Raw genomic sequence first — 288,358 nt, 5'->3', positions numbered from 1 at the left:
TCTTTATTCGGCTCCCCTGTAAAACAGGCATGCACTATCCACCTTTACAATTCCAGCCCTTCCTCCAAAAAAATCCTGCGTACGCCAGTGTATGGAGTCATGCCCAAATAACAATAATAATAAACGAGATTAAAGTGGAAAGTATACGCATCGTAGCATGAGGTATAGGCTAATGAATAAGGTTAACGAGACGGTATACGGCGTATACATAGCAGGCTGTAGCCTCTTCAGCTCCCCCCTGTGGTGGGTTATAAAATGAGAGTTTGCGATTTAATAAGTACAAATCTTTATAAATGCTCTCTTTTTAGTATTACTATTTTATCTATACTGGGGAGGGGGTGTTGGAACCCAGAAAAACTCCTTTCGCAGCACGCCCTTGATCGCCAATGCGTGTCCATCGATATCTATCATTATCACTGAGGTTGAAAGAATGCACATCAGCATGGATTACATGGTTTACGTTGTTCATTTTTAACGGAAGCAACAATGATAGGTCTTAATCCAGGAGAAGCTTTATTTTTCTGATAACAACAATTCAAGGTCGCTCTTTTTCAAAACACATTGCAAACACTGCCAGTGGTTTGTAATTTAACCGTGAATTTTACGATCGTATCTCACAGGATTTCATATTTTTTAAAGCAGGACTTTATCTAACATCTCAAGTTTATTTTGATGTAATATAGCGCGCGTGCTATTACTCAAGTACTTACTGGACATGCTTAGAATAAAGTTTGGACACCCCTGAGAGCCTCGCAGATTCTGGGGCGTGGGGGAGGGAGCAAGTTAAACCATTTAATCGGTTGGTTTCATACTCCAGTTCTTTCTTTCGATTATTTTGCGTTGTTCTACCTCTTGGGTTAAGTTGTAGCGATGATTAAATAGATGATCGACAAACGCAATAATACATCCAGGCAGTGGCGGTGATTGGGTTCCAAAACTAGGGGGCAAGGTGCAAAAACTGGGGTGGGCAAGGACAGTTTACTTTCCATTGGTAGATAAGGTAGCATAGTGCGGGGGCAAAAGTGGCAAAAAGTGAAGGGGGGGGCAACTGCCCGCCTTCACCCCTCTAATTGCCGCCACTGAGACCTTTGGCGTACTCCAATTCTAACCGTTTATAATTTAGTGCCCCTCCCGAAAGTTTTACAAATTATTCACGAATGTTGAATGCACTGAAGGTGTAGATTTCCTGACACATATAGTGCTGATTAGAATCATTCAGGTTGAAATCTTAGTTTGGAATAAGAATCGCATCGGGAACTAACTAATGTAATGGAAGCACTTGCTCAGTGCAAGAACAGTTTTCCACGAAAATGTCTTCAGAATGCTTGTAATTTCCTTGAACTCTTCCCTTTCGTAGATTAAACACGTATTTAAGAATAACCTGTGCTCAGCGTTAAATCCAGCCACTTTCCTCCGGGGGTTCATAAAACTTCACGGGAGGGGAGAATATCATAGACATCAAATTACAATAGCTATCAATGAAACAATACTAATACTTTTTAAGTGTCCCTTACCTCTGATATTTGATTAAATTAAGTGTAATTAGGAATAATTAACTATCATTTTAAGTATGAGATTATGGGAATCAATAAAATAATAATATCATAGCATGCAATAATGAACATTTACAACATCTAAGGCTAAGCATATTTGAGGCTGACATCATGATGAAACTTTCTGTGGGTTCCATGTCACCCTCAGTTCACATCTTCATCGTATTTCGGATGATAATTTAAGTTCGTTTTGACTTTTAATTTTAAAGTGGACCGAATCAATGTTTATTACTACCAAAAGAAAAGGTTAATACAATTAAAAGGAAGTAAAGAAAGCTAAATTGAGCACGGTTTCGAAATTTTTTAGCTACTGTGAGAATGCTTTGCGATGTTACTGAAATTTTCGGCGGGGACTTCCTAATTTCCGGGGGGATTTTCCCTCTAGGCCATCATCCCCTGAATTCATCACTGCCTGTGGTGATTATTATGCACAGGGACTTACATATCACGTCAGAGGAAGTGTTGAATGTGCTTTAAATGAACGAATGAGTTAAAATTTCTGGGATACGTCAGGACATATGGCCATTTTGCACTCTTCAAAGTATACGAGGAAAAAGTCCCGTTATCTCTAATCCTTACCTGAAAGTTAAAACAGAGATGTAAGAAACCTTGATAAATTGCAAGGTTGAAAAGGGACCTGCACAGAGCATACACAACACGTTAACAAGTTAAAGAGACACTAAAAGACTCCCTCAGATAGTGTAAAATGCCCATGCTTCTCAAAGTGCTATAACTAGTGCTCGTAAGTTGAAGACCTATAAATTGCCAAAAAAGGCCTATAAAAAGACATAAAATATAAAAAAAGGATCTAAAACGGAAAAAAAGGACGTATAAATGTGACCCAAATTAATTAATAACTTTAGTTTTAATTACATATTTAATTAACAAAAAAAAATTAAAAATATGGTGGTATGGAACACACAGTACGAAAAAACTATATGAATGAAATGCATCTTCTTTCAGTCCAAAAATGTTTTTCTCTCGTTTCAGGGATGGTTCAAATACTCGTATATTTATTTATTCCTTTACTACAGAAAGGATGTTTAAGAGGTGATGATGATTCGAATCGAGAATGGGCAGTAAAAACGTAGTCGAAAGAAGGTGAAGTTGCAAAAAAAAAAGCCGTTAAGACCTAAAACGAGGCGAAAAAAGGACCAATAAGCCAAAACACGTCAAAAAAGGCAAAAAAGGACAAATAAAACCCACCTTTTTCTGGCCTACAATGACCCACAATGAACATATATTATGTTGGGCCTCGTCTTCGGACACTAGGAAAGAAAAAAAAGGATTTTTCCTTAATTTCCAACCCCTAGCTATAACCATCTCCCAACAAGACGTTCGTCTGAGTACATTATTGGGGATCCAGAGTGTGCGGCAAATGGCCATGGATGACAGACAAGGCTATATCCAATCCGAAGCGGAGTTAAAATGACATGACCTCTTCGTAACGGAAATGTGCTTTAAAGAAGTCGAGACATGTTAATTGTTAGGAACATAACGATTAAAAATATTTTCATGTTAAGTTCAAAAGTAGTATATTATGAATAGAGTAGCCACGCTATTGCAAATTCTAAGAATTTTTCAACAAACATTGGAAACAAATTAATTCTAAAAAAATAATAAAGTCTAATTACAGCAGGCGATGCAATAGCTCGTATAATAACAAAACAAAAAGTTCATAAACGGTTACTCACTCTTTTCTGCAATTTTCAGTGCAAGACAACGTAAATTAGTCATTGTGGCAGCCGTTGTACTACATTATGTACAAGGGCTTTCTTTCAACGCTGGAGTTGAAGAACGCGAAGAAACAGGAATGTTGTAAACTTGCGTTGGTTGCAGCACTCAAACAATAGAGCACGAAATACTTAGTTCTTTTCAATGGAAACTTCAGGTAGAAAAACAAAACCTTGTGACGTAATGAAGAAGCAACGAGACGAAACCGTTACAAAGGTTTTCGGTGTTTTCTTACATGCACATTTAGTAATTGTTAACAAAACGGTCCGCAACACGCCATGTTGTTCATGCAACTACTATCCGAGACAAAAATATTGAGCCCTCTGTTTACGTGCTTGTAAAATTGTACTCCGTGGGAGGAAAAAAGTCAAATATACCTCATTCGAAAGCTACAAGTGTCTATTTTTAGAAAAAAGCAAGACACATTGATTTTAGCTCTGTCTGTTCTCTAGTCAAACAAAAATGTTCGTAAAAGTGTAGTTTTTTCGTGTGTGTTTTATGTAAGTCGAATTCAATCGTGTGTAGCTTCTTGAAAACCAGTCGTAAAAATATGAAATATCTTGTGATTGAAGCTTATTTATGTGTAAATATCTCTGCCATATATAATATTGCTGTCATTTGGGGAACAGCCAATATTAATGTTTAATAACAGTGTTGCAATCTCGGCAATGGTCAGCCCACTGGCGATGCAAAGCATATCTAAATAATGAGCATGGAATAAAAATCAAATTTTTATGGCTTATCTTTTCATATTCTGCGAATTGAAAACAACAGACAAAATTGTTTCTCTTGGCAACCGGCTTGCGCGTTTTTCGTCTCGTTGCTACGACGAAGTGCGCTTTATTGCCACACGCCGCCGGCAGCCGTTTAAACTTTGCGTTCAGCCAGCAGCTTTGACACGGAAAGTAAACCGAAAGTTTTGGTTACAAAGCGAATTGTTGTGCACAGAGAAGCATTGTTCAGATGCTGTAATTGACGAATGCAGAATTTCTTTTATCACTCTTGTGTTCCTACCATGCAGCCTTAACTCGCACACACACATAAAATCCCTTACATGCACTTTTTCTTGCTGTTTTCTTTTGTTATGAAGTTGCTGTTGCTGTTCATCGCAGCCACGTTATTTTTTTATACAGAGGAGACTGCAAAGCCAGCAGTCACGGGTTCGAATATTTGGCAAGATATTTCATTGCCTTCATCAAATCAAGCTCATTGTTGCACTTACTCTTTTTAAATGAGCGACATAAAATGATACGGAGAAAATGACGTACGTATAAAGATTGGGTAAAAGCTAGAAAATATAACAATAACTAAAGTATACAAAGAAAATGTATTTCATTCATAATATGATAAATTGTTTATTCATTATTTTACACTGCCACAATGTTTTGGATCGGACCAACGGAACGCACTTCCAGTATTCCCGCAGCTTAGACCGTGTAGCTGCAGCGAAACGGCAACACTGTGCAAGTCACCTGCAGCCCGCGGAGTCTGAGATTGGCCGCATCTCGCCATACGTCATCCGCGCGTTTACCATATTAGGAGTGGTCAATAATAATTTATATGTATGGTCATACTTGAGATACACATGTTCAACTTCTGGATTTGGATCAAATGTGTCATATAAACGGCTTTTTACAATTTAATTGAATTTGCAATTACGCATTTCAAGATTGCACGTTTGCCTAAAATTTCAATTTTTGAAGCATCTAGTGAAGATCTGCATTTGACTTCTTCCACAGAGATGCAAACACAATCCGTCTTCACGTACAAAAAATCTCAATATTATATCAATTGTGGATTATGAACTGTATGATGTTAAGTTCCCCGTTCTTGCAAACTGGAAGAAAAGACCACTTTTTACTGAATTTTTCATTATAATACGAAAATGCAACGAAGAATAATTTTTAGATGACGCTTATTAAAAAATATATACTTGAAGCTTTCCAATGAGGTATATTTGACTTTTTTCCACCCACGGAGTACAATTTTACAAGTACGCAAACAGAGGGCTCAATATTTTTGTCACGGATAGTAGTTCACAAGACTCTTGCGATGATGACGTTATCATTGTGATGTTTGCCAAATGCGACCACAGGATCAACTGCTTAGGCGTGCGCACGGAGGGCAAAGGGTGCAGTTGCCTTCTCTAATATTTTCACCTGAGAAATTCAATGTAGAATAATTTTATTGCCGTTAATAAACAATGTTACACTCTTAAAAACAGTATCGGCGATTAGGTACCAAAACTGGGGGGCAAGGACAATTTACTTTCTCTTGATAGACAAGGCTTAGCATTAAGAGGCCACAGTGCTTACCCCCCCCCCACACGCCCCTCTAATCGCCGCCACTACTTAAAAATGAAGTAATTTCAAGGCGTTGTTTGTTTGGTAATTGGAGGTGTCAGTGAATATGTATATGTGTTTAAAACTCTTCTAATGTGCGTCCTTGGAGACAAAGTCTAATTCACTGAACTTTTTGACTCTCTCTGCACTCACGCGTCTAGGTGATTACACGGTGCAACACCGACTCGTCTATTTCGTTGATGTGGTGTCAAGTGGTGTCAAGTAGTGTGTTTGGTGTTTGCACTACGTTCCGGAGCGGTGTAATGTGTGGTGTAGGGTCACGTGGTCCGTGCTAACTAATCAAATGAACATTTTAAAGCAGCAGACAGGCATTTGTTGAATCTTCTGGACTTGACACTCTTAAAGCCGTAACTGTTAATACCCTGTATCAATCTTCTTTGTGATTCAGAGCTACTGGTTATTTGCTGAATGAAAGTAAAACCCAATACATGTTTTTTCAGTCTTGGAGACATCCCGATGTATAATAGCTCAGACAATGTGCAATTTCTAGTTATTGTCATTGATAATAAGTTATCATGGGAGTCACATATTAAATACATAACTGCCAAGCTCTCCAGGGTTGTTATGGAACCTAAACAGTCGTATACCTGAAGATTACGTAAGATCAACTTACTTTGCTTTCTTTCAAAGCATTATTTCATATGGAATTTTACTTTGGGAAAACTGCAGTTATGTACAGGAAAATTTAATACTGCAGAAAAAAGCCGTGAGAATAATTACAAACTCACACAAATTAGCTCATTGTAAGCCACTGTTCATTAAGTTACAAATTATGACTGTGATGAATCTATATATTTATACTGTGCTGTTGTATGTAAAGAAAAATTTGCCACAACAACAAAGTAGACAAGATGAACATTCCGATACTACAAGAAATACCTTGTCATAGACTCTCGAAATCCTGGAACAGTTATGAAGCTCTAGGATTAAGACTATTTAATTAGCTACCTCTTGATGTGACAAATACGCCTATGAATGTATTTAAACATAAACTGTATGCCTGGCTAGTTGCTACCCCATTGTACTCAACCCAAGAATTTCTTGAAGTTAAAAATATTATATTGTAGTTCAACTTAAAGATAAAAGAAGTTATACTTTTATATTATTTTACAATATATTTCACATGTATTTTTGTTTCTTGACGTTGTCTATTGCTGTAGTACAAGCTTAATGACAATACATTATTATTATTATTATTATTATTATTATTATTATTATTATTGACCACCGCTATTTGTCTACTTGGTTGAACATCATTCCCATGCACCAGCCTGACACCGGGATATACCTGCACTACACCTAGTGTCAAAAAGTGCAGTGGACTAGATGGGCCTATTAACTTGAGCATAGTTCATTATCGTGCTGCAATAAATTTCGTGGTATACTGTGGAGAGGTATACGACGGTAAATAACCAAATAGCAATAATCAATGTCTAATACTATCCATCGTGACACAAGAACCTGTGCAATCGCCAGACAGTGGGTTATATAGCTAGCTACGAACTTTTCAAAATATTGCTAGAATGAACAGGAGCGCATTCACAACTGTCACGACTAAAATTGCTCACAAGAATTTCCTTGCGTAGATCAAAGAATCCGAAATCCATATTCTCTGGTTTTACTATCCTTATTCCGGTAGCCTTCCATACTTTGCACTCAATAATACGTATCAATCAGCAATGATAACGGACTTCTGTCTCGGAAGGCAGGCAATAGTGGCGATGCACTGACCACGCGTCACCCAAAGCCGATTTCAGGACATGGCCATTAACCGGCTATTGTGTCACAAGTTTAGTTTTTATTTATAGGACACTGGTTCGCAATGGGTACACTTCCCTAGTCACATTATATCATAGATTATCCACATAAGATAACGTTTACCTCAACAACAAATTATATTTTCTTATCTATAATCGTTTTTTAATGGCTAATTAATTGTACCAGTTTGAAGTGTGTGTATCTGTGAACGTGCAAAAAATTAAACGTAGAAATGATGAACGGAAAGATAAGATACAAAGAAAAATGAATTTGTTTGATTTTCCAAAACATGTTTACATTAATTTTCAAATATACGTTTTTTGTCAATAGTCAATACCTCTATATTTTCACATTTGAAAATATACGAGGAGTTAATTATAATTTAATTAAAAATGAAAGTTATGTTTTGTTTGTCATGACTGGAAAAATGCGAACAGGTCGCTTTAAATCATAGCATGCGTATTATCTTCTCTAGAGTAAAGTAACTGTGAAGGTAACTTAGTTACTTTTTGGGCGAAGTTACTGTAACTCCATTACTATTCAAAAGTAACTTGTTGGTATGCCCTCCTTTTATAATCGACCCAGCGTTCAGCTCATGAGGTACCCCGTCTACTACCATTGCGCATTGCATTGCTACAACTATTAAGACACTTTCATATTATCTGATTAACAAATACATTTGTATTCGGAATCGTTATCTACCGAGCACTTTTATGATGGACGAGTATCCAAAAGTTCCCGGAATTTTGAAACGTTTACACACCATGGCAAGGCAACGCTGTTGTAGCCTCTCTGCACGTGATATTGTCGCAATCCGAGGCAACATGTAATCCCCTGTGACGCACGCGATTGAATTTTCTTACCTGGCGCAAACAATAAATTGACGTGTAGCATGCGTCATAGATGACGTTGATCCTTATTTCTGTAGAGTCAAGAGAATCGTTAAAACACTCCCAAATATTCTTGTAATTTATGTTTCCTTTTTGGCAGTGTTGGGAAAGTTACTTTCTAAAAGTAACCGAGTTACGGTTAGTTGGTTTGAAAAGTAACTGTAAGTTACTTTTGCAATAACTTTCTGATGGAAAAAGTGTTCACAATAAACTTGTTGGTACGATGGCGATAGAGATTTGGTGTTACTAGTTCGATAGCTATTTTTGTGTGTGAGTTTGGGTTTTCTTAGTATGTAAATAGTGGCGGCGATTAGGTTAGCAGTTGCCCCACTTTTCGCCACTTTTGCCCCACCCCCCTCACTTTTGGCACCTTGCCACCCCTGTTTTGGAACCCAATCGCCGCCACTGTATGTAAATAGCCTATACTGTTTCTAAATTATGTGTATATGTTATCACAAGATTTACTGCCTTGATTAGAACCAATGTTCCAAGATACTTAGAGCCGAAAGGCAATAGTTTAATAGGTAACATACACAAATTTGCATATCCAAAAATGCCCACCTCCGGAAATGAAATCACAAATACGCGACCGAGTGGGCATCCCCCCCCCCCCCAAGGCTTAATTCCCACAGTGCCTACACGTGTTTTGTTTATGTTTTTGGTACATAATATAAGTCTTCGTATATTTATATTATTACAAAAAATAAATGATTGAACAAGGTGACAGCTTTGCTTGATGATTTTAATTTGAACAATCGTTCATACGGTCCTTTGCATGTGGTGGCATCATTTCCACTCCACCTGTTCCTTTCTCTTTCATTCCAAGCCCAGCAAGATCCACTCTCTCAACAATGGCTTCTTTCTATCTCGACTACCATCCAAATCATCGAAGTCCCTGCAAGCAATTTAAAATGACGAATAGCAATAAAGCATGAATGTCCTAAATTTAGCCTTCAACGAAGCCTTTGGCGATTGCACAAAAATCTTTCACCTTGGCACCCAGAGAAGACACATAGTTGGAAACGGGGTTGACAAATTTTGCTCTTCCCGTATGTTACGAATTTTCAAATTAACATTTTAAGTGTCATAAAGGAACTGTAAAACTAATTGTTAATAATATTACTTAAAACTATTGCAAAAAAAATGTTGCTGTTACATCTATCTTCTTAAGATACTTACGGTTAGAATTAATCATCGAAAAAGTATCTTATTTGTAACCATGCGCGGGCATTCCAGTACAGCAAGGCCACCAGTGCTGACCCATGGGATTACAATTGCAAAATACTTTATTTTTGCTTATTTTTTTTCTGTAACTAATTTCTATCATCTCAAAGGAATGAACCTGGAGTCTTTCCAGTCAGTTCATTTTTAGATTACAGCGCATAGCACCATCTTGTGGCGATTTGACAAAACATCTATGAATTTAGCCCAACGTTCCGGACCCAGGGGAAGCAGGATATGAGAAAGGGACTCTGTGACCTTGAACCATCCAACAACAGAGCAGCTTCTATATACGATACATTTGCCCCCAATCGGCAGTGGCTGAAATGCAGTTGCATTACCATCAGTAAGGCCTCCTGCTGTAGCTACCGCAGTGTTGAAAACTGTACGGTTAAATATCTACGTACAGGGATTTTTTTTTGTACCATCCATTGCCAGCATTGAGGCAGATCAGCGAAGCATTTTTTAAAAATATATAATTAAAAGCTTTGGACCACAGTGGAGACGCAAAACTATGTTTTTTAACAGAAGAAAAACATATTATCCATAAGGTAATCGATTGAAAAATAACTTTTGCTTACATTACATTTTTTGTCAAGAAATGACACGTGTTTGCAAAGATAGAGAAAGACTACTTTTCACCTTGTAATAGCCACTTATTGAAGACCGTATTGAATGTAGAAACACCTTAAATATTCTTGACTCCCTTAATTTTTCTGGGGCTGCTTCCCCAAGGATAAACGTCACCGCACGCCACTACATTTAATCTACAGGGTATCCCAAAAGTCTCCATACATAGGAGTATTGTTCTTTCTTTGCAGGCGAGAAGCCAAGATATTGACCTGTGACAAGCGCATCAACCTATACAAACTTAATGGCGGGAACGTACTGACCTGTGCCCAGCTCTGGAAGGCTGCCACGTTGAGTACATTACGTGACATTTTATTTTTGAAGTGGCATTCCCTATGTATGGTGACTTTTGGGACACATTGTAGATAGACGGTGCATAATAAACATATAGGCCTACAATAAATAAGAATTGTTGCGGTAAACCAGGTCAAATTTTCAGGCTACGCCACTGGTTTGGACATAAAGAAGTAAAAACTTGACACTTACCTGATAGGACTTGATGCTACCCTCCCTGGATCTCTGCGGTTGGTATTGAGGAACCTCATCCTGATTGTGATACCCGACTTGCCCGGGCATACTAAAGGTGCTGACTCTCTTGATACCAGGATGGAGCTTCCCGTTGACGATGGACATCCGCTGCCTTTCCTCCTGCTCACTGAGGGACGTGGGCCTCAGCCTCTTATTGGGTATAGAGTCCTCGGACAGAAACCGTGGCCTGCTCCTCTCGCTGTTGGTCATGCTGTTGACCCTGGAGCGGCGCCCTGGGCGCAGTTCCACGTCCCTAAAGTCCTCTGGCACCCTCACCGACCCTCCGCCGATGACGCTAAACGCCCTCGAAGGGGTCGGCGACAACTGCATCGGCGTCCCCACCACGAACACTTCATCGTCCGTTCCTGTCATTATCCGTCCTCTTGTGCCAAGGGGTCAGAAGTGCAGAATTGGACACAATTCTTTGAATGAGCCCTCTCTCTCAGACTACCGCTTGGTTTCAATGTCTTCCTGTCACCTAGCAACGTGAAGAACCTTGTATTTGTCTTTTCTCTTCAGGGAAGCCGTGTTTGCTGTGTGGAAAGACGTGCCCAGAAGCCTAGAAGTAAACAACAGAGGAAAAAGAATTGATATAAGTTAAGGCAATTTCAATCTTCGAACAGTTACTTACAGTTTTAGTAAGTTACTTCAATAAAAAATAACTCGGTTACAGTTTTGGCATAGGTGTAACTTGAAACCTAGACTTTAGAGGGGCAGAATGGAACTTAGGTCTTAACTTTTGGGGGAGCAGAACAAAAAGTTTTATATCCCATAAAAATATCGTCCAGGACAATTTTGTTAAATAACAGTTAAATGTGAGAAATCATGAAAATTACTCATTACTTTACTATTAAGATCCAAGGAGGTTAACAAAAGTACCATTAGTTTCTAAATTTTATTAAACCTTCAAATTTATTTGCGGGGGGGGACAAGTGCCACTCTGCTTCCTCCAAGCTACGCCTATGAGTTTTGGTTTTCACAAGTATCAGAGTTAAACTTACTCTAAAAATAATTGTAAGTTACTTTTAGAGTTCTTGGACAAGGCTATGCAACTAGTGTAACGAGTTTCGTGCATGAACCGCTAACAGGCTGTTCTTTTTTCAGTTTTGATTATCTAAACTTTATTTTCTTACTTACAAGTTTCAATTACAGTATTCAATGATAATGCTATAATAAAACACAAGCAGCAGGAAAGCACCAACGAAACAAAGCAACACAAGATGGCACAGAATAAATTAAAAAGTTTCGCATACATTCCTAACGATTGGCGGAAACTGTGTTCCGGCAAGATTATGCCAACATTTGGACGCAGGTTTTAACCTGTGTCCAAATTATATTATAATAATTTTGATTATACAAAGCGGGGAAGCCTATAGAAAAGAGACTGCTGTAGAAGTGAGAGCTTTGTAGTGTGATTGTGTGGAAAAGTTTTACATAAATTTTCACTAAATTACACATTAACCTCATTTGTTTAAATATGGAAATATAGCCGTAAGAAAATTTGAAATAATATTATGTTTTCTTGAAAAACAAAACGTAAAATAAATGTGATATAAGCTGTTAATTTCAATACTTGTTGACATTGACAAGAGCAACTGAGTTATAGTTACAGTTATTCATTTTATAAACTGAGTTAGTTACCGTTGCTCGAGAAAAGTAGTTATTGCTTGTAAGTAATTCCGTTGTGGCGCTCTCGGAGTAATTAATTCTTAATAGAGAAGCGGATCTGTGGAAACTAGTAAAAGTTAGGTCTTGTTCTCTCGAATTAATCAATTATAGATATACAGGGTCCGGCGGAATGAATAGCCTGATTTGAGTCACGTAGTACGGCGTCGCTGTTGCGCCTGCGCAACGACGTGTGTGCGCGCTGCATTGAGGAAGGACTGCCATTTGTAAGTATGGCCTTGTGGAGTTCGGGGAACATCGAGCATTCGCCGTTGAGGCGTATTTAAAAAAAAAACGAGTCTCCAATCACCGTGCAGCGACTCTTTCGTCGCCATTTCCAGGTTGGTCGACATCAGATCGTCCCGGATCATAGGACGATTGTACGGTGGGCGCAACAATTCAGGACTACTGCATGGTGTGCATAAAAGAAAAGCCCGGGGCGACCAAAGACACAATGGACCCAGGAGCGAGTGGAGGAGGCCCGTCAAGCACTGATCCGAAGTCCTCGGCGTTCTGCTGCCAGACATGCCTTGGCGCTAGGAATGTCAGATGCGGCGCATCATCCACGAAGACCTCCACTTCCACCCCTACAAAATGCAGGTCGCACAGAAACTAATAGAACAAAATAAACATGCCCGACGAACCTTTGCGTTGCGTTGCTTGGAACTTTTAGCAGCCGAGCCGCAGATTCGAAACAGCATACTGATGTCGGATGAGGCTCATTTTGATCTGCACGGTGGTGTCAATAAACAGACTTACAGATACTGGTCGCCATTTAATCCTTGTTGGCTGCACGAGCAACCCCTGCACAGTGCACGTGTGACGGTGTGGTGCGGTGTGGCATAGTTTGGCATCATCGGTCCATATTATTTTGAGGATCTTCATGGACGTGCGGTAACGGTTAATAGCGATTGCTATGTCCAAATGTTACATGACTTCCTCCTTCCAAGGGTGAACAACGACATATGGTTCCAACAGGACGGGGCAACAGCCCACACGGCCCGCAGGTCCATGACTGTCTTGCGGCGTCATTTTCCTCGTCGATTGATTTCCCGATTTGGGGACATTCATTGGCCATAACGGTCGACCGATTTCACTGCCTCTGACTTCTTCTTGTGGGGCTACCTGAAAAGTCAAGTGTACGCTACACGTCCTCATGCCGTGGCTGAACTGAAGGCAAGGATACGTACAGCTGTGGAGGCGATCCCATTGGACATGCTGGAGCGGGTGATGCGAGCTTTCGTTCGCCGCCTGGAAGAATGCGCTGAACGTGATGGCAACCATTGTCGGGCGTTATCTTCAAAACCAAGTAAAATGGCATATATGGTATGTAATGGCATCTATTATTCTTTGTTTTCAATGTGTGTTTCAATAAATTATTCGATTTGTTTCGACGTTCTGTCCATTTTATATCCTACTATTCATTCTGCCGGACCCGTATTTTATTGTTTCGGAAATGAGTTTTATATTTGAAAATTAACTTTAGAAAAAGTTTTCTAAATACGTAAACAATTTGTCATCGTCAAGTAAAGAAAAGAACAGGATTATAGTTAGAAAAAGAAGCATTTCCCGACTGCCTGAAGACTGATTTCTCCAAGGGACCAATCGGGAAGTTTAATACCGAATCTACGTCATATTTCCTTAAGCAACGCTAATAAGAACGTTTTCATATTGCTATACAAATAACCCGTGGTTCTCCCGACTGTCAGTCTCCCTCCCACAATCTTACCTAGAGGTGTGGAGATCTTCAACCAGTAATGAGGTGACGTGGGGTTTATGACCGGGTTACGCTACTCACTCGAAACGTTCCAATTTCCTCACGATGGTGGGTTGTCACCGGTCCTATACACAGGCCGAGAACCCAGAGACTGAACCAGGCGGACTCGAGCCCATGCCGTTCCGCAGTCGGAGACCAAAGCAGCGCCTTAGAGACCGCACAGCCACGAAAAAGGACCATATTTGTATATAAAAGTAATATATGCAGGGTAATTCAAAATAAATGGTGCAACTTTACACAGCTACTATGACGTTACTATTTATGATAGAAAATCAGACAAGACCTCAATATAAAGAAGAACTCTGGAAGTTTTACTCACATGACTCATATTATAAAGATTCAACATGGGGAACACGTGCAACGTGGAAAAGATCCAAACGATAATACTTGTACTTGTTATGCACGAGACAGCAAGTCGTTGTCAAGGGTTTCGAAGGCACTAACAATTGTAACTTTGGCAAATCTTTCGGAAGGGTGAAACATATGCATTACTACCGAAAAGCATGCCGAAATGTCTTTCCACCATTGTGATTCAATGAGTTCTCGATAGCTCCAACTTACAATACGCCTTCTACTGGTCATTAGCCATTTTGCGACTCTAGCGATCCTGGTGGAGCATCGGCTAAGCAAAATAAGCCCGCTAGGTGGAAATAAAACTTTCAGAGTTTTTCTTTACATTGATGCCTTGTCTGATTTTCTATCATAAATAGTAACGTCATAATAACTGTGTAAATTTGCACCATTCATTTTGAATTACCCTGTACATTCATAGAAAGCAAAGTATTATAGTCAAAATATTTACATTGCTCTTTAGTACACGTCTTTGAGTTTGCATGACTAACTTGCAAGTGTTCCATGTGTGAGTCTTTTGTTACACGATATATGTATACCCGTACGAAAACCCAAGATTGTCCTCGCCTACAACCACATTTTTGTGATGAGTTATTTAAGATCGTCTACATGTAGAAGAAGTGATGGAACAAAACCTCTCCTGTTTCTGATATTACCCCATCCCTTGGTGTTAGGTCCGGACTTCATAGTGGCCAACGTGTCATTTGCATAGTCTGGTCTGTTGCCTCCCTGTCCAGTGACATGGAGTTCCATCTTGGATGAAAATCAAGTTTGCAGACTTTTTGGAGTTGAGGCAGGAGCCACTCACTAAGCATGAAAGAAGAATGACCCGTACACCTTTGTACGGAATACTGTACACAAACGCTTTGCCTATCGGTGGACCCCTCACATGCGCGAACACTTCTCTCGGGTTTTCTGTTCCCCATATACGCACATTGTTTGTTGACTTTTTAAGAAATGTGTGATGTCGACTCTCGCCACAGAAAATTAGCTAGTCCAAGGAACCATCATCTTCACTTATGTCTACGCAGAAAGAATGGCGCACGAGTTGTTCGTCGTTACTTAAACTTTGGACTAACTGTAGCTTATGAGGAACCATTTTCAAACTTTTCCTCAAAACATTCCACATAATCTGTTATGGAATCTGTAATTCTAAACCTACAGGCGTTGTCAATTCCGAGAGCTGAAGGTCATGGTCTCAAGAACACGATCCTCTTGTTCCTCGAATACGAGTGGTCTCCCAGAATTTCCCCTTTGTATAAACAACCAGTGTTCTGAAATTTCTTGCTCCAGCCGTAGAGGATTTGCAATATCGTGTTTTAAAATGCCGATGTACGACGATAATTGCTTATTTTCACTAATTCCAGCACACAAAAACCGTTCTCTACCGTTGTACATACGTACCAGCCATTTTGCTTACTGACGTTCACGTGATGCTGTCTTCACTTACAACTGCAGTCGATTCCACCTCAATGCAACTTCACATATTGGGTGCCTATTTTTTTACTGTTTCTATGTGAAGTTGAAATGTCTATTTGCTTTATAGTAACCCTTATCAACTCAGTGAGCAGTCATGGCCACCGAAATAGAATCTACTCTATATATCGCTTACCCAAACAAAATGCCACAGAAGAACATATATTAACAAAGAACACCAAATATTTACCCCACAATTAATAACTTTTCAGCAGAACTAAATGTTTCGTAACTCTGATTAAATCGGCTCCATTTGTTTGGAATTGACAAATATTTTAGTGAAAATTGCCAAATTTTGTAATCAGTGATTTATCCACGCACTCGGAACATCTGATAACACTCTCTCAAAATTTACTCAAGATTCCCTTAATTTTTCCAAAAAGGCCCAATTTATGTTTATTTTTGGCTCCAAATGTACCCTTACATCCCCCAACTAACTAACTACTAACTCTAGCCTTCATAAACCCGAAGGTTCATGGCTGCAACAACACAGGCCTTCCATCTGTCCCTATCCTGAGCAAGATCTATATACTCTCTTCCATCCCTACCAATTTCCTTTAGGTTCATCTCAACATTATCCCTCCATCTTCGTATTGGCCTTCCTACTGGCCTCTTACCATCAGGTTTCCCAACAAGAATCCTGTAAACTCTTCTTTCCTCTCCCATTCGTGCAACATGGCCTGCCCACCTAAGTCTTCTTGATTTAATCATTCTAATAATATCTGGACATGAATATAAATTATGCAGTTCTAAATTATGTAACCTTCTCCACTCACCTGTCTCCTCATCCCTTTTAGGTCCAAATATTTTCCTAAGGATCTTATTTTCAAATACTCTTCATTTATGTTCCTCTTTCAATGTACGAGACCAAGTTTCACATCCATATAATATTACAGGCAAAATCACTGTTTTGTATATTTTAACTTTTAGTTTCTTAGATATTTTATGAAGAGAGAAGTAACATGCATTTCTTGAATTAAGCCTGCTTTTTATTTCCTCTTTAATATCATTTTCATTTGTTAGTATTACTCCTAAGCAGGGGCGCCAACTTGTCAAAATTATTTGAGGGGGGGGGGCTCTGATCACTGAAATAAATTAATGAATGACTCACTCTCTCCCTTTTTTAAGTTTTAGCCTCAGTGTTCGGAATTTCATAAAAGGCCATGAATTCCTCAAAAATATCAAAATTTTTATTCACAGTTCTAATGCAGAATATTAATTGTCCACGGACAGATATGTCACAAGTTTCGTCAACCACAAAATATTCCCGACTTTTCATATCTGCTATCACGGAGCGCAAAACAGATCTCCCTAATATATCAATGATCTCGTTCTGAATGTCATGTGAGAGCCATTTGTAGCCCGAACGTCCCATCCACTACCCTAGTTCATGCACAGCTTCTTTTGAAACTCTTTTTAGTAAAAATTTTAACAATACTCATAATTACATACTTAATATATAGTAAAATGTCACGTGTTTTGCTCTGTCTGGTCATAGCCCCTCCCAAAGTTGATGGTTTAGCGGTCTCAGCCGCCCAAATTGATGGTCTAGAACATTTCAAATTTGTATTTCAAGTTAAGTTCATCTGGCACAATTCAGAGTAAACTTTACAAGAGAAGCAAAATAATACATTAGATCCTCTTAAGCAAAATTATTAGGAGGGCTCTGCCCCACATCGTTAACATGGGGGGGGGACTCGAGACCCCCACCCAAGCCCCATGGAGTCGGCGCCTATGCTCCTAAGTACTTGCATTTTGAAAGTAGTTCAAACGAGTTGTTATTAATAATTTGATTTTTATTATTACCTAACACTTGGTTTCGGCCTGTAAGCATATATTTAGTTTTCTCTTTGCTAACTTCCAAACCTATCTCCTTAGCAGTTTTGAAAAATATTTTAGCATTCTTCTTAATTGTATTTATATCATCCCCAGTCTACATCATCTGCATATGCTAACAGCTGAGTCACACCGTTTAATTTTAGTCCTTCGTTAGTTTCTTTTATTTTTTACCCTTACAGCCCCCAGGATGGAAAATTCGTGATAAAACCCATGCTTGTAATGCATTTTCGTTTCTGTCAAAAGCGTTCAACATAATGTTTTTGGTTGATTCTCGTTAACTAGTTCTCTTCTGTGAATGTAACATCAACATCAGTGTGGTATTTGTAGGGGAAATGAGGGGGAATTCCCCCCTCTGGATACTTGTGTCCCTCTCCCTGCTTGGTAAATTTTATCCCTGGCGTTTGGGGGGAAAAGAAGACATTATTGGCAATTTAGTTACTTTTTCCTACTTTGTCATTCATTTGAAACCTCAGAACGTCTCTATTTGTATGAGTAGAACAATAGTAACGAAGCTAGCCTACATGGAATTTTTGACGCAAGGGCGATAGCCCTTTACGAAGTCATTTTTTAAAGAACAGTGTGCTTTTTTTAATAATATTTCTTTGTGAAGTTAGAATGTTAGTGGAAAAAGTGAGCATTACGAGTTCCAGACTCTGCTATATCAGGAATCTGCTTTCAAAATTAACGAAAACTTATAAAGCTGGTGGCACTGAAGGCTGTGTTGATCACAACATCGGTTTTGAAAATTTTCAAGTGCATCTACACAAGAAGGAGGTAGTAGTGAAGTGTTGAGTTTCTTTGTTTGTTGCCCATGAAAGATTTAACAAATGGAAAATTACGTGGCCATGGATTGCTTGATGTATTTAATGATGAAGTTACATATACGTTACCTTTCATTGCCCACCTAACAAATTTTCAGAATTAACAAGCTAATAGAACTTGTGTTAAGCTCCTGGGTCCTGAGAATCAAGTTAATTAGTAATTTTTATGATTTCGCAAATGTAACCGTTAATTTAGCAAAGTAGTCTTGGGCGGTATTTTTTATGTGGTAGAAAACTTCTTTATTCTGACTGCCCCCAAAAGCTATGCCTAAGTTTGATTCAGATCCCCAAAAGTTAGATCCCAGACTAGATTTCTGGCGGTGGGTGTCAAAATCTCACTTTAAAAACTATAGGGAAAGTCCCGATTAGCTGTCCTGTTCATAAAGTGGATTTGGCCATTTCTTTCTGTCAAGATACAAATTTACATCGTCAACTTTTCATCAGTTATTAAAAATATGTGTTGTTCAAAGCTTTTTTAAAAAAGTTCAGTGACATAAAACGAAGTGCGGAATGACCCCATTTATCAATTAAAATTGCCACCTTGTAATAAAGGGGTCCCGGGTTCGATACCCGGTGGAGGCACAGAGTGGTTCGGTTCTCACTTCAAAACTGTAGGTCCAGTCCCGGTTAGCCTTACTGTGCATACCGGTGGACTTAAAACCCCAAATCAACCAATCATATAATATATATATAGGCTATATATATATTACATAGATATTATGTCGGGTCACGCAACAATATATAAGCATTATCTCATGCTGTCTCTAGAGAGTCGGTAGAATTCCCCCCTCCCCCTCTGGAAATTTCTTAAATCCCACACTGATCAACATATAAAAAACCAAAGAAAGCAAGGTTATTCCCGTGACTATTCTGGGAAACGTCAAAAGCATGAAGAGGTTGTTTCAACTCCCAGCGTGCACCACGAGAAGCGCCATTTCCTTCCTTACAACCCTCCTCGTGGCTTACACCAATAGAAACACACATCTTCAACGCCAACAAACAGACATCTGTCTCACAAATCCCCAAAGGAACCTCGCTTGTCCACTGTACCTCGACTCCTAAGACCGTTGCATCTTTCGGTATCAACACAAGGAAACGCCAGACGCACAGGCTACCTTCACATTGCAAGGGTGACAAAACCACTGTGGCAGCAGATCCAGCTTTATCTTCATTGTGGAGCTGTGACTAATCCATCAAGTGACAAAGCTTGCCAATCTGTAGCGCTTCTCGCCTGTCTGTTTTAAGCAATGGTGCAGAGTACACGGACTCTTTTATCTTTTACTTAATTCTAAGAGATTATGCATTAGGGATTCATCAATTGTTAATGGTGAAAGTGCAATTTTCAGATAGCCCTTGTTTTTATATTACGCGAAGGCTGGATTTCATTTTGGGCAACCTTATCGCCACCAAAATGAAGGAACAGATCATTCTATTTATAAACTTGTTCCAGATATAAAGTCCGGGTAAAACTTAAGTAATTTTTTTTCGGGACTAGATGTGAAACTGTCAACATGGTTCGGGTTGCTACAGTGACGTGCGGTGCGATGAACTTTGAACTTGAGGTAGCAACTGATTATGTGTAAATCTTTGAAGCATCGAGGACCCCCACGCCATATACAAACACAAATGCATAGATGATATAATTATGAAATAATTCACATATTGGTCTGTGAAAGTGATAATTTGGCATGAATTGTAAATTTCATATATTTGTGTCTGCAGATACCTGAATTCTGTTTGAAGCTTCGCTGCAAAAATTTAACGTGATTTACATCTAACGTTATAGTATATAGGATGTCCAAAAAATAGGCGACATAACTTCAGGAATACTGCAACACTGTGAACTATACTGTGCATGCGTATTTTGTGTATAGTGTTGCCCACGGGACGAGACGGGACAGGCTTTTAAAATTCGAGACGAGACGAGATTGATCATGTGTGCCGAGACAAACGAATATTTTCGAGACGAGACAGCATTTCCACGAGACGAGACAGGCCAAAATCTCGTCTCGTGGGCAACACTATTTGTGTAGGTCAATCGGTGTTTTGAGCTCAGCTGCTTAGAAGTGTAGCAGAAGAACGCAGCTGAACTTAGAACAAAGACACAGAAAGAACATTACGATTACGGTTGAAAATTCAACGACAGAGCCAGAAAATCTTACTCATCGTGGTCAATTCATTTCCTAATCACAGCTTATCTCTTCAGGATTTGTGGTTACTGGTTAGAGATACTGATAGACAACACTGACTAAAGAACGGAAATAGTTTTACATTAAAGGTACTTTCCCGGCTTTGAGTAAATGTTACAAAAACCTCGGTGAAGGTTGACTCTAATCAAACACGAACTTCATGTTTACCAAGATAACTTCAGGAGGTGAATTTATTATCATTATCAATGATAGTTTTATGGCTGCATTTATTCAGTAACAAAAAGCATCTTGCAACCTATTACGTTCACATGCGTAAGACAAGCAGCTATCTTCCAGACGATGTACGTGGGTTTCGTAAAGACTATGGCAATGATCTATGAAAATCACTTCTGGCATTTTACAATCTTTAGGGATTTCCCGAGAATACATATGTTTTTCTCCAAACGCATCTTTCAGGATTATCTCTTGTACGCATATTAATAGATTAGAATGATAACGTGATTCTATATCTGTCTCTGTGGGGCACAAGATAAAGAAAACGCCAATTTTTATGTGTGAAAAGGACGACTTTACCATCATCTAGAAGGTGTTGTGGTAGCGTCGAGCGTCACGCAAGCGACAAGCTATACGTGCGGCTTGTCGTATGTCTCCGGTACGAGAGTTTGAATTTATTTCTGAAGGTTGATTTCCAAGTGCCACGCGACAAGCGACACGGGCTCCTTCAATGTATCGGAGCTTTCAGACGGAAGCCACAATCGCAGGCAACAAGCGACACGCGACATGTCCCCTTTAATCGTATGCAGAACATCCATTGCGCATGCGCCAACAACAGTCCGAAGCGTCATGATGCACACCATTCAGTAAACGTTCCAGTCTGAGCGACACGCAAGCGACATGTGCAGCTTGTCCTGTCGCTTCTATTCGAAAAGTTGCCTTTATTTCTGATGGTTAGTTTCCAGGAGACACATGTTATTTGTCGCTTCGGTCTGAAAGCTCCCTGTAAGTCAGCATTCACTGGCATGCGCGAACAACAGACCGAGGCAACAAGACCCACGGCATTGAGAAAACGGCCAAGTCTGAGCGACACGCAAGCGACATGTGCGGCTTGTTGTGTCGCTTCTGTTCGGAAGGTTGCATTGATTACTGAGGTTTCGCTTCCAACCAACACATATCGCTTGTCACCTGTCGCTTCTATCTAAAAGATCCCTTAGGGAGATATCACACCGAAGCGACAAGTAACATGCCACACGTATTGTTTCAGTATTTCACCAATCGAACGCAGGTTTGTGCCGCCTGTCATGTCCCTATGGTGTGAAACGTTGCTATCATTGGCTCACTTCTGTCGCTTCTGTCTGAAAACTCCCTTAGATTTAGATAAACTTTTCCTTAGGTATGAACAATCTATTGGTGAGCCCAACTTAAGAGTTCAGTATGGGGCTTATGGCAACAGCGTTGCCGCATGGTGCACAGTACAAGAAAGCTCCAGCGCGCATCGAGCGTCTGCTGTAGTACACGCCGCAACAAAAGTTAGTGGTCAACGGGGCTGTTCACTGTCAAACTTTTCCACTAGAGGCGCCACCCCTGTTGTGTCCCTAAATAATTTCGTGCGTCATCTGGTTGCCCTAAGCTTTGTATTGGAGCGCGATAGGATGGCTATTCAAACGTTATTTTCAACGAAGATAAGAATTTCTCGTGTAAATCGATAACAAAAATTGTTTAGCAAACCTTTAGGATTATGTAGCAAGTCATAAGTTTCCAAAAATTACATTCTCCTGAACCTAAGAATTAATATATTAAAGCGCAACGACAGGGTAGCTCAGACGGGCTAAATATAGTATATTTATGCACAAAGAGCACTAAACTTGACGTTATTTTGGTCGTCCCTAGCTGCCATGGGTCTATAATAAAAAAAAATAGATTTTTGCACTACGCTTTATGTTTCCTCTTGTTGCGACTTGCGTAGCCATGAGGAAAAGTATGATATCACGTAAAAAAATGAGTCGGGTATTAATAACAACTAGCTATAAAAAAGTGCAGTCGCATGGAATTATTATGTATTATTCTTTACCAGATTCACAAGAATAAAGCACTAAAATTGTGAAAATTCAAAGTGACGTAAACAAGTGCTGTGCAAATTTTAAGTTTTTTTTTAGTTCCGATATCTTTTCTGTTATTGGCGATCGTCTTATTAAAATTCTTAGTTTCAGAACACTGATGTTCCAACATAATTTCCGATGTTAAGATGAAATTAAACTTGCAATTTAATGTAATAGCAGCACGTTCAGCATCAAATTCCCCATATGGGAGAACAATTGCCCATCAAAAGCGTGGGGTCACAACAGGGGTGCTGGCACCTACAATAGTTTGCTTGGACCAGGAACGTAGAAGAATGCATGACTTGGTGGGAAGCTGTTCATTCTTGCAGCTGTTGGTCCAGAATAATGACGGTCCGTGGAGGAAGATTTGAAAATAACTGTTTCCGAATATACTTTTCATACGTCTTGCTCTCTACTTTATCACAGTGTTTTTCTCTCCTTTATGCACAGAAAGGCAAATCGGGACTGGACGTACAGTTTAAAGTGTGATCCGAACCATTATGTGTCTCCAACGGGTATGAAACCCGGGAACCCTTGATTACGAGGCGACGACGTTACCACTGCGCCATCGGGGAGGCCTCTTTCACATTTTTCGGTGCACTCTCTCATTTGAAACGGAACAGTGTTCATTATAATACCGGCATACACCAAAGCACCCCGGTCGTCGCATTTTAATTAAGGGTCCCATACCCGGTGGAGGCATATAAAGGTTCGTATCTCACATAAAACCGTAAGTCCGTCCAGTCCCAATTAACATATCTGTGCAGAAAAGTGAATTTAAAACTGAATTAATCAATTACTAGAGGTGTGAAATAGATAAAGTTCTGTTGTATTTGTGTGAACAATGATAACAGACAGAAAGAGATAGACATTGGAAATATTCAATCTAAAATGCTCTCGCTTTGTGTTCATCAGTTAACGTTATTGCCTTGCAAGCAACAAGTCCCGGATTAAATTTACTTAGGTATCTCATAAATCTATTCCCTATTTATGCATTTGCGTCAAACTTTAGTATCTGAAAAAGAACTGCTCGATCATTTTATGTTCTTTTAATATAATGCTATCTAACTTTTTATAATAGTTAGTCATCCTTTGGGAAGAGCAAGTGAACCGGGGGTATTCCCGCTAGATCCGCCAATGCATACAATATGCCTGTTTTCAGAGAAAAATTCCCCAAAACGAGAAAGCGCACACACAAACAATAAATTTCTTGACCTGCCCCCAAGACGGAAGCCTATTCACGAACTTTTGCCTGGCCATTCCCCACCCCCTTCCCTCTTCCGAACACGTGTTTGCAGCGAGTGGCAACAGGCGGACGGCTGTTATTTTTGACTCCCCAAATCGCGCTTAACATAAGAAAGGAAAGCGCATTTTTTGAATGTTCTGAATTGTAATAGAAGGTATAGACCATCAAAATCTTACATTTCCTCTCCTTTTTGCATATTTATTATTTTCTCTTCATATGTTAACGACTTTTGTTTCTGACAGAATGGGGGTGGTGATCTCAAAAGTAAAAGCCCATAACAGCCCATACTGAACTCTTAACTTGGGCTCCTCTATAGTTGGAGCAGACTCAAGTTTGTGTGAGTTTGTGAATCCATTCAGGACTAAAATATTCTCTTACTTTGAATTTGAATTTTATTACTCCGTATAAACCAGCGGTGGTCAACCTTTTATGGTTTGAGGGCTAATTTACATCTCAAGAATCACTGGCGGTCTGCTTGTCTTATTAGACCTAACAACAAAAGCCTAAAAAAGGAAGCAAAGGGTCAATACCATAAAATTGACATTAATTATTATTTTTATTTTATGTATGTATGTATTTATTTATTTACTTATTTATGTATTATTAAATAAGTTTTGGCTTCAGTACTGTGGGCCTGGCACCTGTTATAGGCCGTATCTCCCCAGTTCATCATTAGCATCTTTTCATCCTTTTAATGAGAAGGTAATTTTCTTTCTTACATAAACATAATTACTACAATTTTATTCCCCGGTGGAGGCACAAGTGGTTCGGATCCCACTTTAAACTGTAGGTCCAGTCCCGATTAGCCATACTGTGCATAAAGTGGGCTTAAAACACCAACTCAAACCAAAACAATTTTATTCTTTCATAAACACTTAATTTAGCAAAAGTGTTTCACTTGTTGCTGGGCATCAGTAGAACCATTACACAACTATTTTGTACTTTTCACCAGTCAGTTCACTTGTTTCCAGACACTTGACACTGCATTCCGCAAATGAGTTTATCATGTTGCAAGTCATATGACGTTACTGCTACTCTCAAGCAGGAAATCAAGTGATCATAAGTTAATCGATTCCTCTCTTTTGATTTTATCGCATCCATTGTAGAGAACGTTGACTCACAAAACGCCACTTTGCAAATATTTGCATAGAAGTTTTCACACAATCTGATCAAATGTTTTGTGACTATGCATAATAACATCCCTATAATATGACAGAGCACAGCGGGCTATACCTCTAGCGGATTGCCGGTCGACACGTTGGTCACCCCTGGTATAAACCATATGCATTGATATTTGAAGGGTTCAGTACAGACGAAAATATAATTACAAAATGTCTATAATTTACAATTTTAAGTATTCGCGAATGGTACCGGGTGTCCGAGAAGTGTTTGTATGAAAACAAAAATTAACTGTATGCGCTATATGCAACATAGACATGAAAAAATAGTACCAAAATGTTCTGAAACTATTCAAGTTTTTTTTGTTTCAGATTTCTGTACCGTTGCACTAGTGTAGCAGTGCCAGTGTCCAGCAAACCGGAAATGTACACAAATCAGAAAAAGGCTGAGTGTGTCCTGTGGTTTCACGAGAGCGGGTCACAAAAAACAGTGCAGAGACAGTTTCAAACAGCGTGCGTATCTGGGATAAAGAGCCCCCTCATGAGGTGAGGAAGTCGACCATGGGCAACCCGAAGGTGAACGTTTGGTGCGCGCTGCTGCATGACAGAATAATCGAACCATTCTTTTTCTGTGAGGACACCGTAACATCTGGAGTGTATCTCGACATGTTGCAATTGTTTGCTGTTCCTCAATTGCTAGAATACCACCCAGATGTTATCTTTCAACAAGACGGTGCACCGCCACATTGGAGTCTGGAGGTTCGTTCCTACCTTGAACAGACATTTCCTGGAAAATGGATTGGTCGAGATGGACCGACGGCGTGGCCTGAACGATCTCCAGACATAACCCCTTTAAATTTTTTCTATGGAGTTATGTGAAAGACAATGTCTACAGAACTCCTGCATCCGATCTTGCAACTCTGCAACAACGGATAACCCAAGTCATCACATCAATCCCTCCTTTGATGTTGGCTAATGCATGGCGAAAAGTTGAATTTCGACTAGATGTACTCCGTGCTACCAAGGGTGCTCACGTGGAGGTATATTGATTTCTTTCCTATTGCCAATAAAACTTGAATAGTTTCCGAACATTTTGGTACCATTTTTTCATGTCTATGTTGCATATAGCGGATACAGTTAATTTTTGTTTTCATACAAAGACTTCTCGGACACCCTGTATAATATTCGTGATTTAATAATAGTATGTTTTTTTAAATTTGTTTTTAACCTTGTCATATTCTCTGCATTGAATATTTTAATTGCCATCTGTTCGGGTCCTTTTTGAACTAGTGTTAGTATGGCGAAGTATGGCTTTAGAAGCTGTTTATTTCGGGTGTTGTATGTATGTTCTATTGAGCTTCGTGGCGTAATATTTTTTCTCGAATTCAATGCCATTTCATATATGTACAGTGAAGGGGGGTTAATATTTTATATTTCTTAAATAACGTTATGCACAATTTCCTAGTTTATATTCCTGCTAAAATCCTAATGGCTTCTAAACTTGTCTGCGAATTTCCCCAAAACTCTACTGCATAATTTATTAGTGAATGAAACGTTGCATAATACCTGAATTAGTGAATTTCGTGTTTTTTGTTTGTTTTAATATCCTCAGTGAATCGACAGACAGTACCACAGTTTAACTTCCATAATTGCAACTGCGAATTTAGGATTTTCTCACCGCGGTACGTGACGGAATTAGTAAGCTCTCATGACTGATCGGAAATTGAAAAACAAGGAAAGTTGTCCAAGTCGCTAATACCAATTGATGTATCGCTATTTGGTAACGTTCATGAATCGCCATTTTCTTAACACAAGAAGTATTGCTGACGTCAAAGCTTTCTTCGACCAATCATTTGGCCGTTCAACGTTCTGAGAAAGGAGTTCTACAGTATGCCATAGTCCTCATTGCTAATTGATAAGGTGAATTACCTGTGTTTGATTCGATGACCGGGGGGGGGGTAGCTGGGAACGTGCCCCCCTCGTTTTTCTTTGTCTACCTCCGTCTCTGTGGCGGAGTCTCCGCTATTCAAGGGACCCCGCGCAAGATAAAAATAATTGTTTGTGTACAGTTCAGGGTGCGAAATCCTGGGGGAACAGGGGGGAATTACCCCACCAACGACCTTGTCCTGAAATTTCCCCCAACCAAACTTTTCCGGGGGGGGAGAGAGTTTTGGTTGAAACAACAAACATAAACAATTAGTTTGGGAGTCGAATATACTGTACTGGAATAATATCTAAAACATATAAAGAACGGACAACAAAGAGCCTCATCTCTAAGGGCACTTCTGAACCCAGCAATTCCTGGAACACAGAAATTAGTCCGACTTGTTATTCCTTCTCCATTTCTCATCCCCTTTCGTCAGCTACCACAAAGCATTGTATATAAATATATTAATAAAACACGTAATAGCATTTAGATGTCAATTTTATGCAGGAAACAATTATTTTCTTAATATCTCTTAATTTTTGCCCCTTACCCACGCAAAGCATTGTTCATTGCATTGGTAGTATATTATAATCTAAAATTTGCACATATTTAATGACTATATATATAGTGTGTGTGTGTGTCTTTGCTCCTTCCCCCCACCAATCTGCAGCGATTTCGCACCCTCGTACATTTGATTACGAGTTTACGCTGTTGCTTCCAATTAAGCAAATAATTTGATTTTTCTTGACTTCATGGATTGTTTTACACACTTTAAAATATCCAAGGTCAGTATTATTACTGAAATCATATTCTGTACAAAGTTCTACATAAAAATCGTGTTCAATTATTTCAATCAATAGTTAGTGTACACTATTCGTTTAATTCGTTAATTAAGGGTGCGCAACCAAATCAATTTTATTTATTTATTTATTGAGAATATTTCAGATACAGTACAGATAGCCGGCCATTTTACACTGAAATGTTGAACAATGAAAAATTTGCAGTGTAATGACTGTTTGATTTTTTGACTTGATTTAGTTCATTGTACTTCGCGTTTTGTGCCTCTTGGCTAATTTGCGAACATGGGGATGAGTGATGAAATTGATGAATGGACATTCACAAATAACCAAGCCCGAGCGGGATTGGGACCCACGACCCTTGGCGTCGCAGCGCGATGTGCTAACCACTTTTTTTTTAAAAAAAAATATTTTAAAGGAAAGCCCCTATGCGGAAGCTTCCCCCATCACACTTCATTCGCTCATATCATTTCATTCATATTTCAATTTCAGGACTTTTCAGGACAGACAATCACAAACATCAATGTCCGAGCCAGGATTCAAACCCGGGACCGCCTGGCGTCGTAGTGCGATGTTCTAACCACTCCGCCACGGGGGCCAACAACCACTCGGCCACAGGGTTCGGCTGTAATGAGTGTATAATAGCTATTTGTTGAATTATTGTATGTACACTACAGGCAAGCTGTTGATACTAAACTGAAAGGGAAGCCACATTTATTTATTTCTACATGTTGTGGGCAAAGGCATATTTTCATTGAAATCTACTAAAATTTGATTGGTATTTGATGTAGCGGCTAAGGCCTACATGCATGTTTCATTTTTCCTCTATTTTCATCATCGCACCCCCCTCAGCACCTCTAGATTGTTAATCCTGGCCCTGCCACTGATAAGTTGCACATACCATGTTCTTCCCTGTTCTACTTTTACAGATATATATCTAACCCTGCTTTGGCCAATCAACATACAAACGAGGATAACTGTAGCCCACGCACTGGGAGAACTGTATATCCACAACAATTCAGGTTCTGACAGTTGCACGTAAGCGGCACTGAAGGAGCATTACATTTTTGGGGTTGATTCCCAACAGTATCAATCCTTTGACAAGGTGGAGCCTGGGCCACCGCATATAAATCCTCCCTGGCAGCCTACATAGAAAAGCAGTCTTGACGTGACCATCAGATGAAGTGGAGCCTGGGTCACTCATAACTCTCCCTGGCAACTTCATGCACAAGAGGTCCTTGTAACCAACAGACGTGGTGGAGCCTTGGCCACCGAAAATAATCCTACAAGGCAACAATTTATTCTCTATATACACACCATCCCCAAACACATCATGTGTCCAGGGATTGCAATGTGATTTAGTAACTTACACACTACCCTGAAGACGGAGGCAGAATCAGCCTCCGAAACGTTGGTAATTTTTAAAATAACACAGTGTTTAAAAGTCCAAAACTAAGAATCAATTCTTAGGAGTTGGCAACCTGAATTCTTAGGAGTTGGCACCCTGAATTCTTAGGAGTTGGCAACCTGAATTCTTAGGAGTTGGCAACCTGAATTTTTATAAGTTTGCAACCTGACTACCGTTGGGATGGCAACGTGGCTTCCTTGTCTTCTCCCTTCCTCCATAGCCTAGGACCAGGTGTCACAGTGAGCTAGTACAGGTCTTAGACTCAGCATACGCCACTGCGATAAGTGCACGCTTGAACTCTCTGTAGCGCCACGCTTGGCAGTCATATTGCAACTTTCACTTTGTAGAGGCAACGTTCACTGCATAGACAATCTAAGACACTGTCCGAAAAGTCCAAAATGCAGGCTTGAAGAACGAACTTGTCGGAAGTGACGTCATCTAGTGCAGTTCGAAAGCGCCAAGTACACGAGCTATCGAACCCGTAGCTTGCCGCACGCAAGTTTGCATTCTTCTTTACTAGGCTTCTGGCACTCGTTGTTCACTTGTTTGAAATCGTGGAAGTGAAAAGATAAGAACTTATCAAAATGCTATGTGATTTCTATGGTAAAAAACAAGTGTTTAAAATGCGTTCTGTTTCTGTTTTGTCTACTGATCGTATTAGGCGCTGCAGTCGAAGTGCAATACCGCTTCCAGTCCAAGACTTCGAGACTGAAGTACAAGACCATTCTCAAAGATGTTCGCTTCAACTTCAAGTAGGTCTTGCACCTTTCGGGCACGACCTAAAAGTATTTGGATATTTTGTCGATAACACTATATTTTTTTAAAAAAAAAATGTAAAAGAAGGGATCACATGTCCCATTTTAAATAGTAAATAGGTGGAAATCATCGTGATGCTTGGTCGGGTTCTGTCTGTTGCTTCAGTACTGCTTAACCTGACGTTCGAGCTGATACCTGGCGGGAAAAGTTACAACTATACTGACATATACACTCTGTTCCAGGAGTCTCTGGAGCAAGCGAAAGAAAATTGCGCAAGTAGGACTTGAGAGCGCTCGACCAATGAACGTGAAGTGAGTGCATGGAGGGGAAAACGCGGCTGCATCTACCAGTCGTTTCCAGCAGCTCGCACTGCTTTGCTGCGCCCACTCGCTTTCTCCCCTTCTTCACCGTTATGTGCGGCCCTTCTCCACTATACTCCCGAGACAGAGTGTAAATTCGGACAGGAAAGCGACGGGAAATAATGTAACAGCGCGCTTGCTGATTCGGACACGGCCATGGTGGACGAAAAACTTTACAAAGTGGGCCTCCCCGATGGCGTCCCGATTTCGATACCCGGTGGAGGCACATAGTGGTTCGGATTCTTCTTCAAACTGTAGATCCAGTCCCGATTAGGCTTACCGTGCATAAAGTGGACTTAAAACATCAAATCAACTTTACAAGGCCACCTTCTCCTCCACAGAAACAGTGACTAAAAAACAAACTCTTACCTTTGTTCCGCTGTGTCTGGGTGCTACTGCCTTCAGCGACAGAGTAAGTAGTGTTTCCCTGGGCTCCGATGTGAAACCCGAAGATATAGCATCGGAAGACGAATGGCATATAAATCTTCCAGAGCTGGCTCCGGCTCCCGTGATCCGAGTGGAAGATAAGAAAAATACTGTTTGCTCCTCATGGTTCAGATTGAGGCAGAAACTGCAATAAAACTCAAGATTCCTGTGCGTATTGTGTAAGTACATGTTCCGAGATATATACCCTTTGCTCTCCTCGCTATCTTCGATTCTAATTATATTCCTGCGGCAGAGCATATGTCTCGAACTTTATTTCTTATACTTCCCTTCCCTAATTCTTTTAGCACGCAGCTATTGAATTTGTAACAACACGTGCTTCTAGTGATTTTTACGTTAGTGACCTTCATATATAAAAACAAAATAATTCTCAGCGAGGATTTTGCAACGCTGAGCGAACTTAGTTCAGACTTTCACCACCCGCTTATGCTGCCACCGCTTATAAAAGCCGTGAAGGGTGGCCGAGGGTTCAGTTGAGTGAGAGATCGGTTAGTACTTTTACGGGGCACACTTAACGGTGAGATCCGTTAGTCCACATGAACTCTCGAGCCAGACAATTACCAGTGCGTAGTTGGAGATAGGTTATTTTATTCAACTCTCCAACCTAACTATTGCCTATTTTGGGGGAACAGCAAAAGGTATTTAAAGTCCTTGCCTTGACTCATTCTCACCCAACAACTCACTCCAATAGTAATACAACAAATAGGAAGACAATCCAATAGTAAGGAACTATCGATCAATACGCATATCAATATTTATAGTGTGTTTTAACCATTGTGCTTGACTGTTTACGTACACGGCCCTGGGTTTGCTTTCTAAACCTACCGTCCCTGCATATAGAACACAGATTGGCTTCGCGAATTTGTGGTAACGGGGATGCTGCAGTATCCGGTGTGGGAACACCTTTATGACAGTCACCCGCTGTTTACAGCCAACTATAAGCCTACCGATTCTTACGGCTTCCAATCTCTCCTCCCCGAACTAGCCAGCAGGGAAATAGGATTTTGTCAAAATAGCCGTTATGAGCTGAGATTGCACACCGGTTAGTAAGGCGGCGGAAGTATAGTGTCCTATTAGTTCCTCCCCCCTTGCTCCCCAGGTACCTTCCTCACTGAGAGGAATATATTGGAAGTTCCATGCCCTCCCTTTTCTTCCAGACCAGGAGTACAGGTCAAAGCACGTGTGCAAGTAAACAGTGCAAGTGTAGTTGATTTGTTATTGCCGAGGTTTACCGCCTCTCTAATGGGGTTTTCGCTCTTTTGCCTACTTATTTTTGCTGGACGAAGGTACAGTTAATTCCACGCGGTCATTCTAGTGCCATCTGTACTCTGGGCTTTTGCACAGTATTTAAGATTGTCTCCAGACTGAATCTCGACCTAATAATACTCTAGTTTCAACAATACATAGCATGCAGCTCTTTATCAGTTGTTTATTAGAACCTTGCCTTCTCTCCAGTTCAAGGCCAATGTTGCTACAATTCAATTCCGTTTCTCTAAGCAGACTGAAGTTGAATAAGTCTTATCTTCACCAGCAATTATCTGACACCTAATGTGGTTTATGGTGGCTGTTTATTTGGCAATGCTTGGTGCGAGTTGTTCAAAAACAAGTCGGTTGGCGTAATTGGGTTTTCGTTTACGTGCTTCTATTTCACGTGAGAAAGCCGTGAACGTCTGACTGCTTACTTTAGTTCTTACGACTGTTGCTCAATGTAGGCATAGCAGACGAGAAAACTAAGAGCATGGCATATCCTCAGTCGCAACGAGTTAGAATATAAATAGAGTGGTGGAAAGGTTTTGCTGAAGCAAATTTGAAGCTTCGTCCGCCATGATATGAGCACCCGAATCACCAGAATCCAATAAGAGCCAATTTGTTTCAAATGTGTAATGGTACTTATATGGGAGTTGAAGAAATTATTGGCTTCAATAGGTGAATTTCTTGCCTTCCTGTTTCATAGAGGATCGGAAATTATTGATCTAATAGCAGGTGTATTCCTAAATTTAGCTTTTATATAAAATGTACACATGACGGTTCCAGGGGAGTTCAATGGGGCTGAGGGACATGTGTTGGCGGACACAGGGGTTTAATGGGGCTGTATTCCTCCAGTGGCCTAAAGTTAGTCAATGAAAGGGTCGTATGCACCATTACAGTCATATCCTTTCCATTTCAAGATTCCTTTGCACTCCATACTGCATATACGGAAGGGTTCTGCAGTTCGATTTCTGGTGTACGTAGCACATTTTCAACTAAAGGTCCGACTGATCTCCGTGGCCGAGTGGTTGGCACAGCACGGTACGACGCCAGGGGTCCCGGGTTCGTGTTCTCTGTCATCCTCCCACCATCAATTTCATCATGCATATCATCACTCATCTTCATCTTCGCGATTAGCCAAGAAATGGCAGAAAAGTGAAGTAAAATCAATTAATCAATCAACTGCAGGTCCAGCTCATTGACAACATGAATGGGGCATTGGTTCTGTCAACCAATACGCTTTCTTACCAACAGACATATAAATTCTTGGTAATTAAATTAATCGCCATTGTTTCACGAATTTGGCAGAGCACCTGTTGCTTTCTATTTTCTATTTCGGTAATACTGTGTCAATTTTCCACCTCTTGGGTTAGTCATGACGGTGAGTATGAGTGAATTGATGAAGTGATAAATGCATGCCTTAACCAAGGTTTGAACCTGTAACCTCTGACTTTGTAGCGCGAGGGCACCTTAAAAATAACAAATGGCTCAAGATAACAAAATTTGTATTTACATAATTTTTAAATATACAGTATCCATGTCTTCTGGTAATTTGTGAAATTATCTTTTGTTCTAACTGCAATGAAACTGCAGAATGAAACATTATACTTGATAAAATGTGTCTAAAAGATGATAACTAGGATTTGTGAACTATTTTAATGGTATTTACGCTGCAATTTCATGTAAAACTCTTCTAAAAAGTTGTCTCCAGCGATGAACTCACTTGGGGAGCGTACTTTTTCTTTTTGGGAGCTCACCTTCGACTCTCTCCTGCTCTCCACTGACGGTTGGGGACTCTTCTCCTGAAGGATGACTGGGCTCGCCGTGGTAATCCTTCTGGTCTCTTCCGCCTCTGGAACGTCCGGAAAATCCGCCGGGTTCTCCAGCTCCAGCATCTCGTCCTGGAACATGCCTTGGTCGACGAGGAACCTGGGTTTCGGATATTGGGGATTCTCCTTGAGGAACTTGCAGTAAGATCTCGTTCCGTACAGCTCTATAATGTCGCGCCAGACCTCGGCCATAGACGTTTGCTCGTAGTGCGGGTCGTCTATTTCCCATCGCCTCAGCTCTTTGGCGCTCGGCCTCGCCAGCTTCAAGTCTTTAGCCAGCGTTCGCCCGAACGCGGAGATTCGAGTTTCCCGCTTCAGAGCTTTGAAGTCCTTCTGCAACTCGCGCTGGACGGCCGTTTCGACAGCCATGTGCGGCACGCCTGTGATCTTTGCGAACTCCGTGGGCAGTACTTTCAGTTCTCGCACCCTCACCGCTAGGGAACGGATGATGGGGCTGTCGAATCCTATCTGGAATAGATCCCCGACGGTCTCCTCGTCCAGTTCCACCTCCTTTCCTCCCAAACCTCTCAGCCAGTCGCAGAACTCTTTCGTAATCTGTAAAGGAAGCACAGAAACCAGTGGCGGATTAACTACTCTCTCGTGGGGAAAACGATTTTAATACCTGTCATACACTGGATTCCTTGAAGGTGATCCTATAATTTTAGATGTCAAAGGGGATCGTTATTGGCTGATTTTGAGAGGCACGGGAACACAGTACATTATATTGACATCTTGTAATCAAGGGGTCCCGAGTTCGAGTTTTTCGGTGTAGTATCATTTCGCAATGGTTCGGATTCCACGTTAGAAGATACAATTCCATTCTGTTCGGTCTCCCCAATGGCGTAGTAGAAACGTCTTTGCCTTGTAATCAACGGATCCCGGGTTTGATACCCGGTGGAGCCAGTGGTTCGAAACCCACTCTAAAATGTAGGTCCGGCCCCATTTAGCCTATATGTGCATAAAGTCGACTTGCAACAAAACCTTAAACCCATTTAGCTCATTCGAGCTTTTTCAAAAAATAAAAGAAGAAGAATCTGGCGAAACATAATTGTTTATTGCAGTGAATTGAACTTTTAAGTCCACTTTATGTGCAGAAAGGCTAATTGGGACTAGACCTACAGTTTAAAGTGGGAACCGAGCCACTGTACCATTTCCCTCCACCGGATATCGGACCCGGGCCCCCTTGATTACAAAGCGATGACGTTATCACTACGCTGTCGGGGAGACCCCATGATTATTTATGTAAGGAAATATCTATACTCCCATCTTTTTAATTGTTTTGTTCCTGAGCACACTCCTGCACAACATAATTATCATCAATGGTGGTATGGTAACCAGGGCTCGAAAAATCCCGGTCGCCAGGTCGCCATGGCGACTAAAAATTTCAGCCTGGCGACTGTGATCTTTTGCTATAATATGTACGAAATTTTGATGATTCTAAGTTCAAATGGCAGTACAGCGTAATTTAGTAAATTATTTTTTTTTATCAACGTTGTGAACATTCCATAGAGTCCGTAACAATTTCTTACCCTTTGTCCCCAAAGACCCCAATTCCTGCTTTCTAAAATGATTTATCGATGTTTTGAATACCGTGATGCTCAGCATGTTATACGTACAGTGTTTCAAAAGTCGCACAACCCAAACTTTGGAAATGTATATCATGAAAACCGTAAGAGATATTTACACCGGGTTTTTTGCATTATAGAGCCTCGTCCATTGAGATATTTTTCAATGCTTAAAATTATCAGTTCACACCGTACAGAAAATTATATAAATTAATAACTGACGGAAAGCAGCATTCAAATTTTTCCAGAAATGAACTTCTTAGAAAAATATGTAAGAAATTATCAAAGGGTCATAATTAGACATTTGATGACTGATGCCATGTCAGTCTGTCATTTCCGACCAATATTGATCATGTGCAACATTTGATGACTTTTTGATTGGCGATTTTATGAGTTGAGTGAAAAGTGCCATTTTTCGGACATACCTCCGTATATGGCAACACTAGCAGGTCGAAATATTTCCAGCAGTCACATGCAACACGTGTCCAAGTATTGGCTATACATTTACGTGAAAAATCGTAAATGAAGATTTTGTGCCGAAATTGGACTCTTTTGAGAGAATCCTAGGCTGCCCCTGGTTACATTGAATTCTCTTCGCTCACTTTCGCCTCTACTGTGCCTCTTTTTTTTTTAATTGATTCAGCATGGCGTATTCATTGGAGCAGTGCGTGTGCATCGCTGAAGAGTATTTTACTACTCATTCTTACACTCATGTGCAAGAGGTTTTCCAATAAAAATGCCCTGCTTCTGCTGTACCTCACGAAGCAACTGTTTTACAACCAGTCAAACACCAACAGATGATCCCACAATTTTTTTTAGAGTTGGTATTTATTGTTGAAAATCAGTTCTCAGATGTTTTCAGAAAATTAACAATCTTTTTAAAATAATGTAATTCCTTTTATTTAGATAAATGCTGACATAAATTTATGAACCCAGTGATAGCCTACAGGATTAGCTTAGTGCAGAAACCCGGTGTGAATATCTCTTACGATTTTCATGATATACATTTTTAAAGTTTGGATTGCGCGTCTTTTGAAACATACTGTAGTATGCACAATTGTTAGTAGGTGGTATCCTGGCGCCTGATATTCAGAGCTGGCGCCTATTATTGAAGAAAATTTTTCGAGGACTGATGGTAACAATATTCGTATCTTATAAAAGAAAAATAATTTTAGCATTACTGATGTCATAAGATTGAAGAGTTGAGAGTGGCTGAGGAGTACACTGTACACAAAATGTTTTGTAAGAAAGTTTTCAGTGATGTTTTTATTGACCTTTACCAATAGTACACACACATACGCGATAGACTCAGATTCGATTTTCGGGGTAGCTGATTCCACGTGGGAATTGGCCCTGCATAGAGCGGCTCTGGGATTTACCCAGTTTTTAATAAATGGACACCCGTGGGTAAAACGGGAAGGAAGGGCTAAAGGCAGCCGGGGCGTGGTGCTGATCATAGCTATCACCAATGGCCGAGATTGTAAATGTGTGTGACGTACTTTGACATTCCCCTATATGTCTTCACAGCATTTTGCAATGAGAAGGGTAGCTTTGCCTTCATACATTAAAACCTCGATTTTACGTTTCGGATTTTACATTTTCCTGCAATATTTCATGATCAAAACAAAGTAGCATATTGAATTATTTCCCAGAAACTTAAACTTTCCTGCATTTTAGCTGTTTTTCATCTTGATTCCCTGAAAAAACATAAAATGGAGGTTTCACTGTGTGTGTGTTTGAGGGGGTATATGAGATCCCTTCATTTTTAGTGATATTTACTTGAAAGAATGAAATCTTCCTCCATTTGAAAACATTCTACAGTCTAGAAAGTCCCTCTTGTATGTGGAGTAGATACTTTTCTGAGGGGGCCTACCCTACTACCCCACTTCTAGCGGCACCACTGCATTAGTAGCACAAAAGAAAGCCCAGAGCCAACTTACAGACTTGGTGATCTCATCGGCCTTCCTCGAGAGAAGGACACCAGCTTCATCCGTCTGAGGGTCGATGGGTTCGTCCGGGAGATCAGGCCTCCAGTCCTGGCGTTTTCCCTTCTCCAGGAATCTCCGATAGGGACTCTTCTTGATGTCTGGAAGTCTGCATGGACGAAAGGAAAGGAAATGTAGCATCATCACACCAGTAAGAAAAGATAGCGTCACTGTTGCAATTCATGCATACAACACGCTCTACGATTATAGATATTCTAGAATATATAATGTAACTGTAAAAGCAATTCTTACAGATAATCTAGAATAAAGTAACTCTCATAGTTAATCCAGAATAAAGTAACTATAAAATTAACGGTTGTAGATATTCCAGAATGAAGCAGCTACAATAGTAAACTCTTGTAGATAATCTAAAATAAAGTGTAAATGTAACAATTATAGAGAATCTAGAATAAAATATCTGTAAAAGTAATTCTTGTAGATAATATAGACTAACTTTAAAAGTAACTCTTATGCAATTACTTTTGCAGTTAGTTATACAGTATACCAACTTAATCAAGGATGAGTAAAGAAGATAGAAGTATGATTAGAGCAAAACTTTTACGTTTCGTTAATCGTTTCAAACTTATTTCCCCCTAACTTGAATAGTTATTATTAGCAGCTAAAGTTGTTACGTGATATTTCTCTGGCAGTCACCAACTACATTGTTTATACAGCGTGATTGAAGTGTATTCTGATCGGTTGCATGTACCATCGCAAATAGCGAAATAGAACACATTCTATATTTGGCAAGCCTAGTGAGTCGAAAGGCAAAAATTTGTAGCTCGTTCCTACGTAGTAAGAGAGGCATTCTAGTAGGAAATGTAGCTAGTATCTGGTTACTACTAACCCATGGTCGTGTATATAGAGAAATATTGAGATGGGTTCAACTTTCAGAAGCCCAAGGATAGTAAAATTTTAATAGTTATAGAGTGTTAATAATAATAGTTATAACTATTGCTTGATGTTAATGATTATATTTGTAAAAGGGATTATTAATTATCATTATTATTAGCATTAAACAGTTTACAATTAATCAATAGTATATTTCCTTTTAAACAATCTCATTGTATACTGTATATCACCCGGTGGAAGCACATAGTGATTCGGACAAAGATTCACAATGAATTCTCAACTTAGCAAATGAAGAAGACCCTGATAGAAGGTGGAAACGTTGCGTTTACGGTATAATCTGTTATTTTACAATAAATTTTGCCATGGCTTAATAGTGTTGCCATTGTTCTAACTTTAACTTTTGAAAAATATGACTGAATTGTCACTTTTTTGACAACCCTGAAAGATTCTTAGGTTATGAGCAAAATAACATTATTGTAATTGAACAACATGCGACCATCTGTTATCAATATTGTTTTCAAAATTCTTCCAAGTAATATAATGAAATGATTAACCATTGATTTGATGATGTACTTAATGCAAAATTTTTACTAAACAAATAGAAGGGTTTGGGGCCCTCCCCTTATGTAAAGCCATGTACTCACCTGACATGTTCCGTGCCTCTCGACAGATGGCTCTTCAATCTCTCCCGCACAGACATGTCATCTTCTACGCTCGACAGCCGCTTTGTCGCTTCCTCTAAGCTCTTCTTGCGGGTCGTGCGTCTCCTACTCAGCTGGATGGGCTCCTCCTCCAGGATGGGCTGGGTTTGAATCCTCGTCAGCCTCTGCGTCACCCTGGTAAGCCTCGTGGACGTCACCGCGGCCCTCTCGATGGACCCTCTGGATGTTCTCGTTGAGCTGTCCTCAGAGGAGCGTTTTGACCCGCTGTCGGAGGCTACGGATCCAACCTCTACGCGCTGGAAAAAAACAGAGCTAAGAATCGAGGAAAATAATTCAATATGCTACTTTTTGATCATGAAAATTGAATGTATATTGCAGGAAAATGTAAATGCAGTAACGTAAAATCAAGGTTTCACTGTATGTATAGATATTAAAAGGCAAAGTACCCTTCTGATTGCAAAATGCTATGTGGGGAATGTGAGGGTACGTCCCACACATTTACAATCTCGGCCATTGGTGATATGATCAGCACCACGCCCTGGCTGTCTTTAGCCCCTCCTTCCTGTGTTACCCACGGGTACGTGCCCATTTATTAAAATCTGGGTAAATCCCAGTCTGCGATTTGTATTGTGCTGCACTTTTGTGCCACTTTTGGCGACAATGTATTATGATTAGGTGAAGCTGATGAAGGGACACTCATAAGTAGGCTCGGAAGTTGATGACCTAAAAAATCTTTAACATATAACCTCTAAAATTATTAAAAAATGACCTAAAAATAATTTTCGCTCTTCAAATGAATGCTTGATTTTTCATAAATGACAACAGAGTAGTTGAATAATTAGACAAAACAAAGTGTTTAGTGTTTTAAACTTTTAAAGCAAAGGGGGGAAAGCAATTAAGTGCTAATGTTGTTTTCCTTATTTTTACTTGAAGGCTTTTCTATATAAGTCATTCACCTCCTTTGAGAGTAGGTTTTGCACAATACAGTAGTGGGTCAGCATCTGAAAATACAGTTGTGTTTCGCATAGAACAGATTATATATATTTTTTAATGTTTTGAATAATTTTATTTTAAAACTACAGTTTAAAGCGCTTATAGTGGCCAGCAAGGGAACCTCAAAGTAGGCTTCACACAAAGTATTTTAAGTGCTAGAGGAAAAATAAATGTACCACAAATTTAATCATTTAATGCATTGCCAAACTTTCAGTTAGAAATAATGTTGTGCATTTCCACTGACCGTATTTTCCACTAATGGCGAACTTGCTAAAAAGGATCATGTCTGGAAATTTAAATACATAAATAATACTCCCAAATGCATTTAAATTTCACGAAACAACAGAGGAGAAGAAAAATAAACCTAAAAAATGAAGAAAATACAATAAGGACGGCAGAAAATACTGAAAAATTAGCTAAAAGAGAAAAGATGCCGAAAAATGCAAAATAAAGATAAGGTTTCCAGGTTCTAACTGAAGGGAAATGGACTGATAGGGCTATCAGATTTAGCATTGTTTTCAAGCCTCAGAAAAAAATATGATTTTTTTAACTTCCGAGTCCTACTCATAAGATACAACATTGCCCAAGCACTGACTTCCGTGGCGGAGTGATAACCACACTACGATGACAGGGGTCCCGGGTTCGAATCCCGGATTTGGCTTGGGTGTTTTTTTGCGAGTGTCCCTCAGCAATTCATCATATCATCACTCATCCTCATCTTCGCGATTAGCAAAAAGTTGCAACTGGCAGAAAAGCGAGGCGACGCTATATATATTTACCACTGTTTCCTTACACCTGGAAAATGAGACATTTGTTACAATCATGCAGTCATAACTTTTCCCTGATTAAATATAGGTTGAAAATAACCTTCACCGTTGCATTTCTCGTGAAATTCTAGCCTGATTTGATATGTCACATCACCCCCTTCCCATTTAAAAATTTTGAGTTGAATTCCATATGGCGGACGTCCGCTTGGAACACACCAATATGGTTCACCGTAGGCCTAACCTGTCTCTATCACGACCAATTGCACCCAGCCTAATTCCTTTACATTTTGTAGGGGTGTTAAGAGACTTTTGAATCACCCTGTACAACCAGTTTGGCAAGTTGGTTGCTTATGAGGCCCTTATCCTTTTTTTGATGAGCTGAGTGACAGAAATTGTAACCGAAAATACGTTAATGTTATGGCAAATACAGATACAATATTTATTAAATTATTTATTTTTAATAAAGAGATTAAAATACATATTTAATATTAATCAAATGATGATTGTATTATAATGTTATGTTATTGTATTTATCAGAGCACAATGGCGGCCTATGGGACCCGGTATGCTATGAACACTGTAATATTTCATATCTTGTATTATTTGCGGCAAGAAGACTACAAGGAGTGCAATAAAGAAAAATAATGGTTTTCTTTTTTTTTGGTAGAACCATCGTGTTCAATCAACGGACTTACAGTCGGTCCGCGATAAGAAGCGGTGTGCAATCAGAACGCAGAACGGCAGAACGTGACCAAATTCTGTCTCCTCGTTGGCTGCCATGTGGCTGGGGGTTTTCTGCGTTTACACGTTCGCTCAAACAGGAGGACAGACTAATCAGCTGTTGGCAAGCTCGGGAAAAATAAAACGTCACGCGAAATTAAGCACGTACGTATCAGTATGCTAATATAAGTTATTTCCGTCGTAAAGTGATAAATTAACGAATCTAGAAGTTTGAATCTGAAGTTTCTTGTAGGTTAACTTCAACTTCCCGTGTGAATTTTACTTTCTGGCAAGCATGAAACATTTTCTCTTCCAGCTCTACACAGCAACCGAAAACCTTCACTGAAAGAACTTTTGTTGTGTTTTTATTACGGTACATTGCAAGCATCAGCTACCGGCATCTTTTCACTTGTGTTGTATCGTATCACAATGCGTCTTGTGTTATGAACAACACTGGCAAATCGTTCTCCTTTGATTTCATGCCGCCTCTCTTTGCCTTCTTTGTCACGCCTTGATTGTTGAAGCTTCAGAACGTACAAATTAAATGTATTTCTTGAAAATTAGGGCGAATTACGTATAAACAAATTACATACAACTTCGTTTCGTTAACACGTTTTTAAAATATATTTTGCGGAACGTACAAAAATTCACCTCTAAAACAGAATTTCATAGAACTGAGTTACTGTATTACGGAGAAGAATTTATTGATTGAGTTGGTGTTTTAAAGTTCACTTTATGCACACTACGGCTAATCTGGAATGGACCTACAGTTGGAAGTGGGATCCGAGCCACTATGTGCCTCGACAGGGCATCGAATCCAGGACTCGTTGATTACAAGGCGACGACGCTTACCCTACCACTGTACCATCGGGGAGGCACATGTGGGTGTGTGAAGTGAGTTAATTTTGGAAGCTACATAACAATACAGGCTCTGGCAATACAGAGTTCAATAAATTACAACGAAACGCTTGGCAATTTCTCGATTTCCTAAACATTAATGATACATTTGGTGCATGTGTAATTAATGCTTCGATCTACCTGTATGTAAAAACATAAAAAAATAATGAAATAACAGAAGTAGTAGTTACAGAATCAGTTGTTTTTGCTGAGAATGAGCGTTGTTGACTCTTTAACCAGATGTTTAATCCTACACGTGTCTCTGTGGGCTCGCGAAAATCCTGAAGTAGGTCAATCCGGCAACGGCGCGTCACTACCAGAGCGGGTGGTTCCACGCCGCTTGCTAGCGCGTCCCGACTGTAGTAAGTTCTGTATAATTTATACAACATGATGCACTCATTTTAACAGTGTCGACGATTAGGGGGGCAGTTGCCCCCTTACGTTTTGCCACTTTTGCCTCAGAACTATGCTAAACCTTATCTACCAATGAAAAGTAAACTGTCCTTGCCCCCCGCCCCCCGTTTTGGCACCTTGCCCCCGTACTTTTGGTACCCAATCGCCGCCACTGCATTTTAATGTTTGTAAAATTAATTAGCAAAGTTTTCACTTTCACAAGAAGAAATAGAAACTAGTTACACGAAATAATAGAAAATTATACTTAAAAGCAATCGAATAATGTCGGTCCAACTGTGCCTTGGACAAAAATGCTGTGCAAAGAAGCGAATCGCATCTTGGTCAAAAATGGTGTACAAAGAAGAGAATTGTGTAATTACTAAGTGATGTGAATTTACCTGAGACAATGACCTAGTTAGGCGAACGGTAGCCCTCGTTCTCTGCGTTGCTTCCTTCTCAGGTGGTTCTTCCTTTGGCACCCCCGAATCTTTTCTTGCTTCTTCACCCTCCTCCGTCACCCCTTCTTCGTCTTCGCAAGGTGGAAGCTCTGGTTCGAATGGGAAGCCCAAAATCTCGGCCACTTTATTGTACAGTGGAGGTGGAAGGCATCTTCTGACTATATCTGCTCTGTCCTCCAGGCGCTGTATACAAACAATAATAATAATTTTTGTTCATTAATTACTGAGGCGGGCCAATGGATCCTTCAGCCCCCTCTATTAATGCGCCATTGCCAGAGACCTTGATTTTTTGGTGTTTTTTTCCCAAAATTGTTATTATTTTTATTATTAATATTATTTTATTTTATTAATATTCATTATTTTAGTACACTTTCTGCCAAATATACCTAAAATCATACCTTCATTGTGCTTTTAAACTAGTATTTTAAATTGTCGGTTATGGCCTATGCCTATTCGGGACAGTTATACACAGCGCTACAAATTCCGATGTTACGGCTCCAGAGTGACGGTAGGTTCGCACTCGATCTCCGCCAAAATCACGCCACTTCGCTCGGTAATGCAAAACATTCCGATAGTTGAAAAATCGTGGGAAACAACCATTTACGCATGGTTTCATGTAGCTGTCTGAATTATTCCACGTATAAATATATACCTCGTTTTTTTAAATAAAATTTTGAAAAAAACCTGCGTGTTTGTACATGTGTAAATGTGGTACAATTTATTTTTAAGCCTAAAACACAAGAATGCTGGATTTTTGGTGTATTTGTTTTTCATTTTTAAGCACAAAATGTGTTAAAATTCGCGAAAAGATCACAATTCGAAATTTATGTCAAATTGGAGAATATGTTCAGAACATGTCACTGCACATAGAAAACTTCTTTCTTTCTTTGCAGCAACTAACATTTTTCAATGTTATCGCTTTTGCGAAAAATCAAAGTCTCTAGCCATTGCTGCTGATCACTTTCTTAAAAAGAAAAAAATTGTCAACTACGAGTATGTCAGATCGCCAAACTTCCCGAGCCATGGCCACATGGCTATAAAGGGCGAAATAAATTTATTATCATAACTCCATGGTTCGTAGAAACTTTAATACCAGTAGCTCACGATCGACGGTTTGGCGAGCTTTACGCTATGTTCATTACACGAAGACATACCTGAGTGATAAATAAGGATCGGATTTTCCCCTGCATGCTATTTTTTTTATTTATTTGTAGTAAATCATAGGCTTTAATGTTCTATTTTGTTTCATGTGGTTTCGAGCCCGATAACACATTCTCATGGTGGCTATAAATATCTATTTTCACGGGTAGTGCCTATTTTACATGATCTTCCCTAAAGTGCCTTTTTCTTGCTTTTTCTTATTCCAGGTTTTTCGCTATAGCCCTCTCCGTAATGCCCTATAGAAGGAAATATCTTGTTTTCTGGTGTTCCTTCGTGAATTTCATCTAACCAAGGTTCATCATCGTCGCGATTAACCAAAATTAAGAAAACTACAGCATTACACACACATTCAGGTGTGTGCAACTTAGAAAATTAATAACAAGTCCATGCTCACTGCCTATTTTTGTGCCTTTTTTTATTTATAGTGCCTATTTTAATATTTTAATGACGGTTTTTGTTCCTATAATCAGTACCCTGCTAAAAAAAACAACAAAGAAAAAGCACAGCTTCACTGTCCGATCGTTTGCAGTAAATATGACTCACGAAGGAAAGTAATCTGTAGGGTGCAGATTATAGTGACATCTGCTGGTGAAGTGCTGAACTTTGTGAACGCATTTTTGCAGCTTTCTTACCTTGAAATGTTCAGCTTCCAGCACGGTTAACTGCTGCAGCCACCAATCACGTAGCCCCTCGTTCTTGAAGCGAAGCCTGATTGGACGGACACTGCGTATCTGTTTTGTACCGTACATCTTGAACAAAGCCTCTGGAAAGATGAAAATATTAACAACTTGATTTGTTTTGTACATACATACTTGGGACCTAATTTTGGGGGGGCGGAATCGACCTTGGGGTTTAAATTCGAAGGGGGGGGGTCAATAAATATAGCGTCCAATACTTTTTTTTTCTAAGAAACTGTTAAATTTGCGAAATCATAAGATATATTCTTTATTACGTCACCCCTCAAGTTCCAGGAGGTTGACAAGTACAATTAGGTTAGCCCGACCCTGTGGCCGAGCGGTTAGCACATCGCGCTGCGACGCCAAGGGTCCCGGGTTCGAATCCTGGTCGGGCTTGGTTGTTTGTGAATGTCCATTCATCAATTTCATCCTTTCATCACTCATCCTCATCTTCGCAAATTAGCCACGAGGCACAAAACGCGAAGTAAAATAAACTAAATCAATCAATCAATCAACAATTAGGTTAGGTGGCAGAACAGTCGCAGGCTAAACCTCGCTCCAGGGCCGCCGCTAGGGGTGTGCGAAGCGTGCCACCGCCCAGGGCCTCGCGCTTTGAGGGGCCTCGCGCTTTTTAATATTATTGAATTTTCTTTTCATTCATTTTTTGTGCAAACGCGATCGCTTTAGAGTAGGAGAAAAAAAAGAAAGGAAATCTATATTAGCGATAGAAATCGATTTCAATAAGCTTACGAAGTGTAGAAAAAAAAATTTCAAACGCGGACTGCAAGGTGCATGTGTCCGACGGAACGCAGTTGAATTTCTTGTTTGTGACCACAATCTTCGACCGATTTTCAGCCATAAACTTGTTGTCCGAGAGAGTACAGGAACTATAACGTGGTTATTTGTGAAGTTAAGGCGCCAATTTTTAGGATACAAATGTTTGGACTCCCGCGCTTGGGTTTTACGATCTGATAAACTGAGAAAATATGAAAAGAAGAGGACTGACCGTGACAGGGAAACTTGTCCTGGGTCGATATTCCCTTCTGTGTGAAAAACATCCTTATCTGAAATCGAAATAAAGATCTGGAGATACTTTTATTTTTATTTCTCAAAACCCCTCCTAGAGAAGGGACTTTTACAGATTTCGCCAGATGTTACCAATATGCCAGTGGGCCAACAAATTTCAAGTCAAATAAATTATTATCATTTGAAGCAGTAGTGCATTCGGCTTCCATCAAAGTATTTCATTTCCAGTTTATGTTAAACAAAAATCGTATAACATCGCCGACAAAAGTAGCAAGTTGCGAAAGTGGTTCTCCTCCGAGTGTGGAATGCTTTATGGGAATTTTCTTAACCGGGGGTGATAGCGTCACGCCCACGTTCCTCCCACTGACTCCCTCCCCCCTTTTAGAAAGGTTCCTGCGGGCGGCCTTGATTTTGAGAACAATGCATTTTTTAAAACACTCACCACAGTCGCCACTCGTCAAAATTTGACTTCGATAACGTGACTGAAATAAATAAATAAATGAAGACTTTGATACACAACAGGCGAGAGATTGTAAGTATGAAAGGTAAACTATACGATTTTTGCCTTTATTGTATTCTACAAGTTTTCTAAATGAATTTCACTCTACGATACTTTCCTAAACGATACGGAATGTTCACATTTTACAATACCAATGTGTGAAGACTGTGTAACACACACACATTTATTGCAGAAATTGTTTGGATATGCTCATATACAGAGTCACCGAACTCCGAGGCGGAGTTGTTATTACAGCATACTACAACTCCAGGGCTCTCGGGTTTGAATCTCGGCTTGGTGAGTGTCACTTCATCAATTTCATCTTGCCATTCATCCTCAACGTAGCGATCAGCCAAGAGTGGCAGAGAAGAGACACTAAATAACAAGGTGAGATTGTGGACCACAGGCAAACTTCCAGAGGACGTCAATGCGAACAATTTTCCTTGATAACTGTTTGTTCCTTGACGTTTGATTTCGACTTCAGCTTTCAAATATAGCATTTCTTTCATCCTGTATGTTTGTGTCCATGCATCACATTCATGGTTACTACGGTACTGGCATTTTTCCTGTCGAAAGACGACAAAATCTTTAGTACGCTGCGAAGGATGACCCTGAGGATATAAATATCTCTGAATAAAACTTAAGAAGTCTTTAATGTAACAATAAGCAGCAGCGTAACTTCGGGTCGAACATGAACCTCAGGTTTCTAAATATACAAATGGTTTAACATTCCAAGACGTATGTGTACATTTTAATAAACGTGGAGATTTGGCCCCTTTCCCACGCCAAGTTACGCCAATGACGATAAGCAGCAGTGCATGAATTAAGCGAAAGGGACAATCTCAGGGGATTCATCCTTCTGCTAACATGATTCCGTTTCCGTAGAATACTGACGTCTTTAGTATGTTATCTGACAAAAAAATATCACCTACATACACACAAGATCAGCGTCCAAAATGTGGAGGGTGAAACGCAGTGGGATGATAACACCTTCAATTAAACAAATTTTATAAAGCACCCGCCAGCTAGGCTAATTTGCCTGAGAATTCTTGCTAGTGCACTGTCTCAATTTGATTAAATAATCACGCCCCCTTTCCTCGAACTTCTACCTTCAAACTCGACCAAGAATTCCTGAGATAGGAATTTCCACTTCGAAAACTAAGAGAAAATGTTTTTTCAGGGCTGATGGTGAGTATTAGCGATGGGGGGGGGGGGGGGGTTTCAGTTCTTTACAAGAAAAGAAAGGTGTCTATATTTCACTTTTGAAAATATAAGGGCCTCGCGGATATGGTTCGCACAGGGCCTCGCGTTTCCTAACGGCGGCTCTGCCACGCCCTTCAATAAAGGATAATTGAATTGAACTTAAACTTGTAAAATTTAGTACACTTGAACATTTGGGAGGGGCAAGTGCCCCCCTTACTCCCGCCAAGTTACGCCTATGCACATGGACGTCGGTCGGTAGAGGCGGTCGAACTAGTCCGTCAACTGCCCCTTCCCCCAGGAATAGACATTGTTCATTTCAAGTCAGGCGTAATTTAGGAGACAAGGGGCCACTCGCCCCTCCCCCAAATTCTCAGGTATATTAAAATTAAGGTTTTTTTGTTAACTCCCTGTGACCTAAGATTCACCCTTCTCCAATCCAAAGTTAGAATAGAATAACAAAAAAAAAAAAAGCGTTTTATCGGAAAGATTGAGCGTTATATACAGAAACTTTAAGTTGTTTTCATAGTTAGCATATCATCACTCATTGTCATCTTCGCGATAAGCCAACAGTGGCAAACGCTGGCTACGCAGGATTTCTTTTTTTCGGAGAGGTTGGATTTGTAAAGGTGGTGGATAGTACAAAGCTGCTTTAATACACAATAAAATATTTCGTATATTTTGAAATTTCCACCCTCAAAGATGGCAATCGTGGGTGATTTCAAGGGAGGTTTGCATTTACCACTCTGGATTTTCCGGAGTTTTTCACTGTTTCTGTTTGAAAACGTTGATTTATTCAAAATTTCGGAGGGGATGTAGCCCCATCAGCCCTCTTCTGCATACACCAGTGGTGCCAGAAAAGCGAAGTAAAATAAACCAAATCAATCATTATAATAAATCAAAATTGAACAAGGTGTGCAAAGTTAAGGGCATGCAGGACAGTCTTCGCCCGGCTTTTCCCTCCGAGTCAGTGTTGCCAACTTAGCTCTCTTGGAGCCAGATCTGGCTCTTTCGTGCACTCGTTTGTCTGTGAACTGAGGCGCCCGCTCCCGTACCTCACTATGATACCGTCACTGATTCCGGCCCACATAGACCAACTTTTGCCATGATTATACATTTTGCACGTGACGTGATATTTTTATACTCGTATATTGACTGCGTCGCCCCATCCCCTCTTATATCTCCAGTTACTTTTATTTATAGCGCCGTGTTGACGTGAAATTGGCATAATGTTATCAGGGAATCCTTTATTTTCGATTTCGTACGACCATGAGATGGGTGATACCGCCGGATCTACATGGTGAAAACTAAGAATAAATTGTCATCAATTTAGAGTTAACGGTAGCGCCCCACCTCTTTGACAACTAACATTACTCTAGGAAGCACTTGCCGGCCCCTGTGGCGCATTGGTTAGCACATCGCGCTACGACGCCGGGGGTTCCGGGTTCGAATCCTGGCTTGGACATGGATGTTTGTGATTGTCTGTCCTGAAAAATCCTGAAATTTTGAAATATGAATGAAATCATATGCGTGAATGAAGTGTGATGGTGGAAGCTTCCGCATAGGGGCTTTCCTTTATATATATATATAAAGTGGTAAAGTGGTTAGCACATCGCGCTGCGACGCCAAGGGTCCCGGGTTCGAATCCCGCTCGGACTTGGTTGTTTTTTAATGTCCCTTTCATCAATTTCATCATTTCATCACTCATCCCCATCTTCGCAAATTAGTCAAGAGGCACAAAACGCGAAGCAAAATAAATCAAATCCAGGGACGTAGCTAGGTTGATCAGTTCGGGGGGGCCCAAAACTTAAGATTTTTTTCTATCAAACCATTAAAAACTAACAAACTATTAATATACCATATAGGCCTACATAAGTATATGTACAGTATGTGTATTTGGGTATATATATATATATATATATATATATATATATATATATATATATATATATTTACGGATATAGACTCGCGAAATCCACGGCCACTATTCGGAAATCTAAATGCAGAATGAACTTAAACTTATTAACTTAATGGCATCTAGACAGTCTTTAAAAATCCATGTATTCTCTTATGTCAGATTTTTGAGACACCAAGAACAATGTCATTAGTCCTTACTCTTTAGATTTGTAAATTTGCTCGAAGAAAATTGAGAAGTAGAGAAAACACTCTTCCGTCAGTTTAGATATAAAAAAAGTGCTGGAATCAGGTGCACAAGTATGACAACGGTGCGAAAATGAAATGTTTGTGTAATGAGTTCAAGATAGGTATCCCATGTATAGATATTGTTTATACCAGAATCGAATCCGGCGGCCTTTAGTGCAAGGCGACACCCTTAACCACAATTCTATGGGACATGCACGAGTCTTTTGTGGCGTCGCACTGTACACATTGGAGAATGATGACTTGAAATTTTATGCACACATCTAATTTTTTAAAAGTAATCCTCTTTGCGCGTGCAAAACTGAATATATGATGGCAATAGAAACAACAAAATTCCCGCGCGCTCAAATTATTGCGCTCTAGTCTTTCAAGGTTCGATCCCTGGTAGGAATTCCAAAATTTCTGTGATGGCCTAACATTGTGAGGACAATTGGGAAGCTACTTGAAATCAATATGTAAGCGAATTCCACTCTCAAAGCTAGATGGGACTCGATGTGATGACCATGCGTCACCGAATGGAAAAACACTTCGGAGGCTTTGCCCTTCAAAATTAATTTTACTGAATAACTGTAGTTTTCCTTAGAGAACGTAAACATGTTTTTTTTGCACACTACAGTTGTTTTCTTTCACCCTACTTTTATAGTTTTTCATTCAAAGGATTCCACTCCCGAAGCATAGCATGACGCACTACTGAACCAGAGGTCCAAGGTTCGGACCTTGGACAGGTGTGGTTGTATCATGTCTCGCATCGCTATTCCTTCGGATCATCATTCAATCTCACCGTCGTATTTAACCCAAGAGGTAGAAAAGCGGCGTAAAATAACGAAATAGAAATTATTGATTGACTTGTTTCATTTTACGTCACTTTTCTGACACTTTTAGCTAATCGTGAAGATGAGTATGAGTTAAGATTAACTTGATGAAAGGACCATCACAAAGAAGACACATTCTCAGGCCGGAATTCGAACACGGGACATTCTGCTTCGTAGCGTAACCTGTTAACCACTCCATCACGGAGTTGTCGGCCCAAATAGAAATGAAAATTAGAAAATGCCGTCTTGAATTTGCAGGAACCGAGTTCACCAGCAAGGGCAAAAGATTTTCGCTCCCACTAGAATAAACAAATAACAGAAAATGCTTGATAAGTAATTTGGCTCTCCATATTTCATGATATTATTATGGAAGTAACTATTATTCGCTATATAACTCTGGGTTAATTTTATTTGTATGCGTAGTGAACTTTCCCGCCTAAGCAGCAGCCACAGCGTCTGCATTTGCGGGTGGAGGCCAGAGTTGTTAAAGGTCCAGGAATATTAAATAAATTCAATTCCCATCCAGGAAAGAAAATCAGAAAGCATAAATGGGTCCTTATTTCCTGAAGAATTTAAATACGGTCAAGGAACATTTTTTCCGGATCATTTTAAATAGAGTCAAAGTTCCGCATTAGTAGGTAGAAAGGGGCGGAGCTGGATCTAGCTGTTTTTTTTTAACAACATAAAAATGGCGAGGTTGGCAACACTGCAACACTATGTTTTTTCCCACTTTCGAGAAGAGGCTAACTTAACCTATGGTATTTCCCTGTAAGGCACCAACTTTTGGGCCCTCAGCGTAATCTGCTACGACAAAAAAAATTCCCTCGCCCCAAGTATGAGTCCACCTCGCCCCAAGTATGAGGCCACCTCGCCCCAAGTATGAGCTCACCTCACTCTCGAGAAGGGCCTAACTTAACCTAATTTTTCTATGAATATGCTTAGAAAATGCTATAATATAGGTAAAAAATGCATGAAATTGGCTTATTTTGGACTCGCGCCCCAAGTATGAGTCCACCTCGCCCCAAGTATGAGTCCACCTCGCCCCAAGTATGAGGCCACCTCGCCCCAAGTATGAGCTCACCTCACTCTCGAGAAGGGCCTAACTTAACCTAATTTTTCTATGAATATGCTTAGAAAATGCTATAATATAGGTAAAAAATACATGAAATTGACTTATTTTGGACTCGCGCCCCAAATATGAGGCCACCTCGCCCCAAGTATGAGGCGAGAAAAAATTTCTTCACTCCCAAGTACGGGGTGCTTTTTTTTTTGCTCTCCTCTTAAAAATACAAGTTACTCTCTTGAAGGACCTAACTTAACTTATACCTGTGGCCCTACAAGTACGAGGGCTCTTTGCCCTCCTGCCCCTACCCCATATTTACAAATTACTCTCGGGGAGAACCTAACTTAACCTATATTTCACCCCCCTCTCCCCTGTGCAGTATAGCCTAGTATAGCAATATTTGCTCATAATCTATTGCATTGGGAGGAGGCGTATATAGGCTCTTGCACCTCTGAAAAAATTCACGAGAACCAAAAAGTAATTTTATATATGCCTGGTATATAAAATAACCATGCCTATGAACCTGTTTGGCTAAACTCGACGGTTTGCTTATTATTCATCTCTAGCAATGGCACGGTGGTGAAGTGTTGATACCCCCCTCTCTCTCTTCTTGTAATTTTGCGAGTGCCTCTGTTTGTAGTAATAAACCAATCTTATACAGTTGCCAATGTTGCTATCAACATATTTATTTCTATGTAAATGTCGATATTCGAAAAATATATGTAAGAGTTATTAACTGTATATATGTGCATTGTAGTGTAGGGATTAGTTTTGGTACCAAAAAGCAAGTGTGCGACGTTTGTTACTGGGTGAAGAAGGAAAATTCTGAAAATTATGCATTCTTCATAATGTTGCAATATTGTTGGATATGTATCGACCCTGGGAAGTTCCAAAGTTCTCTATAGAAAGTAAAAAAAAAAAAAAATAGTTGGAAACTGGCATTGTGAGTTCCCAGCTAGTGTGACAAAGCTTTGAATGCTGTGACCCTGGAAAAATCTGGAGTTCTACCTCGATAGCGGCGCTACTATTGTTACACTACCATTCGCTTGTGTTGTGAGGGGAGACACAAATAAGCAGGATGCTCTTTGAATTTTCCAGCTTTTAACTTGTTGCGGGAAATTGCAAAGTGCCGTGTAGTTCGAACAAATGCATGACACCAGAATTTTTTCAGTACCTCCGGTTTTGGGAACAATAAGCTCGGAATTTCAAAGTGTTGTGTAATTCAGTATGTTCGAAAATTGTGGTGTTCGGTTTACTGCTCTCTAAACAGTTGCGTGTCAACTTTGCCAACTGTTGGGAGATAGTGACGTCATTTGACAGCATGGTAGGAATGATGTGATGTGCGTTCAAAATAAAATGGCTAAGAAGCGAGAGGGACTATTTTCTGTGGCGAATTGTTGTGAATTTCTATTGGTTCACGTATGTTTTAGCGACGCGATACTTTTTTATCCTAGCGCTGGGAATATAACTAATTGTCCTACGTGGTAGAGTTCAGTTTTGCATCAGTTTTTAAAGTGAAATAGTACTAGCAAGATTTTTTAGTGGGTGAGTAATACTGTTTCATATAGTCTGAATGATGTGGCTTTGATTTATGAATTTAGTGGAGCTTCTGTGAGAGAGGTACAAACTTCTTGAAATAAACCTAGCAGTTCTTGTATATTGTGGATATGTTTCGCATCTCTTTTTTTTTTTTTTTGTTTTTATATTTGGAACATGCTGGAAACGTAAATGTTACTAGCTTGAACAATATGTTCCTTGCAAATTTACAAAATCTAGTTTTGTTATTGTTTTCCGTATGAGGGTTGCTGGACTATTTTTTTTTTCTTCTGAGGACCTCTTCATGGTGCAGTAGTAGTGTTATCACCTTGTAATTAAGGGGTCCCGGGGGTTCGATTCCCGGTGGAGGTATAAGTGGTTTGGATCTTATTTTAAAGTGTAGGTCCAGTCCCGATTAGTCTTACTGTGCATAAAGTGGACTTAAAACCCGAACTCAAACTTAACTTTTTTTTTTTTTCAGTGTGTTGTTGTTGCTAGGAAATATGTACGCGGTGCATATTAAAGTGCAGTTTTTTTTTTTATTATTTTATTTTAAACTGTATGTCCAAATCAATCATGGCTATGGTTATTACGATGATGTGGTTTTTTTATATATATTTATAATCCGAGTGCTACATAAACAAAATAGCCAACTTGCAACAATAAGTGTGCTAAATATAAGCGAGCTATATATAGATTTTGAAATGGTGAAAAAAGTTAAATGTAATTTATTGGTTATGTTGCCGAACTGAAATATACATATGAGTAAAGGTTACCCCTGTGCTTAACACCACGCCATGAAGGTGAAAGTGGCCCTCATCAACACACCATCTGCCAAAAATGCATTAAGCCTGTAGCAAAAACAGACCTAATTTTTCTGAGTATATGTTGGAAGAAATTTTTATTATTATTTTGGAGAACTCATACGATGTGTGAAGCTTTTTCTTTTGCAACAATCAAAATTGATGTATTTTTATCAAATTTTCCCCCTAATATTTTCTGTTTGATATTATTTTTTCCTGGTTTGAAATATAAAATACCCGATAGATGCTTCTTGCATCTTCTAGATTTACTATTTATATAAAACCCACCCTTATTATATAATTATACAGAAACATAAAATGGAAATTTTTGATTACTCCCCCCTTTTTTTTTAGGATTGCTATGTGAAAAATTGTATATAAATAAACAAGGATACAATGGCCCCCAAAATTGCGTGCTCGACATGTGGAAAAATAATTTCAAAATCAAATATATCCTACCATCGGAAAAGATGCAACCCAAGTAAGGAGAAGCGGACCACTACAGAGGCTACAATGGAGTGCAAGAACTGTAATATGGCTATTACAAAATCGCATATGGCAAGGCATCATAAAATATGTGGGGGGGGATCAAGCCAGTGGCAACTGGGGAGAAAGCGTAAACTGGAAGCCCCCCAACCACATAGTCCGAACAAAAAGCCAAGGAGTGAGACACGAATCACTCTAGAGAGGGGTTTTGATATTTCGTACGATGCTGATGAAGGTTGTGATTTAAACACCTTCTTGAGAGAAATCAAAAAGGATGTCATCAATAAGGTGCGAGAATTTTTGTTGAGCTTCTCGATCAAACTGTCTTTAATATTCAGCGGTATTTACGAAACCTATAACAAAACCCATAACGAAATACATACTTTCCATCACTATTCTGGCCATCCGATCCCATTGCATGCTGCCGATGATGTAAACTTAAATACTGTCATCGAAAATTTGTATGAGGTGTTGCTGGCAAAACACGAAGCATTCGAAGGGAGGGGCTCAGGGTGGAAACTTTGTTTATTGCCCGAGTTCTCATCTTGTCACCTAGAAGTCAAGGTGGCCAAGTACAAGCCTCTTCGTGGAAATAGTTACGTCAAGCTACCCTTATGGATACAAAACAAAAAAGCAGTGATCAATATCAAAAATAATGATAATCAATGTTTTTTATGGTGTATTATTGCTGCTCACCATCTTCCAAACAATAACCGGAATAAATTATACAACTATAACAAACCGGAATACCTCAAAAAATTTGAACCAATGATGGCTGGCATTGAATACCCTGTTACTTTGGATAGCATCGATTGTTTTGAGAGGCAATGCAACTCGAAGATTGCTGTAAATGTTTTTACATATGATTCTCCAAATAACATATATACTCTTCGAGTTAGCAAAATAGTAGACAGGCAGAAGGTTATTCGCCTTTTATTAATTAAAAATAAAAATGTGTACCACTATTGCCTTATAAATGATTTACCAAAACTTGTTGCAAGGCAAATTACAAAGCATGAGGGCAAAATCCAAATATGCGATTGTTGTCTTGCAATATTTTATGGGAGACGACAGTCGCCTGATCTTGAGCTGCAAAAGCACATGGTGCGATGTGCCAAACATGCAGTTGCAACAATAAAAATGCCAAAGCATTTAGATGTAATGAAATTTTGGAAACTGAAAGCACTGTTGAAGCATCCTGTGGTGCTCTATGCAGATTTTGAAAGCCTGCTTAAATTACCAACATCTACTAAAGCAGGTCCCAAGTCTGTTCATATCAGCCACCACACTCCGTGTAGCTTTGCCCTGCTACCAGTTTATGCATACCCCCATAGTATGACCAACATGCCAAAGTTTAAGTTGTATTTTGGTGCGAGTGCCCCTAAAGTATTCATTGAAACTCTTATAGAGTTTACAAAACAACTTACCAAGCTTCTTGACCTTAAAGTACCAATGCCACCACCCACACCACAACAAGAGGAAGAACATAATCGTGCTACCATCTGCGAAATTTGTGAGTGTGCTTTCACTGAAAATAATTGGAAAGTTTACCATCATAATCATTGGAGTGGGGAGGTCGTCAGCGTCAGTGTTTGTAACAAATGCAACTTGCAGATCAAGGTTTTAAGTTTTGTACCAGTTTTGATACATAACTTAAAAGGTTACGATGCGCATTTGTTTGTAAAGGAACTTGGTTGTGATTCCGAACGCATTAATATCATCCCTCAAACAAAGGAAAAATACATTTCATTCAGCAAGTGGGTGAGAGTAGAGGGAAGAAAAAATCTGGTCGAGATTCGATTCCTGGACAGCTACCAGTTTTTACCATCGAGCTTAGCAGGATTAGCTGAACAGTTGACCGAGAATGAGCTCGTAGAAACCAAACGCTTGTTTGAAAATAAGCATCTCAACCTCCTGAAACAAAAATCCATATACCCATACGAGTATATGGATAATTTTGGAAAGTTTAACGAGCTACAACTTCCGCCACGGGAAGTTTTTTGTAGTCGCCTAACAAATAGCACCTGCTCAGTAGACGACTACCAGCATGCAAAAAAAGTTTTCGAGGCTTTTGGATGCCGGAATATGCGAGATTACCATGATGTATATTTAAAACTCGACACAACCTTGTTGGCTGATGTCTTCGAGTCCCACAGACGCAGATGCATAAGTACACATGGGTTGGATCCTGCATATAGTTACACTACCCCCGGTTGGTCCTGGGAAGCAATGCTAAAAAGTACAAAAGTGAAGATTGGCCTCATCAGTAATATAGACCATCACCTTTTTATCGAGGATGCCATTCGAGGAGGCATTGTCCAAGCACCACTCAGATACATCAAGGCCAATAACAAGTACATGCCCAACTACAACCCCAACACCCCTTCAACATTCATATCCTACATTGATATGAACAATTTATATGGATGGGCCATGTCTCAATTCTTGCCTATTGGAGATTACATGTGGATGGAGGAAGACGAACTTGCGAATCGTGAATTTCTGAAATGGCCTGCTGATCATTCGTGTGGGTGTTTTCTTGAAGTTGATCTCGAGTATCCTCACCAACTTCACGACAAGCATCATGGTTTTGCTATGGCACCACAGATGGAAGTTCCTCCTGGTGGTAAAAATGACAAGAAGCTCATGTTAACATTTCACAACAAACAGAACTATGTGCTACATTATCGATTATTGCAATTTTATTTGCAACAAGGATTGATTTTGAAGCGAGTCCACAAGGCTTTGAAGTTTACACAGAAGAAGTGGTTGGAGCCTTACATCAGTGACAATACACAAAGCCGGGCACGAGCCACGTCAGCTGCTGATAAAGACCACTACAAGTTGCTAAATAACAGCATTTTTGGCAAAACAATGGAGCAGGTTCGAAATCGAATTAACTGCGATCTGGTATCTAATCCTCGGAAATGCGAGAAGTTAATCGCCGATCCTTTCTATAAAAATTTTACAAGATTTACTGATGACCTAATGTTAATCGAGAGGGGGAAGAAGCAAGTAACACTCGATAAGCCAATAGCTGTTGGAGCCACGGTCCTAGAACTGTCCAAACTTGCCATGTATTGCTTCCATTACGAAGTTATGCAACCTCATTTTCAAGATCGCATTCAAGTAGCATACATGGACACAGATAGCTTCGTTTATTGTATTAGGACCGAGGATCTGTTTGAAGATTACAGAATATTAGCTGAGCACTTTGACTTCTCCAACTACTCAGAAGATTCCCTCGAGAAGTACAAGCTGTCTGGCATCCAGAACGAGATGACAGTGGGGAAAATGAAAGATGAGGCCAGAGGAAGAATCATTGCAGAGTTTGTGGCCCTCAGAGCAAAAATGTACTGTATTAGATTTGTGGACGAGTCCAAGGAGATAAAAAAGGCAAAAGGAGTAGGACGAAGTGTTGTTTCACAGTTCGACATAGAGCTATACAAGAAATGTTTGTTTGAGAAGAAGCAGATCACAAGAAAAGAACATCGCATAGTTAGCCACCTCCATGAGGTGCATACGGATGCTATCGATAAGGTGGCACTTGATGCTGCGGACAACAAACTTTGTGTGCTTCCATGTAACGAGCACACTATGGAATGGGGTCATCATCAGCTTAATACATCTTCTCCAGCATGTTATGCGAACCATACCAAATCTTAAAAAAGTACATCAAATTATTAGGTTTTTATTGATGATTTTAATAAAAAAATCAACACATGTAACAAAAAATTGCAAATTTTCAACGGAACTAATTCCTCGCCGTGTCCTACGGGGCGAAAAGAGGGCATACGCAGAGCCAAAGGGGAAGTTCCTTTGTGCGCTCAAGTATGATTATTTCTAAATGCAACGATGTTTAATTTTATTAATATTTTCAGATTATTGTGAGGATTGTGGAAGCTGTATTGTTAGAAGATCAATAGCCATTTCTCACACACCCTGGAGGTTAATAGGAATCTAATATTTGGACCTACGGTCAGTATAATTTTTTTCTTGCACCTAAAACTGTTCAGTCACTCTTTCATTCTTGACATCATACACAAATGTTTTCTCTGCAATAAGAATGGTGCTGCACAAAGTATCTGCAGGCAAGGCGTCGTGGAACTCGCATACGATCTTTATGTTGGTACGATCGTTGACAACCACCTGCTTTCTCTTAGATGTGTTGATGACGAACATGGGTCTGCGAGCTATGAACTCGTTGGGATTGTAGTACACGTCCACATTGCCGGAGGTCACTCTTTTGTAAGCTGTGTACGCCTCGTAAAGTTTCAGGTAATCGTTGTTTGTAATGTTTAGGTTGTAGTTCTCGCGTGGGAAAACTTCATTCCTACCATTTTTGAGGTAAATATTCTTAATTTTGCAATTGTCAAACTGGCTAGAATCTTTCTCTTGGTTGTTGTCCTTCCCTGTCTGGAAGAGCACAACTGCAAACTCTGGCATATCGTACCGGATGCTGTTGAACTGCGTAGTAACATCAAATTCAAAATGGTTGCCAGAAGCAGGTTTCTGCACACACTGGTAGCCGTAAAACTGGATGGGCACTTGGGGGTTCTTCAAGATGTCGGCTTTGTACTTGAGACCGTAATTAGATTCGTATTCTACCACAGGCATGCGCAGCTCCATGGACTGGATGACGCACTTGGCAGCGTCGGGTAGTGTGTTGGCAAGTGCTGTACCGTCTGCACCCAAGGTGCTGTAACGCATCAGCACATCGTTGTCGTTGGCGCTTCTGCGAAAAGTGACGCGTAAACCACCCTTCCACATAATCTCCGTATAGTCGGAGAAAAAGCCTGGAAGCAAGCGCATGGGAAACAGTACTGTGTGGCTTTGAGTTTTGATTTTTGTACCTGCTTCGAATCCCCCTGCCTGGTAGTATGCTGCATCGGTCTTGGAGAGCTTCAGTGTTGCCACAGCTGTAGAAGTAATCCCGGGGTAGTCAACCCTATCGATGACGGTGCCATGCTTTCTAACTTCCACTTGCGAGAACAGATGCGGTACAAAATTGTCCACAAGTTTTAAATTTGCATTGGCGTTAAATGCTTCCCCGTTGTCTCTCTTCACCACATCAAACTTGATATACAAATCAGCTCTGTGAGGGTGAATGAACCCATCCCCGACGTCCACATCGTATTCAATCTCCCTGTTCGGTTCGTTCAAATTGGCGAACGTGCGACGATTGGGTGGGAAGGACTGCAACTCGTAACTTTCGATTTGCTCCATGATTGTTATTTATTATACGTTAATCTCCACGACGGCGGTGGTAGTAGCTCCGGCAAAATTCACCACCTCATTTTTTTCGTTTGTCACTGCCAATTCTATGTTGTCTATGCGATTACGAGATATGGGGAAGTATATCGGTGGTGAGGGTGTGTATATAATCGGTTCCATGAATTCAGAGTTTGGTTTGAACGTAGCGATGATACCTGTCTGCTTGTGGCTGCCTGGGATGCCATCCGAGGATTTGGTGATCATGCCTTCTGCCACGTTGCAATGTATGTTCAGAGTCTCGATGGCTAGAAATTTAGGAATGTTGGCACCGATGTGCTTGATGCCAGGTTCGAGCTTTGTGTTGTCCTCGAATCCCAGAAGCTCTCCAACAGTGCCTAGGTCTACTGTTTCCGTAGCAGACACAATTTCAACTCTGTGAGTTACAGAATTTTGAGATAGCAGTATATTTCTTGGCAATTGGGCTTGCAAGGTAGACAGATTGTACTGTCCTGGCGTGATAACTATTTTTTCATTTCCAACAGTAATTTTGTTATTGTGCTCCGTGACATTGGGTATCAGGTACATGCTGTAGAATGCACGAAGAGCAATAGATTTAGGATAGATGATGTCGTCATGCAACGCGAGTTTCAAGACCGAAGTCTCGCTGGTGAGATGGAACACTCCCATGGTGTTTTAGGTACCACAATGCTTTCTGAAAATGCTCCACTGAGGGGTTATTTATTTTAGACATGTATGCGAGAACGGAAAGGCATAGGTGGCCGCAATTAACATCGGTGAAACCCTGGATGCGTTCGTCATTGTAGTAGAGGTTGGCAACACTGAGATACTTCACCAACCTGGCAGGCGGTGTGCCACCGAACAAATCGAAAACAAATGCATTGTTATCGTCAATTTTGAGGTAGCATATCCAATGTGTACCAGGATTTTTGTAACTGTCCAGGTTGACCACGCCATACTCCTTTTTCTTCACAGCAGAGGGTAGAGAATCGGACATGAAAACACCCCTGAAGTTCCTTATTCCCAACGGTTCGATCAGAGATTCAATATCGAAGTTGGACAGGGCTTTTTCTTTTTTTTATATTTCTTCAAAGCATCGAGGTTGCTTTTTTGCTTTTTGGTCACACCTTTCCCCTTCTTCTCCATAGCCAGGTTGTGACGTTTCTGTTCTTCCAGCTCGGCCTTGTTCTTCTTCGAGTCGATGACGGTTTTGGCGATAGCGGCACTGCCTCCTGCCAAGCTGCCCACTGCACCCAAAGCTGCCAGGATGGCCGGAATGCTGAATATGAAACCTCCAATCTTCTGCTGCTTCCGCGAATGCTGCAACTTTTTCAATTGTGGAGTGCTGAGCAGCAATTTTATTCCGTGTCCTTTAGACAAGCATGAACGTTTCTTCTCGCGTTGTTTCTTGGTGAGTAACCCATCGAGGGCACCCAGCGTTTTCAGATTCGAATAAGGTATCTGGTATACGACGCCCTTGGGCTTCATGATGTAATTTTTTTTTTTTACGGTATGTTATTTTATATATGTTCAGAGATTTTTTGTTTTCCCTCCCGTGTAATTTTTTTTACGGTATGTTATTTATATATACTTTGCAGCTATTAAACAAATTCGATTATGTGCTTTGTTTTCTTACCAAGAAGTTCTTTTGTCCCCTTGTACACGATTCGAGTTTTACTCTCGATTAAAATAGATAGCTTCTCGTCGGATAACATGTTAGCGTATCGATCTGGTAAAAATAGGCTGTATTGTCCGTTGAGCAACAGACGTACTTTGGGACCATACTGGGTTGCAACAATTGAACCGGAAGTTATTGCGTAAGGTTTGTCCACTTCCAATTCCTGAATTTTTACATACTCGACTGACAAATTTAGCATTTGTTTTAATGCCTGGACGTCACTAATTTTTTCACTCATATCGAAGAAATATTTTTTTGGTCTCGTAGATTTTTTACAGTGTGTTATTTATAGAAAAAAGTTTCGGCATTGCCTAATGCGATGAGGTGATCGATGATCCTACTGGTTTCTGCATTTGAAGCGTACCAGTCGTCTGTATATCGTCTCCTCCCCTGTCTCCACTCGTGAAGTTCGTCCATCTTATCAGCCAATTTTTCATCAGCAGCCCGAAAAAGAGCATAGGGAGAAGAAGAAGATTTCACACCGCTTATTTTTCTCAGATGATCCAGAAGTAGCATTTCACAGGGCAAGCGAAATTGTGGTGTTATTTTAACTAAATCAATAAGCTTTTTAACATCCTCGTGACTATCGTCGAAAGTAAATATAAATATTTTGTATAACACTTCTGTTGGTAAGTCTGTTATATGCGTAGACATTTTTTTTACTGTATGTTATTTAATTACAGCCCCCACCCCAATTTTCGTTTTGTATTCATGGCAATGGTCGTGCCTAATGCTGCAACCCGTTCACCCAGCGAGGCGTCTCTGCTGACGAGTCTCCCGAACGCAGCATGCTCCAATTTTCTATCAGCATCGTGACGCGCATCTAAATTCGTATATGTGTTGTAAGCAATGTCGTGATCCTTGCATGCAGCATCCAGCAGATTTACCCCCTTGTCTCCTCTCTCCAGTCGCCGTTCCAGTTTAGTACCCGGCCCGCAGTATTGGTAACCTGGTAGGTGCATCTCGAAGGGTAGCTTGTTGATGATGTCGTTCACGAGACCTCGACCCTCGGCCACATTCCAGAATTTGGGAGGCAGGGTGTTGATGATTTTGATAAGGTAACCTATACCTTTGTTGTCGTTGACAATAAAGTTGCTAAGCTTGGTGCTAATCATGTCCATGATGCCCACCTTCTCGTTGTGGAAGTTGCGATTGCCTGCATTTTCTTCGCCTGCGATAACCAGCAATCGATCTACAAGCTTCCTTACGTCGTCTACCCAAACAAACTCTTTAGGTAGGGTATTGTAGAGTTTGACACCGCTGCCAGTCTTGAGCTGGTTCCATATTGGCTTGATGAGGTTCCTGTATTTTTCTCCACTGCTTGATTTTACGCGATTCTGTGTTGCATCGTTGTTTTGGTACAGGGCATCCGTCATGATTAAAATTTCTGTGTAACTTTGGTAATCCTCGTCTGTGTAATCTTTAGGTTGCTTTTTGGTGATAAGTTCCCACAGGCCCACAGTGCCAGGATACCTAGTCCAGCTGTTCTTCTCGCCCAAATTAATTTTCACGTCGTCACCTTCGAACGTAACTTTTGACTTTCCAATTTTCCAAACCACACCCTCGTTAAGTTCCACAGAGGGGTACAATCCAAACACCTCGTCCTTTTCAAATTTCCCGGTGCTCAGGTAATCTCTCGCCAACGGACCTAATTCAACTACCTTGTCCGAAGAGGTACTGCCTAGAACCTGACGTCTCAGAGGTGCAGCTCCAAGTTCGAACGGGGTAGTGTGAATACTGGATATCGGTGTAGGCACAGCATAATTTCGAGCAGCAAGTGGCACGAGCTCGTTGATTAAATCTTTATTTTGCTCGGTAACATCTTTGATGTCTTTACCTAGTCCACTTATAGCATCAATAATAGGTTGGTCCTGTCGCTTTTTCTCTTCGTAAATTCCGCGATTCTCTGATTTCCAACCCCTGAAGCGTTTGGCCAGGTAGTCGCGCAGCTTCAAGTTGTCGTCTGCGAGTTTGCGTTTCATCATTTGTTATTTATAATACGTCAAGACGTTTCTTGTAACGTCGCAACGTTTAGAAAGTTGTTTATTTTGTTTCTGTATTTTCCGTCATTGGGTTTCCTCGTCATGTCTATCGTGGCGAATCCGAAATCATTTTGATTCCAGCATGAAGAGCAAAATTTGGAAAACTGATTGTAGTTCATGTCCCCGCCTACATAATCATCGTAAGCATGTTTTAAATTGGTGTGGTCTTGACGAAACAAGCAAATAAAATTAGCGTTGTCTCGGAGAAGCTGCTTGGGAATTTTAGAAAAAGTCTGAGCAAGGTAGAAGCAGTCCATGCCTCTGTGCCGCCCCTGTGTAAAAAAATTGCGAATTTCGTTATGGTTCTCCAGGATGACATCGTCGAAGACCACCACCGAATTTTCATGGCAGCAGTCTAGTGGCATTACTTCGGAGGCAAAAGTAGCTATGCTCAGCCCTTCGTACAGTTTTGTCAGCTGTTGATATTTTGCTTGCTCCAAACTTTTGGAAAAAACATACAAGTGCCTGTTCTTCCAATCTAACCAGTCGGGAGCAAGAAGAAAATTATCAATAAGTAAAGTTGTTTTCCCACACCCTGAAGGTCCGACAATAAGGCAGCGAATGTTGTCCGGCAACAGTTCGCCGTTTTTCCTAGCCTGACGCTCCGGGGGAAAATCTGGCAGTCGCCTCACCACATCCCAAGCACCCGTTACACAATCACCTCGTTTGCGTCGATCCAACTTTTTTCCTCGAGTCCCAACCATTTCACCAACAGTTTGTCACCTTTTCTACGTAATACTTTTTCGATAAGATACGTATTGGGGTATTTTGTTTTAGAGAGTTCCTCCTCGTAGAATCGCCCTTTCAAAATTTCGTCGCGATTATCTTTTATTATATACGTGTGACGGTTACCGGGTAACAATCGAGCAACAGTGAAAAGTTCCGTACTCCAGTTTTTGGTAAAGCCTTTTTCAAACATGCGCTTAAATTTACTAATTCTTACTTGGTCTCCAATTTTGAATTTCGGTTTTTTGTTAGTGGGCCGGTACTTGGGGCAATAAACAGTAGAGATCAATTGTACCTCATCAGACTTGCTGACATCGGCAGGCTTCATGCGTATCGTGCTATGCAAACTGTGATTATAGTTGTTTACGAGTTCCGGAAGCACATTGACCCACTTGTGGTTACCTTGAAGCGTGAATCGTTTCCACATGCGTGTTTTGAGAGTACGGTTAAAACGTTCCACTACGCTGGCTTTGATGTGACTGAAAGTCGAGTAATGTTGAATATTTTGCTTCTGAACAAACTGTTGAAATATCGAGTTGTAAAATTCCTTTCCGTTATCCGTTTGAAGAAATCGAGGTCGCCTGCCACTTTCATTGAAAATAGTTTTGAATGCTTCCATTACGCACACACCTGTTTTAGCCTTGAGGGGCAAAGCCCACGCAAATTTTGAAAATGTATCTATAACAGTAAGAAGATACTTGTATCCTTTGTTGATTTTATGTAAATTTTTTAGGTTGCCGCTACTCATTTCCACAAGGTCAGCCTGCCAAAGGTCATCCACGCCTTTGGTCACCACCGCCAGTCGTTTGTAGTTTCGTCGTGCAGGTTTATGCAGCTCGTTCACGATACCCTGCCTAGACATGGCGCGAAAATAAGAATATAGCCTGGATGGGATTTCTGGCTGCAGACAATGCTGGGTTTTCTATATACAGCTTGTCACCTATTTCTATGTCGATAATTTGAGTGGCATCTTCGGCATAGGCAGTCTCGCGACTTTCGGGGTGTGTGAAATCGACCAGCTCAACTCCTCTTATTTTAGGCTCATCGCCAATGTTCGTCACGGTCATGATTGGGTAGTGGGTTGCGTGAGGCAAAGACCAGTAGGAAACCTTGACGAACTGAAGTGTGCCAGCGAGAAAAAATTGATGATAGGCTTTTGCAGGAGTCAACATGTAGAGTTTGTAACCTGGATTGAAAGGGGAGGAGAACTCTCTGTTTGGTATGCTGTACAGTTCGATGACAATCGTAGACTTGAGATTGTCGATGCTGGCATTTAGAGTGTTTACGTTGGTTCGAACCTCAGTCTCCACATCCTCCAATCTGCCATTCACCGATTCCAGGTGTTCCTCGATAGCATGAACAACAGTGTCATAGTTTGGTTTGATCTTTACATCGACAATAAGGCTCTTGAATTTTTCATTTAAGTCATGTAGTTGGGTGCTGAAATTAGCTATAGTCGATTCCTGACTTGCCTCGATACTCCCAATTTGCTCTTTCACGCTGGCAATAATCTGCTGCAGGTTTTCTACAAGCGTCAACTTGGAGCTCTGTATTACAAGGTCGTGGACCTGCGTTCTAATTTCCGCAAACAATTCATGCAGCTCGGTGATGTTCTGGTTGGTAGGTAAAGTCGCGACAGACCCCCGTATCGATTCAATTTCGGATTGGATGTTTTTGATGTCGTCGGATTTGAGTATTCGGTTGAGAGTTCTCTTCACGCTTTTCAGTTCCTGAGAGGTAGGCAGGGTGGCCACCGTGTTTTGGAGCGATTCCAAAGCTTTTTTCACCGCGTCCAACTCGGAGGCATCGGCAGCAGCACGTATGCCTTCTTGCAGTTGTGTTATGTCATCCTGGGTGGGAGTAGATTGTTGCAGGGTTTCCAACTTAGTCTGTATGTCGTCGATCAAGTGATGGAAATGAGACAACTCGGATTCTGCATTCAGATTTTCCAGTTTGGCGATTTGCTGTTGAACGTTGGCCAGTGTATCCCTGATGCCCGGCAGTTTGGTTTCCAGCTCATCGTGAACGTTCGCCAGATCATTTCTAATAACGGCAAGAGCATCCTCAATATGGGTTATGGTGCCTTGCAACTTCCCGAAATCCTCGTAGGTCTCAAGTTGGAGTTTGATGTTGGCCACGCTACGGGCAATGGAGTTCAGTTCGCTAGACGACGGTAAATTGTCGATAAAATCTTCCAATGTTTGGAGTTTAGTTTTTACTTCGTTGATGGCCACATGCAAAGCATCTGTTTGTAGCTCAGCCTTGATGCTTTCCAACGTAGGGATTTTGAAAGATTGAAACTGTTCGCGCAATTTAGCAATACTAGCGTTCACGCGATCGTAGTCGTCTTGAGTTTTAATGCTCTGGATGATAGTTTGCAGTTCGGTCTGGATGTTGCTTGTTTGGTCCTGCAAGCGTTGTTTCAACTGTTCAACGTCGGAGGTCTGCGTTTGCTGCAACTTTAGGAGTTCGTTCTGCAGATTACCCACACTCAGTGCCAGCTTGTCGAGATTGTCTATCGATGCGAGGTCAGTGTATTTTTGCAGCAGCGATTTTAGCTCTGCATCAATCTTGAGTACAGGGTCCAGGCACTGAGACTGCAAGCTGGCTATCTCGGTCTGAAGGCTAGAGTTGAGCGTGGACTGCAGGGCCTGCAGGTCGCTTCGCAGCTTCTTGACCCTGACGTCGAGCATGAGAAGCTCATCGCCATGGTCGTCGCGTTTCGTGTGGCCAAAAATATCGTTAGGCATTATTGTTATTTATTATAGGATAGCTAATTTTCATTTCTATGAAAAAAGGGATGAGTTTGTCGTAGTCGTCCAAGAGCTCTATGTACAGGCGATCGCCAGCAGATACATCGTACGTGGTAGTACTGTTCATCCTATCGTGCTTGATGCGATAGATGTTCTTGCCAGAGGAAATTTTGGCCTCTCCTTTATTCTCGGGATTCATGTCAAACTGCAGTTTGCCGGAGATGGGGAACTGGTAATAATTCAAGTTGTTGTTGAATATGTAGAAAGTCTTGCCCACATCCTCGTCGTACTGGGTCAGAATGCTATTCAAGTGTATAATCAACAAACCGTTGAGTTTAGATAATAGGGAGGGCAACAGGTCCAAGCTCGCAGGTGGCAACGGTGCACTTTGGGCGAATGCCTCCATAGCCTGCTTCCTAAAGCCAAACAGGTTCATAGGCATGGTTATTTTATATACCAGGCATATATAAAATTACTTTTTGGTTCTCGTGAATTTTTTCAGAGGTGCAAGAGCCTATATACGCCTCCTCCCAATGCAATAGATTATGAGCAAATATTGCTATACTAGGCTATACTGCACAGGGGAGAGGGGGGTGAAATATAGGTTAAGTTAGGTTCTCCCCGAGAGTAATTTGTAAATATGGGGTAGGGGCAGGAGGGCAAAGAGCCCTCGTACTTGTAGGGCCACAGGTATAAGTTAAGTTAGGTCCTTCAAGAGAGTAACTTGTATTTTTAAGAGGAGAGCAAAAAAAAAAGCACCCCGTACTTGGGAGTGAAGAAATTTTTTCTCGCCTCATACTTGGGGCGAGGTGGCCTCATATTTGGGGCGCGAGTCCAAAATAAGTCAATTTCATGCATTTTTTACCTATATTATAGCATTTTCTAAGCATATTCATAGAAAAATTAGGTTAAGTTAGGCCCTTCTCGAGAGTGAGGTGAGCTCATACTTGGGGCGAGGTGGCCTCATACTTGGGGCGAGGTGGACTCATACTTGGGGCGAGGTGGACTCATACTTGGGGCGCGAGTCCAAAATAAGCCAATTTCATGCATTTTTTACCTATATTATAGCATTTTCTAAGCATATTCATAGAAAAATTAGGTTAAGTTAGGCCCTTCTCGAGAGTGAGGTGAGCTCATACTTGGGGCGAGGTGGCCTCATACTTGGGGCGAGGTGGACTCATACTTGGGGCGAGGGAATTTTTTTTGTCGTAGCAGATTACGCTGAGGGCCCAAAAGTTGGTGCCTTACAGGGAAATACCATAGGTTAAGTTAGCCTCTTCTCGAAAGTGGGAAAAAACATAGTGTTGCAGTGTTGCCAACCTCGCCATTTTTATGTTGTTAAAAAAAAACAGCTAGATCCAGCTCCGCCCCTTTCTACCTACTCGCATTGAAATGAAACAATTCGCAACTTGGTACGAATTTAGATTGTGCGAGAGAAAAGGTTTCGGTCCTATAACGAAATCCTATAGAACAAATAAGAATGTATGCGTTCCCTAATCTTTAACAATCCCAGGGTTGTTAATGGTCCAGGTATTGTAAATAAATTCATTTCCCATCCGGGAGAGAAAATCAGCAAGTGTAAATGGGTTTTAGGCGTCAATTCGGTCCAGGAACCTTTTTTCCATATGAATTTAAATACGATGCAGGAACTCTTTTTCCGGTAAAATTTAAATACGGTCCAGGAACCTTGTTTTGCGGCTGAATTTAAACACTGTCCAAGAACCTTTTTCCAGGATCAATTAAAATTCGGTGCAGGAATAATTTCCGGATAAATTTAAATATGATCCAGTAACCTTTTTTAATGGAACAATACACTACTAGGACCGAATTTAAATTATGCGAGAAGAAAGGTTCCGGTCCTGCAACGGAACCCAATAAAACCCATAGAAGTTATGGGTAGATGTACCTTTGACAACCCAAGTGAAGGCTAAATTAAGAAAAATCACAAAATATGCAGAATTTTGAAACATTATTTCTAGAGCATGCACACTACTATATAAAGTTGACTACATACCTCGTTTCCTTCCTTAATTGAAATGTGACTTATTCTTCATCACATGTGAGATCAACCGCCCTCGGAGTCAAACCCGGTCTCCTGTTGGACATTTGGTCGATCAGTCGATCCTACTTCAATGTTTTCGAAAGGAAAACAAGCTGGCAGCTTCACACTTGAAATTTCACTTCGCCTATCCCCGTGGCGGAGTGGTTAGCACGTCGTGCTACGATGCCAGGTGTGCCGGGTTCGAATTCCGGACTGAGCATGGGTGTTTGTGAGTGTCCATTGATCAATTTAATCATATCATCACTCATCCACATCTTCGCAATTACCCAAACGTGGCAGAAGAGCAAAGTAAAATGAACAAAATCAATCGAAATTTCACTCGCAATGCATGAAAATGAGATCTCAAGCACTCCGTGATCCTACCGGAATCTCACGTTTACGGAAGCTAACTATAAAACCACTTCTCGGATCAAACTCTTCTTCGAACTAGCTGACAGTCATCAATTGTCGACCAATCAACACAGTAGGGCAAAAAGAAGCACAAGGATATAAAGTCGGTACATTACAAAGGCTTATTATGGCCTTTCCCTTCATTGCAGGTTATGAGCACAAGGGTTGAGTGTGGAAACCTGAAGGAACCGCGACATTTTTGTCATTCATCTCCCGCCAGATAAGGGACAAACGTAGAATTTTGTCTCTTGCAATTTGAAAAGCCTATGTCCATGCTGAACCATAAAGTAATTAACCCAGAAAGTCCTAGCTACCTGCAGTGCGTTTCGGCGCGGCCGATAACCAGAGCCAGATGAACAGAAGATTTTGTGGGAAGGGGGTGACCTGGCTTAGGCCCCCTGGTGTGCATGAAGGGAAAGTGTGTTTTCAAAAGGTCCCCGACTTCCCAGAAAGGGACGACCCATAAAATCACTGCATTTCCTACCAATGCATCCGTTTGTGTTCAACCAAAGTGTATGTCACCGCAGGATCCGAGCGCTTCGAGTTCTGTAGGTTGCGGGACTTCTCGAGTCTTTTGTCGACATGGTGCCAATCAGAATTTCTTTCTGCCAAGGTCGTTGCACCTATGAATCGGCTCTTCAGCTCGAGTGGCAAAAGACATGTTGTACGGAGGAAAGTTGCACCGGAAAAATTACCTTCTTAAATACGATGAAACTTGTAAAACATCCACAGATATTTATTCGAGGGTGGTCCCTTTGACAAAACATCAATTTTCTAAAAATTCTTCGAACGGACTGTATAAAACATTGCAATACTCCAAAAACTGAACCTGCTCTGCAACACAAGGAAAATGCCTCATTTAGCAATCAATGTGCCTTTGATTAGTTGGTAAGTTCAGTATGGCACTACATTTTAAATAATGCTGATGGAATAAATCAATAAAAGTTTGTTAAATGACAACGACTCCTTACCACAAGAATATAATTATTCTTTACGGATATCCCCTATAACGGTTGGGAGGTCGACGTGCTGACCCCACGTCACCCCATTTTAAATCCATTTTATGCACAGTAAGGCAAATCGGGACTGGACCTACAGTTTAAAGTAAGATCCGGACCACTGTGTATCTCCACTCATGTTTCAAACCCGGGACTCCTCGATTACAAGGCAACAACGCTATCAGTGCGCAATCGGGGAGGCATCGTTTGTTAAGGAGGATCTCAAAATCGGTCTTCACGATATAGGAAAAAATATGCGACTCGAGAAATCGTACAGTTTGTGAAGATAATTACTTTTAACACGTTGCGTGTTTTAGACTGTTTCAATAGTAGAATAGATATTTGGTGCGAATAATACTACTTACCCGGAGATATGAGGCATCCTGCCACCATTATACTTATTTAGCATGTATTGCGCTCTGATTCGGGACCAGTTGTAACTGTTTGCATATATGTCGTTTACCGCTGCACAAGCGGTCGTTCTTCAATCTACCAAGCTCCAAACATTGTTTGAACGCAACGGCAACACTTAACGCCCAACCCTGCCTGTTGTTGACCTGCGACTGCTAGGGGTGGAAAGACAGCTCCCTCAAAATTCCGAGAAACAACGAAGTTCTAGGTTCCTACACTGACATCCACTATGGCTAGAACCAGGAAAACGAGAAAGAAATGTGGTTTTGGGTTCGTGTCACTCAAATTAAGAACAGTGTTTCTAACTGAAATAAAAAAATCCTGAAAAATCTATTTTGCAATATTTGTCATGAAAGTAAAATTTTCAGCAAATGTAGAACAGTTTGCCGGGGCCACTTGAACGTTTCGGGGGGCCAGTACCCCCCCAGGCCCCCCCTAACGACGTCCCTGATCAAATCAATCAATCAATCTAGGAAGCACTTCGTAAATCTAGCTCCTTGAAAGTCAGTTTTAACTCCATTTAAGGTGAAATTTAGCTCTTTTATGAGCACCAGGTTTGGCAACTCTGCCAGGAGGCAAGGAGAAATGCATTGGGCATATGGGAGTATTTTTTTTAATTTGTTATCTTGGGAATATCAAACTTCCGATGGAATAGAAAATGATATCAACGGGAAGAGGGCAGTTTGAAGAAGTGAGTGTCCAGCAGAAAAGTCGAAACTCCCATTTGATTAGTCGTAACTTGATGTTGAAGTTGATTCCCTATAAGGTATACATGGGATTCCGAAAATTCTTATTCGTCATATTTTTACAGGTCGTATCTAGCTTAATAATTAACTTTGAAAAACGCTTCGACCTCCCACATGTGGAGAAATTCATACTCTCTTGTACCCCCACGTTTTTCTTCAGTAGCATTACTCATTCCGACGATATTCAAATAAATGCACACATGGTGCGTAACTGTATCTCCCCGCCTTAATAACAAATAGAATAGCTATGCGTTTCGGTGCACGAACTTAAACAAATAATAATAATAAAGATAATGCAAAACAGTTGTGCTGGTCTGCTGGATATTCACTCATCTGGTAGATCAAGTATAAAAGTCACCACAAGATAGTAATAATAATAATAATAATAATAATAAATTAATCAAATTGGTTTATTTTTATTAGTTTGCAAGAGTTATGATTTCTAGTGTTCAAGTTTTATACAAAGTAGCTTCCGAACGCAGACATTTTCGAGCTTCGTACTTGAAATCACTCACAGCTAAGGTGAGAGCTGTAGTAACCATTCGGCAATAGTGCTTGGCAACTATAAAGATCCACTCCAGAACAATTGTTTCAAACTTGTGTTTTGTCCGAAAATTTTTAAATCTGCACGGCGAACTTGTTTAATTACATGCTATGAAGACTCTTATCTCACTTACCTTCCTTCAACAACCAACTCCCCCTATCAGTTACAAGCAGCAACTAGGGAACAACAGTCGCTTTGCCACATTGTTTGATCGATCCAAAAAAAAAAAAAAGGTTGCCATGGTTTCATTTCGGCATTACCTGAGAATACCTTCCTCCTTGTATTGATCCTTGCAATACAGTAGTAATTTCAAGTAATTTCTTTGCTGTATAAGCAATACTTTTATTTAAGAGTATTATTATTATTATTATTATTTAACATCAGTTTCTGCCACTTTTGCCAACTGATGAAGGGACACTCGAACAAATAACGCTCTTGCTAAGGCCGGGATTCGAACCCGGGGTCCTCGCCGTCGTACCGCACTGTGCATACCCCTCCACCACGGAGGTCGGCGAGGTCACATTGTTATTGCGTGATTCAAACGAGGATTTATTAATTATTATCAACAGGGACATACTAATAGGTGTCGCCAGAATTTCTTGTAGGGGGCGGTCAGCCCATTGATAAATTAAAATTGATTTTTGGCTGACAAAGTGAAAGAAGAATGTTGATGCTTTTTAGTATTACTATTATGTAAGGTTACGTTGAGCATGGGATTATTATCCTACATGACCTTGAACAGGACAGCTGAATTGAAACGCTCGAATTCTGTAGTTGGTCAGCAAACGGGGAATCCCCGTTCTACAGTATATCCAACATTAGTTTTTTATATTCTCACTCCAAGGGATATTTTGATGTAGGATATTGGAAATGTTGCATTAATAGTTATTGCCAAATCGTCATTTTCCCCAATGAGTACGGAGATTTGAGATATTTCTTATATGAAAAGTCAAATCATTATAAAAATACCTTCATTTGTGTATCATTTGCATTCTCAGTGGGAAATTCCGTTGCTCAAAGGGACCTTGGGCTCTTGAATTTTGTCAATTGTAAAGTTGGTAGCACTGCTCATAATATTCTCTGTCTTGTCCATAGGTCTTGTCACCACCTTGTACAGTATCGTGAATATCCGTTCGTGCTGGAATAAGTGATAAGGAAGGTGAGTTCATTCTCCAAAATCTACATAAGGATTAATCCATATTACACGCAAACTAAATTGACACTGAAATAATGCTTGTCGCTGTCCTACTTTAGCAAATTTTATATTAAGTGTACGGTCTTGACAGCCAATGTTAATTCTATGCAGTAGCATAATCATGTGATAAAAGCTTTGTAAAAGTAGTGTTAACAAGTGGTCTGTAATTTTGGGAGCGAATGCAGAATACAGATAATGTCTCCAATTTCGTTAATATTTGGTATACTAACTAATTTTGGCCTTCTACAATAGATTACGAATCTATTGTTAAAATGCGGGGGTCAAATGTGGAAATCGGGGGAAAAGCCGATATAAGTGGATTTTTTTTAGTTTACAATACCGGACCACTCTCCAATTGCTATGAAATTTCGCCTACTGACTAATTGAGACCTCCTAATTACGAATCTGCATGTAATAATTGGCGGTGAATTATGGAAATGTAGAGAAAAACTAAAGTAACTATGTTTTCCTAACGTAACGTAACCCTACCGTAAGAACAGCAGGTACACGGAAGACGAAAAAATCAGCGTGCAATACATTGTTGCCAAACGTACCTAATCAAAGAGTCCACATTCCTAAATAATAATTTGGTAAATTTCTCGCAAGCAAAAAAAAAAAAAGAGATTAAATTTGACAGACAGCTGAAATTTGGGTACTACTTTACTATACCGGAGACACCTATCAATGATTTATTTCGCAATTTTTTACATTGATAACGTACTATTTTGCGTTGCAGAACATTTCTTTAGGTGAAATAATGGATTTCTAACGAAAATGATGTCTATTTCTTACATACGATAGCCCCACGAACCATCACGGGGACGAGGTATGCCTACTAGGTTAGGTTAGGCCTATTAGGTTAGGTTCCATTAGCACTCCTTTCATTCAATTTAGCATATACGGACAACATCGGGATTACAAATTCCACGGCATCTTCCACACCCGGCAATAACTTCACGACGCATCCTTGACACATCATGTTGTAGCAGCAGCAGTAGCGTGTATTGTGCTCTCGTGCAGAAAGCAAATGGCGGCAGCAGCAATAGCGCGTCAGAAATAGATTTTTGTAGAAACCACATGCATTTGCATTAAAATGGATCAAAACTACATTCCCGAACATCAACAACGCTACAGAAAATGCTTTGCGTAAGTACTTTCTCCTGTAAATTTGAAGAAATCCGTCTCTGGTATAGTAAAGTGTTACCGAAATTTGCAAGTTCATTTAATTTGAATATTCGTACTTACGTATTCTGCATTGAGAAACATTGCTGAAGGTGGCATTTCACTTATTTTACGGTAATAAGCTCTATTTGCGACATATCGAGTAAGTTTTCTTTGTTTCTTTTTGCCTTCGGTAACACACAAAATAACGGTCACAGTTTCACTACCATACTCGGCATGCAGTGTTTCCACCCCACTGCACCCAAAAATACCTACGTAGCCCAACAAACCACTGATGCATAGCCCCACAAACCATTCATACATCCGGTAAGATCAGGTTAGGTAGGGTCACGTATAGGTTACAATAGTTAAAAATTTGTTTAGAAAAAACATGCGTAGCCCCACACACCATTCTTGCATAGTCCCACGAACCATTGACACATAGCCCCACAAACCATTTGCGGAAATGTACCTTCTTCAGTTACAAAAAAACATGTTTGGAAACGCTGACCGGGATTATGTCATCACACATAGGCTACATCCACCTGGAAGTAAATGGATGCAAGAGCTTTCGATAATCGGTCACACATTTATATCGAAAAATTGATGATTTACCGGCAAAATTCAATGAATGATGCGAGAAAACACTTCCCCGAACTTCCAGAAGTATAAAGAAACTGCATTTGGTAAGTAATTTCTCCTGTAAATTTGATGAAATCCGTCTGTCCTTTACGAGAAATTTACGTATTGTATTTATGCTAATTAAAAATTAGAATTAGAAATTCTTTATTCATGGGCGAAGTTCAGCCTGTGGAACCTAACCTAACCTCGTAGGCATTACTCAAACAGGTACTAATCTGATATTCCCCGGACAGATTTCTTCATTTTTACAGAAGAAATTACTTACGGTAATAAGTTCCTGTAGCATTGTCTAACATCTGGAAGGTGTTTTGTGTGATGTAACGGATTTCTTCAAATTTAAAAGTTGGGGGCAGGTGACTCCGGCCAATTTCTAACATGCCTTTAACAGAGACTATAGATAAAGCCGGGGAGCCGGAGCGGAGGCGGGGCCACGTTAGCGGTTGGGGGCGGTAGGTCAATTACCCAAGGGGCAGAGCCCGGAATCAGTGGGAAATTTGGACTCAAAAATTTCAAACAAAATAATTTTTTAGTTTAAATTTCCCACCGATTCCGGGATGAAAAACGTGAATACACCTTAAAGAATGTTCCGCGAAGCAGATAGGTAGGTACAAATGTCAAAAATTGACAAAACGTAGAAGTTATAGTAATATCAGATTTTAACCCTCGAACACAAGGTAGAAAACCGTTGTGCGTGTCTCCCGCCATTCTTCTATGCTGAACACACTGTAACTGAGAACACAACAGTGTGGCAATGCTGGATACAGCATAACGAATTGGGTCTCACTTTCGCACAACACTTGACCAACCTTGTGTTCTGACGTCAAGGCAGAAAGCTTTTGAATTTTACTATGTTTAGTTCTCTTAGCGTAAATAATAATTTTTAGTTGTATTTATGCTAATGGAACCTAACCTAACCTTGTAGGCATTCCTCGTCTGACGTCGGAACACAAGGTAGGAAAACTGTTGTGCGACAAGAAATTAGAAAGAAACATGGTAGTCAGTTGCTTTGTATGGAGAATCATCGTGGTATTTAACAAGGTTATTCTACAACTTCTACACGTTATTTTACAATTTCCATGCTTGACCGCCAATTATTAGATGCAGATTCCTTATTAGGATCTCTCAATTAGTGAGTATGCGAAATTTCATAGAAATTGGAGAGTGGTCCGGTATTGTCAACTGATGCCCAAAATTTTAACTCTGCTTGCCTAACCTAACATAACCTAACCTTACCGGAAATGGTTCATGGGACTATCTGTGAATGGTTTGTGGGGCTATCCGTTAATGGTTTGTGAAGCTACCCGTGCATGGTGTGTGTGGCTACCCGTGCATAATGTACAATTTCTACACGTGACCCCCGCATTTTAACAACAGATTCATGCAAATATAAAACTGTACGTTCTACTTGTTATACATATGGTCCATTTTAATAAGATACTAAAATTCGTGTTTCTTCAAAGCGTTCTGTTCTTGACTAACATTGTGCGACAGATTTATGCATATGTGTACAAGTTATAGTTTTACAGTGTACGCTGTGTATAAATGTGTAAGAAACCTTAGAGGGAAAAGTTACCGTTACTTAGTATCGTGTAGCTGTCACATTGCCACACACAAAAAGGTTAGCTTCCTCCCCCAAGGAAACAATGCCCGTTTTATACTGTAACGGGGTCAGTTCACCCACTGTACCCCCTCGAGAATTATGTTGAATTTTTTTTAATAGACAGATTTTGATGTTTTACGTATTATAAAATTTGTTCCAGCAAGCGGAGAACACAAATAACGGAGATACTTGATCCCAAAGTATGGCCCTTCTAAGTAAAAACGTGCCATCTCTGAGTACTTTTGCCGCTTTCTATTAGTAAAGACTGTGTGTGAACTAAAATAACGAAAGAACATGCCGGAAATTGCTATCAACTCCAAACCTAACACTCCTAACCTAACGATGTAAAATTATAGCTGCTGTTGTGGAATGTCATGTTGGGTGCTATATTCACTTTAACGAAGCTTTCGGGCTGTTTTTCTTCACGATGAGGTAAGAAATGTACCTTATTTCATATTAACACATTTCAGCGAGCTAAAAACAACTGAAAACATTTAATAAACAAGACAAAAAATATTCATGAACCATGCAAAATATTTCACTTTCTTGAGGGGGTTAGACAACCTCGACTATAAGTATTTTTACCATATAATAGGTACTGTGTGAACTTTACAAGGTCGGGTGACCGAGAATGCACCTTCGAACTTGATTATTTTTTTCAAATATTGAAATAGCTTTCTGGGTGCTGACAGGGTGGATAAAAATCATGCTTTTTATTTAAAAAATAATTGTTAATTTTTTATATAAATCGATTTTTTTAAGGTTTTTGGCACCATGCACACAGAGATATGTTTTTTAGAGAGAGGCTTTTTGTAGTAAATGTCCCTGTAAAATATTTTAACAGTTTGATTGAAGCAAATTAAAAATATGCGTAAACATACATTTTTCGTCATTAAATTACACACACATAGGAGATGTACTACGTATAACTTTCAGCGAGAAATGCAGGCTCGACCAGGACTTGAACCCGGGTCTCTGACATTCCGTGCCATTCAGGGACGTAGCTAGGTTGATCAGTTCGGGGGGGCCAAATCTAAAATTTGTTCCTATGCAAATATTACCAGACAGTAAAGTTAAACAACTCTGTGTGATGCACACACACACTTACACACACTTACACACACTTACACACACACACACACACACACACACACACACACACACACACACACACACACACACACATGTTTTATATGTACATTATATTACATTATAATATTGCTACATATATAGTGCATTGGTATATAAAACTACTACGAAGTGTATATAATATATATGTGAATACTGGAGGTCAAATAAACATTAGAGTTCAAGAATTTTCAGGAAGCAAATCAATTTATGAAAGTACTACTATTAAACTATTACTTTACAGTTTTCTTAATGTATTTTACTTTCTGCCTGTCTCAATGACAACTTCTTCTTTTTTATCGAAACTACTGTGGAAGTGCTAAGCTGATTTCTTGACATCTGATAAATTATTCTGTGCAGGATTTTTCCTATTTAGCTATTCTGGAGAATCCTCCTGTGGATTGCATTATTGTCTGTCAAGATATTTGATATTAAGTTTCCGGAAAGACAAAACTACTACATTTATTTTCAACACAGCTACAAATGCAACCATCATGAGGATTCTTCCAAACCTACAGGTGAAAGGGCCTCGCCGATGGTGTAGTGGTAAGGTCGTCGCCTTGTAATCAAGGGGTCCCGGGTTCGATATCCGGTGGAGATAATGACACAGTGGTTCGGATCCCACTTTAAACTGTAGGTCCAGTCCTGATTACCCTTTCTGTGCATAAAGTGAAGACAACAAATCAAACAAACAAACCTACAGATGAAATCTTACACATATTCATTTTTCAGAATTTACGAAATCTGCTTAGCACTTTCAGAGGAGAGATGTTTTTGAAAATTCCTCTCTGCTGAGACATGCCAAAATCAGTACAACGAAGCTTGTAAACACAGTTTTAAACTATATACAGGAGTCGCAGCTGTGGACTGTTGATACATTTGTGTTCGTGCTTACTTACGTAGCAATTGCTAATCTTGGGACCGAGGCCATTACCGGAAGTTACATTCTTGGAACTATCAAAGAATGACGTCGTTTCGTTTGTAATGCAAACTAGTCTATGACACGATCAACATTTAATGACGTTGAAATTTCTTGTTCTATGTTTATGGTTGCCAAAGCAGATGTTCTCTCTTGGTTTGATTTGTTTCTGAGGTAAGATTTTAATCTCTGTTTGTTTTCGAACATAGTTTTGTAGTGCCTCAATCTCATGTTGGTTATATTTGATATCAAACTTCTGTGCGAAGGCATGCGGTTTTCAGTGGATTCACACAAAGCTGCGCTGAATAGCATACTGTTTTTACTATAAAATCACTGAAAAAACTGTTATACCTGTTCTTTAATTGTAATACAATTCCACAACGAAATATTTTCATAATTACCATTATTAATTACAACTGAGAATAATTTCTATGTATCAATAAGCACAACACATTTTCAGATTTTAACTATTTAGTATTTTCAGAGCACTCCCGCATATAGTTTTAGTCATTATTTGGTGTCCTAGAACTCAATCGTTAGGGCGTCTGACTACCATGAGAAAGACCCGGGTTCGATCCCCGGCAGAGGTGAACCGGGATTTTTTCCCATCTGTTCAAGCGGGACGGGCGCCCACCCAGCGTCATATAAAGTGGGTACATGGAGGGAACTCTGGCGGGTAAAGGCGGCCACTTTCGGCCGTGATCAAGAAAGTATGGAGCCCAAACTCCACACTCTCTATACGCCTACATGGCGTGGTGAAAAGCACAGGGGAACACTTTAGTTTTTACATTATTTGGTATCCAGGATGTCATCATTAACAAAACATATTACATACATGCACACACACATACACAGTTTTTTGGGATAACAATTATAATTTGTTACTTATTAGAAACGCTTATATTGAGAGCGAAGCAAACTAGAAAAATATTACTAATTTCATATCTTTCATTCTTTCAAGCAAGCAATAACAATTTTACTTTCACGAGTCATCATGTAAGTAAACTGCTACATTATCTTCGTCCTCTTGCATCTGCCCCGCCTTCCTCCCCCAAAGCCCTCCTGCCTCCTCACTCAAGTTATTCCTTGCTCGAGGGCACCGAGGTCATTGGACCGTTCTGGTACTTGGCACCCTGGATAGAAGCAAAATCTAGCAGAATGAACAAAATGAATCGGAAACAAAGATTTACTGGGGAAGGGAAAATTTAACCATATTTGCGTATTGCCTTTCAGAAACTGTGCTCTCAAACAGCAGGGGTACAACCCAGGGATAAGTCTTCTCTACCATTTGATTGTCATTTCCTTCCCTTTATCTTCTCCATCTTTCCCTTGTTCCCTTAAAGCAAGAAAGACCGCTCCTTGCAATTTGTCAGGTTCGACAGGTGACGACTGTCCTCTCGCAGGAATATTTTATGACAGGCAGTTCAGAAAGTATTTGGGACGCAGTGCCACCTTTGGTTGTCCGCAACCTTCGCGCCAACATTTGTTGAACAAGCTTGTTGTATTGTCTCCATTCAAGCTTTGTGCTGGTCTTAGGACCGCCTTGTGCCTTGTCAAGACGTTGCTTTCCTGAAGATAGAAGATCGCGTTTTATTCGTATTTCTGGGCCTCCTCGATGGCGCAGTGGTAGCGTCGTTGCCTTGTAATTAAGGGGTCCCGGGTTCGATACCCGGTGGAGGCACATAGTGGTTCAGACCCCACTTTAAACTGTAGGTCCAGTCCCCATTAGCCTTACTGTGCATAAAGTGGACTTAAAACAATAACTCAATCAATCAATCGTATTTCTGGCTGCGAATTTAGGCAGGGACGTAATGATAACAATAATAGGACGTTACAAAATCATATTAATAATAGTAATAATGATGACGCCTTTAACATTGAAATTATTTTCAAATTTAAATTCTAGCAGTATTCCATCGCAAGCAGCACTTTACATTACGCGAGAGATTTGTAACTCTCCTCCAGACACAAACGTACGCAGGATTTTCTTTCGGAGGGGAGGTGGAGAGAGACAATATAAAATATTTGGTAATTACCACTTTTGGGATTCCTTTTTAAAGTTGTTCAAAGAGAGAAATGGTATCTAGGGTCATTTTAGGGGGTGTGGGGGTTGCACTTACCAATTTGTTTTTTTCCCCGAGTTCTTTACAGATTTCATTTCAAAATTTTGTTTTTCTCAAAGTTTCGTGAGAGTTGTAGCCTCATCAGCTCCCCCATGTGTACACCAATGCCTCGAGATGTAATAGGAAAAATAGGACGCATGCCACTTTTCTTTCGAAAATTGTGCACCTCTAAACTTGCACCCTGCATTATCGCAAAACGACGTTGGTGGTTTGTACAAGTGTCATGAAGACACTGACTTAGGTATTTTCACACTTTGTTTATTTCTGTCTCAGTTCGTGTTATCAGTAGGGAGCGCGTTTATAATAGCCACAAACCATGCTAAATAGACAGGTAAATTGGTGCCAATGACAACTTCAAAAAGCCCAAAAGTAGGTAGTAAATATCAACTTATTACCTTTCTTTTCAGTTCATTTGTAAGTTTTCCTTCATTAATTGCCATTTACTTTTATTCTATGTATATTTTATTTTTCAAATTTTGTACCGCTTTTTTGTTACTTTTAGTTAATCGCAATGTTGACGATTATGAATGGCAATTAATGAAGGAAAACTCGCAAACGGCCATCACAATTATATGTAATATTCAGAATATTATTAGCGACTCAAATATTCTGTTTTTTCTTGTTGTTTTTTAACATTCTCAAGAATAAATTCACATTTTTGCTTTATATTGCATATTTCTTATAACGACACGTTCACCACGGCGGGCCTCCCAGGTGTGGTTTACCACGTTCCCTTATAACCAAAGAGTGCCAGGTTCAAGTCCCGGTGGAGGCACATTACACAATGGGTCGGAGTCCAATTGACATTATAAATCCAGTTCCAATTAATATATTTGAGCATAAAATGGACTTTAAACTATTTTTTATTACGATGACAAGTTATTGTAATAATGAAAGAAAATAATATCTCCTTCAGGATTCAAACCTAGGACTCAGTTTTACAGAAATTGTAATCTCTAGACCAGTGGTTCCCAAAGAGTGCGCCGCGGCGCCCTGGTAGGCTTACGGGGCCGCCGCGTGATGTTCCAATATTTTCAATGAAATTCAGTCATCGATATGATTGTTCCAAATACATGTTCTTATTTTGTACTTGTTACATAAAAAATGTTTCTGAATTTTAAATATGTTTATTTTTTAACTTAAGGCAAGCAACGTAAGCACACTAACAGAGCGTTACAAGTGTTAGATAGGGCCTCCCCGGTGGCATAGTGTTAGAGTTCGCCACCTTGTAATTAAGGGGTCCCGGGTTCGTTACCCGGTGGAGTCACATAGTGGTTCGGATCCCACTTTAAACTGTAAGTCCAGTCCCAATTAGCCTTACTATGCATGGACTTAAAACATCAATTCAGTCAGTCAAAGCAAGTACTAGATAGGCCTACATTCATGACTAGTGTTGCCCACGGGACGAGACGGGACAGGCTTTTAAAAATTCGAGACGAGACGAGATTGACCATGTGCCATAAGACAAACGAATATTTTCGAGATGAGACAGCATTTCCACGAGACGAGACAGGCCAAAGTCTCGTCTCGTGGGCAACACTATTCATGACGTAGGCGCTGTGGAAAAATCTTGAAACACAAAGGGCGCCTTGAAACAAAAATGTTTGGGAACCCCTGCTCTAGACAGTGGTAGCTTTGTTCCTTCGTTCGTCAGTGTTGTATAAATTTTTTAAAACAATGCAAATATAGGTAAAAATTATTTCTCCGTTCTGTGAGGTATCGGTAGACCGTTAACATCTGCTAGCAATGCCAACAATGCATTAGTGTACATGTTATTATCTCGGCTTCCACTCTCTCCGACATTCATTCTAAACCATGGCATTACTTATTTAATTTATTCCAGTGTTCGTGGCGGAGTGGTAAGCGTAAAGGGCTACGAAATCAGAGATCCCATGTTCAAACCTCCACCAGCCATTGGTGACTCATTCTGTTTGTCTATGCTCCCATCACTTTTCCATCCGTCAATCATTCATCAATCCACATCGACTTGTCGTAAAAATTAACCTACGAGGTAGGAAAAAAGGTAAAATAGCCAAAATGGAAACTATTGAATTTTAGCCGCCTCAGTGGCTGAGCACGTTAGCTCCCGAATTACGATTTTGTCCCCAAATGTTCTATGTCCTCTTCATGCACAAATAGGAGGCCAATCGGGACTGGACGTACAGTTTAAAGTTTGATCAGAACCACTATGTGCGTCCACTAGATATCAAACCAAGGATATATATGGAATTATATGGCGACGACATTACCACTACGCGATGTCCTCCCCTGGACAGGAAGGCGTGTCTTTTGTTACTGTCCATTCATTAATTTCTTGTATCACCGTTGCATATCTTTGAATATTAAATAAAAGTCCACTGAGACGAGATCAGTGATTACTGAAACCTTGTACACTAATTGGAAAATTTGTGTTATTTACTTTGATACGGGATTCTTGAAACCCCTCTCCTAGAAAAATTTCTGCCCAACGCAGTTGGCTTTCTGTCAGGTACAATTCTCAAAATTAGAATAGGGAAGCTGTGAAATTTTTCCCTCAGCATATACATACATACATATATAATTGTTTGACAAAAGTAATTGGTACTCACTTTGCAATTCGCCCACAGTTCCATGCATTTTAGATGGTATGACGTTCCTTTGTGTTCCTTGATTTTTTCACATGCTTTCTTCCAGTTGCGCATCCCTATTTTCCTGAAATTTGGTTCTGCATATCCTGAATCTGTGCCAAATTTACGGTATGGAAAACAAAAGCATGCGTCAAGTTCCACACTATATTCTAGCCACGGCGCAGATGCAAACCAGTGTTTTTGAAATGACCGCTTTCGCTTTCCGAACGTAGTATTTGGATAGTTATGCAAAAGTGGTTGCCTAGGATTATCTACCCCAAGATCAGTAATTGTTTTCACATTAGTACATTCACTTGTTCTGTCTAACTTTGGAACGTCAGAACTTGGACCAACACCCTCTTCATTGCCGTCATCTTCCACATGTTTTGAGATAGTTTTAAAATATCCGGTTTTGATAAATTTATCCATTCAAGATGGAAATGCACAACAACGCTAGAACTCTTCCCACACACGAACAAATACACAGTGACCGTAGGAACCCGATAGCAGACCTTCCTCGCAAGCAAGAACACAAAGCTAATCTGTGGCTCTGAAGCTGAAGCATAGAGCAATTTTAAATCTCAGAACAATGTCGGTACTGGAGAACTCTCTCCATAGCCTATGTCGCTCGACCACCTACTGTTGACCGCTCGGCCACGGCGGAGTCTTTGATTCCATCTGTATTGGAAGGGTCATTTGCAACAAAAGGGTCGGATCTCTGGTTTCCAGGAACTTAGGGCAAGGGTAATAACCTCTAAGCAGGCAGATTTTATGACCTTGGTTATAATCTGGTATGCAAGGAAAGGGTGGAATTTTGCTGTCCTACATTTGCTTCCGAAGAAACGCAGTGTTTCCAACTCTGCTACAAATTTACCAGAAAATAATATGTAGTATTAATTTAGGATAATTTTTAATCGATCAAAATTTTGTTTGCGGGGGCCAGAGTTACAACTGCCGGGGCCAAAGCCCCCCAGGCCCCCCCTAACGACGTCCCTGGTGCCATTGCTCTACCACTGAGCTACCAAGCCGGCCTGGCTTTGCCTGATTTTTCGCTTCCGTTGTTTTACCTGTGTGGAATTGTCTCTGTCAGTGCTACTGCAATGTCGATGTCTACAGATCTGTTTGCCTTTCAAACACAGTAGCTGGGTTATGTATAAATCAACTATTTTTTGAAAATTAGTATGTAAAATATAAATGCATTATGTACATATAAGGTTTCATTAACATGCTTTTAAATTATATTTCGCCAGGTCCTACAGTAATTTAGGTATAAATTACGCAGAACTGAGTTACATATAAAGTAGTCTCAACTACTCTTACTCTTGGCTTTAGAAATGCTTCTGTGGTGCAGCAATTAATTACTTTTAATCGAATCTTTTGTTAACTAATAAATTAAATGTTTTAAGATCATAGTTCAAAAATGTGAAGCTTTATCTTAGTTTGATTCATATGTTTCTTAGACCATATTTAACAAAAAATGTCATCTGAGAAAAAGGTACTTTACCCCTGAATATAATTATGCCATTCATAATTGCACAAAACTATTTTTTGATCGGTTGATCCATTTTCTGTAAAAGAGAACTTCCAGTTTCACCTTTGGTCTCAAGTGTCATGATACCCCTTGAAGTATTGGAAATGGACTTCCTGGAAGACTTCCAGGACATTTTGTTCAGAACACAAAGAGATGAAATGAATCTGTTCTTACAATGAAAGTATGAAGTTTCAATGTGTCAGACAAACATTGAGTTCATATTTTTTCCCACAGGCTGAAACTTCTTCAAGAGTGTGTATACCAGTTTGAATGGCAGTGTTTGTTTTCAGATGCAGTCCCCACTGGAAATTGCTATACAGCCTCTCATAGATGGGGAGGATTCCAAAAGAAGCAGGGAAACAGTTGAAACGATGTTGAAGATATTCAGAAACATGAAAGAAGAACCAAATAATCCCCAGTTCAGGTGTGTGGTTACACTTTTCTGCTTCATCATATCCACCAATCTTGGTGCCTAGACTGCAATTATGTGTACCATTCAAAATGTCATCAGTAATAGCCAGTGACGTGCGGTGACGTCGACACTTGGGGTAGCAAACAGTGTGGTGCCCAAGGGGGGTTTGTGTGGGTCATAACTCCTCCCCCCCTTTAGCAGACAGTATTCCTAAAAAAAGAACGTCAAAGACAGGAAAAGATTGCAAAATGAGGTATGACTACTAAGAAAAAGGGCACGTAACTCCCACCCCCTTTTGAAAATCAAAAATGCTTTGATTTTACTACTAATCCAAAAGCTTTCTAGTCAAAACTTTGCCATGGCAGGAAAGCGAAGTAAAATAAACCAAATCAAACAATCAATCTATGATTTGATTTTATTTGTGTTACTTAGCATAATTTTTTTTGTCCCATTTGGTTAATCGCGAAGATGATATAAAATTAATGAAGGGACAAACACAAAGAACACCCATGCGCAGGTCGGGGTTCGAACCCGGAACACCTGGTGTTGTAGTGTACTGTGATAACCACTCCCCCATGGTTGTTTGATTTGGTGTTTTTAAGTCCACATTATGCACAGGACTGGACCTACAGTTTAAAGTGGGATCCGAACCACTATGTGTCTCCACCGGGTACCGATCCAGGACCACAAAGACAAGAGAAAAGCACTAGCTATTCGGATACTTGGGTATCGGTAAAGCAAACTGCATTTTTCACCAGTGGTAATTTTCAATTGGATTTTTGAAACACCATCTTTGTGTATGATTATCGTTTTTTTTTCTTTTTCAAAGAATTTGCATTGCTTGATTTTCCTAATTTCTCCATCTCACAATCTATTTACTGAAGGATCGTGAGTTTGAGCGCTGGCCTGTGCTTGAGTGTTCCTTTGTATCCACCCTTCACCCGTTTAATTTAATCAACGTTCATCTTAAAGTGAGTACTAGTTTCTCCGTATTTATCTACTACTGCGTGTCTCTTCTCCCAATTATGAAAATATAACTAGTTGAAATTGTTCAAATCATTTTGAAACACTGTGTATTTTTGTAAGTTTAAGGAGTGAAAAACTCAGCAGCTTTGTTATTTCTTGCACTATAATTTGGTAATAAAAAATTCATAATACTGTAAGTGATATGGAATCAATGAGGATGCAAAAATGCTAAATTGCCGATGTTGTAAATTTAGAACTTTTGAATATACATTTGAGTATCTTTCACTATTTGATTTGAATGGTGTTTTAATGTAGATGAATTTGACCTTACTCTAACCAAACTTTACATTACACACTTGGCACAGTTGATGCTTGGGAGACTTTTTTTTCCATTGGCACCCTTTAATTATTATAAATACAGGGTAAGTCAAAATGATGGACCCGATTTCAGACATTTATTCTGTGAAATATAATAAATAAATGTAATTGTGAGACATGTGCTAAGAAAGGTAAACTGTCAAAGTTTTTTTTAAACAAATCACAAGTGTTCTATGTGAGCACCTCGCGTAACACGGCACATATCAAGCCGATAGTCTTATCTCCTGCCAAACCTTGTGTAGCATGTTACGGTCAATATCAGCAATGGGTGCTGTGCTGCAGCCATGCAGGTCATCCAATGTTGTTGGAAGTGGTGGTACGTAAACATGATCCTTGACAAAACCCCACATGAAGAAATTACATGGGGTCAAGTCGGGGGAACGAGGTGGCCAATGGAGGAGAGGTGGAAAGTGGAAACACTGCATGGAAACTAAACTTTGAAAGTTAACCTTTCGAAGCGCATGTCTCACAATAACATATGTTTATTAGATTTCACAGAATACATTTCTGTAATTAGGTCCATCATTTTACTTACCCTGTATACAGAATGACTAGCTTCAGGTTTTAAACTGCATATTTACATGATCTATGACCTGCCCTGTACACAGATGTGCACATTCTTTAATTGTTGACGACTGGTTTGTATCAAGTTACGTCGGTGTGCATTTATTTTCATGAGGGCGACAAGTACGTTTTTTCTACACACTGTAACGCTTGCGGGGTGTCTGGCGTTACGAGGGGGACTATTTTCTCAGATGGTAGACATTAATACACAACCCGTTTAATATATATATCTGTTATTTATTATTCTAATGGTTAACAGTAGTGATTATAGACTAACTCCCTATCTCTATGGCCATTTAGTGACTTGAGCTATTCCTATAAGTAATAAGTCCCAAGTGTCACCACTTGGTTAAGTTGAGGCTTACCCTCTAAGATAGGAGCAGCGAGCTATGGCACGGCCTCTTGTCGTCTCTCGGAGTATCTGGACTCAGCCCCTTTTCTATGATTATGATTCTCCTAGTATTTATTAACATGGGCGTCCTTGTCTCAATTCCCCAACCCAACTTAGTATACCACAACCTTGTGGTTATTTTAGCTGACAGTCCTTTCTGGGGGGGAGGTATGGCCTTGCTGACCATGACGAAGGCTTGTGGTCCGTAGACCTCGAGCTTATCGTCTGGGATGCCCTCCAGAATATTCACGGCCAAGGCTCTGGCCTTGTTGAGCTAAACCACCAAACTTCCTGTAGGTAGCCTTGTCAGGAACCTTGCCCTTGATAGTTTTGGGGGGGGGAAGGAAGGGCCTGGTCTGTATCACACGTGTTGAGGACGAGACAAGTGATAGTGACGCAAGTCCTATTTCCTGGTTTTGCTTTCCTACTCTGGGCAGAGACAACGCCCCATTATGTGTAACTTGCAGAAACGCTCGTTACATATCGCCCCTCCTTATCTTAGATGGCCTCCATCTAAGCTGACTATTGACATGCCCTCATATATAAGGCTGGTTAGGCTTCAATTATTTACCTATGTATTAAAACAATCTGGTTGCTCAAGTCACTGGACCCATTTGGAGTTAGATATAAATTACATGATAAGTTAGTTTACATAATAAGAGTATAGTATTCTTCAAAAGTTTATGGTTAAGATTTGCTTTTTATTCCGTTGTTGGTCACTGCACTATTCACTTTCACTTGTGTTTGCTAATGGTGTAGGTCCCAGGGTTCCTTCCTGTTTCGTCCTAAGGTGGCAATGGTCCTAGGGCGGCCCTCGAGAGTGGCTCTCCTTGGATAGGAACAGGTTCAGTCATCAAAAGGAGTAAAGTTGTCCATAGCTCTGAAACTGAGACTTGTTTTAACAACATGGTAATTACTCCAAGATACATTCATATACTGGACATTTCGGCGCTTCGTAGGAAGGAGGTCTATCGTTTTGCCCACGCATAATGACAGGAACTGAAGCATTCCGCTGGGTGGTATGGCTTCTGCGATAGATTCGGTAACCTAACCATGATAAGAATGTGACCATTACACATGTCAGTAAGCTTAACCAAATGTGAAGATGAACTAAGGATACTATTTTCTGGTTCGTAGGTGATTCCATTTGTTTGACAACCATACATTGAGGTTTATTAATTATATCAGATGTACACTCATAGTTAGTTATATTAGTTTGGCGGTGATTTACCCAATGTATTGGTAAAAATTGGGATATTTGTGCCTTTGTGGGATCTGGGAGAATGCAAGGGAACTGAGCCCTATAACATTTAGAATTTATACACATTACACATTGACAACCTAACTGAACTACTAAGGTTCCATAAGGGGAATCTCTCTTAAAACTAAAAAGTATGCTTTCGCATTTAACTGTTATTTCCACATCTGATGGTGTCAATACTAAATAGGTCGAGACGTTTAATAGTACAGGTAAGTTAAGTACAGGGTCTTCATGACAACGTAGTGGGCAGTACTGTTCTATAGTAGTAGCATCCTGTGTAAATATAGACTTTAAACATCTGTAATCTGAGGTGTATATGTTTCTGTAAGGCGTAATAAAACATAGTATATCATTAGTTAGAGAACAAGAGTGTTCGTAAAACGTCTTTTCATATTCATCGATGAGTACTTCATCTGATGTTAGTGTTATTTGGCATATGTTATTTTTGAATTGAAATGGTAGGGGTTTTATGTTGTACGCTCGAAATTTGGATCGTTTACGCATGATTGGTATTTTCAGGCCAATTAGGGTATATTGTGGTCCTATGGTACATTCTAGTATTGGAGTGTTGTAATGTTGCCCTAAATTGGTCGTGGAGATGGCCAGAGTATAATTATATTTAGCTATCTTTCCTTCAAGTGCATCGAGATGAGATACGAGGGTGTTGAGAGGTAATATAGCTGGGTGTACCTTTCTGTTTTGGCATGCTGAGGTTAGAATATGTAAAAATTGAGGTGGATTGACAATATTAAGATCTCGAATATTAACCCAATTTGTTGCTGGAAAGTTCTGGATTCTATGTTGAATTTCGTTTATATCCTGTTCCTTTAAGAAAAGAGTACGTATGTGGGTTTTAGTAATGCGGAAATAACTCCATCCTTGAAGTGACGGATCAGTAGTAATTGTAGTGTTTCCCAATGAGGAGGGCAAATCTTCCCAATCAATTATTTCAGAAATAGCAGCATTGTACTGTAGACGATATAATAGTGGTACAGAAGTTTCGTATAATATAGGTGGGTCAATTTCGTTGATATAGATTCCTGATGTTACGAAGGTTTTAATTGTTAAGCCGTCAACGAGTATGGGTGAGTGTAATGTAGAGATAAGGACGGCTAGTCATGCTGTCATTGAGAAATGTACGGGTTTATTTCCATCATTGAGTTTACGGGGCAGTGGTTTAGGAACTGTTCCTGTTCCTGGTTGTATTTGTACTTTAGAAGTATTGTCATTAGTGAAGAGAACCTGTCTAGAAGTGGCGTATGAGGGTTGGCTTACTAAAGGAGTGAGTTGACAACAACATTTTACATATTTCTTACATATCCAATACACAATGAATATCATTAGAATTAGAATTAAAATAACAATAGAATAATTAAGGAATTCATGAAATATTTCCAGTGAAGTACCCAATGCGTCAGTGGTTTGGATTTGACTGAGTGCAATCAATTGAGTGGTCATAAGATGATTCTTATATATTGTCCATGCTACCACAAGAGTAAGGACTATATTCCAAACAAGACTTAATGATATTTTGGAAAGATTCTCGTTAGAGATATCAGTTTTTATATCTTCCAAATCAAAATTAAGATCGTCATTTTCCTCATTCGGCTCTGTCTGAGTTGATATTTTCAAGAATGGAATCTTCTTGGGCCAACTAGCGTCTAAGCAATCATTAAAATGTTTGAATTCTGCGGCTTTACCTCCGGAGAATAAGACGTCTATTTTCATCGTTGGTATTTTTCCCCATGAAGCGGGCAAAATATGGTAGCTACGCAACTTGTCACTAGTCTGACTAGAGCATGGAAAGGTTCTAGGAATTACAGTTTCTTCTGTTATTGATAGAGAGCAATTACATGGAAGGGTAATTTCGAGTGCACTGGCTTGAGTTTCATAAGTATCTAACGTAAAAGATCTGCCGTTGCATTCGCCTTTTATTTTTGACGGCGGGTTGGTGATTACATAATGGTCCTGTGCGACTTCCGTTACGATAACATTACTTCCCTCGTAGCATTGATACATACAGTGTCCGGCTAATTCCTGAATAGTTGCGCCTTGGCGTATCTTTTGGGCACACGAAGAGCCCAGGGTGGCATCGTGACCAAAACGCGGTAGATAACACATTGGTGAATTGTGCGAGTCGCAGGTAGCTAGGAAAGTACCTGACAAGAGTCGAACCGAATTAGTACTAGTGGCGGAAAATAAAGGTGGATGTATTATGTTACAAGTGCTGTTTTGCTATCTAAAAGGCACAGTAAGGAATTCTTCTAAAATAGGGGTCTCGCCTTTTTTCGTGATTGGAACCTTTAATGTGACTACTACCTGTTTAGGAGAGAACAAGCAATGAGCCAAAGGTACAGTGTAGTATTTCATTAGTTGGGATGTTGGGATAGCTAACTGATATCCATTTTTTGCCAAGGTAAATTGCAATTGTTTAAGATCTCTTTTTAATGTTTGTGGCCTGATTAGATATAAAGGAATTTTGTGTGAGAAGCAAGAAGTTCTAAGTTCCCTTATTTCGACATTTATTGTCGAGCTCATTACTAATTGGTGCAACACAACAGATTTCAAAGCCAGTATATTCATGTTATGAGTCGTTCGATTTGCACTGTTTGCTAATTCAACGAGTTTATTTCCGAAATTAGATTTTAGTATGTCTACTTGAGATTCGAGTTTAATCACAGTGTTATTCGTTTGTTGAATTAGTTCGCGAAGTTGGAATCTCAATAAATGTACCTGCTGATGCTCGTTTTTAAGACTAGATGTAACTTTGTGGATTTCCGAATTAAGTGTATGCTCATTAACCAAAATGTCATGGAACTGACTTTCACTCAAAATTCCGCAACACCAGTTCGCGAAGTTGCCAATAAAATTTAATCCAAGTCCACGCGTAACTCTGTCATACTTCTCAGGAGGTGATGGAAACTCTACACAAGTATCATTTAAATGTAATAAAAATAGTTGTTGTAATTCACTTACCATATGGTCCAAGGCATTGAATATTTCGGCGTCGTGGTTCGTTTCCACATAATTTACCTTTCCTGTTTTTGCCAATGTTACCAATGATTGGTCAACCACGTTGTTCACTGGAAGATCCTCCATGTAGGTAAGGGGAACACTTCCTTCATATAGGATCACCTTCGGCAACTGTCGCCAGTAGGCTCCCGGTGTAAGCCTAATAGTGGGAATGGTCCATACACCATCCAAGCATAAAAATAGGGTTAGGATGATCATTCTGAAACTAAAGAATGCGTGAGTGACGGCAATACTCCAATTTTTCTCCCCACTAGAAAAAGCTTCGTCCCGAAGCGAACGAGGAAAACAAGTAGAGAAAGAAAAGAAACTTGGACTTATCATTTATAATAATAATAAAAAAAATAAAAAAATAATACTAATAAAAATAATAATAATATAATAATATAACAATAATAAAAGAAAAGTAAGAGAAGCCGATCATAACGTCGATTAACATACAACCACCAAAAAAAAATTACAAATATAATGACCATTAGGGAAATGTAAAATAACTAGGAAATTAAATCCATTAACACAATGAAAAAGGAACAAATCAAACTTAAACTAAACTTAAAACTAAAGAGTATAAAGTAATATATACATTATGTACATTGCGGAACGGGAGTGAAATTCCAAGAATGAAGGCACATAATGTAGTAGTCCAGCCTCAAAATCATGAAAGGTATGTAAGGTCCACAAATCACCAGCAATTCCTATTAAGGAATGAACAAAAGATCTTAGTTCACGGGCTCGCTCGTCGAGCCAAGTGAGTCTTAATTGTTGAGTAGTTAACCTATGTAATCCTACTCGCAAAAAGGTGATAATGTCATGAACAACATACAAATATGCCGCGGAATCACGCGGAAGTACCGCGGGCAAAACATTGAGACCTTCCTCAACATAGGGGTTGTCACCAGCGACAAATGCTCCCGGGAAATCCACATTAAGAAAAACGAATATCAGTAATTCAATTTCTTCATCTGGGTTTGAAGGCATGAAAGCATCCTGAATATCTACTGCTCATGGTACGTAGAAATGTAGAGGTAGCGATGGGACTTCCGGCAGAAAGTCACGTTCAAAGTCCTCTGTAGAAATGAAATTAATAATATCATCCTCATAATCCTCTTCTGATATTGACATGGCAAGAGGGGATGGAACGAAAGGAATCGTTGTGAGACTAGAAAATGAGTCTACACTTGCAACGTCCATGTCTGGGTGAACTGGAGAACCATTCATTTTAGTACGCAAATAAATCTAATGTTTGTGAGGCGACACTAAATTCACAATCAAAGGTGAAGTCTAGTTGGTAACTTTCATAGCATTTTAAAATAAAAGATTTAATGTGCCCCAAGGACTGTTCCAGGAAATTGTCCTTTTCTTCAGCTTCTCCTGAGCATTTATCCACAAATTTAATAAATAATAAAATTTCTGCAGACACTACTTGTTCACACACTGAATTTCGGATATTTCCGACACTAGGAATCTCAAAGACTTCCGTGGTCAATCTGTATAACCAATGGTCAACATGAATGGCCATATCTGGCGAAGGGTATGCAGGGTACAAACATATATATGTAACACCATTTGATGGTCCTAATTGTACTACTATAATTCTTATGCAAAGGAAACGTCACTTTTACTAAAAATATCATTAAACAATTAGAATTGCATCTCTATAACCATTAATCAATCTTTCCCGAAGTGAGGACTTCTGAAGGTGCCTTTGGTATTAAAAACTCATTTAGTTGTTGCGACAATTGTAATACTTCCAAATTATCTTTATCGCCGAAATCAAGCGAAAAATTCCTGTAAATTCCTGCTTTCATATGAATTCGAATAAAATTTCTGGCAATTTCTGTACAATCGGAAAAGAATTTGTCGGCCGACTGTGTTTTGAACAAAACAGCTAGATACTTGTTTATTTGTTCAATTTTCAAGGGTTCTAAAACTCTGGAGCACGGAACATTTAATTGAGAGGCTATTCCTTGGACGATTGATTGGAATTGAGGTCCTGCAGGCGTTATTACTAAATCCAATCCCTCGATGGTAATTTTTCCTAAATAACCGTTAGACATAGAATTTAAGAAAGAGAAAAGAAAATACGCAGTGAGTTCCACTTGACCTTAATTTAATGAACTACGGAAATGAAAATACAAATTAAACTACAAGGGTATGTAGCAATTACAACAGAGAAAAAAAAGATCGTGTATAAAGCATATAAGCCTTAAGATTATCGAAGCGAATTAAGCGGATACACAGTTTACATTTGTATTTGTGTTTTATTTGCTGATTTACGAGTATTGTATAGCTTGCGTATATTACACGCGCATAAAAACTTTAATTTCTTACGTGACCAATTTGAATGGAATATCATACGGCAACTAGAAAAGAAAATAGAAAACAAATATATAATAACTTTGTTACATATTGCGTAGTGGCAGAAATACGACTGCTCATAGTTATTTTATTATGCTACCTGATGTGCGTTATATAAAAAGAAGCAAATTTTTTGCAGCTCGTTTCAGCACAGAAAGTCGCTACGGTGAGGATTGTTTACCGGAAACGAGATAACAGCGTGACCGCGAATCGCTCGCAGTTTGATGAAACGAGGGGGGAGAAAAGATATTATTGCTGATTACGCACTACGGAAAAGGAAAGGAAGACGACTGCAGCTATTTGATGTTCTTGTTTATCCGGACTTAAGTTTCGTCTTTTCCTCCTGCCAATCGTATGCGTTGCGATAATCCAACAAGTGTAAAAAGAGAAGAAAAAAAAGAATGCATCTACATATAGTCTTAGGAAACCTATACATTTCGTCTACGAGCTAGAACTACAATTGCACATTGATTGATTGCCAGTATAAAATAACAAACTTTGACTACCACTTGGATGATACCTGCCTGGTAATCAAAACACTTGATTTGAGTCGCGATTGTTCTTCAGTATTTAAATCAATTTTTTCATACTAAAATATCCACTAGATCATTCTAACATAATATTACGTATAATCGGCGTCCCGATTAACTGTGGTGCATAAAATGAACTTTCTCTACTCTGTTTGCTGTGCTGGACGTGTCCAGTACCGTTTTAAACGAGATATGTTTACCCGCAATGTTTTCTTGCCTTTTACTCTTTCTACATCGTAAACATTTTTTCCTCTAACATTTACAATATGGTAAGGGCCATCATATTTGCGTCTCAACTTATCTGAAAGCCCTTTCTGCCTGGCAGGCATATATACCATAACTAAGTCACCTTTCGCGTATGAAGGTTTTGTTCGGTTACTGTCGTAGCGTTTTTTAGCAGTATGATGCCGTTTATCATGCAATTCCTTGACTAAAACCTGTATGGAGCGTGCGTGTGTGCGATATTTCTCAGTAAATGGGTCTGTTTGATTTGAATTTAATCCAGCCTCAAGGGGAAACGTCGGTTTTCTTCCGAACATAATTTCGTATGGACTTAGCCCAATGCCGTCAAGTGCACTACAATTTGAGGCATAGACGATGAGGTTCAGATAAGATACCCATTCTTTCTGATGACGTGCAACATACTTGCTCAAAATATTAGCAAAGCTACGGTTCACCCGTTCCGCCTTGCCATTGCATTCAGGGTGGTACCCACTTGTATTTAGATGCTTGATTTTGAGTTCGCTCAAAATATTTTCCACCAAAGTTGCTTTGTACACTGATGCATTATCGGTAAGAATAGTAGAAACCGGCCCAAAGATAGTAAAAATTTTCTGGACGAAAAATGAAGCTACATTCTTTGCCGTTAAGCTCCTAAGGGGTTGAGCCACCACCCACGAAGAGAGCATATCGACAGCGAATATAATGTACTTGTATCCATTACTAGGTGTTATTGGTCCAAAAACATCCGAACTCCAGGATTCGCATATATTCCCGACAGGTAGCGGGTGAAGAAATCCTTGTTTCTTACCTGTTGGTGTATTTTTCTCCTGGCAAATCTGGCATGAGCGTACATAATCTATTACATCCTTACGTGCTGTTTTCCAATAATACCTATCATTTACTTTTTGTAAGCATTTTGTTTGACCTACGTGACCTCCTGTGTATGGGGAGTCATGTATGTCTGATAACACGTCATTTACCATATTATCAGGGATGACTAGCAGTTTCCTATTGCCGTTGCGTCTATATAGTACGCCGTTTCCTATTTCGAAATAACGGACGGAAAGATGGGTAGGACCAGTTTCCTTTAACTCGATTAGCCTTTTTACGTTAAGGTCTTGCAATTGACGTGTTCTTATTTCAATTGCTCGATCATTCACCACTTTATCGACCTGTTGATCGATAATACCTACTATATCACCGTGGTCGATAAAATCTCGCTCTTCTTCTGTTAGTGGGTTTGTAGCACTGCAACTAAGGCAATCCGGAACACAATTAAGACGTCCTGGACGGTGTCTTATGCCGAACTTATATTCAGAAAGCCTTATGCTCCAGCGAGCCATACGATTGGTGAGATCCTTCGCTGTTCGTAACCAACAAGCTCCTGCACTATCTACTACTGCTGTGAAGAAAGTGTCTGTCAAGTATTGACGAAAGTGAAGCACTGAAAATACAAGACAGTATACTTCCTTTTGCAAATACTATAGTTAACCTGGGGTCCCGTGAATAACCGTGAACAAAAAGATACTGGTTGGGTGATGGTTTTCCTTTCATTTTGTGGGTCCGTTATCACGTGACGCAACATTGACCCGAATCCAAGGTCTGAGGAGTCACAATGAAGCTCTATAGGCAACGCCGGGTCAAAATATCGCAACAAGGGGGCGGACGAAAGTCGTTCTTTCAACTGATTAAATGCAGCCAATTGTTTTTCTCCTATTTGAAAAGGTACGCCTTTCTTCGTAAGATCAGTGAGCGGTTTAGCAATTAATGAAAAGCCTTCTATAAACCTACGAAAAAAAATTGCACAGCCAATAAATGATCTAACCTGTTTTAGATTCGTTGGGACTGGAATATTCCTGATAGCTTCCACCTTCTTTGGATCGGTGGCGACTCCATTTCGTCCTATCACATGACCAAGAATTTCAGTTTCTCCAAAGGCAAAATGGCATTTACTAGGCTTAGCCTTTAAGTTAGCACGCTCTAAAGAAAGAAGCATTTTTTCTAATCTCTCTAAATGTTCTGACCAGGTGGTACTAAATACTATTATGTCATCCAAAAAAACACACAAACTATTCCACTTCAAACCTGCAAAAACTTTATCTACACATCTCTGAAAAGCTGCTGGGGCGTTAGCCAAGCCAAAAGGTAGCCTAGTATATTCAAAGGTTCCGAAAGGGGTAACCAGTGCCGTTTTGTGCCTATCTTTTTCTGCAATCTTCAGCTGATGGTACGCTGAGAAAAGATCAAGCGTAGAAATGTATTTTACACCACTCAGGTAATGAATTATATCGGAGATTACTGGTAGACAGTAATTTGGAACCTTCATCTTTGCATTAATTCCGCGAAAGTCAACAACCATGCGGCAAGAACCGTCTTTTTTCGCTACAAGGATAATAGGTGCTCCATATTCAGATTCCGATTCCTGTATAATACCTAAAGAAAGCATTTTCTTTAATTCTGATTCTATAAATTCCCGTTGTTTTGGAGACACCCTATATGGCATGCGCCTGACTGGAATATCATCCGTAAGCGGAATAGTGACTTCATAAGCATTAGTTACACCTAATTGTTCAGGAGATGATACAAAGCAATGTTTAAATTTCTCTAATAATGTCAGTAACTCACGTTTTTGTACCTCTGTGATATCTGATGAAATATCTAAGTCCCTTTCTACATTAAAGTCTTTATCTTCAAACTTGAAAGAACTTTTCAGGTGTTCGTCTTTTATCGCGTCAACATATTGAAGCCGCGAATCGTTTTGAATGAACGAAGTAGAGGGAGGAAATATTTCCTCCGGCTTGCACAAAGTTCCAATTACACAATTTGGCGGAAAAGTAACCTGAAAATGATTCATGTTAATAATAGGTATACAAGATGTGGTGTGCGAATTTATGAGTAGCCTAGGAACTAAACAGCGATATTGGTCATAAAGTCCATTGTTTACTTCAAGAAGTAAATCTTTGTTAGAGGGGACTGACGAAGAAAAACTTATAGTTAATTCTGTGTATTCGTAAGGTTTTAGTACTGCACAATGCGAAGAGAAAACTTTAAATTTGGGTGTGGCTTCACTGTCTGTCGTGTTGTCTTCCTTTTCTAAGTGCGGAAGTTCGTCGAAGAGAGTCTTATCTGCTACGTCACTAGGATATGTCATTGAAATACTTTTCCGACCTGAAGGAAGGTTATAGCTTGCCGCACTCGATGTTTCTTCCGGTTTAACTTCCAGTCGGCATTTGCAAACTACGCGAGACAATTTCCGGTCGCGATTAGTATTGGAAGCAAATGCGACGAATTTCTTAGGAGGTATGAACATAGATGGAACTTTTATAGAGTTCTTGTGTAAGTATACTGAGTCTTGTCCGGGTGGCGATCGTGTAGTCGTGTTTTTGCATTGGTCGTCTTTCCGTATTAGGGTTCGAATCTCATTACTCACACTAGTTGTGTGTTTTTCCTGAACGTACGGTACAAAAGATGGTTGAGGTTTCCGTAACATTACTCCTGCTGGGTTTAAATATCTAACAAAAAAGTTAAAGAAATCTGCGCCTAGAATTATACGGTCTCTTAATGAAGGATTTGCACAGACTGCCATTTGCATACCAATTTTATGTGATCCAATCCAAAAATAAAAGTTACAAACTGGAGTGTTCCTTGAGGCAACACCCGATAGTGTAGACAATGTTACTGAACCTGTCCTTCTAGCAGAAATCTTAATATTGCGAGGTAACATACCAAAATGTAACAAACTACAAGTACTACCTGTGTATATAAGTGCTTGAAACTTTTTCCCCAAAATTTTTACATTTATCATCGGTCTTTTGTTATAGTTTTCGTTTCCTAATGAGAAAGAAGAACAATTTTCTGCACGATACGATCGTTCTTTCAGGGGTTTTGTCTGACTTGGGCGAAGGCGACCCCTGTGGCGTATTCTCATTATGCGTTTGGGTTTTCTGAGTTTCTTGGAAAAGGAGAAGGATTTCGTGGCCCTCTGTTAGGATTTCGCTCATAATTCCTATGATTATGACCCCTGGAATCACGGCCTTGTATTGAAAAAGATCCGCATCCTCGGGTGGTCGAATATCCATTATTTGAGGGGTATGATCCTTTGTTGGGACAGTAACGCGCAAAATGAAATTTAGATCCACACGTAAAACATAGCCTATCACCATTTCTACCATTGTTACTGTTATTAGGTCTTCCTCTAAAAGATGTAGAGTCTCTGCCTCTTCCTACACCTCGCTGCGAATGAGATTTCCATCTAATTTCTTGTCTCTGATTTTCCGGTATTTGAGACTGCTCCATCGCATGCACATAGCACTTTTGATTTTCCAATGGTCCTGAAAAAGTTATCTGTCCGGGATTTGATCCCTTTACAACTTGCACGTAAGATCGCGAAGCAATGTCAGCTTGTCGTTTAGCACGCTCTAAAAGTCGCAAGTTGGCTAATAAGTCGTCCAATGTTTGTGCTTTCATAGTTACTAATTTCTTGGCGTCTTGCGCTTGTAACCCATTACAAATGAAATTAATTTTCCCTTCGTTATTCATATTCGGATCTGCTTTGTTACACATTTTCAACACAACATAAAAGTAATTCTCTATTGACTCTTCGGGTTGTTTCTTTCGTGCAGCTAGATCAAGATAAGCCTGTCCTACCGGTAAAAGAGGTTGAAAAGCCTTTGTTAACGCTTCTTCAACTTGTGCAAAACCTTGCAAATTTTCCAGCATTTCACGGTTTAAATCCCAATACGCTAACGTGCTTTTCTTTAGATACGCCGGTAAAAATGTGACCTTTTGTGTGTCTGTCCACCCTAAAATTGAGGATACTCTCCGATATGTGTTAAAAAAAATCAGATATACTCTCTCCCAGATCCGCGTTGAAATTTTCTGGTTGAATAGACGGGGTTCTAGCGTAAGAACACATGGCGGGATTCGAATTAGTAGCTGCAGATGCAGGGTCAGGCATTTCTAGTATGTCAGTTTCGATAGGTAGAGGTGTACGTATTGCTTCCTCAGAGCAAGCAGGAAGTGGACACGTAACGGTCGCAGTAAGTAGGGGTTTGCGTTCACCAGACGTCTGTTGACGCGTAAGAACCATTAAACAACTCGATTTTTGTACAACGACAAAGCGGACATCTTAACAAAACACAACAATCAAGTTTCGACAAACTACCTCATTTCGAATAACAGACCACCAAGAAAGCACCAGAGACAACTTCACCAAACCAAACCTAAAAATTTCAAACAAGCCTTCGTCAGGGAACGCGTGATATTTGCTCCACTGTGAAACAGAGAGAACCGTAAAAACACGTAGCAAGGTACTGGGTTCTTCCCTCAGCTGTAAGCAGAGAACCGCACCTCCACCATTCTGTAACGCTTGCGGGGTGTCTGGCGTTACGAGGGGGACTATTTTCTCAGATGGTAGACATTAATACACAACCCGTTTAATATATATATCTGTTATTTATTATTCTAATGGTTAACAGTAGTGATTATAGACTAACTCCCTATCTCTATGGCCATTTAGTGACTTGAGCTATTCCTATAAGTAATAAGTCCCAAGTGTCACCACTTGGTTAAGTTGAGGCTTACCCTCTAAGATAGGAGCAGCGAGCTATGGCGCAGCCTCTTGTCGTCTCTCGGAGTATCTGGACTCAGCCCCTTTTCTATGATTCTCCTAGTATTTATTAACATGGGCGTCCTTGTCTCAATTAGGGATGGCCAGATCCTGGCGGATCCGGATCCTAAAATTTTTTGGATCCGGATCCGCGGATCTGGAATTTTCAGATCCGGATGGGATGATCCGGATGGCCAGATCCTGGCGGATCCGGATCCTAAAATTTTTTGGATCCGGATCCGCGGATCTGGAATTTTCAGATCCGGATCCGGTACTGTCGGATCCGGATCCGGTACTGTCGGATCCGGATCCAGTACTGTCAGATCCGGATCCAAAATGTTCGGATCCGGATCTGGTACTTCTGGATCCGGATCCCTTTTGCCATCCCACATGCGCTTCTTTGGAAAGTAAGAATGTGTTTATAACATATTGTTACCTGCTAATATACATACATATATATATATATACATACATACACACATATATATATACACACACACATATATATAGTGTGTGTGTGTGTGTGTGTGTGCGCGTGCACGATTTGTAATTAATTAATACACTTACAAGGGAGGTCTAAGTCTCCCCCTCCGATTTCCATGAAACTTGGCAGGTGTATAGAGGGGCCCAAAAGAAGAAATACCTGTTTTTGTGTTTCAGCTAAAAAACTGTTTTAGGGGGCAACCCCCCCCCCCTGAAATGTCAAGATGAGGAGAAATTGAAGTGGGGATCTGACCGCGAAAGTACGTAAATATGGCATAGGAAGAAACAGGGGGCATAGAGCCTCTCTATACACCTGCCAAATTTCATGGAAATCGGAGGGGGGACAAAGAGGTCAGATGATCCCCACGTCAATTTGTTCTCGTCTTGACATTTGAGGCGGGTTTTGCACCCTAAAACAGTTTTTTAGCCGAAACAAAAAACACGTATTTCTTCCTTTGGGACCCTCTATACACCTGCGAAGTTTCATGAAAATCGGAGGGGGACACAGGGGTCAAATGCCCACTTAAATTTATCCTCATTTTGACATTTGAGGGGATTTGCCCCTAAAACAATTTTTTTAGCCGAAACAAAAAAAAGACACGTATTTCTTCCTTTGGGATCCTTTATACACCTGCCAAGTTTCATGGAAATCGGAGGGGGACACAGGGGTCAGATCCCCACTTCAATTTGTCCTCATCTTGACATTTGAGGGGGTTGCCCCCTTAAACAGTTTTTTAGCCGAAACAAAAAAAACACGTATTTCTTCATTTGGGTCCGCTTATACACACACCTGCCAAGTTTCATGGAAATCGGAGGGGGACACAGGGGTCAAATGCCCACTTAAATTTGTCCTCATCTTGACATTTGAGTGGGTTTTGCCCCCTAAAACCGTTTTTAAGCTGAAACAAAAAAAAAACACGTATTTCTTCCTTTGGGCCCCACTATAGACCTGCCAAGTTTCATGGAAATCGGAGGGGGACACGGAGGACAAATGCCTACTTAAATTTGTCCTCATATTGACATTTGAAGGGGGGTTGCCCCCTAAAACAGTTTTTAGCCGAAAAAAAAACACGTATTTCTTCCTTTGGGCCCGTTTATTCACACACCTGCCAAGTATCATGGAAATCGGAGGGGGACACAGGGGTCAGATCCTCACTTCAATTTGTCCTCATCTTGACATTTGAGGGGGTTTTGCCCCTAAGACAGTATTTTAGCTGAAACAAAAAATACGTATTTCTTCCGTTGGGCTCCACTATACACCTGCCAAGTTTCATGGAAATCGGAGGGGAACACTTAGATAACCTCCCTTCTTAGTCTTACACTTTGTAATTATATAACACTGCATATATCAATTTGTAAAACTGTAACTGTAGAAAAATTGTATAATTTTTGTATAACATTTCTATCTTAATTGGCCGTTGTATCTTGTGGGATACACTGCATTCGATGCATTCTTAAACGATCTCTGCGCTTGAGTTGACCAAACGGGCAGTGTGGATCGTGAGATACGTGCGTTTTGACGATTCTACTCGTGTGCCAACTGTTGGATGTTTGTAGAACTGCATGCACAGTTGCATGGAGAGGAACATGGCATCTTGCAGTAGGAGATCTAACAATGGGGTGGTAAGTTTATTTCTTGTTGACCTATTTTTATTTTTGTTTTTCTTGTATGTACGCATTGCTTGCATGATAGAATTATTTTCCTGTAGTTTACGGTTATTACAAGCATAAGAAAACAGTTTTTTCTTTGTGACGTTTCAGGAGAACACACGCTCCTTTCATCAGACATTTATTTTCATTTTGACTAAAGATACAGTTATAACAATGGTTAGTAATTTTTAAACAAAAAGAATCCGTTATATAATGGATGTTGTCAATGTTACATTGTTTTTTTTTTGTTTTTTTTTGTTTTTTTTTTCAAATTATGAATCCCAAATATCATCAGGTAATTCAAATTCATCATTGTTTTCACAAAGTCTCTTGATGTTTTCTGTTACATTAAATTTTAAAGATGGTGGCTTACTCCATTTGTGAAAAAGAAAACTCCACACTGGATCTATGTTACCATTTTCATTATTTAATTTATTCCAGTGTTCTTCTGCAATGAACGAGGCTTCCCAGACATTCAACTCTGTGTTTCCCGTTAATCTTTTTAAAACCCTTCTCTTTTTAATCAAATGCTTCTCTTCGATGATATGAGTTGACAAACCTGTTCTTGGGTTTAGATTTATAATGTCCAAATCATGTTCGTGCCATCTTATTGCCATTTTCCTTGCTGTTTGTCCCACATAATCTTTTGAACATGAACAACTTATATTATATATTCCTGTGGTTTCCACATCTGGTAGCGAGTTTCTCATTTTGAATTCATTAAATGTACATTCCAAACTTCTTGGTGCTTTAAAAACAATTTTGAAATTAAAACCTTTAAAAATTTTTGCAATTTTATGTGAGAATCCCTTGTGGAATGGAATGCACACAAATTTCTTTTCAACAGATTTTTCATCTTTGTCTGTATTTCTCTTTTCCTTTAGTTTTCTTGCAACTTGTTTTTTGATTTGGTTTATTCTGTTAGTGTGAAAGCCATTTTCTTTTGCTATATTAAAGAGCCTTTCTTCTTCATTTTTGATATCCTCATTATTAGAACATAGTCTTTGTGCTCTCAGGAAAAAATTTAAAAATATGTTATCCATTGTTATACGCGAATGTTCTGATTTGGCATGGATGTATTTTTCCCCCGCTAATTTTTTTCTATGGACTGATGTTTGAATTGTTGAGTCAGTTGTCTTAATTTGCAGATCAAGGAAAGAAATTACATTGTTATTCATGGGTTCGCAAGTGAATTTTATGCGACGATGTGATTCATTTAACGATTTAAATACGTCCATGATGGTGTTCTCATTTTTAGCAATAATTAGCACATCATCTACATATCTGATGTAGAGTTTGATATCCGCACCTATCGCATTAACAATTGGAGATTCTATGTAATGAAGGAAAATGCTGGAGATGATTCCGGATACTGGGTTTCCCATTGATAGACCATTATTTTGCTGATAGATTTTGTCATCAAATATAAAGTAATTGTAATTTGCACATACAGTAAACCATCGAACCATTTCCCATGATTCTACTGGGTTAACCTTCATCTCAATAAGCCATCTGTGTAATGCATCTGTGGCACCTTCTATTGGGACACTAGGATATAAATTTTCTACATCAAAACTTGCAATACGATACTCACTATTCCAAACAATATTTTTTAGTTTCTGTTTGAGTTTCTGTAACAGAAAACATCAAGAGACTTTGTGAAAACAATGATGAATTTGAATTACCTGATGATATTTGGGATTCATAATTTAAAAAATTCTAAAATAAAAATAAAATAGACTGCTTTTTTCACAGTTAAGTTGCTATATTACAACAATGTAACATTGACAACATCCATTATATAACGGATTCTTTTTGTTTAAAAATTACTAACCATTGTTATAATTGTATCTTTAGTCAAAATGAAAATAAATGTCTGATGAAAGGAGCGTGTGTTCTCCTGAAACGTCACAAAGAAAAAACTGTTTTCTTATGCTTGTAATAACCGTAAACTACAGGAAAATAAAAATATTTTTATTTTGTTTTGTAAGACGTGAGCATGAAATAAATGTGTATTGAAGTTATTAGAAAACTTCTAATAGTTGAAATACTTGAAATTGTTACCAAGTACGTTGTGAGCCAGTTCTTTCTTTGTGTGTATCTACAGGGATACATTGCACATTCCATGCAAATACAGAAGGAAATACATGTAGGATGCGTGTTCTCTTGATCATTCTGTGTACTCTACCATTGCTTTTGCTCAGTATAAATGTCGTATTTTATGTTGTTGTAATTTGTAAGGTTATTTTCTAATATACAATTTTTTTTACATATGAAGATATGTAGAAATACAGTTTCATTGTAAAAGAAATTGCATCGTGTCTCGTTCTTTTTTCTCGTTTTAGTTTCTTAATATTTTCTCTTTCATTTTTACTAGAATATTATGACCACTTACGTTGACTCCACTTTGAACAACATGAATAGTCACACCATTTCTAAAATAATAATTTCGATTAGAGTATGTGCAAATGTTTTGTCTGCATTTTACATTTGTTTTCATACAACTGCCTCTTCTTTCACAGGATATCACAATACCACCATGGAAGTTTTATGGTTCCTCCTGGAAATCCTAATTTGTCAGATATTGGATTCTCATCTAGCGACGAGGGTGATATTTCTTGCGATGACAGTAACATTGATCCAGATCATGCTCCACCACCAGAACTGCCATCTCTTGGTGAGGAACAATGTTCCAGTTAGGATGAACTAACATCATCCCCACAGAGCAACAAAACTGACAAAATCGGAAGAGGGAAGAAAAAAGTAAAAGCACGTATTTGTGATAATTTCAGATAATGCCACATTTAATTTTCAAATTTGAAAATTGAAAACCAGTAAATGTATCATGTGAAGAGATACATCAATTTTGACACAGGATGACTTTAGTGCATCTTGTATTTCTTTCAACGATTAGAAATTACAATTATCCAACATAAATGCAAACAATAACATAATTTCCTATTTCAATTTCATTTCTTCGAAAAGAAGAAAATCATTATCTACGATGACTCAAGAATTTGTTTCCAGATTCAAGCCGTGTTTCAGAGGTGTTCTGTACAATGCAATGAGCATATCTGTCAGATCCACACCACCCATGTGGACAGAATAAAATGTGACTCTGGCTAGCTCTTGTATATCCAAGGATCGTCGTGATGTCGAAGCAACAGGAAGAAAAAGTTTGAAAACATTGAAAACTTTCAGGATGGACATAGCTAATGGTCTCATTCACTCACATACACCAAAACGAGGAAGACAATCTCAAACAGACTTACCACAGAAATAAGTAAAGCATCGAATAGCACCACGTCCACTTCAAGATATAAGATATGACAGTGTTGAGCATTGGCCAAAAATTACAGAGAAAGGTTGTTGCAAATTATGTGTGAATGGTTGACAGGTTCAAAAACAAGGAACTGCTTCATAGCATTTCACCAAAAGTAGGTAGAAGATAAATAACAAGCATATGTCTGTAAAACGTTATGTAATCGGTGATTGTAGCACATTATTATAACATAAAAATACTTAATTTTACGTTTTTCTTCATTTTCTTAGTAAATATATTTTTGGATATTCATTATACTAACAAAGAAATGTGGAACGATTATATTTTATGTGGTACGATTCTAATCATTGTAGGAGCACGGTTTACCTATGTATAATTATATGTATGTCTCTAATGGGCAATGTATCTCACAGGACACATTATGTATCTCATTATGTAATACATAAAAATGTTAAAATAAAATATTTTTGTCATAAATATACTGAAAACATAGCATGTATCCTATTAATTAATTTTTTTGAGCATGTCATAAATGTTTGCCCGTTTAAGGGTTAAATGCGTTAAAGGTTTCATCCTGGAATGGAATGTCTCACATTTATGTTTGTTTCCATTTCCAATACATTCGAATGAATACATATTCGTTTCAATGGCATTTACAAAATCACCTCTGACATTTTATGTTAAACAAGTAAGATTATTTTTGTGCACGTGTGTGTTAGCCGATGCGTAGCAAAGTATTTTAGGAACAACACTTGAAAAAAATTATTGTAGGACTAACTAATGAAAAATTTCTTTGTAATCGAAGATCATAATACCTTTTAAGGTGTGGTAATATTATAATGGGATTGAGATACGAAACTCTCGGATCCGGATCTGGATTTTAGGATCCGGATCAAGATCCGAAGCTTTCGGATCAAGATCCGAAGCTTTCGGATCCGGATCCAGATCCGGAACTTTCGGATCCGGATCAAGATCCAGAATTTTCGGATCCAGATCCGGTATTTTCGGATCCAGATCCAGATCCGTAACTTTTGGATCCGGATTTTTCGGATCCGGTTCCGTTTGGCCATCCCTAGTCTCAATTCCCAACCCAACTTAGTATACCACAACCTTGTGGTTATTTTAGCTGACAGTCCTTTCTGGGGGGGAGGTATGGCCTTGCTGACCATGACGAAGGCTTGTGGTCCGTAGACCTCGAGCTTATCGTCTGGGATGCCCCCCAGAATATTCACGGCCAAGGCTCTGGCCTTGTTGAGCTAAACCACCAAACTTCCTGTAGGTAGCCTTGTCAGGAACCTTGCCCTTGATAGTTTTTTTGGGGGGGGGAAGGAAGGGCCTGGTCTGTATCACACGTGTTGAGGACGAGACAAGTGATAGTGACGCAAGTCCTATTTCCTGGTTTTGCTTTCCTACTCTGGGCAGAGACAACGCCCCATTATGTAACTTGCAGAAACGCTCGTTACGACACCATCGAATTGAAAAAACACTGCAAACTCTTCAGATGTGAACTTCCCCCTCTCCCTGCTGAAACCACAGTGGAAAGTCTTGTCTCATCTTTTCCCTTCTCTCGTCTGGCAACAGCAGCCAGCCTTTCATCTGGGTATGTCACTGCAGCATCCAGCAGCATGTATATGAATATGAAGGGGGGATGAACACATGAAGGTTAAAAAAGAGAGGGACTTGACTGAATTTTTGAGTTTTTTTATATTTATATTTTGATAAAGGCTTAATACTATTTATTTAATAAATGTAGGAATTTTAGGGAACGTATCTTTCAATTCAAATTTTAACAGGTCTATTTCTAGCAATATCTATTTGGTGTCTTGCGGTTCCTTATAACCTGTTTCTTTCGACTGAAACATTGGTCTACGAATCTTGGAAGAGTCATTCTGTTAATTTTTGAAACATCCTCGTTGGAGGTAAATCTGCTCTTCTGATTTTCGTAGTTCCTATTACCACAGGTAACAGTGGTTACATATAAGTCATGCCTTTGCCCTGTATTCTGAGTGTGTGTATTTGTCATGATTCCAGGAGTCTTAATGGTTAACAAGGACCTTGATACAAACATCACTGAATATGGAGAGGTGAAATGTTGTAGAAGAGAAGGGATTGGATGGAAAAAAATTCTAGACACACGTAATTCTTTTTTTATAATAATACAAGACATATCTAGGTGTTAATGTAGCATAAAATAACTAAATTTGTTTATTTCAGGGAAATTCGTGTTCAAAACAAAAATTTTGAATCTAAAGTTTGGAGGTTCCGACCTGCACGAGAATTCCTTATCCTTGCAGGATGGGTGGTGAGTGTTAATACAAATTAATAATGCAAAATAATTTGAGTGTAGCATAAAAGATATGCAGAATTTAATGTCTAAAACCAGCCTTAAGTCCTATGTACAACTTATTTTAGAATCATACATTTTATAACAATATACACAGAATTATCAGAAAATAATTTTAACCTAGTTTTATTTGCATTATATATTTTAATGGATGTTAAAGGTATATCTGGCATAATTGTTCATCTTTACCTCAATTTGTAATGTTTTATGATGAAAACAATTTGCATTCTTAAAATATTTCTTGCATATATATTAACATTCACGCTGGCTGAAGTATTCTACAGCACAATATAGCAGTTTATTTTCTTTTTAGCCGAGTGGAGAGAAAATATTTTACCAAGGTGGCAAAAAAATTGATGAGGCTATACAGATTCTACTTGATAAGAGGTTAGTTAATTTTTGCACAGGTGTTTATGAACTGCTTGCTTACCATAATTATTACTTGCAATTTCTTCTAGAGATATGATCAATGATTAATTTTTTTATTGGAAAGACTAACAGGCTGCAGTCTGCCAATAAAAATTTCCCTGAAAAATTATTAATGTAATACTTTCTGACTGTGTGCAAGGTGGATGGATTTAAATCAGGTGACTTTTTTTAAAAAAAAATCGCTGATTTAAACAACTTTAAATAAATAATTTATAGAATAATGTGCATAAGGATTTTTGTAGATATCAGAATCACTTTTAGTGATAATTCATTAATCTTGTAATCATTCAATAGTGTTTATTAGGCTCTAAGAAAGGAAATGAAATGAAATGAAACGAAATATACGTACTGATGGGGTGAAGCTCATATGAAAGGAAATGTAATGGAACCTGATATTTTGCAACTCTCATTAAAAAACATCGCCAAAATTCAGCTACACAGACTTTAAAAAATATTTTATCCATCCAGAATGTTTTATTTTCACTGGAAGAAAAGTTACTGAAATTTTGTATGGTACTATGATCAACACACTCAAAAAACATTTCCATAGTAGGTTTATTCAGAAACAGTAATATATATATATATATATATATATATATATATATATATATATATTTACATATAATTTTTTATTTGCTTTAATGAAAAATGATCCCAAGGTACATAGTACATCTATCTCAAATTACTCAAATCGTATTGATTTAAATAAGAAATATCATCAAGAACGATTTTTTAAATAAAAATCGTGATTATCTACCCTGTATATGTGTATGGATGTTTGATTGAGTAATTGAATTATAACTAATTAGTGCATCGGCATGTAACGCTACTTGCACATACTATATCAGCTAGTGTGTCTGTGTGTGTACATGCTTATGATAGTTAGATAATTAATACATGTTTTTTGTCTACAATGCACTTATAGAAAATATCTTAGCAGGTGTAATTGATTGTAAAACAAATCTGGAAAAATTATGTGTGAAAGTTCCTCATTATAATACCAGAAGACATAATAATGTAATTGCAAGTACAGTCTTGAAATCTAACTCTTGGATGGACAAATTGGTAACACTAGTGGGGGTAAATGTACCAATGTGAAGATATGAAATTTGACAATAATGTAGGCTATATTAATCTGCGATCGGTCACAGGTGAGCGGTGCGCTCACTTTAAATTTTAATAAAGTGCCATTTTAACAGTATTTAAAATATTGGCCTGTGGTGCTCTCTAGCTGACTTTTAGAGTTTCATGAGCGACCTGATCTAATTTTTATTAGATGACATAATTAGAGAGACGATTGTTGTGGAAATAGTGTTGTCAGAGTGAGCGCAGAGCTCCCATGCAACCGATTACGTTATATATTTTTTTATTTACATTTGTGCATTATTTAGTGAATAGTTCTATCCTGTTTCTAGTGAGTTTTCATACCCATATGTTCATGTTGTGTTAATAGAAAATTCGAAAAGTGTCTCAGTGATTTTATGTCATATCAGATTTCTGGAGATCAGATGGAACTACCTCAGAGGAACATGCACTTTTTTGTTAACGCTGAGACTTGTTGGCTTTGACGATGTATACTACGCTGTTTGAAAACAAATAAACATTTTGAAACAAAAATGTAATGAATAAGAAGGATTATAATAAACAGATCATTACAAGTACAAAAAACAATGCCTTAAAAGCAAGAGCGAGTGCCGTGCTCACCCGTGACCGGCGACGTGACTACAGCGAACACGACCGATCCCAGGTTAAAAACAATTATTTTTTAACTTTTGATTATTTTTTTAAAATTTCTGACAAGTATTGAATGTATGTTGTTATAAGCCTATTTTAAGTAGTTAACCTTACTCTGTAAAATAGTTTTATGCATGTATGTTAAATACACGGTGTTGTAGAAAGGTGTAAATCTGTTCACAACACTTGAATAAGTACATTTCAATTCAATTTCAATAAGGTTACCTCTATGCATTACATCCTTCTACCTGTTGTGGAGCTAGGACCCCATGCATTTTCGATCTTGCCTGATGTAATCAGCTCCATGCTTCAACTACCTTTCTACCCAAGGTAGGCTCAGAGCCATCAATGTGAGGGCATTGTCAGAAAATTTACCACCTGAGATCACCCACCTCGATAATCAAATCCAAGCCTCCCATGTGCCTCACTGATTGGACCAACTCAGCTGTCTATTCTGTTTTTTCAAGGCTTGTAACATTGTTATCAAGATAACTAGTTTGCCATGAAAATTGTACTTTAACAAGAAATTGAACATCGATCACTAGCAGAGGTTGTCACAGTAGCTCAGTGGTAGTGCACACTTACATGGATTATCATGGACTCTGATGTAATTCCTCACCTAATAACAAGGTTTACTGACTACATTAGGTTATTACAATTTTTCTGTGTACCATAAACTATTCTAATAGCTAAATAATCCTCTATTTCATAGTCAATTCATTTTAATGTAAGCATATATGAGGATCATTTCAAAAAAAGTGATTAGCTACATGCTCATAACTGTCTACTTATATAATTGTGGAAGACAAGGTTATTGTATTCCTTTGCAATACTCTGGCAGAGTAAAGCACATGTTGCCAAATTTCTGGCAATTTTCTCACGCCGTCAACGAGATAGTTTTTCCGTATATCGCTGCCACGGTCTCGATACAGTGTCCTCGTAGAGATTCTTGTAGCTTCCAGAACAAGTCATAGTCACACGAATTCATGTCCAGACTATAGGAGGAGTGCTTTAGTACTCCCCAGTCCCACCATTAAAGCAGTTGCTCCACTGAATTTGCAACATGACACCTTGAGTTGTGGTGCAGCTATGTCTCGCCATAGCATTGGCAGTGTATTTTCAAGAGCTGGACGAAGGTGATTCTCCAGAAACTTACTGTAATACAAGTGTGCCTACTATAATAGATGTCTTTTGTTGAATATTTATGTTGCTACCTTAACGTGTGCTTTCTTATTTGACTATGAAATTACCATATTGGCCCGAATATAAGACACACATTTTATCCAAATTTCAACTGTGAAAAATTAGGATGCGTCTTATATTCGCGACCTTAAAAACATTATAACATTTTGTCAAATCATATGTGAAAGGCAGGAAGAGGAGAGAAAGAAGAGACAAAAGGAGAGTGGGAAAGAGGGGAGAAGTAGAGGAAAACAAAAAGGGAGAAAGGCAGAGAAAGTTAGAAGAAACAAATGTGGAGAGAGCATGAGAAAGAGATAAAGAAAGACATATAGAGAATGCAAATTCAAATTATGTGCTGCACGGTTCTACTGTAACTGTAGTACAGTAACTATACAAGTGTTATATTTAATTCTAATTGTATCATAGTATATTGGCATCTCTGAACTCCCTGAATCTGCCGGTAAATGGCTTATATTCAGGTATCATCTTCTTTTTGTTTTCACTCCTTCAAATTTTAGGTTGCGGCTTATATGCGGGGGTGGCTTATATTCGGGCCAATACGGTATATGTTAATTTTGAAACTTGTTGAAATGGTAATGTAATGAATTTTTTTGCATAAAGATCATTGATAAAACCAAATGTGCGTGAGTGGGATGAAGAGTCAAAGGTCATACTTCCAAACGAGGCAGCATTGAAGGAAGAAGAGCTCAGGAGAAAGGCTCTTGAAGAAAAGGAGAAAGAAATTGCAGAATTCAAGAAAGAACAGGTATGATTTGATAGTCTCCTATTTTTGTTATTGTTTATACAGTGCTTTTCACAGTCAAGTTACCCATGAAGTGGCAGCTAGCATGCCGGGCAGCGAGAGTGTGTCTGCTGACAAACTGGATGCACCATCTGCATAACTTGAACTGCTGGCTATGTAATGAAATAACCTCGTACAATTACATTGACAGTTAGAATTAAAATGAGCATGCAAAAGGCATTGGAAATGTTGTCCTGCATCCACACATTTACAGCATATTTTTAGGGAATTTTCACTAACTCTCGTCAGTTCCTCTTCTGAAGTTGCTTCAATTTCTCTCCTGGTGTTTAAAAACTTGGTAGCTCGCCGCACATGTCATGGAAATGTCTGTTTCTTGTGCAAGGCACCAGAGGAATTTTCGATGAGTATGTTCCAATCGTGCTCCGTTATCTAGTTTCTCCTCAGTAAGCACACACTGTTTCACCCTTAGCTTCTTATCAATAACAGACCCTGTTAACCCTAAATTTGTTCACAAGTTTTCCAGCACTGTCTCTGTGTGGAACAGAAACAACTGGGAATTGGCTGCAAAATGCCTTCTAACTTTCCTACAAGAATTCGTAATGACGTAAGAGTCGTACATTAAAATTTGTTGGTTTAAATTGTACGTATAGCGTGGCATTATTTGACTAGAAAAGCACCCATAATACGTTAACTAAAACAAAACAATTAGAACACTTGTTAACACCTTAACACTTCACAAACACCAGCTATGTGGATACTGAAGCACTGACGCATCCGGAGAGAACAAGGGCACGCAATGGTCAGCGTAAAGCTATGGGTCTCAATTCCCGCAGACATGCTCTTACTGCCCGGTGTGCTAGCTGCCGCTCCACAGGCGACTTGACCATGAAGAGCAAGCACTGTAGATCTCAAACATTTATTTTAGAACATTTTCTATTATTAACTTCATGCGGGAAGTCCATCATTATGAAATGCGGTAAGATTTTCAGGCCATCGAAGACTGAATTTTCTGTCAAACCATGCGTAACTTGTGACATGGCATGAAATGAAGACCTTCTTTGAGCTTACAATTGTAGGTAACATAGGAGCAAAACAACATACACTATGGTTGGTAGACACTCTGACCATGTGACACAAGTTCCTAGTGGACAGAACCTTCAAATTTCCACAAACCACCAAACATACAACACCCTATTTTAATCACTGCTTGAGCACTGTTTTCATTTTTTATTATGCTCTGCCAAAGGTTATTATGTGGATTTTGCAGCAATTCGCGACTATTGTGATACAACTGAAGTGACGAACATTTGTGGTTTGAGATGCATAACCTCCTCTGAATCGTCGGGTACCAGTTCCAGGATGCTTATCACGAGCTTCGAATAGGGCCTCAATAATGGTGGTAACTGATCATCACACCTTGGTTTGTTGACAAGGGTGGTGTTTCTAATCTTGATTGAATCTTTCCAGATTCCTAGGCAGAGTGGTTAGCATAGTATGCTATGATGATGTGAGTCCTGGGTTCAAATCCCGACCTAGGCATGGATGTTCTTTGTGAATGTCTCTTTATCAATTTCATTATATTATTGCTCATCCTCATTGTTGTATTTAGTCAAAAGTGTCATAAAAGCAATGCTAAATAACAAGGCATGTGAAATTTATTGAACACTGAGTGATACAGTGTTAGATTTAGTGGAGAACAGGTCAACCAGTGGCGTGCCCAGGGGGGGGGGGTTGGTGGGGGTTAAAACCCCCCCATTGGTTTCGTCATTTAAAAAAATTCAAAGCAGAAATACATTTTATTTCATAAATCATCAATATTGTAAAATGTTTACATTTGGCAATGAGAAATGTATTTGCTTCTTCAATTACTTTTGATAATATTGGAGTTGAGTTACAGCAATGCACAAGCATTCATTCATTCCTTAGTCACTGAAAAGGAAGGAGAATTTCCTTCTCAGTATGGTCAAGAAAAGAGCCGTAACCCTTGGAATGCGAACTGAAGGAATCCCTCCTCCCCTTTCTTTCACCCACGATGACCCTCTTAGGAGAATGGCCCTCCCTTTCCTGTTACGACAGTGCTGCTAACTTCCCTTTTCTTTCTTTCCCCTTCTTATACCATTTATGCCAGCAGAGCAAAGTTCTGTGAGATTTGAATCACTACAATTAGTTGGCAAAGTAAGTCAAAATCTCATCTCGCACATGGATGCATATTTATTTCAAAATATCAATAATTATAATAATAATAATAATAATTGTTGCAGGCAGTAGCGAAGCATGGTTTTACGAAGGAGGCAAGCGATGTTTTGTACAATAGCATGCCGGGAGGAAGGGAGGGGTGAAGGATGCGTTATATAGCCCAACTGGCCCAGTCAGTTTCATAAACAAAATAAAAGCAATTAATATGCCAAAATATTATACGTTTTACTCTTGTGCTCTTTACAAATTATATATTTTTTTCTCAACCAATTTCCAGCCTTCAGTTTATTGAATTTTCTTGTAACATGTGTGAAAGATCTCACTTGAATTTGTGCGTAAATAATTTAGCAGTTGCCAACACTACTGACACTGACACTACTGGTTGCTGTCAACACTGGTGACGTAATTTGAGCTGGACCAAGCTGGATGCATGGTTCAGACATTCGACCGCCCGGTATCTTTGTCCCAAGTCCTGGTGTTCTCTGGGGTTGTAGCGAGTTGCAGTCTGCAAGGTAGCAAGTCGAAGTGGTCGTGTTGTGTGTTACGTTTCTGCGTGTGTAATAGATTTTTGACGTGGAACTAAAGATGGATAGAGAAAAGAGGAGAAATACGTATTAGATTATTTCCAAAAGAAACAAAAAATGGAAGTTGAAGCTTCACCTTCCACAAATAGAACGTCAGAAAAGGTCGATTTAAGTTCAGAGGAATTCCATCCGAATTGCGAGAGTGAAACGTGCGAACTTTCAGACTCTTGATATTCAACAAGAAGGCATAACAGAAGATATTGCAAACCTTGTTGCAACATTATGTCAATGAACTGTCGAGGTAAGTGACGTTCATTATTTGATAGCAGATATATCCATAGACGGATTTAGAATTGTTTTTCTGGGAGGACACAGCATGTGCTGTAAGCATACAATCGTGTGTGTGCAGGGGAGGGGGGTGCCCGCGTGTGTATGTCTGGAAGACGTGTGTAGGATGTCACCCTATATCACCAATAAACTTTCGCAGGGCGAGAGAACATGAAGATGAACAAGTTCCCTCAATGATTTCAGGGGCCTCACCGATGGTGGTGTAATCAAAGAGGTCCTGGGTTTGATCCTCTGTGAAGGTGCATTGCACAGTGGTACGTATCCCGATTGAAACTTTAAGTCCAGTCCCGATTAACGTATCTGAATATAAAATGGACTTTACAATCATTTACTTTTTGTTTTGTTCACGAACCCTCGAAAAACGATAGATCCACCAAGGCATTTGAAACCCTGGCGTCGGAGCAGTGGCACTAATGTCGCTAGTTAAAGCCACGGGGAAGCCTGTGGTTCACGTATTTTCCGAGGTCCCAGAAAGCTTGGTGCTACTATACAGTGTATATGTATGCAACCACATTATAAAATCAGTTTTATTATTTTGTAGGAAAGGGATAAAATTTGTATTACGACACGGGATAGACTAGATAGGCATCCTATTAACTGTAAATATTCCTTACAAATCTTCTGAATATTTCTCTTATACAAACGCAACAAATACAATAAGTAATATACGTGTGCAGTAATAAATTCATTTTCTGAAAGCATCTTTTCTGGCATCAGTGGTCGAAGTAGGTGATGCTGCCTCCAGTTAAGAAAGTTTCACAAATCATACCCCCAATTAGAATAATTTTCATATTGAGCGTCCTCCACCTACTGTATTGTCTCCATGTTGATCCATACAAGGATGTATCCCATCGTATTTCCAAAATCGATCAAATATCCCCTCCCTTTTCGGCTACGAATTTCTATTTCGAGCACTGTCTGGCAAGATTTTGTCGGGCTCAGTGACAGATCCTGTGGTGCGGTACTGGGCTTCGGAGGGGAAGGGGGGAGTGGCCCCTTCAACAGTTGGTTTCGCAGTTCCATAACGTTAACATTATACACAATTCCTCTCCATAGACCTAATATGAAAATGAATATGACATATTAATGACACTGTAGTAGAAAATGTTAATTACTGAAGGGGTTCGTATTTGTTTATCGACTGTCAAACAAATGTTTTGACCAATAATATAATAATACAATGCCAAAAATGTACACAATATTTAGCAAATCCATCTCCACAACAAGTACAATGTTGATTGAATTGATGTTTTAAATCCACTTTATGCACAGTAAGGCTAATAGGGACTGGACCTAAAGTTTAAAGTGAGATCCGAACCACTATGAGCCTCCACCGGGTATCGAACCCGGGACACCTTTATTACAATGCAACGACGCTCCCACTGAAATGAGACTGTGGTATCGTCATCTTGCAGCAATGCAAACACGTCCAGTAAATGCTCTTGAAGCAATTGATATGTGCAGGGAAGTAATATTTCCCTGAGTAAACACACGTTTGTGCATATTATGTACAATCCCGGTAACAACAACATCAAATGAGAAATAATTCTCAACTTTGAGGCGGTTGAAGACCTATCTTCGAAATACCATTTGCGAAGAAAGATTAAGTGGGTTAGCTGCTCTGAACATTCACCGGGATATAAAAGTTACTTGTGACGACATATTGTCAGAACTCGCACAGAAACCTCGATGCCTAAATTTCAGAATTTTGTTGAACTGTGGTACCTTATTTATTACTGTCTTTAAGACATCAAGTAGTCTTAATCTCTCTAATGTTGTTACAATGTTGAGTGTACATATTTTTTGTTTAAAAATTATATTTGAGCAATTAAATATAAAATATTAATAATTTGGAAATATTCAAGCAGGTGCTTTTATATGATGCAATAAAAACATGAAGCATCCATAGCAAATACATTGATTGTGTTCATTGGGGTAAAATCCAAGTATATTAATTATCTAATTTATTACAAGAAATTTGACCTGTGAACTGGAAAATGTATTGGATTCATAACCCCCCCCCCCTTACGAAAATCCTGGGCACGCGCCTGAGGTCAACTAAATAGCAACCGAATTCTAGGAAAGATATACTGTCCCTATATACAGTGATAGAGTAAATGGGACTCTCAGCATCCCAATATCCAGGAATAATTGCATTAGTAATATACAATACCTAAACTTCCTCTCCAACCACCCCAAGTCCATAAAAACCGGCATAGTAAAAACACTTGTGCACCGAGCAAACACAATATGTAAAACCGAACAGGACCTTACCAATGAAAAGAAATCACTCTACAAAGATCTCAAAACCAATAACTACCCACACAAAATAGTAAACCCCATAATATGGACAGAAGAAACAACAAACCCACTTCCAAAAGAAAAACCACTGGCCACGATCCACACGCCATACATAAAAGGAATATCTGAAAGAATCCAAAAAATAACCAAGAAATATAACATCAGAACTACATTCCACTCCAGGAACACACTCCGATCCAACCTGGTTCACACTAGACCCCACACACCCGATATGAAAACAAAAAATGTAATCTACAGCATCCCATGTGAATGCGGGAGGGAATACTTTGGGGAAACAAGCAGAACACTTGAAGCGAGGGTGGGGGAACACAAAACAAACCTCAGGCTGGGATACTTTGAAAGATCCAAACTAGCGACCCACACCTGGGAAAACAGCCACATAATACAATGGGATAAAACACAGATAATAAACAGGGAAGAAAATGGCTACAGCAGAAAATTCAAGGAAGCATCGCATATGACAACAACTTCAGAACCAATCAGCCAACCCAGCCTAGAAATCAGACCAATATGGACTCCATTAGTCAGAAACTTTTTCAAAAAACAATAGATGGCAGCACTACACCACTGCATCCACATGTCATACATTTTCCCACAGAACACAACATAAACACTAAAAAAATAGTGAAAAAATTGTACAAAAATACAAACTACAAAAATCATAAACAACAACGGGACCAGGGTACACAATTCGGAAACTATCCCTCCACAAACATAATATCTCACGCACAGTCTCTATAGACTATTCATACACATTGCACACCAACCCCGATTTATGTCAACATGCAATCCGGGGTGGTCCAGTCCCCGGTGATCAAGGTGGAAACGTAACGGTGCACACGAAGCCTTGATCCTGACCTCGACGTGGTCATTTTAAGAAGTGGAGCCTGACCACTGATTATCCTACTGTTTGACCAGCGATCCGAGAGCTCTCAAGTTTTCTGCGCATGCCCGAAGTAGAAGAGTCCAGTCGTAAATTGGGGGAGTTTGCGGAACCGCTTCTCTGAAATGCGAGCAGCGCGAGTGTCACGTGGGGAAAGAGAGCAACGTTGCCAACCGGAGAATATTGTCACAAGATATTGGAAATGCTCTGGCCATGGAGAGGCATCTTTGCAAAAGCTGAAGTCTTGAACGTGCCATTGCGGTATCTTTGACCCAACCCCAGAGGAAGCCGACTGGACCCGTATCTGGTGTCGAGCCACCACTATGGGCGTCTGGAAGGGGATGCAAGGGGGGATGCCCCCCCCTGAAAAATGAAAGTCATCCAAAAATTATGTATTTCGCACATATAATTTCATTTTACCCACATAATATGTGTTAATTATTGCATGATCACCATAAATTCAAATTTAAGCAATGCGTTTTTAGGGAACAGCACTATTTTTGAAGAAAATGTGCCTTGTTTGCCCCCCCCCTGGAAAAAACCTTCCTTGCCCCTCCCTGGAAAAAACCTTCCTTGCCCCTCCCTGGAAAAAATCCTGCGGACGTCCATGGCCACCACCTGTTTTTCCATAAAGCGATGTTGTCACTTTTTTGCCTGCAGTGTTTAGACATCCATTCATTCACTGCGACGTTTTACTCCCAAGGTCTTTATATTGCATAAAAAAATAACAAAATACAATAACACTAATCAAGATTCAACTCTTCAATACCAACAGTAAACCTAAAATTGGCAAACGGCATGGTTTTGCATGTCCCTCGGTTTTCGTTACTTATGTTCTGGTGGATAAGCATCCTCGCAGATTGGTAACACTGTTCAACGTGCAACCGCGAGCGGCGTTCTCGCGCCTGCCTTCCTATCGCCAACTTCCCCTTTTTCTTGGCACTTTGCCAACTGGAGCTCTTGGATCGCTGGTCAAACAGTACCTGGCAACTTTTTATATACTAGAGGTCCTTGTGACCGACGGACGCGGTGGAGCCTAGGCCACCTAGAATAATCCTCCAAGGCAACCATTTAGACACGCTACCCTGAAGTCGGAGGCAGATGCAGCCTCCGAAACGTTGGTAAATCTCTTTTAAATAACAGTGGTTAAAAGTCCAAAAAAACTAGAATAATACCATTGTTACTAAAATTTATTTATGCTTATATTATCTTGCTGAGGAATAGCTTGTAACGTGAGAGAGGGGCTAAGTGAGATAGCACGCGGTAATTAACTGGAAGCGGCACGCGGAAACTCACCTTCAAGAAAAAAAAAAAAAAGTTTGAGACCCGCTCTTCACGTACAAGTTATATTCCTCCACTTTTTGCGTAGTACTTTCCGCACAATGACGCAGGAGTTTACGGGCGGCGGGTACAGGAAGCACGAGACAAAAAAGGAAGGAGACCTGAAAACAAAGAAACTCGCATGCAGCACGCAACGTGCACCAAAAGTTTCAAAAGGGTCCAACAGCGAATAGCAACATTAGCCTTCTTCACTGTAATCAATATCAAAACGGTATTCCTCCAACGTAACCACCTTTCTCGTTTCTCTAGCTACTGTAACTTATACAAAAATGAAACACGTGTACATCCGCCCTTTTTTTCTTATGTTAACTTACTGTTCAGAACGTGTTACCAGAAATTAAGATACCACACAATTCAATTAATAAATATAATTGTATTCAAGATTGTTACCAAATACATTATTTGAATACTACAACAAACCCAAAGTATTTATACTGGGAGTGATTTCAATAACAGATTAATTAATTAACAGTTCGGGCGACCAGCGCTCCATTTTACTATATTACATAAATTCCCCATTCAATTTTAACTAACAAGCGGAAATTTAAACGAAAGCTTCCGCTTAACAATCTTGTCTCTTTACCAACTGACACTATGTAATGAATTTACTTGCAGGAGAATTCATCTCTCAAAAATAGTGTACATTGCATATTCAAGTAAGAACGTCCCGTTCTTCTTTACTCAATCAAACAAAAGACCAAAACGGCCTTAAATTTTAACTTACTCCACGTATTTTATTTTTATTGCGTGTCCCCATTTCTTAATGCATCATTTAGTGCTACCTCTACGCGGACAGGATTGCTATTGGGATATAAATGCAGGGGGGTCGCGATTATTCCATGTCCTTTTGTTTTATTTGATTCAGGTGCGAATACGCCCGCATTTGCCGTCGCTTGAAAAAAGGGTAGTCCCACTTAGAACAACGAGTTCCACTGTAAGGGTTCAAGTTCCTATTTTTGCCCAATGGCACTTTACCAAAAAGGGTTCATTAACAATTGCCCCACGCTTTTCTTTGTAACTTTCACAAATGCCAAATTTAACCAAAAAGGCTGGTTCGCATAAGTTATACTAAGTCCACACTAGCACGAAAACGTACGCTGATTTACGGCGCTACAAAAAATGTTCACCGTGCAATAAAAAAAGAAAGAAAGTGGGCAAGTCACGGGCACAAATAAATTGAATGGGGAATATATTGATCTTCTCGCAATTTCACTTATTTTAAAAGGTTATGCCAAGAGAACGTAGTAACCAAAAACTTTCGCAGCGAACGGTAAGGAAATAATCTTATTCCCACTTTCACGGTCTAGAGATTGTTTGTACATACCTCCCCACGAATATTCACGTCACGTAGAGCTGCAATGCCTTCCTTTCACTAGAGTCCTTGTACTCATTACATTCACCTTTTCCCCATTCAATGGTCGGCGTGGCAGACGTCAGTTCAACTGGTCGTGGTTCGGGTACTCTCTTGCCGGCGGGGACTAGATGAGGAGCACCGTACTGGATGCGAGCCATTCGAAGTGGGCGTGCGAGATTGAGAACGAAGGACGAACTGAACTGCCTGGTGCAGCGGAATTTACGAGCGGGCGTAAGCTGCAAAAATATGCCGCCAGGGGCAGCACCAGAGAGCAATCATGAGGCATAACGCCCTCGATGGCGAAAAATTGAACTTGCAATTTTTAACTATCTAAGGTTTGTAAACACGCAAAAGGGACAAACGTTACAAATACCCCCAACAAGCAAAAATCAAAACCCCCCATTCAATTTTAAGGCAAGACACTGATCCCAAGAAAATAAGGGCACCAATATAAGCCCATTATAATCAACCACATTATAATATCCAAAACACATTAAACTATTGGTACAACCCCCAAAAATCATCAATACACCAGAAAGACATACACGTAATCCAAACCACAGATCAGAGATTGACTCTAATAAATTTCGAATAACACATTAAGTCTCTATAAAAAACCAAAGCTGTTGTCGTTGAGCATGTAGGTCACAGGACATCGTGTATGCCTCCCGGTCGATACACCTGGACTCCTGATAAATGTCGACACTGCTTGTAGAAAACGATCACACCACTGAATTATGTCACCAACATGGTCTTTGCAATAGATATGAATCTTATGCCTATGCTGAGTGTAATGGAAGTTGTAAACCATTGACTTTTCGGAAAACGCACTCGTAGCACATCCATCCTCGCAGAAGTAAAAACAGAAAAAAAGAAAAAAAACAAGAATCAAAAAAACGAGAAAAGTGAGAAGGAAGATGTAAGAAATAGGAAAGGAGAGGAGGAAAATTACTACGAAAAGGAAAAGGAAGGTAGCACTATTACAGAAGATGCAAAATCAGGGATAACCATAGGATGCATGACATAAACAGTGTCAATTCTCAATAAAGCATAATAAGTAATATTAACAAATAACTGGACAAGGGTATGAACAAAACTACCCATAACTAGAAAAAAACTGATTTTAAAAAAAATTGATACATAAATACAAATAATACACTTTCAAAAAGGTACATAATATGTATATACAATGACAAAGTAAGGAGATGAGCCAGGAATTTCGTTGGATGAAGTAGACCTTACCTCTAACAATATCAAAAAAAAAATCATGAATAAAGAAAAACTCTATGATGAGCGCGGCTCATGACCAGAACCGATAAGAGTGGAAGCAATAGGACGACGGCAACACGCAGAAATGGAGTGACCCCTTCGACGACAATATGTACAGTATGGTGGGCTATCCCGAGGGGTAATCCCATTAGGTAAGTGAGGAATGGATGCCAAGGAAGTGACCGACTGATTCCAGTGAGCAGTTTTACTGGTTTCAATAGCGAAAATCTCTTTCGCATATTGGGTAAGTTCCGCCAAGGATTGAGGATGGCCGCGAAAAAGAAGACAGCCCATGGAAATATGGTTCAGATGGAGGAAAATGGTCTGCAACAGAGTGTTTTCGTCCCAAGCAAGCGCGAGAGCGGACGCAGAAGTGACTATGTCACTTACGAAAGGATGGAGATTTTCGTTAATTCTCTGAAGACGGTAACATATTGGTTCACTAACAAAAGGTACTGGTGGTTAGGAACCAAACAGTTCCAAATAGTGGATTTAAGATCATCCCATGAAAGGGATTGAGACAGAGCCTCCAACCACGTATTTTCCAAGAAGCCCGTGGTGCGGCGGAAGGCGTTATGCAAAACCCACTCCAATGGAAATTGGCTATACCCAATTAGGCGCTGTAAGGCTACCATGAAGAGAAAAAGTTTAGGAGGGTCCATGCCATCGCAGAGCGGTAAGGCGTCAATCGCTCTATTCAGATTTTTCATTTTTATCGTATCTAAGGGTGACTGAGAAGGGACCAAAGAACATGCGTTCTGAGGGGCGGATACGGAAACGGAAGGCATCGGAGCAAAGGGAGGAGGCATTGTCAACAATGGGCGAGTAGGTAGCGCAAATGACGGACGAACAGTAGAATCTGGAAATCTATAAAAAGGTGGTAGGGAAGAATGAGGCTGCGAAGGCAGAGTAGAAGGAACCGAAGACACTGATGAATGAGAATTAACCAAAGAAGGCACCGCAGGCAAAGATAACACGGTTTGACAGCCTGCGTCCATAACTTTCTCTTCGTCCGGAGGAGCCATAATTGGCTAATGAAACAGCTCGTACAAATGAAAAGTAAGAAAAAAACTATGCACCAATTGGAAAAAAAAGGGGGGCAAGGTTTAATTGAAGGGCTACCAAAACCAAAGAAATGGCAAAAGCTGTAAATGGGGAAAAAAAAATACACGAAAAAAAAGGGGGGGATGAATGGGAGGGAAAAAAAATTTTCGTGTCAATTATTACAAAAAAAATATAAAGTTAATTGATGGATCAAAAGAAACCAAAGCTCTGCTGCCAAATTTGTAACGTGGGAGAGGGGCTAAGTGAGATAGCACGCGGTAATTAACTGGAAGCGGCACGCGGCAACTCACCTTAAAGAAAAAAAAGTTCGAGACCCGCTCTTCACGTACAAGTTATATTCCTCCCCTTTTTGCACCGTACTTTCCGCACAATGACGCAGGAGTTTACGGGCGGCGGGTACAGGAAGCACGAGACAAAAAAGGAAGGAGACCTGAAAACAAAGAAACTCGCATGCAGCACGCAACGTGCACCAAAAGTTTCAAAAGGGTCCAACAGCGAATAGCAACATTAGCCTTCTTCACTGTAATCAATATCAAAACGGTATTCCTCCAACATAACCACCTTTCTCGTTTCTCTAGCTACTGTAACTTATACAAAAATTAAACACTTGTACATCCGCCCTTTTTTTATTATGTTAAATTTAGGATTGTTTCGTAACCATTTCTTTATCGGGCAATTCTTACTGTTCAGAACGTGTTACCAGAAATTAAGATACCACACAATTCAATTAATAAATATAATTGTATTCAAGATTGTTACCAAATACATTATTTGAATACTACAACAAACCCAAAGTATTTATACTGGGAGTGATTTCAATAACAGATTAATTAATTAACAGTTCGGGCGACCGGCACTCCATTTTACTATATTACATAAATTCCCCATTCAATTTTAACTAACAAGCGGAAATTTAAACGAAAGCTTCCGCTTAACAATCTTGTCTCTTTACCAACTGACACTATGTAATGAATTTACTTGCAGGAGAATTCATCTCTCAAAAATAGTGTACATTGCATATTCAAGTAAGAACGTCCCGTTCTTCTTTACTCAATCAAACAAAAGACCAAAACGGCCTTAAATTTTAACTTACTCCACGTATTTTATTTTTATTGCATGTCCCCATTTCTTAATGCATCATTTAGTGCTACCTCTACGCGGACAGGATTGCTATTGGGATATAAATGCAGGGGGGTCGCGATTATTCCATGTCCTTTTGTTTTATTTGATTCAGGTGCGAATACGCCCGCATTTGCCGTCGCTTGAAAAAAGGGTAGTCCCACTTAGAACAACGAGTTCCACTGTAAGGGTTCAAGTTCCTATTTTTGCCCAATGGCACTTTACCAAAAAGGGTTCATTAACAATTGCCCCACGCTTTTCTTTGTAACTTTCACAAATGCCAAATTTAACCAAAAAGGCTGGTTCGCATAAGTTATACTAAGTCCACACTAGCACGAAAACGTACGCTGATTTACGGCGCTACAAAAAATGTTCACCATGCAACAAAAAAAGAAAGAAGTGGTCAAGTCACGGGCACAAATAAATTGAATGGGGAATATATTGATCTTCTCGCAATTTCACTTATTTTAAAAGGTTATGCCAAGAGAACGTAGTAACCAAAAACTTTCGCAGCGAACGGTAAGGAAATAACCTTATTCCCACTTTCACGTTCTAGAGATTGTTTGTACATACCTCCCCACGAATATTCACGTCACTTAGAGCTGCAATGCCTTCCTTTCACTAGAGTCCCTGTACTCATTCCATTCACCTTCTCCCCATTCAATGGTCGGCGTGGCAGACGTCAGTTCAACTGGTCATGGTTCGGGTACTCTCTTGCCGGCGGGGACTAGATGACTAGCACCGTACTGGATGCGAGCCGTTCGAAGCGGGCGTGCGAGATTGAGAACGAAGGACGAACTGAACTGCCTGGTGCAGCGGAATTTACGAGCGGGCGTAAGCCGCAAAAATATGCCACCAGGGGCATCACCAGAGAGCAATCGTGAGGCATAACGCCCTCGATGGCGAAAAATTGAACTTGCAATTTTTAACTATGTAAGGTTTGTAAACATGCAAAAGGGACAAACGTTACAAGCTAAAGAGCCTTGGTACAGCAGTACGTACATGTAATAATTTATGTGTTACAAAATTCTAATACAAATTGGATAAGAAGGTAATATCTACCAAATGTACAGGAACAGTACGAAATACATAAAAGTACATTAAAATATACATAATAAATACATTAAGATACAGTGTGATCCTTAGGATCAGCTAAAATCGTTAGAATTGCTGACAATGGATTTTAGAAAATCATTTTTTTTAATATTCTGTACAGGTTGTTAATGATGTTCGTTTTGTATTAACGCGATACAGCATAACTCGGATAGATATTTTGAATTTTGAAGACAAAGTAATAACTAGTGCTCGGATAATTATGCATTTTGCATATTGCATATGCAAATCCATATTTAAGGATTTTTAACTAAAAATGCATATTTCATATGCAGGTGCATATTTGTATGGAAATAAGTTGATGATGTGAATATTTTCATACCCACAACCAACACTGAGCATATACTGTATTTATTTTTCATCTCTTCGCTTCTCTTCTCTTTTCTGTCTTTCTTCTTTCCTTTTTCCTGGATTGTATGAAATGTGGCAAGTACGTCATTCTCACCTCAACAATTGACTAAGCTGGCAATGCTGCGTGTAAGTTTCTTATCGCAAATGGACAACGTGTGGATGATCTGGAACTTGATGTGTGTGACTTTGTTGCCCTAAAATACAGTCCACTTGTATCCTGCGAAGTGGAATGCGTGTGTCTGAATATAAAACTACTGCAGCTGAAAATAGGAGTAGTTTCAAGTTCGAAAATTTGAGACATGTTGTTATCAAATGCAATCATGATCTTGATCTGTAGTGTATTGTGTTTCATTTAACGTAGAACAATATTAATTGAAAAACATCTGTGTAGCGAATGAGCATTCAGAATAATACATATTCTTTGCCTGGCATGTAATCTTTCATAGTTTGTAATATACAGCATTTATAAATTAAACAGGTTTTTAAAGTGCATATTTTACACTTTTTAGTGCAGATTTGCATGCATATTTTGAGTTTTTTTTAGTGCATAACTATCTGAACCCTAGTAATAACCTTATAAGATTTTTGCAACAAATTTGTGATAATTTTCATTTCTTCTTGATGAAAGTAAATCAAGTTTTAGCTTGCTCAATAGATTGTCATAGCTATAAAAAAATCTAAACAGTTTAAAAATCTAAAATATAAGTAGGAAAGAAATTTCTTTTGTATATTCTCAATTTGGCCATTTTTTTTTTTTTTTTTTTGGAATGCCACAGGAAAAATTTCATGTCACAGTATTGAAATCTAGAACGGACCTGACGAATGCCATATACGTAAATAAAAGGAGGTGAATGTTGTTCAATCCTTGCCATTTAATTATGACCCAATGTTCCATTTTCCTACTCATTGATATCATATGATGAAGATGCTCCTTAAAGCTGAGTTTCCTGTCAAGAAATAGGCCTACTCCAAGATCCTTAAAATATTCTTTGTGATTTAAGTTTACATTATCTGTGTTATATGCAACTAAAACAGAGAAATATTGCATCATTGCAGGAGGAAAGAAAACTCATAGCTGAGGCTGTGAGACTTGAACATCGTCACGACATGGTGCGCCGGCGTTCTCAAAATGCAAACCCTAATGCCGCATTTCACAGGCCTTCCATCACAAGGAGATTGGGAGGTGATTCAAGGTCACCGCGAGCCCTCAACCGATACTAACTGATCAAGAGAGCTGCATTCCAGTATTTTGCGTTTTCCATTGATTATTTTTGTGCATAATTGTAACATACGAAGGCGGAAAGCATTTGCAGAAGAATGAAGTGGGGCTATGTTGTTAAAGTAAAATAAAAAGATTAATTAATATTTTCATCAGTTCTTAAAGTATATATTTTACAGCAGAATATTGTGAAGTTTTTGGTCATTTTACAGAAAACTTGTGTTTATATTTGTGTTTCAAAGGTTTTTAAAAGTTTAACAAATAAAGATTACATGTTTCTGCATTTAATTTCATGACTTTTTAAAGTTTGATGAAGCATATGCTGTCCAGAAAACCATGTGCTTATTTCTCTGCTGTTCTGTTTTAAGATTGGCTATCCAAATAGTTCGTAAAAGGTGCTGCAGAAATTTTGTGAAACAGAATGTCATACTGTTTGCTAGTAGTAGACTGTTGTAATTAAGGCTAGATGCATTGTTTTTAGAATATTTTATTGGTGTTTTGTTTTGGGAGTTTGTACACGTACCTTTAATTGCTGTACTATCATTTACTGTATATAATGAGAAGCACAAACTGACATTATCTATAATCTGTATATATTAATGAAGCTAATGAAGAGTGTGTGTGTTGTTTATTATGCAGCATGTAGATAGTCTTGTGATGTTAAGAGAAAATATATTTGAAATAACATGGAGAATATGTATAATTGTGTGTCTATGCTCAATGCAATGTGTTTTGTTTTATGTGGAGCACTTGCTGGTAGATCCAAAAGAGAAAACAAAACAAAAAAAAGTATTACTCAAGTATAGTAAAATTAACTATTGCAATTGAACTTTATGTACTAGTCTAATATGATTTATTTTATGTATTGGGAGTAGCCTAATGAGAAGTCAAGCAGCATTTTTTATCAGATGTAAAAGTTTATGAGGAAGTGTGTTAAAATTATAATAAAGATCTTTTATAATATATATTTTTATGTATTTTTAACAAAATTACAAAGAGTCTCACATAAGCTCATCATTATAATGAAATAAATACATTGTAAGCGTTTGTTCACTTCCAGTTCTGGTCAGTGCTCGAAGTGGAAATTCCAAGCTAAGGACTTGCTTGGAGGAGTTTGGGCATTGGAAGGGTGGATGCTTGTATGGATGAACACGGAGACAATGCTAATGCAAATTATCCTAGCTGGAGGATGATTTTTGAATATTTTCTTACTGGGAGGATCATCCCCACCCCCCATATTCCTCATCACTTAGAGCACTGGTTCTGGTTAATATGCCACCACCAGCAAGCTGTGAGATTACGTAACTATTTCCAAATTGTGCAGAATTATTTGTTAGATTGCCCTCTGTAAGAGGAGACTGGTCCGAATTCGAATAGAATAGCTGTAATATTGACATTGGTATCTAGAACTGGGGCATTCCGGGAAGGTGATAAGCTTGTGTAACTCATACACTTGCTTCATCACTTTTGTTTGAAGTGCTGTTTGGCCGACAATGGACAACAATGCTGTATAAAGAAGCAAATTGCGGCACTACAAAGTGAGACACATGTATAGGTGTTTGACTTGTTAGCCCCTCCCCTCTTGCATGTTTTATCATTTATTTGTATGTTTTCCTAGATTTCTAATGCCAAAACAGACTCGTAGAATGGGAAAATGGCTCATTAGTAGGGAGCGGATTTTTAGGTGCTAAAAAACAGAAAATTATTAATTTTTTATGTGCTAAAAACAGCAGAAATATGTGGCTAAAAGTTAAAAATATTTTTATTAAAAATGACTGGCTGACCCACACTTTCATGTTCACACACAGATCGAAATTTTTTTGCACTGTTTCTTCGAAACACTGTGGTGCAAATTGTATGTATTGTGACAGGAAGTCAAACCAGATTGTTTTATTTTCTTCAGTGGGATGTTCGCTGCAATGAGTGTTCTACTTAAATGTAAATAATGTAGCGAACACGTAAACATCCTTCATTTGAACATATTGCAACTCCTATTAGCACTTACGAATGCACATGTAAAACTGCATTGCAATGTCTGTTTCCCACAAGTGCTGGTGACTTCAAAACATTGTTCTGCTTCAGTAGAATATATTCAACATGATGTCAGCAGTGCAGAGCATGATGGGAAATCTGTGGTCCAGCAAGCGTAAATGCGAAGCAAATGCTACGTACATGAAAATCACCAGATGTTGAACACTTTTAATTGTCTTATTGGAGATTTCCAAATGAAATTTCCTTTTAGTGAATTAATGCCATATGTGTGTTTCTTGTGTGTGTGTCATTGTTTATGTATTAATTGTGAGAGACTATCATGCCTTCATACAATTTCATCGGTGGTTAATGTGGCGTGATTTTTCCAGTCTCTGGTGAAATATGAATCGTATTAGAAAGGCAAGTACAGTTATCCCTCAGTAATCCAGCAGATATCCGACCACAGGACTGCCGGATTAACGAAAATGCCGGATTAGTGGAGGCTCATTTAAAAAATGCATTTTAATAGCAAAACCTATGTTTATACAAATATTACAAAATATGTACATATATTAGAATGGAAATTAGTGCAACAATAGTGCATACAGATCGCTATACTGAGCCAAGTGTTTACCTCGTGCCAAGGTTTCTGACACAGACGTGCAGTAACTTGTTTTCCCTTTCACGCTCCCCACTCTGGACTACTGGAGGGTCCGGATTGGTGAAGTGCCGAATTGTAGAGGGACCACTGTACTGTGATTATGGCTAGTGTTACATGAATTTTATGCTACTCTTTACATCCTGATGCTTTGCAATGCATGTGGTTGCTGTACAATCTCTAATTATGTTCATAAAAAGAAATTGAAATGATGTTTGTCAATCAACAGATGCATTCATAGTATGCAATGCATGCAGGGTGGCTCAAAAAGTCACTTAACACTCCCTGTACAAGGCCACTGTAGCGCGCAACATGGAAATGGCGATGACCAATCGTTATCAGGCCAAGGGGGAACCACATTGACGCTACCCACGTGGTCGGTGGCCATCTTGAATTCATGAACTTCCTTATGAACATAAACATTAGCCTTGTCACTGTGAAGGACTTTTAATTCAATGGAAGCGTCACACTGTAAATTGTTCGCGACAACCATTCATAATGCGTAGCTCTTCGTGGATGTATCCGATTAAAATCGTGTGCAATGGCAAGCGAACTTCTCTCCCTAGACATCACTTTGATCTCTGCATTACCGATGCACTAAACAAATTTTAAGGGATTTTTCTAACACCTTGAAAAGGAGCAAATTGGTACAAGAATTCAGTCATAACTTTGTACTGGTTAAAGATTCGTTGAAAAAACCTTCACCATTGCATTTGTCGTGAAATTCTAGCCTGATTTTATATTTAATAGCACCCACTTCCCATTTAAAATTCTAAAGTTGAATTCAAGATGGCCGCCGACCGCGTGGTTGGCGTCAATGTGGTTCCCCCTTGGCCTGACAACGATTGGTCACCACCATTTCCATGTTGCGCCCTGCAGTGGCCTTGTACCAGGAGTGTTAAGTGACTTTGAGCCACCCTGTATTTTTGCATAAACTTTTCAGCATATGTCTGTCTCAATACACGTACAAAAAGTGAATGATATGTTGCTGCCTTAAAAAAATAGTACACAATTTTGCACTTTGGAACATATCTATAAATTATCATTTTCACAAAACAGTTTGTTTTTAATTCACATCCTGCTCAGATGGACTAGCATCATTAAAAATCTGCCTCCACCAGGAATCAAATTTTTGATCCTTCGATTACAAGGGGACAGCATTAGCTGCTACGCTATTGGATAGGCCTGATTATTTCCATGAGAAACAGGTTCCCTAGTCCTGTATTTCTTTTGGATGTTACATACCTTTATAAAGCATTGTTTTGTGGCACACAACGGCTTTTTTGGTACTCTACTCTGTTAGGAGACTAAGCAAAATGCAAAGGATTACATTTAGCATATAATCAATAAATTGTAGCTTGAATCACTGCCACAAACACTGTAAGCGCAATGCTTATCAACTATGTTTACAACACGCTGTGAAACGCTTGCCAGAATCATGGCAGCGGGCATGATTTCACGTAATGAATTGGGGAGGGGGAGTTGTTCACTGAATATCACCCATTGTCTTGCCACAGTGTTAACCAAACAACACAGGCAGTAGTGACTGGAATGTTGTGGAATCGTGAATAGGTTAAGAATTGACTGATTTACTACACATTTGTCTATTTTATGCATTACCTCCAAAATATGTACATTTTATGTTCTTTCCCTAGAAATGTGTGTTTTATGCACTAAAGCTAAAATTATGCATTTTTATATTAAATAAGGCTTTGCAGATTATATTGCAACCATACTACTTACCGAGTATAGCCAACTTCCGAAGCAACAGAAAAGAAATAAAGTTTTATCTAAAAATCTCCTCTCTGCTCCATTACACATGCATGAACTCACAGTAGTGTGGAAGAAGCTCTCCGAAAATAACTACTTTTGTAGGAAGTGTTTCTTGTCAGTTGTACAGGGTGGTGGTGGTGGTGCATATTGTATTTACCAATGTTAGTTGGCAACTTTGGTCAAATGTAGGAATGCTTGTTTGTTTGATTAGTTGTAAGTCCACTTTATGCACAGATAGGCTAATCGGGACTGGACCTACAGTTTGAAGTGGGATCCGAACCACTGCGCAATGTGCCTCCACCGGGTATTGAACCCGGGAGAATGTAGGCATGCATTGGAATCTTCCTTGCTTGGGCAGCTGCAAGGCTTGCAGTAAGTCTGCCATGAACAGCTAGCTGGCACAGACACAAATCGTGTCAGTGGAGACGTTCATCCTAACAGGTTCCATTCAGGAGACACTGAGGGCCCTGCACTGAGAAGCATCAATACACCAACCAGAGAATACCTTTTACCAAATACTTCTGTTTCTGCACATTGTCTGATCTATCTCATTATGCTGTACCTTCCTGGCATAGCAATCCTCATCGAACTCTTGGAACCTCCCTCACACACCCTCATGGTGCAACCTCACCATGGTGAACACCTCTGGGATGTGTCTCGGTATTCCAGGAAAAAATACAAAATGCTATACTCTATCTGTCCATCAACCATGGTGCCTATGGCTCATGTCAGTGGTTCAGTGTATTTTCTATGTTACTTTCAGGGAGATTTCACACTGAAGCGACAAGCGACACAAGCCCATTCAGTGTAAAGGAAGCATTCACTGCACATGTGCAAACAGCAGCATGAGGAGACATGATGTGCAGTAGTGAGAAAATGGCCCAGTCCAAGCGACACATGCAGCTTGCTGTCTCTCTACGGTTTAAAATGTTGCATTGATTAGAAGGGTTTGTGCTGCTACACTCACATGTCCTTATCCTAAGGACTATCTCAGGCCTTCACCCTCACAAGTTTCCCAAAAGATGAAGGCGAGCTCTGCCCTCTTAATGGTGAACATCTCTGGTCGTAACTAGACTGGTGGGCTTCTTGCATGTTCAATTTCAGGCTGAAATATTTCCATCCGTGTCCGTATGTAGTAACTCTAGAACTGACTCATTGTATCATCAAAAGGTACATAAGGGTGAAGTTAGGGAAATGATACTTCACTCCCTATGCTCACAGAAGGCAATTTTAATTTTTCTAAAAAAAAAAAAAAAAAAAAAAAAAAATCGAAATTCTTTTCGCTTTCCTACATTTTATAATAAATCAGAAGCTTGGCTGGAAGTTGACAGTATCGAATTAACACCTCATTACACTACATCCTTAACTAGCTATTTATAAGTTCCATATTGTTTTATTCTTTGGTATTTTTGTATCTGTTGGAAGGCATGATAAAGGGTATCAGGGTTGCTGGAAAATTGAATTTTTCAGATCATTTTCAATTTACACGCATTTTGAAGTCTACAAGAGAAAAGTTTTTCCTTACTCGGCCATAGAGCATACTCCTGAGTTAAAGCTACTGGCAGGGTGACCAGACACATACATGTAAAAAAGAGGACAGCATGGTGAAAAAGGAGGACAAAGTCATAAAAAAAGAGGACACCGCGAAAAATGGCAACTCATTTACCATTACTCATAATTAGGGACGTGAAATTTTAGTTTTATTTTCAACTGAATTTCGATGTTATTTTTTACTGCAATTCGGTATTATTTTTCGCGGTTTAGGGCAAATTCGTTGTTGTTAATTTAAAATCTGTTATTTTTACATGCATATTTACTGTTCCTTCTATGATTAAGATTTTCACATTGCTTTAGTTCTGGAAAATTGAGGGAAATTTTAGTTTTAATGACAAAAATAAATAAATTTAAGGCTTACCTTTGTCAGGAATTATCAAATTTCTTCCATTTGGAAAACTATTTCGTCTCATCAGCCAGTAAATATGAAATGTTTATTGAATGATATCACCCAAATCTTTGAAAATAGTCATACATATAACTTTCTCCAACAATGCCAGGAAAATCCCTCTGCGACCTCAAATTAGGCGTTTTGTGTACGCACACTCGCATACACAACCCCTCCCCCCGAAACACAAAAAGTGCTTCTCCCTGAAAATTTTCCTTCCTAATCAATTTCCCTTCTGGGAAGATCCCCCCCGCCCCGAGCAAATTCTATTTCAGGAAGAGGTTAAATAGCCTACTGTCAGTCATATCTGTGCCAAACTGTAATAATGAAGCGTGACAATTTCCATTTAATCGAACTTTCACCAGCTAGACTAGAAACGACAGCTCAAATAGCACTTCAGGTAGTACTTTTTGAACAAAAGAAGTGTTATCCCTAGTTTATATTGCATATTTCGCGACGTTTTTCGTGTTAAAGTGCAAAATTCGATGTTATTCTGAAAAATGGTATAATTCGAGTTATTTCGTGATTCCGAAACACCGAAAACTTGCCTTTTATTTACCCAAATCCATTTTAGACACTTTATTGTGCTTTCTTCAAGTATTCGGTGTTATCGTTAAAACGAAAACTTTACGTCCCTACTCATAATTTAATCAATATAAATCTGACGATTTTTTAAATAATATCCTATTACCCTTAAGCAAAGAAAGCAATCTCCTAATCGTATTGTTTAGCACAGGACAATCTTAAGAATATCTATAGTTTGAAGCACAGAATTTTACTCTTTTAAAATTCTTGGATATTAGAATGCAATATCACCATAAGTCAATGCAAATGTGACAAGTAAGTTTCGCTTTAACTTATTTCCAAAAACAGAACTTAAATTTTAGGTAGTTTAGATTGTGTCAGGAACAGTGGCGTGCCCAAGGGGGGGTTTGGTGGGGGTTATAACCCCCCCTTTTGACCCAGTATTCCTAAAAAAAAGAACGTCAAATGTAGGAAAAGATGGAAAAATGAGGGATGACTACCAAAATAGTGTACGTAACCCCTCCCTTTCGAAAATCCTGGGCACGCCACTGGTCAGGAAATATGATTTTAATGCCACGAACATTTTTGCACTCTTTCAACATGAAGGGTACATATTCGTTTCTTCCATCCTTTAAAAGCTGGATATTTTTTTGCAAGATCATTGATGAATTTACACTTTCGCTTCGTTATTGTATAAAAGAAAATATGACTTAATAACCAAAATTGTCACTACGCGTTTCTGTACTGGCCGACCTCTGTGGCGGAGTGGTTAGCACACCGCGCCACAACTCCAGAGGTCCCGGGTTCGAATTCCAGCCTGGGTTTGGGTGTTCTTTGTTAGTGCCCCTTCATGAAAATCATCATATCATCCCTCATCCCTCCTCATCTTCGCGATTAGCAAAAGTGGCAAAAAAGGGAATTAAAATAAACCATATCAGTCAATCAAAAAGGAACTGCTCAAATTACATGTGTTTCACAAGTCTCAGATTGCGAAGCAACGAGTTACAATAATACATGCTAATGACTAGGGGTGTGCGGGATAGAACATTTTTTGGTCGGGACGGGGATTTTTTTTTTAAATCCCGACGTTCCGGATGGGTAAAATCCGCAATTTCCCGAGAAATTCTCAGGAACGGGTAATGATAAAACATTCCCGACGGTGTGGAAATCGCGAATTCCACGCCATTTCCCTTTCTTTCGATTTCTGAAATAAAAAGCTAACAATTTCAGGGAAGTGTCAAGACACTTATAATGCAGAAAACATCAAGAATTGACCACTTTTTTAAAACGACCATTTGGAAGTTTCGAACTGCTCGGGATCTCGAAATGTCTGGAAATCATTTCGTGAAGTCGGAATCGGGACGAGAATTTTCTTTAACCGACTTTTCTCGATCCCGCACACCCCTACTAATGACTCAGTCAGGAAAGTGATCATTGTTCAGCTCCCAGATGCTAGGTGAGCATTGCTTTCATATTTAACGCGCCCCAAGTGATAGGAATATCATTATGTGTGGAAGCATTCTCTATGCAGAACATTTGCTACGGTCGATGCTATACTCTTTCTAAAAAAGGAGGACATTTACCGATTTCTAAAAAATCCGCCCGGACGCCGGACAGACACCTAAAAAGGAGGACATGTCCGGATAAAAGAGGACGTCTGGTCACCCTAGCTACTGGAGAATACAATCAGTGGTCTGGCCAGGATTTTCGTATACTTTTCTAATGGTCAGCCCATTTCTCCACCTTTTCTTGCCTTTGACATTCTTTTTTTTTTATTGAAATACTTGGTGAAAATGGGGGGGGGGGGTGTTATGACCTCTACCAACCACCGGAGAACGTCACTGGACGCAGTGGCCTATTTTCACTTTTATCCGTAATCAAGGGGCCGGGATTTGATCCCCAGCTGGAGGCACATTTCAGTGTTTCGGATCCATTTTTTTTTTTTTTTTTGGATCAGCAGGGCGATTCACGAAAATGACTACAAAATCGAGTCTACAACGAAGTAGTAGTTTTTAGTAGTAAAAGATGTAGTCAAGTGCGATTCACGAAACCGTCTACTAAGAATCGACTACATTTTTAATTGTCTACAGCGCACGGCTACAAGGAAAGTGGTGAACTTGGCGAAACTAAGCAATATCTATGGAAATAATCGATATTTTAATCGATTGTTGTGCTATTTCCTTGACATTATCGATGCATGTCGTACTTCGAGATTCCGAGAGTTGTTTGTTTACGCAGAATGCAAGTGCGAAGTAATCGTAATGTACGCGTAACCGCAAAGTAATTTGTATAAAGTGAAAATACTCGTTGAATTAAAGCAATTGTGTGTAAATACACGAAATTTAATAACAGATGCTATGTTTTACCTTACCTTCTACTGTATGTCCTGTTGAAACATATGCGGCAGAACTAAGGAATACTATTTTTCTTATGTGTTGCAATTGAATGATGCAAAATGTAAAGGCAGCTGATTTTTGATGATTGATTGATTTAGTGTATTGGTAACACTTTACTATACCGGAGACGGATTTCTTCAAATTTACAGGAGAAAGTACTTACGCAAATCATTTTCTGTAGCGTTGTTGATGTTCGGGAATGTAGTAAGGACTCGTTATTGTAAGAAATAGACATTATTTTCGTTAGAAATTCATTATTTCACCTAAAGAAATGTTCCGCAATGCAGAATAGTACGTTAGCAATGTAAAAAATTGTGAAATAAAACATTGATAGGTGTCTCCGGTATAGTAAAGTAGTACCAGTTTATTTTACTTCGCGTTTTGTGCCTCTTGGCTAATATGCGAAGATGGGATGAGTGATGAAATAGATGAATGGACATTCACAAACAACCAAGCCCGACCGGGATTCGAACCCGGGACCCTTGGAATCTCAGTGCGATGTGCTAACCACTCGGCCACAGGATCGGGCAGCTGATTTTTCATGCTTTGCCATTATTCGTAGCAGGAACGTCTACGTTTCCTTAACCTGTTCAAACCCATTAAGATTAACGTTGCCAGTTTCGTACGAACTGTTTCTCTTTACTCAACTTTATGCACAAATAGCCCTGCTGAGCAGCCATCATCTTATGCTAAGCACATTACATACACATTAAAAATAATACTAAAGAAATGATTTACACTTTTAGTGTCTCTTCTGTACTGTTTTCAGTACATAAACAGGTGTTTTGAAACATCTACTGTGTGTAGATTTTCAAGCAGATATGAAAACAAATCGTTTATCATGAGGAATGACAATTTATATTTACAGCCAATATGTTAAAGAAATGGTAGGCGAGTTGTCCATAACAGTTTTTATTTGGTCTGTTCTACACAATGTGAAATTTAAATGAAAATGTAAAAAAAGTGGAGGACAATATGTGCTTCACTTCAGCAGAATTCCATTCTTTAAAGCAACATATGATGTGGAATGAAAAAAATGAAAAGATATGAACTATTTGCCTATTATTTTTTCTCTTTGCTGTACATTAGATCTACTGTAGGTGTTTGGTAGAAAACCATTCAGTTTCAGTAGATTTCCAAGAAAACAGTAGAGTACAATTGATAACAGTTGTAAATAGAAATTCCCAGCTAATCGGGCCACTATGTACCTCCACTGAGTATCGAACCTAGTAAAGTAGAATCTGAACAATTGGAATCACTAGCGAAAATTAAGTTCAAGGTTCACGGATTACAAATGTCACTAATTATTAGAACAAACTTTTGAATGTTTTTGTGCTCAAAAATTGTTCATGCCTTGAACTTGGCCAAACTTTTAATTGATGAATAAAATATTGTCATGTTACATGCTACATTTGTACATATGAATTTGATTTCTGACTGAATGCACATACTACGGAAACATAAAAGATAGGCCTACATGTTACTTCTTTTTTCTTTAAGGACGATTTTCATGTCCCATGTTATACTGTATGGAATTCTCAGCAGACAGTCATTCATTGTTTGTTGCCAAGAAGATGGACTAGTACTGCCACCACCTGGCAAAAAAACAACAACATACATTTGCATTATCTATAAGTAGCTAGTGACAGCAACTTGGAGTATGGTAAAAGCACCAAACCGTGACGTACCTAACCTACTCACACCTGCATCTAAAATCACAAATAAATCAAACTTAACCAGCCTAACCTTTTCAGATGTTTGTTTTTGCTATCAGATGCATATGCTAGTAGGTTTGGTGTTTTTAGCATGTAACACCAAGCTGCTGTTAGCTGCTCATGTAATATCTATGTATAAGACAACCACTCACATCACATTTGCTTACACCTCAAATTTACAGAAATTTCATTCAATGAGAATGTCAATAAATTCTTAAAAGTTACACACATCACAATTTGATACACTCCAGAATATACCTTGCATTCCTGTTGATAACAAAAAAGAAATGTTGACATTTGTAACAATTTGGATTAGAAATCACGGAACGACTTGAGATGACCGGACCCCTCTCCGATTTTCTTCACATTTGGCATACTCACTAATTGAGGCCTCCTAATCACGAATCTGAAGTTAAAATTTGTCGGAAACATCTAGAAATTGCAAAATAAGCTAAAACAAGGCGTTAGTTTTCGGAATGGAAACTGTCGATTTTCGAGAAATTTTTTTGTTTCACAAACAAATATATATATTCCTGATACTACCACGACACCAAATTTTAACTATGTTTGCCTATCCTAACTGAACTAACCTAACCACGCGCCAATGGTTCGCAATTATTTCCAATTTCTAGATCCTGATACTACCACGACACCAAATTTTAACTATGTTTGCCTAACCTAACCGAAACTAACCTAATCACGTGCCAATGGTTCGTGAGGCTAGCGTCAATGGTTCGCAATTTCTAGACGTGACCGAAAAATTTTAACTTCAGATTCGTGTTTAGGAGGCCTCAATTAGTGAGTATGTCAAATATGAAGAAAATCGGAGAGGGGTCCGGTCATCTCAAGTCATACCTAAAATCACACAATAATGAAAGAACCAACCATATGGGATTATAGATTTAAAATAAAAATGCTCTGTTCACATATTTTTTTAACCCGTTTATTGATTTATTTATTGCATTGGTCTTCTGCTACTTTTGGCTAATCATGAAGATGGGGATGAGGAATGACATGTTTAAATTGACGAAAGGACACTCACAATAACATCCATGTCCTGGGAAGGATTTGAACCCTTAACTCCTAGCATCATAGCAAACTTTGCTAACCTCGATAACAGTTCGTTATATCGGAGACACATTATTTATTTATTTCGTCTTCTTTTACATGGCGAAGTTAAGGCTGTGGAGCCTTTTCTTCCACTTGACCATGTTTACAAAAAAATTGAATATGAAATAATTAAAATTTTGAAAAAAAAGGAAGAAAAAATATATAAAAAATTACAGAGAAATAAAAAATACAAAGAGAAATTACATATAAGAAAGGTAATCTAACCTATAGATACGGACACACACACTCACACACACACATACATATCTTTGCCCTTACACACGTACAAGCAAATACATAACACTACACTTACTTAAGCACAGTCCAATATTACACATACTTAAAACACAGTCCAATACGGTATACTTTGATGATAATTCATCTTAACTATTACTCTAATTCATTTTAGTGCCTTACGTCCTTCTATCATTCTCTGCACCCGCCATATTAATAGGGAAAATTACTTCATTTTTACAGAAGAAACTACTTACAACGTTCATCGAGGTATTTTCTTTCATCCTGGAATCTATTTGACCGGGAAATCATGTATTTTTCAAGAGAAACATCTCAGCGACGCACAAGTGCCATTGCTTTCGCTACGTGAACTGGATGCTACATACGTTTGATGATGTAACCCCCTGTCAGTTTCCAACCCCCCTTTTTTAACTATGCTTGCCTAACCTAACCTAACCTTATCAGAAATGGTTTGTGGGGCTATCCGTCAGCTACCCATGCATAATGTACAATTTGCACACGTGACGAACACGATAGTAGGTATTTTTCGGTAAAGAAGGTTGGAAACACTGCATGCCTACAACAGTAGTCAACCTCTGCCCACCATATTGTGTGTTACGGAAGCGAAAAAAGGAATAATAAAAACTACTCTCTATATGAAAAATTGCGTTTGTTTTTGTGTAAAAAGCATAATGGCACCTTGAACTATGTTTCACAATACACAATTGGTAAGTACGAACCATGCGAAACACAAAATATCCAATTTTAATGTGTCTCCGATATAACGAACTGTTACACTAACCTCTTTACCTATTTACACTAGAATGCTTTGGTGCACCAAATTATTTTTTAAAAAATCATGTTCTAATGCAATTTCCTCTCATTGTTTAAAAAATTACTAACCATTGTTATAACTGTATCTTTAGTCAAAACGAAAATAAATGTCTGATGAAAGGAGCATGTGTTCTCCTGAAATGTCAGAAAGAAAAACTGTTCTCTTATGCTTGTAATAACCGTAAACTACAGGAAAATATTTCCTCTCATGTATTAACTATTTTGAAAGTTATGTTGTTTTACAATAATTGCTACCACAGTTTTTTAACCGTTAAAAGATAAGTAGTGTTACATAATTAAACATGAATGTGCTGAGGGGTTACCAATAGAGGAAATATAGTGCTTCTTGTTTATAATAGTGATATCCCTAATATTTTATATGCATCGAAAGATGTTTTATGCTGGCTGATACAGGATTTGAACTGAGAAGTTTATGTACAATACACTTCCCAAGCACAAATCCCATACCGTGCCTTGCATTAATGCTCCTGAGTCTGGATCCCAGGGAAGCCAGAATGAACTTGGAACCTGAGAAAAATAAAAAAATATATATATAGTTTGCACATGGTAATGAACACATAATCGTCACAACAAACTCTAAATGTTTACATGTGTTTGTGTCAGTACAGTGTACTGTTTTGTTCTAGCAGATAATATGTGCTCTATCTACACTATGCCCTAAGTATACAACGTGCTCTATCTACACTATGTTCTAAGTATACAATGTGTAAATATGGAAAACCTGCTGTAAAGTACAATTTTTATTCACATCTAATTTTTAAATGACATATGTTTCAACAATTTGTATTAATGCATGATCATTATAAAAATTATTTCATAATAAATGCATAATTATTGTGCTGTGAATTTTATTTATAAATTAAGTAAATGCTTAATAAATTTATGTAAAACTATATTTCACACAAATCTTGAGCACTGCACAAAGAAGAAAAATAGCTCTCATGGGACTTCATTGAAGCCCATGTTAACAATTGAGACGGTTAGGTTGATTTGATTTGATTTGCTTTATTTTGCTTCACTTTTGGCTAATTTGCGAAGATGGGAATGAGGGATGATATGATGAAATTGATGGATGGACACTCAGAAACAGCCATGCCCAAGTCAGGATTCGAACCCGGGACCCCTAGCATCATAGCACGATGTGCTAACCACATCGCTGGAAATTGAGAAGGCGAATGGAATGGCATGGATAAATAACAATAATAAAAACATCATCACAACGATTGTACATAACTGGCAAAAATATAGGCTGCTATGATAAGTGGTGTGTGTACTGTGAACATTTTCGATGCATGCGTTTGTATGATTTAGCAACCTTAAGTAGCCTATCAAGAGTTTTCATTTCTTTTCAGAAATGTTTTCACTATTTACTTTTGTCCTGTTACAGCCATCGATAACCTATGCACATTTTTTTTCCACTTAAGTTTGTGCTGCTTCTTCTCATCCGTCTGCCTGCAAGCACGTTCGTACAAAACCAAACTGCATACTGTTTGGGCTTGACTTCCGTATAATTACGATTTTGGCATGGCTTATGGGATGCATAAGATTCAAAATGAGTGGTTATTATTTATGGTCTGTAGAAGATGAAATTGCTGTTTTTAAATCGCATGAAATCCTAGGTAACAGTTCCGAATGTTTCATGATTTTTCACAAATTTTATAGGATTATTAGGAAGTGTTTACAAAACTGGAAATGATTGCGGGAGTAAGTTAGAAACTTGGAGAAACTAATTAGCACAGTTAAAAGTTGCACAAAGTATTAATTACAAGATAAATTATGTTTTGAAATGTATTGTGCACGAGCAGGAATGCCTGCAAAGAGGTACTAACAAATTATGCCTACCAAACTTAATCTGCTCGTGGAAGTGTATTTTCATATAAATTAGTGCAAGATATGGATAATTATTATTATTTCTAACTTGGATTACAGGAGGTTGAGAGAAACAATCCTTTTGTTGGGAAAATGAGGTTCCACAATTTTGATCAATCCGGCACCTCCTGTTCAGTGACAAATTACTATGAATCTATGAAGATATTTTCGAAACAGAAAAGGATTTCCGATATCTCTAAGATGTGTTTTAAGTACACGCAAATGCCCACTGTCATTTCCTTCTGCTTTTCGAAAACGTGAAAACACAGATTATGGGCCATTTTGGTAGCTCTATTTTCTTCTTTGAAGTTGGATGTCATACACAAACACAGAATATGACGAATGTAGTTCGCTGTAGCCCTCTCTAGGAGGGTTAAAAAGGGTCCTACAAGAACTGTCTACAACTGTAGCCCGATATGTAGTCGACTGTAGCCTGTAGACCGCTGTAGACAGTTTCAAGAATCGCAAATTCAGGAAATGACTACAAATTTGACCACAAGCCTGACGTGGCTACATATTAGACTACACATCGGACTACTAACAGTTCGTGAATCGCGCCGCAGAAGCCCGAGAGCTCTCTAAATTTCATTAGAAGGTAGCAAATTATATAATTTTATTTTATGTGTTTATTTTTCTGTACGCTACACGTTTTTACTTCCTGGGGAAAAATACTTCACATCTGTTTCCAAACGACAAGAATGTTAATTGCCTGTTATCTGCATTTACGCTGTATAAGAAATACACAAATAGAAATCGGAAGTGATCCAACTTAACATCCGTCTGTCAAAAAAACAGACGCGAGACTAAACAAAGCTTTAATAACTCGTATTCAGGAAGAAGGTACGTAAATGTATATTGAAAATTACTTAAGGAGTACAATAAAGTAATGTGTATATTTCTATGATACATGTACTGAAAAATATGTTTTTTTTGTCAGATAGATTTGTTTCCGGAGACGCTGACTACTAATGGGCGTGTGTATAGGTGACACAGCCTTTGGTTTCATGTTATTAGTGAAGTCCTGTTAGTTTAATTAAAACACATGAATATATATAATTCTTCAGTTCCATTTCATTTTATATTTTTTACGTTCCAGACAGGTGCAGCCTTTCTTTTTATAATGTACAAGAATAATACAAAACTTGCAACACATTAGGGCATACTTTACACACAGACATAGGAAAACTACATACGTTTGTCAACATGTGGCATATTTTTTATTTATTTATTAAGATAATCCGAGGCGCGTTGGCGTTGTCAACCTGTACCACACTGTTTTTATTTACTTATTTTGAAAATAGTAAGATGAACAAAAATTATTTGAAACCATTTTAAAATTATGGATTTCGAAAATATTGAGTTTGTGAAATTTTGTGTCCGATTCGAGAAGTATTTTAGATAGTGTGTGTACCCTTATACGCTTCTGGAAATGTGGTAATAGTCAAATCATAAATACGGTAACGCGAGAACCGTGTAAAAAATGCCTGTGTACCATGATAAATTCTGAATTAAACAATTCATTAAATTTATGAGCCATAAAAGCTGCTAAAAGTTGACACCTCAGTAGTCCTTACCCTTTTAGTTTTAAATTAATTTTTAATGCAGTGCATCTAATTCTGAAAAATACATTGGTAGAAGCAATAAAATGGGCTAGTCATGCTGATAAAAGTTGTAATGTTTAAGTAACCCATACAAAATGCAAGAGCATGTTGCATCTATCCACAGTAATTTTGATAAATTTTCTTTTGGCAAGTGGAAATTGTAAAATTTCATGAAAATCAAAGCAAAACTTGCAATATATTTCTGAAAAAATTGAAAGTATTTTTCAGTAGCATTAACTTCGTTAGACTCATGTCATTTATTTTTGTAGTAATGAAGTGTTAAAATTTGCAGAAGTCAAGGGTAAACAGCCAGTCATTGCCTGAATGCAGCTCAGATCAAACTATATTTATGTTTTTTTCGGCTTCAGGTGGTGTTTGTCCAGTAAATATGAAAGTAAGGATTTTCCAGTTGATGGTTTATTCTGAAAACTTGAAAAGAAAAATATAATATGCAATAGTTTAATATATTGTAGGGCAATGAGAGTGTAAATTTGTTAAGCAGGGTGTCCAAAAGTAAGTTGTCATTTTGATTTTATCACCATGTAGATATTTAGTCTTTCATTGTAATTTTTATAGTGGAATATGACTTAGAATAGAATTACAGCAACTCATCTTCATTCCAGTTACATCATATGAAATATAAATCTTTTTGGAAGAATATTCAAAAATGGCATGGCGATTCAAAGCATCAAAATACAAAAATGCCACACCTATAGTTCCCAAACCTGAAGCATGCGTAAGGGATCTCAATATTGGATCATACCAGACGTTTGGTAACAACATTGCTGCTTCTGCAGCTTTCATGGCATTTAATGTTGATCACAATGGTATGTATGTTTAAATCTGTCACTTTATAATGTATACATTTTTTCACGCTCCTATTTTAACATTCTCGATGAATAACATTTGTAGATCTGAGTTCAGCAGTTCTACTTAATTTATACAACATTATTGTGATGAGATTGAATCGATTAAGGTGTGTGCATGCAAACGGAACAATAGTCTGTGTTTTAAATATAATTTTTATTTGTTTTAGTAAAGAGTATCCCAGTCAAGCATCTAAAGTTAACATCTAAGGATTAAGGGAGCGAATTTACAATACCGGACCCCTCCCCGATTTTCGTAATGTTTCGCATACTCACTAATTGAGGCCTCCTATTCACGAATTCGAAGTTAAAATTTGGCGGTCGCGTCTAGAAATTGCAAAATAAGCAAAATTGAGTGATCTGCGATCGGCACAATTGCTCATTATTTACCGGAAAATTTTGAAAATAATGAGCAATCGTGCCGATTGCAGATCACTCAATTTCGCTTATATTGCAATTTCTAGACGTGACCGCCAAATTTTAACTTCAAATTCGTGATTGGGAGGCCTCAATTAGTGAGTATGTGAACTTCGAAGCACCCATACCGATTGATGTATGTCGAAGTCGGTTTTTCATGGCTGTACCCCAAGAAATGAAAATTGCTGTCAAAATTTCCTGCCGATTCCAGGCTCCGCCCCTGGGGTAACTAACCTGCTGCCTGTAACCGCTATCGCAGCAACGCCTCCGGCTACCTGCCTGTCTCTATAGATACGTTGGTAAGGAATTTAAATATAAAAAAAATGTAAGTTTCGTAGCACGTAGAACTCCAAAAGTTACTTTCTGCGCTCCAGAATTTCTTTCTTCACACTTAGTAAGTAACGCGTAATCTCCATAAAAAGAAAAAAAATCCTTGCAAAATCGACGGTGGGTTAGATGACCACGGAGCCAATGTTGTGTGGAGCAACCCGTATGTAAGTAGTTTTACGACCCCAAATTTTAACTATGTTTCCCTAAACTTGCCGAGAATGTTCAGTGCTGCTATCCGTCAATGGTTTTCCGGTAATTGCAGCAACGAACCTATAAAAAATCTTATTTTCGTAGCACTTTAACCACAAACGTTCCTCACCGAAGATGCCATTTTCGTATCCTGTAATTTTACGATCCATGCACTGTTGCCAAACTTATTTGTAATCAAATCAGTTCGCATTCCACATCCTCTTCTACATCATGATTGTCACTTTCACTTTATTCCTTCATCCTCAATGCATCCTCCTCCACACTCCATCTAACGATCTGTGCAACATTCACAACTTTTTCACTGCTACTGCTCTCTTCCACCATTCTAACACGATCCGTGCTCTCTAAGTATCAAATCAACACTGGCAATGCTGTAGACACAGTAAGTCATAGCGAACGTCAATTGTTTATATCAACAAATATGGTTTCCATGCTTGTACACTGAGAATGATTGCGAGAATTGGAGAACTTCTTTTACAACTTCTACATGTTAATGAACAATTTCTAGACGTCACCCCAACACATTAACCATAGATAAATCATCCCGACTAATTATTTCATGAGTAAGAAGTAGGATAGAAATTACAAAAGGGTACAGTATTGTAAATTTTCCGGTAAATAATGAGCAATCGTGCCGATCGCAGACCACTCAATTTAGCTTATTTTGTGATTTCTATACGTGACCACCAAATTTTAACTTCAAATTCATGATTAGGATACCTCAATTAGTGAGTATGTAAAATATTACAAAAATCGGAGAAGAGTCCGGTATTGTGAATTCTTACCGGATTAAGTTATGGAAATAACAGATCCAAAAGCAAGACTTATTCGTACATTTTGTTTTTGTTCCTTTATTTCCAGCATTATTGAGTAATCTCCATTTACATGAATAACTTTCAAAGTTGAAAACTTAACATGGGCTGAGCAGATAACCATTTTGAATTACTATCAATACCAGTGGTGCTGTTACCAGTGGCTAGCCCAGGATTTTCAAAAGGGAGGGGTTACATATACTTTTTTGGTAGCCAGTTCTCATTTGACATTATTTTTTTTAAGAAATACTGAACCAAAAAGGCATGTTATAACCCCCCACCAACCCTCACTTGGGCGTGCCACTGACTGTTACACATACTGATGTCTGAAAATGTTAACAAATCAAGCTCGTTAAGAGTCTAAAATGTAAAAAAAAAAAGTTTTCCATCGGAAGTGTACAATACTCTACCAGAGTTTTACTTAATAATATTCATAATTTCTCATGAGCTAATTGCTTTATCACAGTACCATTTCTTGCCACACTGGTGTCACAGGTACAATGAAAATTATGTATTTTCCATAATTTCCAGGATATTTAGTTTCTGTGGAAGTGTTGCGTTGCATTTTTCAGGACTTTGGAAAGTGCTGTATTAAGTTCTAACTGATACTTTCCGATACCACTGATGGTCGATGCAGCCCTGCGTAACAGTTATTTACAAAATGTTAGCAAATAATATGAAATTGACACATTTTCAGTGTATTTTATTTTAATTTTAATGCTTTCAGTGATTACAAAGTTGATCACAGCACTTCTTGATAAAGAAATATAATTTTCTTTTCGGTGCCCTCCATATACCAAAGTTGCTGTGGTCTACTTGGTAGGGTGTCTGACTACCATGTAGGTGACCTGGGTTCAATTCCCAGGGTGGGTTATCTAAGGATAGGAATTCTTCCAGCTTTGTCTCTGCATAATGCAGCTCTGGGGCTCACTCAGCCTTAAATAAATGGTACCTGGGGAGGGAGTAAAGGTGACTGGAGCAGGGTGCTGATCACATCACTTCCCAAATGGCCAAGATTGAGGAATGTGTGGGGCCTCATAGCAGATTACATGAAGGACTTTACCATATAGCAAGCTGTAGAGTAATTAAGGTTCCTCGGGAGATAATTTTTGTATCTCCAACTGAAAGATGGTTAATTCAAATTATGTGATGCTCAAATGAAGCTCTTCTCTAGATGCCAGACATTATGCTAAAATGTAGGACATTGCAGGAAAAGAAGGCGACGACTGATAACCATGATTAAAGTCCTTGGCAAATGTGGATAAGATCTGGAATTTGATTTGGTAAAATGTTAGGGAACCTTGACACTGCACCCACCATAGAATTTTGAAGTTCAATAAATTTTGGTTTTTGAAATTTGAATGTGTTGAGTGTTGTTATTGTTGCAATAAGTATGAACAATTAATCTTTTTATAGGATCGAGTCTGGCAGTCCTCCCTATTGACGACTGTGGTCGGAAGAGCAAAACCATGCCTCTTCTACATGCTCATTCGGATACTGTTACTGACATGGACTTCTCTCCCTTCCACGATGGTCTGTTGGCCACAGGATCTCAAGACTGTTTGGTAAGTACCACAGTTCATATTGCGCAGTGTAATTCTAAATATTTAACATTGCGATGTATTAAGCTTGTTTTTTTTTAATTACTTTACATCGGAATCATTGATGGTCATTAAAGGATGAGTGATTGTCTTTTGCAGCTGAAGCTGTGGCACATACCAGAGAAGGGACTGGAAGAAAGTCTATCCAATCCAGAATGCACGTTTTCCCATAAACAACGTAGAGTAGAGACTGTTTTATTTCATCCCACAGCAGATGGATTGCTCACCTCAACATCTTTTACAACATTGACACTATGGGATATCTTGGCTGAGAAGGAAATGTACTGTAAGTTTTATATTAGGTTGTTATATTTGTCTAAAGTTCACCCCTTTTCACATAACTAGTTTTGTGGTAGTCTATGGTATGCCCAGTATTTCTAAAGGACGTCAAAGGCAGGAAAGGGTGGCAAAATAAAGGCTGACTATACTGAATGCAACTCCAACTGGCAGATGGGAAACAGCGATCAGTTGAATTTTCTTCTACTGAAATTGGGCATTTTCGAGTCGCAAGTTACCGAACGTTGTTCGCAGGATGAGACAAATGAGCGTTGGGTCCACCACATGTTGTCAAATGTACTGTAAAGCACGAGAGAGTCTTCTCGATTGCCAGCACCAGAAATCAGCAGGGTGTTAATGGTACAACTGCACCCGTGGTCCTGCACGAGGGAGTTTCACATGCAAACACACTACAAATACGCAAATAGGCAACTGGCAAAAACAGAAGTATTCTTGGCAATGTTGCTTCGGGAGAGCGATGTGACCTCTTCAGCTTTAGCTTCCCAACTGAGTTTGTTGACAGACACCCATCGAGCCACCCCCCCGAAGACGATTGGGGGACAGAAAGGGCCAGATATAGCTGTCAAGGTCACCCGCTAGTTGGAGTTGCGTTCAGTATAATCAAAAAATCCTGGGCACGCTACAGGTGGTAGTTAGTCAATAATAGTGTTCGAGATGTTCAGTCAATGAGACAAAGTCTATGTAAAATGAGAATACAGTTCCAAGTTTCTTCCATATTGTACAGTGTGTTTTCAAAGTCCTGCAGAATTCTAAAAACTTATCGCTTTTTAGGTAATAGATTTATTACAACAAAATATTGTTTGTTACCTAGAGGAAGTTTTAAAATTAATGTTAGTGTTTGATGTGGTTTGGTTCATCGCCAGATCTCCAGCTGGACACCATTCATGTCCAAACACTCTTGCAATCTTCATTTGAATCTGAGAATTGCATCCTGACAGTGCTCGTCCAGAATATTGTGAATCACATCAGGTACCTTAAACTTTTCGTACCATCTCTGGATGCTTGTCTCCACTGGAGTTGTTTTTCCAAACGTTATTTGGAACTTTATCTACACCAAAACACAAGATTTTATTTTTGCAAGCCATAACACGCAATGAGTTTTTCCTGCATAGGCTCCATCTAGGAATCACGTGATCACCTACACACACACTGCATTCAGCAGTGTGGGCAGAGCAAAATTTTAAATTTTCCTCTGTGTAAAAGAAACAATGTTTCATTGTAATAAACCTATTACTTTAAAGTTATAGCTTTTTAGAATCTTGCAGGACTTTCAAAACATGCTGTACTTGTCATAAGAGTCAAAACTCATTACACATCACTTTACGTAACACCAAAGAACAACATTTCTCTTTAAGCTGTCTTCATTCAAGTATTTATTCACACTACAAATAGTACAAGCAGAATCAAGGCGGAGTAGAAAAAATTCCCGTAAATATATATTTTCGTAGAATGCATTTCAGATACGTTATAGGTAATCCCACGTTACATATACAGTCTGGATCTTATGAGCTGTTACTTTTGAGATGGACATTCTCAAATAGTGTATTTTTATCAGAAAGGAATGTCATTAACATTGAAAGAGAAAATAGTGATTGTGGAGTCAAAGATGTATTTGTTTCCTGTGTTTTCCATGATTTCGGTCGTTGGTTGTTCTTGCCACTTGCTACAAATATGTATTGGGAAGAGGAAAGAGGTAGGGAAAGTCCAAGCAATAGTTTGTCAATAGGCTTTTGTGAGTGTCAAATGGTTTATTGTGTGTGCAATTTTTTTGTTTTTGAGTTGTCCTTGAAGCTCTGAAATGAACCAAGAATAAAGATGGACATGGAAGAGTTGAGGGTAGTGGAGAGCTTCAAATATCTAGGAAGCATAATTTAGAGAAGTGGAAGAATAGCTGAGGAGGTAAAGAGAATGGGTGGTGCACTTTATCAAAGCATTTGAAGATTAATATGGAACAGGGATGCAAGAATGTAATATATAACACATACTATTTGCCAATAATTATGTGTGGAGCAGAGATTTAGACAATGACAGAGACACAAAAGAAAGATGCAGGCAGTGGAGATGAAATTTTTAACCTTTACTCGGCCAATGTCACATGTGACCCATAGAAAATATAGGTGTAGTCGGCCGATGGGTCACCTTCATACTTGTATGGGAGCAGACAGGTGTTCAGATAAAACTTTGAAATGTCATGTGAAAGAAAACCCACCCACCCAGGAACCCCCGACTCCAAAGTTACGTATGGAAGCTGGTGCGAATTTTAAATTTGTACACTTATTTGACAAAAAATGTTATAACTTAGACTATTTGACCAATCTACTTCAGGTAACTTTCGTGTTACAGCTATAACATCAGGGCATGCAACCGTGCAGGAATCAAAATGCCAAAGGCAATAAGAGGGGTTGGGTGGGCCACGGCCCCCAACTTTCAATGAAAAAATCATAAAAATGGGTAGTTTGCCCCTTCTTCCCCCATTATTTTTGGAAGGGGACGCAAACTTTAGTCTTATTTTCAAAGAATGGCCCTTTCTCAACCGAATGAAAGTCATTTCATGTTCCTGGATGCATTATATTATAGAATATGTGAAAAAAATCCCCATTTTTATGATTTTTTTCATTGAAAGTTGAGGGCTGCGGCCCACCCAACCCCTCTTATTGACTTTGGCATTTTGATTTCTGCACAATTGCATGCCCTGTTGTTCTAGCTGCAAAACAAAAGTTACCCAAAGTACATTGATCAAATAGTCTACGAGTTATAACATTTTTTGTCAAATAAGTGTACAAATTTAAAATTCTTGCCAAGAGGCCTCGGCGAAACTGAAAAATTATTATAACTCGATTATATATATAGACTATTTGACCAATCTACTTCGGGTAACTTTTGTTTTGCAGCTAAAACATCAGGGCATGCAACCGTGCAGGAATCAAAATGCCAAAGCCAATAAGAGGGGTTGGGTGGGCTGCAGCCTCCTACTTTCAATGAAAAAATCATACAAATGGGGAGTTTGCCCCTCTTTTCCTGCTATTTTGGGAAGGAGAGGTAAACTTTAGCCTTATTTTCAAAGAATATTCCTTTCTCAACCGAATGAAAGTCATTTCATGTTCCTGGGTGCATTACATTATCGAATATGTAAAGAAAAACATTTTTATGATTTTTTTCATTGAAAGTTTGGGGCCGCGGCCCACTTAACTCCTCTTATTGGCTTTCGCATTTTGATTCCTGCACAGTTTCATGCCCTGATGTTCTAGCTGCAAAACAAAAGTTACCCAAAGTAGATTGCTCAAATTGTCTCCGAGATATAACGTTTTTCTGAAATAAGTGTAAAATTTAAAAATCGCGCGCAAAGGCAGCGGCCAGAGGGAGGCTACTTTCGAAAACGTGCCTGGGGGTCTAAAGGTTAAGAAGTATATTGAAGAAGACTAGAAGGGATAAAATATGGAACGAGGAGATCTGACAGACAGTGGGAGTAGTAAAGCTCCAGCACAGAATAGATCAGGCACAGATGAAATAGTTTGGACACATGAAGGGGATGGATGCAGAAAGACTACCAGTATGGAGTGGGAATAAGGCCAAAGGGGAGACCAACATGTTGGTGGAAAGAGCAGATAGCCGAGAGTGTTAGGAGAAGAGGACAAATTTGGAACACCGTGGAAAGAGAGGAGTGGTGCAAGACCAGGGAAAAATGGAGAGGCTTGACTTCTATGCAGACCCAGCCAGAGGCAGGAAATGGTGAAGGATGATTATGATGAAGAAGATGGTATTGAATCTGTGATGAGGCAGTGGAGGGTGTTGCTCCTTTGGAACAAGAATTGTGGTACATAAATCTTTATGATTGATAACGGTTTCCTCTTATTTTCTTTTAAAATTGGTATTTCTTAGCACCATTGATTGTCCCGAGAATTCTTGCTCCCATTTTAAACTATGACTGGGACCAGTAGCGGCTTCTACCTATTCGCACGTGCACACTGTAACGTAATTAGTTGGGGTCGAGTTGCGGTTGCTCGCGATATTTAAATTGGAAGCGGCTGCGCAGCAACCGCAGCTGCAATAATGAAATTGAGACCCGTACTATTAGTTACAAATTCTAAATTTGTGTCGCGCTTCTCGCAAGACAATGCGGGAGTTTACGAGCAGAACCCACGAGAAGCACGAGACAAAGGCCCTGTAAGAGAAAAACACGTATATATATATGTATTATATGTGCCTAAACAAAGGGTCCCGACAATGAATAGCCTTTAAGCCTTCTCCATTGTATTTAATAGTTTTAGTAATTAAATCAACGTCTTTACCTCTCCCTTTTTACAACAAATCCCCCACAAAACCACTCGTATTGTTAGTTGTTATTCGTCTGGCGACGTACGCTCCTTACATTAGCTAACGAACTAGAATTCAAAAAGGTAGCAAACAAAATAGTGTACTTCAAATTCCAACCATGAAGAAGATAAATGTAATTGCTCAATAACACAGTTTTATTTCTCGAAAACAAGACTGCTCATAAAACAGTATCAACTTTAACAATAACCATACATGAAATGTCTATACTTGTCAAAAGCGTGTAGCCACGCGTTCATTTCTATAGTCGTTTTCACGTTCAGAAGACACAACGGCGCTTATGGAGAAACCGCACAGTGTTGCCAATACAGCGCTAGCTCATGTCGCCGGGAAATGATGACCGTCCTTCACAATGAAGGTGTTACATATTTTGTATATATAATGATAATTATATGTAATTATTAATATTATACTGTGAACGTTACAGTTACCCTTTTTACTATGATCCATTGCGATCACTACACACGCGAGTGTAATGCACGAATATGACACTTCAGAAATCACTTAAAAAAGTAAAAATCACTGAGAGCTCACACAACTGAAAACACTTTTTCGGGAGAGGGAAAAAGTCTAAACATACCAAAGCAGATCTCTCACTCAAGTAAGGGGAACCTGGCACATGGGTTAGATTCAAGTTGCAACCCAAACAAACAAATGAGTTATGGCCCACGTGAACTGATAAGACATGAATGACTCAAGCAAGGCATGTCATATTTCTATCTTGAAGCCCCATATTTTGTCACGTGTTGGAAAGCCTTTCAAAGGTTAATATGGTGTCTATGAATTTATGTGTACGTTGGAAACTGAAAGGTGATCTTCATTTCAGTATTAATGTCGACAGTAATGTAAACGAAAACAACGTGTATTTGCGACAGCACTAATGTTGCTCACAACAGCAGCATTGGAAATAATTGTCAATTATTAAATTTAAGTAATTTCAATTCTATTATAACAAACTGTATGGAGTTCATATTTTTACTGAATGGAAATAAAATAACAACTCGAAAACTTGGTGGTGATAGCCGGAATGCTGCGGTGAGTCGGCTCAAGATGGCCAGACAACGTCTCCTTACTTCGCGCGCGGTTCGGGTTAAAAAGAAACTCCAAATGCATGGAAGTAATATTTCTGGGAACCTTTGAGTGGTTATAAAAAATAATTTCATTATTTTCTCCACAACTTTGTCGCTGGAAGTTTTTACTTGAAATTACAGAACAAAAAATGGCCAGCGACGACATTTTCTACTGCACGAATATAAAAAATCTCCACATACTTTATTTGAATATTTTTTAATGCAAATATGCTTTAAAGTATTGATAAATTCTGAGTACCACCGTCACCTATGACAATTAAAAAACAGTGTCAATTTTTTTCATAATGAAAGCTTCAATTTTACGGCATGTTTCAACGTTAGGAATGAAAACAATGTAAAAATTGTGTTTTCACAGAAAATTTGCGTTTTTAATTTATCTAAAAATATGTAACCAAGTTACTAGTTTTTTGTGTTCACCATCGTATTCTCTACAAAATTTCCTGCAAAACTGCAGGTACCGATTTTACTTAAGCTAAATTTGTAAATCCAGAAATTTCACAACAGCGCGCTCGTATTTCCCATAAGAAAAGCATTGCCCATAAGAGCCCATTGTGTCTTCTGAACGTGAAAACGACTCTAGCACGTCCCGCGTGCACCTATTCAACCATTAGCATTTAATTGAGCATCAATCATAAATACGCGTTACGTACACGTGCATGCATTATTGCAACACACTCAATCACACAATTGTAAATTCAACATTTAACCAATACATTAATTAATGCAATTGGGTATAACCATACCTCACTTATTAGTACTATTATTCTGATCCTTGGGTATTCTAATGCTACCGCAAAGGAGGAGGGGGGAGACTAACAGGAATAAGTAGTTCTGTCCCAACTAACTAACTAACTAACTCTCTAGCCTTCTTAAACCCGAAGGTTCATGGCTGCAGCAACAAAGGCCTTCCATCTTTCCCTATCTTCAGCAAGATCTATATACTCTTTTCCATCCCTACCGATTTCCCTTAGGTCCATCTCAACGTTGTCCCTCCATCTTCGTCTTGGCCTTCCTACAGGTCTCTTACCATCAGGTTTCCCAACAAGAATCCTGTATACTCCTCTTTCCTCTCCCATTCGTGCCACATGGCCTGCCCACCTAAGTCTTCTTGATTTAATTATTCTAATAATATCTGGACATGAATACAAATTATGTAGTTCTAAATTATGTAACCTTCTCCACTCACCTGTCTCCTCATCCCTTTTAGGTCCAAAGATTTTCCTAAGGATCTTATTTTCAAATACTCTCAATTTATGTTCCTCTTTCAATGTAAGGGACCAAGTTTCACATCCATATAATACTACAGGCAAAATTACTGTTTTGTATATTTTAACTTTTAGTTTCTTAGATATTAAACGAGAAGACAAAAGTTTATGAAGAGAGAAGTAACATGCATTTCCTGAATTAAGCCTACTTTTTATTTCCTCTTTAATATAATTTTCATTTGTTAATATTACTCCTAAGTATTTGAATTTGGAAACTGTTTCAAACGAGTTGTTATCAATAATTAGATTTTGATTATTACCTAACACTTGGTTTCGGCCTGTAAGCATATATTTAGTTTTCTCTTTGTTAACTTCCAAACCTATCTCTTTAGCAGTTTTGAAAAATATTTTAGCATTATTCTTAATTGTATTCACATCATCCCCCAGTAAGTCTACATCATCTGCATATGCTAACAACTGAGTCACACCATTTAATTTTAGTCCTTCTTTAGTTTCTTTTACCTTCCTAACAGCATATTCTAAGGCAAAATTAAAGAGCAATGGAGATAATGCATCTCCTTGTTTTAACCCATCATCAATTGTAAATTTGTCAGACATATTAATACCCACACGAATTTTACTTTCTGTTTCACTGGTGCATATTTTTATCATACTAACAAGCTTCTTAGGTATTCCAAACTCTACTAATATATTATATAATTTATCTCTTTTGACCGAATCATATGCTTTTTTGAAATCAATGAATAGTTGATGGACATTTTGATTATATTCCCACTTTTTTTCAAGTGTCTGTCTGATGTGAAAAATTTGATCTGTAGTTGATCTGTTACGTTTAAATCCACATTGATAATCACCTATAATTTCATTAGCATATGGGGTTAGTCTTGTTAAAAGAATGTTAGATAATATTTTATATGTTGTTGAGAGTAGAGAAATTCCACGGTAATTATTGCAGTTCATTTTATCACCTTTTTTAAACACAGGGACAATTATGGATTCTTTCCACTGTTGAGGGATTTCTTCTTTATTCCATATTAAACAAATTAATTTATGAATTTGACATATTAATGAATTTCCACCATATTTAATTAACTCAGCTGGTATTAAATCAATGCCAGGTGCTTTGTTATTCTTTAGCCTTTTAATAGCATCTTTAACTTCAGTCAAGTTAGGTTCTGGAACTAAAGGTTCTGCTGTGTGTACTTCATTCACTACTGATTTATCTCCTACATGGACATTTAAAAGGTCATTAAAGTAGTTCTTCCATCTATTTAGAATATCGCTTGGGTCAGCAAGAAAATCACCGTCTTTATCTTTTATCAAGTTTACTTTAGGTTGCCACCCCTTTCTAAACTCATTTACACCTTTATATAAATCTCTGATATTTTTATTTTTGCTGTTTGTTTCAATTTCGTTAATTTTGCTTTTCAAGTAATCTCTTTTTTTACTTCTAAACGTTCGGTTAACTTCTCGCTTTATTCTATTATAATTGTTTAGATTTGTATCATCAGAGTTATTTAACCACCTAAGTCTAGCCTCATTTCTTATTTCTATTAGATTATGACATTCATTATCAAACCATGGCTTATTTTTTCTCGGTTTATAGTATCCTATACTTTCTTTAGCTGCTGATTCTATTGCATTACGTATGTGCTCCCAATTCTTATTTACGTCTATTTCATTTATATTTTCATCATCATTTAAATCCTGCAAAATATCAAATCTATTTGACAGTTTAATTTGGTAATTTTTCTTAATTCTTTCATCAGTAAACTTTCCTGTATCAAATTTTAGAACTTTTAGATTTTGTTGCTTATGATTTAACACTGAGAGTCTTTCTCTTAATTTAGCAATTACTAAATAATGGTCACTGGCACAGTCCGCACCTCTATGTGTACGAACGTCAATTATACTAGTATGTCTTCTCTTATCAATGAGAATATGATCTATCTGATTATGAGTTTTACCATCTGGAGAAGACCAGGTATATTTATGGATATCTTTATGTTTAAAAGTGGTACTTTTCACAATTAAATTCTTTGAGGTTGCAAAAGTAATCAATCTTATACCATTATCATTACTTAATTCATGAAGACTTTCTTTACCAATCGTAGGTTTAAATGTCTCTTCTTTGCCAATCTGTGCATTACAGTCACCTAACAGAATTTTCATATCATACTGAGAAAATTTATCAAAGACCTGTTCTAACTCTGTATAAAAATCATCTTTAGTATTATCATCTTTATCTTCCGTTGGTGCATGTATGTTTATTAAAATAATTTTACACCACCTACCCTGTAAAACTGCATATGATATCCTATCATTAATAAATTCTACTGTTTTAAGAGCTGAGATAATTCTATTATTTATAAAAAAGCCTGTTCCAAAATTATGATTTTCAGTACCACCATAGAAAAAAGTATAATTTTTAGTTTTACAATTCCCTTCTCCTGGCCACCTAACTTCCTGGACAGCTACTACATCTAATTTATACTTAAGTATCTCATTAACTGTACACTGAAATGCCCCAGGCCGGTAAAGGCTCAGAACATTCCAGGTGCCTAATTTAATATCCTTATTCCTAATGTAGATCTTATCCTTAGTCCAGGGACCTCCCAAAGTAGTCCCCACCCGGAGATCCGAACGGGGGACTATTTTACCTCCGGAATATTTTACCTTGGGAACATCCATGGCCTTATATTGCTGATTCTTGACATGGCTTTTTACAGTGCAGAGTTGTCAGCTCTACGCCTAACCCCCAATATGAATGGAGGAACTACTACACAAGATAAACACAAACACATTAGACAGCACAATTACTGCACAAGATGAACACAAACACATTAGATAGCACAACTACTACACAAGACACACACAAACACATCACAACTATAACACAATATAAACACAAACACCCCATAACTACTACACAATATAAACACAAACAAACTACACACCACAACTACTACACAAGACAAACACAAACAAATTAGACAACACAACTACTACGCAAGGCAAGACAAACATACTAGACAGCACAATTACAACACAAGACACATACATACACACCACCGATACTACACAAGACAAACAGAAACACATTCGACAGCATTACTACTACACAAGATAAACACAAACACACTAGACAGCACAACTACTACACAAGACAATCCCAACCACACTAGACTATATATAAAGTGTGTGTATGTATGTATGTATGTATGTATATAATTGCATGGGTGGAGAGAAATAAATTAATATTACTCCTAAGTATTTGAATTGTCATTGTAAACGTGTGATAATTTGTGCGAAACCAGTAATACGTCAGGATGATGAAAGAAGACCTTCGTAAGCACTGCTACATTAAATAAGGTGAGGTGAGCCAGAAGAGTAATAAAATTCCAGCAGCATATTTGCAGTCTAAAGCTCTTCTTGTTTATGCATGCGATTTTTGTTGGATGTTGCAGTCCATGCAATTTCTGTTGCATGTTGTAGTGAGATACTTTGTCGGGTGGCGATATTCGACAAAAATTGTATGTATCAATGGAACCTATTTGTTTCCATGTTCCTTCAGTTTGCCCAACAAAATGCCTTACTACGACGTCCGACAACTATCGGACGGCGCCACCCGCTCTTATCCCCTCTATCTGTTGACAAGTCCCCTTACTACTCCCATACTGAGAAGAAAAAAAATGATAATTCAATGCATTTTCCACGTAATATTGATTCCCTGTCCCAACTAGGGAATCAATAAAGGATCGTAGTTTTTCTCTGCGATTTCCAATTTAATTTAATTAAACTTGGTTTTTGAATCACTAGACAAACGTTAAATGGGCAGTGAAAATTGCATTGCTAGTACGAAGATAAAGGCTCGACTGTTCATTAAATTAGCGTGTGCCCGTTCTTAATTAAACTTGGTTTTTGAATCACTAGACAAACGTTAAATGGGCAGTGAAAATTGCATTGCTAGTACGAAGATAAAGGCTCGACTGTTCATTAAATTAGCGTGTGCCCGTTCTTAGATAATTTATGTATGCACTGGGTGCAACTAGCCTGAATAAACGTTTGGGGGACGATGATCAACACACGTAACTTAATTCTGTTCATATACGTCCTGTCCAATTTTCATTGTTTTGTCCATTTTGACAAAAAAGGGTACGTGGACAATTGGTCTATCAACGCGCACTCAAGGAGGACAAAAAAGGGGGGGGGGATGTTGAACATACAAGTCTTTATCGTCTTAATGTAAAAATAAAAAAAAACGGAACGTAAAAATTACGACACAGATACGGCAAAAATACGATGTTATGTTCCTATTGCACGGGGAGAGTTTACGTACCTAATACACAAAGTTCTGCCTCTATTGTTACGTGCACCACACTCCGTATGTAGTCCTATGTTCAAGTCGTAGGCCCATCACACTCTTGGCTGGAATGGCTGTCCTCTATTCTACCAACAGCGTGGTCAGGTACGTCTCTCTCCTCCGGCAAGGAAAAGAATGTCAGAGCAGCAAAGCTGGTTGTTGCCGTTTCGTTCCCAGGCGATCGAGTGCAACTGCGGCTGTGTGCCGAGGTTACGGCCAGCCCACAAGTACCAAGTTTTGCCGTTAGAGGCAGCACTGGTAGAGCTATTCAGGGGGCGAGGCCCTCTGATAGCCGAAAATTGAACTAAGCATATATACGTCAATTTTCTGATTATGTAAGGTTTACAATATAGGGATATTGAAAATGTTACAACACCCAAATAAATTTGTAATGCAAATCATATTATACTTATTCATTGAACTCTTAGCTCCTTCAAAACATCAAATGTTCCCTTGCCGCTTCACCAGAAAAGGTGGTGGAGAAGCCTGCGATCAGTGATATCAACCTGTGTAGATCATGGTGCACTTGCAGAATACGAGCTTCGTTCACTCACAATGTTGGCAGCATCGCGTAGAGAACGCTGATTGGGTCTACCGGCTTGGGCACTATGCGTAGGAGATATGGAATTCATGCATGCCGCGGTCGGTGTGTTTGCAGTAGCAGTCATGCGCTTCAGAATGTAGTGTTGCAAACCCATTCCATTCGAGACCGTGTGACGGAGTTGAGGCAACCCATGCATCTTTGCAAATTGAGGTGTTTTTTTAGAAAAGTGAAATTTCAATGGTATATTATCATTCTCAACCTCTTCCGAGCATGGCAGGAACAAGAAAGATGGAGAAGGGGAGGTGGGCAACTGAAAGCAAAACTGGTGTTTTAAATATGTCTAGTATTGCCTTTGCTTAGTGCAGGTTGATCAAAATAAACTGCACTTATTTCGCAAGTCGAATTATCAACCTTCGCGGAGGGAGCATATATTAGTCAGCTGTTTCCAGTGTGTGTGTGTGTTCCTGCGTTGCAAAATTGTTCAGCACTGTCAAAAGTTTGTTCCTGTTTCAGTGCAAAGTGTTTGATTATATCATGAAAGGGTAAACTGTACAAGTACATAGCAAAAGCAGAGACTTTATGTTTTATATTTTTGGAGCGACATTAGCTACAAAACATGCAGCGATTGCAGTAATAATACGGATATGGTGTAAGGGAAAGAAAAATTCTGAAGTCATTAGAAATAGGCAATGGATAGATAGATTACAACAACTGATTTCCTTCATGTGGTAGTTGGATCGGCTTCTTTGGTGTACGCCAATGTTATTACTCTCCTTGTTCACTATTATCAGTGGAGCGAGGGAGGAAGTTTGTACTAAATATTTTGCAAATCTACAAAAGTATTGATATTGGAAATCAGTATTTCTATGTTTTGAGTGATTTTGTCAGGTTATTGAATGCTGAATTATCTGTAGCCCAATAACATTGTTCTTCTTGTGATGTATGGAAAATCACCGAGGTATATCAAATTTGTAAAATAATCATATTGAAAATTATTTTCACGACACAATTCTGCATAGTGTCATTATCAGTAAAACTTGGGTTTCCAATACATTTATCATCATTATGTACACAAAAGCAGATGTGAGTATTTCAGAGTGGTGATAACATTTCTCCTGGATTGGAAGCGGAAGTACATACCCATAGAGCCAGACCATCAGCTGCCACTAACAGGGACCCACTTCAGTATATATTACCGCACATGTTCAGTGTACTGTGAAACCTTCTTATGCCATGCACCATGTGGCAACACTGTTGCCATAAACCCCATACTGTACTCTTAACTGGGGATCTCCAATAGATAAAAAGACTTTATATAACCGACACTTCAAAGATGCAACATTCCACATAAAGTCAGTAATCTTTCTGAGTGCCTGCAAAACCAGCAGGTTAAGTAAGACTGAATCACACAAGGCTGCTGTGAATGGTGTGGTACTTTCTTGCCTGCAAGTTTTTGCCTCACACAATACTCCTTACCATACATGTTGGCAGACTTTTTAATCCACAATAACAGTTGGGCTGAAAAGTTCGTAGGCTAACATAGTAAAAAATATTTTTTTGACAAAATTCGATTTTATTATTCAATATAGTTGCCTTCGAGGGCGATACAACGATTATAGCGGTCATACAATTTTTCGATGCCATTTTTATAGTACGATTTCTCTTTAGCCTCAAAATTAGGCCTCAGTTTCGGCGATTACCTCTTCATCAGTGCTAAATTTCTTTCCAGCGAGCATTCTTTTAAGGTCTGCAAACAGGAAAAAGTCACTGGGGCCAGATCTGGAGAATATGGTGGATGGGGCAGCAATTTTATTACGGTTGAATATCGCTAAACATTGCTCCGAATCATCAAAACGTTGTTGCTTTTGATCGATTGTGAGCATGCGCGGCACCCATTTTGCACACAGCTTTCGCATGTTCAAATATTCAGGCACAATATGTCCAAAACGTTCCTTTGATATTTTTAAAGTCTCAGCTATCTCGATCAACTTCACTTTACGATCATTTATAATTATTTTGTGGACTTTTTTGATGTTTTCGTCGGTAACAGCCTCTTTGGGGCATCCACTGCGTGCATCGTCTTCGATGCTCATTTCGCCTCGTTTAAATTTAGCAAACCACTTCTCAACGGTTGATTTTCCTTGTGCAGAGTCCAAATAATGTTTATCAAGCCAAGCCTTGGCTTCAACAGTATTTTTTTTCGCCAAAAAGCAATGCTTTATTAACACACAAAATTCTTTTTTATCCATTTTTTCACAATAACAAAAGCTGCTTCACTCACAATGCTATATCTCACGAACTAATTATCCGGCAGCTGTGAAATTTATACAGGTATCTTTTGAAGGTTAGTACTAAGTAAAAATCACATGGATTTAATTCTAGTAACGCCATCTATGAGTCAGCCTACAAACTTTTCAGCCCAACTGTTAAATTGCTCAGAGCAGACAAGCTAGAAATATGGTGGGCAACTTGAGGAAGAACATTGTAGGAGAAAAAGTATACACTAGAAATAGGTTTGAAAAAAGAAATGTCAATCAAGGTGTATCCAACATTCTTTTTAATGAACTTGGTTATGCATTCATACATGTCCCACATTGTGTCCATGCTGTGTAAGGTGTCGGGCTTTGGGCTCGGCCTGTGGGGCGCATGCTGGTTCTCCTGGGGTGAAGCGGAAGAGCTTTTCTCTGCAGATTTTGGCCAGTGTATGGGACCGATGGCCACCCAACATCGTGAAGAAATTCTGGAGCTATGAATGAGCAGAGTTACCGTGTCATAGAAAACCTACAATGCTTGGAAGTTTGTCATACTGACTACACATCACCCCGTAACTGGTTGGATTATTGCCCACATCTGCTGAGCTTAACAAAAAACCAGTAATAATAAAGTTTTTCATTATCCATGAATCAAATCTGTCATATGCAAATCTCGTTGCTATGGAAAATTCTTAAATATTAATCAGCTTGAATGCACCTCATTTCTGCTATCTTTTTTGTTTATTGAGCACAACCAACAATCAAAAACCACAGATACCACCGATTTTCCCTTGCTAAACTCTCAGATTATCTTCACATACCAAATGTTCACTCTGGTTGTTGCCGCAGCATCGAACAGAGAAGTAAGTTGCAATTAGAACATGGTCTAGTTGTGACAACCAATCTGGCAGCCAATCCAGCACCAAATAGGGCCTGCCAGTTGGAAATCCAGTTCAGTGTGATTCGGCCTTTAGTCAATAACCATGCTTGAAGGAAACTTAAATACATCATTAATTCAGTATGGTGCCACAAAACATTAGCAAACAATCATCGTCATGATTTTTTTTCCCTTTTTTATTACAGCAAATTCCGAGCATTGTGAAGTTATCCAATCAGTAAGCTGGAAGAAAGATGGAACATTAATAGGAACCTCCTGCAAAGACAAACAAGTGAGAATTCTTGATCCTCGTGCCAACAACTTCACCCATGTGACAAACAGTCACCAGAACATAAAGGATTCGCGAATCGTGTGGCTGGGAGATACAAACAGGATATTAACTACAGGTTTTGATGCAGTAAGTATGGATCTATTGTTAATATTTTACACTTCCGTGGTCGCGTGGAAAAAAACTCCCATCATTGGTCACGTGGACCACTATTGTGATCCAGAGAATATTATTGTTTTTTTTACCTATTATCTTCAAAATTTATCTTGTTTTATAGTGAGAAAGTCTCCTTTTTGAAGTATTCTAGGTCACTTAACAAAAAATCATCAGTTATTTCACTCAACGCATTACAGTAGAGAGGAAATTCTAAATCTAGTGCAATACATTTGGATGTGATGAAACCAAACAAAAATACATATATTATAATTAGAGACCGGATGTTAGGCAAAATGCCTATTCTTTCCTGTTAGAGATATGATGAAAACGAATGTTGCGAAGGCCAGGGGGGAGGGATTAGCTTCATTAAGACAATTTAATTTTGCCTATTTCATACGATATTGCCTATATTATTTCATAAATGCCAGATATTGCCTATTTTAGGCATTTTCTTTAAAATTGGGACAGACTGAACTCTGTGCATACAATTTTCCTGTTCCCAGGATTAGTTTCCGATGCTTCAAAGAAATTTAAAAATAACAGTTAGTGCGTTATTGTAGCTAATACGTAAGGACTTGGACAAATTAAGGGCAATTCAACAAGTTCTGAAAGGTGAAAATATACAAACTGAGTTAGATCCACATGTTGTCGCGTGCTTTAAGTATGTTCCGGTAACATCTGTGGAGGTCGAAAGATCTCTTTCAATTCTAAAAAATGTGTTGTCTGATTACAGACATAACTTGTCGGTTGATCACCTGAAGAAATACCTTGTTGTGATGTGCAACCACAATTAGTGCTTCTTATTCAGAGACTGCCATACCGTACAGTACAAACTTGAAATGCATTTAAACAGTTTCTTAGTTCGAACTGCTGTGTGGAATATATAGTGTAATTTTTTAAACTGAAATAACCCTGTGTGCAGTGATAAAGTGTATATTTAAATAATTTGCGTACTGGTTGGAAGTAGCCAACAATTTCTTTTGTCAGACTATTGTGTGTAGCCATTATACAATGGAAAATTTTGGGCTGACGTGACTCCTGTTTGCAGTGATTTATTAAGTACAATATTGGACTGCTGTCTCTAATGATGAGCTCCTGGTTTATTTTAAGCAACTATAAAGAATGTATGTTTCTATATCATTTAAACACCTATTTCTTTTTGTATGTCTATCTTCATTACTTTGAGTTAAATTTCATTGCCTTTTTTATTGCCTATTTGTATTTTAATGCCTATTTTACTGCCTATTTTGAAAATTATAAGTGCTTATTTGCCTGCCTATTTTATATGTTTTTAGTGCCTAAACATCCGGTCTCTAATTATAATCTTACTTTTTTTATTCTTTACCAAAAAATTCAAAAATAGGTTTTTGGCGCTCTGGACACTTCATATATTTATAACAGATTCTAGAAACACGTGCTTATATGTATATAGAAATTCTACGTATCCAAAAATGGTCGCACGGATTACTATTGTGCTCCACTGAAATATGAGCTCAAATAAGTCAACAATGAATAATTTCAAATAACGGCTGCACAAACATAGTTCCTGGACTGTTCCAGGAAGATAGAAAGGGAGCTAAAGTCAAGAGTCTTGTCAAACTGCATTAAGACGTGAAAATATACAAGTGGATCACTATTGTGATCCACACGACCACTGCAGTGTTAAATGAATATTACATGGATTTATTTTAGGTCTGAAGCAGATTATTGTTATGAATAGTTCATGGCAGAAGTGTATTAATATGTATGATTGCATGTAATGTGTGTGTGTATATATGTATTTACATAGCAGGTCAAAATAAGAGTCTATTAGATTTTTCTTTCTGAATTTCAGAGTCGATTACGACAAGTGTATATTCGAGATATAAGGAACATAAGCAATCCTGAGAAATCACTTGTTCTTGATAGTTCAACAGGGTGAGTATTCCAAAATTATTTTTATCGACCAGTAATTATACACATACTGCATTTATATTGAATAAGTTGTAATCCTTTTCTGATACAGTGCTGTTGAGAAAAAAATAGTTTCCTTGGAATTTAACTCAAGGATGAAAACAGAAACCAAGTTTTGTGAAATATGTCAATGTCCACCTGGCAAGATTGTAGGACTGGGTGTACAAAGTGCGTGAAACATTGCTTTCTCCTTCATTACTTGAGTTAGCTGGCCACAGGTCAGTTGAACATGACTCAAATATAAGTAAGTTACTCCTTGAAGTGCCAACCTCTGTGGCAGAGTGGTTAGCACAGAGTTCTACAATGCCAGGGGTCCCGAGTTTGAATCCTAGCCTGGCCATGTGTGTTCTTTGTGAGTGTCCCTTCTACAGTTTCATCGTATCATCACTCATCTTCACGATTAGCCAAAAGTGGCATCAAAGGGAAGTAAAATAAACCCAATCAATGAAAATCAAACATCAATTAAGTTGCAAGTGGTGCATTGTGCTCAAGTAATTGTTGAGCGAAAGTATGTTTAGTGTATAAATGAAGACTGGCAATACTGCTATGTAATATTCACTTAACACGAAAATAAGCCGCACGTTGTTTTTTAAGTCAAATTTTGGTTCTGAATAGTGCAACCTGTACATACATAAATATTTATGATATTATCTGTTGTATCTAAGTTAACTTCTCATTGCCACAGTTTTGCTAATAATAAATGATGATTTCAAAAGATAGAAAATAAAGCACTCACTGGCTAAAAGAGATATTTTCAAAACTTCAGAATAGATGACTTGTCCTTTGTGTGTGCAGTGCATGAATGAGGCTTCTAATCAGGAGTTCGGATGGACGGAGATATTGAGAGTTTTCAGACTGAAGCGACACATGTAAGTTGTTGCTTGTGTGTCGCTCGGACTGGGCCATTTTCTCGATATGAGCATTGTGCCATACATCGTCATGCATGCACAGTGAATGTTTTTATATTTCAGACTGGAGAGGAGGGAAGTGCCTTTTCTGGCATTTGTGGCCATATTTCTTGTTGTTTAATATAATGTATAAGGAGAGCAGTGTTGACACCTTGCAGAAAAAAATCTTAATATCGCTTCTACACTGGATGGACCAAATTTGCTAGTTTCATTTAAAATTGGCTGTCCGCTAGAGGTTGAATACATCAATACTGTGCACAGTAACAACATAAAATAGCATGATATTAATAAGCAATTAAATTAATATATTTTTATTCGATGTTGTTTTGTCTTTACAGAATCCTCATTCCTTTGTTCGATCCAGACACCAACATGCTGTTCCTCGCTGGGAAAGGGGACACCACCATATCATATATGGAAGTGAGTGACCGGGAGCCTTTCCTGATAGAAGGCATCCGTCACACCGGGGAGCAGATCAAGGGAGCATGTCTAGTCCCCAAGCGAGCATTAACTATTATGCAGGGAGAGGTTAACAGGGTTCTTCAGCTGACCTCCAACTCTGTCATTCCCATTATGTACCAAGTGCCAAGGAAGGTAAGTTGACCTAACTGCGTATGTCTCACGTAACAGTTGGAATGAAAAGTTCGTAGGCTGACTCATAGATGGCGTTACTAGAATTAAATCCATGTGATTTTTACTTAGTACTAACCTTCAAAAGATACCTGTATAAATTTCACAGCTGCCGGATAATTAGTTCGTGAGATATAGCATTGTGAGTGAAGCAGCTTTTGTTATTGTGAAAAAATGAATAAAAAAGAATTTTGTGTGTTAATAAAGCATTGCTTTCTGGCGAAAAAAAATACTGTTGAAGCCAAGGCTTGGCTTGATAAACATTATTCGGACTCTGCACCAGGATAATCAACCGTTGAGAAGTGGTTTGCTAAATTTAAACGAGGCGAAATGAGCATCGAAGACGATGCACGCAGTGGACGCCCCAAGGAGGCTGTTACCGACGAAAACATCAAAAAAGTCCACAAAATAATTTTAAATGATCGTAAAGTGAAGTTGATCGAGATAGCTGAGACTTTAAAAATATCAAAGGAATGTGTTGGACATATTGTGCATGAATATTTGAACATGCGAAAGCTGTGTGCAAAATGGGTGCCGCGCGTGCTCACAATCGATCAAAAGCAACAACGTTTTGATGATTCGGAGCAATGTTTAGCGATATTCAACCGTAATAAACACGAATTTTTCCATCGATATATTACAATGGATGAAACATAGCTCCATAACTACACTCCAGAGTCCAATCGACAGTCAGTCGAGTGGACTGCACATGATGAACCGAATCCAAAGCGTGGAAAGACGCAACAGTCAGCTGGCAAGGTTATGGCATCAGTATTCTGGGATGCGCATGGTATTATATTCATCGATTACCTCAAAATGGGCCAGACCATCATCAACAGCGATTATTACATAGCGTTGTTGGAGCGTTTAAAGGATGAAATCACGAAAAAACGGCCCCATTTGAAGAAGAAAAAAGTGCTGTTCCATCAAGACAATGCACCGTGTCACAAATCAATGAAAACGATGGCAAAATTATATAAATTAGACTACGAATTGCTTCCCCATCCACCATATTCTCCGGATCTGGCCCCCAGTGACTTTTTCCTGTTTGCAGACCTTAAAAGAATGCTCGCTGGAAAGAAATTTAGCACTGATGAAGAGGTAATCGCCGAAACTGAGGCCTATTTTGAGGCTAAAGAGAAATCGTACCTACTATAAAAATGGCATCGAAAAATTGTATGACCGCTATAATCGTTGTATCGCCCTCGAATGCAACTATATTGAATAATAAAATCTAATTTTGTCAAAAAAATATTTTTTACTATGTTAGCCTACGAACTTTTCAGCCCAACTGTTAGTAGTAAAAAGGAAAGGTGTGTATTAATTTTAATTACGTAATTAAATGCTGTATACCAATCGTTTTTCTTGGAAACTTCCTGTCAGCTGGTATTGGTGATTACTGGGTGGGAAATAACCTTTTGCTAGGGGTCCATAGTAAAAAGTAACAACAATTAAGAAATTGTGGTAATACCAAATGTTTACTACGACAATTGTGGTTACGGGAACAAAATTAAAATTTAGTATGTACGTCGTTTGCTTCTCTCACAGCACGAAGACTATTGAGGGTAGGCAACGAAGAAGTTGCTGCGCCGCTATTTCCCATTGTTAACACTGATGATGTCTTTGCTTTCTTGAGATAGTTTTTGTGGATGCCCACTACTAAAGCGGGCATAGCAATCATCGTACCCTTTCTTCCAATTGTCAGTTACCCAACGTTCACTTCGATGCAGTTTCTTCGCGACCCATTTGCGGTTGGTGAATGCTGCTCCACCTTCCATTGCTTCTCGAAACGCATTGGCTCTTATCCGATCGACAATTTGCTGCTCCTCATTGTCACACAATAGATTCGCCATCTTGGAATATATTCCTGGAACACAGAAAAAAGCCTACTTTAACACACCACACTTCAAATGACTCCATGTTAACACAGTTTTCCTGCAGACCCTAGCAAATGGTTATTTCCCACCCTGTATATTCCAATTGAAACTTTGGTCCAAGTTCCAATTGTTTAATTCCGATTTCATCATGGTACACAGGCATTTTTTTTTCATTGTTTGATTTCTATTTGTCCATTAACATAACACACACTTCGGATTTTAGCGATTACAGTGAAAACCCAGTTTTACATTTTCCTGCATAACACGTTCAATAATCGTGCTCCCAATGGAGCAAAATGCTATTAAGTTTTCCCTGATTTTACGTTTTCCCGCATTTTTAAGTTTTTGCTGCTGAAGAAGGTAAAATGGAGGTTCCGATGTACTTACTGCATGTTTACATGAGAATGGTTTTTCACTTCCGTATACTCTTATGTAATTCTTATCTTGCAACAAGCTATTCGTTTGCTGTTGTTTTGGTTACGGACTAGTAGTGCCATCTATATCACGTGTGGTGCAAGAAGGTTTCGTATTTAAGTTAAGCGAGTCAGATTTAGCATTGCAATAATGTCCCTAAATGCTTTCAACATCTCATGTTTGTGCTGGTCTCAAGCAGGACGCCCTTTTGAGCCTCATGTCGGCAGTAGTCTACCTTGTCGATGGGAAGCAGGAATATTTGTGTAAGGTAGCTTTTACATTTTCTTTTCGGGCCTCCCCGATGGCACAGTGGTAGCGTCACCACCTTGTAATCAAGGGGTCCCGGGTTCGATACCCGGTGGAGGCACATAGTGGTACAGATTCCACTTTAAACTGTAGGTCCAGTTCCGATTAGCCTTACTGTGCACAAAGTGGACTTTAAACACCAACTCGAACCAAACATTTTCTTTTCACTGATAAATAAGACTTCTCAGAACTGCAAACAGAAAACTTCAAATTTACTGTAACAATCCTTTCCACAATTCTGCAATACTAGTCTTTCCATGAAACTGATAAAAGAAATCATTAAACATTTAGAACCGTTACCGATTGATTCTGATTCCGATAAAAGTTTTCTCAATTTTTGCCACCAAAGTTCCCACCGGGTCAAGTCATGGCCTCGTCATCAAGTTTCATTTGTGAGTGCCCTTTCATCAGTTTGTTATTTTATACTGAATCTGTATATGCTGCTTCATGTACTCTTTTTATCAGTATGGGCAAGCATTTCTTATTGGCATAAACTTTTGCTAACGTTATAGCATGACTGAACACTGAATATATTTTAATTTCTTTCCAGTCTTACAGAGATTTCCATGCCGAGTTGTTTCCCGACACGACTGGATGCTCAACTCAGCTTTCTGCTGAGCAGTGGATGCAAGGAACTGATCAAGCAGTGCCAAAAATTAGCCTAGACCCAGCTCAAAGAAAAAATGACAATGTACAGGTAACTAGTGAAAGTTCTTGTTTATTAATGATCTCGTGTCCATTTAGTTTCATCACGTTTCAGCCATGGGATATTTGAAGCCAAACTTCTAGTAAGATATTTAACTATTGTGCAGTTCTGATAATTTTGAATAATATATAATTCCACTGATATGATCTTCTTTTCATGTTGAAGGACAGAAAACATCATTCACTTGCAAAAGAAGAAGTAAAAGCAGCTTTTATCATATCATTCAATAGGTTTACAAAATTGCATTTTAGTAGGGTTGGCCAGCTGGATTTTGTGCACGCCATGGCACACTGTGGTTCCCCCTTGATGCTGCCCATGGGCACAATAGATAAGCTATGCTTTAATTTCTAAAAATAACTTGTCATGGAAATTATGCCACTTGTTTATGAATGGGGATAAAATTCAAATAGTGTCTGATTTTGTAATGTAAATACCTAGTTAACTGATTAAATACATTAATTAGCAAGGTGAACAAATAATTTACTGTTCTGTATGAGATTAGTAAAGTATTGGTTATCTGTAAAGTTGAAATCAATACGCTTTATTAATATCAGCCAAATATCGTATTCTTTGTTTGTGGCATTGATGAGTGACACAAATATCTGTTATTCCATACCTTACAAATTTATCTTTGAACCCCTGTATTTCATGATGATCACACCACTTCTTAAACAGGGAAATGGCTATACTTCTAATGTTGTCTACATCTGTGAAGTGTGCATCTGGTCAGGTCAAACACGTGAATACCATCAATCACCTACAGATGATAAGAGATTGTTTGTTTATTGTGAAGTTTTCGTTGTGTAATTGTCCAGAGTAATTTTAAACAGTGTGTAATGCTTATGGGTATAATATTCTGTATATGTATTCTACAAATTAACCTTCCAGTATTTCAAGTTTTCAGTAAGCCAACGCTCCTGAAAAGTATTATATCATTCCGTAAAAGAAAGGCAAAGTTACTGTTACATATTGCAACATGCCATGAATGTGGTAAGGGGTGGAGGGGTGTCTTTCTTCTTCTTGTAAAGAGAGTGTAATACAAGAAATATATTTATATATGCAAATAACACTTCCTTCCAAGAAGATTAAATGATGAAAATATTACAGCAACTAACAATATGCAGTCTTGAATAATGTTGGTGGAGAAAATTAAGAACAAAAGGGTAAAATTATATAATTCTGGATATATATTACAGTAATTAGTATGGAATTCTACTTGTGAAATGTTCCAACTGTTGAAAAGTACAGCACGAACATAAAACAGAAATATGATGATATTTTGCATCATTGAACTTACCTCTTTCCAGAACTGGAAGATATGTTCTCCAGAACTGGAAGATATGTTTTTAATGTTTATGCAAAATAGTAATTCTGGAGATGTCAGGGGTTGGCCTGGTAGCTCAGTGGTAGAGCACTGGCAAAGAATACCAAAGACCCAGGCTCGATTCCCGGTTGTTCCAGCTCTGTGTGTGTGAGCGCAAGTGGTCAACTTTCGATCTCCACCCAAGTTTCCAGGTTCGAATCTCACCCTTGGCATGGACGTCATTTGTAAGTGTTCTGTCATTAGTTTAATCTCTCATAATCACTGATTGTTGCGATTACCCAAAATTAGCAGAAAAGTGATGTAAAATAATAAAAATACCAACACAATTCTGGGATGAACCACAATTATCACATTAGTAGTGTAATACAGGAAAACCTCGTTAATACGATATTGGTTAATACGAAGTACCCTTTAATCCGAAGTTCTTCCCATTCCCCAGCCGATAAGATAGGATTTATAATGTATTTCAGTACGGATAAATCGAAATACGGATAATTTTTAATACGAAGTTGTTTACAAGACCCTTCCGCAAAACTGGTTTCGCTTAATTCGAAGTAGACACCTGCGTAAGTCGACAAGAGAAGATCGAATGTGGAGAGAGCTTGGACGTTATTTTAACTTGACCTTGACATGTTTCCTTGTCCTAAGAGCTGCTGACAACTCCAGAGAAGTAGCCCGAAATGCCCGCTGGACATTGACATTCTTTGTCAATGTGCATGGGAGGTCAAGCTCTTTCCCCGCTGAATGCACCACCTTGGAAATATTCACCAGTGCTAGATGAGAAATGCGAGATAAGATCGCACGAATGTTCCAAAATACAAGATGCGTGGCACCTGGAAGTCCCACCCATCTGTCTAGCTCTGAGCTCGAGATACAGCAATTTCCCGTGAGCGAGTAACTTTTGGCCAGGTAGCCGACAACTTCCGGTAACCACTTTCATTAAAAGCATGTTCTTTGTGCCCTGTAGAACTTCATTAAAAAAAGGGAAACTGTTACAGATAATCAAAGCCGCATAGGCCAACTAAAGATCGTCAACCCGCTTAATGCGTTGTCATCTAGGTTTCCCACAAAAGTTGACGTCGATCTTACGTATGTTGCAACTCCAGTTTCCCGTTTCATACGTTTCCCAACTGTGCCGGTCATAAAATTTGCCAAAACAGTGTTTTGTTGTCTGCGTGACTTCTCCCCTTTTGCTATCAGCAAATGGGGGGGGTCCCTTGCTAATTGTTTCGGCCACAATTTTCTTGCTCGTGTGCGCACACTGCCTCCTTTCCTTTGGCGTCTAAAAAAAAGCAAACAGTTCTGAATACCTTCTTCAAAACGAACAAAAACTGCATGATAAGTAAAAGAAAAGTGACCCCCTTCCTTCTCCTACAACAGCTCATTATCCGCCACTGGTGTGCATGGTAATGCGATATTTGCAGAATTCAGGTCCCTCTTTTTTGTTTGAATGCAGCTGTCTGGATAGGAAATATTACCCATATTATTGTCTGTTGCATGGTAAAAGGTAATACAAGGATCATTTTTTTTTTCACACTGCTGATAAAAGTTCGATCTTCGACAACTGCGTTATCTTTAACCTTTTGCTGGCCAAGGCCTTTTTCACAAGTAAGCCTCTATTGCCCGAGCCGATTTTGAGTAAAATGCAGAGTTTCAATTAAATGAGTGTAGATCGGAGGCTAATTGCCCTAGAGAGATGAGTGATATACCGTTGTACGCGGAATGAACCAGAGATTCAGACTATATGAAATTTTTGAAAATTCGGTGTATATGTGGTGGGGGGAGGGGGCTAACTCTCAAAATTCCAAAATTTCGGGAAAAAAAATTGGTTCCCCACCCTCCCCCCAAGAAAAAAGTACATGACAGTGTCTACATGCACATGGAAATGATCGCTGACATGTAAGGAACACAAAAATTTTTGCATTATTATCATATGACCAATGTAACTTGAGTTGTACCCCCAAAAGGAATGGTCGGCACGCCACTGATTCAAGCTTCAAAATGCAGCGGTACCTTGAAATGACTATAGCTCAGAAACTAAATGCCCTAGAGATATAAAAGATATACCGTTGTACGCAGAATGAATCACAGATTCAGACGATATATAATTTATGCACATTCGGCATACATATGTAGGGGGAAAGTGGGGAAATCACTTAAAAATACTTTTCTTAAAAAAAATGGTGTTTCCCCCGCCCCGAAAAAAATGTCAAAATGCACAAAATGCAAAATTTATGCAAATTTGGTGTATATATGGAGGGGGAAGGGAGAAAACCCCCAAAAATTATTTTAAAAAATTGTCACTTCACCCAAAAAATGTCCTCGCACTTGGGCACAAAACGACACCTACACACAACATTCACGGACGAAAAGCTAGAACGTAGTGACAAATGAGCGCCAATTCTTGCAGCTGCTTGAAATTCTATTTTTAGACAATGCTGGGTAACCCCTGTTGCCACTTGTGCTAAAAAAAAACAAACAAAGGTTTCCTTCAGCGCGCTTCGAAATTCCATTCTCACAACGCAGATTCAACAACCAGTCTTCCCCTCCCCCTGCTTGCGCCCTCACGGAAAACTTTCCTTTTGACATCGGATACTGATAAACAAGCTTCCTTCGAATGCACTTAGCAGGAGGGAATGAAAAGCATTGCTTTAGAACAATAAAGCCGGTCTTCCTTTGTCGGCAAAAAATTGACCTTGAAAAGAGACTCAAAAGAGAAGTCCCTTTTCCCACCTTTCCCCCCTCCATTTTCATGAAGACAAAAAAAAATGCAAAAAACCATTTCTGTTGAATACATGTGTTAGGAACAATATAAGAAAATAAAATCGAAATTCTAGCCAAAAATAGAAAAGTTATAACGTAAAAACTACGACCTTGACACAGCGTCTCGATCGAGATGCTTGGTCCCCTGAGGGTTACTTTTGGGTATCTCCTTCGAGATGCTTGGGCATCAAAAGGTTAAAATTCCCATGATTTCTCTTCTGCCACCTGCTGCTCTAACTTCCAGCCGGTCTCATTGTGTTTACGCAGCTGGCGCCAGTATTTAGTCTAGCGTCTGGAAAGCTCTCGCTTGCCGGTAACTGCAATGACTCATCCAGTGCGAAGGAATAAGCGTCATTGTTTTGAATCTCGCAAAGTCATATAATCCCCGCTTTTCTTCAGAACCATTAGCGTGCTGCTGTTAAAAAAAACACTCTGCAATGCTCAATGTAGGAATACGAAAGGAAAAGTTTTCGCGAAGCGAGTGTTTGACCTCCAGAATACTCCTGAAACACAATAAATTGTCGATTAATCTGAAAATACGCAAGTTTCATAAAGCTTGTTTTTAGTTCATTTTATGCTGATGAGCTAAGCGAGATTAAATATACAGTTTAAAGTGGGATCCAAACCAGAGTGATTATCGAGTGCGTCGTGCAAACAGATCGCAAGTTGTGAGTTTACTTTTTCAGAGTGGATTACAATGCAAGTTGAGGAAGAGTTTGAACTGATCCCTGCAAAGGGGGAGGGGGGGGGGCGATTATGAAGTTAACTGAAGCAAAGAATACGTGACTTTTTTTACGATGTCTGTTTAACAGCCGAACCAGAACGAAATTTACAGCCCCAATTTTTTTGTTTTTTGCCAGGGAAAGGTTATGTTCTCTCCCAAGAGAATCTTCTCTTACCAGTTAATCCTGTAACGGACAATGTTCTAGTGAACGCACATAAAATCCAATGTTCATTCTGTCCGATTATCTCCCGTCTCTTGCTTGCGCCAGTGACTACCGTCAAGATTCTTCCGAGTTTCACTTCTTGCAGTAAACGAGATTGTTTTCCTTTCCCTAGGTCTCCGTGCAAACGGGTTTCTTATGAACTTAAATTGTAAGAATTTCGTGGAAGAGCAACGACTTTGCACAATTAAAAGAAAATACTGTTTGTTAAAAGACTTTTTGCCACAACATGCATCCCGTGCATAACCGGTTGTATAACTAGGCAGGATAAATGGTGTTAACCGTCTCCTTGGAATCTTTGTGTCCGCGTTAAGCTCCGTGTTCTCATTTTGTGTAACATTTTTTACACTTTAAAACGTACAATATTATTATATAGTACATATAAAGCTTATTTTCTGAGCTACCACCAAGTGTAAAACATCCTTTGTGGGGGGAATTTATACTCTACTTTATTTACACCTGAAAACAAGCGCCATCTTGAAAAGTTTGGATAACTCGAAGTCGTTTAATACGAAGTTGACATTTTTTGGTTCCTTGAACTTTGTATTAACGAGGTTTTCCTGTATTTGTTTGTGTGTGTCCTCTGTACTTTTCTTCTTTATATCAGTTGGAACATTTTAAATGGCAGAATAAGTGTCTCTACCAGTCAAGAATGTCAAGGAAATTAAGAAATCAACAGGTAAGTCAAGAAAGTCAAGAAATTATGCTTGTACTCAAGAATTTTTGCTATTTTTTACAGCATAGTTAATTTACATTGTTATATACCCATACTTGGATTTGTTAAAATTGAATAATATGGAAATCTAAAATTGTATCAAGTTATGGTTAGGAATTTTTCCCTTTGTTTCTTGAGATTTACTTTCTTATATGCGTCAAGTTTTGTAAAAATATTAAAGTCTGAAGCATTAATTTTTACATGCATTAATAATTAAAGCAAATCTAAATCGCTTGTTAAAGTACAACTTCAGTTTTCATCTTCACCAGCCTTGTGGTAGAGGTTTTTCATTGAATAAAGATATATATTTTCTTAATTGCCAAGTATTCCTAAATAAGGGGCGATTAAATACATGTTAAGAAAAAGATAAAAGAATTTTGGATTTGTAATTTAGGTAGACACCCTGAATAACGATATTTCAAACATACCAGTCGTAGTGGGCCACGTAAATGCAGTTTTAATATTGCACAAGTAGTGTTTTAGGTTTCCATGCTGCAAATTGAATTACTTTATTGCGAATAATTTTGAAAGACTATTGCCTTCGTTAACTGAGGTTGCAGCATCTAAACACAGCACATAAACACGAAATATTACTTGTGGAATAGCATTAGGTAGTTTTATTTTTTTAAGTAAGGATAAATCCTGATGGCAAATTTACGTTCAGGTTCATAGGGGATCTCTGAGTGATCTGCGAAAAGAGGCAGCACTCTTGAAAAAATCAAACAAATTAATATCGGCAGACGGGGAAGAAGAGAAAATACAAAATGGTAATCACAATCACTTTTGCGAAAAGGATGGTAGACAGCAGGTTCCTCCAAAGCCACTGCCGCGATCCAGGGGATCCATCTCTGAAAGTAGCGACGAAGCACCAAAACCTGCCATTAGACCACGAACGATGACACCCATCTTCAAGGTCAGCCAGCATGGAGCACATGGGTGTTCCGTTCTCTGTAGTGGTTCTGTGCAGTAGCCGAGGCACAAAGCATGCGCTTGAGTTTTTGTGTGTGCTTGCATTACGTTCATAGGTAGAGAGTTTGATTTGGTAATTTTTCGTATTCGTGTAATGTACTTTCCCCTGGTGTCTTCAAAGGTGTTGCCTTCAAACTTTGAACCTGTAGATTGTGTATGGTAAGATGTGGTTGAGGTAGGACATATATATTATTTTTTGGTGTACCACGTGCGCATGTAGGTGATGCACTAGCTAGCCACATGTTGTGACCTGTATTTTCCCCACTTGGTAGCACTGTCATGTAAGACTGAAAGTGTGGTGTATGGAGTTTTACCAAAGTGGTGACAGTTATATATTTTGTATGCACCGTCTTGTTGGTTCAGTGATATATATCCTAAGAAATAAGTTTACACCAAACTTCAACTATCCTAATAATAATGTTTTGTTCAAATCTTCACATTCTGAAAAAATTCCAATAATGCATTTTGCCCCCAAGACCCTTGAGAATAGTTTTAGTGTCCATTCTATTCATTATTGTCTAGAAATTGGTAATAGTTTTGTGATCTCATTTTCTTACACAGAATAAAAGATATTAAATTAATTTCTAAGCCTATTCAGGCTCCATATCATGAGGTGGAAGAAATAGAAAGGAGGGTTCCTATTGTGAGGGTCAATAGGAATATTATTTTTTTATCTTGACAACAGGATCAGCAATCTACAAATATACGAATAAAAATTTTTAAGAAATATAATTTTTCTAAGAGCAAATACACTTTTTTATGAAACTTTTTTAGTTTTAATAATTTCAGTGGAGATTGCCATCATCCCTTTAGGAATTTGTGCTATTACTGAAATTAATAGAAGTAAAAAATAAATAAATAATAAAAAAAAGCATCATGTAAGTATTTGCTATCATGTTTCATTCCCCAAAATGAATGTAATTTTCCTTTTATATACCGTATTTACGTGTGTATAATGCACGTGCATGTATAATGCGCACCCTGGTTTTTGATGGAGAAAAATGACAAAAAATATATCTCATATATAATGCGCAGTATAATCAAGGTTCAAGAAATGGCTTTCTTGTAGGTCGTAAAACTGTTGCTATGTGAACCAAGAAGAGAAGGTTCCTTTATTTTGTGATGAGCTTATTTCAATTGCTTTGCACATTAGTGTCACCATCTTGAAAATAGAATACTGTGGCCATATATAGAAACTGCAGAATTTAAGTTTTACAATGATATATAACATGATAGGGTTCCGTAAACATGAAAAATCAATGCAAGTGTCACAAAATCATGAAGTGACCCTGTACGGTTTCATGTTGGCTGTCCGAATTATTCTGTGCATAATACTCACCACAGTTTATGGGGGCAAAAATTTTTGGAAAAAGTGCTCATTATAGATGAGTAGATACGGTATTTATAATTTTGCAATATTCATTCTGTTTTTCAACAAGACATTTTTTAAATATTTTGTTCACCTCTTAATGACAGAAGCAGCACATTCTTATTAGAAGATGGGATATTTTACAGTTCCTGGTCATATCATCAGATCCAATAGAATTGAAAGTAGACACATTGAACTACATATTGTGTGAATCAACATAGTCTCTTGTAAAAACAAGGAGTGTGCTGCTTATGGTATTAAATAGTGTATATATTTTTTCAGCATTAAGGCAGTATCTCGAGTGTCTTGTACCTTATAATAGTTATACGTTAGACTATGAATGACCAAATATGAAAATAATTTAATCTGAACTGCCTTGGGTAAGCTTCCGTGAATACACATTTGCTTATTTTATAATGACAAGATAGTTATGATTTGAGCTTTAATTGTATCAGTAATTTCTTATGTCAGTTTATCTTTGTTTTTAATTTTGTCCCTTCATTTTTATTATAAGCAGTATTTGTGTTATTACTACAAGAATACTCTATAAATTGGGTCATGAGAGAGAGAATAGGTAATGGGAAATACCTCAAACAGATAAGTACTGTAAGGAGGATAGAGATTATTCTGTATGACAACAGCAGATTTGCTAGAATCCTTTAAATAAAAAAGAACATTTACATGTGCGAAACAAAGTGCTTTTCCATTCTTGGGAAAGAAACCTTTTTAGATTTGAATTCAGAGCACATGAATGGTTGAATTCTCTTCTTGTGCAGATTGTGTATCTTGTGCAAAAAATAACTGTATTCATTTTTCGATTTTGATAACTCACTGTCACAATTCACAAATGGCTTTTTATAAGTGGTAACAGTACGAGTAAGTCACTGAAATCGACAAGCAAATTGTTTACGCGATGGCGCAGTGGTAGCGTCGTCGCCTTGTAATCAAGGGGTCCCGGGTTCGATACCCGGTGGAGGCACATAGTAGTTCGGATCCCACTTTAAACTGGAGGTCCGTCCCAATTAGCCTTACTGTGCACAAAGTGGACTTAAACACCAACTCAATCAATCAATCAATCTACAAACAAATTGCAAAAGTTACCTGGAATTAATATTTGTAGATGAAGAACCATTTTAAGTTTGAAAGTTGAGCCATTATGTTATTTTTACATTATATATCATGCTAATGCTTTAGGATTTACACTTTGTCCCTTTCTGCCTATAAAGCACAAATAGTACAGAACTTCAGGTGAGATCTGTATCCCACTGTTATAATTAGTAAAAAAAAAAAAAAAAAAAGAACAACTCCAATGACATTGCTGAACACACAGCAACACATTCTATCGGGATAAAGATTTTATCATCTTTGTACGGTTTGTTATTTAATCTAGCTAGCATATATATTTTTGATATTAGAACCATAAAGATTTGACTAATGTGAAAACTTGCACCCCAAAAGCACATTTCAAGACCCCTGGTAAGCATCCTGTAGTTGGTTGTTGCTAGTGATGTATTTACCGTATGTATCACATTTATATGAATGAACGGATGCATGATGCTGCATACGCTCTGATATGACGAGTGAATGCATTTGGACAATAGCTGTAGTCAAGCACAATCAATTGAATGTACGTACAGTCACAAATACACGTATTCTGGTTGTGTGTAATTTTTGTTATTTCATTTTGCTTGACTTTTTTCTGCATGGTTGTCTTTTGTGAATGATATTGTGTGAAGTACATTATTGGTAGTGAATTTTAAATGTCAGTGATATTATGTTAATGCTTATTTGATTTAATGACCATGTGAGTAAGCGTACATTTCCTCTTTTAACACAATCTATCCAACATATGCATATGGATATTATTAATTCTGCTTTATCTTGAATTCTGAATCTGTAGCATGTAAATTCAGAAGCTTAAAGTTCTCTATTTAAAAGGACCTAAGTTATGAAGAGAACAAACAAAATATTACTTTTGAAGATTATCGAAGAGATTTTCTCATGTTGACCAAGTATATTGTGGAAAGGTTTCAGGCTCATCTTTAGAGAAAATCTCTTCATTCATGAGGAAAAATTTCGAAGACATATTTTGATATTTTAAAATATTGTTGGATATATTGTGTACATTAAGTGATTTCCATTAATAATATCTGTGCATGTACTAACAGTTCTTCAATTTTCGCAGCTTATCAGATTTCTATGACTTCATAATTAATATTTGCCAACAATTAATGAGAGATGTACTAAATAATCCTTAAAATCCATATCACAAAGATGCTTGAAATCACTTTGTATACAAATACATATATAACAATACCATGTGACTTCCTTGCAAAAAAATTACTTCAATAACCTATCAATTTTGATGACTCACCTTTCACACAAGGCTGTTCATTGACATTCTAATGTTTTTTTTATTTTTATAACAGTCCAAATATAACAGTATAATACCAGTTTTAACCCTAGTTGTGTTATGTTGACATTCGATCAACAACGTCAAGCTTTAATGCAAGTCTAACAAAAAACATTCTGTTACCAGATGTGCCGGTTAATAATTCTTAATTGATCTGAAAGAAAACAAGTGTATCTGGGGAGAAAGGTAACAAATGCTTTATTCAAAGTGTGCGCCATCGCTAGCTATACATTGTGCCCATCTGTCCATCAAATTGTGGATGCCCTTCCAGAAAAACCATTCACATTTTGAGGTGATCCAGTCAGCAAGCCATTGTTCGACATCTTCGTAATTGTTGAAGTGTTTCTGGGAAAGTGAGTGAGACATCGATGAAAACAAGTGGTAGTCCGAAGGGGCTAAGTCTGGTGAGTATTGTGGGTGGGGCAAGAATTCGCAGCCATGTGCAGAAATGGTGTGCCTGATGCCTTTCACTGTGAGTGATGAGTCTTTGTCGTGCTGCAAAATCACTTTTTCGTGTGTTGTCGACCAATCTGGGTGCTTTTCGATCAATACATGGTTCAAATTGATGAGTTGTTGACGGTAGTGAACGGCATTCACTGTTTCACCTGGTTTCAGAAGCTCATGGTACACCACACACTTCTGATCCCACCAAATGCACAGCATTGTCTTCCTTCTGAAGCGATTCGGTTTTGCGGTCGATGTGGAAGGTTGTCCTGGGTCAACCCATGATTTTTTGCATTTTGGGTTCTCGAAGTAGATCCATTTTTCGTCCCCAGTCACTATCCGATGCAAGAAAGACTTTCTTTCATGCCGAGAAAGCAACACTTCACACACCGTTTTTCACTTTTTAATTTGTCTGTCGTTCAGATGACGTGGGACCCATTTTCCTGCCTTCTGGATCTTTCCCATGGCATGAAGACGATCAGATATGGTTTGGCGACCAACATTTAACTTCTCTGCCAGCTGTTGTTGTGTTTGCGTATCGTCTTCGTCCAACAGTGCTTGCAATTCTGCATCTTGGAATTTTTTCGGCTGACCCGAGCAATCTTTGTCTTTCAAGTCGAAATCAACACTTTTGAATCGTCGAAACCAATGCACACACGCGTCTTGCATTAGGACATTGTCACCGTACGTTTCCACAAGAATACGATGGCTTTCACTCACGTTTTTCTTTTGATTGAACAAGAAAAGCAGGACGTGCTGCACATGCTCCTTATTTGGTTTGAAGGTCAACATGTTTACCACACAAACTCAATATCACGATCACTCGCACTCGGTTGCACATCCACGGCATTTTGACAGGTACTGTCCTGGCAACACACTGATGTAACAGTTGAGACTGTGCACCAACCCTTGCATCCAGCGACGAAATTAAGAATTATTTACCTGCACACCTGGTATAAAAGAGACCTGTAAAATCCTTTGCAACAGCTTAATGTTAAACACAGAGCAAAGATGGGCCTGCTAACTGTGGCAACCAATTACCAACTAATAACAAATGAATATCAACAAATGGACAAGTAACATCTAGTGAACCAGCCTAAAATGAAAAATATGGATATATACTTTGTTATGCTTGGACTGTTATAAAAAAAATAGTATCCCAATCAACAGCTTTCTGTGAATGGTGATAGTGAAAGTGATAAGTTTCACAGAATTAATATGTATTTATGAAAGGAAATCATTCTTCTTTATGTATTGACAAACTAATCAACTAACTGCTTGTTAATATATATACAAGGGATGATCAAAAAGTAATGCTTCCTCTGTTACCACAACTTTCATAATGAACAGATCAAAGCAAAACTTACACAGATTGTATCCTGAGATCTCCTGTACACAAAACTACTGTTCAGCATAGTTGCTATTACTTTCAACACATTTACGCCATCATCAAAACCCAAGGTTGAAATCCAGTTTAGTAAAATTCTTGAGGTTGCTTTCATACCCTTAACACTTCCAATTTGTTGAATCTGAAACCACGTAGGCTGTCCATCATATCCCAAACAGATAGAAATCAGAAGGGGGCAAATCAGTGCTGACCACACCGCCACAGACCCCCCCCCCCATTTTACCACTTGCCTGGGTTGTGAATAATCTGTGTGTGTGTGGAATGGGCATCTTTCCATAGTCTCTTTTTCCTGATGGCCTTCTTCATTTTCTCACATGTGCTAATGTAGGGCTTGCTCGTGACTGTTTAATGTCCACTCATAAAGTCGATGAAAGTATCACCTGTCTGTCCCAATGTGTTGATCGGGAAGATGTTAAATTTTTTTGGATGTGGAGAACCACTGTGGTGCCGTTCCTTGCACTGAACCTGATACTCTTGGTCATACAGAACCTCAGTGACCACATGGGGACCACATGTATGCCTGTTATTGAGCTTCGAATGCATCCAGGAGTTCTTGACACACTTGTTCACTGGTAACTACTTTAGAACTCAACACGAACTTTGTGGTACCTGAAGTCAGAAATTATTACCTGTACAGAACCAAATTACACATTCAGTGCATCAGCATATTGACATGTTAACTTGATGACCAGTCTTTTGCATATCTGCTATTTTGGTTTCTCTTTCTTGAAAACTTCTTCAACCAAAGCTGAACATTGCCAATATCCACTGCAGCCTTCTGCAGCTGAATATGTATGTACTTAGGTAAGCAACCCTCTTTCATCAGTAATTCAATGGCAGCCCAACATTCATGATTCTAACCACTCAATTGTCACCTTGTAATCAAGGGAGCCTGGGTTCGATACCCGGTAGAGTCACATAGTGGTTCGGATCCCACTTTAAACTGTAGGTCCAGTCCTCATTAGCCTTACTGTGCATAAGTGGACTTAAAACACCAACTCAATCAATCACTAGCCACTCAATCTGAAAAAAGAAGAGCATACATAAGTATGGTAAGACGACATGCATATTCACAATCATTCTACTTGATCAGAAGTTACAAACATAGGGATATTATTTTTTGATTGCCCCATGTATTTCTTGATTGAGCTCATTGCAAGCTGATGCAGTAGTCATGAAAGACAGTTCTACAAAAAATATTATTAGGGCTGAGCCAATACCCATACTCTTGCCACTTCCCAGGTTCAAATGCTGGGCTGGCCTGGGCTTGGTTGTTCTTTATGAGTGTCCCTTCATCAATTTCATCACATCATCTGTCATCTTCATCTTCGTGGTTAGCCAGAAGTGGGAGAAAAGCAAAGTAAAATAAACCAAATCAATCAATCAGGATGGCATGTTTATTGAGAACTGCAGGTTGAGTTCCTTACTGGGGGTTCTTCTGCTTCAGATAGCAGAAAGAACAAAATCAAGTTCTGTGCAAGATGTGACCTTCGGCATGATTGTTTTTACTCCCGTGTAACCCGATTTGTCCCCAGACAGTTCCATATTGTCTTTGTGTGTTCTAAATTATTGTTTTTACTCCCGTGTAACCTGATTTGTCCCCAGACAGTTCCATATTGTCTTTGTTCTAAATTACTATTTATATTTAGGTTATTAACTTTGTACTTGAGCATACTTATAAGACAGTAAAACCCCCAGTTTTCAATTCATAGTGAGGGCATATTTAAATTGTAGGTCTAGTAGCACTTGGTTTATCTGTATATACAGAAAGTGGAATTAACTCCTAGAGATTGTCATGGTACAACATATGTATCACGTAGATATTTGCTCATATTCTGGCATAGCATAGGGTGTGTCCCCTTCGATGATGTAATTTGATATGTGACTTCGGAAATCTAGAGGATCTTAGTTAATGCTCCAAAGATTCTTGCATTTACATGAGATAAAGTGTGTCATGACTAATTTCATAGCAGCTAACCTGGGTCAAGGTAAGAATATATTATGTAGATATGTTTATTTTTCATCTGAATTCCCAAACGTATGTGCAGGAGTATGGGGCAAAGTTAATTTTCCATTTTAGAAAATAGCTTTTTGAAATGTCTTGTAATTCCACTTATTAAAACATATGTGCACTTTTTGAGTGTGTACAGTCTTATCTATACTGAACAAAATGAGGCAGAATTCATGTTTCTACCACTATTAGTTTCCGAGATATTACATTTTATTTGGGCTAGCACTTAATTTCAAATTTCATACTGAAAATGACTGTCGTCATAGGGTTTAGTCAATCTTTTTAATAAGAATTTGAAGATTTGGATGCGTTTATTGCAGCTCACAGAAATTGAAACTCTTTATGAGGGTGTAGTGGTAATGTTGCCTTGTAATGAAGGGGTTGTGGGTTCAATCTCCCAGTGGATTGCATAGAGTTCAGCTCCCATTTTTTAGCCAATCTGAGCAAAAGATGTACTACCTAAATCAAACTGGCTTTTTTAAACACCTTTCTTCTTACTTTGCACAAATTTCTTGTTTTAATCTTCATGAATTAGTACAATGATCTACTTGATCCCTTGATAACCTGCCATCTTACATAATAAACCACAAGAAGTATGAAACATAAGAAACAAAGTGTCTGGGTTACTGTGCTGTTTTTATCAACATAATGTTTTAACCTGTTTAGTACAGTTAGCCATTAGTGACTAATAGTTATTGGAACAACCATTGATTCTGGTATATAAATAAAAATGTGCTTGCAAGTGGTTCTCTTTCTGATGTTGCATTTCAGTCCTGTTTCCAAGCCTTACAAATGGAGCCAAGCATTGGATATTGGAAAATGAACAACTTGTAAGGACTTTTTTATATTTTTGTTGTTGTTGTGAAACAGTGTTGACATGAACATGCAGGAAAGTTTTAAACATTGTTTCTATTTTTAGAATGATAGAATGTAAAATTATTATGTTTTGAAATGTTTGTGCTCGTTTTTGTAGGACTAATTTCTTTTTCTGTTTCTTCCAGCCTTTATTGGGACCAAAACCTTTCACTCCCCCTTCACAAAACACCACCTCATTTTCCTTTGATAAAGTATTTTCAGTGCCTGTTGCTCCAGAGATAAACGGACTGACAAACGCTGCAGCGAACGATGTTGAGCAGCAGAGCTCAAAGCCATCAGCTCCATCTAGTGACAGAAGCCGGAAGCCAATTCCTCCAAGGCGAGATTCGGTGGAGAGAGCTCATGAGATTGACAGTAGCACCCTTGATGGCGACAAGAGTGGCTCCGTGGAGAAGCAGGCCAGTGAGGAAAAGCAGGCCAGCGAGGAGAAGCCAGCCGAGCAATTATCCACCACCGAGAGGCGAAAGATGTATGAATCAAAAACCTCTTCTTGCGAAGAGAAAGACGATGCCAAAGCGGATGCTGACGATGCGTTGTCAAGAACTCCAACCACGGCTGAGCGGAGAAAGCTGTTCGAGAGCCGAATATCTTCCAACCAAGACCAGGAGGCAGGGGAAGAGAAGGGAAACTTTGAGGATGAGAAGTTGGAGGATTTCGAAAGAGCCTCCATCCAGAGATCTAGCATCGCAGAGAGAAGGAAGATGTACGAGAAGAGATCTGCATCCATGCAGGAGCCAAATGTTTCCCCTCAGCCAATCAGACGAAGGGATTCGCTTAAGTGCACGGATCCCCAAGAAGAGAGCACTCCAATCAAATCTTCTGCGACGGTTCACTCTTTTGAACAGAAGTCAACTCCCACCCAAGATAGAAAGATTGAACCAGTTTCAACTCCAACACCAAAGAGGACTTCAACTGTTTTTGGTAACTATAAAACATTAATTTCTTTGTCAGATTTATAGATATTTTTACAAGATATATTCATTAAGATTTGTTTATTATGTGTAACACTAAGTTACTCACAGCTAAATGTTGTCTTAAAATAGCATTAAGTTGTACAATCGATACTTTTTCCTACTACGTAAAAAAAACAGTTTCTATTTTTTACCCAGCAAGATCAGAACTGTAATAATAATAATTATACCACATAATTCCGCATGAATGGTTAATAATCACAGAATGTGCATCTGCATTGCAGATATGTATTAAAAATGTATTATTTATTGTCTTTCAGAATTTTCTGTGGTATAAATATTATTTGCTGCATTGTCAGCAATCGCTGACTGTGTTTATTTTTTCCATAGGATTTTCATATGTAATATATGCGTAGAAGTCACGGGGTTTACACTTTTATGGAGTGTGGATTTGTAATTTGTGTGTGTGTGCTTGCAGGACGAGTATCGAAGTTTCGACATCTAAAAGGAACACCACTACACAAAAGCACTCATATTGAAAATGTGAGGAATATAAGCCGTCAAGTGCCTGGAGAGTGTGATGGATTCCATGGTAAGTTTGTAGATTTTAATGACACCGTATTGCAAAGCATTATATTTTAGTAGTTTGAACTTGTTCCTTGTGCACAGGGTGGTTCGTCCATAAGTGTGAAAACATTCGCCTGAAAACAAATACGGATACGAAAACATGAAAAGATCATATTCCTTTACTTTCTTTTTATTGTAATTACTACAGGTATACAAGCTTTTTTTTTGATAAAACATTATAGCCTGGTTCACAAGGTGTTAATCATAACTAGAAGCCTGGCATATTTTGTTTTCTGACTGAAACATGAAATGTAAAATAACTCACTGTAAAGTTCATCTGAAAGGTGTGAGGTGCATTTTCCTACCACATTTTGCCACAAACTGATGCACGCAAGACATTCTGAAGTCTGAATTATCCGGTGAGTTCTGTAAATCACAGAAAATTGATTCATTCTGCTGTAAATATTTGAGAAGCAAAAATGGACTACTTTACACATGAATAAATACCCTGACAACTACATAAATGTGCTGTTTGAAGAAAAAAGTTCCCTTTTGTGTAATAAGTATAGTGTTTAATTCAAATGTAGGGTTACATGCACCAATTTAACATCAAAATATATTTTTATATACCGTTTTTGATCCCAATATATGCCCAGTTTTTGTACTGACATCTTGGTCTTTTATTCACCATAAACATGTGGCTCCAATCATAATTATGGAATCATTTCACATTTTCTGCTGAAAAAGACTTGGTGTTAATAACATTTGTTTAATACATAGAGTGTTTTTTATCTACAGCAGAGTTTCTCAAACTTTTTTCTCGTACCCTTTAGTCGTAATTAAACATCCAATGTATCCCCACCATAGCATTTCTCCGAGTAGTGAATTTGGGGGAATTTTTTTGGCTGCCTGATTGGTGAGGAGTTTTTGATATGTTGGAGAAATGGCATTCGGGCTGCATGTGGAGAGATGGTAAACAAATAAATTTTAGAATCAAATGTTTATTATTTTTTGGATGTTCCTACGTTTACAATCTTTATGATTAGTTACCAAAATAAAAATGTGATACACATGTATGCTAAGAAGTACATAAAAAACTTTAATTTTCATATATATTTTTTCCAGAGTTATTGAAAAAAAGAGTAAAGACGATACTCAAACTGTTGCATACTCGCGTATACATTAACTTCACACAATCTAACAATGCACATGCAAGTTTGATGCCAATAGGTATTATCAGTAGGTAGGAGGTATTATTGCATCATGTTTATAAACTTTACCAACAATATACCAGTCGTACTCGTGACGTTTTTAGACTTTAACAAATGTTTTTTTGTTTTTTGGAGTGAAGAATGACACGGGCAGAGATTTCCAATGAGTATTTTATTTAAAAACATTTGAAACACAGATAAGTGTGTCAGTGACAAAATCAGCCTTATTTTCCTGTTGAGTATTGAAGCTATGAAGATTCAATCAAACCTCTACACACCTGCAGCAAAAATGTTGCCTTGTGGGTATTCTCGATCTCTCTCTTCCGAACTGGTCTCGTACCTACTTCAAGTCGCACATGTACACCTGAGGGTACGTGTACCACAGTTTGAGATCCACTGTATTAGCCACAATGCTCAGTCTATTCAAGGTCTCCTCGATGATGTAGTTGTAACATCATTGCCTTGTAATCAAGGTGTCCCGGGTTCAATACCTGGTGGAGGCACATAGTGTTTCAGACCCCAGTTTAAGCTGTAGGTCCAGTCCCAATTAACCTATCTGTGCATAGAGTGGACATAGTACAGTGGAACATGATTTAAATTCCCAGATTTTACACTTTCCTGCATTATATTGGATACAAAAAATTATTGCTAATTATCCTGATGTACCAATGTGCCATTATTCACCAACAGTTACTTCTCGCCAATTATTCCAAGCTATTCATAATATTTGTGAAGTGATTGTAGAAGGTTTTTTTTAATACTTGAAACACAAAAATTTGATTTTTTTTGTCATTTTCCTCCCAGCAAATCCTGAAAGAGTCGCTGTACCTTTGAGTGGCCCTGGGGGAAGGATTGCGGTCTTTGAACTTAAGAAAGCTGGAAGGCTTCCCGATGGAGTGATACCTGCTCTGGTGCAAGGGACAAATGTCATGGACTTTGCATGGGATCCGTTTGACTATAAGAGATTAGCTGTTGGTAAGTTTGAGTTTCTTCCAAATGTGTCCTGCAGTTTTAGTGTTTGTCAGTTAGCCCTATTGCAAAACTGTGGTGAATTTTATTTTTTACAATTTATACTACAGTAACCCTCGTTAACACAAACCGAAAAATCAAGAGTTAGTGTTAAAAAGGAATTGTGCTAACCAGGGACTCAAATTTTATTGTTGCAATACAGTTCTTTCTACACACTAACCATTTACAATACGTATTATGTATGTCATCATATAAAACAGTACTACAGTAATTAACTTTTAAACTTTTTTAAAAAAAAAGTACTCACAGATCATTTTCTGGTGAAAAATTAGTAGACCTAGTGGCCGGGTACTGCATCATCATTTGGAGCTCGAATCATCATTTGGAGCTCGATCGCCTTAATGGATTTCTTTCGTAAGGCATGAGCAGTGTTGATAACTCCTTACCCGAAAAAATCACCAAGGTTGTGGCGCTTGTTGTAGTTTTTTATGATGTATATTTTGAGGGCAGAGTTGGTGATACTGTGGGTTTACTGTAGCTTTTTATGAGGGGGGGGTCTATTGCCCTCTGTTTACATCTGGCAACACTACCGTAGATTGACAGTGTTGTTAACCTACTGGGTTTTTTCACTGTAAATTTTCATCAAAGGACCTGAGGGGTCCATGTATTTTTTATGTCTGGCAATACTGTTGGGGGGGCCTAGTGTTGGCGATACTGTGGGTTTTTACTGTAGCCTTTTATGAGGGGGGTCTATTGCCCTCTGTTTACATCTGGCAATTTTATTGGATGTTTTTTTTTTTGAGGCTCGAAATTATTATTTGAGGCTTGAAATCATAATTTGAGGCTCGTCGGTGTTGCGTACCCACTCCACAAAAATTCTACTATATGATCTTTCACTGGCTAACCTAATCTAATCTAACCTAACCTAACCTAACCTACTCTAACCTAACCTAACCTAACCTAACCTAACCTACTCTAACCTAACCTAACCTAACCTAACCTAACCTAACCTACTCTAACCTAACCTAACCTAACCTACTCTAACCTAACCTAACCTAACCTAACCTAACCTACTCTAACCTAACCTAACCTAACCTACTCTAACCTAACCTAACCTAACCTAACCTAACCAGATCTAACCTAGCCTAAAGCAAGAAGCTGGCAACCTTGCTTGAGGCTTGCCTTACAGTGCATAAAGCAAGGTTGCTAACCTACTGGTATTTTTGCCATAACTTTTTACAAAAAAAAAAGAGAGAGGAGAGAAAGAGAGGGAAGAGTTAAGCGTATTATCTGCTTTCATGTCAGATTTTACCAACCTGTGAGCTGTAGTGTTTAGGTGACAAGCGACCTGCTCAAATAGGAATTGGCAGCACTGACTTATAAACCCACTGGGTCCTCTTGGCATGTTTTTTCATGATGTGTTGCCAGACTATTGGGCATCTTGGCGTATACAATGTATATATTTTGAGAGGGGGGTTATAGCTTTTTATGCTGTACGAATACTAAAAACTTGACAGTGACAACCAACAGAGTAAATAAACCTACATGCAGAAACTAACAACACTAGTTTCTGACAGTGAATTTGAAATAAAATATTAAACAAAATACATGAGTAAGCACTGTGATTACAAATAATACCAGTGTTATACCCCCCCCCCCCACTCCAACTGGACAACTGGGGGAAATAATTGTACAACAATTTGTACCTAATTGTACAATACTTGTACCTAATTGTACAACATATACACAGACATAAAAGAAAGAGTTTTCCCGTAACTTACTTCATGTACAATTTAATATGATTTTACAACTGTGAAAAGAAAGCATATGTGTTCTGTATGCACATATTTATTCTTATTTTTCGAAGTTGAATGAAAACACGTGTTTTTACGCTCTCGTAATACTGACCTTGCCCCAGTGATTTTAAATTGCTTCCATCCGCTTTTTTTTCTGTGTTATTTCCGCATGCACGCAACATTCGCTTTCAATAGACAGAAGGAGTGTTAGTATAGCAGGCTCCGAGTTTACAATTTATTAAATTAAACAATAATTTATGTAAGAATATACTTGTACTTACCGAACACAAAATAATAAAAAGCACATGTGAATGTTTGCGTGTGTTCATGTTATATGACGACTGAGTAAAAAAATAATGTTGACTCCCCGAAAGATAAAAGTTCCGGGTTCGACATCAGATGCATGCAAATTTTATGTTTTGCTCTCCAAAATCTTGATTTTTATGTTTGTGCTATTTGTCATACAGCAGAGGAGAAGAGGGGAGAGGGGAGGGGAGGGGGTACTATTAGCGCCATCTATTAGCAAACAATAGAAATAAAAAAGTAGGGTCAAACTTTTTCAACACCCAAAAATTTTAAACGTCCTCGTTTAGTAATACGATTAGCTGAAGATGTTTGAAGGAGTACTCTTAGTCGACGAAGCTAGTTGCTAGGGCCCATATATTGCTAAAATGTTCTTTGATTTGCATATTTCTCATACCGCCATATGTTGTTCTAGTTGACTTCTTCCAAAAAAATGCTAATTAGCGAGAGTTAATTAAGCAAGGCAAGTAAAAGAAGCAAATAGGACAATATGTGGCGGCGTGGAAATATGTAAAAATTCGATTCAGAGATGGATCGAATTAAAATTGGAGGATATTTTGCATTTTTTCCTATAATGTACAAAACAATTTACCGTACATAATTTTTTCTATTTACAACAGTATAAAATAAGAGGAATGTGTGACAATATCCATATTAATTAGGAAGGTATATTGTATGCTAAGTTAGCTAATTGTATCTTCTACAGCTTCACTGTTTAGAAGAAAGATGGAAAAAAGAGAGCTCTACAAAAACTAACGCTCTTAACAATATTGTACACCCATAAAAATTATATATAAATAAGCCATAAGCGTATTATCTGCTTTCATGTCAGATTTTCCCGACCTGTGAGCTGTAGTGTTTAGGCGACAAGCGAGGCGCTCAAATATAATACCGTTGACAATATTGTACGCCCCGTAAAAATTATATATAAATAAGCCATAAGCGTATTATCTGCTTTCATGTCAGATTTTCCCGACCTGTGAGCTGTAGTGTTTAGGTGACAAGCGACGCGCTCAAATATAATACCGTTGACAATATTGTACGCCCTGTGAAAATTATATATAAATAAGCCATAAGCGTATTATCTGCTTTCATGTCAGATTTTCCCGACCTGTGAGCTGTAGTGTTTAGGTGACAAGCGACGTGCTCAAATATAATACCGTTGACAATATTGTACGCCCCGTGAAAATTATATATAAATAAGCCATAAGCGTATTATCTGCTTTCATGTCAGATTTTCCCGACCTGTGAGCTGTAGTGTTTAGGTGACAAGCGACGCGCTCAAATATAATACCGTTGACAATATTGTACGCCCCGTGAAAATTATATATAAATAAGCCATAAGCGTATTATCTGCTTTCACGTCAGATTTTCCCGACCTGTGAGCTGTAGTGTTTAGGTGACAAGCGACGCGCTCAAATATAATACCGTTGACAATATTGTACGCCCCGTGAAAATTATATATAAATAAGCCATAAGCGTATTATCTGCTTTCATGTCAGATTTTTCCGACCTGTGAGCTGTAGTGTTTAGGTGACAAGCGACGCGCTCAAATATAATACCGTTGACAATATTGTACGCCCCGTGAAAATTATATATAAATAAGCCATAAGCGTATTATCTGCTTTCACGTCAGATTTTCCCGACCTGTGAGCTGTAGTGTTTAGGTGACAAGCGCCGTGCTCAAATATAATACCGTTGACAATATTGTACGCCCCGTGAAAATTATATATAAATAAGCCATAAGCGTATTATCTACTTTCATGTCAGATTTTCCCGACCTGTGAGCTGTAGTGTTTAGGTGACAAGCGACGCGCTCAAATATAATACCGTTGACAATATTGTACGCCCCGCGAAAATTATATATAAATAAGCCATAAGCGTATTATCTACTTTCACGTTAGATTTTCCCAACCTGTGAGCTGTAGTGTTTAGGTGACAAGCGACCTGCTCAAATATAATACCGTTGACAATATTGAACGTATATTGTATTGTATAGGAGACTAGAAGCATATAATTTGGCGAAAAAAAAAAAAACCAAGTAAGGTCATAGAAAATAGTTAAAAAAAAGGTGAACAATTATATTTTGCATTGCACAGCATTAGGTATTAAATAACATACCCCCAAAAAATCTCTGCATTATGCGTTCTGTAAAAAATTGCCCTACGTGCCAAACTGCTGTGTTAAGTAAACATTTTCAAAAGCACTGTCGTACTTGTGTGCCGGGAAAGTAAATATGTGCGACCAAACTGTGCTCTAAGTGTGGAATAAATTTTACTATTGCCAACTTCAAGTTGTTTTTTTTGACACGTATATATATTATTATTTTTTTAACGGAGGAAGAAAGTTCGTGCTTTGGAAAATGCGAGGATGTGCGTAGTGATATCATCCGACTCCTGCATAGACTTGTACCAATCATCAGTATACTGTCTTCTTCCCTGCCTTGCCTCGTACAGTTCGTCCGACCTATCGTTCAATTTCTCCCCTGCAGCCGAAAGCAGAATGTTGAGATCACCGCACCTCAGGCCGCTGATCTCCCGAAGATGGTCCTTGAGAAACATTTCACAAGGGATGCGAAATTCTGGCGTCGTTCTTGCTATGATTACAAGTTTCTCTACATCTCCGTTTACTGCGTGTTTAAATATTTTACATAGTAGCTCGGGCGGCAAATCAGTTATGCAAGCCATGTTGTTTTTTTTACTGTATGTTATTTATATACCCTACCCCAATTTTTGTTTCGTGTTCATGGCGATGGTGGTAGAGTGCCACACACGTAAATTTGCCGTTGCGTAGAAACGAATTTTCGTTTCGTCTCCCTCTCTCTTAGCATCATGTGTTCTACCCTGCTTGATAATCTTCGCTATTGTTGCCACATTGTTATTCCATTCCTGGACACACTCGCGCAAACATCATTGAAAACAATTGAATAGTGCTCCAGCTTGCGGTTCCCACCGTTCGGTAGGGACGCTAATGTGGCAGTATAGCACGGCGTAGTGCTTGCTTCTTTTATGCAGTGCATGTTTATTGGCTAGCTAGTAACTAGTGTTGCCAACTGTAATAATGAAGCACTATTTCTGTCATGGAAGGGAAAAAGGCAGGTAAAGTGGCGGTGAGTTTTGTTGGATTGGAAGCACCATATTTTTATTTTATACTAAGTATTTGACCGGTTTGACGTTGTGTGCGTGTATTGCGTGTGTGTATGTAAAAGTGTGTGTTTGCTAATGAACGTTAAATTCCATAATGCCTCCAGTTCTGTCGAAGTTGAAATCAAAAACCTTGCATAGCCAAGCTCGGGAAATTCTAAGCAACGTGCACGAGTTCATGAAGGAGGAAGCCAGTCATGGTGTTAGCATCCCAATAAAGCATTTTGGCAAGAGACCAGCGAACAGCAGCAACAAATTGTTCATATTTTATAATTTTGGAATTATTTAAAATAAATAAATTATGTAGCTCCAACATTATTTCAACTCTGGCTCCGGCACGTGTTCTTGTAGAAATTGCATAGAGGAGGCTGTTATTTTTACTGCTTAATGCGATACATATTGTTTTCTGTGTTAAAATTGCCATGCTTTGATGGGTGATAAGCCTATTGAAAACTGTGATTGAGCGAGATATTTTTTTGCGCTGAATAGTATTGAAATAGCATAAGAAGTCTTATTATTTATTTTATATTTTGATGTTATAGTTAGGAATATATTGATTTTCAATTTTCTGTTGCTGCGTAATGACCAGGGGGGTCGAAATAGAGCGGCATCTGCCGCCACCTCCCAGGGAGGCAAAATGACTAGCACCGGCCCTGGTTCATAACAAAAGAAAAAGCCGCGCAGCTTATCGTCTAGTGGCAGTATATGTACTTGTTATTGTTGTGGAAGCCGGCATCTTTTGTAAATGTACAACAAAGGCAACCGACTGTCGCCGATCTCAGAGAGGAAATAATAATACTGCTTCAGGAGGAGTGTTATGGTGCAATTGTAGCGGTTTAACACGTTGGCATGTTATTATCTGCCGTTGCAGTTCCATACCAGTGTATACGGGTTTTGGAAGTGAAAAGTTAGAACGCCACCAGTGCATTAAAAATGCAATGAAAAATAATATATATATTCGAAAAGTTTGGAGCAATCCAAATACCAGCAACTGATGAAACTGTGCGATGGTCTGGACATTGCAACGTTCGCCTCGGAAATAAAACCACTCGACGATTGTCGTGAAAATTCAGTTGTTGTGTTCGACGACGCCATCCTGGAAAATCAAAATGAAATTTGCAACTTTTTCACGCAAGGTCGTCACAAAAAAAATGGATTGTTTTTACTTAGCTCAAACGTTTTCCAAAATTCCAAAAACAGTTAGTACGCGACAACGCTAATTTCATATGTTTGTTTCGTCAAGATCACACCAACCTCAAGCACGCGTACGATGACTACGTAGACGGAGACATGAACTACAATTAATTTTCGGAATGCTGCTGCTCTACTTGCTGGAACGGTGACGATTTCGGATTCGTGACGATCGACATGACGAGGAAACCCAACGACGGAAAATACAGAAACAAAATCAACGACTTTCTAAACGTTGCAACGTTGTGAGAAACGACGTTTATTTATATACGTACGTACGTATATAAATAAACGTCGTTTCTCACAACGTTGCAACGTTTAGAAAGTCGTTGATTTTGTTTCTGTATTTTCCGTCGTTGGGTTTCCTCGTCATGTCGATCGTCACGAATCCGAAATCGTCACCGTTCCAGCAAGTAGAGCAGCAGCATTCCGAAAATTAATTGTAGTTCATGTCTCCGTCTACGTAGTCATCGTACGCGTGCTTGAGGTTGGTGTGATCTTGACGAAACAAACATATGAAATTAGCGTTGTCGCGTACTAACTGTTTTTGGAATTTTGGAAAACGTTTGAGCTAAGTAAAAACAATCCATTTTTTTTGTGACGACCTTGCGTGAAAAAGTTGCAAATTTCATTTTGATTTTCCAGGATGGCGTCGTCGAACACAACAACTGAATTTTCACGACAATCGTCGAGTGGTTTTATTTCCGAGGCGAACGTTGCAATGTCCAGACCATCGCACAGTTTCATCAGTTGCTGGTATTTGGATTGCTCCAAACTTTTCGAATATATATATTATTTTTCATTGCATTTTTAATGCACTGGTGGCGTTCTAACTTTTCACTTCCAAAACCCGTATACACTGGTATGGAACTGCAACGGCAGATAATAACATGCCAACGTGTTAAACCGCTACAATTGCACCATAACACTCCTCCTGAAGCAGTATTATTATTTCCTCTCTGAGATCGGCGACAGTCGGTTGCCTTTGTTGTACATTTACAAAAGATGCCGGCTTCCACAACAATAACAAGTACATATACTGCCACTAGACGATAAGCTGCGCGGCTTTTTCTTTTGTTATGAACCAGGGCCGGTGCTAGTCATTTTGCCTCCCTGGGAGGTGGCGGCAGATGCCGCTCTATTTCGACCCCCCTGGTCATTACGCAGCAACAGAAAATTGAAAATCAATATATTCCTAACTATAACATCAAAATATAAAATAAATAATAAGACTTCTTATGCTATTTCAATACTATTCAGCGCAAAAAAATATCTCGCTCAATCACAGTTTTCAATAGGCTTATCACCCATCAAAGCATGGCAATTTTAACACAGAAAACAATATGTATCGCATTAAGCAGTAAAAATAACAGCCTCCTCTATGCAATTTCTACAAGAACACGTGCCGGAGCCAGAGTTGAAATAATGTTGGAGCTACATAATTTATTTATTTTAAATAATTCCAAAATTATAAAATATGAACAATTTGTTGCTGCTGTTCGCTGGTCTCTTGCCAAAATGCTTTATTGGGATGCTAACACCATGACTGGCTTCCTCCTTCATGAACTCGTGCACGTTGCTTAGAATTTCCCGAGCTTGGCTATGCAAGGTTTTTGATTTCAACTTCGACAGAACTGGAGGCATTATGGAATTTAACGTTCATTAGCAAACACACACTTTTACATACACACACGCAATACACGCACACAACGTCAAACCGGTCAAATACTTAGTATAAAATAAAAATATGGTGCTTCCAATCCAACAAAACTCACCGCCACTTTACCTGCCTTTTTCCCTTCCATGACAGAAATAGTGCTTCATTATTACAGTTGGCAACACTAGTTACTAGCTAGCCAATAAACATGCACTGCATAAAAGAAGCAAGCACTACGCCGTGCTATACTGCCACATTAGCGTCCCTACCGAACGGTGGGAACCGCAAGCTGGAGCACTATTCAATTGTTTTCAATGATGTTTGCGCGAGTGTGTCCAGGAATGGAATAACAATGTGGCAACAATAGCGAAGATTATCAAGCAGGGTAGAACACATGATGCTAAGAGAGAGGGAGACGAAACGAAAATTCGTTTCTACGCAACGGCAAATTTACGTGTGTGGCACTCTACCACCATCGCCATGAACACGAAACAAAAATTGGGGTAGGGTATATAAATAACATACAGTAAAAAAAACAACATGGCTTGCATAACTGATTTGCCGCCCGAGCTACTATGTAAAATATTTAAACACGCAGTAAACGGAGATGTAGAGAAACTTGTAATCATAGCAAGAACGACGCCAGAATTTCGCATCCCTTGTGAAATGTTTCTCAAGGACCATCTTCGGGAGATCAGCGGCCTGAGGTGCGGTGATCTCAACATTCTGCTTTCGGCTGCAGGGGAGAAATTGAACGATAGGTCGGACGAACTGTACGAGGCAAGGCAGGGAAGAAGACAGTATACTGATGATTGGTACAAGTCTATGCAGGAGTCGGATGATATCACTACGCACATCCTCGCATTTTCCAAAGCACGAACTTTCTTCCTCCGTTAAAAAAATAATAATATATATACGTGTCAAAAAAAACAACTTGAAGTTGGCAATAGTAAAATTTATTCCACACTTAGAGCACAGTTTGGTCGCACATATTTACTTTCCCGGCACACAAGTACGACAGTGCTTTTGAAAATGTTTACTTAACACAGCAGTTTGGCACGTAGGGCAATTTTTTACAGAACGCATAATGCAGAGATTTTTTGGGGGTATGTTATTTAATACCTAATGCTGTGCAATGCAAAATATAATTGTTCACCTTTTTTTTAACTATTTTCTATGACCTTACTTGGTTTTTTTTTTTTTCGCCAAATTATATGCTTCTAGTCTCCTATACAATACAATATACGTTCAATATTGTCAACGGTATTATATTTGAGCAGGTCGCTTGTCACCTAAACACTACAGCTCACAGGTTGGGAAAATCTAACGTGAAAGTAGATAATACGCTTATGGCTTATTTATATATAATTTTCGCGGGGCGTACAATATTGTCAACGGTATTATATTTGAGCGCGTCGCTTGTCACCTAAACACTACAGCTCACAGGTCGGGAAAATCTGACATGAAAGTAGATAATACGCTTATGGCTTATTTATATATAATTTTCACGGGGCGTACAATATTGTCAACGGTATTATATTTGAGCACGGCGCTTGTCACCTAAACACTACAGCTCACAGGTCGGGAAAATCTGACGTGAAAGCAGATAATACGCTTATGGCTTATTTATATATAATTTTCACGGGGCGTACAATATTGTCAACGGTATTATATTTGAGCGCGTCGCTTGTCACCTAAACACTACAGCTCACAGGTCGGAAAAATCTGACATGAAAGCAGATAATACGCTTATGGCTTATTTATATATAATTTTCACGGGGCGTACAATATTGTCAACGGTATTATATTTGAGCGCGTCGCTTGTCACCTAAACACTACAGCTCACAGGTCGGGAAAATCTGACGTGAAAGCAGATAATACGCTTATGGCTTATTTATATATAATTTTCACGGGGCGTACAATATTGTCAACGGTATTATATTTGAGCGCGTCGCTTGTCACCTAAACACTACAGCTCACAGGTCGGGAAAATCTGACATGAAAGCAGATAATACGCTTATGGCTTATTTATATATAATTTTCACGGGGCGTACAATATTGTCAACGGTATTATATTTGAGCACGTCGCTTGTCACCTAAACACTACAGCTCACAGGTCGGGAAAATCTGACATGAAAGCAGATAATACGCTTATGGCTTATTTATATATAATTTTCACAGGGCGTACAATATTGTCAACGGTATTATATTTGAGCGCGTCGCTTGTCACCTAAACACTACAGCTCACAGGTCGGGAAAATCTGACATGAAAGCAGATAATACGCTTATGGCTTATTTATATATAATTTTTACGGGGCGTACAATATTGTCAACGGTATTATATTTGAGCGCCTCGCTTGTCGCCTAAACACTACAGCTCACAGGTCGGGAAAATCTGACATGAAAGCAGATAATACGCTTATGGCTTATTTATATATAATTTTTATGGGTGTACAATATTGTTAAGAGCGTTAGTTTTTGTAGAGCTCTCTTTTTTCCATCTTTCTTCTAAACAGTGAAGCTGTAGAAGATACAATTAGCTAACTTAGCATACAATATACCTTCCTAATTAATATGGATATTGTCACACATTCCTCTTATTTTATACTGTTGTAAATAGAAAAAATTATGTACGGTAAATTGTTTTGTACATTATAGGAAAAAATGCAAAATATCCTCCAATTTTAATTCGATCCATCTCTGAATCGAATTTTTACATATTTCCACGCCGCCACATATTGTCCTATTTGCTTCTTTTACTTGCCTTGCTTAATTAACTCTCGCTAATTAGCATTTTTTTGGAAGAAGTCAACTAGAACAACATATGGCGGTATGAGAAATATGCAAATCAAAGAACATTTTAGCAATATATGGGCCCTAGCAACTAGCTTCGTCGACTAAGAGTACTCCTTCAAACATCTTCAGCTAATCGTATTACTAAACGAGGACGTTTAAAATTTTTGGGTGTTGAAAAAGTTTGACCCTACTTTTTTATTTCTATTGTTTGCTAATAGATGGCGCTAATAGTACCCCCTCCCCTCCCCTCTCCCCTCTTCTCCTCTAGCAAAACATAAAATTTGCATGCATCTGATGTCGAACCCGGAACTTTTATCTTTCGGGGAGTCAACATTATTTTTTTACTCAGTCGTCATATAACATGAACACACGCAAACATTCACATGTGCTTTTTATTATTTTGTGTTCGGTAAGTACAAGTATATTCTTACATAAATTATTGTTTAATTTAATAAATTGTAAACTCGGAGCCTGCTATACTAACACTCCTTCTGTCTATTGAAAGCGAATGTTGCGTGCATGCGGAAATAACACAGAAAAAAAAGCGGATGGAAGCAATTTAAAATCACTGGGGCAAGGTCAGTATTACGAGAGCGTAAAAACACGTGTTTTCATTCAACTTCGAAAAATAAGAATAAATATGTGCATACAGAACACATATGCTTTCTTTTCACAGTTGTAAAATCATGAAGTAAGTTACGGGAAAACTCTTTCTTTTATGTCTGTGTATATGTTGTACAATTAGGTACAAGTATTGTACAATTAGGTACAAATTGTTGTACAATTATTTCCCCCAGTTGTCCAGTTGGAGTGGGGGGGGGGGGTATAACACTGGTATTATTTGTAATCACAGTGCTTACTCATGTATTTTGTTTAATATTTTATTTCAAATTCACTGTCAGAAACTAGTGTTGTTAGTTTCTGCATGTAGGTTTATTTACTCTGTTGGTTGTCACTGTCAAGTTTTTAGTATTCGTACAGCATAAAAAGCTATAACCCCCCTCTCAAAATATATACATTGTATACGCCAAGATGCCCAATAGTCTGGCAACACATCATGAAAAAACATGCCAAGAGGACCCAGTGGGTTTATAAGTCAGTGCTGCCAATTCCTATTTGAGCAGGTCGCTTGTCACCTAAACACTACAGCTCACAGGTTGGTAAAATCTGACATGAAAGCAGATAATACGCTTAACTCTTCCCTCTCTTTCTCTCCTCTCTCTTTTTTTTTTGTAAAAAGTTATGGCAAAAATACCAGTAGGTTAGCAACCTTGCTTTATGCACTGTAAGGCAAGCCTCAAGCAAGGTTGCCAGCTTCTTGCTTTAGGCTAGGTTAGATCTGGTTAGGTTAGGTTAGGTTAGGTTAGGTTAGAGTAGGTTAGGTTAGGTTAGGTTAGAGTAGGTTAGGTTAGGTTAGGTTAGGTTAGGTTAGAGTAGGTTAGGTTAGGTTAGGTTAGGTTAGGTTAGGTTAGGTTAGGTTAGAGTAGGTTAGGTTAGGTTAGGTTAGGTTAGGTTAGAGTAGGTTAGGTTAGGTTAGGTTAGGTTAGGTTAGGTTAGATTAGATTAGGTTAGCCAGTGAAAGATCATATAGTAGAATTTTTGTGGAGTGGGTACGCAACACCGACGAGCCTCAAATTATGATTTCAAGCCTCAAATAATAATTTCGAGCCTCAAAAAAAAAAACATCCAATAAAATTGCCAGATGTAAACAGAGGGCAATAGACCCCCCTCATAAAAGGCTACAGTAAAAACCCACAGTATCGCCAACACTAGGCCCCCCCAACAGTATTGCCAGACATAAAAAATACATGGACCCCTCAGGTCCTTTGATGAAAATTTACAGTGAAAAAACCCAGTAGGTTAACAACACTGTCAATCTACGGTAGTGTTGCCAGATGTAAACAGAGGGCAATAGACCCCCCCCTCATAAAAAGCTACAGTAAACCCACAGTATCACCAACTCTGCCCTCAAAATATACATCATAAAAAACTACAACAAGCGCCACAACCTTGGTGATTTTTTCGGGTAAGGAGTTATCAACACTGCTCATGCCTTACGAAAGAAATCCATTAAGGCGATCGAGCTCCAAATGATGATTCGAGCTCCAAATGATGATGCAGTACCCGGCCACTAGGTCTACTAAAATTCCTCTATATTGCGCTATCGCAGACGGAAACGCAAATGCCTGGTAACTTACTGCTTGCAACTTGATGTTACTCGTACTGGCTACGTTTTAAAGAATAGAAAAACACATTTGAACACATTGTTAATCTGAATCTGTTGGTTACAGTACTGTATAAGTTGATTGTTGACAAGATGATAGAGATTGTTGAGCGATTTCTTACATACCTATCAGAGGAATGACAGAAGAACAACAGAAAGAAAATATGAAGAACTTTGAAAGTTCGTGTTAAATGAGATCTAATGACGCAACGGACTAAAAAAACCGTTCATAATTCGAAGTAACCGAAATTCGCGCTAACCGATAAAACTTTCTATAAGATATAATACATCCCTGCCGGGACCAACATTTTGTTCATGTTAACCGAGTGTTCATCTTAAGCGAGTTGGTGTTAACGAGGATTTACTGTATTATGTACTGTACTGTTTACTTATAATAAAATTTGAGATTGTATTTAACATTATAACTAGGGTCTCTTGACCGATACCAACCAACGCTTCTGGGATCTGGATATCTCACAGGTCCCCAAAATATACCACAAGAACCTTTTACGGAGTCACAATTAACCTCTAAATGAGGCAAAATACGAAGCATTCATTTATTTTGTTGTGTGAAAAATATATCTTTTGTGATTAAATGACAACTATTTTAATATTCTGATGCAATTCTTCGAACATTTTAGTGCAAAAATCTAGTTATAACGCCATTAAGCCTTGTTTCCATGATTATGAAAAACTAAATATGCTGACCAAGGCAGTAATTTATTTTATTAAAAACATAAACTAAAACGTAATATTTCAACCTTCTAGCACGGTCTTCATCAGACTCTGTATCAAGGACAAAAGTATTTTGATGTAATATAATTGCAATTGAAATTTTTATGTAGATTAATAATTTTTGTTGCAGTATTCGAGCCATCTGTAAGAATAATGGCATTTGTATTGGCATCAGCTCAGTTGTAATTATGACACCAAAATGCAATTTTATACGTATATGGATTTTGAATCTATAAAGGGTCTAAGTTTTTGTACCAAAATTTGGTATATTATTCACCATAAAATATGTGTATTGTTGGAGCCGTTGGTCAGTCCTTTTTTTCTGGTGGTACACAATGGTACACTGTACTGACAACTTTTTTATACGTTAGAATAAAACAATAACATTTCATTTTAATGAAAGAAAAGAGAGAGAGAGAGAGAGAGAGAGAGTGAGTGAGTGAGTGAGTGAGAGAGAGAGAGTGTGTGTGTGTGTGTGTGTGTGTGTGTGTGTGTGTGTGTGTGTGTGTGTGTGTGTGTGTGTGTGTGTGTGTGTGTGTGTGTGTGTGTGTGTGTGTGTGTGTGTGTGTGTGTGTGTGTGTGTGTGTGTGTGTGTGTGTGTGTGTGTGTGTGTGTGTGTGTGTGTGTGTGTGTGTGTGTGTGTGTGTGTGTGTGTGTGTGTGTGTGTGTGTGTGTGTGTGTGTGTGTGTGTGTGTGTGTGTGTGTGTGTGTGTGTGTGTGTGTGTGTGTGTGTGTGTGTGTGTGTGTGTGTGTGTGTGTGTGTGTGTGTGTGTGTGTGTGTGTGTGTGTGTGTGTGTGTGTGTGTGTGTGTGTGTGTGTGTGTGTGTGTGTGTGTGTGTGTGAGAGAGAGAGAGAGAGAGAGAGAGAGAGAGAGAGAGAGTGTGAGTGAATACATGGATGCACATTCATTTATGAATGTACTATAATATTTTGAGTAGTTCTGAAGATTAACACAATGAGGGAGCTTTTGAACTAAAGTGACAACCGACACACTAGAAGCTAGAAGCGACATGTGTGACTTGGAAACAAACTCGGAAATAAATACAATCTTTCGCAACAAAGCAACACGACTGTCCGTTCCCTGTTGCTCGTTCTGGGAATTTTTTTCAAAATAATGTGCATCATATCGCCTTAATCTATTGGTATCGCGTACAAACAGATTGCATTGGGCCCATGTTACTTGTCTCTTGTTACTTCCGAAGTGATCTATGACACATGTCGCTTCAGAACAAACCAATCGACATCAAATGTTTCGCACCGTAGTAATATGACTTGCTGCACAAGCTGAATTCAATTGCTGAAACCCTCAAGCAACGTGTGAAATATCCCTGAAACCCAAGTTTCGTTTGTCGCGTGTCACTTCAGTCTGAAAGCTTGAACAGTACCAGAACCTTCCCAGTAAAGAAGCACGGGTGTTGATTAATCTGTTCTTTCTCCATTTGGTACCCAAACACTTGCATTCATGGTTTGAGTATTTTCCTAATTGCAAGCACTAGCACAGGATATAATATAATGTTTCAACTTTGAAACTTATTAAATAAATGAATATTGTTTTCTTATTTAAACCTTACACTTGGGCTGAGCTAACCAATGATGATATGTCAGTATCGGCTGTGGTATCTATTGGAAAATATCGGTTGGAATATGTACTGATATCAGCTCATAGTTTTATAGCATTTTGTCCTTCACAGGGTCAGCAAAATTGCCTTCTGACACTTTCGCAAATTCTAGTAATCATAGAAATTATGCAAAATGGAAGTTTTTTTAATTTTACACTAGATTTTAATATTCTGATGTAATTATTGAAATATTTTTAAGCAAACTCTGGTAAGCTTATGCATCTAATTGGTGTAAAATACTTGCACACTAACATTAATTAATATTTTAAACAACTTTCAATTATTACAATTTTCAAGCATTCACAATGGTGGTAAAGAGTATCGGCATCGGTATGCATAATGGTTCCAACTGATATTACTTACGCCATTTTAAATATTGAATAATTTGAGTTGCATTCTGGAACTTGTTCTACAGCATGTGACGACGGGACAATCCGTTTGTGGCATGTACCAGAAGATGGACTGCTAGAACCGACTAACTCGCCCAAGGATATTCTGACTGGACATTCGGAGAAGATTTACTTTGTGAAGTTCCATCCCCTGGCCGAAGACGTCTTAGCATCTGGTTCTTACGACATGACAATAAGAATCTGGGACTTGGTTGAAAAGGAATCCAAAATTGTGTTGGAAGGACACACTGACCAGGTATACACATTTAGAACCTTATATGCATGTATTATGGAGCTTAATTTTTTACTACTTGTTTTTTTTTTTTGATATTGCCGCCAATGGATGTTGTTTTATACTTCTGGTGGTGATGGAAATTGTTGAAAATAGTATTGTGTGAATATTTACTCTTATGAACATTAAGATCCACTAATACAATACAATGCATCTGGTAAGGGGTGTTGTGGTCATTAAAAGATTGATTGGTGCCACTACTTACAATATAAAATAGCATGGTGACAGTATGAGAACCACTGCTATGAATTAACTAAATTACCTATTTTATTTCTGCCAATATTGTTTGTGTTTATGTTCATACTGCAACTGAAGTTGACAATGAGCTTTGTTAAAACCCATCAATGGGAAAGGCCAAATGCCCACTGAGTTTCACCATTGTCTACGCTCTGTAGTTTCCACTGCAGAAGGGTCCTTGGGAATCTTGGAATATTAGTGGATGTGGCAAGTTCCACTGAACAACAATCCTGAAAAAAAAAGAAGAAGAAATAAACATTTGTGATAATTTGCAGTTGTGTTCATATTCACACACAGAACTCCATTTTGCGATTGCAGTATGTTATGTACGGTTCCAGGTTCAAATCCCTACGTGGGCGTTCTTTTTAAGTGCCCCTTTATTAGTTTTACCTTAATTATATTTTGTATTTTATTATATCTTCAGATGTATAGCTAAACATACATGTTTTATACCTTCAATATATTTTGTATTGTAGCATGACATTGTATTATGACCAGTTCTTGTCATACAGGATGTTGTGTATCGTGCATGCGCGGGACCGTTGTAAAACCCTGAGAGGTTGCCTGTTTTTTTTCTGTACCAGAGACAAGTGAAGGAATTAGTTCAGAATGTAAACTGTGACATTCGAGGTTGCTTCAAAGTGTTCTTTGCACTTTTGTCAAAATGTAAGTTTATAAGTTGGATCATGTATGAAAGCGAACTATTACATATCTCTCATTTAAACTGTATTTTTATTGTATAACCCAAGATGTGCTTGCCAGCTTCGAGCAGCGTGGTTATAGTATCTTCCAAATCATCCAGCAGCATGTAGTTTGTGATTTTTTGATGAAGTTTTGCAAAAATAGAGCATCTCGCTGTGTTGATTATGCACATTTCTACCAGTACAGTAAAAAATAAACCGAACTTTGGCCACCACAATGTTGTATCTGCAATGGCTGGCGTGCAGCTGCGCAGAGAGTTAGCTGGTGTGGTGTGACGTGTGTAGCAGACAGTTCTTTCGTGCAGCTCTCAAGGTAAACACGTTACGGTAAAGGCTATCTGGTGCTGATACCGCAGTTCGTTGAGGTGGTAAGATGATGCTTCAAGAGCAGGAAATGAACATCAAATTTTGTGTTAAACTTTATAAGACATTTACGTTCTGTTACTCTGTTACGCTAATCAATGTCGCGGACCCAAATTCACAAGTGGTTGCGTGTGCACCGAAGATAATCCACATCCAGGAAGACCCAGATCAGCAAGAACGGAAGAAATGATTGCCAGAGTTCAGGAAGAGGTCCGTTGAAATTGCAGACAGTCGATAGATGACTTGGCAAACATGACAGGATTCTCTCATGGATCGGTTCACGCTATCCTCACAAATGATTTGTAGATGCAACGTGTGTGTGTGAGCATGTTGTTCCTAAGAAGTTAACTGATGAGCAACAGGAGGAGCATGCACTAGTTAGTGGAGAAATGATTGATAGGGTGGACCACAGTGATTACAGGTGATGAAACATGGTGTTTCCTGTATGAACCACATTCCAAACATGGTGTTTTCTGTACGAACCACATTCCAAACGGCAGTCATTCACATTAAAATCATCCTCACCCAGACAAAAAAAAATCGTGCAGACCAAGGGAAAGGTTATGCTGGAAGTTTTCTTTGAACTCCAGAGATTGGTGCATTTTGAATTCATTCCTGAAGGTCGAACCGTCAGTTGGGATACGTATGTTGCTATTCTTCATTGTCTTTGAGATGCAGTATGTCGGAAAGACTTTATATATGGCAAAGCAAGAACTGGCTCCACACTGGTTGCTCAACCTGAACGAATATCTCACAAAGCACAACATTTCTATCCTTCTGCAGCCTCAATATTCTCGGATCTGGCCCCAGCTGATTACTGCCCCTTTCCGAAGATGAAACAGTTGCTAAAAGAGCAGAGATTCGCTTCAGCTGACAAAGTCAAGACGTATGCAACATGCGCTCTGAAGGAGGTGACCAAAAATGGCCTCCACTGCTGTTTTGACAAGTGGTATGAACGCTGGCAGCAGTGCAGCACTGCCCAAGGTCATTACTTTGAGGATGGTGTTTTGTAAAAGGGTGTATTGTATGTGCAATAAATACTACTATAAAAGTTTGGTTTATTTTTGACTGTACTGGTATTACTACAAACAGCATACTTCTCATTTTTCATATCAAGTAGATCAATGCAATAGCAAAAACTAACAGAAACTATACGTATTTATGTATCTGTTAACAGCATCTAATGCTGCAAAACATGAATTCAGTTTGACTGAATACAGGTAGAGCTTTAGAGACATTGTTTGTCATGTTAGATGAGGTCTGACATGAGCAAAAAGGGTTTAAAAATTTGTGATTTACACATTAAAACATTTTTGTTTTGCAAACATGAGAGAGAACCCTGTACATTAGTATATTGGGAATTAAGTAATTAATTTCTCTTGTTCGTGATGGCAATTTTCTCTTTTTCTTTGTAGATATTTTGCTTCGCCTGGAGTCCCTGTGGTATGTACTGTGCAACCGTGTGCAAAGACTGCAAACTTCGTGTTTACGAACCCCGAGCAAGTAGTCAGCCTCTGGCAGAAGGTAAAGGACCAACCGGTGCAAGAGGAGCTCGTGTTACGTGGGCTTTGGAAGGAAATTACATAGTTGTTACAGGATTTGACAAGTGAGTAAACCTCCCCCTCAAGTCCCTTTATTTTGTTGCTTTGTGATCTTTAAAGAAAGCTCAGAAACCCACAAACATCAGTGAAGAAAATAATAATGAAGTACTCTACATATACACAGGGTGGCTAAAAAAGAACTCCAGATTTTCAAACACTAGTGCAGGAGTTTCCAAACTTTTTTGTTTCACGATGCCGTGGTGCTCAAGTCAGAATGTAGGCCTATCTAACACTTGCAACGCTAAGTTAGTGTGGTTAGGTTGCTTTCCTTAAGTTAAAAAAGAAGCACATATTTCAAATTCAGAAACACTTTATTGTAAAAAGTACCGGGTGCAGCAGAATGGACCACATTTGAAAGGTGAATTAAAAAGAAACTGTACAAGGTACAAAAAAACAACTTTTATTTATACATAGTACGCGTAATATGGTTTTATTTCCTTAGGTTTTAAAAATTGTGTCATGCAAATGGCGGCCACTATGGGCTATGCACATCCGAAGTCATTCCTTGAAGTTCTGCATCACTCTTTCCAGCATATCTCGAGGAATAGCGACGATTTCTTCTCTTATCGCCTCCTTAAGTTGTTTGAAAGTTTGAGGCCAGTGTTTGTAGACCTGAGCTTTTAGGTAGCCCCACAAAAATAAATCGCAGGGGCTCAGATCAGGGGAGCAGGCGGCCACTCAATTTCTCACCGTAACGAAATCAGATGTCCAGGAAACATTCCTTGGCAAAATGGCACGGGAGCAACGACTAGTGTGGGACGTAGCCCCATCCTGCTGAAACCAGAAGTGCTCTGGATCATGTTCTTAAAATTCTGCCAATTGGGGCTGGAAAATGTTCTGCAACATGCCACAATAGCGGTTGGAAGTCACAGTTACGGTGGCGTCACCCTCTTCAAAAAAATATGGCCCCACAATGCCCAAACTGGACATCGTGCACCACACTGTAACTTTCGGGCTGTGAAAAGGTCTTTGGTGTAGCTCTCGGTGGTTTTGTGGAGCCCAGTAACAAAAATTCTGCTTGTTGACTGTTCCAGAAAGATGGAAATGGACTTCGTCGCTGCTCCACACAATAGCGTCGGAAGGCACAGCTGCAAGGATTCCCCCAACACAAGGTTCTCTGCCTTTCCCAGTCCAAGCATCATTTTGTATGGGTGGATATGCAGGTCTGAGTGCAAAATTTGCCTCGCAGAACGATCGGAAATCCTTGTGCAGCAGCATGTTTTCTAGCCGAATGCCTTGGAAACTGCTCTATAGACGCTCTGACGGCAGCGATGTTTTCAGGCGTTCTAATGCTCCTTGGACGGCCAGCTGGTTTTTTCGGTAATGCAGATCCAGTTGCCCTTAAATTTGCAATCCATTTCAGTATTGTTTTACGAGCTGGAACGGCCGCATTTAGATTTAGACGGAAGCATGTACAAAATGCTCTTTGTGTTGCAGTCACAGATTCGGCATTTTTGAAATAAGTTTTGATTACGTATCCATGTTGTTCACCTGACCAAGGCATGGTGTCGACTGGCAAACCTTATTGCCCGGCCTAGCGAATGAGACTTCCCCCTTCCCCCCCACTCTACCTACGCTGTGGTATGCTCAGTGACCGTGTGAAATGTGGGACTCCATTCTGCCGCACCTTGTAACAGTCATATTTTTGATTGAATGTACAATTGCAATTAGTGGTACAGGTGAGCATAAGAACTGTGTGTAGACCAACAAGTAAGTGTCATTTCAGTGAAAATATTAGAACATTTAGTGGTGTGAATGTAAGCCAGCCATGGTGCCGCAGCACATACCACTGCAGTAGGTATCATTTTTGTAGCAGCATACATTGGCGTTTTGAACATAAGCGTGAAGCAACAAGAAGTAAGTTTTCCTTCACACATTCCTCACCAGATGGCAGCAGTCACATAGCTGTACAGGCTAAGCTGTTCATAGATGCAGATACTGTGCCTCTGATTTCCAGGAAATGGAGAGCCAGAGGCTGTGTCCAAAAGGTGCAAGACCGTACTTGAAGTGAACATACTCCGAGTATGGTCTCGCAGTTCAGTCTTGAATTCGTGGACTGGAAGTGAAAGTCTTTCAAATTGCACTTAGACTGCAGCGGCAATTACGATCAGTAGATAAAACTAAGGATGTGTTGTTTTCCCTGCATTTTAAACACTTGTTTTTCACCATAGATGTCATCTAGCATTTTAAAATGTTCTCATACATACATTTCCACACATTAGAAGAACTTGAACCAACAACTTGCTGCCTGCGTGATTTCAAACAAATGAACGAGGAGTGCAGGAGTCACTCAAGCCTGCAACGATGCGTGCTCCGCACTGTGGTCTCGGTTGCTCGTTTAATTGCCACTTTCGTACTGCACTAGGTGACATCACTTCCGTCAAGACTATACTTCAAGTCTGGTCTTTGTACCTTTCAGACACAACTAGAGTAGGTCCCATTCCTGGGCCGCTGAGAAGCTCCGATGTGGCACCTTTTTTTTTGTGCTGCATAAAAGACTGCAGCTAAAAAAATCCAGTCACTTGACCACCTGTGCCAATTAATAATCCCAACCATAGATGAAATTTCTACAGATATATGCTTACCTGAGTGTGGACTGAAGTTATGTATTGGTTTGATGTTTGTAGAGCTGCATGCAACTTCTATAAAATAAGTTACATACAAGTATAGGGTGTCCCAATAAAAGCGACGGATTTAATATGCTTAAGAAAATACTGTATATTTACAAAATGGCAAATATTTTTACACCATTACAACGGGTAAATGTTCCGATTTAAGAATGAAAGGTGACATCTGACATATGTCCCCTGGCTAGATCGAGAACGTGGTGTTTTAATGTCTGCTGTCGAACCTGTTCCCTCAAATTTCTTGATCAACTTCCAACCTGTACTCTCATTAGGTGCACTTTCACATCCAAGATTGCACGAAGCTTCCTAACAGTCTCTGCATAACACTCGCCATTCGTGTAATGCGTTTTCACCATCAAAACATGTTGTTCCTTTGTGTAATGCTCCATGTCAACTAAGCTGCATTAATCACTGATAAAGGAACTTGTAAGAACAGTGTTACCAAGCCAACCACTAGACATGTTGCGTAAATCAAACTTGGCATTCTTAAATCGGAACATTTACCCTTTGTAATGATGTAAAAATATTTGTCGTTCTTTTTTTTTAAAAAAAATAATATTCTATTAGGCATATTAAATCCGTTGCTTTTGTTGGAACACCCTTTATAATTCAGAATGTAATAAAATACAATGAATTCAAAACCCTGGAGTTCTTTTTTGGACATCCTGTACAGTGCAACTACATTTTAAGGTTTTCTACATACATGTTCCTGAATATCGATTCTTCCTGATTGTGCCTGATATCACCACTAACACTGTGAATGCAATACAAATAAAACAAGTTCAAAAGTAGCAAAAATCATTTGGCGTGATTAAATCTTCAAGCCTTTATGCTTGTTTTAGTTGTATTGAATTAACGTATTCATTTTTTTTTATGCATGTAACATTAATACTTCTATTGTTGGTATTATTCCTGAAACCTTGCATATTTTTTTTTAGAGTGTCTGAGAGACAGATATCAGTTTACAGTTTGGATGATATAAACACCCCTGTGGGCACAGTTGGCCTAGATGTGTCCCCAGCCATTCTTATTCCTTTTTATGATGAAGATAGCTCGACCCTTTTTGTAACAGGCAAGGTGAGTATTATTTCCAAACAGTGCTTGTCAAAATTCTAAAATACTAAAAGCAATTTCTAACTGATTTGTAAATTAGTGTATGTTGCAGAAGTTGTTTGCAGTGGAACCCTCAATTCAACGTTCCCAATTTTACATTTTCCCATATTATACCGGGTGCAGCAACATTCATAGCATAATTTAAAGTCACAATTACATGTGAAAATAAAAGCATTTTTATTGAATGACCTTAGTACCTAATTGTACAGAAAGGAATGTCATTTACCAGTTACTGTTTGAATATGAATACCTGGCAAATGTGTGCCACAGCGCATCACACATTCTTCCTTGTAGCATCAGACACCGTCTGTTACTCATACTGATAACGACATCTCTGATGCAATCCTTCATTTCCAAAATCATCGCATGACGTGTTTTGGAATATTTCTTGCTTAAAAAACACACACACATAGTAGTTCAAAGAGGAGAAATCTGAAGATTGAGCTGGCCACCATTACAGGAGATCATTTTCTGTGGAATGGTCTGTCGCAAGAAATCCACCACACTGCACAGAGTAACAACAAACAACAACTGAAGCACAGTCTACTGGAAATGGCAATTCGTATACAGTGTAATGACACCAGCTGCACATTGTTGCCAGCATCGTAGTCATTTTCTACTCAAATAACACTATGAATGCTGCTGCACCTTGCATAATAAACATCATCGTCCCAATTAAATAGTCTTCTGGATTTTACATTTTCCAGCCATTATAAAATGAAATCATACACTTGATGCTACACTCTATTATAGGAGCCCGAAAGTATGGATTTGAATTTATAATATCTGACACGGACAGCTTTACTGTATTAATAAGCAGCTTTTCTATAACATTCATTGTTGCCTTTTGTATGTGCAGTTGTGATGTTTTCTAAATTTTACATTGCGTGAAATTGGTGAAGATACACTCGCATAGAAGATCCATGCACATGCCGGAAACTTCACTGGGAAAGATTTTTTTTTTTTCAAATAATAATAATAAAAGGGTGGGCCGTTATGAAATTTTGGCCAATACCTATAATGTATCGATATAAAATTTACCGATACCGATATTTACTGATCCAAAATAAAATTCCAAATGGTTCATTGACCTCCTTAATAAATGTTTGTTTCCAGGTGACTGCAGTTCAAAAGAAGCTGCATATTTAGACATTTACTTTTTTAAAAAGTTTGGATTATGGATTATCCATAAAAATTACAACAAAATGGCAGAATTTTGCAGTAAATTTTAAGATATTTAGAGATATATCGGATTGGTACAATAATCGGTAACTTTAAACCAATACACCGGTATGCCTATATTAGCTGATACCGATAGAGTACCGATTAATCTGTCCCATACCTAATAATAATAATAATAAATTGCAATGGCATATCATGTCTTTGTGAGGCAAGTGTGTTTACAGAAGCTCAGAAAGATGGTGAGAAAGTCTGCGTGTGAAGTCAAGAACTCTATATTTAAGTCTCAAGATTACATTTTTCGGCCATGTTCTTGCCTTGTAATTTTTGTGGACATGTTTAATCTCTTCTTTGTCCATTGCAGGGAGATTCGACCATCTATGCCTTTGAGGTAACCGAGGAACAGCCATATCTTTGCCCTCTCAGCCATCACCGGTGCAACACTCTGCATCAGGGCCTGTCGTTTCTTCCGAAGAACATATGCGACGTTCAGAGTGTGGAATTTGCTCGAGCTCTCCGACTCACCAACAATTCTATTGAACCATTATCGTTCACTGTGCCAAGAATAAAGGTAAGGTCTTCTTGTATAATACCTTCCTGTTTCGTTCAATACTACCAAGATTGTTTCTGTTTTGGTGATGAAGATAAAGAGTTACGTTTCAAACATCTAACGGAAACACAATAATGTGAATTCCAAGCTTACCCTTGTCCAGATTAGCCTCTCTGTGTAGAGTAGCAATTCAATTGTTCATTAGCACTTCTGCTTGCTATTTTGGCATTTGCGAAATTCCAATGCCCAAATGCATTACAGGGGTACACCCGATGGTGTAGTGGTAGCATCGCTGCCTTGTAATCAAGGGGGGTCTGTTCAGATCCCACTTTAAGCTGTAGGTCGAGTCTTGATTAGTCTTACTGTGCATAGATTGGATTTAAAACACCAAATCTACCAACCATTTTACATTTTATTTACGTATTCTCCAGTTTGAAGTTTTAAAAATAAGAAAAGTTTATATTTGTATCTTGCATATGTGTGAGTATGTGCGTGTTTCTTGATTTTTTTTTAAAATTAATTGTGGTCTACCATAGTTACATGTGTTGGGTGTACTTGAGACAACTAAAAGAGATGTTTAATTTTAAAACACTTTATTATTAATTAAGTTGACATACAATGTAAAAACTACCAATATAACCATATTCTATGGATGGGCCGATATGAAATTTTATCTGGTACCACTACAGTATTGATATAATATTTACTGGTACCTAAAACCGATATTCTATCAATCCAATATAACATTCCAATCCAATATAACATTCCAATCCAATATAACATTCCAAATGGTCCTTGAAGTCCTGAATGGTTCATTGACCTTCATATTTTTTTATAGTATGGCATGGAGATTATAAAAAAACAAACAAAATGGAAGAATATGACACTAAATTATAAGATATTTATAGACATATTGGATCGGTAATTTTACCAATAAACTGATACACCAATATGCCTATATTGGCCGATTCCGATAGAGTACCAATTCATCTGTCCCTTCTCAACCATATTCCCTGGGTGGTAAGTGATTTCAGGTGAGAATTTTTGCTGTAATTTCCATGCATGGAGGAGCTATGGGGTTCTATATTTCATTCTTGTGCAAATTTCATCTAGTGAGAAATTGCAAATTGAAGGAGCACATTGTTTTATTTAAGAGCGAGCTGTTCCAAGATGATCTTTTCCCGCCAACAAAGGTAACATGGAAACCAACAGTGCAGAGCCATGAGTGGTTCAAAGGAGTGAACAGAGCACCAGTGAGATGCAGCCTAAAGCCAGAAGGAATGGACGCACGTGAGTATTATTTGATTAAGCTGCATGGTTCTTGGAGCCACAGTGCCAAGGTGGTAATGCATCTGGCTACCAGATTAGGATCCTGGTTCAATTTCTCAGACGGAATTTGTACCAATGTGGTCCCTACATAAAGTAGCTCTGAGGGTTGCTCAGCCTCATGTCAAGGGAATTTGATGCAGCTGGAGCATGATGCTGATCGCATCAGCTACAAGTATAGAAAGTAAGTCTAATCTCCATTTTTATCTTGTAAGCAGTAAAGGAAAAGAGAGTAAGAAGTAATTTAACTTTCTCAAATTATGCAGTTGCACGTTTCACAGGCTCATAATACTTGAGAATATTGTTGATGACTGCTCAACTTGTGTTCATAACTTTACAGGTGTTAGCATCATGTGAATTGATTTGGCAGGTTGGGTGCATTGTATGTGGGCAGCTAACCTTTTTATTTAATGCATGTCTTTCAGCATTGTCAAATTAGTTCCAACCCTGAAGTATTAAAAGGAACTTATTGTTCTCGATATCCGTTCTTTTGTTAACAAATACGCTTCAAAACTTACACATATACAGGATGTCCCATAGGAGTTTTCAACAGGATGGTGCTCCTTTGCATTATGAGTTTACAGTGCGACAGCGCCTTCACATACTGGACTGTACTCCAAGGATGAATGAAGTTGTTTCCAAGGAACCCAGATCTCACTCTGCTCAGTTTGGTTTTGTGGGGCTACCTAAAAGCTGTGGTGCACACGGTCAAAAGTCAGAGAATTCTCCTTAAAGAATGTGCTGTGGATGCCTGCCTGCAAATTTCTTTGATTGTGACCCATAATATGTTCAAGAGGGAAAATTTAGTCTTCAACTATGCATGCGCTACAATGACAAACATTTTGAACAAACTCTGTAAGTCTACGTCATTTTCTCCTGTGGGTCCAGACCTATGGGACATCCTGTATATGGGCAGATAAATACAAAAGTGATGAAGGAGACAGTAAACACTTACCACACGAAAAGAAATAGTTTGATATTTCGCGACATGTCGCATTGTCAACGGAGAAGAAAGAGAAATCAATGTTACGTAGTGTAGAAGCAGAGAATACCAGTCGATAGAAACCAAGTGTACTTTCATCATTTCACCATGTTTAATGCATGGTGGGTGGGTAGTTTTGGGGAGGAGGAGAAAGGGTTATTGGTTGGCTAGATTGAGTTTGGGGGGTATAGTGGCGTGCATGTCGGAGTGCGGGGGGTGAAAGATGGATGATGGCCACACTGAAACAGTTGTTAAAGGTGGTGTTGTGGCTGTTGGTGTGGATGGCAACTGTGAAATCGGAGTTTTGGGTGGAGGTTTCGCCCATATAGAAGTTGCCGCAGATTTGGCAGATGAGGGTGTAAATCAGGTTGGATGAGTGGCAGGTGCCTTTAAGGTGAAGGGTGAACTCACCTGCTGCTGTGGGGATCAGGAGGGTGGGGGAGGTGATGAGTATGGGGCAGGTCTTGCACCTGGGTTTGTTGCACCTGTGAGCTGTGGGAGTGGTGTAGTAAGTGTTTACTGTTTCCTTCATCACGCGCGTGCGCGTGCGTGTGTGTGTGTGTGTGTGTGTGTGTGTGTGTTTGTGTTTGGTTTGGTTTGGTTTGGTTTGGTTTGGTTTGAGTTGGTGTTTTAAGTCCACTTTATGCACAGTAAGGCTAATCGGGACTGGACCTACAGTTTAAAGTGGGATCCAAACCACTTGTGCCTCCACCGGATATCAAACCTGGGACCCCTTGATTACAAGGCAATGACGCTACCACTGCGCCATGGGGGAGGCCCGTGTGTGTGTGTGTGTGTGTGTGTGTGTGTCTGTATGTATGTATGTATGTATGTATGAATGTATATTTTTGCTGCAAGCCATAGGTTATACTTACTTAATCCCTTTTGTATTAAGTCTGTATTTCTTTTTGGTTGTTCATAGTATCAGAAGTTCAAGGCACTGGAGGGAACCAAGGCAGTTTAACGCCTACGCAGAGTGGAGACAGAACCAGCAAGTTTGGGTCAGCTCCTCCATACAAGATAGGCTGGAGTCCGGAGCTGAATGCCTCAACCAAGGAGAAGCAAGAACAGGTAGATTACTTCTTTAGAAATGTTTGCAGCAACAACTGGAGCAACCCAGACGAACTGAACTGCATTAGCTTTTAACTATCCAAAACTTGATACAATTTTGCAGTTTTCCAGTCTTGAACAGAGGTGTTCACCGTCTGGAGGGTGACTCTCCCTCTGAAGACTTGCGAGTCTTGTGGGTGGGAGCAAGATCTAGTGAGGGTAGGCTGGAAGGGTGGGTTGTGAAGGTGAGAGAGCATGTGGGGGTAGAGGACAAGGATAAGGTTGAGTTGTGAGGGTGAACCTTGCAGATGAGATATATAGCTCAAGGTAACAAAGAGAATCTTCATCGGAGGACACTACTGTGAGATTAAAAATTATGGGTACTTGAGTTTGATCTCTAATCAATATATAACCATAATAGTTTTTCTTGTATGTACGCATTGCTTGCATGATAGAATTATTTTCCTGTAGTTTACGGTTATTACAAGCATAAGAAAACAGTTTTTTCTTTGTGACGTTTCAGGAGAACACACGCTCCTTTCATCAGACATTTATTTTCATTTTGACTAAAGATACAGTTATAACAATGGTTAGTAATTTTTAAACAAAAAGAATCTGTTATATAATGGATGTTGTCAATGTTACATTGTTGTAATATAGCAACTTAACTGTGAAAAAAGCAGTCTTTTTTTTATTATTATTATTATTATCAATGGGAAACCCAGTATCCGGAATCATCTCCAGCATTTTCCTTCATTACATAGAATCTCCAATTGTTAATGCGATAGGTGCGGATATCAAACTCTACATCAGATATGTAGATGATGTGCTAATTATTGCTAAAAATGAGAACACCATCATGGATGTATTTAAATCGTTAAATGAATCACATCGTCGCATAAAATTCACTTGCGAACCCATGAATAACAATGTAATTTCTTTCCTTGATCTGCAAATTAAGACAACTGACTCAACAATTCAAACATCAGTCCATAGAAAAAAATTAGCGGTGGAAAAATACATCCATGCCAAATCAGAACATTCGCGTATAACAATGGATAACATATTTTTAAATTTTTTCCTGAGAGCACAAAGACTATGTTCTAATAATGAGGATATCAAAAATGAAGAAGAAAGGCTCTTTAATATAGCAAAAGAAAATGGCTTTCACACTAACAGAATAAACCAAATCAAAAAACAAGTTGCAAGAAAACTAAAGGAAAAGAGAAATACAGACAAAGATGAAAAATCTGTTGAAAAGAAATTTGTGTGCATTCCATTCCACAAGGGATTCTCACATAAAATTGCAAAAATTTTTAGAAGTTTTAATTTCAAAATTGTTTTTAAATCACCAAGAAGTTTGGAATGTACATTTAATGAATTCAAAATGAGAAACTCGCTACCAGATGTGGAAACCACAGGAATATATAATATAAGTTGTTCATGTTCAAAAGATTATGTGGGACAAACAGCAAGGAAAATGGCAATAAGATGGCACGAACATGATTTGGACATTATAAATCTAAACCCAAGAACAGGTTTGTCAACTCATATCATTAGAGGCACATATTTTTGGTAAATAAAAAGGCAAAATTTCGGTACAAAAACTGAGTCAATTTCGGGTTCAAAAGCGGTAAATAAAATAAAATATCGGTGTTATAGCGGTGAAAAAATGGATGAAAAGTGGTATATAAAAAGACATATTGGTTTTAAAATTGTGAAAATAATCCTAAATTTGATTTAAAAACTACACTTATTCCACAGAATTAACATTTCACTTCTAATAGCACATTGTCAGAGTATTAAGTTTATTTCTGTGTAAAGGAGTCCATTTTTGCTTCTCCAATATTAACAGCAGAATTAATCAATTTTCCGGGAATTGCATAACTCTCAGGATAATTCAGACCTCGGAAGGTGTCGCATCGGTGAATAAACCCTGAATTTCGTGTTTAAGAGTTAATTTCGCTTTTTGCAGTTCATTTCGCATTATTTCGTGACAAAATATGGTCACAAAATGCATCTCACACCTTTCAAAAACATGAAAAATTAACATTACCATGTGTTTTTTCAAATTTCGTTTTTTCGTCAAAAACGAAATATGCATGCCCCTACATATCATCGAAGAGAAGCATTTGATTAAAAAGAGAAGGGTTTTAAAAAGATTAACGGGAAACACAGAGTTGAATGTCTGGGAAGCCTCATTCATTGCAGAAGAACACTGGAATAAATTAAATAATGAAAATGGTAACATAGATCCAGTGTGGAGTTTTCTTTTTCACAAATGGAGTAAGCCACCATCTTTAAAATTTAATGTAACAGAAAACATCAAGAGACTTTGTGAAAACAATGATGAATTTGAATTACCTGATGATATTTGGGATTCATAATTTAAAAAAAAAACAAAAAAACTGCTTTTTTCACAGTTAAGTTGCTATATTACAACAATGTAACATTGACAACATCCATTATATAACAGATTCTTTTTGTTTAAAAATTACTAACCATTGTTATAACTGTATCTTTAGTCAAAATGAAAATAAATGTCTGATGAAAGGAGCGTGTGTTCTCCTGAAACGTCACAAAGAAAAAACTGTTTTCTTATGCTTGTAATAACCGTAAACTACAGGAAAATAATACATAACCAGTAGACCTACATAGAAACGAGTTACACAAAATTCAAGTCTGTGTTAATCTATGCTAACCAATGTTTTCGAGTATGCCTTCGGTTCTTTGTCGTGTGAACAAAAAATCATCTCTCTCTTTGAAATTCTGTGAATAAAGAACAGGTGGTCCGATAGTGATGTATGGTCCCCTGAAAAACAAAATCAACGTTCCACTGTATTAGGAGCTGCAGTGTGACAGTCAGTCACTAGGGCATCTGCTGTCACACGGGAAACTCAGGTTTGATTTTCAGGGTGGGCTATCTAAGGTCAGAATGTTTCTACCCTTATCCCTGAATAAACCAACTCCGGGGCTCACCCAGCCTCAAATAAATAAATACCTGTGGGTAAGGATAACTGAACTGTGCTGCTGATTGCATATCCTCAAAAAATGGCCGAGATCAATATTGTTTTTTGATTAGATTTGTTTTTACTTCGCTTTTCTGCTACTTTTTGCTAATCGCAAAGATGAGGATGTGGTGAAATTGTTGAGACGGGGAGACAAATAACATCCATGTCCAGGCTGGGATTCGAACCCGGAAAACCTGGCATCGTAGCATGCTGCGCTAACCACTCCACCATCAAGGTTGGCTGGATGGGCCCCTACCCCCACACTATGCACAGAAATGTGTATATATATACCTGTATATGACTTTGGAAATAAGAATGGAGACTTTTTTTATTTACAGAACCTCAACATGTCTTTTATATGGTTGATGTTCTCATAGTATAGTTAGGTTTAATTGAGTTAAAGGAGCACAAAATGTATTTGCTTTATTCCAGATTCAAAAGTCTGTGAGTAGCAGATTAGAAGTGAACATGAAGCTAGAACAAGATGACATGGAAGGGGTGGATGACCATGAATGGGTGAGCATTTTTACTAAAATTATTTCAAATCTGTAGATAAGATAAATAAATAGCTTTGTATTCTGGTCTTTGCTGTAATAGCATGGTGCCTATTCTATTGAAAGCCATATTTTGGCAATTCTGCTTTGATGCTTTCTACTTTTCGTTAATGTACTTGTGAGTAGTTATACACAGTGCGCCCCATAATTTTCCAGACTGATGTCATAGTGCATTTACATATTGCATAATTTGGAAAAACACCCCTTCTCCAATTACCGATGTTTTCTCTCTCTTGCTGGTAAACTTGATCTTTGAGGAAGGATCCTCTTAAAAGTTTCAGTATCACAAGCGACACAACCCTAGGTCACCATGTATGAAATGACCAGTTAACCAAAGGGTTCAACATTCCCGAGAAGTTGATTAGGGCTGCGGACAGGGATTCCAATTCCCTGAAAACTATTGTGACTAGTAACGAAACATGGTGTTTCCAATATGATCCACTAACAAAGTGCCAGATTCATAATTGGGAAAAGAGAGACGCGGTAGTATATAAATTCGGAGAAATTAGTACTCACTTCATCCGCGAAACTGTTTTTTCTTCTTCGTTCTATCAATTTCAGTGGCTGTATTGTTGTTTGGCATGCGTCAGCAACAGTACAGCAAGTTCCAACGAGGATGGTGGCAGCGGCCACTGAAATTAATAGAACGAAGAAGAAAAAACAGTTTCGCAGATAAAGTGAGTACTAATTTCTCCTTATTTAAAGTGCCAGAGTTTGGTGTGGAAGAACCAAGGGTCCCCAAAACCCAAGAAAGTTTGCCTGCAGAAGTTCCGTAAGTATCAAGATGATGCTCATCACGTTCTATGACTCCATGGGTATCATTCATGGAGATTTGTTTCCAATGGATAGATGGCCACAGGGGAGTTCTACCATAAAGTTTTGAAACATTCAAAGAGCTTCGACTGAGTATCTCAACACTGTTCCCATCAAAGACTTTCAGAACGTGTTTTGACAAGCTGTTTGAGGATTGCTTTCAGTGTATTGAAGCACAAGGAATGTATTTTGAATAATATACACACAGAAGAGTGTCATTGCATGTGCGGTTCCTGTTTACTCGTCCTAGTCCAGAATTTATGGGATACACAGTGTATTAAGCCACATGGCCCTAGAGTAAGTAAATAAAGTAATACTTCATTAAGTGCCCAGGTAAAATTCAAGCTTCTGTCCATCTCTCCCCACTTGGGAAGTTCCTACACTTTTGGTGAACGTGTGTGTCTGACTACCCTCCCAATGCCAGGAGCAACAGTTTTTGGAGATTTGATCCAGAGTATTCCAATTTTACTCTCCTTTGTAGGGATGGGTCCAAATCTATTGAATCAGTTGGTTGTGCCTTTGTTGTCAACACTGAATGTTATGCTACATTTTACATCCTGCCTATTACATCTACACAGCAGAACTGTATGTGGGCAATTCCATTGTGATGGGTGTGACATCCAGACAAATTTACATTCATTCTTTAAATATTTTCTTAGCACCTTCATGGAATTTCATTTTCCATGATGAAAGTTAATTCACTTCAGAATATTTCTCCCCCATCTAATTTTTCAGCTACATACAGGGTGGGCACAAAGTTGCTTTCTCCAATAAATAAAGAAATCAATGATTGGGAAAAGTGACTTTGTGCCCACCCTGTGTGTGTGTGTGTGTGTTTTGTTTTGTAATTGTGACAAGTGTGACACTTCTGAGACTTAAATTTAGGACCTTCCTCAGTATTTCAGAAAATTCAAGAGTTTACTGAAAGGTTTTTTTCACAAAGCAAACTTTACTTGACATTTAAATGCTTTTAGTTTCTAAAAATATTACTACGTACTTTTTTATAAACATTTTTTTGTCTGACAAATTTTGTGACTGGTGTGACACAATGCACATTATTTACTTTGTATGATTATGTAACAATGCAAAGGCTATGGAAATTATCATAAATAGATTCTTTAAACTAAGGTTTGTTTCAGAAATGAAGTATGATACTTCAGGGCTTAAGATATAGAACTAATAAATAAGACAATTAGAATTAATTTAGTTTTCTCATGGTAATGAAACTAAATTAAGTGGAGACATCACACAAAATCCCACTTCCACTATAAAAAGTAATAGGTTATTTAAAAGCTATGAATCTAATGTTTGTATTAATAATTCCAAATTGTGCATAGTTTTCCCTTTAATTTCATTTGTAATAAGTGATACTTTGAATGAAAATGAAATTAACCTTATTTGTCCACTTTCCATGGAATGGCTCATGTAGTTCTAAAGGCACTGGACTTTTGCGGAAGTTCACAGTTTCCTTATTTGCTGTGATTCAGAGTGCTCCAGAGTATGGAGCATCCTTTACTGCAGCGCAATCTTCAGTGACTCGTGTCCTTATCTGGCAGTGCTGAAGTTCGCTTCTGCTGTATCCATAGTCACTTGGACATCAAGGGAAATAAAGTAGCTGATGCAGACAGCAAAGTGCTGTGCACTTTCTACCAGCCAGGGACCTTCAGAATGTGTTCCATTCCTTCCTTCTGGACATCAGGCAGGAAGTGTGGAATGAGTAGAGCCACATATTTATGGTGAATAAAAGATAAGATTTCAGTACAAAAACTGTTTACATTTTAGGATCAAAAGCAGTATATAAAATTGAATTGGTGTTAAAATCCCAAATTTGATTTCAAAACTGTAGCAACTTATTACACAAAATTTAACATTACACTTATAATAGTACGTTTGTGTAGTTATCAGAGTATTAAGTTTATTCCTGTGTAAAGGGGTCCATTTTTGCTTTGCAATATTTACAGCAGAATTAATCAATTTTCCATGATTTGCATAACTCACAGGATAATTCCAGACTTACGAAAGTGTCATGTTTAAAGGAAGCAAATAAACTCAACATTTCCTGTTTAAGGGTTCGTGTTGCATTTTACAGTTCATTTCGCATCATTTCATGACAAAACATGGTAGAAAAATGCACCTCACACCTTTCAGAAACATGAAAAATAAACATTACCGTGTGTTATTTCACATTCCACGTTTCTGTCGAAAACGAAATATGCATGCCTCTAGGGATGAGGTGATGGGTAACAAACTTTGCACCATCAAGCCCATCATTGGTGCATGGCTTTCCTTGTACCATCCTTCACCGTTTCCTTCCTCTGGCTGGATCAACATAGAAGTCAAGCCTCTCCATTTTTTCCTGGTCTCCCACCGCTCCTCTCTTTCCACGGTGTTGCGATCTTGTCCTCTTCTCCTAACGCTCTTCGTTATCTGCTCTTTCCACATGTTGGTCTCCCCCTTGGCCTTATTCCCATTCCTTACTGGTAGCCTTTCTGCATCCAGCCTCTTCATGTGTCCAAACCATCTGATCCGTGCCTCATTTATTCTGTGCTGAAGCTTTACCAGCCCCACTGTCTGTCGGATCTCCTCATTCCTTATTCTACCCCTTCTATACACTCCTTAAAAATTTCATCCCCACTGCCTGCATCTTTCTTGCCTATAACCTCCCAACAAAAGAGGTTATTTTAACTCTACTTTGAATTGGACACAACAATCTTGCCCATGGTCATTTGCTGCAAGGGCTTTTAACCATTTTTAGGTCAGTATAATTCAAACTCAGTATCAGCACAATAGGTAGTAGCTATGGTGCTATATTGGAAAGGAAATTTCAATTTACATATGCTGATGAATTGTGTTTATATTCAATCAATAATAAATACCTTTATAATTATTATATTGATAAAAATAAAAAAAAACTAGAAACAACAAAAAGTACAAGAGCATTTATAACATATCAATGCTACACATAAGAAGAAAATATCTCTTTGTTATCTCCTTCCAGGATAAAGCAAGTCCTTGTATCCACAATTCTGAGCTTCAGTTTTCGAAATTCATCATCTGATCAAACCACATCCAAATGTAGAACATATAACTGTCACTCTATGCAACCTTCCTCCAAGCACTTATTTGAGGAACTGTAACATTTACAAGCCTGCCCGTTAAGGAAGATGAAAACAGATACTTATTCACTGCTTCCAATTCAACATGGCATCCATTATACATATCAGTGTCATTGCACAACTTTCGAATCTTTATCAGATTATATCATGATCAAAGTTCATTCAAGTCATAAAAGGCTTCTATATAACTTAAGCATCCAAGTTATTATCACATTGCCAAGTTTAATGCTTTAAAAGCAACAATTATTGTACAAATATATCCCCATTCCATAATGCCCAATTTGTACTTATCTTTGTTCCATCTTGAGCCCCTCACAAAGTCACAGACAACTAGTATCAGAGCAACTAGTTCAAGCCAGATCTTTTAGTATGTGCAATCTTCAATTGTTTTTGTTTTATATTTTTGTCCATAAGTGCTTAACAGCTTGAATGTTTGTGTTGCAAATGTACATATTTGCTCTGTTACAGCTATTTTACTATGTATATCACAATATACTTATCTAATGATTACAATTACCATTTTTTGAATGTTGATACAAAATACCAAGTATGACATCATATTATACATTGAACAATTTTAAAGAGTTGACCTTTGTATATAAACCTTGAAGCCAATGCAAATGTACACAATTTCAATAAATTTAATTATAAATTTGAATGTATCATATCTTTCTTGTCTGAAAGAACACATATGATTGAAGATATTTGTTTTTCATATTGCCAGTCAAAAATAACTGTTATGACTAAATTATTATAAATATTGCACAAATGTGGAACTTTGAACTTAGCCTAACCTTTTTCACATGTTGTTATGACAATGTATTATTTTTATTGTCATACTGGCGCTCAACAAGGGACGAACCCACAAAACAGATCTGAGCACTACTGAGACTTTTAACATATAATAATTAATATAATGCCTCTATATTTACAAACTGTTTTCATGTTTAGCATTATAATCAACTGAGTATAACTGAATATTTTTTTTTTAATGAGTATAACTGAATATTTGTTTTCCAACAATAGAAAAAGAACATGTTCATCATGAACCAATACAGTGCAACTACACATAGTGAGTTTTTAGTACATAATAATGTTGAAAAACAAACAAAAAAAAATCAAGTCTACATACCAACAATTATCTAATGAAGTTCCATATGAACCATTTTTACATAAAACAATGTAGCTACATAACATTTTTATTTATTATGAACCAATGAAGCACCATTAAGAACTTCATTCTTAATCTGAGAGCATAATTTCTATATTAATTTTTATTTAGCCAAAAATATATTAATTATAATTTTCTATATGTAGAGTAAGTTACCTATGATCCAACTAAATTTCCCATTGGGAATTCATCCATTTATCTAGTAACATCAGCTAACAAGACAAAAATCTAAGTCCCTGCATCAAAAGCAAACATCCTCAGATTTATGGAGTGTCGAAACTAAGATTTCTTACATCACAAATCAATTCATGCAAGAAATGTATAAATTATGATGTGCGCACAAAAATTATAAATCATAAATAACTGTTGTTCCTGAACTCACAGCGTCACGGCACGAATTTCCTATTCTGCCCTTTGTGAACACATTTTGGAGCCATAATGCATTCTAGCATTTTAAAGGAACCTACTACTTGACTTAAGCTTGGATCAACACATCTCTTTGCTTCTTGTCAAGTTTATTTCTATTGGAGCCTACAATTCAACTCTTGGAATCTTAGAGCTCTAGTAAATGTTTTTAAGCCACAGCTAAATCTTAATATTAAAATCTATTATTGCGCATGCTATCACATTATATTATACATTTTTTGCACTCCAAAATACACATAACAAAGAATATTTGTTATATTGAATTTTTCCACCGTTAATCACAACTAAGGATCAAGATATATGAATGAGGACCAATGTCGGATTACGAAGATCAACTTAAGGCAAACTCTACAGATGAATACTTCATACCTGAACTAATGTTTCAGACTCAAGGAAAGAAGCACGAAAAATGAAAAAATTTTGACATTGACATCTGACGAATGTAAAATTATGCATAAAGTACTGTGACTCACAGTACCTCCCTTAAGCAACAGTCTAAGAGAAGAACTTAACCAACCAATCCTCATGGGTGTGGTTGTAAAATGAAGCAGTATTTTTGTTCATCAAACCAACAAAATAAACAACATGTTATCAGTTAAGAAATCATTATCATGTTTTGCAATGATGAAGAAAATATTACATTATACATTTATGAAGTATGAACATATATATTGTATATATAATCTCAGATGCATAACACTGTCAAACATATACATGTGTGTATTAAAAAGAATTTACAACCATGAATCAATTTTCAATTATCAGAATTGCTTTGAGTTTGCAATTGAGAAAATACTATCTGAAATTGTCAAATAATTAATCAATCTGTGTCTACTCTTAATATAGATCACACTTATAGAGAATGACATCACACTGACAATACTTTGTGAAAGCTCATTACTATAATATCGTCAAGTGCAAAGATATCATATGATCATGTCAAAGTCCTTTAATATGCTGTCAAAATAAATCACAAATTAACGTTGTTATTCATTTAGAATAAAACAACTAAACTATACCTCATACCAACAAAATTCCATCCTAGTCTGTATAAATATTTTATCAATCCTAGCAAGTGCATTGATAAAATAACATATCTCTGAGGCTTAATTGACTAAAACGTTTTTAACGTAGTCATGTGTGATTTCAGAAGTCATCAAAAATACATCTAACATAGTTTTAATCCAAAACATGTTAAGAATGGTTATCTCAAAAGATACTTGATATTTACGATCATTATCAATATAAGACACGTGGCTCAGATTAATCACTTATGTAATTAAGTACATTTATATTATAACATAAATGGAACATTACATTCCCTGAAAAAAAACTAGTGTAACTGGTCTTAATATGTATCTTTACTTCATAAATTTATACCCCTAAGATGTGGAAATAGTCAACCTTCAATCATCATATATAGCAGCATCATCGTGTGGCTTAGCTTGATAAGTGTATTTGAAATCATAAATACCTAACCTATCAGCACTACATGATTACTATTGGAAGAATCCAAACTTGATAAAGCACCAAAGATACATGTGCATCATAAAAAGAAATATATATATTCATATAATAAATATTTCTACATTAAGTGTCACAATAGGACTCACTATTGCCTTTACGTGAACACTTCACAATGCTTTCATGCAACTGTGGCATGGAATTATGAGTGACGAGCTTGGATCATCTAGTGGATGTCTCTGATACATGTCAACTTCATAAAATATACGAGGAAACAATTCATCTTCAGGAATTATTGACTTAACAATTCCCTAATAGCAAATAAAATAATTCTCGTATATAAGCATTTTAAATGCACTTACATTCTTTGTACACTACCACTACTTAACTAACATCTTGGGTAACATCTTTCACCAGCTATTCAAGTTTGTTACATAGATGAACTATTAAAGTGTTTTTAAAATTTGCTTTTGTTGTGCATAATAATGCCAAGTTTCCCACAAACATGCGGAGTTATATTTAAGTATAATAAACTTAAATATAGTGATCATGCAACTGAATTGTGCATAAAATAAATCACAAACTTATACTTCAAAATATTATATTGTATTTTTGTCCATCAAGATGAACAGTGGTACTGTGGCCAAATATACCTCCCTAGACCAACAGTCTAGAAGATACTCCCAACCAACCACCCTTTTAAGTTGATGTGTCAAGCAGTTACTACATCTAGGTAAAATATAGAAGCTAAAGAAACATCAACTTGTCTAACTTGGGCAAGAAACTTCTGCACAAGATCACTAATTTTACATTACAAAATAAATAAAGAAGTATAATGTATATGCCTACTTAAATATTTAATTTGATTCCTAAATTTAATTTGTGTTATTGGCTTTGGAGTCTCCAATTAGAAGCTGAACTCCGAGTATAAGCAGAGTTTCTATAAGTTTTGCTACGGCCACCGTCACTAGTTTTGCTACGGCCACCGTCACTATCTGATCGGTAATACTCTATTTTATCATAACCATCACCATTGTTATTGCTCTCTCTGCGTACTGTGTTTTGCACCCTTGTATCACATGGTTGTTTATCATGCTGCTGTTGAATTTGATTACTAACATCAGAAGATGTTTGTTTGTTATTATTTTTATTAAAAGTCCTAGAATTTCTATAGGATTTACTAGAATACCTATCCTTATTTCTATTTTGATCATTAGCACATGAAACATTTGCTACTCTAGCCTTATTCTTTGGATTATAATTATTTCTGTTCATGTCATTGAACCGTGCAGGATTATTTCTTAAAGATTGAAAATTTTCAATAACTTGCAACGTTTGCTGCAATGTACGTACGTTATTGATCACCATGTGTTCACTAATCCTGTGTGGTAATAATGAGGCTAATTGTGCTATCAAATGAGGTTCTTCAGCATGAGGCTGAGTAGACTTCAAAATTTTGTAGTTCTTATTTGCATATTGTAACAGGCTTACATTACTCTCTTTTGTAAAAGGAGAATTCAAAGTTTGAGTCAACTTTACTGATTTCCAGCGGTCATTCTGATAATGTGCCAAAAAAGCCTCTTTAAATTCAGAATAAGTGGTAAACTGATTCTTTACTTCTAAGTACCAAGTTCTAGCACAATCAGTTAGAAGTTTTGGTATGTACTTCAAGAATTGACTTTCTTTGATGTCATAAATATCTAGGTTTTCCTCTACTTTTTCTAAGAATTCTGATGGTGCAAACTCTAAAGATATCCCATCAAAATGAGGGAAATGCCTCAAGTCCTGTGGTTTAATGAGAACTTTAATTTGACTCTTATTACAATTAGTCAATGGAACATCTACTGAATGACTAACATTATTCATATGACCAGCATCATGTTGTGCATATGAAATTTTGTCATCAACATTATTATTAGCAACTGATTTGTTCTTCCTCAATTTTCGACGCTTAGATGCTAATCTTGTATTTCGGTATGGACCACTAAGCATACTTACTCTATCATGATCTGAATCTGTACTATTATACATCTCAGATTCAGTATTCACTCCTATATTATGTCTAACAAGACTACTTTTTGGTGAACCATGACAAACTTCATCTTTATTCCCAACTGTATGTTGTCTCTGATTTACAGTGTGAGAACTCATTCGAGGTGTAAAGTCACTCTGTACTTTAGCTGTATTTTTAACTGCTATTATATCATGAGTTGACACTGGTGATAATGCATTATTAACTACACTCATGATATTGGTTTCTATTTGTAGAAGTGCATTCTTAACACCTAATTCCAAAGAAGAGTTGATATTGTCTTTATTATTTACATCATGCAACTTATGCCTTGTACTAATATCCACTGACTTATCACTATCAACATCACTCCTAATTGCATCATTCTCTGGAACGCGAGTGATAATAATATGCCTTGCACTGCTAGACATAACTTCTTTATCAACCTCATCATGTTGTATGCCAATAGATTTGACATCAACCTGTGGTTCAGTTGAATTAGCATACTTGGTTTCACTTCGTAACTTAATTAGATCATTACTTAATGTACCAAGTGATACACTACACTGAGCACAAACCTCAAGACATTGATCCAGTTGAGAAGTAAACTGTTTGGATAGATTACTAACTGTATCGTCTAATTTTTTATCCATATCCGCAGCAAGATAAACTAGCTCATCATTCATCCTTTGATCCAGTAATTTAACTTTCTTTTCTAACTTTTCTGTTCTATCTAAGCATTCCTTACGGAACTGTGAAATATCTACCTTAATTTCTCTAAGTTCCTTACTTTGAGCTTTACTGGCTTCAATGCTTTCTTTCATCTGACTTTGCACTGCAGAGATACCGTCTTTCATTTCTGCCTGCTGCGATTTGAGCATCATCACAATGTCAGCCAATGTGATCTCCTTCTCCATAATGTTAGGTATTGAAACTAATATGAGAAACAAGAATATTCACAACTCAATAACTTATTCTTTCCTATCCAATAATTGTACCATTTGAGTCTCATAATCTAAGTTTAACCATTTTTAGGTCAGTATAATTCAAACTCAGTATCAGCACAATAGGTAGTAGCTATGGTGCTATATTGGAAAGGAAATTTCAATTTACATATGCTGATGAATTGTGTTTATATTCAATCAATAATAAATACCTTTATAATTATTATATTGATAAAAATAAAAAAAAACTAGAAACAACAAAAAGTACAAGAGCATTTATAACATATCAATGCTACACATAAGAAGAAAATATCTCTTTGTTATCTCCTTCCAGGATAAAGCAAGTCCTTGTATCCACAATTCTGAGCTTCAGTTTTCGAAATTCATCATCTGATCAAACCACATCCAAATGTAGAACATATAACTGTCACTCTATGCAACCTTCCTCCAAGCACTTATTTGAGGAACTGTAACATTTACAAGCCTGCCCGTTAAGGAAGATGAAAACAGATACTTATTCACTGCTTCCAATTCAACATGGCATCCATTATACATATCAGTGTCATTGCACAACTTTCGAATCTTTATCAGATTATATCATGATCAAAGTTCATTCAAGTCATAAAAGGCTTCTATATAACTTAAGCATCCAAGTTATTATCACATTGCCAAGTTTAATGCTTTAAAAGCAACAATTATTGTACAAATATATCCCCATTCCATAATGCCCAATTTGTACTTATCTTTGTTCCATCTTGAGCCCCTCACAAAGTCACAGACAACTAGTATCAGAGCAACTAGTTCAAGCCAGATCTTTTAGTATGTGCAATCTTCAATTGTTTTTGTTTTATATTTTTGTCCATAAGTGCTTAACAGCTTGAATGTTTGTGTTGCAAATGTACATATTTGCTCTGTTACAGCTATTTTACTATGTATATCACAATATACTTATCTAATGATTACAATTACCATTTTTTGAATGTTGATACAAAATACCAAGTATGACATCATATTATACATTGAACAATTTTAAAGAGTTGACCTTTGTATATAAACCTTGAAGCCAATGCAAATGTACACAATTTCAATAAATTTAATTATAAATTTGAATGTATCATATCTTTCTTGTCTGAAAGAACACATATGATTGAAGATATTTGTTTTTCATATTGCCAGTCAAAAATAACTGTTATGACTAAATTATTATAAATATTGCACAAATGTGGAACTTTGAACTTAGCCTAACCTTTTTCACATGTTGTTATGACAATGTATTATTTTTATTGTCATAGGCTCAACTGTCCATGCATGTAGTGTTATTTCAATTGTTCGACATATTCTTATCGAAAGTGTTGATTTTATTCTCCTCGGACAAACTTTTAACCTTCCCAACTCCTTACGGATGTTTTAGTTTTTCCTTATGTTTTTTAGCGTGTTGTGTATGTCCTGCATAGGTCCCTTTATAAGCTTGCACTTTTAATCTTCCTCAAGGTACTTCTTATATGCCATTAGAAACTTTGAGGAAATGGTTTTAGATAAGGTCGATTTTTCCTCATTTAGTTTGAAGTGTGCAGAATGGCCATGTGCCAGTACACCCTAAAAGATTCAACTCGCATTCATTCATTGGAGCTTCTGTCCAACACAACACTCTTCACGCTTCATGCAGGAAAATCTGTTTAAGTGTTACCTTATTTGAATTTGAAATTGTTGTGTGTCTACCAGTCTGGAAATCCTGGAAAAGTCAGGGAATATACTTTTTCTGAAAATGTCATGGAAATTAACTGTTTCTGGAAAAATGATGATTTTTGTGGTAGTGCACTAAAAGTAGGGTTACGAAGAAATTGCAAGAAATTGTATATTTGTTGTGGACATATCACACTTCAGCTTGTTATACCAGTCAAGAATGTCAAGAAATCAACAGGTAGGTAAAGAAAGTCAAGAAATTATGCTTGTGGTCAAGAATTTGTGCCGTTTTTACAGTACAGTATAGTGAATTTACATTGTTATATACATGTACTGGGATTTGATAAAATTGAGTATTAGTGGTGGTTAAGATTTTTTCGATTTGTTTCTTAAGAATTAAATTTTTATATGCGTGAAGTTTTGTAAAACTATTATAATAATATGACCATTCCCCATCCCGAATAAAGTCTGAAGCATTAATTTTTACATGCATTAGCAAGTCTAAATCTCTTGTTAAAGTACACCTTCAGTTTACATCTTAACAAGCCTTGTTGTAGGGGATTTTCATTGAATAAAACTATCCATTTTCTTAATTGCCAACTATACCTAAGTTGGGGCCAATTAAATAAATGTTAAGAAAATAGGGGAGGTCAAGTAAAAGTCATGAATTTTGAATTTGTTATTTTGGTAGACATCCTGTATACTGAGTATTACAGGTAGTTACACTAGAAATTGTATATTAAATACTCTAGGAAAAGGGGTCACGTTTTGAACTATTTTCATGTAGAAATTACTACTACAGTGGCTATTGGATTTTATCACTTTTGTGTTGCAATTTTTGGGTTTGCAGATATTGAGATTAATACATATATTACTAAATTTTACTAAAATCCTGTATTATTTATGCTATAATGGTTATGATTTTTTTTACAAAAAGAAAAACCTTTTGTTAACCACTAGTCAATGTGTGGCAAGTATTATGTAAAAGCTTCTCCCTAATATCCCATCCAACAGTTACTTTCTGTTTGTTTCCTTCTTGTTATTACTTGTAACATTTGAAACAAAAAAAACTTTGTTAAGTTTGATTCTAATTGTGCAGTTTAGCTAAATTATAGTGACCTTCTTCATCGTTGTCTTGTAATCAAGGGGTCCCGGGTTTGATACCCAGTGGAGGCACATAGTGGTTCGGATCCCACTGTAGATCCAGTCTCGATTAGCCTTTCTGTGCATAAAGTGGACTTAAAACACCAACTCAATGCAATCCAATATAGTGACCTTTTTACACATGTTTAAATTGTCCTAATGACTTGGTCTGTAAAAGTGAGGGAATTTTGCGGTTAACAAATTGTAGACACCCTGTTGTAAAAAATATACATGTGTTTCAATGTAAATATGTTTCTCTTTGGCAGGATGAATAGTGTGGTGTAAAGTCATCAGGGATTGGCTGAACAGGAGAATCACGGGCAACGCTACTTAGTGCTAGTCAAGTTGCAAGAACTACATGCTTACATTCTGACAAAAGTAGAACGGTGAATACCCTTCATCGTGTTCACTAAGGAAGCAACATATGCAGGGATCATGGACACATGGGGACTTCGTAAGTATATCTTCAATCGAGAAACCAGTAAAGAAAAATGTTAAAAATAAACACAATGCCACATACCATTTCCTCTTTATGCTCGGTTAATCTTCTTTTTCTATGTCTGTGTAAGATAAACGTTCAGAGTACCCATGTATCCGTTATCCTGCAATTGTCGTGAACCAACTTGATGCATCACATATTTGCCAGAATTTTGTATGTATAGATTTTTCTGGTCATTGGTTTGTTAATGTGCGTGAAAGGTTAAAGAACCTTGCAAGAAACAAAATGTTCTGTAGCTTACAGAATTGCTTTTCCTGATTAATATATATATATATATGATTATGTATGAACTTATATCATGTACAAATAATGCATATATTTACTACTATTAATGATTATGATTAATTTATGAACATTGACTAACGTACATATGCCTGTCATTGTGACATCTGTATATGTGGTACTTTCGTGTGTGTGCGTGCGTACATGTGTTTCGCTTCTAGCTCTCTTTTGTACACTGTGCTCGGAACGAGGAAGGAAGATGGATAATATTGATAAGGAAATTAGTCTTCATGTGTACTTGCATAATAATCGAAAGTGATAATATTTTAAATCTTGTGATCTTTTTTACAAGGTAGATTTTTCTATTAGACAAATAGAACAAATATACTTAGAGTAAATGATTTCCATGTATTTTATATATAATTTATTTTGCAGGGATGCAATAATTTGATATTATGTCTGTAAGATAAATCTCTGAGAAATGATTTTTGTAAATATTTTGGTTCCTTTTTTCAGCGTTTACATAGAAGGCCAGTATGTTTCATGGCAGGTTGAAATTTTGTTACTGCGATAAGTTAACTTTTGCGGGGTGCTCTATTGAATTAACACTGTAATGAATTGTTGTGAAGTAGTAATAGCAATGAGTACATTTACCTCACTTGCCACAAGTAGAAGACGACGTAGCTACAGAAAGTACAATTGTTTCTCTGAGTTATGCAATTTGTCAATTCATTAGTTAGTCTTGATTATTGATGTATGTTTGTTAATTTGTGAATCGTGTATTTTTGTAAGCATTTTAAGACAGTTTCACATTTTGATAGATGACAGTTTTATTTTTTGCTACATAGTACTATTGTATTGTGTATAATTTCTGGTGTGTACTCTACTATTGTACATGCCACAGATGATGACGAAACAATGACTCATTTCAAGAAATAGTTGGATCATTTTGTTTTGAATGAACCCATTGATGAATAAATGCAAAATGGCCGTAGTACGTAATGCACATACCACTAAAGTGGTACCTCTGTAAATAAGTATTACCAATAAAAAATGACAATTATTACAGGAATTACGCAACTTGCCTTGAATCTAAAGATGTTTTTCTTGACTACATTTAGTAATAAAGGTTCTCTCACTTTCTCAGGCATTTTCCATGTCAAAGAACTCAAACATGTCAACTTTCTTGTAGAAATTGATTGTGTTTTTCCCGGACATTGAGAATGAGAGATAAAACTAGTGTCAGTGCACTGCACTAAATTTCACCATAGCAACTGCCTTTTATACGCTTTATATCTAAGACAAAAATTTTGTTCTTCACTCCATTGTCAAACCTCTGTCAGGAGTGTTTTCTGGACCAGTAACGCTGTGGCTAAAAGACATAGGACAGAAGCCTTTCCATTTCCCTTCTGTCATTCCACTTGGTCTTCCCTTTCGCTCTCCTCCCACTGCTCGTGCAGTGTATACACTCGCAGTACGTTGTTCTCGCCCCATACTCTTAAGGGAGAATTCACACTGAAGCGACATGCTGGTACAGTGTGAAATGTTGCTGCTTATCGGCTGTGTCCGAAGCAACATGTGCCACCTGTGGCTTCGGTGTGAATTCTCTGCTAGTCTGTTCAAACCTGGTCCATTCCATCCTGTAGCTTCACTACTGCCACAGACACACTCATATCTCTTCATTCATATTCTAATTAAAATATGTTTCCTTTGCTCTATTTGATGTTAAGGTGAACCATGGTATTGTTCCATGTATTAGTTCTTCTGTGTATAACCTTGGTGACAAGGTAACGTATTCTTCATAAATATAATTCCAAACAACTTTACACCATTCTCATAGCCTTCATTATGTTTGAAAGACAAGATTTTGTGAAATTTAACCTGATCAATTTCAATTTAAGAACACAAATTTTAGAAATAACCAATTAATCTTCATACATAAACAATTGATTACATCTGAAAATCATGCACTTGAAAAGAACAAAGAAACTCAAAATAGCATTCCAGTTCACTTGAAACTGTTCAATTTATACAAGTAAAAATCATTCCAAATTTGCTCCTTTTATATATATGTTTTTCTCAAGCTCTGTAAAAGACATTTTACGTGGAAACTATTACAAGTACAAGAAATAGAGCGTACGTCTAGAACAAATGAGTCATACCTCACATTGGCAAATTGCAAACTTTGATACATGTTCTGGGTTCACAGAATCAAACTTAAATTTCAGTTGTGTTGTTTTAACATAAGACATCCCTTCTACTTATGGCAAAAATATATAACTCTCAATACTTTGTATAGTGTAGCATTATTCAACAAGTGAGCAGTGAGTTGCAATCAAGAAGTGCCATTAATATTATAATTTAGGCCTACCTTTCATGTCCGTATTATCTTTGCTACAATTCTCAAGCAGGAGTTTTGTATATATGTAACAGTGATGTGCTTGTGTAATATTTTCACTTTGGCAAACATTCCACATCAATATTATAGCTTGTCAGGTCTTTCATTGTAACAACAAATTGAAATAAAATAAAGAGTACAATAAGCAAACGGGTCTTTTATTTTCCATAGTGGAAAGTGATTAAGATCTAAATTTCAGTGTAGTATTAATAAAGGTTACTAGTAAGTTAATATTTTTATTCTAGTAACTCAATATGTTACAGCTAAGATCTAAATTTCAATGTAAAGTGAGAATCATAGAACTTAAGACCTTCTGTAAACAAAAGCACGTGTACCCTAACAGTGTCGCAAACTTATGAAAAAAAATAATCCACATAGCCTACAAGGTGTAAAAACATTCCATTTGTCAACAGATGCGGAATAAGCAGTGTATCACTGATGACCTGTTGAAACTTATTGAATGTATGTAAAGAAATACATTTAAAAATGTACATCTTGCCTGGTGGCCGACTTTCAGACTCATCACCGAAGTTCCCTGGCTCAAATCCTGGCATGGGTGTTATTTGTGAGTGTCCCTTCATCTATTTAATCTAACGATCACTCATTCTCATCGTCGGGATTAGCCAAAAGTGGACGAAAAGCAACGATAAATTTAAAAAAATCAAATACAAAATTTACATCTTATCCCCCAGGAGTAAGATTAATTTTCTCTCTTATTTTACAAAAAAAACCTTGGTAGAAGAATGTGACACATTGAGATAAATTACATTTTGAAACCGGGGTCTCTTCATTAAATTTATTTGATGTTTGACATTCTTATGATTTATTATTAATTAGATAAAAATAATGGAAATAACTAATTTGGTTTGATTGATTTGCTTTATTTTACTTCCCCTCTTGTGTAACGTATGGCTAATTTGCGAAGATGGGGATGAATGATGATGATATGATGAAATCGATGAATGGACATTCACAAACATCCATGCCCAGGCTATGATTCGAACCTGGGACCCCTGGCGTCGTAATGCGATCTGCTAACCACTCCGTCACGGGGGCGGCTAACTAATTTGGAATTCAAATATCACCTATCCCTCATCGTCTCGTAACTAATGACAAATGTGTGTGTCACAACGTGGTCGATCTACACCTCAATGTCACACATTCCAGTATCCTAAAGTATGTACTTCAACATCTCTAAAGTTACTTCACCCAAAAACACACTTGTATGTCCTTTTCATCCCGTTCAAAAATGCTGGATTATTCAGCAAAGACACCAAGGGAAACTAAAACGGCAACTTAGAGAAGCATAAAAGTGGGGAAAGAAGACTGTAGAATACAGAAATATTTTGAAGCAATCATATTTTATTGTATGCTACATATAAAATAAAATGCATATTTGTGGGTGAATTTTTCAATATTGTCACATTTTTCTTCTCTCTTGTTGAGAGGTATTCATTTTAAATCAACCTCCCTCACCCTACGGCCTGCCCTCCTTCACCCGCAAAAGTATTCCGGAGTGTGAGGAAGTCACCATCCGGATGGTGAACACCTCTGGATTATAGAGCGACTCCTGCATCCCACCCCCTCCCTCATCCGCTGAGGATCGTCAATGTGAAATCACACTATCATATGCCGACATTCGACATACCACTAAAGTTTCTGTACTTGACTTAGTGAGAAGTATTGAGGTTGGCAACAGACTAATAACGGATTTCTTCCGCATCATGTAGTCCATTCTATGAAAGTACGCTAATGGAAGAAAAACGTGTAAATTATGTTGGATTATACATTTAAAAATATATTTTCATTAAAGGTTTCTGTTTATAATAATAATACGTGATTATTGTATAAATTACAATCGATCACGTGAACAGCAAGAAAATAGCGCCAGTTTCGAACATGGCGACTTCCATGCATGCAGGAAGGTCTCCCGTGTTTTCAGAGCAGTCTTTCGGAAATACAGCCGTTTGAAAAGTGGCAAGAAGCAGGTTGTTCTTAACGTTTATGTGACGTTGTGTCGGTGCTATCCTGAGCAAGCAGTGAAGTTGGTGTCCAAGTGTAATTGTGTGTCTGTGTCTTTGTGTTTTCGGTGTGGTGAAAGATAGGAAAACAACCGGTCAAGTTGTGAGTCTCGCGAAAAAAAACACTTTGTTGCTCGTATAAACAAGTACACCGATTTTGAGATAAGCGCAAAACAACGCGAGGTGCTTTCGTATTCTTTCAATCGAAGAGCCGTCCTGTCGACTGTGGGGAAGATGATAGTGATGATTGATGCCGATCTCCCCAATTTTATCAGTCGACGTTAAATCGCCTCTTGTGCCAAGTTCGAGTTCCTTTTTGGGAAGCAAATTTGACAGACCATACTCTGACAGGATGATGTCTAGCGCCGAAAATGCCTCAAGTTAAAAAAGGAACTGCTGAATCAAGGTAAGAAAATATATTACTTGAATGAGACGTGCATAAATAATGTGCTTATTATCGTCTTCTTGTTTTCTAGTGCACAAGAAACCGAGAAAGATAAACAATCCCCAGCTTATCTTTGTTTAGCTTCTGCTATAACTGGCAGCATATTTGTTGCACAAAGGAGAAAACAATACTCTACATGTCAACAATGTTGGGCAATAATTTGGTGGAAAGGAAGCAATAAAACCAAAAGGCTTGAATTTACTGAAACGAATCTCTCACTCTCTTGTATAGCTTGGGCGCTGTCATACTGAGAGAGGAGGGGGAAGGGGGATCTGTTAACCCAGTGTCAGATAAATGGGACTTTTGGTGTAGAAAAATATGTTCATTCTTGAACAAGAACTTGTATTTAATCACTTGTAGAAAATTTATTATACTTCAATGTGTAGATTATCAGTTAAAATAAGAATACGTTTTTCCATGTTACGTAAAATTAAAGGTTGCGAGTGAGCAGCATATGATGGCCGCACCATTCACGAACAGCTGGCGCGGAGTGATACGTTACTCGAAGTGAGACTGTTGTTTACAGAGGGTCGGAAGGTTCGTGATTCTTACTTTAGTATGAATAAAGATTACTAGTAAGTTAATATTTTTATTCTAGTAACTCAATATGTTGCGGCTAAGATCTAATTTCTGTGTAGTATTAATATAGGTTACTAGTAAGTTAATATCTTTATTTTAGTAACTAGATATGTTACGGCACATGCCACAAGCATTGTAATATTAGCAAGGGAATCGCAGCAAGTCGATAATGATGCTGATGTATAGGTATAAGAGAGTAAATTGTTGAAATTTATTTATCAATATTGGCTGCTAATTTACCAGCATTTTGGTCTTTCAAAGTGAATCTCTTGGTATATTGATACATATACAGTGGAACCTCGATTTTACGTTTTTCAGGGGACAAAGCTGAACAGACTTGAAATGTGGGAGAAAGTAAAATTGAGGAAAATTTTATAACAGTTTGCTATGTTGAGACCATCAAGATTGAATGTAAAATGCAAGAAAATGTAAAAACTAGGAACATAAAATCGTGGTTCCACTGTAATTGGAGTGGAATAATTAGGCCCACTTTAGATGAAAGCATTTTTATAAACATTTCTGCTACGATCAAATTCTACTGTGTGAAGTGAAGAAATCTTGCAGTATATTCCATGGCATGTTTCACAGACTGAATTGATCCTAATTTTCTTACTATTTCGTGTAGCATAACCAATGAGAAGCAAGCTCTATGTCACGAGTGCAGATGTAATGGCAGCTGAATGAGATGTAAGCAATGCATCACTTCACATTTTTAAAATCGATAACTATATAACCAAAAGGAATAATGTTTCCTATAAAAAGGTGTTAGGTACAAATTGGTGCTGCTGCTTAAATACATACTTCATAATGCATAACAGTTGGGCTGAAAAGTTCGTAGGCTGACTCATAGATGGCGTTACTAGAATTAAATCCATGTGATTTTTACTTAGTACTAACCTTCAAAAGATACGTGTATAAATTTCACAGCTGCCGGATAATTAGTTCGTGAGATATAGCATTGTGAGTGAAGCAGCTTTTGTTATTGTGAAAAAATGGATAAAAACAGAATTTCGTGTGTTAATAAAGCATTGCTTTTTGGCGAAAAAAAATACTGTTGAAGCCAAGGCTTGGCTTGATAAACATTATTCGGACTCTGCACCAGGAAAATCAACCGTTGAGAAGTGGTTTGCTAAATTTAAACGAGGCGAAATGAGCATCGAAGACGATGCACGCAGTGGACGCCCCAAAGAGGCTGTTACCGACGAAAACATAAAAAAAGTCCACAAAATAATTTTAAATGATCGTAAAGTGAAGTTGATCGAGATAGCTGAGATTATTACATAGCGTTGTTGGAGCGTTTAAAGGATGAAATCACAAAAAAACGGCCCCATTTGAAGAAGAAAAAGGTGCTGTTTCATCAAGACAATGCACCGTGTCACAAATCAATGAAAACGATGGCAAAATCATATGAATTAGACTACGAATGGCTTCCCCATCCACCATATTCTCCAGATCTGGCCACCAGTGACTTTTTTCTGTTTGCAGACCTTAAAAGAATGCTCGCTGGAAAGAAATTTAGCACTGATGAAGAGGTAATCGCCGAAACTGAGGCCTATTTTGAGGCTAAAGAGAAATCGTACTATAAAAATGGCATCGAAAAATTGTATGACCGCTATAATCGTTGTATCGCCCTCGAAGGCAACTATATTGAATAATAAAATCGAATTTTGTCAAAAAAATATTTTTTACTGTGTTAGCCTACGAACTTTTCAGCCCAACTGTTACATTAGTTATTAAATAAAAACCACATGATGTCTATGACTTTTGTGCTGTATATACTATCTAACACGGTCTGCATGCTTCACATAGAAATTGCAAATGCTAACCAGAATGTTACGTGAAAAGCTTCCGTGTAAAGTATTTACTGCTACAAATTTTTTGGATGCATTTACACTCAAGAAATGTTAAAGGAAATGCTTCCATCTAAAGCAAGCTTTACACACAATAATCAATATTTTGAAGAACTTTTAACATTTAGCATACAACTTTTTCAGGCACATACTTTTCACATTTTCCGTAATGTACAGGGTGAGTCAAAAGTCAGTTTACATAGGGGTTTAAAGTATATCTTTAATGTGTGCACCTTGAACATCCATCCACTTGTGCATTTGACGTTTCATACTTATCCAGAACCTTCAGCATAATCATGTCTACACATTACACAATGTGTTCCTTCAGACGCTGGATATTCTGAAACTTACCTGAGTAGACGAGCACCTTTAAGTGACCCCAAAGCAAAAAAATCCATTGGTGTCAGGTCTGGAGACTGCAGTGGCCACTCAGAAAAATCACCTCCAGCCTTTTGTCTGTTGTCAGCATCTTCCTTCACTCAGTCAGAAACATCCTATGTAACCTGACTTTTGACTCGCTCTGTAGAATAAATCATTGGTAATATTGCGGAAAATTAAATAAATTTTCCTCCCAACAATCGTAGTTAAAACAAAATGCACACAAAAATTCCATCTTTGGCAGCTCACAATAAACTAAAGAGAATACAAAAAGTAAGAGGCAGTATTATGTTCATACAATCATGCATAGTCATATTGAAAATCATTATATACTTAGGAAAAAATTAAAACTGGCGACAGAAGTATGACAAAGGTGTACAAAAAGTGCTTTCAGAGTAAAAAGGATTTGCTCAACTATCATCAAATGGATACTACTTTCTGGACATGCCTCATAATCTTTCATTGCGTGAATTGTCTGACACCAAACTTCACATTTGTGTTTTGAAAATAAAACTCTAGCACTAAGCAAACACAGACAATGCAAGTAAAAAAAATGAATATGATAATTGGTGTTTATAGTAATGAAATTATTGTAAGAAATCTCACTGGAGGAAAAAAATAATTTTAATAATATAGTAGGGACGGGACAAATTAGTCCATACTCCATTGGTGTCAGCCAATATAGGCAGATCAGTGTATCGGTAAAATTAACAATTATTTTACTGATCCGATATATCTAGAAATCTCTTATAATTTAGTGCAAAATTCTGCCATTTTGTTATAATTTTTATGGATAATCTCCATGCCCTACTTTTTAAATAAGTAAATGTGTAAATATGCAACTTCTTTTGCACTGCAGTCACCTGGAAACAAACATTTATTAAAGTCAATGAACTATTCAGGTTCTTCAAGGACCAATTGGAATTTTGTATTGGATTGGTAGAATATTGGTTACCGGCATTGGTAAATTTTATGTGTGTACTTTCCCATCCCTAAATAATAATAATAATAATATTCTTACCATAGCTTATGTAATTCTTGCCTGTTAAGCAGTAAATCAATTTCCAGTCTCATCTTGCGGCTGTATTGGGCAACTAAATGTACTTACCTTATTTGAAATTGGCTGCTGTAGATTCAGGAACATTTTTGCATTCTTCATAGTTGCCCTGTTACACACACAAATATACCTTTCTATTTTAATTAGAGATGCCCAGAAGCTTTATGATAAGTGGAGACCATGCACAGTGAGAAGGGATGGGGTTGATTTGCTTCTACGTTGGTTATTTTTATGTATAGATGAACTGATGATGGGACAAACACAATGATACATCCATGCCTTATCCAGGGTTCAAATCTAGGACCTCTGGCTACACAGCATGTCAATACCTGCTATGAAGGGCTGGGTTAGTTTTTCAGCTACAATGCAGTACAGTGGGCTGTATAAATATTACAGTGTTCATTAATTTTCTTAGACCATACGTGTTTTTAACATGTGAGCGAGCAAATATTTATGCAGCTCACTGTACTTGCTGATGGAATATTTTAACTTAATGTGCAGATATATTTTGCAACCAATATGATTTAAAAAGGTTGAAGGAAATTGTGGAAGATGCTGAAACATGGAAGAAGGAAAAGTTAATGCAGTAAGTATACCAGTGCACCTGACATATCATGGTAATGTGTAGTGTCAACGACAAAGATAATGGTAGGTGAATTGCCCACCGCTATCTTCATTACTTTTTTATTATACATCCTGTGTTGTTTTAAGGAATGAAACTACGTTAGTTCGAAGCGGGAATTGCCCTCTGCTTATTGATGTCATTAATTCAATTCATTATCATCACACTGTGTAATGCAGAGCGAATGATTGATTGATTTGTTGTTTTAAGTCCTTTATGCACAGTAAGGCTAATCGGGACTGGACCTACATTTTAAAGTGGGATCCGAACCACTATGTGCCTCCACCAGGTATCGAACCCGGGACCTCTTGATTACAAGGCCACCCAGGCAAGTATTTTTTACACTAAATTTGTTTTTACATGAATTTCATATATATTCAGCACTGTTCTCTTTGCATCCAATGACGGACTTGTTAACCTTAAGTCGTTATTGCAGCCACATCCCCATAAAGATGTCTGTTAAGCACAGAGTGGAACAGTTAAGGGTCGTTTCGATGCTGCTTGCATGCCTAGTAAATGGATATATTTTACATGTGCTAGGTAGGTAGGTATAAGTTAAGAGTGCAATTATATAATGTTTTTGCAACTTTTACACAAGGACGATAAATGCATTTAGGGAAATGGTTAAGCAAGTGAAATTCAGAGAAATGAAGGTTTTAAAATATGCAGTTAATATCAGAAGAAAGTAGGTTAGGGAAGTGACACTGCTTCACTCTGAATCATTTTCAAAAATCCACACACACAAAGTGTAGAAATACCAAGGCAATAACATCCTAACCTACTTAAAATATGCAGCTAAGGCTTTTCTCATGAGTGTAATTATAATGCTACGAGCACCAAACATGACTCGCCTAACCTACTCGCATAATGGATTGGATAGGGATGGAAAATTATTCTGCCCAAAATGTAGTAATATGAAAAAAAAAAATCAGAATGTGCTTATGAACATGTACAGAATTTCATGTAGCAAATGTGTGTGTATCAGGATGATGTCAAATTTATACAATTGAAACCTGAGCCTACAGAAGTAATTTCTTTGCGAATGTTCTCTCTTGCTGGTTAAATTACACTGAAATAAAGTGTGTGTATGCATGGAGAAGAGAGTAGGTTATGGAGATTTGCACTCAAGATTAAAAGTATCCTATTATGTGAATGGGCGTCCGGAAGGAGGGGGGGGGGGCACCTTCCTGGAAAATGAGTGTCCACCTAAAAATATATACTTCAAGCATAATTTCATTTCAGTCACAGTAATTTATGTAAATTATTATAAGGGTGTTGAAGAAACATGGAAATTTCAGACTGAAGCAGTGTTTTTTGAGGGGCATCACTATTATGGGAAAAAACATACCTCCTTTAACCCCCTTGCCATAAAAAAAAATACCTTGTTTGCCACTCCCTGGGAAATACCTGTGGACGTCCATTATTATGTATGATAAGTTCACAGTAGCTAGAAACTACCTGTAACCCTAGTTTTCAAAGTAGCTAGATGACGATAACAGTTCGTTATATCGGAGACACTTTTCTTCAAATTTACAGGAGAAGCTACTTACGGAAATCAGTTTCTGTAGCATTGTCGAAGTTCTTCGAGGTATTTTCTTTCATCTTTCAATCTATTTCAGCCGGAAATCAATTCCAGTTGCTTCAATTTAAGCAAAAACATAACCACGCTGTTTCTTTAACTATGTTTGCCTAACCTAACTGAAGGTTTTCTGTGAATGGTCCATGGGGCTATCCGTGAATAGTTTTTGGGGCTATTCGTGGATGGTTATACGATTCCAAATGGTTTTTGGGGCTATCTGTGAATGGTTTGTGGATCTCGCACCATGATGTGCGTTCCGTAACACTTCGAGAAATGGCTTCTTTTAGTGTAAAAAAATGTTTCTAATCGTGTGAAAACCTTAATGGCACCTTCAAATATGTTCCGCAATACACAATTGATAAGTACGAACCATATGAAACACAAAATATCCTATTTTAAAGTGTCTCTGATATAACAAACTGATACCAATTCCTCTTACACCACCATCTTGGTATGGTGATCAACACTTAATGAATCCTTCTTCCAACTGTTTAGATACTTGCTATTTCTGGCATAAACCTAAAAACTTAGGAACTATGCTGATGTACTGATACGCATAGAAAGAACACAAAAATCCACATAGCATATTTTTATCACCTTCAAGGCCACCATAAAATAAATATAAATGGAGCACAGTTCATATCAAAATTCAATCAAAGTCTATTTCAACTAAAATAACATCCACTTGATGCACCACAAAATAACAATGAACTTTGAAGTTCATTACAGAACCTGTAAAAACACTCGTACTTTGTAATGCACAAAATGTTTGATTTAGTTTGAAAACCAAATTCCACTTCATTATCAATAGTTTCACATAAAGTAATCAACTTTCACATGTTCATGCAAATCTTAATAATTATTTCTTCCTTTTCTTGACGGTTGGTTTGTCAAATACCTGCTTCATTCCAGCAGCTTGATTGTTGTGGAACTTTAAGTTCTGGGCAGTCTCTGAAACCCATGGAGAATCAAACTGAGTAGTATCCTGGTCCACTAAGTGTGTGTACTTGGTTCGTCCACTGCGACCAAAGTTCTTAACCTGCATCACCTTTGGTAATATGGTTTTGTCAAAATGATCATCCAACGTAGCAGCAGAGAAATCTCTTTTGTACAAATCATCCTCATCATCCATAAAGAATGCACCTCTATGATAATACTTCTGAAGAAACTTATACTTTCCTTTCACTGCTTTGTTGGTAACTTGTTTTGGATTGTTCCTTAATTCCTGCCTGCGTTCCTCATCAGTCATGTTTCGTAACCTATCAATTTCCATTTGTTCTTTTTCCATCTGTTCCCTTTCTTCACGATCCCTCTTCACTCTCTTGAGCTCTCGTAATTTCCAAGCTTCGTATTCAACTTCGTCATTTTCATCGTCTGTGTTTACATCATACAGTGATGGCTCGTCACCAGTCTTTTCTATGGTTTCTTTCCGTATTTCTTCCTCTACCATCTTTAGTGTCTGCTTCTTCCGTTCCTCAGCCATTTTCTTTGCTTCAATTTCAATTTGCTTTTGCTTGTTCAATTCCCTCTCCCTTTCGATCACTGTTATCCTGTCTTTCTTCCGTACAAATACAGGTTTTAATCTTGGAGATGCTTCTTCTTCAGAATCGGAGTACTCTTCAAATTCTGATGATTCCTCTTCAGATTCTTCTGGTGTTCGTCCTTCATCTTCTTTATCGAGAACTTCAAGCTCTTGTTCTTCATCCTTTTGACCAAGGATTCTCTGTCTTATTGTCATCCTTCTTCTCTCAATTTCCTCATCACTGAGCTCATCTTCTTCCTCCTCCTCTTCACTATCCTCCCCTTTCCTAACTGTTTCTCTTTCTTCCATAATATCATCTTGCCCCGTCTCAATAATTTCTGGAGCATGAATATGCCTATGCCTTTCGAGCCTATCAACTTCAACCTCTGTTTCATTCTCTTCTTCCACATCTTCCTTCTTCTTCAAACGTCTTAGACGTGGGTCATCTACTTCCAACTCTTTGTCATCTGCTTCTTTAGCTTCCGGGGATGGTGGTCCAAGTATATGTCGACGCTGCTCAATGAAATCTTCATCTTCAGACTCCTCTTCACTGCTTGACACAGGAGCATAATCAGGACGCTTGCCAGACACATATCTATGCACTTTCACTTTTTGCATAGACACTTCACCCTTGTCATTAACAACTGGAATGGCTCCAGCTGTACTTTGAATAGCAGGCCCAACATTTGGATTAGGATTCATTTTTACGTTTGATTTTTTTGTCGAGTATATTAAGTTCACAAACTGCTATTTGTTGGTATATGTTTACAAAGTTCACAAACTGTATGATACAAAGGCCAAGTGTTTTATACAGCGATGTACCATCAACAATCCAGAAATCTTACTCCTTTCAGATTAACTGTAGAAACGGCGGAAAATCTTAATGGTTTCATTGTCTCTTCGACCCGCCACGCTGAATATTAACAAATACCGCAACACATAAAATGTTGCACAAAAACTAACAAAACTAACTGAACTTAGTTTTCCATGGACCAGTGCTAGTGATGGTGATGAAGTGTTTCAACCATAGACATACTACTACTTCTTTCAACTCTTGATACAAGCTATCAACGTTTCGTGACTTGTTTGTTCGCTCAATTTTATTTTGTATCAATATCTATTTAGAAAAGAAAATTAATCAGTAACATTATTTTAAAATCTTATATAACGTTGTTAAATATATGTACAGTACCAACAAAGTTACAGCAATATTTCGAAGGGAAGAAAATCAATTGATCGAAAAGTGAAGACATGCATTTTAAAGAATGACATATTTATACGGAAAAGAGAATGAAAACAAACTACAATCTTGGCTGCTACCATACAACTTATTTCATGTAACATCGAAAATCGTTCCCATTGTTTTGATTTGAAAAATAAAATGACCTCACCGCACGGGACAAATCGAAAGGTCCGATTGAAGTGGGAAATTCAACGATCTTCTGTCGGTTACTGATGTAAACTTAAACCAATCTGTGCGGCTTAAACTAATTTATGCCATCATTATCCTTGCTGTCACAGCTAGACTAGACAGTTACATTCGTATTTAAGTAGAATTGCTCCTTTCTAAATCTAAGGTTTGTACATATTTACTGCACGATTTATATAATACGAAATATTCCCAGTTTCAGTACGTCATATTTAAGTGGAAATGGCTGGTTCGTAGTTTGTGCCACACATTAGTTGTTTATTTTGTTGTGCTTCTATTACGATTGGAAGTGAACTCTTCTTTTCCTTATTAGTATTTTTAGTTATATTAAGTTAGCCTGATAGACACCAGCCTGAACGTTCCGCGCACGAACATTTTATTTTTTTACATAACGGGTAATTAGTTTTGGATATCTACTCCAAACACATTTATGTTAAGAACACCGAATCTAATTTTAATATCGTACTCTAGAAACATCCATTGGAATTGGGCTCTGTAACTTATTTGTTATTTCATATGATAATTATACAGCGGCGGCTGGTAGCTCTGAATTAGTTGAAGAACTATAAGGAAAAAAATGTGGTAATGGAGAAAATTAGACCAATAGTTATGCACAAAATTTTCAAAGCCGGGAAACGGATTTCTTCAAATTTACAGGAGAAAGTACTTACGTAATTGAGTTTCTGTAGACTTGTGATAGGTCGTACAAGTGTTCTATCTCATCGGTCAAGTTATTTCACCGTTAATTCATGTTTGTATGCGAGTGCTAATGGAACCTAACAGGCCTAACCTATCCTCCTAGGCATACCTCCACCCCGTGATGGTTCGTGGGGCTAACATCAACACTCCATGGGTAGCCCCACAAACCATCACGGGAACGAGGTATGCCTACAAGGTTAGGTTAGGTTCCATTAGCACTCATTTTCACAGAAAAATACCTACGGCAAGGGAAAAACTAGGAAGATTAATTACTATATATCTCGAAAATGGAAATTATTTTAGTTAAAAAAAGCTAAATCCTTTGTTAAACAATCTTTCGCAATGCAGAATAGGTAAGTACGAATGTCAACAATTACAAAATAAATGAGTTACAGAAGTTTCCCGGCTTTGAAAATTTTACCGCTCCATTGAAATTTTGTTATACAAAGTGGCATGGCACTCCACCTTTCATATACCCGATGCCAGTTGCTTGATGCTTGTTGTTCTGGGCCCTCTCCCGTATAAGTGCACCCAAGTTGACTTGGGGGTAACACTTTATTATACCAGAGACGGATTTCTTGAAATTTACAGGAGAAAGTACTTACGCAAATCATTCTCTGTAGCGTTGTTGATGTTCGGGAATGTAGTTTTGATCCATTTTAATGCGAATGCATGTGGTTTTGTACGAAAATCTATTTCCGACGCGCTATTGCTGCTCCTGCCATTTGCTTTCTGCACGATAGCACAATACGCTCCGTATTGTCCGCATATGCTAAATTGAATGAAAGGAGTGCTAATGGAACCTAACCTAACAGGCCTAACCTAACCTAGTAGGCATACCTCGTCCCCGTGATGGTTCGTGGGGCTATCGTGAATTTTTGGGCTAATGTCAATGGTTTTTTGGGCTACCCGTGGATGGTTTGTGGGAAATAAGGAACAACAGTAAGTACTCGTCAATGTAATAAATAGACATTATTTTCGTTAGAAATTCATTATTTCACCTAAATAAATGTTCCGCAATGCAGAATAGTACGTTAGCAATGTAAAAAATTGCAAAATAAATCATGGATAGGTGTCTCTGGTATAGGAAAGTAGTACCGACTTGGGTTCTGTCAAACCCAGATTACCTGTTTTCTGTTACTGGCTTCTCTGTTACGTGATTAGAGATTGGAAGAATGTATGAGTAAAAAGATTTATTGGGTGTTGGTCTTGCGTTGAAAGTAAATCTCAAAGTTGAAGTTTTGCTATTTTTGTGGCCCACACCTGAATGAAAAAATAATTGCAACATCTTTATATTTATCAATATTGGGTACAGAAACGAGCACAACATTTTTGTTTTGCTTTTTTGCAGTTTTGAACTTAAGTATTTCTGAAAAATAAATATAAGTTAATACACTCAACATGCAATTACATTTTGTATCAGACTTTAAGAAGTATATAGATTTAAAAATATAGTACCATTTTTCCAAAACATTACATATTGGAAAACATTGTAACTTGCTTTATTCAAAACATTGCACATTTTTTTTTGTTTAAAATCATGTCCAACCGTTAGTGGAATTGTGAAGAAGAAAAGAATTCATGATTCTTAATATGGAATTAAAAAAACTAGAGTCCACAATACCAGTTAAGGGTTAATCACAAAACATATAATAATCAAAGAAATATAAATCACCATCATTTGTAATTCACGACTGTATTGTATAAGGCATAGTCCATATCAATTCAGGCGTGGGGGTTACCTTCATAGTCTCAGATGTTATTGAATTAAACATATGCTAAAATTCAGGACAAAATAAGAAACCTGTATTTTTTTGTTTTGTCCAAAAAAATTCCTGGCCCGAGATACAGGACTCCACAGATGGCACCTCGGGCGTCATTTCTCACGTGCGATTTTCGGCAAAATATTAAAATGCTCTATCTCTGGAACGGTTCAAGATATTTTGTTGCTGTTTTTTTATTTGAAAGAGATTAATTTTCAGATTAAAATGATAACCTCCATTTGGAAATATGTGTCAAAGTTCTCTTGCCGTTGTAGCCTTCTGATATTTTTTTTTTTTTTTTTGAAAAAACAAAAATATTTTTTTTTTCAAAGATGCTGAGGCGCAATCTTTGGCAGCCTGTATCTCGGGCCAGGAATTTTTTTGGACAAAATAAAAGAATATGGGTTTCTTACTTTGTCCTGAATTTTAACATGTTTTGATTCAATAACTTCTGAGACTATGAAGGTAAGAATTTTTCTTTGCCTGCCTGAATTGATATGGACTATGCCATAAATGAACTCATCCATTGTGTAACTTGTTTCGTATTAGGGTATAATTTAACAATACAGGGAATTTCTCCAATTCGTTTGAATTTTCGGTTACTTACTAATTTGGGTCTCCTAATCACGAATCTGCACTTAAAATTTGGCGCTCACGTATAAATTTCGCGCTTATTTGGGGGCAGGTGAATCCGGCCAATTTCTAACATGCCCTTAACAGGGAGTCTATAGATATAGGCGGGTAGCCGGAGCGGAGCGGAGGCGGGGCCGCGATAGCGGTTGGGGGCGGTAAGTCGATTACCCCAGGGGCGGAGCCCGGAACCGGCGGGAAATTCGGAAATCGAGGGTGTGGAAATAAGAACTTAATTTCGATTATTTTGCTATTTCCACGTGTGAGCGCCAAATTTTGACTGCAGATTCGTGATTAGGGGGCCAAAATTAGTGAGTATGCCGAATTTCAAACAAAATGGAGAAATTCCCTGTATTGTAAAATCGCTCCCGTATTAGAATTGAACTTTCTATTGCAGGCCATGGCTCACAGTGACCCAACCTTGGAGCGCCATCTGCGCGGCCACAGGGATACTGTTTCAGCGTTGGCTTTCAACCCTTCCCTAAGTCAACTAGCCTCATGCAGCTATGATTCATCTGTTATGGTGTGGAACATCACCCAGAAAATGAGAGCTTACAGGTAAATTTATTTTTTTCTTCTAATTTATGGCAGTTACGAGTGAGTAAACACATTTTTTTGATGCAATGTTTAAGGAGAATTCATGCTCCCTTGATCAGATTTGTGTTTATTTTCAATACAAAACTCTTAAATATGTCTGTTCTAATACCAAATAATAGTAACATTATTGTCAAAGTGGATTGATTTAAATCAAGTTGAAAAACAATCACTTTAAAAAAATAATTCATAGAATAAGGTACACTTCTCCAAATGTTACTTGACTGCCCTGAAAGTTTTCTAAGACCAGAAATCGTTAATTTGGCGACATAGCTCTTGAGAACGAGCAGAGATAAGCTAACGTTACTGCATGTTTCTCTACTAGGCGAGAAACCCTCTGGTGAAAGATTTACATTCTTTTTAATAAGATTAAGTCAGCAACTATAATTGCTCAACATATTAATAGAGAACAATATGGAAAATTCAAGTATGAGAACTAATTTAAGAGAATACTTGTGATTCGACATATTAAAATTGGAATCAGAGAAATTGTTGTGACTTAGGTCTTTCTGTTTAACAAAATCTCTTATTCGTAATCACTATTAGTTAAATGAATCATGCGGGAAATTACACATGGATGTGCAAGTAGTGCGTTCGTGTGTTCAGAAGTTCAAAGTCCTGAGAAACGTTGAAGAATGAAGAGAGGTCAAGCACAAGGCTTTTCAATCTCACGAGAGAGAAGGACACCTCACAAATAAAGCTGGGTAATTACAATTTCATTTTGCGTGATTTGAAAGAAATATGGATACGAGAATTTGTTAAATTGAAAGATCTATGCTGTGGGATTGTCATTGTGTGAACTTTACATTCAGTACTAGTGGCATCTGTGTTGTAGTGGTAACTTGCTTGACTTGTATGACAGGGATAGTAAGTTCGATGCCCAACCCTGGCAGGAACTTTTTCAGAAGGCGAAAAGCGTTTCATGAAACATTTCTTCAGATTCATGGAAATAACATTGATTTCTTCCAAGACTTTGAAACCTTAAATTCCAGACAGCTACCTAATTGAAGCAGACAATCAGATACCACGTGAAATATGCAGAAATCAGATAGGAAGCCTAGATTAATCATCGCTAGGACTGGGAAGTTGATGACTTGTAGAAAAAACTTAAAATAATTTTTAAAAATGGTCAAAAATACTTTTCGCCCTGATAATGAAAGCTTGATTTGTTAAATAAATTGAAGGAGAGTCGTTGAATAATTCACTGCTTGGTGGTTTAAACTACTAAAGCAAAGGAATAAAAGCACTAAGTGCTAATTTAGTTTTCTTTATTTTAACTTCAAGTTTACATAACATGCACTGCAAAATTTTTTGTATAAATCATTCACCTCCTTAGAGAATGAATCTTCCGCGATACAGTAGACGACCAACAACTGAAACACATTTGTGTTTGGCGTACATAAGATTATATCTTCTTTAATATTGTGACGAATTTTATTTTAAAAGCCCAGATTAAAGAGATAACAGAGGCTAGCAAGGGAATCTCAAAGTAGGGTTCACACACACAACGTATCTTTAAGATTTGTGTAGAAAAAATAAATTTATCACAATTAATTATTTATTGCATTGGCAAACTTGTAAATGATAGTTGTGCTTTTCCATTGGCCATATATTCGTTTAATGACGAACTTGCTAAAAGGACCATGTCAGGAAATTTAAATCTACAAGTTGTGCAAGCAAATGCATTTAAAATTCACAAAACAACAAGGAAGGAGAAAAGTAAGCCTTAAAATTAAGGAAAATGTAACAAAAAAGGGCACAAACTATTGAAAGTGACCTAAAAGCCAAAAGAAGGCTGACAAACACAAATAATTAATGTTTTCTTGTTCTAGCTGAAGGCAAACGGACTGATATTCGGTTCAGCATTGTTTTGTAGGCTCAGAAAAGAAGATGATTCTTCATCAACTTCCAAGCCATAGTCAGCACATTCCTTGTTGACCAAATACTATCTGTTGGAATACGACAACAATTTACGTATATTTCGATCCAAATTGATGAATGTTAGTGCCAGGAAAAAGAGACAATACATTGAGCTGCTGGAAACATTCATCGATTTCAACACCGAATTATTTTTTGCAAACATTCTGAAACTAAATTATTCAACTTAATTACTAAACTCCATGCTCAATGTATCTGATGCCATACGTGCAAGAGAAAAAAAAAAAAAATTGGAGAGCTTTGGATTTGAACCTGCGACCCTTAATTCTTAGGAAAAAGATATTTCTGTGGCTAGTACTTAACCAATACTCTACAACATTGCTTGTAGCAAATGCTTTAAAATGTGTTGATTGCTAAAGCTACCACTTTTCTATGCGACGAACACATTTTCGCTGCAAATTGCGAGATTCCTTAATTTTCGCTCATTGCACGCACAGTACTTTGCAAGGTGTTGTTAATATTTCATTTGCATAAACTATTCATAATTATGCCCTTCAAACTTGACAGCGATTTCCTCCAGGTGAGTGCAGTGTTTACAACCTCACAACAGTTTCTCTGATTCATTAACACACTCAAGAAACATTTCTATAGCAGGTTCATGTTTAGAGTATCAGAAACTGAAAAATGTATATTTACATGTAATTTTTTATTTGCTTTAATTAAACGCCTCAAATATTTTACAGGACCGTTTATCACAAAAATCCTTTCTATAAAAAATAAATAAAAAAAACTATATCTAGGGGAAAGTCTTACAGCACCGGTTACCCTAAGTTTATTGGTAATAGTTAGAAAATGAGTAGGCGGAATATAAGTTGAAAACAAGAGTATGGCATTTCAAGATATTCTTTATTAAGAACAAGAAATCAGTGCTGAAAAATTGAAAAGTACAAATAAAATTACAAACAAAAAATAGAGGAAGGGGGACAAATATGGAATACCATTTTGTTTTTGACCATTCAGTGGCACATTTTTTGAAGAATGTATGTGAGAAACTACCCTCTTCTTCCTTAATTAGTTCTTTAATACAATATAAGGTTTAGACTATGTAACATTATAGTATTTGCAAATAACATTTTCCTAGAAGTTGACATGATTGCTCCAAAAGAAAATGGGGTACAAATATGGAATAGTATCAACATTGTGCAGAAAATGAACATATAAACACAATTGTAGTGAAAACATGAAATAAATGAACACTGTAAAGTCACAAATATGAGAAAGTTTCTGACCTGTACATGTCTGTATTACTATGATTATGAGGACACTATTTACCTACTTACAAAAATTGCAAATGTAAAGTCCATTATCATATCCTGCACATTCAGTATGAGCCCACATATCACACATTTCGCACTTAACCCATTCTTCTCCACGCTTATCATCAGAAAGAACAGAAGAGACATTCAGCATCATCACTACTTGGTGGTCTGGCATCTGACATACTGAGATCAGAAGAGTCATCTCGCAAGCTGAATACACTGTCGCTGTCAGAGCTTGATGATTCGCAGTCTTTTGGTAATGGCGATTTTCCTTCTTTCCAATTGTTTTTAACAGGCTATTTCTTAACAGCAGTGGACATTTCAATGGAAGTGTTATATGGTGATGAAGTCAGGATGTGAGAGATCCCTGCTTTCCTCCCCCTACTCCCTTGCCTCTTCTTAATTGCAGGAACAGGTGAGGTGGCCACTTCACTTCTAGCAGAAGGTGCTGCTCCATCTTCGGGTTTGGATCCAAATGCAAGTCCACGTTAATAATTTTTGTACATAAATGGGGTATAAATATGGAATACTACTATTCCATATTTGAGCCACTGTTTCCTTCGAGCATCGAGGGTCAAAAGTGTATTCAAACTCGCCTCAACAATATATGCAAAATACCAGAATAAAGCCTGATTGATATGCTACAAAACTGTATACCATATATTTTCATTCTGTGTACTAATAAGAAGCACAAGGCAAAAAGGTACTTACCTCCAAACTTTTCACTTTGGACGGGAACCACAACAATCGTTCTAACGTGCCCTGTTCAATCTCGAGATGCAAACTAACTGCTTCCTGTGGTGGTGAGGGACACTGCCCAGCTTTTCACGTAGTTCTTGCTAGAGTGCAGCACTTACCAGGCGAGATATAATGGTATTCCATATTTGTACCCCTATTTCATATTTGTCCCTCTTCCCCTACTAACATTTGAAGAAAATGGAAAATCATCCTCCTGTACTGGACAGTTAATGTGTTAGCTTATAGACGAGTTGAAAACATAAAGTAAATACGACGCACAACCTAATTGCAGTGGTAAAGGACTTGCCTACAGTTGCAATTACGCAAGAGACATTGCACCCATTCTTCATTGAATATGTCGCGACAAATTATGCATCCTGTTGTTTCTGATCAGAACTTAACTCCAGGTGTTTTGTCTTCTTTGTAGGTGGCATGTAGTCTTCATCCTCCTTTTCTCTCTTTGTAAAAGTACATGATGTGTTTCCAGTGGTCGGAAGTAGTGCGCTACTTGTAGCGTCGCTACTGTAGCTAGCTACAAAATTTGTAGCTGTAGCGGCGCTACATTTTTTTAATTGTAGTTGTAGCGGTAGCGAAGCTACAAAATTCCTGTAGTTGTAGCGAAAATTTCGCTACAGCTACATTTTTCTCAGCATTTTGATGTAATTTTTTAATGTGGCAACGGCATCAAAAATAAATGACAATATTGCTTACTTTTGCAAGAGACTCATAAAGACAAAGTCCATTACATGCAAATACAGATAATGTAGGTTATAAATATCTTTATATCCCAGACTATAAATACACTGGTCTGCATGAAAATCGGCCCTGACACTATTCCTTCTGATTCTTATGTAAAATGACCTCCTGAATCCGGATATGACCCCCGTTTTCCCCCATCACCCACCGTTTTAGGGGGGAGCCCCCCTCCTATTTTTATCAGTTTTCGATCATTTGGAGGGATGAAAAGGATTATTTCACCCTTTACATTTCTTCTGAGGGGCTATAGAGGTGAAAAGTTCTAAAACATGAACATTTGTAGCAAGGAGTTAGATTTGGGGGGGGGGTTGCCCCCTTAAATTGTAAAAAAATCATTAAAAATGGTCAATTTTTCCAGTTTTTTCGCAATTTTTTCACTTATTTTCTACATATTCTAGCTTCCAGCCCCCTCATCCTCCCCCAAACACCCCAAATAATAAAAATATATAGCAACAATAATAATATATAGCAACAGTAATAAAAATATATATAGCAACAGTTCAGAAGATTCACTGTACCATGCTGGCGCTCTCAATACTTCGTGCGCCCCCCCCCCCCCCATTTTCCCCCATCAGCCGCCGTTTTCAGGGGAGCCCCCTTATTTTTTATCACGTTTTGATATTTTATGGCCATGATTTTGATTTGGAGGGGTGAAAAGAATATTTCAGCTGTAAAGAATAATAAATACCTTTATTTGGTGCTTCTTTTCCTTTTGTACCCTGAGGTACCAAAAACCAGCAGTACTCTTGTAACATGCTCGCGTTCCACTTCCCTCAAAATCTCCTCTCGAACTTATTGATGTCTTGATGGAACCGTTCTATAAACAGTCTCCATTTGTCTGGGTCTTATGCCATCTTCAGTTCTATCATCAATGCATTTGAATTAGGGCAGAACACTAAGCCTTCATCTTCCGAAAAAAGTAATATCAGGGTTGACTGCCTGATCCTGTAAGAAGAGATTTTTACGCCCTTTTCTAAGAGATTCCACTGCTGAAGTCGAGATCCAAGAAGTTGAGATTTACTCTTAGGTAACTCCAAATCCCTGACGAGATCATTCAATTCCGACTGAGTAACGAGGTGAGGTTGTCGATGAGCTGAATAAGCAGAACACTCTTCATCATCGGTGGACGTATCATTTGATGGTCCAGGCTGTTGCTCAAAGTCTTTCAAATCCATTTCTGGCTCTAGAGTATAGGTTTTTGGGGGGCACTGGGATTGGCAAAGATTCGTTGTGAGGAACTGGTCTTAGAGCTGAAGGGATATTAGGATACTGAATTGTATGCTTACTTTTGCTAGATAACCCGACGATGGAAGTCATACAAAAGTAACAATCTGTGAGATGACAGCGAGGTTCCCGCCAAACCATGGGCACAGCAAATGGCATTGATTTACAAGTACCTTTGAGCCGACCTTCCCCGTCCCTCCGTCTCCCTTCATTCGGGGTTCTACTCCTGAGCGTTCACCTATACTGAGGGAAAATAAGGATTACAGTGCAGGACTATAGTGACAGGATCAATGCAAGTTTAAACTTGTCAAAGCATGAAAATTCCTATGCAAACCTGTTCCTGGGAGGTATTGAGAGTGCCAACATGGTTCAGTGAATCTTCCGAACTGTTGCTATATATTTTTATTATTGTTGCTATATATTTTTATTATTTGGGTGTTTGGGGGAGGATGAGGGCGGCTGGAAGCTAGAATATGTAGAAAATAAGTGAAAACGGTGGGTGATGGGGGAAAACGGGGGTCATATTCGGATTCAGGAGGTCATTTTACATAAGAATCAGCAGGAATCGTGTCAGGGCTCGATTTTTTTTTTTTTTTTTTTTTTTTTCAGACCAGTGATATCTGCGTAATTTATTTCATTAGCATCTGAATAATTCTAATCTCCAGATAACTAACTGGCATATATGAATTCCAGATAACTAACTGGCATATATGAATATATTCCGGCTAATAGCCATTTATTTTAGCTGCATCGCTATTTTGGGGAGAATCATGCCGCATTTGCTACACCACCAGGAAAAAATGCCCCGTTTGTGCCACCCCTCGAACAAATCCTGTGGATATCGATGGCGTAACAGACAGCAAAATATCGATAATTACTGTGTAAAACACAACTTACAATGCAAAAACGGGCGATCCATTTTCTACTAATCTGACAAAGCAATAGTGTCAGCAATCAATGGTTCAGTACGTTAACAGCATTGATCATTGTCAGTGTATAGGATCACACAGGAAATAAATTATTGTTACAAGAACGATAGTGTTTCTGGGATTACAATTATTTTGGTCATAATGTTTCTTCGCAAATTTTAAAATTACAATATATTTTATGATATTGTAAAGAAAACGTACAAGTTATTGACTTTCCCATTTTTTTGGTTAAAATACACAGTTTTCAAATGTGTGTATTTTTCCTACTTTTGCGTCCCTTTTCTGTAACTTTTTCTAATCATGGCAATGAGGATGAATTGTTTATTTAGTTATTTTCTTATCTATGGCCATTTTCTGCCACTTTTGGCTAATTTGTGAGAATGGGGAAGAATGATGAGCAGAATGGGGAATGGAGGAGCAGGAGGATCTAATCTTCCCAACTAGGAGTCTTTCCTAGTGTTTGTTTTGAGTTCACTTTATGCACAAATCAGCTGATCGAGACTGATACGAACCACCATGTGCCCTCAGCCTGTTATCGAACCTGGGGCCCTTTGAATACAAGGTGACAATTACAATTTCCACTGTGTCTTCCAACAGAAAAACTTACTTAAAGCTTTGCTCCACCTGTTTCTCATTTATACCATTAGAAGCATCCCCCAGCTATCCTCAAGGTTCGAGCAAATATCCGTCATCCCCCAAATAACATTCTGTTTAAGTTAAGAAGATTAAATTGCTAAACATCACAATTTTATCTTATTTCCATTTTGTGCAACACGTTCTAGTTAATTTCGATACATGTGATATTCTTCCAATTAATTTTAAAAAGAAGTCTATCACATAAATATTTTTCAAATTACAATAAGAACATCATGGATACGTGTAAGACCTAGTTTTTTTTTTTTAATTATATGCAACTTACAAAGGTACTTTATTCTCAAACACTTTATTGAAAATATGTAACTGAAGTAACACTGCTATAAAAATTATAGAATGAAGGGAATCATGGTAATAAATAACAGAATCTAATTTTCAGTACGTACAACTATCATACTAGGGCTTCTTTTGAATAGCTGCATAGTTGTTTAAGGTTTTAATACAGAAGTAGCGCAAAAGTAGCGAAGTAGCGAGTAGCTAACAGGAATAGCGTAGCGAGCTACTTTTTGGTAAATGTAGTTGTAGCTGTAGCGAAGCTACATTTTGGAAGAGTAGCTGTAGTTGTAGCGAAGCTACTTATAAAATGTAGCGCTCTGATCACTGTGTGTTTCCTAGTTTCATCTTTCCAACGTCTTGCATGTCTTGTTCACATCATCTCTTCACAGATCAGTGAACGACGGTCCTGGTTCAGAGTTGCTATTGCTCTGTGCTGAGTGTGTTGATGTGGCAACTGACAGATCATTCAACACTGGTGTTGCAGAGACATAGTCCGCATTAGGATCTGTGAAGTTCTCAGAGGGAAGGAAATCCAATTCGACAAATGCCCCTGGTTCCTAGGAAAAATACCTGTATGGCAGATAGCTCTGATACTGGAAGACTCATTGTTGTCCTCTACTGTATGATCGTCACATGATAGTATCTCGTCCAATTTTACATTTTATGCAGATGCTATCATGAATTCTTCATCAGCTATGGCAAACTAGATTCCTATGTACACACTTACATGTAAAACAAAAAAAACATCTCCTGCTTATCTCTAACTGGAGGAATATCATCGTCAAAATAACTTTCACCACCCACTTTTCCTAAGAACTGACTCAACCGCTCCCCTTTTCCACAACTTGCATACCCAAACTATGTTGAACATTGATATACACACATTGCACTGGTAACTTGCAACTGCTGCTCTATAGCTTCCAAAGCAAAAACTAGCGTTGTCCAGTAGTGTAAGACTTTCCCCTATATGTATGGTGCCAAAAACCATATACAAGCAATTTTAAGTGTTTTTTTAAAAAAAATATTTAAAAAGCATAGATTTAACCCCATGCCTAGTTCTGGATTCAAACCCAAAACCCCTAGCATCATAGCATGCTGTGCTAACCACTCCGCCACGGAGCCTGGCAAAGAAAATAATTGATTTAGATTAAAAAAAATCGTCAAAAATGATTTTTTTAAAATGAAAATTATGATTTTTATCTACCCTGGTTGCAGTGTATATGAGCAATGGCTCTGCAGTAATGGAATTTGTTTGATACTCTGGAAAATTGTGTGAATTTCATGAGACTTCTGGGCATTCTTCAATCATGAAACTAATAAGTTTCACTTTACACTCAGAAAGCCCAAATCCAAATAAAAAAAAGGAACAATTCATATTTTCTTGCCTTATGATGCTTTTCTGCCACTTTTGACTAATCGTGCCGATGATGATACAAGGGTGATTAGATAGATTCACATGATGAATAGGCATTCACAAAGGGACAGACATTCCTAGGCTGGGACATATACCCGGAGCCATCAGTATCAAAATTGTGGGTGGATTGTTAAATAAGCTTGGTCAAAAAACAAACAGTATATGGTTTCTGTTGAGGCATGGAACTTTTCTGGTTGTCACCTAGTATGTACAAGGTAATGTCAAGGGGTGTTTACCCTTATGTTATTGAATATTTATTGTAAGTCATGAATCCACCTATGGGTAAATCTGAACAAAATAGCACAAAAAACACAGTTTGAACATTATTTCGTCCCAAAATTTTAAACTTTTTAGACACTAACATTAAATAGGTTATTTTAGGCACTAGAGAATTTACATATAATGATTGTAGTACCCTAATATACAGTTCTGTTCATTAACAAACTAGTCATTTAGCCAGGCTTTAATTATTACTGTGAGACAAAAAGTTAGGAGCGATCGCTCTACACTCTAGCATTTATGAAAGATTTATTACTAGTTGAATGTCTGGAGGACATTAACACTCATATTAATTGAATATTTTCTGTATTATTAGGTTTAGTTGAGTCTGGTGTGTTTATTGCTTAATTTTGAATGGCATGGAGGTAAGGGAGAGGTTATCTTTTTAGACATCCAAGGCAGAAAGAATCAGGGGTATGTGTATTCTCTGTGAGGGTCCTGTCATCATTTTCATCATATGATATTACTAGGGGCATGCATATTTCGTTTTTGACGAAAAAACGAAATTTGAAAAAACACATTGTAGTGTTAATTTTTCATGTTTTTGAAAGGTGTGAGGTGCATTTTGTGACCATTTTTTGTCACGAAATAATGCGAAATGAACTGCAAAAAGCGAAATTAACTCTTAAACACAAAATTCAGGGTTTATTCACCGACGCGACACCTTCCGAGTTCTGAATTATCCTGAGAGTTATGCAATTCCAGGAAAATTGATTAATTCTGCTGTTAATATTGGAGAAGCAAAAATGGACTCCTTTACACAGAAATAAACTTAATACTCTGATAACTACATAAATGTGCTATTAGAAGTGAAATGTTAATTCTGTGGAATAAGTGTAGTTTTTAAATCAAATTTAGGATTATTTTCACAATTTTAAAACCAATATGTCTTTTTATATACCACTTTTCATCCATTTTTTCACCGCTATAACACCGATATTTTATTTTATTTACCGCTTTTGAACCCGAAATTGACTCAGTTTTTGTACCGAAATTTTGCCTTTTTATTTACCAAAAATATGTGCCTCTAGATATTACCCATCCTCATTGTCACGATTAGCCAAAAAGTGGCTGAAAAGTGATGCTAATTACAGTAGTGTGTCTCTTATCTGACATAAACGGGCTGGTAGAACGTCGGATAAGTGAAAATGTTGGATAATAGGGAGGTGTTAAGAAAAAGCCTATTAAACGTCAAACTAATGGTATAATTTTATACATTACGAACCTAATACAGTAATCATGTTTTACAACAATACAGAAAAAACTAACGCCACACGGTAGAGAAACAAAAAATAGACTACGCTCACACTCGCAACTTGCAGTTCTTGTTGCCGATTGATGATTTTTTCCCCCCGGTGGTTTGTCGGATAATAAGGAATGTTGGATAAGTGAAGGTCGGATAAACGAGACTCTAGACTTCAATCAACGAACCACGAATCACCTATAAGGAATCATATTTTCTCTGAGATATCTTAACTAGTACAGTTTTTCATTTATACCATTGGCAAGTACTTATTGATGTAATTTTGTTTGCAGATTTACTGGCCATAGCGATGCTGTACTGGACGTTAACTTTTCTCCAACTGGACATCTGATGGCATCCGCCTCGCGAGACCGCTCAGTAAGACTTTGGGTGCCAACAATCAAAGGAGACTCTACCGAGTTCAGAGCTCATGTCTCAGCAGTAAGATCTGTCCAATTTTCTCCTGATGGACTGCAGTTGGTAACAGCATCAGATGATAAGTGTGTGAAAATTTGGGCAGTGAGTCGCCACAAATTCATCTCTTCAATGGCTGAACATACAAACTGGGTACGATGTGCTCGTTTCTCACCAGATGGCCGCCTTATAGTTTCGTGTGCAGATGACAGAACTCTCAAGCTGTATGATCAGCGGAGTGGACAGTGCATTCATTCGTTCAACGAGCTAAAGGCTCAAGCAAATTATGTCGATTTCCACCCGACTGGTACCTGCCTGGGTGCAGCTTTGTCAAGTAACTCTGTGAAAGTGTACGATGTGCGGATGTACAAACTGCTTCAGCACTACAAGTGTCACGATGCAGCCGTGAACAAGCTGGCTTTCCATCCGTGCGGTAACTACCTGATCAGTGCCTCGCAAGATTCGACCATGAGAATCATGGACCTGTTGGAAGGACGCCTGATTTACACCTTGAGAGGCCACGAGGACTCCATTGCGGCGGTGGCTTACTCCAGCACTGGAGAGTACTTTGCGTCTGGAGGTGCGGATAATCGAGTGTTGATCTGGAGAACCAATTTTGACAAAGACGACAAAAGGGACCAACCGAGACGTCCAACCAGGGAATCCATGATAGAGTCGATGGGCGATGCCTTTGAGGTGGATGCTCGCAAAACTTTGCCAAACACCAGCGAACCAGATATCCAGGTATGTACATTTTTTTTTGCATTCAGTCATTTCACTATAAAGCTGAAAATTTTTCACGACATTTTTCTAAACAGTATACAGCGTTAAAAATGCACTCTCTTGAATGCTCACATAAGTACTACAGACAATTTTATTTAAAAATTTAAAAGTTGTGTTTACAAGTAGCTCTTCACTTCTTTCATTCTATGCTTCAAATCTTTTGCCTGATCCTTAATCAGGTAATTCCAGGATGATTCGATTCATGGTGGGTGTGGTAAACATAGTTGTAATGTACAATATTTCCATGTTACAAGTTAAATGATTTTTCTGATTAATTTCGAAGGTCAATACAATATGAAACATCACTTGTGCAATCTCAGGATAATGTATTAATTTCTAGTATTCCCACCACCCACTCCAGAAACAGATCCGAAACACTGGACACAAGAGAGGAACCATTTGTAAGGACAACTTTTTTTTTCATGTAAATATATATATTTAAGATGAGTTACATTAATCGGTACTGGTACTCTAGCGGTATTAGCCAATCTAGGCATGTCGGTGTATTGACAAAATTACCCATAATTTTGCCAATTTGATATATGTATAAATATCTTACAATTTAGTGTAATATTGTGCCATATTTTTTTTTAAGTAAATGTCTAAATATGCTTCTTTTGCATTGCAAAAGCTAGTTTTATCTGGTAACCCACATTTATTAAGGAGGTCAATGTAACATTTGGACTTTTACATCAGATCAGTAGAATATCGGTTATCGGGATCAGTAAATTTTGTATTTGTACTTTATTGGTATTGGCCAAAATTTCATATCATTCAATCCCTTATCAAGGAGAACAAAATGGTACTTAGATTCAGGAGCTTCCTTGACGTGCAGTTGCCAACCAATATTGATAAAACTCATGCTTTCTTTAACAATACAATTGTTTGCCCTGCTGCTGTATTGAAATCTTTGAACATGGATTTAAAGTGGAGTATATTAACCAACAAACACTTTTTAATCAAGTTTAGATTACTGTAGTATGTCCTTATTTTAATCACTTGTACCCCCTACCTTTTCCTGCCAAAACTAGAGCATGTGCCATAGTTGACAGTTGAAAGTGTTGCCACTTCACCCTTTTCTCGGCTGTCAACAACCTGCCTTTCTGTGGGAACAGTCACTGCATCACCCAGGGGCATATATATGGGGAAGGGATAAAGCCACAAAGTTAAAGAAGAATAAAAATAAATTTAAAAACTAGCTATATCCCCATTTTGAGATAATAAATAATAATAATAAAAAGGATATAATGAATAGATTAGTTAAAGAAGTATAAAAACATTATGATATGAACAAAATTTCCTTACTGCAGGAAGGGACTGGACTGAATCTTTCGCGACCCTTGAAATATGCACAAGGGAAGAATGTCCACTTTTGACACCTTCCCTCTCTCCTGTTTAATGTAGGGACAGTGGCAAGAGGTTTGGAAACTCCCAACTAGCCTTCCTTTGTCAATTTGTACTACACCCCAAGATTTACGGCCTATGATGTTCTTTCCGATGTGGAAAATGGAGGACTAAATACAAGTCAAGGATAAACAAGTTTACCTTCTTGGCAGAGAGGTCAGTATAATCTGCTACAAAGCCCAGGTTCAAACTCTTGTGAAAGACATGGAAGTAACAGTTTGTTACTTGTTGTTGAAAGGCAATGAACTTACCACTATGCCATCGGGAGGCCCCAAAAGTAAAATGAAGACAAACAAAACAAAAAGTAATTAAACATATCTATAAACCTGCTTATTGGTGCAAAGTTTGGCCACAGCTTCTGCATCCCACGGCTTACAACCAGCTAATTCACATTCTGCAAACCTCCAACCTTAATTCACACTTGTTTCCACATCCTCCTATACACATTGCAGAAACCTCCCAGTAGGCAGAAGTCCAACCAAGAGCAGGCTAGTCCATGTCTCTCCGCTGAAGGTTCCATGTTTGAGTTCTGATTGTTTTGCAAGTCCTTCATCAGTTTCATGCTATCATCACTTTTCTTCTTTGCAATTAGGCAAAATTGGCAGAAAAACAACATGAAGTATGAAAATTGCAAATACTTTCACACAAAAAAACTTTTGTTCAGAAAATACCATAATATCTTTATTTCCCTTTTTGTTCATATTTCATGTCCAAAGTTGGTTTCTAGTACAGTGATTGCTTTAAATGGAATTGGAAAGAACCAAAGCCAGGTTTCTGTTTAATGCATATGTAATATTAAAAATTGAGATGAAATTAAATACATATCATATGTATGCACAGTATTTATTCACACTGGAATTGAACACATTCGAACATTACACTGAACAGAACATAATGCTTTCATTTTTTCCAATAAGGGTTTTCGGCAAACAGCTTACACTTTTGGCTACCTGACTTTCCACAAACATTTTAGCCTGAGAAATCACACTAAGCATATCCAAATATTCTGTTGTAGGGCAAACTGCTGCCGTTCCTTTAAACGTTTCACAGCATCCTGACAAGTTTTTTAGCAACCTTTAGCATACTCCTGTAACATAGGACATAACATGTGATTTTTTTTCACTGCCGGCATAGACAAACCACTCCCATGCAATTTCATTAATGTTTTTCATTGCTGTTTTTTTAAGGCCTCTCTTTATTTCTCCAATACCACAATTTATCTGACACTATTTCAAAAACACTATTTTCTTCTTTACAATATTGTACGCTTGGATTATACTGATGTTGAACATATTTTTCATTTGCTTAGTAGACAATTTATTTTGATCGATCGCATGGATTACTTTTACTCTTGTATTAAGATCAAGCAAAACTCTTGCCTTTGTAGCCATGATGACAAATGCCCCTCTAATATGTACACAAAATGTAGACCTCTGCATTTACAGCTACTTTCACTATTTTTATAATTTATGCAAGTCTTTTACGTGAATTACAAAAATCACATTCCTGCATCACAAGGATAGCAAACAAAATATTCATTGTTATTATGAGAATAACAATTGCCTAGTCATCAAAATGGCTATCTGCTAGATTCAGATAGGTGCCTAAATAAACATCATAGCACGAGGAATGTATTATTGCCCCCACATATGATAGGATGTTTGGTAAGATTTTATGCTGCTTATAATCATTATGTTTTGGTTTTGCAGGTAACAAACGTAGTCACGCATAATGTGAGTGGGATTTCAGAGCTGAGCAACAGTGAGGAAGAAACTGAATTGAAAGAGCTATATTCAGTGCCACCGTCAAAGGCTAATGTGGTGTTTACTTCATCCAGTTCACAAACTGACGTGACCACAGAGCAGGCAAATGTTCCTGCAAATTTCGCCACTGTTTTGGAGAACGTTTTTGGACAGATGGAAACACTGAGAAGAACGGTTGTCTTAATGGAACAAAGACTCACAATGATGGAGGACAAAGTGAAAAGTTTATCTGAATCCAGATCTAGCGATTAGAACTAGTGCTTGGCACCTTGTATTAGTCTTCCGCAGTTTGCTGTCATTCTCAAGGTTGAGTCTGTACAGTCAGTGACTGACGCTCCATATGAAAGTTTAAGTGTCTGTAACAGTTATCCCATTTATGAACAAAATGTTCACATTTCAAGCATTATAATTTTCTTTGCTTATTTTTAGCTTAGGAATACATTGCAGTACTATAACATAGGAAGTGATTTTCAAACAACTCTCATATTAAAGGCTAATGTTGAAATTAAAAATCTGCTTATAATTTGCACAGCCATGAAAATGTTCTTTTCATTGAAGCAGAAACTTTGTAATTCTCTTTTATAGAAGTAAATAATACAAAATTCAATTGCATTTACATTTTTTTTAAAAATGCAAACATTTTAATTTTTAAAAATACATTGCAAACGTTTTAATCTTTTAAAAATAAATTGCAAGTGTTTTAATCTTTTAAAAATAAATTGCAAGTGTTTTAATCTTTTAAAAATAAATTGCAAGTGTTTTATATTTTAAAAAATTGCAATCACTTATACTACTAGAAATCTTACATTGCAGAGATGTTAATTCAAAATGCTGCAGAAAGCTTACATTTTATGTAGAAGTTAAAGCTCTGGCTTACAGTTGGTTCTCTACAGTTCTAATTTTGTCTCTAAAATATTACACTAGTTCCTGTTATACTACGAAAAATTCTAAAATCATGTTGCATTTAAAGTAATGAGTTTAGCACTTCTAATCAGGAAAAATAATGATTTTTTGTATATTGTGTACTGAGAGGATGTAGAAAAGCTAGATTTTATTATTTTTGAGCTATCATTCAGTAGTAATTCTACTTGTTCTATGAAGTTCACAAGCTGCCAATAATGTTGAATACTTTGGGAGTCTAACCAGCCAGAGGCTGTTGAAATATTCAACATGTCTTCAACTGCTTCCAAAATTTCCATGTATATTATTCTTCTGAGAAGTGTATAGTTAGTTATGTAAAAATATTTATGATATTCTTCACTTTTGTAGTAGGTATGTAGAATACTTAATAAAAAAAAGCCGTAATGGAATCTGAATTTGATGTTATCATTTTGTGTCCCGTGTATTTTCTTTTGTAACAAGATATGAATTGTGCAGTGGAAAATTAGGCAAAAATAAATTTGAAACACGCATGCATTTATTCTCTTAAAACTGGCTGAAATATGTACAGGGTTCCCACACACCTGGAAATCTCAGGGAATTTGAAATAGCTAAATACTCATGGAAAATCATCTAATTGATCAAGTCAGTGGTGCAACCACAGGGTAGGCATGGCCCCCCACCCAACCTTGGACTGAAATGAATTCTAGAGGGGGCAAACATTGATGGCCAAGTGTACCTGCAGGGGGCAATTGCCGTCCACAACTTAAAATTTTATGCAAATAAAAATACTTTTCGTAAGAGTTTCTTGCTCGTTTCGCTCGCAATTCCTGCCCGCTTTTCGTAGTCTTATCAAGTTCAGAACTGTAACTAGGTAGCAGCGGGAGTCAGCGCCGATTGATCTAAATGAAAATATGTTGTAAGATTGATTGATTTGTGGTTGTAAGTCCACTTTACGCACAGAAAGGCTAATCGAGACTGAACCTACAGTTTGAATTGGGATCCCTACTGTGTCTCCACTGGGTATCGAATCCGTGACACCTTGATCACACAGTGACAATGTTACCACTACATTATCGTAGAGGCATAAAAGTTGTAAAAAAGAGAATGCATTGGCGTTCCATGAAATTATTTGCACCCTATTAAATCAATATTGATTTCAGCCTGCAAAAAAAAAATTGGATCCAAAAATTTTCTTCCTCGCTTCGCTCGCAATTTCTCATTGTTCTCTGGGATGCATTTTAAATTGCCAGACAGAGAAATAAGACTTGTCTTCATTGATTTTGTTTTAAATGCATGAACAATTGTTTCCAGGAAGGGGAGCGTGCACATTTGGGACAATTTATGTGTTGATTGATTGATTTGCTTTATTATACTTTGCGTCTTGTGCCACGTTTGGCTAATTTGCGATGATGGGGATGAGTGATGATATTGATTAATGAACACTCACAAACATCCCTGCTCAGGCCAGGATCCGAACCCGGGACCCCTGGCATCGTAGCGCGATGTGCTAAACCACTCCGCCACGGGGCCGGCTGACAATTTATGTAATTTTTGCTGTTGTATGTTGTGAGATGGATGAATAGGTTGTGTAATGTACGAGGGTTGGGGCAAAAGTCATTGCAACTATTTTTTTTCTTGTAGATACCAGCCCGGTTGGAAAATGCGACATATACAGATGAAAGGACGAGGGGGGAACTACATGTGGGGACAGTTGAACCCTGCGAACATTGTGCCTCACATATTTATTACGATAGTGTACAGGACAATACTGGTTTGATCATGCAAAATTAATTACATACCTGTTCTACGGTTGACAGAACAAAACTGGGGCTAAAGGCCCTCAAAGTAGTCACCTGCCATGTGCACCACATGCTGCCAACAATGTGGGAGACCTTGCGACGTGGCGTTCGGGAGAAACGTCCGGACCTTCAGGACAGTGCAATCATCCTGCACGACATCGCTAGACCACATAAAGCAGAGTGTGTACGGCGGCAACTGCAACGTTGGGGATGGGAAGAAATGGAGCACCCGCCGTACTCTCCTGACATTTCGCTCTGTGACTTTCATCTCATACGCAAGGTTAAGGAACCACTATGTGGAAGGTGGTTTGCAACACGAGATGACATTGCCAATGCTGTGCAACAACAGATGACCCGATTCACACATGGTGCGGCCAATGGTGACGCAGATGGTATTCAGAGTCTCCCACATCGTTGGTAGCGTGTGGTGCACATGGCAGGTGACTACTTTGAGGGCCTTTAGCCCCAGTTTTGTTCTGTCAACTGTAGAACAGGTATGTAATTAATTTTAATTTTGCACGATCAAACCAGTATTGTCCTGTACACTATCGTAATAAATATGTGAGGCACAATGTTCACGTGTTTCAACTGTCCCCACATGTAGTTCCCCCCTCGTCCTTTCATCTGTATATATCGCATTTTCCAACCGGGCTGGTATCTACAAGAAAAAAAATAGTTGCAATGACTTTTGCCCCAACCCTCGTATTTAAATAATATATGTTGTATATAATATGTATTAAAGCAGGGCACGAAATTTCGTTGTTTCAAATGTGTGTCAAACGCGCCAGAACATCTCAATCCAATGTTCATACATGGTTTTTGAAAGCGAGCCGATTGAAAACCCCGTGTCCACTCAACGCCGACACCATCTAATCGGCACAACAGTTCTGCAACTGTTGGGATGCTACCACTTTGGATGCACAACCAACCCAACCCAACCCATTTTCCCTGCTTTGATTTTCCTCCACTCTGTTGTTTCCAAATGACGACTCTGCAGAAAGTATGCGTGCATCGTGCACCATGCGGACTTGAGGTGGGAAGGGGAGGTGTAGATTGGAGCAGGCCGTGGCCCAACCGAAGCTCCTTGCTTGTGCACGGAAAAACCCTGTTTTCACAGTTGTGAACTGCTCTCGTGCTTGCCAGTGTCCAGTCTTTGTTGACAAAAGAATGCGATAAATGCACTTGTGAACGAGTCATTCCATATGAAATCAACACAGCCCACAACCTGACCATATCAGATTTTCATGTAATTTTATGAGTTGAAACTATACATGGAACTTAGTGACTATGAACATTTTTAGTTTTGTTTGTCTTGTAATTGTTAAATTATTCAAGGTCAAATTTAGCAGAAATTGCCCTTTTTGAGCCTGCTTAGCTATACTAAATGTGCTGTAACTCCGCCCCTATTTCACCTAGGAAGCTCAAATCAAGCTTGCTTATTGTACAGGGAATTGAACAAGCTTTCCAGTGATATATAACAAGTCTACCTTTGGATAAAAATATACTTTTGTCACGTGACCTTGACTTTTGACCTTGAATATCTCAAAACATGTCATCACCAAAAATCGGGAAAAAAAATATATTTGGTCCCTCATGCCATACTCTAAAACATATCAAAAAATCATTCTGGGACTGCAATGGGATCAGAAGATACAAAATAATATGTGTATCTATGTGACTGATAAAAGCCTCATTACATGAACTATGACGAGTCAAAAGTCTTTTAACACCCCCTACAAAATGTAAAGGAGTTATCCTCGTCATGAAAGAAATAGGTTACGCACAGGGAGATCCCTAGCTGTGTGTGTCAAGTGCAATTTCGCCATATTGTTGACCGCCATATTGAATTCAATGCAAAAATTTCAAAGGAAAGGGGGTGATGTGATATATCAAATCAAGCTAGAATCCCATTGCAGTCTTTGAATGATTTTTTGATATGTTTTTGAGTATGGCATGAGGGACCAAATATGATTTTTTCACGATTTTTGGCGATTACATGTTTTGAGATATTCAAGGTCACGTGACAAAAGTATATTTTCATCCAAAGGTAGACTTGTTATATATCCTTGGAAATCTTGTTCAATTCCCTGTACAATAAGTTTGATTTGAGCTTCCTAGGCGAAATAGGGGCGGAGTTACAGCACATTCAGTATAGGGTCAATCCATATGAAATCATACCAGCTGGTTGCTTGACCATTTTTAAAAAAGTTTATTTTTTGAGTGGTGTGAGCCTCATATATTGACAGTTCAGAACCACTCTTATTTTATTTTTACTATCACCGATTTGAAGATGGCGGGCATTTTTTTATCATGGCGCGCGTCATTTTCTCCATTCGTAAGCATCAGCGGCAACTTTTTTTTCTCAGCTCTGGTAAGTCCTACGACAATGAGACAAAATCTGTGATGTTAAGCACATTATAGGCTACAATTATATTTCTGTGTAATTTTCTAAATATTATTCCTTCATAATAAATTTTAAAAGAAAAGATAACCCCAGCTGAAGAAATCTCAGCTATGTGAGAGAATGGAATGAAAGGCCGCGAAATGCAACTGATGGAGGTTATCGGAATCGTGATCAGCTGGGGTTATCTTTACGAGCATGAACAGCCCACGATTGCACAGTACTGATGTCTACACATTCATCCCCATAAAGTGCCCTCAGTCTCAGATGAATGTCAATTTCTAGCACATTTTCTGCGTTTAGAAACTCTTATCACTGCACGCTACTTCAGGTACTTCACCGACATTGCATGGTTACATGCTGCCATTTTCCTCGCAATAGTTCAGCACCCCCTGGCGATAGAAGTTTGAAACCTTCAATTGAGAAGCGGGAAAGTCTTATAAGTGCAATGTATGGTTGCTCAAAATCCAAAATGCGTTTACAAGGTAACAAAGAAAATAAAAACATAGGAAGCGTTACTTTTCAGCACGCCCTCGTATATATACTTTATTGTAGATCCATTTCAGGATTGTAATGTTGTTCATTGACATTCCAAATTACAGTTTGCAGAATTTCAACACAAAATGTTAATAAGAAATGAAATTAGGCATGCCATATTTAATGCAAAATGTTGAATTATTCATGAGTTTTGTATCTCCTAAACCAATTAAATCTCAAACTCAAAATTTTTACTGAAGTTACTTATCATGAAGTACTGTATTGTGTACAAATTTCAGATTTTTAAACAACTGCCCACCAGAGATATTTAACCCTGAACTTGGACTTTTTTAACAAAAAGTACATGTTTATGACCCTGTAGAAAAACAAATATTAAAGTCTCAAGCTTCAAATAATTTTGACATACTCTATTGGTACACAGGTACTTGTGCAAAAAAATTCAAGTGTCAAGTAAACTGCCTTCCCCCTCAAAAAAAATGTCCGAAAATGTCATTTCGAGCTATTAAAATAGACAATTTTCACCTTAAAATTTATTATGAAGGAATAATATTTAGAAAATTACACAGAAATATAATTGTAGCCTATAATGTGCTTAACATCACAGATTTTGTCTCATTGTCGTAGGACTTACCAGAGCTGAGAAAAAAAAGTTGCCGCTGATGCTTACGAATGGAGAAAATGACGCGCGCCATGATAAAAAAATGCCCGCCATCTTCAAATCGGTGATAGTAAAAATAAAATAAGAGTGGTTCTGAACTGTCAATATATGAGGCTCACACCACTCAAAAAATAAACTTTTTTAAAAATGGTCAAGCAACCAGCTGGTATGATTTCATATGGATTGACCCTATATCTAAGCAGGCTTAAAAAGGGCAATTTCTGCTAACTTTGACCTTGAATAATTTAACAATTACAAAACAAACGAAACTAAAAATTGTCATAGTTACTAAGTTCTATGTATAGTTTCAACTCCCCAAATTTCATGAAAATCGGTGACGGTCAGGTTGGAAATTGCACATATCTGTGTTGATTTGGCATGGAATGTCTCGCACGTTGGTTGACGTGGTAGTAACGTTTCTTCTGTTTACCTCATTTTATTTTTTTGGTTCGGTGGTTTGCCTGTGAGTGAAGTGGTTCCAGAGAAATACATACATCAGCCTTCTGATTGATGGATGTGTATGTTTGATATGTGGATGCAAATGATTGGTCACATCAAGGACATTTTAGGAGTAATAGACATTCCAAACTACTTCTGCTGGTTACTTCACAGCCATAACTGATTATTTAGATAAGGCAATAGGTTCAAATAAATACAGAAACAAGTGTTACATTGTAGGCTTGGGTACTGCAGCAAATATGGTTGGGCACAAATCAGGATTGGCTGTGCAAATGAAAGCTGTTTGTAATAAAATGATATACAGTCACTGCCTTGCACACCGTTTGCAGTTAGGTGTGCATGGGGTGAAGTTGAATATCTTAGAGTATTTGATTCCGTGATTAAGAATATTTTTCAGTGTTATCATGGCTCTGCTAAAAGACTTCACCTCTTGAGAGAAACGGTAGAAGTTATAGGAGAAGAGATTCTAAAACTGAGTGATATCCACACTATTAGGATAGTGTGGTTAGCTGGTTAGCCAGCAAAAAGTGCTTGCTGCAAGAGCTCTCTTGCAATCATGGAAAGCTGTTGTGGCCCATGGAAAAGAGAATGATGGTGCTACAGCTAAGGGTTTGCTGAAAAGTTTGAAGCAATTTAAATTTGTTAAGCTTCTGTACTTCCTTTTGGATTTCTATTGCAACCTTTAAGCGTGGCACTACAAAATAAGAATCTTTTGATTTCATCTCTGAAAATAAGAATTGAACACTGGATGGCCTAGAATCTAATGTTGGACCAAGCAAACAAGATTTCTTGGACCATGTATCCATTTCAGGGAAGATCAGGGATGTGCAGCTCACAAACATTCAAAATGGAGAGCAAGAGTTTCAGACTGTTAGAGGAAACTTAATTAACAATGCGAAGGTGTACATCACAGGAAGATTGCAATCTATATCAACAGATGTGATTACATCTCTGCATGTTTTCGACACCTTGGGTTGGCCTCCCAAAGAAAATATTCTTCAGTTTGGGATAGAAGAATTAAAGAAGCTCTATATGTACTTGAACCCGAGCCTTTATAATGAGAAAATGGATGTTCTGTTAGCAGAGTGGACAGAATACAAACTTTTGTTTCCTTTTCTGACTTTGAATCAGATGCTGGAGAAGATTCACAGTGAGGATGTTCAACAAGATTCCCCAATTTGCTCCAGATTTTGACACTTTGTGCTGTTCTACCAGTGAGCAAAGCTTCATGTGAGAGAGGTTTCAGCTGTCACAACAGACTCAACACTACTTACAGGAACTCTCTGAAGACTGAGACATTGGATGATTTGCTCAGAGTTTCCGTAAATGGACACCCCTCCCCATCAGAGTTGGACCCAGCAGCTGCGATTGATAAGTGGTACTTTGGTGCAGAACGACACAAACATTAATTCAAAGGTATGTTTTTTTAATAATTGCTCATATTTTTATTATTTATCAATATAATATAGTGGCGACCAAAGATTTTAGTCTGACGACTGACTTCAAATTTGAAATTTCATGCCCTGTATTAAAGAAACTTTGAATACGTACACAATTTAGTGTCCACGTCACTCCATGTTGCATATATGTGAAGCATTTCGTGCATGAAAGTTATACATGTTAATGTAAAAAAGAATTATATTTGGAATGCATTTATCAAGCACTTTCTGTCTTTCAGAAAAAGTGTGTGTTTGTTTTCCATTATTCATGTGAAATTGAATGTGTTGAAAAAATAATTCAAATCGCTTGTTCGAAAACAAATGCTTTAGCACCAACTTCTACCCCTTTTTGCATAATTTACGAGGATAATGATGTCTTTGATACTACTACTACTAATAATAATAATAAATAATAATGTTGGTCCCGGGTTCAAATCCCAGCTTGGGCATGGATGTTTGTGTGTGTTCATTCATCAATTTCACCATATCATCACTCATCCCTATCTTCTTGTGCCAAAAAGTGGCACAAGAAGCGAAGTAAAATAAAGCAAATCAATAATAATAATGTTATAATAATAACATTATTATGATTATTAAAATAACAACAATTATTAAAATTATTATTATTGGTACATTTATCCTGGTACTTGCCCCCCCCCCAGACAAAAATTCGTGGTTGCGCCTGTGGATGAAATCCCAATGAAGTACATTTGAAGGACTAGAATATGTCCTGCCTGTTGATAATAATAACAGGGTGGCTACTCACCAGGAATTCCAGAAATGACGAGTGAATTATTGGCTTCGGAAATTCTACTTGAATTTTTCTCCAGACGTGGAAAATTGAAACTTTTATTAATCCAAATTCCATTGAATTTGTAATGTTTATAAATGTCCTGAGGCAAGTTTTCAGTTTAGCTTTTATTTTTATCAGTAGCGTACGCAGGATTTCATCAAGGGGGGTGTTATTTCTAAAACTTTTTTCCAAATTCACATTACCATTGTTTTATTATACTTTAATTAAATAATAATAATCACAATTAATTAATAATACTTATAATTAATTAATTAGCTGAATTAATACTTATAATATTACTAATACCACCAGTACTACCATTAAGTAGTAGAGATCTACATAAATATAGTATTTATGAAAACATTAGAACGAAATTACTTTCTAGTCATTCGATTTTTATCAAATCCTGGGAGCATTCTTTTGTTTCTTTGTTACGAAATAATTGTCTGGTCAACGAGTTGAGACATTTCAAGTGTGAAGAAAATCCATAAAAACAAGAAAATATATTAAAATAAATGGAAATAATCAAAGTATGGAACTCATCCAACGAGTTGCGATGGTCTGGTCGGTAGAGCGTCTGACAACCACGCGGGCGACCCGGGTTCGATTCCCGGAATTAGTCGGAATTTTTCCGGCTTCTTTCCCGCATAAACAGGGGCGCCGACTTGTCAAAATTATTGGGGGGGCTCTGATCACTGAAATAAATTAATGAATGACTCACTCTCTCCCTTTTTTAAGTTTTGGCCTCAGTGTTCGGAATCTCATAAAAGCTAGGGGTGTGCGGGATCCCGAAAAGTCGGGACCGGGATCGGGAAAAAAATTTCCCGTCCGGATCCCGACTTTTCGGGATCCCGAGCAGCCGGAAAATACCGAATGCTCATTTTAAAATGTCGTTATTTCTCGACGTTTTTTTCATTGTCAATTTCTGGAACTTATCGTAAATTGTTAGTTTCTAATCCAGAAATCACTTAAAGTGAAAATGACGTGGAGAATTCGAGATTTTCAGAGCTTCGGGAAATTTCGAACATTTCCCGTCCCGAAAATTTCCCGACTTATTGTTAGTCAGGAAATTGAAAATTTTTCCCGTCCCGTACACTCCTAATAAAAGCCCATGAATTCCTCAAAAATATCATTTTTTTATTCACAGTTCGAATGCAGAATATTAATTGTCCACGGATGGATATGTCACAAGTTTCGTCAACCATAATAGCAAAATAATCCCGGATTTTAATATCTGCTACCACGGAGTGCAAAACAGATGTCCCTGATATATCAATGATCTCGTTCTGAATGTCATGTGAGAGCCATTTGAAGCCCGAACGTCCCATCCACTACCCTAGTTCATGCACATCGTCTCTTGAAACTCTTTTTAGTAAAAATTTTAACAATACTCATAATTACATACTTAGTATATAGTAATAAGTCATGTGTTTTGCTGTCTCTGGTCATAACCTCCCCAAAGTTGATGGTTTAGCGGTCTCAGCCCCCAAAGTTGATGGTCTAGAACATTTCAAATGTGTATTTAAAGTTAAGTTCATGTGGCACAATTCAGAGTAAACTTTACGAGAGAAGCAAAATAATACATTAGATCCTCTTAAGCAAAATTATTTGGGGGGGCTCTGCCCCCACATCGTTAATATTGAGGGGGCTCGAGCCCCCCCAAGCCCCATGGAGTCGGCGCCTATGCGCATAAATATCCCTGATAATTCACATTTGAATTGTCTCGCTGTTCTTACCAACAAAACATTTTGTAATAGTTAAGCTTATTGTCGGTTGAATAATTGTCTAGTCAACAAGGTGAGACATTTGAAAGAGAAAAGACATTCAAACGTGCTGCGGTAAACAATACAATGGGAAGGCGAACTGGTGACTGTATTCTTCTCCGCCTAGCCTTCGTCTATACATTAGCCTCTTACAACGTACCAAGAACTTTATTTAGTTAATTCTCATTGTTCACACACAAAAAAAATACATGTTCGTTGAACACTGGCGTACGTAGAGGGATGTCCGATGGTCTTCCAGCCCCTACCGAAATTTTGAGAAAATCAGAATTTTCAAATAAAAATCCGTTAAGAACTTTAAAAAATCAAAATATGTAAATGCGAAACCTCTTTTAAAGTGAATCCCCATTACCATTTTTGTCTTTGAATACAATGTTAATAGACTGAAATATTCCAAAAATACGAAACATTTTATTATGCATCCTGCCCTCCAAAACGAAGCCATGTGCTATCCATATTTACTATTCCAGCCCCTCCCGAAAAAAAATCCTGCTTACGCCAGTGTATTGAACATTGTTGCAACTGAGATACAAAACAACTTTTTTCTCTTTTAAATCATAGTCACCCTAACCTAACCCCATAAACTCGTGTTTATTATCAAGGCATCACTCTGAAAGACGCGTGTGTTTGGAATGCTGTGCTTTTCTCCATGCTCCATGGAAATAATAATTCAAATTATTATTATTATTATTATTATTAGTAGAAGTAGTAATAGTAATATTATTGTTCCAGATTTTTGACTGAAAAATTAACTATTTCTTTTTCCACAGCATTTTTCATAATATTTCACAAGCTCAAGGGGGGGTTTAAACTCCGTAACACCCACCTTGCGTACGCCACTGATTTTTATCAGGAAAGGAAATGAAAACTGCGTGGAAAATAGAACAGAATTCTCTCAATCTGTTTTGTTAATGTCATTTGCAGAACAATATATCTGACAGATTATTGCAAGATAAGATATCTTGAAGTTTATTAGTTAAATTTGAGTTTGAAATTTTTAAACAATTAACAATTTTTCGTAGATTAATATATCCCATAACATTTGTGACGTGTGTTTGTAGATGTATTTCCAGTCTGAGTATGTAAAATGGCAAATGTAAACTCTGCACTAAACTAAATATTTTAATATATAATTGAATTTTTGGATACTTTGAAATCGCACAGTGTCTTTATATCGTTAATATATTTTTGTGTGTATGTGTGTGGGTGGTGAGAGGCAGCTATACATTAGGTTAAAATAAAGAAAACATCTGCTTGTACGCTTGAAATTTTTAAAAGTTCGCCTTGAAAAGTGTGAAAACATTGGTTTCATGGCCTTCCCGGGGGAGTAGTGGTAACGTCGTTACCTTGTAATAAGGGTCCCAGACTCGATACCTGGTGAAGGCACACAGTGGTTCAGATATCACTTTAAACTGTAAGTTCAGTCCCAATCAACCTATCTGTGCATAAAGTGGACTCATTTGTTTTATATACATATATGATATGTTCGAAATTTTATTTTGTGTCCTGTAATACAGTTTGAAAAAAACAAAAAAAACTCAGTCCTTATTTATACGCACAGAGATGTCATTTATTCCTGAATTAGTTTTGTTATTGGTATAAGAAAGTGGAGTTGATATAATATTGATACCGATTATTCTACTCATAAAATATAAGATTGCTAATGTTTCTTGAAGAACACCTCCTTAATGTATTCAACTAAGTGATACGAATGGGCTTTGCCTTTGGAAAGGAACTATGTACACATGTAAATATTTACTTTTCAAAACCTTGTCATGTGAATTACATATTACAAAGTGGCGAAACATTGCACTAAATTACAGGCTATACTCTGATGTGTCTATTGATGAAGGAATTGGGAGCATAAAGGTAGAAACATCAATCTTCCTAAAACATCGCTCTGAAGCTCACAAGTTGAACGCTCATTCGCCCCACATTCCAGCGGATGCAGAGCCGAGCAACAAGAATTTTCCACTTGGCTCTGCACAGTCAGCAAGGCAACGGCTCTCGCCAGCGGTGAGTGCACCTCCACTGTAAATTTCCATCTGCATCCAGGGATACCCCAGGTGCACAGCTGGAGGTGCAAAGTCCACCAAGTCATGACTCAAATCCAAAGTATAAAACCCCTGGAGACGGTAAGTCGATCTCTTACTTCGCTCCAATATCACCACCAAACTGATCAACGAGAATACGACGACAGCCTGCTGAGAGATCGCGACGTTACGAGGCGGCAACAAGCGAGAAGAAGCCAGCCCAAGAATCTGCAATCCATAAAATCAAGTCGCCTAATTGCCTGCATATCTCTTATCACCATCTTCGATCTCTCCAGCGGGCACCTGTCACCATGCAACCGTCGCCGACGCCAGAAGCCTAGGGCCAGACCTACAGCAAGGATTGAGTAGCGTTCAACATCACAGGCTCCCAACAATCCTTCATCAGCTTCCTTAAGGGTAGAAGTGGTTAGCTAAGTCAAACAAGACCTATCGTATTTATCTGAGCTACGTCCCAGCGTGACTCGATCCCGTACCTTACCCGACGTCATGCTACACTATATTGATCAAAACCCATAGAGTACGGATTAACCTGTCTCATCTCCAATAATAATAAAGAACTTGAGACTGGGATGGCTATGAAACTGAGGAAGTCATGGTAAAATAAATTTAAGTAGCACTGTGTATTGAGTACTTTCGAAAAGATTTGAGGCTTCTGGAAAACACTGGGAAAATAAATTTAGACTCCATGTAGAAACAAATCCTCATGTACCAAAAATGTGTGTGTGTGTTGTGGGGTTTGGTGAGATTATTGTGAAGGATATGTTACGTGGTACGCCTTGAAAGTTGTTTTTATTAGGTTCAGTGATTCAAATCGTTTCTGTACATGTAATGCACCATCTGCAGCCAACACCACAAACTTTCGATAGAGGAAACTACATGAACAACGTTCATCTGCATTGTTTGCTACCAGGTAGGAAGTTGCAGTGTGAATTTGTGCAGTGGCATATTCTCCCATGTTACAGATATACATGTATAAAAATGCTGGAAAATTTGAAGTTGTCCAACTTCTGTTTTTCGTGTTTTATTTCTATTATATCTGGTAAACTAAGTGATTTGTGCATTGTAGTTCACAGTAGTCAACAATTAGGTCTTCCACAATCTAGTATGGGCCTCTCTGATGGCGTAGTGGTAACCTTGTTGCCTTGTAATCAAGGGGTTCTGGGTTCAACAGCCGTTGGAAGCACACATTGGCTCGGATCCTACTTTAAACTGTAGGTGAAGTCCCGATTAGCCTATTTGTGCATAAAGTGGACTTAAAACTCAAACCAAACCCAAAACTCAATCGACATGTATGGCATGATATGAAAGAGGTTAATGTTGCATGCCTACAAGCACGAAATAAAGCCAAAGGAAAAGCAGAGAAGGGTTGAATTTGCCCTGAATACACTTAAAGCATTGTAATTCTCTGTTTCAGTTAATGCAGAATTTTTTTTAGTTCTTAAACTGTTTGCTTACTGTAGAAACTGTTTTGAGTTTCTGCACACAATACACCAACTTTCAATGTTCACTGTGTAATGTATCATTCACTTTTCCAAATCCCACCATTCATTCTCGGAGGTCCTGTGTGTGTGTGTGTTTCGGTATCGATAATATTGATATCGACGTCGAGTCCTCGATATTCGATATATCAAGTCGATACCACACAGCTTTATATACTGAGTAGTCGACTCACGATCTCGCTAGGGAAGTTTCTCATTAAGCCTGGTTTACATTGGTCGAGTTACTGGAGCGAGTAGGGTAAAGCGAGCTACTCTCCCCGTGTAAACACAGGCCCGTAGCTAGAGGGGGGGCAACTGCCCCCCTGAGAGCCTGTTTTGCTCCCGCCCCCTGCAAAATATACAGAACATATTCCTACCTGGTATTCTCACTAATCTTTACAATTATATCCTGTATTACTCTAGCAACATAACAAAGACACTTATTGATTTTGTGATTTAATGAGGTGTGTGGGATTCCGAATAATGTCGTACTAGGACTGGGGGGGTGCGGGGGGGTCCCTTCCTGATTCAGACTTCGGGAAATTATTTCGTAATTTTCAGTATCTTGGACAGTTATGACATTTTGAGAAGTCTTATATTAAAGGTGCCTAATGTGTTTGGATGTTTTTCTTGGATGTGTTGGTATGAAGTTTGAACTACTTAATTTTTTGTTTCCCAAGTCTACCATTTGGTAATAGTGATTCATGCAATAGAGAGAGGGAATGGATATTTAATTTTTGTTACTTAGCTTTGGTTTTCTGCCACTTCTAGCTAATCGCGCAATGAGTGATGAAGTGAAATTGATGAAGGTGCACTTACAAATAGTGCCGCAACCACAGGGGGCAGGGGGCATTGTCCTCCCAATTTGAACGGAAGTCCATTCTGGGGGGGGGCAAACATTTAAGTAAGAAACAAGACTAGCAGAATCTAAGAATAGTAGGACAAATGGATACTCAAGATGGAATTAGTTTTTTCTTCCAGACGGCCAAGGGAACTTGCAAGGGGGAGCACAGAGGGTCAATTGCCCCCATTGATTTCAAATTTTCGTAAAATTTTCTTGCTCGGTTCGCTCGCAATGTCTGCTGTGTCAGAGGCATAGCTATTGGGCCAAAACGGTCTAAATAAAATAAAAAATGTGTTGAAGAAAATGCTATGGCGCCCTCTGAAATTATTTGCACTCTATTTTCAGTTTGAAAAATTTGGATCTAAAAATGTTCTTGCTCGCATCGATCCCAATATGATTGTTTTCTGTAATCCATTCTAAATTACCCGAGAGAGAAGTAAGACCAAATATGTAGCTACTTCAGACTGTTGTTGCCAAAAAGTTTTGTCTCGAATGCACGAATAATTATTTTGAGGAAAAGGAGACAAAATGTGTATTATGTTTACTGTTGATTTGTTATGAGGCGGATGAATTGATTATGTAATGTATTAAAGAAACTTTGAATGCATACACAATTTAGCGTTAACATGTTGCATACTTATGTATTTTCTTACTTTACGTTGTTCCATGTTGCATAAATAAAATATATGTTGTACGTACATGAAAGTAATACATGTACAAATAGAATTATGTATCATGCATTTTGTGTCTTTCAAAAATACAGTTGTGTGCTTGTTTTCCAGTATTAGCTAATGTGAAATTGAACGTGTTGGAAAAATATTTTCAAATCATTTGTTCCATCACAAATGCTTTAGCACCGACTTCTAACCCCTTCTTGCGTGATTTTTAATAACGTCTTTGATGCTACTATTACTACTTCCACTACCACCACTATATTACAATTATTATTATTTGCACGTTTGTCCTGGTACTGGCCCACTCCAGACAAAAATTCGTGGTTGCGCCGAATGGCGTACGCAGGATTTTTTTTTTCTGGCGGGGCTGGAATTGTATAGGTGGATGCTTTCAGTGGCGCAAACTTTTAGGGGTCCGTGGGAAGATAGCGCACCTAAGAATTTATCGTGTTATTATTATATTTATTATTGTTATATATTTTCGTATTAATATCAATAAATAATATTTTTAGAATAGCGAGTATGGTGCGTATTAATATCATAATACTTGGAAGGGAGAATTTGAGATTTTTTTAAACTTATAAGAACCCAATGTCTGCTTTCTAGTGGGGAGCATACACAATAAGATATATCGTATATTTACAACTTTCCACTCTAAAAAATTTCAACTGGGGATAATTTTATAGGGCTTGAATTTACCACTCTGGTTTTTCCCGAGTTTATGGTGATTTTACTTGAAATTGTCGATTTTTCAAAATTTATGAGGGGGCTGTAGCGTACGCCAGTGGTTGCGCCTCTGCTCACAAAGAACATTCATGCCCAGGCTCGAAACTGGGACCCTTGGCTTCGTAGTGTGTTGTGTAACCATCCCACCCTAGAGGTCGGCTGGTGAAAGATGTAGGACAGCTTAGTGGGTCAAATTATTATCAAACATGATGCAAATGTGATAGTGTTTCACATTTATTATTTTCGTTAAAAAGCGACAAAATTTGTAGTTGGATTCTCATTAGAGTCCTTTGTGCGTAAAAATTGTGCATACTGGAAACTATAGAGGGAGACATTATGAAGCACGATTTATAAAGAGCTCCCTTAATCAGCTCTGCAGAGAGGCTCAAAGCTGTTGGTACATATTAATCGTCTATTAACATTATCGACCTGTAGATACAGTCCCTACTAGACTTTATCTATGTATTCTTTGGCAGCCCGGAAAGGTAATCATCGAAATTCTGTTATTTGATGTTGCTCGAACTTTTTTTTTGTTCGTTGGAGTTTCAAGATATCATCCCTTTCCTGTTACTTATAGCTTTTGGGGGAGGGGGGCAAGTGCACCCTGCTATATTTGCTCCCTCTGCGATTGACTTTGCCCCCCTACTAAGAATTCCTGGCTACGGGCCTGTGTAAACAACTGGGGAGAGCACTGGAGCCAGTACTTGCACCAGTAGTCAGGACAGTCGAGTGGCTGTCCACGGAAGACCGAGTTGCTTCCTCTCCCATCGATCGTTTTTTTCACTCGCGCGTAAACTTGACAGACCACTCGGTCAATGTAAACGCTTTCTGAGGACAGTATAGAGTCTGTGTTGTGTGAGTGTCCAATGTCCATGGAATTTGTGTCGATTATAGGAACAAACTAAATAAACTACGGACGTATGAAGCTATTTCCCGACATCGGGAAATGACTTTTCGGGATCCCGAGCAGTCGGGAAATACCGAATGATCATCTTAAAAAGTTTTTAATTCTCGACGTTTTCTGCATTGCAAGTGTCTGGAACTTATCAAATTGGTTGTTTTTATTCCAGAAGTGCAAAAATAATCACATAAGTTGAAAATGACGTGTAGAATTCGAGATTTTCAGAGCTTCGGGAAATTTCGAACATTTCCCGTCCCGAATATCGGGATTAGAAAAATTTCCCGTCCCGACCAAAAAAAATCTGTCCCGCACACCCCTAGAGATGAGACTTGATGTATTTGGCGTAGAAGTAAAATTAAAAATAAGTAATTTACGTTCTACACAACCAAGAACGATCGAAAATAGAAAAATCAAGGAAATTGGTTTTCTTTCCAGACATGTCCTCGTGCATTATTGTATTCATTTCTCGTGAAAAAATGTGTGTAAACTGTTTCAGAACTTTTTAAAAAAATCGCCAACGACGTCGATGGTTCATTCTGTCAAACGAGCACCAAGTGTGTAAACAGCTACTCGCCATAGAAGGGTCGAGTCGAGCAGACAGGCCAGTAACTCGTCCCCATAGGCGTGCGCACGGGGGGCAAGGGAAGGGGGTCAATCGCCCCCCTAAACATGGAGGTCCGCAGATTTTTCCACTGAGGGACAAGTAAGGTATTTTTCCATGGGGCATATTACCCCGATAATACTGTTGGCCCCTCAAAAAGTACCTCTTGAATTTGAAATTATCGCATTCCTGCATCCCCATTATAATAATTAATGTAAATTATTATGATTGAAATAAAATTATACGTGTGAAAATGTACTTTAGATGACATTCAGTTGCTAAGGGGGAGATGAGGCCATCCTTGCCTCCCTTCCAGATGTCCATGCCCCTATATTATTATATTTTCACCTAGAAATTTAGGATAGAGGCATTGGCCCTTTTCCTTGGACGGAAATCAATTTTAAGGAGGGCAAACATGGAAGTAAAGGAAAGCAAGACTAGAAGAATCTAAGAGTAGCAGGACAAAAGGATACTAAAGATGGAATTTGTTTCAACGTCTTTCTTGCATTATTTCTTCCAGACGGCCAAGAGCACCTGCAAGGGGGCCACAGAGCTGCAATGTCCCCTCGATTTCAAATTTTATACAAATAAAAAAGAAAGTTTCGTAAAATTTTCTTGTTCGCTTCGCTCGCATTCTCTGCTTTCCTTGCCGTCTTGTCAAGTTCAGAACCGTAGCTAGGGGTTAGCAGGAGTTGGCTCTGGACGCCGAACGATCTTAATGAAAAACAAAAATGTAAAAAGAGATTGCCATGCCACTCATGAAAAGTTTTGGGCCATATTAAATCAACATTGTTTTCATTTTGCAAAAATTTGGATCTGATAAATTTTCATGCTCGCTTCGCTCGCAATTTCTTTTTTGTAGTGCATTGTAAATTACCAGATAGAGAATTGCTGCTGCTAAACGGATTTCTCTTAAATACATGAACAATTGTTTGGAGGAAAAGGAGCGCGCACATTTGAAAGATAATTTATATATGATTTTTGCTGTTGGTTTGTTATGGGGTGGATGAATTGATTATGTATGTATGTATATGTATGTATGTATATGTATGTATGTATGTATGTATGTATGTATGTATGTATATATATATATATATATATATATATATATATAATGTGGGATAACATTAGGTTTTTCTTACTTAACTTTCATCAAGGCTTTTGCCCCCCCCCCCTAATCAGAGGGTCTGCGCACGCCTGTGCTCGTCCCAGTAACTCTCCCGCTCACTCGACCAATGTAAACCAGGCATTAGAATCGTGGCCTGGGCATGGATGCCCTTAGAAAGACAGGAAGGTGAAATTATGACATTTCTAGCGTAGAAACTTAGAAAGGAGAATAGTGGAAACAAGAGGGGAAAAGGGGAGAAAAATATTTTTCTAATTCCAGAGGGGTAGGGGTGGGCAGTTACCCACTTCCAAATTTTAGTAAACATGAAAATTTTGCGGTGAGGGCAAGTGCCCCCTTGCCCCTCCCAAGTTACGCCCGTGCGGTCTATTGTTTCTCGAACTTCTGAGCATTGTGATCTGGCCTCGCTACCTTTTCTTTCTGGAGAACTTTCCATTGAATCCCAGTGGTACCAAGTCACACATCGCAGAGAATCATGGGAAATATTGCTTCGTCCAACGACCAGAAAAAAAATCATATTGCTAAAATTCGATTTCTTTGTCATGGAGATTTATTGCCAATAAAAAAGAGATTACCGTTCCCTTGTAAAATGCGTAATTCATTTATTTATGCCCATATCAAACCAGAGCAAGGCCGAGAAAAGAATTTGCTTTGTTCCCTGCTGCCTCACATCATGCCACGGTCAACGGAATTTTCACTTTCAATATTGCCAGAGCGGGAACCATTTTCTTATATCGTTATTTTACGTCGCTTCTCTCTACCTCTGTAATGGGGTGATGAACAGGGCTTTGTAGTTTTCCGGCGTTTTGAAGACATTGTTAAACAAAATGTTTTGGCCTTCACTACCTTTCCACTGTTTATCTTTCTTTCCCCCCCCCTCGTTTTCTCTTTCTTCCTCTCTCTCCTCTTTGTTTAGGCTTGTCCCTCCATCTTTCTTTATTTCATTCTGTTCCTGTTTTCCTTTCTTTTCGTTCGTTTATGTCCTCTATTTCTCACGATGTTCTATCCTTCTTCCTTTCCCCCCTCTGTTTCTCTATCCGTGTCTTTCCTTCTTCCGTCCTTTCTTTCCATTTTTACCTCTTTACTTCTCTTCTCTGTTCTATCTCTTTTTATCTCTCTTCTCTCTTTGTTTATCTATTCGTATCTTTCCATCATTCTTCCATTCTATCTCTTTCTATGAATTCCTGATATTCTCTCTTCTCTCTCTCTCTCTCTCTCTCTCTCTGTAATCTGTATGTATGTATGTGTGTGTGAGTGTGTGAGAGAGAAAGGGGGGGAGGGGTCGCTATGACTTGCTCCAGTGGCGTACGCAAGGGGTAGTTACCGGGTTTAATCCCCCTTGAACCTTTGAAATATTATGAAAAATGCTGTGGAGAAAATTAAAAATGGCCAATTTATCACAGCCAGAGATCTGTGACAATACTACTACACTAGTATTAATACCATAGGCGTAGCTATGGGGTGTGCCGGGTGTGCCTAGAACACCCTAATGGGGTGCTTTATCAAAGAGAATTAAAGACAAATATTTGAATAAGAGAGAAAATAAGCGGCAGTTTGTAAGAAGTTGAAAATGTCATTACTTGGTACAAACGTGTGCATTATCGCTGATGAAACGAGTGTGTAGTTTTTCGATTTTTTGATGTCATTGGAGAAAGAAGATATTTACTGCATTCTACTCTGTACTAGAGCGCTTTTCTTCTATACCTGTCACAAGCTGCACGTGTGAGAGAGAGAGCTTTCTCCAAGCTTACCCAAGTTAAAACTAAATTAAGAGCAACTCAGAAGCAGAATAGAT

General features: G+C 38.1%; 7 protein-coding genes across 13 annotated transcripts in view; 4 read left to right on the top strand and 3 right to left on the bottom strand.

The window, feature by feature from the left end:
- Nucleotides 1-30,894, bottom strand: part of LOC145997321 (proton channel OtopLc-like) — a 228,506-nt gene extending 197,612 nt beyond the window's left edge. Inside the window, exons 1-2 of one of the 2 annotated variants that reach the window (XM_083134232.1) lie at nt 30,833-30,894; nt 10,636-11,236 (exon numbers count right to left, since the gene is read on the bottom strand). In XM_083134232.1, the coding sequence (XP_082990358.1) occupies nt 10,636-11,049 (414 nt within the window). In that variant the 5' untranslated portion in view covers nt 11,050-11,236; nt 30,833-30,894. Of the gene's footprint in view, nt 1-10,635; nt 11,237-19,656; nt 19,733-30,832 lie in introns of those variants that run through there. The other variant, XM_083134233.1, reaches the window with a different exon arrangement.
- Nucleotides 30,895-33,643: 2,749 nt separating this feature from the next.
- Nucleotides 33,644-72,491, bottom strand: LOC145996976 (uncharacterized). Its single transcript, XM_083133567.1, has 6 exons — nt 72,415-72,491; nt 45,070-45,200; nt 43,217-43,459; nt 39,031-39,344; nt 37,490-37,643; nt 33,644-34,539 (listed from the first exon to the last, which is right to left on the bottom strand). Exons 2-6 carry the CDS (start codon nt 45,184-45,186, stop codon nt 33,811-33,813), a joined length of 1,557 nt encoding a protein of 518 aa, XP_082989693.1. The 5' UTR covers nt 45,187-45,200; nt 72,415-72,491; the 3' UTR covers nt 33,644-33,810.
- Nucleotides 55,840-58,365, top strand: LOC145996781 (uncharacterized). The gene has a single exon (XM_083133314.1). The coding sequence runs from the start codon at nt 55,840-55,842 to the stop codon at nt 58,363-58,365; it is 2,526 nt and encodes an 841-aa protein (XP_082989440.1).
- An 885-nt stretch (nt 72,492-73,376) lies between the features above and the next one.
- On the top strand, nt 73,377-128,843 carry LOC145996975 (uncharacterized). The gene is made up of 6 exons (XM_083133566.1): nt 73,377-73,440; nt 85,477-85,610; nt 108,537-108,624; nt 108,980-109,053; nt 112,633-112,777; nt 127,716-128,843. Exons 2-6 carry the CDS (start codon nt 85,477-85,479, stop codon nt 127,878-127,880), a joined length of 606 nt encoding a protein of 201 aa, XP_082989692.1. The 5' UTR covers nt 73,377-73,440; the 3' UTR covers nt 127,881-128,843.
- A 14,840-nt stretch (nt 128,844-143,683) lies between these two features.
- On the top strand, nt 143,684-237,351 carry pod1 (coronin). 5 transcript variants are annotated; one of them, XM_083134227.1, is made up of 20 exons: nt 143,684-143,766; nt 145,151-145,354; nt 148,579-148,727; nt 148,863-149,049; nt 163,952-164,163; nt 166,025-166,107; nt 167,390-167,645; nt 170,829-170,975; nt 177,395-177,643; nt 186,346-187,141; nt 187,610-187,723; nt 189,714-189,884; nt 205,758-205,987; nt 208,740-208,930; nt 212,491-212,629; nt 214,209-214,415; nt 215,549-215,684; nt 217,625-217,773; nt 221,196-221,279; nt 234,355-237,351. In XM_083134227.1, exons 2-20 carry the CDS (start codon nt 145,195-145,197, stop codon nt 234,361-234,363), a joined length of 3,669 nt encoding a protein of 1,222 aa, XP_082990353.1. In that variant the 5' UTR covers nt 143,684-143,766; nt 145,151-145,194; the 3' UTR covers nt 234,364-237,351. The 5 variants fall into 5 exon arrangements, with proteins under 5 accessions (XP_082990353.1, XP_082990357.1, XP_082990355.1 ...); XM_083134229.1 differs by lacking the exon at nt 143,684-143,766 and adding an exon at nt 143,887-143,910; XM_083134228.1 differs by lacking the exon at nt 143,684-143,766 and adding an exon at nt 143,939-144,026.
- Nucleotides 237,352-246,312: 8,961 nt separating this feature from the next.
- On the bottom strand, nt 246,313-248,289 carry Mfap1 (Microfibril-associated protein 1). The gene has a single exon (XM_083134224.1). It carries the CDS (start codon nt 247,960-247,962, stop codon nt 246,598-246,600), a length of 1,365 nt encoding a protein of 454 aa, XP_082990350.1. The 5' UTR covers nt 247,963-248,289; the 3' UTR covers nt 246,313-246,597.
- A 409-nt stretch (nt 248,290-248,698) lies between these two features.
- LOC145997318 (uncharacterized) lies at nt 248,699-268,765 on the top strand. Of its 2 annotated transcripts, none has more exons than XM_083134222.1 (4): nt 248,699-248,837; nt 252,179-252,339; nt 263,379-264,243; nt 267,396-268,765. In XM_083134222.1, the coding sequence occupies exons 2-4, from the start codon at nt 252,182-252,184 to the stop codon at nt 267,699-267,701; spliced, it is 1,329 nt and encodes a 442-aa protein (XP_082990348.1). In that variant the 5' UTR covers nt 248,699-248,837; nt 252,179-252,181; the 3' UTR covers nt 267,702-268,765. The 2 variants fall into 2 exon arrangements, with proteins under 2 accessions (XP_082990348.1, XP_082990349.1); XM_083134223.1 differs by lacking the exon at nt 248,699-248,837 and adding an exon at nt 248,979-249,084.
- Nucleotides 268,766-288,358: the final 19,593 nt, after the last annotated feature.

The sequence above is a fragment of the Lepisma saccharinum genome, chromosome 13 (assembly GCF_977018435.1).
Source record: "Lepisma saccharinum chromosome 13, izLepSacc3.1, whole genome shotgun sequence".
Lineage (NCBI taxonomy): Eukaryota > Metazoa > Arthropoda > Insecta > Zygentoma > Lepismatidae > Lepisma > Lepisma saccharinum.
Note: the sequence above shows the minus strand (reverse complement) of the source record. Positions and strands in the feature narration are given on the sequence as shown.

Bases quoted from the DNA above. Each gene is read 5' to 3' on its own strand.
- LOC145997318 (XM_083134222.1), top strand. From the start codon at position 252,182: ATGGCTCACAGTGACCCAACCTTGGAGCGCCATCTGCGCGGCCACAGG. The intron at 252,340-263,378 runs GTAAATTTATTT...TTTTGTTTGCAG, and splicing joins CAGAAAATGAGAGCTTACAG to ATTTACTGGCCATAGCGATG. The intron at 264,244-267,395 runs GTATGTACATTT...TTGGTTTTGCAG, and splicing joins CCAGCGAACCAGATATCCAG to GTAACAAACGTAGTCACGCA.
- pod1 (XM_083134227.1), top strand. From the start codon at position 145,195: ATGGCATGGCGATTCAAAGCATCAAAATACAAAAATGCCACACCTATA. The intron at 166,108-167,389 runs GTGAGTATTCCA...TTGTCTTTACAG, and splicing joins GTTCTTGATAGTTCAACAGG to AATCCTCATTCCTTTGTTCG. The intron at 212,630-214,208 runs GTGAGTATTATT...TGTCCATTGCAG, and splicing joins CCCTTTTTGTAACAGGCAAG to GGAGATTCGACCATCTATGC.
- LOC145996976 (XM_083133567.1), bottom strand. From the start codon at position 45,186: ATGTACGGTACAAAACAGATACGCAGTGTCCGTCCAATCAGGCTTCGC. The intron at 43,460-45,069 runs GTAAGAAAGCTG...GTTTGTATACAG, and splicing joins TGGAAGCTGAACATTTCAAG to CGCCTGGAGGACAGAGCAGA. The intron at 37,644-39,030 runs GTGAGTACATGG...TCGTCCATGCAG, and splicing joins AGAGGCACGGAACATGTCAG to ACTTCCAGACATCAAGAAGA.
- LOC145996975 (XM_083133566.1), top strand. From the start codon at position 85,477: ATGCAGTCCCCACTGGAAATTGCTATACAGCCTCTCATAGATGGGGAG. The intron at 108,625-108,979 runs GTGAGTGTTAAT...TTTTCTTTTTAG, and splicing joins TTATCCTTGCAGGATGGGTG to CCGAGTGGAGAGAAAATATT. The intron at 109,054-112,632 runs GTTAGTTAATTT...TTTTGCATAAAG, and splicing joins CAGATTCTACTTGATAAGAG to ATCATTGATAAAACCAAATG.
- LOC145996781 (XM_083133314.1), top strand. From the start codon at position 55,840: ATGCCAAAGCATTTAGATGTAATGAAATTTTGGAAACTGAAAGCACTG.
- Mfap1 (XM_083134224.1), bottom strand. From the start codon at position 247,962: ATGAATCCTAATCCAAATGTTGGGCCTGCTATTCAAAGTACAGCTGGA.